This window comes from Phalacrocorax carbo, chromosome 8 (genome assembly GCF_963921805.1).
Source record: "Phalacrocorax carbo chromosome 8, bPhaCar2.1, whole genome shotgun sequence".
In the NCBI taxonomy this organism is placed as follows: domain Eukaryota; kingdom Metazoa; phylum Chordata; class Aves; order Suliformes; family Phalacrocoracidae; genus Phalacrocorax; species Phalacrocorax carbo.
In genome coordinates, this window is record NC_087520.1 from 9173118 (window position 1) to 9418819 (window position 245702).

The 245702-nt window shown below is 44.9% G+C and overlaps 11 protein-coding genes across 27 annotated transcripts; 5 read left to right on the forward strand and 6 right to left on the reverse strand.

Moving 5' to 3' along the window:
* Positions 1–211: 211 nt before the first annotated feature.
* Positions 212–13959, reverse strand: LOC104045993 (T cell immunoglobulin and mucin domain containing 4). Of its 3 annotated transcripts, XM_064458541.1 has the most exons (9): positions 13838–13958; positions 9492–9836; positions 7378–8370; positions 6327–6416; positions 4794–4853; positions 3107–3162; positions 2392–2476; positions 1881–1911; positions 212–856 (listed from the first exon to the last, which is right to left on the reverse strand). In XM_064458541.1, exons 1-9 carry the CDS (start codon positions 13884–13886, stop codon positions 784–786), a joined length of 1782 nt encoding a protein of 593 aa, XP_064314611.1. In that variant the 5' UTR covers positions 13887–13958; the 3' UTR covers positions 212–783. The 3 variants fall into 3 exon arrangements, with proteins under 3 accessions (XP_064314611.1, XP_064314612.1, XP_064314613.1); XM_064458542.1 differs by lacking the exon at positions 1881–1911 and having other exon boundaries at positions 13838–13959; XM_064458543.1 differs by lacking the exon at positions 4794–4853 and having other exon boundaries at positions 13838–13957.
* A 5706-nt stretch (positions 13960–19665) lies between these two features.
* Positions 19666–28493, reverse strand: LOC104045992 (hepatitis A virus cellular receptor 1 homolog). Of its 2 annotated transcripts, XM_009506060.2 has the most exons (9): positions 28365–28493; positions 27145–27239; positions 24788–25132; positions 24122–24172; positions 22151–22230; positions 21839–21895; positions 20976–21090; positions 20310–20349; positions 19666–19915 (listed from the first exon to the last, which is right to left on the reverse strand). In XM_009506060.2, exons 2-9 carry the CDS (start codon positions 27191–27193, stop codon positions 19822–19824), a joined length of 831 nt encoding a protein of 276 aa, XP_009504355.1. In that variant the 5' UTR covers positions 27194–27239; positions 28365–28493; the 3' UTR covers positions 19666–19821. The 2 variants fall into 2 exon arrangements, with proteins under 2 accessions (XP_009504355.1, XP_064314614.1); XM_064458544.1 differs by lacking the exons at positions 24122–24172; positions 28365–28493 and having other exon boundaries at positions 27145–27454.
* Positions 28494–31195: 2702 nt separating this feature from the next.
* Positions 31196–33229, reverse strand: MED7 (mediator complex subunit 7). 2 transcript variants are annotated; one of them, XM_064458546.1, is made up of 2 exons: positions 33133–33229; positions 31196–32530 (listed from the first exon to the last, which is right to left on the reverse strand). In XM_064458546.1, the coding sequence occupies exon 2, from the start codon at positions 32509–32511 to the stop codon at positions 31819–31821; it is 693 nt and encodes a 230-aa protein (XP_064314616.1). In that variant the 5' UTR covers positions 32512–32530; positions 33133–33229; the 3' UTR covers positions 31196–31818. The 2 variants fall into 2 exon arrangements, with proteins under 2 accessions (XP_064314616.1, XP_064314615.1); XM_064458545.1 differs by having other exon boundaries at positions 33077–33191.
* Positions 33230–43198: 9969 nt separating this feature from the next.
* ITK (IL2 inducible T cell kinase) lies at positions 43199–76774 on the forward strand. Of its 2 annotated transcripts, XM_009512032.2 has the most exons (18): positions 43199–43657; positions 57880–57984; positions 60862–60943; positions 62320–62448; positions 63108–63154; positions 63687–63702; positions 63962–64100; positions 64556–64621; positions 64789–64843; positions 66374–66453; positions 67100–67236; positions 68010–68084; positions 68789–68960; positions 69692–69908; positions 70616–70680; positions 70770–70888; positions 73577–73734; positions 74275–76774. In XM_009512032.2, the coding sequence occupies exons 1-18, from the start codon at positions 43487–43489 to the stop codon at positions 74344–74346; spliced, it is 1905 nt and encodes a 634-aa protein (XP_009510327.2). In that variant the 5' UTR covers positions 43199–43486; the 3' UTR covers positions 74347–76774. The 2 variants fall into 2 exon arrangements, with proteins under 2 accessions (XP_009510327.2, XP_009510326.1); XM_009512031.2 differs by lacking the exon at positions 63687–63702 and having other exon boundaries at positions 63108–63148; positions 63949–64100.
* Positions 76775–79733: 2959 nt separating this feature from the next.
* On the forward strand, positions 79734–136988 carry CYFIP2 (cytoplasmic FMR1 interacting protein 2). 9 transcript variants are annotated; one of them, XM_064458551.1, is made up of 32 exons: positions 79734–79854; positions 86272–86308; positions 86722–86862; positions 88926–89015; positions 89095–89172; positions 92014–92115; positions 93110–93291; positions 93618–93714; positions 94421–94549; positions 95926–96030; positions 99129–99220; positions 102071–102188; positions 103066–103185; positions 103829–103954; positions 104930–105096; positions 105383–105530; positions 105846–105999; positions 106543–106699; positions 107432–107528; positions 108099–108175; positions 109151–109259; positions 109586–109705; positions 110390–110589; positions 111111–111198; positions 120641–120784; positions 122360–122450; positions 123144–123274; positions 126706–126778; positions 127292–127386; positions 131344–131582; positions 132102–132249; positions 132815–136988. In XM_064458551.1, the coding sequence occupies exons 3-32, from the start codon at positions 86746–86748 to the stop codon at positions 132980–132982; spliced, it is 3762 nt and encodes a 1253-aa protein (XP_064314621.1). In that variant the 5' UTR covers positions 79734–79854; positions 86272–86308; positions 86722–86745; the 3' UTR covers positions 132983–136988. The 9 variants fall into 9 exon arrangements, with proteins under 9 accessions (XP_064314621.1, XP_064314626.1, XP_064314627.1 ...); XM_064458557.1 differs by lacking the exon at positions 79734–79854 and adding an exon at positions 85830–86037 and having other exon boundaries at positions 99132–99220; XM_064458549.1 differs by lacking the exon at positions 79734–79854 and adding an exon at positions 85831–86037 and having other exon boundaries at positions 86201–86308.
* On the reverse strand, positions 111988–113779 carry FNDC9 (fibronectin type III domain containing 9). Its single transcript, XM_009512448.2, has 2 exons — positions 113701–113779; positions 111988–112704 (listed from the first exon to the last, which is right to left on the reverse strand). The coding sequence occupies exon 2, from the start codon at positions 112689–112691 to the stop codon at positions 112029–112031; it is 663 nt and encodes a 220-aa protein (XP_009510743.1). The 5' UTR covers positions 112692–112704; positions 113701–113779; the 3' UTR covers positions 111988–112028.
* A 5251-nt stretch (positions 136989–142239) lies between the features above and the next one.
* On the forward strand, positions 142240–152397 carry NIPAL4 (NIPA like domain containing 4). 2 transcript variants are annotated; one of them, XM_064458560.1, is made up of 7 exons: positions 142240–142494; positions 144219–144467; positions 147208–147264; positions 148309–148399; positions 149529–149689; positions 149796–150379; positions 150825–152397. In XM_064458560.1, exons 1-7 carry the CDS (start codon positions 142458–142460, stop codon positions 150834–150836), a joined length of 1191 nt encoding a protein of 396 aa, XP_064314630.1. In that variant the 5' UTR covers positions 142240–142457; the 3' UTR covers positions 150837–152397. The 2 variants fall into 2 exon arrangements, with proteins under 2 accessions (XP_064314630.1, XP_064314629.1); XM_064458559.1 differs by lacking the exon at positions 150825–152397 and having other exon boundaries at positions 149796–150515.
* Positions 152398–152487: 90 nt separating this feature from the next.
* ADAM19 (ADAM metallopeptidase domain 19) lies at positions 152488–189176 on the reverse strand. The gene is made up of 23 exons (XM_064458558.1): positions 189045–189176; positions 188755–188834; positions 186005–186075; positions 176113–176191; positions 174984–175060; positions 173220–173412; positions 172668–172733; positions 171187–171258; positions 170189–170355; positions 167366–167450; positions 166979–167118; positions 165176–165353; positions 164050–164139; positions 162599–162794; positions 162209–162317; positions 161474–161678; positions 160826–160906; positions 159627–159735; positions 159389–159524; positions 159094–159160; positions 158320–158535; positions 155730–155876; positions 152488–154969 (listed from the first exon to the last, which is right to left on the reverse strand). Exons 1-22 carry the CDS (start codon positions 189100–189102, stop codon positions 155751–155753), a joined length of 2601 nt encoding a protein of 866 aa, XP_064314628.1. The 5' UTR covers positions 189103–189176; the 3' UTR covers positions 152488–154969; positions 155730–155750.
* Positions 189177–195193: 6017 nt separating this feature from the next.
* Positions 195194–204673, reverse strand: SOX30 (SRY-box transcription factor 30). The gene is made up of 5 exons (XM_009506147.2): positions 203947–204673; positions 202471–202710; positions 200971–201150; positions 198554–199046; positions 195194–196575 (listed from the first exon to the last, which is right to left on the reverse strand). The coding sequence occupies exons 1-5, from the start codon at positions 204671–204673 to the stop codon at positions 196203–196205; spliced, it is 2013 nt and encodes a 670-aa protein (XP_009504442.2). The 3' UTR covers positions 195194–196202.
* A 241-nt stretch (positions 204674–204914) lies between these two features.
* Positions 204915–213810, forward strand: THG1L (tRNA-histidine guanylyltransferase 1 like). 3 transcript variants are annotated; one of them, XM_064458562.1, is made up of 7 exons: positions 204915–205115; positions 206646–206822; positions 207296–207465; positions 208175–208263; positions 208911–209018; positions 210328–210475; positions 213615–213810. In XM_064458562.1, exons 1-7 carry the CDS (start codon positions 204949–204951, stop codon positions 213662–213664), a joined length of 909 nt encoding a protein of 302 aa, XP_064314632.1. In that variant the 5' UTR covers positions 204915–204948; the 3' UTR covers positions 213665–213810. The 3 variants fall into 3 exon arrangements, with proteins under 3 accessions (XP_064314632.1, XP_064314633.1, XP_064314635.1); XM_064458563.1 differs by lacking the exon at positions 213615–213810 and adding an exon at positions 212325–212365; XM_064458565.1 differs by lacking the exon at positions 213615–213810 and having other exon boundaries at positions 210328–211119.
* A 404-nt stretch (positions 213811–214214) lies between these two features.
* Positions 214215–224360, forward strand: LSM11 (LSM11, U7 small nuclear RNA associated). The gene is made up of 4 exons (XM_064458561.1): positions 214215–214655; positions 219111–219250; positions 220060–220143; positions 222238–224360. The coding sequence occupies exons 1-4, from the start codon at positions 214244–214246 to the stop codon at positions 222643–222645; spliced, it is 1044 nt and encodes a 347-aa protein (XP_064314631.1). The 5' UTR covers positions 214215–214243; the 3' UTR covers positions 222646–224360.
* The last annotated feature ends 21342 nt before the right edge of the window (positions 224361–245702 follow it).

Genomic DNA, 245702 nt, shown 5'->3' on the forward strand with positions numbered 1-245702 from the left:
GAGACATGGATTTACATATGAGTGTTATGGGGGCTTGGGGGGGCAAGATAGAAAACTCTCCCTGCAGGTGGGTCTTCTGGGCATTTTCCCACCACTGGAAATGCTGCAATACTTCTTTGAAGAGCTGAGACAGCACACCAGTCATTTCAATACCTGGGAAGTAACTAACTCCTGTTCAAATGCCTTAGGATGTGACATAAAGAAAATACAATTTCTAGTGGTAAATTACAAATTTTATTAACATAGTCTCCAAGGGTCATTCAAACACGCTGAATCATAGGCAGTGTTGGTACCCTCTAAGTCATCTGCATCTTTGATTTATACTCACAGAATTCTTGTGGTTTCATTTTTCTCTTGATTATACAAAAGCAATAAGAACTGTATTTGCTGCTTTTTTAATTATTATTATTTTTGGCAATTTGAAGTTAGGCAGCATTCCATGTTATTTCTTCTCTCTTCTGTTCCTCACAGCATAGGTTGTATTCAAGAAAGAGCATTAGTAAAAATGGAGAAAACCAAATTAAATTCTGTGACATGGTATTAGTAAGAAGGCAGACACCAGAAACACCTATGAATAGTGCATAAAGTACCTTCTCAAAGAAGCTTCTTTATGCAATGAGTTTTAAAGGTGACATGGCAAAAATTACAGCAAGATTTTAAATTTTCACAGTTGAAGCTTTGGCCTTTGGTTTATACCCATTGATATTTTGAGGGCTCATAAGGATCTCTCAGTGCAGCATGGAACATTTTTTCCATGGCATCTACAGATAATGCAGGAGCTCTTCACAGGGAAAAAATGCTATTTTCTCCTTCAGTGCCACTGAAAACTTTTTCAAGGTCTTCTGCTGGTCCAAGGCTGTAAGGAGAAGCATAGATCACTATTGATGGGGCAAAAGAACGTTGCTGCTTCAGAGCATCCTTTCTTATTTGTAACTCTGGCAAATTCCCAAATGAAACAGAGGCCAGAAGCTACTGAGTTCCCTGACTTCAGTGGTGCAATGCCTACTTTTCACACCAGAGAAGTATTTACATTGTTGCATTCTTCTAATGGATAGGAAAGCGCTGTTCAGGTCTTATAATGACAGCTGTAGGGTAATCACTACGGGCTTCAGAAAAGAGACACCCCCCCCATGGCCCCTAGTCCAAGTATGCAGTGGAGGACCATCTATCGCTGAGAAATTATTGCTCTTTGGCAAAGGGATGCTACTTCACTGGATTACCCTGGCCTTTGTCTAGACAAAATCCTTTTTTCACGATAAGCCAGAAGATATTAACTTATCAGTTACGCCTCAATGATCACCTCAGATACTTCAGTGTGACCCAAGGAGTGTGTGAGAGGGTACAGTGGCCCCATGAGAGCTGCAAGAGTTGTCTAGTGATGGAAAGCTTGGTTTGCCACCCTGCTGTAGCGTGCCCTTCATGAGGCCCATTCTTTGTGTATTGACATGAATTACTACCCCATGGAGGACTGTCTATAAATCCCTGATCCCTTTCTAAGCAATCATTTTGCTGGTTATTCATCATAACCATTTATCCCTTCATTTCTTTAAAATAACTCCACCAGGGTCATGCCCTGGTATTTGATCAAAGAATAAAGCAGATTAGGTATTTCTTTAAGCTGGGGTCACTACATAATGGTAAGTACCAGTTGCTGAAGTTCTCCAGTGCTCTGGATGTCTGTTCATTGTTACATAGAAGCAGTATCCAGGAACCACTGTTCAATTTTCTGAGGTGAAGTTACCTGAAGCTTGCTCATAATACAATTTGGTAGTCAACATCACAAGCCAATACTACACCCACTACAGTCAGTGGCCAGCACCTTCCTGCCTCTAAGAAAAATTACATTGGGACTTCTATTAGGGAATTGAAAAATGGATTACCTTTTTATTATAAACTTCTTTGCGTGTTTACCTAGAAGCAAAATAATATTAATGTCACAATGGCAAAAAGAAATCTACAATTCTAATGGATCTGTCAAACGAGTTCAGAAGCAAAGATAGCAAGCTGCAAAATTTCTGTGGGCTATGCAGGAAAGAAAGGATCTCATTCTGATTTAAGTTACACCAATGTCTGTCAGGAGTAACTCCAGGAAGCTACGGGACCACTTTACTATAAAGTAAGAGCCAACAAGATGAGTCAGACCTAAAACCAAGTGAGTGAACAGGTTCTTTGCACAGGCTTCCTCCTGCTGCATCCCCACCAACTCATGCTCCTTGGTCTCCTTATGGTGACACAACCCTGGAGTAAGGACAGCAACCTCCATAAAATGAACAAAGTGCTGTCACAGGGGCCATGGCAGACTTACCAGAAGATCAACCAGAGATACAGAAGGACATCAGCGCTAGGCCAGCATTAGAAACATTAATCAGTTATGTGCTTAGGGATACTTACGTTTCCAAAACAATGACGAGAGCATTAATATGAGAAAAATGGACACCGCTATGACACAGGCAATGAGAATGGCATAGCTGGGAAACTGGAAGAGAGAAGAGAAAAACTGAAAAGGCTTTAGAAGCGTGTTTACTTCAGACCTATTCACGCAGGAGTGGGCTGCCCTAGTGGCTAAGAGCTCTGAAATATCTGCTTTGGGCTGGAGTTTGCAATGCTTTCTGGGCTTGCCTGTACAAAATATGGAGAAGACACATCAGGTCAATCATGACAAACAACATGAATTACCTGTTAAGTATTTAAGAAATCTTCTTCTGAAGCATTTAAGCACCCCACTTAACAAGAACTTCTTAATAAGGCATCTAAAGCAGGAGCTTAATCATCCTCATCCTTCTCTTAATTAGAGACAGGGAAGTGTAAAAACTCTCCTAAGTTGCCTTTTGCCTGGTCACACCCCAAGGTGCTACCTCTGCCTCTCTTAGAGGGCTGTCAGGGGTATGAGTTTTTTCTGAAGGGTCCAGACCAAATGGGATGGTCACAGGCTTTGGGTCTATCCACTGGACAGATGAATAGATGGTTTCTAAGCTTCTAAACAAAAGTTCATGTTACTGTTTCAAAACACTGTCCCTTTAGTATGAATAGATTGAAAATCATTAGTATATCCTGCTGTCCTTCTGGCTTCTAGTTAAACACTCTTGAAACTTAGAGGAAGTTTTACCTTATCTCCGTTATCATCAGGTTTCTCAGCATTGCTGTCTGAACTTGTTGAAATCCCTGAAATTACAAGAGATTGAAATTATTACTGTCAGGGTCACCTGAAGGAGTGAGGGCCACTGTGGTTGTCACTGCTTTAGCCAGGGAGTAATGAACTCTCAGGGAATGAGGAGGACAGAATCTGGGCCTGAGTAGGAGAAATAAAGCACCTTGTAACCAAAAAGGAGCAGTCTGGTTTCGCCACAAATGGTATATCAGGCAGTCATTGAGAAATGTCAGTCTTCATCAAGGAATGAGGAGGCTTCCCAGGGCCAGCCCATGAAGCAAGACAGTAGAAACTCATCTGCTGTGAAGGAGTTTCCACTTCTGGAAGCAAGGCAAGATGTCGCAGAGAGCAGAGGTAGTAAAAGATGTACAAGTCTAAGTGGAGGAACTGCCTCAGTTTAATTGTGAGCAGGCTTCTGTGTGACTGCAGTTTTTGAAAGCTGCGTTAGAACTGAAAACCACAGGAAATATCTTCACATTCAGATAACTTACCACAGATTTAAGAAAGCTATATGAAGATGATGCTTTTATTTTTTTCTATCCAGGAGTATTAAGAATAATTCAGTTCTAGTTTTCTAAGCTTTGGAAATAGGGATGAACTAATTAAACGCTCAAGAACATTTGCAGCAAACTTTTCTGCTGTTATCCTATGATCCTACTCTCTTACTTTTGCCAATGAATTTAAAGTCACAAAAAGTTAATCCAGGTTTGGGCCTAGGCTAATCATGATGTCATGCTACAAAGTACTAAAGTATTTAAGTATTTGGAGCACCTGATCTGTCACAGGAAGCACCCAATGCTTAGCAGCATCTTAAAAACAGACAAGTCACCTCAAAACCTCAGCTTACATCCTATGGCAGGAAAGCTCCTATGCCTTAGGTTATGCCCTAATGTATAGAAAGACTGTGATGAGTATTGCTCTCAAAGGTTTGACAAGAGAACAACCACAGAGCTTCCATCTGAGAAAAATATACCAGGGACCAGATGAGTCATTTGTCAAGGCATGTGTACGTAACACGCTTGCAGTGCCCAAGACCGCAGCCAAAGGAAACTATATGCATGAGATACGCGGAATGACACTTGGTGATGGGCATGATCAGATGGTCACAAATAATCCCGTTAGAAAAAAAAGTTGCTGTTTTCTTTTTTGTTTTCAACTTTTCAGAGTATGTTACTCAGTGAATAACCTAATCTCCCCCAAATTTCTCAGTTCTCATCAGCTCTCTCTGAGAGCTGAGTTGATTTGTCTCCATGTACTAAATAATGTGCTTGCATTTCATCAGAGACATGGGCAGGGCACAGGTAGCTCATATGAACAAAACTGTAGCTAGAAATTTGCACTGGAATAGCAAAGAGATTATGGCTAATAAGCACTACAGCTAAGCAAAGATAGGTAATAAAACACTAGCAAGTGCTAGTGTCCCAGGGATATGTGAACATTGCATTTTGCCATACGCCTGTTCTATGACACCCCTATTTCCCTCTCTTGGAGAGGAGAGAAATGTAGTTCAGCAGAACTACCCCCAAATACACAAGAAGTGCATATCTCACTCTGACATCCACATCCCACAAGTCAAAATTAAACCTTCCGGCAGCATGCTGCAGCCTGGCTGATGGGAGCAACTATTGCTGCTTACTTTCCATACCTGAAGGAGCAAGGGTTCTCTTTGGGGTCTGAAGCATGGTTGCTGCTGGCGGGGTGGTTGCTGGGGGAAAGCAGAAGACAGAAGAGAAACTAAATCAGAGCCCGGTCAGAAGGAACCAACCGCTCCAGCTAACCCAACCTATCTAGCAAGAATTGTGTTTGGAGATGGAGGGCTCTCTCAGCCATGAGTTTCTCTCCCAGCCACTGTGCTAACATCAATACGGAGTTCAGCAACAAATTAGCCTTCCCTTACATTACAATAAGTCTGAAGTTGGTCCATTTACTGTGTTATTTCACAGAGTAGAAGGAGACTGAGTCAAGAATTTAATTTGGCTTATGGCTCTTACTCAACAGTGCTCAATTATGCCACAGCATTTTCACACATTATGACAGTTTGGCTCTCGGAAACAGCATGACACAAGTTTCTGCATAGGTGAGAGTGTACGTGACTCACATAAGCATGGTATGTTTTCTGCTGTTATTGCTTATGCGGTGGCTCTTTCTAGCCCATAGTCACAACTTAAGTTGCCCCGCAGAATCCCGGAGGTAAGACCCTTTGCAAAACTTCCTATTTAAAATGGCAGAATACAGGCATTATCCAGAACTATATCAGAAAGATGACAAGTGAGACAGGGCTGAGAAACCCTCACAAATGCTCAAGAGACCAGTTTAGACTCTTCTGTGAGCCCTCTCCAGAGGCATTAAGGAACAGTTTCCTAAACTCTATTTCTGCTGTAAGTCTCTAGGTCTAGCAAAAGAAGACCTGCAAAAATCTAAATACTGTGGTTTTAAGAATGAAACGATTCTTGGCACTAGTTGAAACTAAAAGGACTCTCTTAACAGCCAAACATGACATGTCATCCTTGAACTTTTGCTTTACTTTTTTTAAGTCCTCATTTTAGTGTGCAGACTATCACACCTGAATAACTTGAGCCATTCTACTTTTATACTTGACAGAGAGACATAAAGTGCAAACTTCATGCAAGTTTGTTAATTTCTTAGGGATGGTATGATTTCATATACCTGTTCCTTTTCTCTTGAAGGAATGATAGTTGTGGTAATTGCCTGCTGCTTTCCATCATCATCAGGGACAATGTTGAGCCCTGGACAGCTGAGCAAGCAGCCATATCTGGCTGAATATATTCAGTGAGGTTCAAAGCTCACAACACTCAGGGAGGTTTTAAAATGGAAAGCTTAAATAACTCATAGTGATGACAAATTGGATAACTGAGAATTCAGCTTGGATGGTGACAAAAAACAGCTCTTAACTTCTCTCAGACCCGAGATACCCAACAGTAGTGAGTGACTCAAAATCTACTTCCTTTGGAGGCTTAAAAACATGTTTTTCTCAGCTGTTGTTACATCCTGATTTCAAACAATTTCTGTGTGGACCCCAGATAGCTCTTACTTCCAGATGCAATGAATAGCTGTCAGTACGTTTGGTACACTCTTAATAGTCAATACTTTTGTTTATGACAACTTCTTCATTTCTCTGAACATGCAACTTCTGGCCTTGTAACATTATCCTTCTCACCTGCAGTTGGCATGTCTTTCACCATGGGAGAAGTGTGAGCACTTTTCGTTCCCTCTGCAGTCAGAAGCGTACTTGGGAATTCAGTAGTCACTGAAACAAAATAAAAAGTAATGCTTATAAAGGCCACTGATTAGGAGGGGCTTCCTATGGCACTCAAAATTGCTCGTACAGTTCTGCATCTGCAACTAAGAGGTAAAAATCTGCACCTTGGTTTTCATGTCTGCAGCTCATTCTACACAGATAACTGATGCACTTTACGAGCATGGCCAGTGGCTAGACATTTTAACTGTTCGGCGGTGGGTGTAATTAGTTGTTGCCAAGTTTAACTAGGGCACATTGTTACGGCTGGAAGACAAGAGATGATATGGAAAAGCTGTCCTCAGAGGTTCATGTCAGGAAGAACTTCAAGTGATAGAAGATCCAAAAAATGTACAAAACCCAGCCTTGTGTGCAGACATCAATCTGTGGAAAAGAAGTCACCAATATGGATAAAGTAGCAACCTAGGAATGGTTAGGATGATAGCAGGTCACTCTGATCAGCTAAATATTAATAATAACAGCAGCCTTCATATGGGATGGCAATGTAAGTACTCAATTTTAAGTACGTTTTGAATTTTCACTGACTCTTGTTCAAGCAGAACATGCTCTAAACTAAACTTTTCAGCAGACAATTTCAATTGTTTTTCCCAAATCAAAAAAAAAAGGTGGTGCATAGTCGAGTGAATCTCTCTTACTCAATCCCAGGTGCAGGACTCTGCATATATTTCTATTGTATTTCATTAGTTTTCTGTCACATTATTTCTCCAGCCTGTTAAAACTCCTCTGAATGCAAGCCTGACCCTCTGCTGTCTTGGCCATTCACCCTGGTTTGTCCTCATCCACAACATTTTACCTGTGCTTCCTTAAACCTACTGAGACATGCCTACAAGCATATTGGAGAAAACTTCCCAGATACAAATATAAGTACCCAGAGACCTTCTGTGACGCCAGAGTCAGGCTAACACAGATCATCCCTGCTACACAGAAGAAAGAAAGGATTGGTGCTGGTTACCCTTTGCACCTCCAGGAAGAGGGACAGACTGTGCTGAGCAGAACATGTCATCATCTTCAGTCCTCATGTCAGCTGCTTGGAAACCGGTTCGAAAATCTGCTAAAGCACTGGTTGTCACCATAGCTGCTGGAAAAGTATCATTTGCTGTCACAGCAAACGTTGAGGGAGCAATGGTCTCCAGTGTAATTACTGCTGAAGATTTGGTGGTTGCAGTTGTTGTATCGGGGACGGTGGTTGTCAGGAGGACAGCAGTCTCTGCTGTCACTTGGTAATCGGTGGTTGCAGTTGTGGCTTCGGGGACAGAGGTTGTCAGGAGGAAAGCAGTCTCTGCTGTCGCCTGATGATCGGTGGTTGCAGTTGTGGCTTCAGGGACAGAGGTTGTCAGGAGGACAGCAGTCTCTGCTGTCGCCTGATGATCGGTGGTTGCAGTTGTGGCTTCAGGGACAGAGGTTGTCAGGAGGACAGCAGTCTCTGCTGTCGTTTGATGATCAGTGGTTGCAGTTGTATCGGGGACGGTGGTTGTCAGGAGGACTGCAGTCTCTGATGTCGTTTGATGATCAGTGGTTGCAGTTGTATCGGGGACGGTGGTTGTCAGGAGGACAGCAGTCTCTGCTGTCGTTTGATGATCGGTGGTTGCAGTTGTATCGGGGACGGTGGTTGTCAGGAGGACAGCAGCCTCTGATGTCGTTTGATGATCGGTGGTTGCAGTTGTATCGGGGACGGTGGTTGTCAGGAGGACAGCAGTCTCTGATGTCGTTTGATGATCAGTGGTTGCAGTTGTATCGGGGACGGTGGTTGTCAGGAGGACAGCAGTCTCTGATGTCGTTTGATGATCGGTGGTTGCAGTTGTATCGGGGACAGTGGTTGTCAGGAGGACAGCAGCCTCTGATGTCGTTTGATGATCAGTGGTTGCTTGGGGAGCAAAAGTTGTTTTTCTAAAACGTTTGCGGGAAACAGGAGCCTTTCTTGTGGTGGTGGTTATCACTGGAGGGGCTGCACGGAAAAAACATAGCCAAGAGAAAAGCTAGATGAGAGCATTCACAACTGACCCTGAGGAAAGCCAACCCAGAAATTAATGACAATTATCTATCTGGTAAAGTACTGAAAATGAAGGTGGGGAGTCACTATTTAAAAAGGTTGTTTAATTAGATGAAAACATGCCCCAAACAGAGCAATTCTAAAATTTACAGATTTGCCTTTTTTTTTTTTTTTTGGTAGGTCTCAAACACCCCCTCTTTGACCCTTTTACAGAAATGGAAGGGCCAGAACCTTGTGTGGCAGGACCCAAAAACTTAAAACTTTGTGGTTTTGCTTTTCAATATCCTCATAAAAAGAAAATAAATAAAATAGCTCAATTTTCAGCTACAAGCTTTTTGCTAACCTTTTCAACTGGTCCTTTTGTATGAACTCTATTGCCCTCAGACTCAGGGATAGACATGGGATTGCAGCATTTTTCTCCCACTCTCCTGGCATATTGCTTATAACAGGCATACAAGACTGCTTTGTACATCCACACTCCTGAACACCCTGTAAAAGTCAGAAAAAAATTTGCCTTTCTGCAGTGTGGAGGGTGGGTACCACTTTCCTTCTGTGCTTTGGAATGGTTTTCAGCCTCTTCTCAACTTTGTAAGACCCTTACTTTATCCTGCAGCTCAGCAAAGTAATAGGAAAGGGAAAAAGTCCTTCAAGATTCTGAGACAAAATTTCTAAACATATGGGTCTCCTTATGACATGAGCCAAACAAAAGCCTCTTTGGTGCTGGGGGGAATCCAAAATGAATTTCATTCCAAGGGCTCTTAAAATGACAAATCCCTTTTTTAATTCCATCATCTTTTAAAACTTGAAATATAGCTACAAAATGATAAATTAAATATTTTATTTGAAAGACAAAAAAGGGTAAAAGTTACTATTTTCTCATCAAAACTGCTCAACGAATGTGATTCAGATTGGTAACTGGTTGCATACCTCCCTTGAAAACTATGTAATTTAGGAAAAACACTTTTTGCCAAAACAAGTGAACAAACAAATAAAGCACACATAAACTCCAATTTTAAATTCCTATCCTGTGAGAGGTTTCTCCCTGCTGGCTGTGACATGAAGGTCCCCAAACTCACCTCTGACCACCTCCAGCCGCATGTTGTGTTTGATGTCGTTGAACCAACCTGGGATCTCTATGCGGCAGCAGTAGGTACCTGCATCTTCTGCCTTCACTTTCCCAATCGTGAGAGACACATCTCCATAAGAAATATAGCCCCGGAGACTGTATCTCTCAGATTTTCTGAACGTCACCCTATTCCCAGTGGTGTGCAAAATTTTGTTATTGCACTTCGAATTCGGGCACGGGCCTCTGCCCCAGCACATATCAGAGATGTCCTTATGTCGTGCCACCCGGTAGAAGCAAGGCAACTGAACAGGTTGCCCTATTACTCCTCTAACAACAGCTTCAGATGTGGTGTGCACTGTCAAGGAAGAACAAGGAAAGATGAGTGTTGGCAGCCTCTGACGCATGACTCTACCGTTGCAACACAATGAGGCAGGAAAAGAAACACTCCTGCCTGCAAGCTGGCCACAGTTACTGATCCCCCAAGCCTTCTGGAGTCTGCGGCAGCTGATGGCCCAGGACACTACAGGCAGCAGCCAGGAGCTCGCAGACATTGGTTTGCTGCTGGAGGGCTCCATGCTCTGGCCCCAGCAGGCTGCTGGAGGGCTGCTCACATCAAACATGTGGTGAGTGAAGCCAAGGTCTACTGCTGGCAGCCTGAGTGCAGACTAGATCTGCGCAAATGGTATGTGGGAACTCTGCTCCCATCCCATCTCGTTTCCTAAAAGACTGTTTGAAAGTTATTCAGAAACCTAGTGTGAAATACATCTGGTTTTCTCAGTCCACCACCATCTCCTTCAAAAAGGAAATGCTGTCATGGTTGCCTTTCACCAACAGTCTCAATAGCAGGGTCCAAAATACCAATTCGTGTGTAAAATTAGGGCCTAATTAAGCTGGCAGAGCAGTGGGATCTGTCTATGGGAACCTGTTCTCAGCAAGTGCACTGGTTTTTAGGTTTCTGAGCAAGCCCTGCCAACTATCTCACTTATCTTGCAGAGCACTGTGTACATAGAAGCTTTAACAGCTAGCATTATGCTGATGTTAAAAAGAGCGTATGCATGCTTTCCTTGTGCTCTTACTCTTAATGACCAGCTTTACTTGGTGTTTACAGCCAATACCCACCTTAATATCTGGTTTGAATCTTTGCTGCATGTTGTTCCCTCTTAACTGTCTATGTAGTTCCCAGATTGTCCTAAAAGGAATTTCTTCTTCATGAAAGGCACTATACAAAAAAGGTTCCCATATAGGAGCAAACCTTTTCTGGTTTACATTCACCTAGTCTGTGTCAGTCCTCCAAGCTTGTTGCCCTTTTCCCCATGTTATCATTTACATATGGTGGAGCAGGAATTGAGGGACCTGGGGAGCATCCAGATCCGGTCCTCTGCTGCAGCAAGAGGATCATCCCACAGATCTGATGTCTCATGGCCAGCTTGCTTACCCGAAAGAGGACTTACAGCAGTTGCTGCTATTATCACCAGCTTTGGCCCTGGTTTACCAAACATTTCTATCCTGCCAGCTGTTTGAATGCCTCTTCTTTTTGGCATGACTCCCAGATAGCAAACAGATGCTTCCAACTGTGTCCATGTCTCTTTTGTTTTGTCTTTAATGCACTATTCCCCAGGTGAGGCTTTAGTCTGTGGCAGGCTGCCTCATGACTTGTTATTGGGATGACATTTCAGCTTCATTATTGCTTATCCCGTTGGCAAGATAAGCCAACTCATTCAGGTTTCCACAGCTCCAAATGCTAAAAAAGTAGAGGCAGACAAAACAACATGCAATATGGTGTGAAGGGCAGAAGCTTTTGCAGTGAAATGAAGGTAGGATGTGCCAAAAAAAATGAATTCCTGAATGCAGGGTAAGGCTTTGCAAATGGCTGCTTGTTTTAGTCCTTGGAAAGGGTAGGTTCATTTGCCTGTTTGCAGCAAAACAGAGAAAACACTCTTTCTGTGACAACAGAACAAAACAGTCTATCCAGCTGACCTTGAAAGCATCCCTAGGGGAGCAGGGGGTTACTCACTGAGTGGGTTAACACAGGTTTTCAAGTCACCCCAACAAAGATGTGTGCAAAGCCAAGGCCAGCTTGAACTGTTCCTAGAGTTAAGGCCACTGCTGCTGGAGGAGAAATGGGCTCATTTTCTGTTCTTATTTCATCCCAGTCCTGCACAGAACAAAAGCAGCTTCATTAAGCAACCCTTTAACAAATGAGAATTTGCCTGCTTTTCTCTTTCAAAGCAGCAGAGCCCCAAACTTATTAAATAAATAAATAAATGAAAAGAAGAAGAGGAAAGACACAAGGAACCAGAGTGTCTCCAGTGCAGTTTCCCATCAGTATTGGTGCTAGAAATTTACAGGTTTTGCAGTTTCAAATCCTCTTTTAATTTATGTGAACTTAATGTTGTTAACATCTGCCCGTACTGCAGTCTGGCATGGAAAGCTTCAATACCACAACAGCCTTGATTCAACAGTATGAAACTCTGCAAGGGCTAAATACCTTCCTTCTCAGTTACAGCCTCTTCCACAGACACATTTTTCAAAAAAGTAGTAAATAGGACTGAATGAACATGTCTTTGAAATTAAGAGCTTCCTGAGTCTGTTATATTGTGACACCCAAGTCTTACTGTGAGAGGAATCCTACTCTTGTCCATGGCAGTGACCTCCTAACCATCCAGATTTGACCCAAGGCACCCTGAGCATCAGCTACACCTGGGTAGTGCCACTGAAGTCAGCGACATTTGCTATTCTAAGTCCTTAATCCAAGTGAGAGAGAAATGGACTCCACATGTTTAATATATCTTCCAAAATAGAAAGGGGTATTCACAGTTGTTCAGATCATACAGTTATACACATATTCACATATAGTCTCTCTTGAACCAACCCTCAGTGACTGTTGGTATTAAGCAGTAACTCCAATAGTTGCTGTTGTAGTGTCTTCCCTCCCATAGACTGGTCATTGGATGGACAAAGACATACATCCTCCAGCCAAGACAGCTGGTTGAACAAGAATTTTCTTTTCTTGATCTATTTCTGGAATATTTTTCCCTCTTTGTAGAAGATACTTGACACTTTTTCCCTGTCAGCCCTATTTTTTTTTTTTTATTTCTTCTTGAAGCTTCTGGACTGATGAAATCACAGAGAAAATGACTGATAAACAGAAAAGAAGCATTTAACTGCCCACTGTGCTGGTTTCCCAAGTCTCAAGACTACCCATTCTCAGCACTGAGCTGAGTTAAAGAAAATGTAACAAAAAGCCATTCTCACCCTTCAGTAGCTCTGCATATAAGAAAGTTTTTGAAAATAAGACCAAACGGAGGTGAGTCCTTCCAATTTATTTTGAGGCTGAAGATACAGGAAGGAAAGAGCCCTCCTGTTTCTTCTGCTGAGACTGGCAAAAGACAAAAGATATTATGGAGTTCCCTGGTCTACAGTGAAGTGCCAGTGAAGCTCCACTTGTGCAGCAGACACCATGGAGGTTGCATTACTTTGCCTCAAAGAGGCACGGATTACCTCTTGCCCCTCAGTGTATCCCACTGCTGACCAAATTATCCACTACTTTTCAGATCAATTTAAGAACATGGCAGATGCTGTAAATGTTATACATAAAATTTCATCCTGGCAGAGGTTATCAAATTAATATTTAGTCATCTGAGACAGAATGTCCTGTAATGCCTAAGTGATCTAAAAGCACAACTCCCATTAGTAGTACACGCCCCACTGAAAGTGGGTGAACTCACATTCCTGGGCCACCTCAGGCAATTTGGAAACTGCGTTGCTTATGCCTAAATGCACATGCAGAAAGGTAGTTGATACCATGCAAGACCCAGCCTCCCAAGTTGACTTTCACCTTTTTAGGCTTCAGATTTTAGATGCGTGAACTGAACACTTGGGAGTAAAAGGAGAGGAATCTCCAGCCATGTTTTCCCATGCTCATTTCATAGCAGCAGACAGCCCTCAGAGTTTCAGAGAATCCTTTCTTTATCATGTATATATATTCATTACTCTGTCAATATTTCAATTCCCTAGCTTGGGCTGTGTAAGCACTGTGGCATGGTGGAGAGACAGATGAAGCAAAGCCAGCAGTACAGTTTTAACTGTAGTAAAGAAACGAGATAATTTTGGGGGACAGGGGAACTACCCAAGCCTATACAAAGAGGAAACGACAAATATTTTTCAAAAGGAAAATAAAATTTAAAAAACAACCTCAATCAGTATTAACTCAGTACGTTAAGAAAACTTTTGAAGTTCTGTATACAAGTATGACCTTTTTCACCATTTTGTTTTCACAAAACAAGTCTCACTGGTTTTAATTTTACAAAAATTTTGTTTTCTAAGCAAGCATAGAAAAAGCAGGTGAAGACTCACCTATAAAGATTTGTATCATAATCCAGTGAAACAGCAGAAAATGGGACATTTTAGCTGATGAAGACTCCAGGGCAGCAAGTGGAAAGAGAAAAAACTAGACCTTTTATTTCCCAGAGATGCTGAGTGAGCCCCACTGAAGTCTCATTTCTCCATTTCCAGATTTTATGTACCGCAACTACTTCTTCCTTATGCTTCCAGATAGAAGCTGGTCAAAAGAGGTGATTCTCCTGCTTTATTTAGCAATGGTGCAGCCTCACTTTGAATATTGTGTGCAGTTCTGGGCCCCACAATTTAAGAAGGATGTTAAAGTCCTAACACATGTCCAGAGGAGGCCAGCAAAGCTGGTGAAAGAGCTGGAAGGCATGTCCAATGAGGAGCAGCTGACAACTCTGAGTTTGTCTAGTTTGGAGAAAAGGAGGCTGAGGGGTGACCTTGTTGCTCTGTACTGCTTCCTGAGGAGGGGATGTGGAGAGGGAGGTGCTGATCTCTTCTCCCTGGTATCCAGTGATAGGATGCATGGGAATAGTTCACAGCTGCTCCAGGGGATGTTTAGACTGGACATTGGGAAGCATTTCTTTACCGAGAGGGTGGTCAATCACTGGAATACCCAGAGAGGTGGTCAATGCCCTAAGCCTATCAGAGTTTGAGAGGCATTTGGACAATGCCCTTAATAACATCCTTTAACTTTTGGTCAGCCCAGTGGTCAGGTGGTTGGACTGGATGATTGTTGTAAGTCCCTTCCAACTGAACTATTCTATTCTATCCCATCCCATTCTATCCTATTCTCTTTTGCTCTTCCAAGACATTCAGCATGGTAGTACTACCAGAGATTTCAATATATTTTTTGGTTTGCCTCTCCACAGAACTCTTAAGGCCCATTACCGATCTGCAGTACTGACCAGCAAGAACAAGCTCTGTGCTCTTACACTCCTAAACATTTGGCTTAGTCTTCACCTCTGACTTTGTTTACATCTCCCTAATCCCTTAATCTCCCCTGATTCTGACTTCTGCTTTAAGACCCCTTTCTTTCTTTCCCCAGCTTCATATTTTATATTTGCAAAGACACCCTTGGAGGAACTGTCACAAATGTTTTCTCTCCAAAACAACATCCTTCCCAAAGATTTGCAATGCCATCTGCAAGAAATATTTCTTACTCTTTCTGACTTCTTTTTTTACTTTCTGAACAACTGATAACGAAGTTCTCTGGGAGTTCTTCTCTGGAAAAGATGAGTAATAAAGCAAAAGTAATTCAGGGCGTTAATGTCAGGAATGAAGAATTGCAGACAGACAAAATTCTGGACAAATAAATGTAGCATGGTGCAAGCAGGAGAGCAATTCCAAGTTCAAATGGTAAAATGATGGGCTTTAATCAGACATTACTCCCACAGGAATGATATTTTGGACTTATCATGATTAGTCGAGCCCATGAAAATATCACCCCTCTGCTTGGCAGCATTGAAAAAAGCAAATAAAATTTTAGCAGTTATTAGTAAAGCCATAGAAAACAAAGCAGAAGACAGAATGACACCACTGTAAAAATCTACCTTGGATTCTGTGTATGGTTCTAGTCCCTTATAGCATATCTTAGATCCAGAAAGGGTCCCAGGAAGGGCGAAAAAACGGTGGAAATTATGGAACAGCTTCTACAGGAAAATTAGATGGGTAGTCTAAGATGAGCCAACCTGAAAAAGAGAGAAACTAAGGGGCACCATGAACAGGTCTACAAAATCATAAGTGGCACAGTTGAAGAGGGATTAGTTCAATATCCCCCCAACACAGCATCAGAGAACGACTCTTGTGTTTGCAGACCTGTTGGACTCGGTAGTACATTGGAGTAGGAGGCTACCTCTCATTAGCATCCTCATCCATCACACCTCCACTACGTTACAGTGGTAGGAAAGAGATCCCCAATAGACTAGGCTCCAGCAAAGCCAGGATGCCTGATTTCTTTCACCAGCATGTACCCAACTGATGCTGCTGTAGCCAGCTTAGTGGCAGATTCAAGCAGTGTGAAGCTCAGAGAACTATTCTGAGCTTATTCTGAATCAAAGTGATGCTGGAATGCTGCTCTGTACCTTCACATGCTTCAGCGCAGCATAAACAGCGACCAGCAGAAATAGACACAAGACAGCAGTGCCTTATTGTCAACATTATGAGGCAGGTTAACTAACAATCGGCAAAATATGTAATTTGCTATATTCTACTAGGTACATTTCATACAATGCCAAGTACACACAGCCCCGGCTGTTCTGTGAACAGAACTAATGAAACCTGATGTGTCCGATATCCTGGAGACTTTTTCTCCCGCAGTGATCCCAGTTTCTCCTTTGTCTCCCATCACTCACCATTAAGCAGTGGCTGCAAGCCCATACCCAGCTGATGCCAGTGCAGGGAGCAGCTGAATCCCACCTGGGCCACAAATTTGGAGCTTTATCCAGCTACCATTTTCCATGAAGCTTGTCAAAACCAAACTGGTCAGTATGTTGCAGGTGACTAGGGAAGGAAGAGAATGAGCGCAGCATCATGTCAGCTTCGTTTCTTTAGCAAGACTGGGCTAAATATAGCAGAGTGAATTGAAAAAGGCCACCCAAAATCAAAGTGTGCTGAAAAGAACCAGAAAAATGTGCCTTGCTTTCTGCTTCTGTACTGCTACCCAGTGGCTTCTTGCAGGCAGAAAAGGAAAGGCAGAGAGCTGTCTCTAAAAAATCAGTTTGCAGCTTGTTAGTCTTACCATGCTTAATGTGCTGCATTTGTGTGCAGCTGGATAATCTCTTAATGGGTGAATGGGCTCCAAGTGCCACCTGCTCATCTCTGGGGCTCATTTTGAAATGCCTGTTCCAAGGTTCACTGACACAAGTGGTAGTAATGAAAAAGCACAGGGAGCTTCTGCCTGCATGTATTTGCATCCACTATTCTGCATATCCAAGGCAAAGTTCTTTCTCCACACAACCTCTACACGGTCTGTTTACCAAGTAACTGCACAGCAGAAAGGAACTTTTAATCAAGATTTTGGTTATCAGATATTCTAGAATTTTATTTTACATGGAAAACTTGCTAATATAAGAATTAGTCTGAATTAGTCTGTAATGTTAAAAAACATTCTTATGGGCAAGCTGTTTTTGTGATTAGCAGTCTTAAGGATGGACCTCAAATTCCTTAAAAGCATGAGTGGTTGCAATCAGATAATTTTGGAAGCTCCACACTGTCTAACTCTGATCCCAGTAGAGACTGATTTGGTAAAATTGCGGAAAGCAGAAATTGCTGAAGATCCCACTCTGTGCTGATGCGACCTTACCTTGAGTGCTGTGTGCAGTTTTGGGTGCTACAGTATGTTAAGGATATAAAGCTACTAGAGAGTGTCTAGAGAAGGGCCACAGAGTTGGTGAAGGGTTTAGAGGAGAAACTGTACAAGAAGCGGCTCAAGTCCCTTGGTTTGCTCAGCCTGGAGAAGAGGAGACTGAGGGCAAACCTCATCGCGGTCTGCAGCTTCCTCACAAGGGGAGGAGGAGGGGCAGGTGCTGATCTCTTCTCTCTGGTGACCAACGACAGGACCCAAGGGAATGGCAGGAAGATGTGCCAGGGCCTCCCCTGGCATAGGTTGCATATTAGGAAAAGGTTCTTCACCCAGAGGGTGGTGGAGCACTGGAACAGGCTCCCCAGGGAGGCATCACGGCACCAAGGCTGGTGATATTCTAGAAGCACTTGGACAACGCCCTCAGAGTCATGGTTTGAATTTGGTGTTGTCCTGTGCAGGGACAGGAGTTGGACTTGATGATCCCTGTGGGTCCCTTCCAACTCGGGACATTCTATGATTCTATGATCTTTTCTGAGATCTAGTTCAAAGACCAGATCAGACTTCCTCCAACTCCTGTCATGGACTAGAGCCCACAGCAGTAACCTGTTCAGCCAGGCAGAAGGAAAGCAACATCTGCAGTATGGTCAGTAATTTTAGTTTAGTAATTTTTACTAATAGTCAAATACAAAACCACAGTCTAATGCCAGTAGTTTCGGTACCTTCTTACACAAAGCAACATGTGACTTGAAGGCAGAAAATAGCAAGGCTGGTTTCCTCCATCACTTTTCCTGACCCAGGGATCAGTAATCACCTAAGACCTGTGCTCACACACTGAGCTCTTCAGTCAACCATGAATTCACTCCCGCATTTTCAACCATTTAGGCCTGCTCCAACAGACAGCCCCAAGACAATGCACAGCACAGGAGAAAACACAAAGCACACCACAGTCAGCTATCCCAACTTGCTTTCTATTTCTTCTTTCCTCAACAGGATGAGACTTTCCCTCCTCTGCAAGTCTTTGCAAACACACTCATCTGCAATATCCCACCTTAGCCAGGCTCTCCAGGACTCCTGGAGAAAACCGCTCTCCTCCCCAGCCAGCCCAAGCCCTCCTATCTCTACCAGCTGGGGGAACAGGGGGTAGTTGCTCTACTGACCCCAGCTTCCCTTAAAGCACAACCCGACTTTAAGTGTCTCAGCTGTTACTATAAATACCTACTGATTTTATTATTGCTCCTTTATGCCTCATTTTATAATACAGCTTTTTTGCTTGCATGACTCCCTGGAAAAGGATGAACTCAATGATAGGAAGTTTGCAGTAAGTCTGTGAGTCTTCCCCATGGCAGCAACATCTGCTTTAGGTATTCCACATTGCTGTTTGGGATGAAGTTCAGGACAAAATCTGTGCTGACCAATATTTGGTAAGAGTTGGTCTCTCTCCAGCCTGTACTACTTTTCTGCTCTTTCAGGAACTCCTCAGCCTGTGTTTAAAAATGTGTTCTTAAAAACAATTAGGGAAAATTATTCTTCTTATTAAAGGTGATTTGGGGTGTTGTGTCTATTGCTCAACAATGCATAAACTGTTGATTCATGCTATGGGGCTGCCTCTATTTATTTAAGTAAACCAAAGCTTAGTGTTGCAGAGAATAAAAGCTGAGTCACGTCTAACTGAGGAGCAGTGGAGGAAAGGCACTAGGCCACTGCTTTATGAGCTAAAAGCCATCAAACAAATCCAGCATAAGACATTAGAGCTGTTTGGTATCTAAAGGGGTATAAAGGCAGGGCAAACTTTCAGCCAGTATTTTGTGCAACATCGATGACTTCTCCACAAGCTAAGTAAAGTAAGAATTTCATTAACTTTACAAAGTAGCTATTTTTTGTTCTGGTCTTTTTGGAGGCCTGGAAGTGAGACTTTCCACCCCGAGGACTTCTCAGGGCATAGGCAGGCCTGAGGGGAAAGCCACAGGAAAAAGTGACGATTTTGCAGAAGAAAACACACTTAGTCATAGTCCTCTGCAAACAAGCTGTGAATAGTCTGCACGTAGACGTACTGATCCTGCAGGCTCTGAGGACATCCCATAAGAGAGTGAGCATTATTAGCTCCTCCAGATTTAACTGTGGGTGGACAGGAATTAGTACATTGCATTACTAAGCTGTTACCAGGACTCGGTACACCTGACTTTAATGAAAATGCAACTAAATGTATATTGAAATAGTAATACTGCCAAGTTTTTCCATATGCCAACTTTGTCATAGCAGCTATGAGATTGCTTCTGCCCTCTGATGGCATGGACTCTTTTGTAGCTGCAAATACAATACACAGTGAAGACAAATTTTTAAAAATACATATGTGGTTTTCCTTTCGTGATGGAGTAGCCATTCTGGCACTTTGCCTTTTTTTCCAAACAGGAAGACAGAATTTGAAGCAGATAATAAATATAATGGTTAACTTTCTTTAGGGTTTGATAAGTGGATTCTGGAAATTTCCATTCAAGCCAGTAGGGTTTCTGTTTCTGGAACAGACTGATAAAAGTTTTTAATTACAAGTATAGCTTTTATTTGTTTTATGAGAATGATGTGAATGCTTTAGTAGTCCAGTCACGTTTCGCTGCTGAGCAGAGGGAGCAGCTAACATTTTGCAAACTATTTAATGTCCCAGCGATGACAAAGGCAAACATGCATAGAGTCCTTAGTGTATTATATAAATGTTTTCCTCTGCATGGACCTCTTCTTCCAGGGCGCTATGGTTCCCTGCATGTTTTGGTCTCCAATACGCAATGAAGCTGCACAAAAGAGTAAAAACCATGCTGTTAAACAAAAAACAGACAATAGAAACACAGAAGAAGAGAAACTAAATCAACCAGCTTGCTGGAAAAACGTAAAATATGCAAAACCACTTATTTAAACATGCCTGATAATGAATCATTTTTCCACTTATGACACAACCCACACTTGAAGTTTGCATGCTCCCTAATGCAATGAACTGAAAGTTATACTCATTTTTGCTTACTAACTACTGATAAGTAGCATGATTTATTCATTTCTTTTTGCAATGTTTCCTATTAACTTGAGATTTAAAAAGAAAGTCAAAGTATGTGGTGGAGCAGTCAACATTCTGACATTTTCTTTCCGCAACCTAGTTCGTCCTATCAACTAAAGCAGAAACAGAATACTTACTTTGCAAAGTCACCCGTCTTCTTTGTATTGTAGAAGTATTCTAAGGACCATCCAGAATGAAAATAAAGAGAAAAGTAAGAAAACAAATAATTTCTTTAAACCATCAGAAACAAGTAAAGTAGTGAAAAAAAATTAAGTTAAAAAAAATCAAGTGTAAGAAACTAAATAAGGGAACTTTAAGCAGACATTTTCAATATAGGAAATCCCCATTATTTCCATGAGATCTAATTCATATGGCTTGGTCTGTCCAAGAGTCTCTATGGAGAAAGTCTGGCACATAGAAGAATATTGCCTATAGTTATATGAAACTAGGCCCTTACCTTGGGAAAGACTGGGACTACGTGGCGACTGAGGAATGGGGTAGGAAGAAATGAGTGGGGGCAGGGGAGGTGGACTTGTTTCACACATCTGCTCACCAGACTGTGGGTCGACAGGTTGCTAAGGAGTCTGAGACATAAAATGATGAGACCACACTGGCGCCTTGCTGTTCTGTGCCCCAGAGGCTAAGAGGGAGAGCTGAGCAGCAACCATGGCGCAGGGCACAGAACAAGTCCACCCAGAGACCTTAGCTCGCTCCCCTGAAGCAGAAGATATGTGGCATCTGCCACAGCTCTGATTAGACATACCTGACCAAAACTTGCATAACCACCTGTGAAAAGTACTTACGTCTAGTGAGGAGCAGAGCCAAAGTGAGGATGGCTAGAAGTACCACACATAAACCAATCCCAATGTATAGCCCATTTTCTGAATACTGCTGACTAGGCCGTGATACAGACATGTTCTGTCAACACATAAAACACATAAGCATTAGTGGCACTGAGGGCAAGAAGCCCACACAGTACCCAAAGGTCATTTGTGTGTTTTGCAACCCTGCAGTAGAAGTACACTTAAGAGCAAAAGCCAAATTTGAGATACAAGACTAGTTTCAAGCAGAATCACTGCAACAGTTGTTTGAACCATGCTGTTAAAACATTGTTTTTTGAGTTTGTCAAAGCACCTGAAGTTATGACAAATTCCATTTGTTCAGGTTTAATACTATTTGGTGAATATTTTATTTTTTCAGATGAAAATATGTCCTGGTGTCACACCCTCCCACCTTTTTGTCAGCTTATTCAGTAGTTATTCAAGGCTTTACACCAATAAGTAAATATGCCGTCTCCTTGCACCGATCTTTATTTAGGTGAAAGTTCTTTCCAAAGCCAGCCATTAGATATTTAACCGCTCATTAGGAACTCAGGTCTGGAAAGACGCTGAAGCGCAGTATGGTCCCTGACTTCCATCTGCACTTGCAGCAGTATGAATGCCCACAGCACATACTGCCTTGTAGTACATCACAGCAGGCGTTCCCAAAGGCTAGCTTGGCTGTCGAGCCTTGCTGATAAAATCTGCCTGTCACCTGCAATATGTGCTGGAGGGCTCTGTAGGACAGACACAGAGCTGCCTGTTTGAACCCCATTGCACAGGGAGTGCAGGGCATCCCCATGCTGTCAGGAGGTTCAATTTCAAGTCTTCCCCATTTCCTGCCATACCTGCAGGTTTGAGGTTACATCTGAGCAGTCTGAGGTGCTTGAGCAGGGACCAGAGGTCTGAAAGGCAAAATAGATGTTGCTAAAGCTCTTCTTGCATTAGTAGTAGGACTTTATGCATGCACAGCAGGTCTTTTTCCTCTTTAATAATGAACACTAACATTCTTTCATAAACACTAAACGTACAGACCACAAAAAAAAAGAAAACTCTCTTGCAATCAAACTAAAGCTGTACAAGTGAGGTGTAGGGGTGACCCAATAACCTCTCATGTCTATCCACTTTGTCTAGGTATGCTATAGCATAGAGATGCTTACAGTCTGAGGAGCTTCCGAAGCAGAAACTGATGGCCATGTTCTTGCGATGGTAAAGGATGATTCGCTGGTGCTCCCATGAGCTGAGCAAAGGCAAGACAAACACATCACTTGCACAGAGAACCATTCTGCCTTGACAGAGAGGAATTTGTACTGCTGACTTGGGACCACCAAACTTAAGTATCTCTCTCTTAGGAGTCTCAGTTCTGCATATCATAGAGGTTGGTGCCTTCAGAGGGCAGCACAAAACTCCGAATATTGGAGCCTCTGATGTCCTTTTCAGAGCTTTGAATTCCTTCCAGTAAACACTCAGCTCTTGCTGTCATCTCAACACAGGGACTAGAAGGAAGGAGTTACCAAGGTAGGCATCTGGTTTTGAAGCCAAGAAGAGACAGTGGATGCCTAAAGCAAACTTAGGTTATCTGATGAAAACTGCTTAAGGTCAGCTCAGGGCCTTGAAAGAACATGTTGTGCAGAGTTAGAGAAAGCAAGTAATACTTTTAAAGTCCCAGACAGATATACAGCAAACAGACTGACCAAAGTGTGATACGTTTGCATAAGGACCTGCAGCATATTTTGAAGTAATTTCCCAGAGCAAATCTGTTTGCAATATTTAAAATTCAGAGCTACAAACTTATGTCTTCCATATCACCAGTCTCAGTTTCTCCATGTGTTGTCAGATGATATACAATCCTGAAAACAAAACCTCCTGTTCACATTATGACAATGCCAGCTGATTCCTTTGATGTTTCAAATTGTTACCCTTATTCCAGAAGCTTTATTTTGAAGGGAACAGGATCATCTGCTTCACTGTTCTCTTCCATTGGATATGCTGGAGTATTCCCACATCAGAGGCACATGGCCACCTGCCTTTTCTAGTCTCCCTCTGTGTGAACATGCACATATTAATTTGTGTTCTGAAAACATAAAAAATTGTTCCACCAAGCAGCTAAGGAAGGTGTCACAGGGTTAAGAAAACCCTTGAGTTCTACTATTGGAAGCCCTGTTACTTGCAACTAGAACAGAAACAGTCTGAGAAAGTTTTCACTTCCTCTTCCATAAAGGAAATGCAACTGTTGTAACATTTTACAGTTGCTTAGCTGGAGACATCTGAAATGGAGGCAGAAATACAAATGGCATCCCTGATTTTTCTTTTAAAATCCACAGAATAAGCTATTGTCACAGTATGAGCTCTCTCTTCTGTACTCAAAATTAAAGTTGTTTTTCAGACTCAAAAAGATGCAGCTGAGTGGGAATAAGATTGAAATCTATAAACTTGTGAGTGGAATGAAGAAACTGAGTAAGCAACAGTCGTTCACTGTCTCTTCCACTACGATGAGGGGCCTCACATTATTAAATATGCATAGGCTACAGAGGACGTGGGCAGCCTCTGAGATACACATTATACCGGCTAGAAGAACGCTTTGGCGCTGTATCACAAAATTACTGCCCTGTTTCTATGATCCTCCTTAATCATCTGCTGTTGACTGCTACTGAGATAGGATCCTGAATTAGATGCACTTTTGAGCTAGACCAGTAAAACAGTTCTATATTATAGAGGAACAAACAAATTGATTAAAGAGTGGACACCCCCAACTCCTAAAAATTTGTGTTTTACTGTTCACAGGATGCATTTCCAGAGACAAGGTCAGATTTTTTACTGTGAAGAAAACAATATACCAAAACAACAGCCACAAGAAAAACAATGCTTGCAGCATCAATTTAAAAAAAAAAAAATCTACTTAAGCACCTGGAAGCAAACTTCCTCCCATGTGCACAGGTTTCTTCTGCTGGACTCTCTATATAATGTCAGGCAGAATTTAAATCCAAGTTCTGATCTCAGGTTCTACGGTAATGTTTAGTAAACTTTAACCAAGAGATTTCTATCATCTATCATTTTGTTTCCTTCCTAAGATCGCAATTTGCAATATAGCTTATATATGCTATTGAGATTAATACTTGGATAAAAGTTACCTGAGGTCTGTTCAGAGGTGTAAGTGTGAGGACTTGCAGTAGAGGTCCTTTCTGATGTTAAAAAATAAAACAAAACCAACAGACATTACAATTAACCTTAGTGTGCATCTATGTAGTGAAAAAGAGAAAGTGTTCCCATAATGAAAATTTGCTAGCACCAGCTACACAAGTACATCTGTCAGCCACTTGTTCCATCTATTATTATGCTTTTTACAAACATGGGAAAAACTAAAAATCAAAGGAGGAGTTGATAAAAGAATTCTCTATACTAATTTTGCATCCCTGGGCTTTACTCTGGAATCAAGCAGGGAAAATGAAGCACTGTTTTCTATTAAAAGGGTGCAAGTATACCACTTCAAATGAATTAAGTACCCTATGCTGCCCTTTTGCTTAAATTCTTCAAACAGTGCATCTAAGAAAGCTCAGTAGTGCTGTGCACCATGAAAGAACGAACCATATCCTTTTTTTAATCGCAGTGACTGCGCTGTGATTACAACAATGCCAAAGACAGCTAATTTAAACAGCATTAACAGCAGATCTGCAAAGTCCTAAAGATCAGTCCTATGGATGATTGTAGAAATCATTTCCACCACAAGCTTTGAAATCCAGACTCAACAGCAGATTTACCACAATCGTACTGACACAAGAGAGCACCTCTGCACTCACCTTTTTCTATCACAACCTCGAGATTAGTTCTCTGATCATTGAACCACCCTGAGATCTCCACGCGGCAGCAGTATATCCCACTGTCTGCTTCCTCAGCATTCAAGATCGTGAGGGACACATCGCCCTTTGACAGGTTCCCTTTCAACTTATACCTGCTGTTGTACCGCTCTGTCACCCTCTGTCCATCTGTCCAGATAATGGGCCGATAACATTTTGAAGGAGGACACCTGTCACGACCCCAGCACATTGATGTGATGTCTTGTGACCTCTCCACAGTGTAAAAGCAGGGCACAGTGACACTCTGACCAACCTTTCCTTTCACAAGTGAACCCAATACTGTGGGGCCTGTGGACAAAAAGACAAACGTAGTTGTTGAGCACCGCGCATGCAAGTGGAAGCTTCTCACGCATCTTGTGTGACCCAGTACCTCCCATCTCACAAACACTACCAGGCACTGCTGGATTGGGTTTTCCACAAATAGATGTGAACCGCAGAAGGACTGATGCAGTGAGGGATAATGATCGGGCCAGCGATTTGCTCAGAAAGTGTCTCTAGCCAGAGGAAGAAGAAACACACTTTGTGCAGCCTCTGCAGGTAGGCAGAGAGGTGAAGAGAGAACAAAACTTGGATCTGCACAACTTGTTGGCTTCTCTTTAGCCAAGTCCGGTCTGTTAGCTCTTTGTTTTTTTCCTTAGTTCAGATTCAATCCAAGCTACACATGGGGGAACAGTAAGACATTGACTTTCATTAAAATCATTGTGGGGAAACTCTTCCTCCTTTTCAATGTAAAGCCACTACACAGCAGGTTTCACCAGAATAATCACTGCTGAATGCGTTTCCTTTTTTCTTGGCTACTGACAGATTTTGCCTATTCCTATCAGAAACAATTTTTCAGAGATTTTCTGAGAAATTTTATACCCTCTTTTTTCACTACCTTATTTTCTTCCCTCATTCTTATGCAGTTTCTAACTTGTTTGGTTCCCATTAAAAGTCATTTTTCGTGTTTCCAGAAGGCTGTGTCATGCTATTCAAGCCAAAACAGTGAGACCCAGCAGCCAGTAGCCCCTCCATCACAGTGATAGTTTCTTTTGCTGTATCCACACAACTCCAGTCAATATTCCCTTTAGGAGGGTTTTAATAAAAGCTGTATTAAGTGCCAGCCAAAATCGTTTGTGCTCTGGTGATCCAGTCATAGACATCCTGTAACCACTGTCTTCTAACAGGTGACGCAGTGGGGCTCCTGCGGTGCACATTCTGTCTGCTTGTACCTCAGAGAAAACTGTTTGCCACATACTTACTACTACATATTTCTTATCAAGGTCAGTAACATGGGATCACATGGGTAACTATTTCGATCTTCCCATACTAGCATTTCAGGGATAGAATTATCTGCAGCAAGTACAGGCAACAAATTATCTCTATTAAAAGACTAGCCCAGTCTATAATTAGGAAGGGAGCTCCCCAAGGCAGGTCCGCCAACACATGCCAGTGGATCCCAAGCACTGTATGGCTTGACTGCAACTGTACCTTGTGGAAAAGCCGTTTTTCCCAGCTCAGCTCAGAAACCTAAGCTATTATAGTTAAAAAAAAAATCTGCATTCAGAGACTTTGCCACAAGGGCATACTAGAAAGTAATCTAAGTAATCTCTGAAAAGAATATATTTAATATAAAAAAGCAAGCTCTAAATAAATCTTATCATAAAAGACTATATAAAGAACTAGAGGCAATAATATCTGTAATATTCCTTTTCTTTCTACTGAACATAGTCTACCACCAAACTTTTAATGTCCATCTGCCTATATTAGTACTACTCTGCAACTTGTTTTCAGTGTTGTCGCCTTTAATGATATTTTCCTTGGACTGCTTTCTCAGAATAAAAAAGGAGAAATTATCAATTTGTCCCAATAAAATTCATGTTGGCTAAAAAACACCAGAAGCCACAGCAGATCTTTTCCCTGTCTTCCTAAGCATTCAACTTCACAAAGCCTGTTCAAGTGAAATATTCTTGTTTTATATCTTTTCTAAAATGATTTAAAGTTCTCTGCTCATCTCAGATCATCATTATCTAAAAAACCCAAAAGATCATTTGCTAATAAGACTAGCAGACAGCCCAAGAAGCAGCATCTTTAAAACCATCATATCCTCAACATTATTTTGTTTTAAAAAAGAGATAAGGCCGTCAGGAGGCTATTGCCACTGTGATGAAGTTCTACTCCTAACACAAAACTGAAGTGTCTGTGCCATGTGGCCACTCTTCCTGTTGTAACATAAAATATCTTGCTTTGCAACCCTCAGAAACATTGATGCGTGTTACCTCCATCCACGTCCACCTATTCGCTTAGGCCCACTTAGTTACCTGTAAAAAGCATCAGAAGAATCCAGTTCATGCAGAAATAAGATGACATTGTGGCTGAAGGTGAGGAACAACACTCCTGTTCTTCCTTCAGGTACCTACGTTCAAGAAAAGTTATCTTCTTTGTAAACGTCTTGTTTCACTTCTTAGTACATCATCTTCAGGCACAGCTAAGAATGCCCTTTAGTCTAATCCAGTCTGCCTTTCCTGTGGTTAGTCTGTCTCTAGCAGTACAGCCAAGTGCTGCTGCCGACAGTGTTCGCAGCTCAACTCTTGCTGACTGTGGTTTGACTAAAAGGCTAAAGTACTTTGCAGCACTTCATCAGTCTACTTCTCTTTAGAAATCTACTTCTCATTTTTTCCAGATCTGCTTGATTATGGTAGATATAACTTGTCAGCACCACCAAGCTGACACAACTATTAGTAAACCATTGCCCCATATTGCTTCCCCCACCTTTTTTTGCCGTAGTAGATAGAATTTGGGTAACGGATTACATAGGGAACACATGGAACAGACGGTGATAAACAGAAAGGACTCTCCAAAATAACAGATTCCTATGAAGAATTACTCAAGCATTTAATCATAAGTTTCTGATTCTAATACTTAGAAGCAGCTCAGAGCACCTTTAGGCAAACACTATTTTCTTTGTAGCCTATAATGGTAGTATTGGAAAGCTCTCCTACTGTTACACAGTTGTAGCCTAATAAAGTTGCAGTCTTTCATCATCTGACTTAAAAATTCTGTACGCATCTGGGCTTTTGCAATAACATGTAACACATACAGAATACAGAGGTCAGTTTAAAAGCAGCGTGGAAATCGTGTCGTCCCGAGCTCAAGGCTCACTTTGACAAAAATGTTGCTGAAATACAGCTTTTGAGAAACGATGTTCCCTGGTCACTCTCCCTGTCCAGCAGCTGTGATCAAGTGTATTTGATCTAGGATCAACAACTGTTCTTTGCTAAAGTAACTAATCTACTTAACACTGTTTTATGCAGACAAAATTAAGCTATAAGGAGTTACTTTTTATCAATAACAGAAACAGCAGAAATGCTTCTAAAAACACACCCAAAAACATACACTAGGCTAGAATCAGAACCAACAGAGCTGTCTGGCACTGACTACCTTACATGAGAGCAGAGTCACCAAAGTGGCAGCTTCTTTAAGTGAAAAGGAGGAAAACTAAGGGATTAAAGAAGCTGAGAGACAAACACTAGCAACATACCTGTAGGAAAGAGCTGAGAGATGGAGGGAGAAAGGGGATTTTTGTATGCGGTGGCTGGAAGCAGAACTCTTTTAAGAAAATGCTTCCTCTTTGCTCCTCTTGTTTTTAGGGAAGCAGGAAACTGCAGATAGCCGCTACAGGAACAATTCTGATCCTTACTGGCAGGATCTTGAAACTGCTCCTCACAGATGAAAAAGGCAGGGCAGCGTGGCTCTGGCAGAAGGTGGGTGACCACATTCACCACAGCCGTGCCACAATCGTGCATGGCATCTGCCAATGAGCTCCTCTTGGTAGTTCACCGTGTGACAAACATCCACCTGTAGACTAGGACACGTCCCTTCTGCCAGTTACCTGCAATAACTTGCAGCGTGTATGGCTCCACGTGGATTCCTCCTCTGCACGGGCCATGTCTGAGCTCTGAAATAAATACATAGGATAAGAAAATAAGGAAACTGTTATCCTGGAGCTCTGCCTGAGCCCATTCTACTCACTTCAGCCAGGTTGTCCCATTCACACGATAGTCCACAGTAGTTCCGGTGCTGGCTGTATCCCCAGGAAAGCTGTTCTGATCAAACAGTAAGAGAGTGTGAGAGCTACAGGGCAATAGTTAACCCACTTGCTTTGGATTTCATCTCAAATACAGACCATGTGAAATTCTTTGATATAATCTCTGAGTTTCTACATGACTGTTTTCCAAGCTTCTGTTTTTTGTTTGTTTAAGAAATGTTTGTTCAAGAAAAGATGCCAATGTCATCTTTTTCATGCAGCCCTTAAAGTAGCTGCACGTTTTTTCTTGGCTTAGAGCATATAGTCAGATCATACTTTGCAGAAACAAGACCAAACCATTAAATACTGAAATAAGTTTAAAGCACCTTTGGAAACATCTCTTCATTGCACTATTTTGAAGCTGTATCATTAAATAGCTTTTCTTCTTTTCCCTCAGGATGATCAGAGTTACACTTTCCCGTTTTGTCCACTGGTGACACACTTGGCTTCTCTGTATCAAGAAACTTCTGGAACTTTTTAAGTATCTGTACTTCTGTTATCCCTGCGCTTGTTCAGATACTGTAATAGTAGGGCTGGGCTTTTTTCTTTTCCTTCCTTTTTTTTTTTTTTCAATTAAGAAAATGTCTGACAAAATGCTGCTTAACACCTGATGTTAACTTTATCTCAGCAAGTTTCCTAAGGCATATTGTATACATTAACATTTCAGGGGTAGAATACTTCAAATGTTATCACATCCAAAAATAAAATCAGGATTTGCTGAGGTAAGGAAAGATCTCATCAGCAGCAGTGGTTTAATTAACACATTAGAGAAGACAACATAATCCAACTGGCTAGTCAGTGAGTCACATCATCCTATGAAATAGAAAATGCCCATTTCCCCAGACTAACAAGCACATGCCACCCACTGCCTTCGCTACAGCAACAGTCTGTTGCTTTCCCAAAAACCAAACTTGTAACAGAAAAAGGGAAAACTATCACTGCTGTGATCTGACAACAGAGGAAAAAGTCAATGTCTCGGCTGAAAAAAGACCAGGAAGCCCCACACAGCTTTCTAAGGGTTTGGCTTTAACATAGGAAAAAAAAATCTAGACTAAAGAAATTATTCATGAAACTTTTTGGAAAGTGAAAGCAGCCTTAAGTATTTTTTAAATTACATGATCCCCGTTTACCTCACTGGTTTCACAAAAAAAGTTCATTGCAATTGTTAGTTGCTGCTAGGATCCAGCTTGTGCAGTATTTTGAAGCTATGGTACCCTGGTCTACGACTTTATTAAAAGCATAAAAATCAGACAAAAAACAACAGAGAACCATTGAGCATCTACGACAGTTCTTTTTGAATGGCAAAGTTAAAACATCCGTGACAATCTGTAGTTCCACAGTGCACGACTGCTCTTGTCCAGGAGGCACTAAGTATTTCTTCATATCTTCCACATGAAACATTTGCAAAGCAGATACCAAATTAATTCTGCTCACTTGCAACTGTTTTAGTTACCCACAAGCAACATAATATAGATCTACTCTGGGCAGAAAGAGGAAAACAGTGGTTGAATAAAGGACAAAAGTGTTACCTTTGTAAAATTATTTATACATTTCTAAACACCCCCCATGTTTCTACTTCTTTGTTACTTACTGTGTTATATGCACTTAAAATAGCACATAATGTCCTCCAATGAGTCATGAAATGAACTGAAGCGAGTTTATCTTTATCCGCACTGAGCTCAACCCCCACCACCCAACAGCTAAGTACTTCTGCCTGCCCATTTAAATAAAATTTCTGAAAACAAACAGAATTATCAAGTGAAACAGAAACCAAGGTTAAAAACAGGGGCTCCCTGATCCATACAGGTTACCTGGTCTTTAGCTGCTGTACATACTTCAGAAAGCACACACAGTACGGTGCTACATGACAAAAAGTCAGAAGAAGGATTCCCTGACATGAGGCATGGGGTAAAGAAGCCACTTCTTCACAATCAAGTCGTTCTATTCATCTTGCTATGGGGGACTGATCCAACTCAAATGTGCTTTAAACATGGCTGATATGGCTTCCACTTGATGGAATACTTGCAGGTTCTTTCAAACTTAAAAGCTCTCAATTACCATAAAGGCTAACTAACCAATCAGACTCTCCTGGAGAAAAACACTCAGCTGCGCACAGAGCCCACCTAAAAGGCCAATAAAAAGCATCTGCACCGCAAAATGACTCACTTCATGCATGTATACTAACTATGCAGGAAATATAAGTTAGTCTAAGCATTTATGTGTAATAAGAAAAAGGTAGTCATTTTTGTAAGCTCAAGACTGGTTATGATGTACATCTAAGAAAATTAAAATTCAATAAATTTTGATTTATTTAGTTGTTGAGATTCCTGACAGTGTGTATCTATAAAGCAAATCAGACCACATTACATCTGTAATAAAGGAATGCTTAAGTTCTCTTTAGTACAGTTACATCATTACAAAGATAAAGAAACAGATTTTGCAGACTTGACACTAATTTTATTTTTAGTATTGAATTACGCATACCTGAACAGACCCACTGACATTGTAAAAAACTAGCACTTATTTGAAGTGGAGGAACTGTCAACTGCAATTCCTTTTAGTCAGATCCCTTACTTGCTTCCACACTACAAAGCCATTAAAAAAAGAAAAAAAATAAGGCACATCCAAAAAAGCAGAAAGTGACAAATAAAAGTACTACAGAAAAAGGTAACTTTATCACATGACGTGGAAGCCACAGATTACATTTAATAAAAAGGGGTTTTTGTTTCTACCGATAAACACACAGCTCGCAAAATATTAAACATTTTCATCTGCCTAGTCACTCACAACCTCCAACAGGCGTACAATAAATGCTTTGTCTGCTTATACAACAGCAAAACAAAATACAACGTATACCCTCAGGACGCATTCTGCCTCTAACTATGGTGAGCCAACAAAAGTGTTTTCTTCATGTCATTTCATCAATAATGCTACACATAGCCGCATCTTTGTCTAAAACCTGATCTCTCTTGCCACCGGAACACTCTCTCTGTTTTTCGCTCTGTCCAATACAGTTACTGCCATCATCGGTATCCATCGGTTCTGCTTTCACTCGCAGTCCTCCCTCTGAATGAGGCAGATCATCGGGCAAGGAAGCCAGGCAGTTCTGAATCATCTCTACAACTCGCTCTAAGTGCTTCTGAAATCGCTCTGCTGTTTCCAAACGCTGACGTTTCTGCACCTCCATCATCACTCTCAGCGTCTCCCTAGCTTGGTGAGGGCGGTACTCATTTATAAGATGATGGACATGAACAAAAAGCAGTTTCAAGTCTTCCAGTTTCTCCTCTCGCTTTATACTCCCTGGACTCCTTATCAAGATATCCAAGAGGTCCAAAAAGTTGACTAGGATAGACATATTAAGTTTTCTTAATTCTTTCTTGTGATCAAACTGCATAGGATGCAACCGTTCAATACCCTGGCTCTCCAAGGGTCGAATAATCAGATCATCACATTGAAACTGATTACCAAACATCATATAACTGTCTTTCACAGGTGGAGGTGGCTTTGGAGCCAGGCCTTTACGGATGTTTTCATCGGTATATTCTTTTATATATTGCATTGGAGGCGGAGGAAGGGCACTCACTTGCTGAGGTTCACCCATTTTTGCCAGACAAAAGTACCTAGGGAATGTCCCAAGAAACATATGTTAAACAATATGTGTGACAACCTTACCATATAAATAGAAACAAAGACAAAGTAAGAGAGCTCGCCATGAAAATATGAACCAGAAGAAAGTAATCTCGATATATAGAATGCAAGAAAGCCCCGAATAAATCCATTAGCTTTTCACTGAGGCATACTTTTAGCAGGATTCGCCTCATCTGAAGCACATTAAGCATTCATGTCTCGAACCACGAAGCCTGTACCCAGAGCAGGCACAGCAAGAGCGGGGAGAGCCCTTCCCTAGCTGAGGTCTGGCCCCGCAACACCACGCTCCGCGAGTGCGGAAACCGCGCAGCCCGGCGGCGGGCAAGCACCTCCCTGAGGGAAGGATGCGGCCCCGCGGCACGGGACCGCCGCCGCCCATGCTCTGCGCCAGGTCGGGCCGGGCCAGGCCGGGCTCCGGGCAGGCCCAAGCCACGCCGCGGGGCTCGCCAGGCCACTGCTGAAGAGAGAAGAGCTGAGGGGGCGCTACGGCAATGCCCCAACGGCGACTGACGGCGTACCCAGAAAAGACAGCCCCGCTCAGAGCCCACGGCCGCAGGAAACCACCGGCCCTCACCTGCCCGCCAAGCCGAGCCCAGCAAAACCGAGCCCAGCGAGGCCTCCCTAAGCGCAACCGCCAGCGCCCCGCTTCCGGCCAGCATGCCGCTTCCCTGCCCCCCATTGGCTCGCCGGCCTCGGGGCCGCACGCTCTGATTGGTTCTCGTGAACACCGGTCAGAAGCTTGCTCCACTCACAGCAGGGGCTGGCTCGGGAGGCGGTGTCAAGTGCGGCGGGCGGGGCGTGGAGTGCGTGTCATGGCGGTGTGTGGAGGGGTAGGGTGCGCGTCATGGTAGCTGGGCTCTGCCGGGGCTGCCCCGCCCGGGGGTCTTGGGGTCTCCCAGGGGTGTGGGCCTCCCTCACCAGAAGCCGCTTCTGAGGCGGCCAAGCCAGAGGCTTGTGGGAGTGGGAGCAGCCGGCCTGGCGTTTGCAGGCCTGGCCCCCCCCCCCGAGGCTTCCCCGCCGCCCCGAAGTGGCGTTTGGGGGCGGGCGTCCGGCTCCCAGCAGCTGGGAAACAAGGGCTGCTTTAAAAGAACGTATTCCGATCGGGATCCGCCAACATGATTGTCCCACGTTAAGTACTGAAGTACGCGGTGATCACGTAGTGCGCGATCGCGTGGAGTGTAGTGCTGCACGCCTCAGGAACGCGGGCACTGCCCCGCTCATGAAGTGAAAGCGTTGCCATGGAAAGCGGTTGAATCCCCTCCCTCAGCCGACTACGCTAACCCCGAGTAAGCGAAGAGTGAAGCAGTTGGGCTCCATGGGTTTTCTTTCAGTTTTGTTCTGGGAGGAGTTGAGGGGAAAAAAATGCAGATTTCAGTTTTTCACCTCTTGGATCATGGAGAGCTGGGCTTGCTGTCATCGTCTCTGCAGGGATTTCTCCCAGAAATGGCCAAAAGGAAAGGATTTTTTGAAGCCTGGCCGTTTATGACCCATTTTCTTTCTTCCTCAGCAGATGGCAGCAATGGCCTTTGTCTGACAGGGAGCCGTTGTGTGCACGTTCAGTGTCATTTACAGATTCACTTTTCAAGATTGATCATTTCACCAAAAAACAGTTTCGATTGAATGATAATTACCTTGGATTCTCTTAATTATTTCTAAAACAATGCAAAGAAACTCCAGGATAGTTGGTTTTATTTGACTAGAAAATCTGAAAAAAATTTACAGCTGACATTTTACTGAATATCTGAACATACGTTTAAATATTCCAACCCAGACAACAGTACAATTGACAAGTGCAACCCTGGCTGCAAAATAGGCTGATCTATTTTCATTTGTAAGCAAAGTGGTTTTTTGGGAGGAAACGATCCCCTTTGAGACATTTGTTCTCAGATGACATAGCAAGTGTCTGTCGCATAGGAAGGACCTTCAGTGAACTTGTTGAAATCTCTACCATTATAAAGTTTTATGCCATTGTTCTCTGGCAGTGCTGTACAGTATTTACACATTTTACATTATGTTGCTGATTAATTATTACATTGTTTCTCAGTCTCATAACTCTTCATTACTGAGTCTTAGATAAATGTCCTTTTCTCTGTACTCACACAGATTGATGTAATCAGTGTGATTATAGTTTAGTATTTATCTACATATATATGGGTATGGCCTATATTATGTTTTCAAATATAGGCTCAAGGATTTTTATTTTTTTTTTAAGCAACTAGGCCTCAATTTATGCATATTGTCCAAAGGAGGGTATTCTTGCCATTTGGTAATGGCTTACAACTTTGATTTAGGGAAAACTGACAGTAAATTGATCGGGGACAATCTGTGTTTGTCAATAGACTCTAGACTGACAGGTCTGATGCCATCTGATATCTGAAGCAGGGTCTTCACATTTTCTTCCCTTGATGCCATTACATCTACTTAAAAAGTGAGACAAAGGTCCTTCCATTAAGGATTTTGTGGTGCCCCAAGATGTGAATTAGTCTGGTGTTCTTTTCAGAAATACATCCATACGGACTGAAACGTCACAACTGTGAATGCCTTGCTCAGGCTCAGGAGCCTGCGTACAGAAAGCTATTATTCTTTGTGCAGAAATATCCTAATGAGCAGCACAACGCAGAAGAAACACAACAGGATAACATGGCTTGCCCATGTTGTGTTTCAGTGTTTCAGCACTGGACTCGGGCTAACCATCCCTTCAAAACTAGGAGCTGTGCTAGTACACAATCTGTTAGCAAGAAAACTGGAAGGCACAAAAGGTAATTTGATTCTAAAATAAATGTTGTATGCTTTAATTATTTTGACAAAAGACTGAAAAAAACAAGTTAAAGAATTTAGAAGTTCAAAAAATTGCCACCAGTCACAGCTTTCCTACCATGGCTACGGAACTCACGGTCTCCGCAGAGTGGAGTGCTTTGGTGTAGACATTGAACTGGGACTCTGGTAGTCTCCCGTGCCACAGCCTTGCTGTTTGGCATGAACCAGTCATTCAAATGCTCAATATTAAGCCACAAGATCCTTTGGGATCAGTAGGAAGATTTAAGAGACTTCTAATCTTCATTCATAAAATCAAAATACTTTACCACATTGCTCCTTGCATCAGCTGGTGATCTTGTCACTTGAGAATCTAAACAGTTTGGAGCAGAAAATCATGACTATCAGCCAGGGGGATCCAAGGTGGCTTATCTTTCAGTTTTTTCTCTTTTTTTTTAACATGGTGGTTGTTTCTAAGTAGGACTTCAATGCATACAAATAATCATTTTGCAGAAACGGAAGTGCTCCAGGATGGAGATGCAGACCTCAAGGCACATCAATGTGGAACCGAGAGCATGGTTTTCAAATACAGGCAAGGGTGGAGTTCCATGCTGCAACTAAAAAGTTTTCTGCTTTGGAAATGGAGGTCTCATTCCTTCACCCCCCTCCCCCACTCCTTCTTCCTGGTCCCACTCTCCTTTCTTCCTTCACTGCTTCTCCATGCCTCCACTTCTGGCTGTGCAGTCATCCTTCTCAGTACTTTGTACTATCACCGTCAGGCATTGAATTGCAAAGTAAACTGATGCAACTCCAAACCCCACAGGAAACATGACTGTAATTTTTCTGGATTATGTTTTCTGCTCTTCTAGTGAGTTAAGTCAGCTCATCTATCCTGTGAGCATCTCTTCTGAGAGAGGAGAGCACAAGGAAGGGAGGGAGGAGGTCGGGGAGATGGTGAGGGGAAAGGTTCTCCTTGTTTCTGTGGCAGCAAGCTCTTAGTTTTCTCATATCATCTTGTTACATCATATCCTGAAAGACAGGGAGGAATAAAAAGCACCACCTCCAGAGGTGAACGAGAAACCCCATGTAGTAGGAGGCACTAACACACCTTTGGTTTTATTGGACTTTCCAGACTTTGATTTCACATTCTTTTAACAGAAGCTGAGCTTGATTCTCTACTGCCTTGCACTCAGTGAACTGTGCAGCAAGGATGTAAAATGCTGTGACTTCAAAGAGTAGAAGGTAGTGGGGGGCCAAGCACTTGTTTTTCACATGATCTCTGTGATCTTCATGAGTTGTTTTCCCAGTCTGTATGTAGTTGCCAAGACAGGCGGGATATAACATCAACTAATGGAAGAAGAAAAAAGGGTTTCAGTCTCATTATTGGTAGCATGGCTGATTCTCAGAAGACCCATGATGACCCTTTCCAGCCTATGAGGAGCTGCTAACATTTCTGTTTACAGTGGTTCCAAATGAGAAATTAAGAACAATGGTGAGTGTCATGTGTAGCACTCTACAAATAGCTTTTTGCTACATTTCAGCTCTTTATAAATAGAATAAGAATGCTATCCAGTACAAGCCCACCACTGGTAATACAACACAATCACTACAGCATCTCCAAATTGCGGAATGAACCTGGACACCCCGTCAGCAGGTGAAGAATCAGTTCTCTGCCTCAAAGACACAACATCTTATTGTATTGCTTTAGTTAAGTTTACTTTGTTTTTCTTCATAACTACTTTTAGGCAAATTGGCATGTTTCATTATCAGGCATTCCACTTCTGTTAATTCAGCAGCAGTATGCAGAGTGTGTGCCATTGCAGTATGCTAAGTTATTTTAGTAGAATTTGAATCCAGGCATTGTACAAACACACTAAATACAAACCCCAATTTCGTGCATGGTCTTAGAACAGCGCTGCTCTCTTCTGTGCTAGAACGTATTTCTTCCATTTTTTTATTGCTATTGCATTCTAAACAGCAAATAAAAGTGGGGTTTTTTCCCCACACTGTCTGAAAAATAGCCCCAAAATGAAACTCAGTTCTAGGTTCTTGTTGGGTTTAGGTTGAGCATTACATCTTACAGCCTAGTTAAGCAATGGCTCAGGAATTTCCTTTTTTGGTGATTGTTATAGGCTTTGTTGCAGGTTATACCAGGGAGGAGCGGAAGAGAAAAGGAGGCTGTTGGGTGTGAAGGGGACTTAAGCAAGCTTTATGTCTCCATCTTCTGTGGTTAATTCCCATCTCCCTGTTTCCTGCTGTGGCTTTGGGAATTAATGAATTTGCAGCGCAGTGCTGTACTGCCTTTTCTTTCTGACTCCTCAGACTAAAATACCAGCTGCAGTCTATTGGTGCACCTACTAATGTAGGAAAGAAGTTTAATGTTCCTGTCATGTAATAATTGGGGCACACCAATCTTCAGTGCACATGACAGTTGCACTGCTTTTTGCTGTACAGCCTGTTGTCACAGGTATTGGAACAGGTTCAAATCTCAGCACAGAGCCTGGATGGTTATTTAGCAATAAAACAGATATCTCACTATCTCTCATTAACAAATTGGCATGGCTGAAAATCCAGGCACATGTTGACAGAATCAGCCACCACTTTTTCCTATGCTCATAGTCTTAATGTTTCTGGAAGCAACCTCCATTACCTGATTATTAAGCCAGACATTAATGCTGGGTCTTTACTCGGTCACATGTCTGTGGTGACTGCAACTGCCTATTCTAACTTGTAAATGAACATGCCTCAAAAAACATGTTTGCATGGCATGAAGAAATAACGCCTATCCAGCCATCAGTAACCTGGGTAGCTGCAAACATGTGATATTGCCAGAATAAACTGTGGGATTTGCAGCACTGCAGTTTTGCCAGCAGTGTAAGTCATGCCTTTGTCTTCAGAAGGAAATGGTAACCACGATAGGCAGGCATTAATTAAAGGAGCTGGAACAAATTCCCAGTTTGGGTATGACCCAGTGAAACTGGGTTTTCCTTTCTGCATTTTTGCCTTACAGAGAACAGCTGAGCAAAGGATTATTTGTACCTTCATCACAGAAGAGCCTGTCCTAACCCTGTGGAAGTTCATGAGTATGAAACATGTTCTCTATGTTACTGCCAATGTCAGTAAGTCTGAGAGTGATTTGCCTCAGGCATTCAAATCATGGATAATTCACTACATCCCCCTAGCAGATGCTCAGAACAAGGCATCTACTTTCCCAGGGCTCCCAAACAGTTCACAGGAGAATCTTGCTCTGGTTCTACAAGAGTAACTCCCTTGGTCAGTGGGAGCAGTGTGAGTGGATTCAAAGGTGCAGTTGTAAGACCTAGAGGAAAGCTGGATGCATCTGGCTCACAAAGACTGGCCTAATTCTTCCCTTTTTCTGCAGCTTTAGGTCTTGTTCTTTGGGTCTACTGGAGACATGTTTATTGGGGTAATAATAAAATGCCAAAGAAGCAAGACAGCTGAGTAACCTAAATAGAGTTTCTCATGCTCTAAAAAAGCTGAGTAGCAAAATGGGTTGAATTCTGGAAGCTTGAATGATAATCATCATATTGAACAGCTGGTGAAAAGGAAGAGCTGGCACCCAAGCAGTAAACCTGGCTCAAATATTACACATTATAGAAGAATACAAGTAATTTTATGAGAGTGGAGATATAGTTGCAGTCTTTCAGTCTGGTTTTTTTACAAAAACTATCTATATTTAACTTTTTAAATTTCTCTGCCGCCTTCAGGACATAAGCATTGGTATCAGAGCAGGATGTGCGGGTGGGGAGATTTCCACAGTCTGCAGTAATAAAAGTGTGAACTGCATAATCTGGGTAAATCCCCTAAGAAAAAAATCCAATCCCTAAAACAACATTTTTCAGAGCAGAAATAGAGCAGTTTTCATGAAGTAGCAAGGGAAGAACAAAGGTGATTAAAAGAAAAAAAAGGAGCCCACTGAGGCCACAGCTGATAAGAACAACTTTATCTGTAACCTCAACTTGCCCAGCACAGGGGAGTATTTAGGGCACACAGCAGCTCAAACTTAAATCTGAAACATTAAGATTTCAGATTTTCCCACACATGGATGGAAAAGTGTCAAAGGATACATGGTAGCAGGCTTTATAAAAGCACTTAAGCAGAGAAGATGTAGAATACCTTAAAAATTAATCAGGCTTTATCTCCTCATTTAAGGGATTACAATGGTTTTAAGATACTTAGGACAGTTATATTTCATTTCTTTCTATGAAAGATACAGAATTTCTGAACCATGCAATGTATAGGGGCCAAAAGCCTTGAACAAAAGGGCTGTGTTCATATGTTCAGTGTATCACTGCACCGTCATATGAGGTCGGATTCCAGAAATGAGATACCTGTGTTAGTGGGATATTCCAGCTCACCCAAGAAGCCCTTTCAGGAAGGCTATGTAGTTTGTGTGTAGAGCTCTACAGACTTGTCCTCACGTCTTCCAGGTCTGCGGCCAATTTGGCCCTAGACAAGTGGGTATTTCTACCTAACTATATCTATTTATACATGTATCAGTATCTCCTGCTCTGCTGTAGAAGGGTCCTGAAGCCTTTAAGTGACTGAGGCCTTTCTTAAAAAGTTAGTCACCCAGGTGGGTGATGACACATGATTTATGTCTACAGGTCATGTCTTCAAAGCAACAAATAATTTTATTTAAAAATTGGATAGGAAATCATGATCTCAGAAATGAAATAAAATTGAAATATGCATAAGCAGGTTACTGTCTCATAAATGTATAATTAAATATAAATACAACTCTTAGACCATATGCTTTTGTATATACATGTCAACCTGGCTATATATTCATTAGAGAGCATTAATATTCTTGTTTTGGCTTGCTACACTGAAATATTTGTTTTCTACCTGTGGGGTTTGGGATTAAAGTGAAAAGGAATATGAAAGGGTAGATCTGTGGCAAGGGTAGATACAAAAATACATCAGTCCCTACCTTCCTCTCCAGTTCAACAGTGAAGAGTTACCAGCTGATAGAGATATTGCAAAATGGAAATAGTTAGCAGCTCTCACTGAAACCAGCTCCTGCGTTTATATCAATGGCACCCAAATCTGGCTGTGTTGACTTGTTTCCTCCCTTCCAGTCATTCTTATTTTTTTCCCTGTCTAAGATCTTAGCTGGCCCATCCTCAGTTTGAACTCACCATGAGAAAGCCAGAATGGCTGATCTTGCCTGCTAAATCCCACTAGTTCTAATATAACTACCAGATTCTCTATCACTCCAGGCCAAAAACTGTGATTATTTTCTTATGCGTGTTTTTCTACATGTGTTGTATCAAGTCTGTACCCTCTCTTCCACGGCAGCTCAGCCTGTGTAGTTCTCCCACGTGCAGAGCCAAATCTTGCTTGCTCCTTGTTTCTTGGCTCATGTCTTGACCCTCACAACATCTTCCCGTTAGACCTCCTACAACGCATCACCATCACACCATGTTTACACCAAATGAAGTGCAGTTGCCAAGCCCCCTATCTGAACATTTGATTAAATCGCTCCCCTCTTCATGTCCCTCCGCTAACTCATCTCTTATCTCATGAGGAAATCAAGCTGCCAGTCACTACATTCAAATAATTTCTTTGCTGTCCCCCCACTACTTTCCAGCCTTGCTGCCTCTCTTCTCCCCCCACATCCTCTCATCTCTAGCATCATTGCTCCACTCAGAGGTCTACGTTTCGGTGTCTCATCTCTTTGCTGTCCCGTATGCCTTGCATTTTCTACAGAGCTGCAATGTCTCACCTTTGCATTTCTATTTATACTCAATTTTCTGAGAAGATGACATGAACATCTCTGCCAACAGAATGCAAACCACCTTGGCCCAAGCTACAAAGACTTTTCAGAATGTTCTTAACTTTGTAGTTAGTGCAAAGAAGATACTGGAAAGAATAACATAGTCCTAAGTAAGTGTTCATAGCTAAAAATGCAGTGACATTACAAACTGTGATTATAAATTCATCTGTACTGACACAAATCAAGCAAAATGCTACTAAGATCAGCAGCTTTTTCAGGGGATTCACTGTTACTAGCAGAGCGAACTCCATACAGTTTGTCAGGGCACTCTACTGTCCTTTTTTTTTTGGTTTATTAATTACAAGAAAGGATCTTTGAGCCTAATTTAAACCAGCAAATTCTCAAGTCCTATATTTTACAGGTGCAAGCACCTAAACAGATCTGGAAGTATCCAAATAGCTGCTGTTTATGCAGAGCACAATTTTAGAAAACTCACAGCAGACTCTGCATTTTTTAAATATTTGCATTGCATGAGGCAAACTGTTTTGTAGAAGAATTGGGAAATTTGGCCTAAGTATTGATCCTAGTCTACAAATAGATGTGAAATCCCCCTTGGCAGCAGTGACAATTTTTTGGGAGATCACAGACTTGTGTCATCTTTCTTGTTCAACCACAAGGGTTCCTTGGAACTCAGTCACTCTGCCAAGAAATGAAACACAGCTTTGCTAGACTTGCACATGAAGAATGTTTCAATATATGCTGCATCTCATCGCTGGCAAGACCACCACACAGAGATAGATATAGGGATCAACTGCACAACAGCTTCTGTTTGCCCTTATTTCCATTCCATGATGCTGCATTGCCTTTAGCAAATTCTCTTACATATCTGTACGTCAAGTGCTATCTTTAAATTGTATTTTTACGGCAAAGGCATGTTCTCAATTAGCATTGAACAAAATTGGTGAGGAATCCCTGGAACATGCTGCCTAAACAATGCAACATGAAACAGCAAGGAAGGGATATGCCAGCTCTTTTTCTGGGAAGGATAATGGATACATTCTGTTGAGAAATATGGTTCCCAAGTCTGCCTGTGAACTGCCCTATAAAATCCAAGTCTTCATTTAAACAGAGTTTGCAATTCTGATATTTGTTCAGTTTTTGTTTTCTCATGAACTGAATTTAACAAAGTATCTTCTTTGGAGCTTGAAAACAACTCTCAAAATATAAGAGCGATAGGGAGCTATCTCCTTATACCCTAATGCTACATTGAACTAAAGCCAAAAGTCAGCACTGGTAAATTATTTTGATTGAAATAATTTTTGGAAATACCTTACTAATGAAAATACTTATCTTGCAGTTTCCCCATATCCTGCCAGACTCCATCTCTCCAATCCTCAATAGCATCAGCAATACACTTGCACATTGCTGGTAAAAAAATAAAATATTAAAATTGGAAGAGCAGACAAAAATAAATTGCATTTGTTTTAAAATGTAATGTTGTTGTACTGAGTGCATTAGGTAACATATTAATTTTATCATTTTTCTATATTTAGCCTGGTGCAGACTGCCCCTGAATGGTGCCCTGAAGTCCTGAGGAAACCAGTTGTGCTTGGTTTGACATTTGTGCTCGCTTCACTGCTGATTACACTGGTCTTGATTGCATCCACAGAGGGCATGTTGTGCCTGTGCCTCCCAGAACATCCAGCCACAGACTCATTAGACTGCACCTGAAGCAGTCAGTAATCAGTAAATAGTAACTAAGGATAATTAATTTGTTATCAGTTATTGTAACCATTTGTTTTCTGATTAAGTATCTAATGACTACAAATATTTATCATTCCTTATACAGGTATATCCCAGATATAATTTTCTTTGCCTACATAGTAGGAATTTCCATGTTATGTGGGAAGATTCCTCAAAATAAGTTGTATGAAATCTCTGAGACGCACACATCAGCTGTTAAATACTGTAAATGGGAAGGCACGATTCCTTCGAAAAAGAAATATGGATGCATGACCTTCTAACGGTACAGGAGAGACACTCATCCTATACATCCATGTTCAGTGTATGCATTTATAGCTGTATTTACTAAATGGGTGAGTAGGAGACAGATGCTTAATCATGCCACACCTCTTTTTAATTAATCCTTAATCATTGACTCACATCTACTGAATGTCCCTCAAGTGTTATTTTTTCCACAACATTTACCTTAGCGTATATTTCAACATGTGCTGTTCATTTTATGACTTCAGGGAGGATGTGGTTATGGTTTGACAGAAAGGAAGCTTTGCTGTAGATGGGAAGATAAAGCTCAAAGCACCTACGCTGCCTTTTGAACACTTTTTTTTTTACTTTTTTTTTTTTTTTAAATTAACTGTCTTCCTTCTTGTGTCTCTTTCTTGGACGGGCACTCAGCGCATAGGGCAGACATCCCATGTCCTGGGAGGGAACCATCTTTGGCTCAGCCATGAATAACTGTGTGCTCCTGGAGGAACTGCTGATCAAAAAATCCCAGCAGAAGAGAAGGACTTCACCTTCCAACTTTAAAGTGCGCTTCTTTGTCTTAACCAAATCCAAGTTGGCTTACTATGAACATCGCCATGGGGTACGTCAGCCATTTTCTCTCTCATAGTAATGAAGGGAAATGAAATTTGTTAAAGGAAGGGAAGGATGCTAATGGAGGGAAGGATGATCTCTGCTAAATTTTATTAAAATTTCTGGTCTTTACTACAGCACCATTCACTGAAAATCGCAGAATGGTCAAACAGGTCATTTAGAGCTTCTGGTCAGTGGACATTTGGTGCGCATGGAGGAGGAAGACTACCTTGTATTTTATGGAAAGGGCCTAGTTTTGTTGTAGGAACTTTGCATGGGCTGTTATAAGTGATGCGTGAGCTTGTACCTGGGAGTTCAACTGAGAACAGGGGTGACCTGGAGTGGCGTATTGCAAAGATCACAGGTGTACTCTAACTACATCTGTGAAAAAAGTCATCCACAGATCTTCACTCTCTTATTCTTTTCTTCAGGGCAGGAGGCTGATGGCTGGTAGGAGACCAGTCTGGCATTTTAAAATAAATTCAGCTGCCACGTGTAACATGTCTAGTCTTCGGAGTTAGCTTCAGAAGGGATGCGATGATGAGATCTGTGCTCAGACTAGGCATTATTTCCCTAAGCTTGCATTTCTCTGATTTGCTAAATATGAAGAAAATTAAAAGTCAATCTGCACACCCCATTGTGTGAAGTGTTCTAGTGAAGTAAGAATTATTTCCTCCTTCTATTTAGCTGGATGTTTGCTGAGCCTCATTACGGTTGTAAATAATACTGCTTGTTTTCCAACAGTCACCGAACATGCTGTTAATCCATTATGTTTAGGCACTGTTACTGTATGCAGAGCAGATCTGGGGATCATGCTGCCTTGCCATCCAGCACTGGCAACTTCAGACCATCTGATCTCACTCAGTTGCAGAAAATTAAGTTAAAACTGAACACAACAAGAAAAGTGAAGTATGATGTGCCCTTGTATTTTATCATAACCTAGTTGAGATTGTATACCAGCTTTAGGGGTTAACAGTCATTTTTACTTGCAAGTTATTTCTCTCAAATACCCCAACAAAAAGGTTTTTTTCTTTTATTTTAAAATCTGTGTTTTTCTTACCTCTGTATTTAAATAGGATAATATTTATTGCTGCGTACTCTGTCTATATTTGGTTTGAGTCTCTGTTTGCTATCCAAACTATCTTTCAAATGCCATGACTTTAAGATTTTCAATTCCATTATAACTATTCCACTTAATTCTGGGTTAAATATTCAAAAGCATCTAAGTGATTCTGCTGTAGGTATTTAGAGAAATCTTCACAACTAGTTTTCTTTGGTGCTTTCTGAGTCTTGGTGGACTTGAGATTAATTCAGCATGCACTTCGCTTAGATACTTTTGCGGAATTGCAGTAGGTGTCTGCCAGCATCTTTAGACACTGAAATAGTTTGGAAAATCTGACTCTGTGACTTTCAGTGGGACATAGATTTCATACACTATGTGTGTGAGTGCCGCTGGAAAGTTTTTCCCCTAGTCTCCCTAAAGGTCACTTAGGCAAGATGAGGGTTTGGTATATTACCTACTTTATGTTATATATTATGTATGTTAAACATGCACATATAATATATGTGTAGACATGTATATGTAAACACACATGTAACTTTAGGGTCTTACACACATTTGAGGGACAGCTATACAGATATCTGTAATTATAGGACTGATTTGCCATGAAACGCTGATTTTTTCCTGACACAAGCTGTCAAAATCAGGTTGTTACATGAATAGAAGGATTTCATACGAAATTGGGAGAAAACAGTTTTCCTGGTGAAATACTCCCAGAACTGATCCTCAGGCTCCTCAGTAATCTTCCCCAAAATTAGACCGTGCTGGTGAGACCTCCGCGTGGTCAGGTCATTGCAGTTCTGGAGAGGAAAGCTTGGGGCAGCCCGTGCAGGCACCATCTTTTTTTGTGCTGAGAACAAAGTGAACCCTAAGCAATTTTGTCCAAAGCTAGTGAAGGGAAAATTATGATACCTGCCCGGCATGCAGGCTATGCCCATGCCCAGGAGTGAACCAGGACTGGAGCGACTGCGCAGGCATTGAAATCGATGATCTGTAGTGCTCGTTCTCTAGTGCAGGCCCTGGCACAGGTTTGGCTCTGCTCTGCGAGGACTCTCTCAGATAACTTGTGGGGCTGGCAGGGGTTAGCACAGGCTGTCACCACTGCCAGTGGGCACTTTGCATATGGTCCCCCTGCTCTGGAGGTTCAGGTAAGAGTGGTAAGGACATTGCCATTCTCTGTCAGCTGGCTGCAGTGATGGGGAGTATCCCTAGGCATGTGTACTACACCATATAGATGGGGCCAGCAACTGTCTGGGCTTTTAAAGTATGTATTTTTCAAGGGAAACCTCTGTGGATGTTTGCTATAAGAGTTTTTAATGAGTTTCTTAAAGAACCCTTTACCAACCTGTCCAGTGGCTTACTGTACTCGGAGTTCAAGACTGTACAGTACCCACCTCTCTGGTCCCTGGTCAGTCAGTAACAACAGCCTGTGCATAAAGTCAGTAAAACGACTACTGAACTGCATAACAGCTTGAGAAGTCCCACTGATTTGAACTGGGTAGCCTAAAGGAAAACATGCACTTATGTGTTAAGCCCAGTTTTGCCTGTGTTTGATGTGTAGCCTGTATTTAACAGAGTTTAGCATCCAGTCCATTTCTCTGCATATTGACGCTGTGGGTATGAAAAGATGTTTAAGTGTTTATTGTAGCACTCCAAAGCAAGGAAATAAACAGGTCAAAGGGGTACAGGAATAATTCTGTAAATGATACCAAAAGCTGTCCAGACAACCAACACCATAAAGGCAAATTTTTGCAATAACTGTAACAGCATTTTCATCGTAACAGCCGTAGCTAGACAGAAAGCACTGTTCTCCTCAGGGGCCAAGCACACAATCGCTGTTAATGTTAATGAAAGATATTTACATATCTCATTAGGAGAATGAGCCCCCAGCAACTGACAACAATAAGAGGCTGTGTTTTCTGGAATTCATTACACAGTGCACAGTGCAGTGCTGTCTTAACATAAAGCAAAGCCCTGACAACAGGCACATGTATTCAGCCCCCATCTCTACTAAAATACGTCAGAACTGCCTTTATTATAACATGCAAATCCATTCCACAGGCAAAAATTCTTCATTTCCAGGGTCTGATTTTATACCTCCTGTGCATGGGAGTGAACGAGCACATAGGAGTAATCATTTTAACTATTTCAACAAGTTTGATCCTTACCAGAATAACTGACAGTGAGGACACTATGTGATACTCTCAGGATGCCAGTAAACTTGCAGTACTGCAGTGCTGCAGAAGAAGCAGACAAATTAATCCCTTTGGAGAGGTGTCTAGGGCAGAGTTTCAAATGTGGTTACTTAACAAAACGCTTAAACTGGTGAGTTACCGATATCCCATTTGCCTAACAGCTTGTGGTGTTTTGTAAATCCTTCAGGTTAGCCGACAGGAGTGAAAAGAGATAGTTTGGTATTTCAGACACTAAGCAGAGGTTCTTGCGGTCTTCAGCATGTCACATTCCTACCTGGATGGGGACAGCCAGAAACAAGCAGCTCTCCCTGTATTTCAAGCTGGCTGTAGTCTAAGAGTGGCATGGACGCCTGAGGCTGATGCCACACTTGGTGAATAGGCCACTGTCTTCTGGGCTGGTGCCATGACAATGCAGTACCATTACCATTACATGATTTCTCCATCAGGGCTGCTCATCTTGGGGTGGCTCAGACCTGCGGAGAGTGCACCATGTCCCTACGTCACAGTTTTCCCTCTTCAAAAATAGGCACTTTGCCCCATACAGGCATTCTGAGAAGTATTGCAGGGCTTGGGAGAGTTGCACCTAACACCTGGGAAGTTCAGGCACTTAAATATTTTTAAATTTTGTATCTTCATGCACGCATGGGCTATTACTAGTCCAGCTTTTAAAGGCAACGATGAAAGGAGCACAGAGTTCCCTTTTCATTTACATCAGCGCTATTCTTCCTACACTGGTCAGATGCTCAAGAGGTCACATAGCATGAATCAGCCTTGTCCTGGGCTCTTTCATTCAGATCTTTGATATTCAGTTATAAAGATGGCACTTCAGTGTGTCTTGAAAGTTGCTTTCAGTCTCTTGTTCCAGGAGAACAAAGGAATAAACTTGACTGAAAAGCCTTTTATCACAGCATCCAAAAAATGCTTCAGCTGCTTCTGTTGCATTATCTACACTTTGTGTTACTTGCAGCAGTCCAGCTACCCACGGCAACAAAAGCAGCGCTTTGTTCCTTGGTCCAGCAGTTCCATTTTACCTTGATTATTTTACGCCGAATCCAACGTGTCCATCCTGCCTTGGAAAGATGTGGTTTCTTCCACAAGACTCTAATGTAAACAGACTAAGAATTTGTTTCTGAAGATCTTCATTTTGGTGTTCCTGTTAATTAGAGTGATCGTTCATACCATTTCTCATTGCTTTCGGTATTCTCTATTGCTTTCTGTATTTGTGTATTCTGAATACCTTAACAGTCATGAAGCTATAATCCTCATCTAAAGTGTGTATAATTACGGTTTTGAAGACTACCTTCCAAATAAGTACATATCTAAGCAGATAGATCATTCTTCGTAACTTGTCATGTATTTATTAACAAGTCTTGTTTGCTTGCCAGAATGTGCAATACCATCTGTCTTCTGATGTGTATCTCCAGCAAATTTATTAAGAATACACATATCACCCTCAAAGAAGCCAGGCTTGGCATCTGTCTACAACACACCTGTTTCAATGATTTTTTATGCAATAAAATCAATGGTGACAAGGTACAAACCTGTGCCTAGTGCTAAATGAGTACACCTCTGTACATTAAAATTAATTTCTAATTAATCCGAATCGTATTATTGGCATTGAGGGGGGATTAAGTTCCTATTGTTTGCCACAGTGAGCCTCATTTCTATTGTGAAATCACAGAATCATGGTAATACCAGTTAGAGGGAACTTCTTAAATTCATTTAGTTGGAATTCGTGCATGGGGCCAGCATTAGATCAACGCTCGGAGAGGGACTATTGCCAACACCAGCACAAGTCGGCTGTAGCTTTGACTAGCCACTGCTTGAAAGCCAAGGACAGAGATTTCATGTCTTTGGGCAGCCTGTTCTGAAGCATCTTGTCAAATGTTTTTCTGGAGATTTACAAAGTTCCCATCTATTGCCGACTTCTGCGGCATGATTCAGGGTTGTGATACTGTCTAGATATCTAGATATATTGCTTGAAGCAAAATGTGGGTTGTTCTGTGTCTAGTGTCTATGGCCTTTCTAACTCTACAAATGTGTGGTAGAGTCTGGTACTAAAAATAGCTCCTTTTTGCTGGAATAACTAATATAATCTTCCAGAATTCGATATTAATATTTTTCTTTTTTGCACTTTCTGTGCATGCCCAGTTCTGCTTCTACTAGATCTTTGCCTAGGTTATTATTGTTCTTTAATCTTTCAAGAACTTCTAAAAATTACTTCTGAGCAATGTCTTCCCAGCAAATGTCAGATACTTCCATTTTCTTTAAATTACAAAGCTCAAATCATTCTTTTATCAGAGAACATTATGGATGCGGCAAAATATTCAACCCATGTTTTCTTTTATATCTTTAAGAAGGAAGGAATTCCTCCTAATACGAATGTACTACAATAAATATGAGATTTCCTAATTGTTACCTTTTTATTAGACTTTTCTACTGTGGCCATTTTTGCTTCCAGAGCCTGCTTTGGCTCTACATTGCAATCAACATTGTAACCGATACTGTTGCAATGCCTGCCTGTTGCTTTATACTCTTTCATCCTTCCTGAACGATTTTTTTCCATAAAAATTATGCTTTTTTAATGAAACAGACATGTAATTTAGTCAATATATTTTAGCTTCCCTTCTTTCACTGAATCCTTCTTTCAGTACAATCCACTCCTCCCAGTCTTTGCTATAGTCAAGAGTAGTTTTGAAGAAACTAATACAGTATTCAGTAGAGGTTCCATATCTTTTATGTAACATAAAAGACTTATTTCATCATATTAGAAAGCTCATTTGAAAGCCAAGAATCTTCTTTTTTTTCTTCTGTTTCTTGATGGTGACATTGATTTTCTTATCAAACTGCTTGCACTGGTGGCAGGCATATGCACCTTGATAATCATCTCAGACGGGACCTGAGACAATGTGAACATTGGCTTTGTCCAATATTAAAGTAGGAATTCAGTGAAAATACTGGGCTATTGCAGATGTGTGAGGCCCTGTGATGGGCCGAGAGTAAAATACCCTTACGGCCAAATGTGCTTTTGACCAGATCTCTTTTCTTGAACCTTAAATACACACAGCCCATGAAAATATACACTTTGTACCATAAAAATCTTGCAGAACGGTTGTGGTTTAAATTTTCTCCTGCACATCTTCTGTTTTCAGCTCATGTAATTCTGAAAATCAGACACCTTAGCAAGCCTGGAGGAGCAAAAAAACAGTGAACCGGCCAACTCTTGGCTAAGCATGCAATGTCTGAGATCCAGGTCTTCAGTGTAGCTCTATTGGCTTCTCTGGCCTTTAAAAAACCCAGATTCCTCTGGTTTTAAATAATTTTGGTGGAAATTCAAAACTGGATCTGGCCTATAGGACTATAAGGATAGTAGGAGTAATTCTGCTGTAGCTGATATTCCCCAGGTAAACTGAGAGATTAACCGAGCAAATTGGTAACAAAAATTGTTTGCGTGGAACAGGCTTTGGCTACAAACAATATTGGCCTCAGTAAACAAGATTTGATACTGAAATTAGTCGTTGGGAGTGACATTGCATGGTGAGCAAACTGATAGCATGCAAACGGTGTGTACACGCTGCAGGCAGCACAATTGTTAAGCAGCACCATCACGTCTCACAGTCAGATGAAATATTTACTTTCTGATGTATGAACCTACTGTGATTCAGCTTCTTTTCTTAAGTCTGTTCCAATGTCCAGGTGAGGGTGCGATCAAGGGCATCTTTGCAGGTCCCTGGAAGCATAGCAAAAAGACGCTAGTGGCTGCAATAGCTTTAGTCAGGTGTGGCAGCAGCTGAGGACTGCTGTGGAGTGCCCATGGACGAGCTACAGCAGTGAAGCAGACAGCCCTCCGGCTGCCTCCCAGTCTCTTAGCTGTGCTTTTCCATCTCTACTATATAGATGAAATGGAGGCATCTCAGGCACTGATTGCCGTTGATTTCGTCATTCAACACAATTCAATGCATTCTGTATCCAGGGTATGCCCACTCTGAAACACCTTCATGTCCTTCAGATATGAAAACAGTTGTAAACCATTTTATTTTTTTAGTTTCAAGTAGGAGGACAAAATAGTCATGATAGACATGTGAAATGAGCAGCTACATTTAGGGATTTAAATATCAAACATAACAGGGTATATTGGAGGTATTAAAGCATAACACAACAATCAGAACTCTACTGAAAATCCCGGTATTATCAATTACCACCTCTTTCCGATTTTCTTTTGGAGCACTTAGTATGAGCAGGAAATGCAAAGTCCCTTACAACATTCTTTTAAAATTCAGATTTCTCAATTTAGATTTCAAATTTAATTTTAAAACTGTTTAAATTGTTTTATTTCCCATAAAACCTCAAACTATTGATGTTCCTAATAAGAACTTCCAAAACACTGAACAATGCTAGGGTTCAGGCAACATTTCTATCAATCCAGCAATCAACAGTTCTTAACATCCTAGCTATTAATGATAAAAATAGCACATACCACAATGTGCCGTGTGATACGATAAGGGATAGAAAATAACTCTAACACAGTGTTCAAGGAGGTTCAATTTCATGCTTGAGCCTTCTGGTTGGTGGAAACATACCATAGCAGGAGAACTACCATTAAAAATAAGTCCATCTTGTTCCAGTGATATCTCATAAGTTCCTAGTTACTATTTTCTGTGATCTTCTTAACTGCTTTCTCAGCAATAACACATAACCATAAGAGACTGCTAGTCTAAGTAGAAAGTAAACTGGAGACTCGGTAACACCATAGGCATAAGCAGAATTTGGGTAGCTCAGCAAATCAAGAAATTCCTTTCCAACTTACTGCAGAAGCTCAGCAAGGTCTGAAGAAAGTCATACCCAAAAGGCAGTAACCTGTCACTAATTTTAAAAGATGATGTTCACCAAACCACATCAAGCTGAGCTCTCTGCCATTGAAAGGTGTTACACCTTGCACAACGGTTCTGCTTCACGTTGATGTTAATCTGTCTGCAGAGACAGACAAGTCTGTTGGAATGGTCTGTTCGTTGACCCATTTATTTCTTATCAGTGGTGGGACCTGTAAAGGTGCCTCTTGCCTTGAAGCCATATACTCATCTCCATAAAAAGATATTTTAATAACTCAAGTATGGCTATGGTAAATTTGGAGTTATGTAGAGAGAAATCAGAGCAAGCAATGGATATAAGTTCCTGTATTATCCCTAGAGCTTAACTGAAGCACATGAGTGTATGGAAGTGTGGATCACACCAGCGGTCCATGAGCCAAGTGGCCTGTATCCAGGAGTGGTCAGTATCTGCCTTTTAGAGTAGAACTACAAAAATAACCTCAAATATTTTCCTGATAGGGAATATATTGAAGGATCTGACTATATAAACATAGATCTTATTTTGCCTTTTTGAGTTCAGATACAGCTGTATGAAAAAGACCCTTCAACTTTAAATATTTTTTTCAATCATTTTGCAATCAGCCTGAATTATTCTGAAGACAGTCATTTCTATGGTGGGATTTGTTGGGTTTTTTCATTTTATGTCAACCTGAGCTCATTGCTCTGAGGTGCTACCCAAGAACGTGTGCTGAGCCAGAAGCAGCCCATGCCACTTCCCAGCTGTGACTGTGTCCCTTTGCTTTTCATAGCTGGGGGAATATTTAAAATCAGTTACAGTGCTCTTAACAGTGACATTGTAAATTTGTCACTTTGTTACTTAAGACATCCAACCCTGTGGGCATTCAGCCACAGCTGTGGGCTCGCGGAGCACAAGAGCCCTCTCTGTTTTTACTTCTGCTCACTCTGAGCCCTAATCAGCTGAGTGGAAAGGGTTTTTCCTGGGTTTTTTTTCCTGTCCTGTTACTGCCCCTGTATCAACAGTGCAGGTGTTTCTGGTCTTAAAAGGAGTGGGGTTGCATAGGCATGGCTGACAGTATAACTTCGACTCTGTAGTGACAGGTGATAAAATACATGAAGAGGGAAAAGTGTAAATATCCCAGGTTGAATTTACAGCGCTTAAGTTCAGTAAATTCACTTTTCTATATGGAAGTGCAGCCAAAGGAAGCAACACAGATGGAAGCTGAGCACTGTATTTCCAAATTTTAGAATGGGAATTGATTTTCATGAAAAAAAACCTTCTTAAAAAGGCACATGTGAAGTTCTGTCTGCATTCAAGCACTGCCCCAGGGCAGCTGCATTGCCTATGCTCCCTGAAACTAGCTCATGCCATCTCCTGAGCCCATTTTGACATCTCCGTCACACCATGGTGTACAGGTACCACAGTTTAGAAAACAGCTACAGGTGACAGTAGTATGATATGATTAAGTCATATTATTGTTATTGCTAATTTGTTGTTACTGTGTTCGGTTACCAGTCACTAGTAAGAGCTGTGGATAGGGGCTGAGAGAGCTTTCATTGTGCAAGTATAAGCCCTCTGCAGAGGTACGTTAGTCCTCTTAAGGCCAGTGCCTGCAGTAGGTGTTTAAGGCATGGCTCTCACCAGCACAGCAGTCTCTCTTTGCCACTCTAAAAATATTTCAACATGCGCGCATGCCTCTTTTCACACTTACATAAGCTTTATTGTAGTGGTGGTGTGCAGAAGTAAAGGCTTTTGCATTTTTGCTTTCTTTCCCCTGCCTGTTCCTGAGGGACTGTATATAGCATTGAAAAAAATAACCTGGTTTGGTTTCACTACCTCAAGCCCACAGAGTAAGAAACCCCAAGATCATCATCTGCCTCTGTCCAGGCTACACCCTGAGCCCAGCCGGAGCAGAGGGACAGGGAGCAGATGACGTGTGACAAGCGGGTGATGCCAAGGGCCAAGGCAAAGACCCCTCATCTACTTAATCACTAATTAAGAATGGTTCCTTCTAGTCAAGAAAATAAGCGAAAACAGGGAGTGAAGTTTGGCTCAGATTCTTACAAAGAAAACCCTGATGCTACGGAGTAGGTCATTAAATGCTTTTATTGATGGAAATGTTTTTGCATTGACAGAGGACTGGAATTTCCTACCTTGCTATACCACAGCTATAAATTAGCTTTCCCCTACCCTCCAACTGAGGGTAAACGTCCAGGTGCAACTGGGGTGCAGCAGGCAAACACAGGCTCATGGACAGACCTCGTGGTCAGAGGAGGGACTCCATATCCAAGGGTTGACACAGCAGGGCTACAGAGAGGACCGTACTCCTTTCTGCTGTGAGGTGCCTCACTGGGCTGGGAGGAGCAGCCAGCATTGCAAAGGAAGGGACGGGACAGGCGATGGAGATGAGGTACAGGGGGAGAGAGAGGTGAACGCAAATACCCGGTGACGCAGGGCAAGGAGAGCCCAGCTGCAGCATGGGGAGCCCTTGGTAGCAACTGCTGCCAAGGAGTTTGGGGCCGCATGAATCCTAATTGCTTGGTTTTCCCCTCACCAGTACAAAAAAAGCAAAACACAAGTTCTTGTACAACTTTGAACTGAGCTGGCTTTATGAAACATGGCATGCTGCCTTTCTGCCTGCCAGAAAATGCTGTCTGTTCTCTCATCCCATGCTCCTTGAGTTAAGGCTCTGCCCACCCCTGCCATAACTCTCGCTAGCATTTGGCCTCCCTCCCTTCCCTCTGCTTCCAGCATTGGTCGCTACATTTTTTTTGCCAGGACCCTTTGGTAAATACAGTAGGATTCAGCAAAACCTTTAAGCACCCACCGAGGGACCTTCAGCCTAAATGCCTGCTGCAGTGCATTTGATGAATGGGCTTCACAAATTGCAACTGCAAAGTGTTAGCCAGAAAAGAGCTAATTCCTTAGACTGCACAGCCCTGTATCTTACAAGATCTTAGACATTCGTGAAACCTGAGGGTGCAGAGTCGTGGTCAGGAAGTGTGCTCACAACACAGATCTGTGTCACCTGCAGCGGCCACGGACACCTTCCTAAACCTCCTGCCATGGGTTCCACAGGCCTGCTCCTTCCTCTGCCCCACCCCATGAGCTGGTGAAAAGTGATTTGTTTTGTTGGGTGGCCAAGCTGCTGTGGCGTGGGTGAGTAGCAGTGTTGGTGTTTGTGTAGTCTTAGCATGTGATAAATGCCAGGTGGCTCATCCCCCATGGTGAGATGCCTTCGGGTGTTGCAGGGCAGGGCTATGTCAATCGTACCATGGTGAATTGTCCTGGTATCTAAGGCAAATAGGGACAACTATGGTCACCTAGTTTGTGCAGTAGACACAAACTAAAGGACTAATCAGTGAAAGAGCTGCTGGAGCTGTGTGGCAAGAGGAGGTGAAATACCAAAGATGAAGACTGTAATGCATTGGGCTTGTGATGCACCTGGCTCCGTTCAGATCCGTTAGCTCATCTTCCTGGAATTGCCATATTGCAAATACCAGACCAAAAGAAATACAACAGGATGGACTGATTTGCAGCACACTGTACTTCTCCTCATGGCACAGCAGCATGCCTTGGTTATCTTTCCGCACACATTACCCAGTAAGACCACTGGTGTTTCTTCTGACCGACCAACTAAAACATCTACTTAATTGTACTCTGGGCAGGCTGGAAACAACAAACGGAGATCTGTCAGCATGTTTTGTCTAGCCCTTTTAGGAACAAGTCTCTGAGGTTTTTGGAGAGCATTTTTAAGAGGCTTTTCCTCTCCACTCCATCCCAAATGACCCAGTTGCTTTTGTTGGATTAAAGTGCAGCCAGGGATATGTTTAGCTTCCAGCCCAGTTTCTGGGTAATGCCTGGTTTGTGAGTAGTAATTCCAGTTGTCTGCGCTGCTAGGGGACTGTAATTGCTATCAGCAAAGTCCCATCTGCTGAGGATCTGCTAGGCAATGCAGTGGTTGTGAGATGTACCCTGACCCTGCACTGCAATGTGAGATTATGGGGAGCTTCCAGTGCTGAAATTACATGATTAAAAGGAGCACAGTAGGTGATGAGAGCTGCAGGACAGCTGCACAAAGCTCCTTGAGAAGGCTGGACCCTGTCTTTCAACAGAGTCTGGAAAGGTATCATCAAAAACCAGTCTGCAGTGAAAAAGCAGAGTGGGTGACTGGCACAGCATCACTTCCTAAAGCCTCAGAGGAGGACTGCATGTGGTTAAGCCCTGGGACTTCAAAGGAATGATGAAGGAGGATCCAATGCTAGCAAAATTGAAGGTTTTCGTAGCAAATAAATGGCTTTGTGTCTCATGGAAGGGGTAGAAGTCCCAGGGGCAGAACAAATGATAGAGGAGGTTGTAGAGACAGAGGAAGCCAAGTCTGGAATAAAGAAGTGAATAGACAAGAACAAAAGAAAACACATGGTGAAAAAGGGGTCCAGTAAGGCCTTCCAAGGCTTGGCTATACTCTTGATAGTTAATTGGTATTCACATTTAGGGGTGCTCTATGACCTTGGGTTTATTAATATAAAAAAACCCCTCTCCACCCCGTGGAGCTATGTAGGCAGATGCTGTCTACAGGAGATTGTGCTGGCAGTAAATCCAGAGGCGCTGGCTGAACTGCAAGCAAATATAAATACAAAAACCAAATACACCAGGAAAGTTCTGCAAGAGCAACGTGAGACCACACTGATAATTACCCTCTCTTTCTTCAAGTCCAAGTATACAAAGGCAAAGTACCCGGCCAGTTGTGCAAGAATAAGGTTTGAGGAGCCTTGGAGGTCTCTGACAATGCACTGTGGCAAACCTCACCCCATCCTCAGTGGCATCAGCTGCTTCCCTGTTTTAGGCTAAACTTACTGACAGAAGTTAGCAACGGAGCAGCAGTGAGGGTCGGCATGGAGGTGCTGTGCAGAGGGGCAGGCACCCTGCCCTGGTGATGGCCGCTGCCAGCTGGGCAGAGCTGCAGGGTCATGGGGATGTGGGGAGCAAGGGGCAAGAGGGAGCTGGAGGGTGAAGGACAAAAAGGGTTGGGCTGGGGGTCCGAGGGAGCGCGAGGAAGTTGCCGAAGTCTTGCTGTGTCTCTGAATAACCTGTAACAGGTACAACATGGTCGCTGAAGTTCATGCTCTCTCCCATTTATAGTCACCTGTGTTTGAAAAACAAGCTTTTGCAGTGTTTTGGGGTTCTTAAATCTCACCGATTTCCGTCACGTTGTCGCAAAGCTGAGCTGGGACACAGCTAGTGTTTAATCCCTACTGAAAACGAATCAAAACAGGAAACCAGTTTGTCTCCGAAGAGCAAACGCATTTGTAGTGAATCCTTCAGAAGCCTGCACTACATACCAAGCCTTAGCTCAGCTCCTGCCTGCTGCGTGCCGGCGTCGCCTCACCCTTCTCTTGCAAAAGCTGAATGCCACACCCTGAGGAGCTTTGGGGCGAGGATTCAGTAGGAAATAGGCTGAGCTGCAGTAGTTGGGATACTTGGATAGCTGTTCTTTTCTTACCCTTTCCTAACTGCCCATACTGTTATCTAGCTATCTGGTATGTGATGAATAATAATGCAGCAGAAGGTGCCAGAAAAATATTTTTGTCAGCAAGTTTCTGAGGGCATTATTTATTTCAAAATTTCCTGTTACTTTTTCTTAGCTAAAACCCCAGCCAAAACAAAAACAGAGAAGTGTTTTATTTTTTGGAAAACAGATGCAATAAAAATGTTACATTTTAGATAAAATGCTTAAATTTTAAATTCTCAGTATGCAAATGTTTTTTAAAATTAAACATTTATTGGTTTATGTCTTTTCAGTATGAAACAGGAGTGTTAGTAAACTGAACATTTCATGAAAATAATTCTTTTTCATTAAAAAGGTGTTTCATTTTGTTGGAAATAAAAATAAAACCTGAGTTTCAGTAAAAGGTTTTGACTGGTTCTCTAAGAATCCATGTGCTGACTTGAAATATATGTATATGTGCAATCCATATAGAGGTGCCATATATAAGAGTGATTCTTTATACTTTTAAATGTCTTACATAATCAGTCAGTTTGCTTCTGCTTCATTAAAGTTAAATCTCCTGGGGACACAACAGTCTTGTCTAATTATTCACTTAATCCACAATCATTGGCATTAACCCAGTGCTGTTCTCTGTCTTTTAGAAAAAAAGGACTTTGAAGGGTTCTGTGGAACTTTCCAGGATTAAATGTGTGGAAATTGTGAAAAGTGACATCATCATTCCCTGTCAGTATAAATATCCTTTCCAGGTGAGTCTGTCCATTGACCACACTGATAGAGATACCACTTCACTTTGTATTTCAATAAAATTCTCCCTCACCACAAAGTTGTTAATGAACCCAACACCCCAACACCCGGGTGGATAACAAGAGAGGATGAAAAAGCAGATCAAGGTTTCAGATGAACTGGGGAATCAGAGACCAAGTGTTATTACAAGATCCATAAACCCTTACACTCATTGATTTCAAATTGGAAAGAATCATTAGATCTTCTAGTCCTATCCCATGTTTAACACAAGATTCAGCTACCCCACTGACTTATGTTCTTTCACACAGGGAATCCACCCAGGGTTTTGGCCAATTGACCCGTGTGGTGCTGAAACTAAACCCATGCAGTGGCCTTTGCATCAGAAACTGGTGAATGTGATGCGTTAAGGAGACTATCCCAGACAAGAACAGAGAGGGCTTATAGTGGTGAGGTGGCTTAATGACCAAGAGGTGGACAGTGCTAGCTCTCGGATGAGGAACACATTGTCTAGTGTTAATTATTAATATATATGGGATATATTTACATTTCCATGTAAACATAAATGCCACAGAATATTTGCTCAGTTATTGCAACACAAATTACCAGTTTATTACGTTATTCCCTGTGCTGCCATTTATCAGAATACAGGACCACGTCTGTTCACAGATGGCTTTAAAACAGTGAATTATCTGGACTCACATTTGCAGATGAAAGCTAATGATTGTGACCCATGTACACAATTTATGTTAAAAAAGATAACTTCATAAAAATAAAAAATAAAACCATAAAGCAAGATTTCTTTTTTTTTTTTAACATTCTTGTTTTTCTCAAAACCAGCATCAATTTGGAGGCTTGGCTTGGTACTGTCATTCTGACAAATCACGAAGTAGCTTGTAGAGTTTTCTCTAAACCTTCATTTGAACAGTAGAAGTGCATATGTACCATGTTCTAGTCTGAGCCCTGGAAAATGTTACCTTGCAGAGATATGAGAAGGGAGAGGAAATAATTTGCCAGATCAGGTTGGGTCAGGAAACTCTCCCTCCAGCTTGGGGTGGTCCCCCGCCAGGATCATCAAAATTGTCCTGGAATAACAAAATGTTGTTAAGTTAGTGCATAATGAGCACTCAGGAAACCAGATGATTGGAGTATTATGGCTTTGTTTATGGGCATTTGGGAGCAGCAGAAGATTCTGTCGCAAACGGCTCTCGATGAACACCCTGACAGGAACTAGGGCTGGGTGGAAGCTGCCTGGCTGGGGGAAAGCTTGATGGGGGAACCTCAGCTGCTCCTAACTTGGGTGAACATGGACTAGAGAAGGAACAAATGCTCAGATCTGTTTATTTTCAGTCTGAATTTTCAAATCTATATCTCCATATCTCCAATGCTTGTAGGAACAGCAAAATAAAGTGAAGGTAGTGGCCAGTACTGGTGGAATGGTAACAGCGGACCAGTCATGATGGAAAGTGCTCTGCTGAGGTCGTGGTAATTGCGCCTGCTTGTAGCACATCTGAATTTTGTCCCACAGTCAAATTTGTGGTATTTTGTAAAATAATATTGTCTGGGGTTTTTTTAACTATCTTGGCTGTACCCAGCTGTAAATCTTCTGTAGAACCACCAGTGGCTTTTTGGTTTTGTGTGGCTCATCTGGCAAGTGAGTTCCTTACAGAGAGGCATGAAATGAGTGATTTTGTGCAGTTGTGCATGCTCGTGGCTACGTCTTTTGGAGATCTGCTTACTGCATATTTCAAAATCTGCCTTAGATTGTCAAAACATTATACAGACATAACAATAATACCAACAGGAGTGGCTTTAAATGGGTGGGAATTATTCCTCCCCTATTTCTGTTTTTTACAAGAGGTTATAATTTATCTCTCCATAGCATGCAAACTGAGTCACACAGCTGTCTGTGTGTGCCTGCAAGGGCTTCAGGCCAAGAGATAGTAAATGTTTCCTGTTCTTTGAACAATAATCAGCATTGCCTCATCTACACCCCTGGAGAAACTTTAAAATACAGCTGCTCTCTTGTAGAAACCTCTGTTTAAAGACAGTGGCCAAAGTTTTTTAAAGCATCTGTGTATCAAAGAGACCAGGTCCCATTTGGAATTAAATTGTTGAGATAAATGTCGGGAGAGATATGTCGATTAGATTATGCAATGCATCAAATTTTAGGCCCAAATGCAGTTATCCAATTCAGTTTCTGAGACATTCCAGTTCTTGTAATGATTTTACTCCCTGGTCTGAAACTTCACAAACGTTCGGTATTTCTCTTCCTTCATTTGTTCATCATCAAGGCCAAGTTGATGAGTTTGATTGCTCATTGTTCATCTGCTCCAGTTTATTTCCCCTCTATAATCCCAGTGAGAGCTATTAAAAACTTTGAAGAATAATAGTAATCCAAATAATCTCCAGGGAGTTGCTTGAGATTTATACTGACACAAGAAAAGCTACATTTGGCTCTTAGATCGTAAGTGAAGGTATCTTACTAGAAACTGCTAAGAAACAGATGCCATTTCCCCAGAGGTACTTTAGAATAATAAGATGCAGTCAGTGAGTAACCGGCTGAATCCTCTGCAGATTGAAATTGCTACATCTCCATTGATTTCATGGGCATTTCTTAACAGCATAAGATTGATCTAAACCATTGCTTGTCTAGAATTCTGTTTTTGATGAGGGCTTCTACTCTATTTTAAATAATCAAAAGTCAATGAGGTTAAGAGATGTTTCTGAACAGGCCCTGTTATCCTACTTGCCCACATCATAATTTTGTGTGTAATTTGTTAGTATGGGGGCTGCTATCTGTTTCCTTCAGTGATTCTTTGTGCCCAGTGCATCTGGGAATGTCTCTAATGGCTGGCTCTCTTCTTTACTCCCCTCTCCAGATAGTCCACGATAACTACATACTCTACGTGTTTGCACCCAATCGCGAGAGCCGGCAGAGATGGGTCTGTAAGCTGAAGGAAGGTAATGAAACCCCTGTGCCCACCTAATTGTTGAAGTTACTTATCCCACACAGTTTTCTGACAAGCTATAATGCAGAGAAAATGTGCAAGAGGAGTCGATGCCTTTTATCTAATCATGCAAAGTGGTAATGAGGAATGAGGTTATAAAATCATATTGCTTGTAAACTTGGTGGCTGTGTTGTCAGCAGCAGTGGAAAATTTGGACACGGAATGCTTTATTTGCCTCTTTCTAGGATAAACTGTTACTATCTTACTGTAATTTGAGGTTTCTTATTCATGAAGAGATGAGAATTTTCATATGGCTAAATTTTTTTTAGAAATTAATCGTTTCTGGGTAGAAGATTTTTCAGCTCTTATTAATAGATTTTTTGTTTAGATGACAACCTTCTTCGAGAATCATGATTATTAAGAAACATTTTTGCGGGGAGCTTTCATTTCCTGTTCACCTCCTGAATTGTGCTGTGGTTCGGTGCAATAATTCTGGTGAAGGCACAATAACTAACCACGGCAGGCAGAAACGAAGCATAATACTTCACATAAGGAAGGTGTTACTTTGTTACATGAAAATTGCCTTTTCCTGCTTTGTAACAGAAGCTGCTGTGCTGTTCGCTCTGAAAACATTGTACCTGATGGACATACTCTTGCAACCAGTTATTCCCCTTCTGGAGTGCACCTGCTCCAAGGTTCTACTTTATCACCCCTTCCCATTTAACATTTTGAGACTGTCCCCTCCCTTTGACAATTTGAATAGTCTCTTGAAACAGGCGAGCAGAAATTTTTTCTCTTATTTAGGAAAATTAGTGTTACAGATAGAGGGAATGAGCTTCAGAAAGAAGGCCTTTTAATCACTCATGCAGACATTCAAGTCTGGTATTTATTTACATGTGCAAAAAAATGTTTAGTGCTGGTGAATGCCAGCTTGTACAGCTCCTTCTGAACACCAAGCCAAAGCAGCAAGTACCGGCTTCCTATGTATACACATACTGTAGAGCTGTAGTCTTTCATGGGAATCATCCATATATGATCTGCCAGGTTTTCCTTCTCTTTATGAGACCTTATTTCTGTGGTTGTGGTGATCATCAGTTTAAAGAGAGTCCGTTTGGTCAGATTCTGTTCTTCAGCAGTAGAGAGGTATGGGCTCCATCACCAGCAGGAAGGCTGTTCCCCCACATCCGTAGTGGCATTCACTGCTTTTGGGAGAAAGAAAAACATTAACAAAGGAGGCTGATAATATTCACCAAAGCTTGATTTCACAAGAATAAGAAGCTTCTTTAAAGCACAGATTATTTCTATTCAGTTCTAGATGTCTTTCAGAGCTGATGTGAATGGAAATAAATTCATTTTTCCCCTCCTTTTTCTTCCCCTAACATTTTCCAGAAACTAGAAACAACAACAGTCTGGTTTCAAAGTGTCATCCAGATTTTTGGATAGATGGCAAATGGAGGTGCTGTGCTCAGACAGAGAAGATGGCACCTGGCTGCGTGGAGTATGACCCCACCAAAACTGGTATGGGAATTGTAAAGACCATCCTGACCTTGAAAATATTTATTCCTAGCAAAAGTAAAGGATCAAATCTGTCTCTTACAGAACATCAAAGAATATCATGTTACATTTCCAAGAGACATGTTGCTGCCTTCTTGGGATATTTCTTATTCTGGCTAGTCTGTTACTGTAGATGGCATTCTTTATTTTGAGTTAACATTTTCCTCTGTGTGATGCTTGGTGCTGTCTTAGGAATGAGATGGAGAACCAGGAACTTGATCAGCTGTGGTCAGTCAATAAGCCATAATAACAACTTTCTTGAGATATATGCATTCAACCCTATGTGTCCTATTTTGTCCTAACCATATTTCCTCTGTGGTTTCAATAGCCAGGCGTAATCTTTACTTTGTCTCCTGAAAAAGCATATTTAATCATTCTTCACCCAGGACACCTTGACTTTGTATCTGGGTGATTCCTTAAGTAATCTGTACACCAGTTTCAAACCCATGCTGTGTGGCTGAGAGTCACTGTGTAGTTGCAGGCTGTTGGCATGTCTTACTCTAAAAGAGTAAGGCTTGCTCTTCATTGCTTTTGTATCATCTTTATTAATTCTTTACCTTGATGGTTTCTCCCTTGGTTTTGTCCAGATCTATTTCAAATTAGCTTTCTTGATTTCATTTCAGCCTCAAAGAAGCCTCTTCCTCCCACTCCTGAAGATAACTGGGTAAGTGCAATGAGTCACGCTAAGCTCTCCTTGGTGTCCTGTGTGTTTAACTAGCAGTGGTGAATATATCCTCATTAAGGTTCAGCACGGTGCAGTGACCTCGAATATCATCTGTGGTAACATTCCCTGGGCTTTTCTACTACCTTCAGTATTTTGTCCGTAACGTATAAACCAGCAGCATCCCACTAGGGTTAGGTTCAGTCCTGCAAAGACAACTTGGTTTCACAAATAGCCTCCTAATGGTGAGTGAAGCTTCAACTGTATTTTTTTTTCCAATCTATAGAAAGAGAAACTGGGGCAGTAGGAGGGATATGAGAAAAGTTGCTGTGAAGAGGAACAGAGAATTAATTTTCCAAACCCATTTGTGGATGGGACAAAATGTCATTGGCTTATTTAATAAGAAGAGAGAAGCAGGGTGGTTGTTAGGGCTGGGTGCCTCACTGGAGGGTAGCAGGGCACTGGGACAGTCCCTCTGGGGAGGCCATGGAGATTTTACCACTGGAGGTTTTTAAGAGGAGTTTAGGAAACGTCAGTGAAGAATAGATCAGACAGAGGTAATCCTATCCTAAGAAGGAGTACATAACTATTTTCTGTGCAACTAAAATTTTTATATGAAATTCAAAGTACTGAAAATTCTCATGTTGCCACTATACCCCACTAGATGCCCTGGGGTGCTTTCCTAGCTTTGAGGCTTTTGAACCCAGAGGACACCAGTGCTGCCAGGGAAACATAATTTTAGAAAGCATGCCATTGGTGTTTATGAATATGAATATGATGACCCTTTCTCCTAATTTGTGCAGAAATTGTTGCTAGACCCAAAAGAAGCCTTAGTCATGGCCATATACGACTACGAAGCCCAGAATCCGCAGGAGTTGACATTACAATATAACGAGGAATATTATGTGATTGACAGCTCTGAGGAACATTGGTGGCTGATTCAAGATAAGAATGGGTGAGTCCCTTTTCAACAGCCAATTTACAAATCCTTTCTAAATCCAATTTTTTCCTCTATTAACATATATTCTGGCTTCTAGTATAACTTTTGTGAAGCATCCTCTGTTATACAGGAAAAGAGTGATGGAACGTTATTTACGGTAACTTTCTTCCCTTTGATGTTGCTCATATTCAGGCAGCTGAAGAAAAAGGGTCTGAAAGTTAATTTAAAAAAAATAAACAGTCCTCAGCTCAGGCTGATATTCACTAACATACATGTGGGGGAAAAAATTGTGAAACTCTCCAAGCTTAGAGGTGCAACCAGTTGTTTCCTTTTCCAGTTACCCTACTAAATACATAACAACCAGCATTTCTATCATGCAAAGAGCAGGCAAGTCTTTCAGGGCTGATTCTCACAGATGCAGAGAAAATCCTGCCTGTCTAGTGCACTCATGCTGTGTCGTATTTTAACAGGCATGAAGGCTACGTGCCAAGCAGCTACCTGGTGGAAAAATCACCCGAGAATCTGCAAATATATGAGTAAGTTGTGCCTATGTTTATCTTGTACCTCTAAGTGGTCTGGATTTCTTTCAGAAGCTACAAGCCTCAGATGTCCCTACGCCACATAATGTGCCGTGGCTAGCGCTGGGGACACTCCAGAGGCTTTTCATCACAAATGCTGACTCGGAGTCTTTTGATGTTTTCAGATGGTACAATAAGAACATCAGCAGAAGCAAAGCAGAAACACTCCTCAAGGATGAGGTAAACCACTGTTACGTGTGGGGTGGATGGGCAATAGTAATTAATTAATGACAAATGAGGAGAACTTGCAAGGGCTGCTTTGTGTAAGAGAGAGCTGAACCTTGGGTTCCTGCTGTGTTGCTGTCCTTGGCTGCTCTTAGCATGCGATGCAAGATAAAGGACCAGTATCAACCACCCTTACCTCCATGGCAGCTGAGCGTGGGCAGAGAGCTGTGCCATCCTTCTTTGGTCAAACACACACAATAACTGGGGCTGATGGAAAATGCTGTTTCAGAACACTGTGTCGAATGAAAATTGTGATTTTAGCTCATCTTTTCTGTCTCTGCAGGAGGCCTGCAGATGCCAGTAGTTCTCTGAAAGTCTAACCAATCTCAAGCTGAAATATTTTGGGTGAAAGCCAAGAACATGGGTTTGGGTGGGTTTTTTTAGTTTTGTGTGTGTGTGTGCATGTGAACACGCATCTTTAATTTTTCTTAAGCTAGACTTTTCCAGTGAAGACTGCAGTGAAATTAAAAAGAATAGACTTCTTGTTCAAATTTTCCACACAAACACAAGCTTAGTTTTTAAATCAGCTCTTACACTAAAAGGAGACCCAGATGAAGTGTTGCTGCTTGGAATTTTAGTATTTTATGGAAATAAAAGCTTTTTCTGTGCAATTTTAAAAATTCTTTTAGTTCCTACAAAATCCTACGGGATGTGTCTACACATGGTTTAGTCCAAACTGTTATGTTAAATCTTCTCCTCTGCCATCTGATCCATTAGTGCTTGGCCCTGCAGGATCACGGCCTGTGATACACTTTAGCACTCAAATGAGTAGAAAATGGTTACAGTGAAAAATTAAAAAGGAAAATTGTTCTGTGAGTGCCAGAGTGGAGGAAGCCTGTTTTCCTACACATTTATGTTTAGATATGGGATGACTGGGGTACCTATGAAAGGGCAGGATCTTGTCCAAGCTTTTCCCATTTGTGGTACATTGGTAAATTATTTTTCATACATTCCCATATGGAGTCTCTGGCATTGAATAAATTGTACTTTTGTTCGACAGCTTCTCTCTCAATAGAGGGCAATCAAAGGGGTTTGACTTTCCAGTCGGCTGCCCCTTTCATTGAACTTGTTGGAAACTGATATCACCAGTATTCTGTCAGATAGGATTGAAAGCAATCGATGGGTTCAAAATTTCTAGAGGAGAGGCTTAGAGGGACAGAAAGACACATGCTCGTATACCCACACCCACACATACTCAGTACAAGCACGTAAGTCTCATTTCCTCAGGAAACTGATCTAAAAATACATAGCACCCAAAAGAAACCAGCTGGGTGTACCTGCAGGCACTGGGCAGCCATAAGAGCTGTGCATGGAACGGACCAAGCTCTGTCAGCTGGCTGATGGCTCGGTTTTTTCCTACATATTTAACACATCCTCATGACTGAGCAGTAGACAGGGCTGAAACAAGCAGAGCTTTGTCTCGAGCCCACTTCTTTTTTTCCATTATGTGTCTAACCAGTTTTCTCTTCTTTGCTCCTGTTACAGGGTAGGGAAGGTGCCTTCATGGTGAGAGATTCGAGGCAGCCTGGCATGTACACAGTCTCTGTTTTCACCAAAGCATTGAGGTACAGCTGAGCTCAGCAGCTTTTCACATCAATTACATCAATGAAATGGCTTCTATGAGAGTGTAATCTCTATAGTTGTTTTGGCATTATAAAGAGAGAGCAGAAGGCTCATGAAAATTAAAGAGGAAAACTCTTCCAAAAAAAGGCAGAAGAGTTAGCTGCCATTCACGAAGTGTATTAAAGGCTCCATTTCTCCCTGCATCTAAATATATGCCTATAAATAATACCTTACACCTCACTGGGGTTGTAATTTTGATGAAATTGTCCCTCCAGCTGAAGTGTCGGTAGGATCAATGTGGACTATATGCTGGACTCAACAGAGGTGGGTAGCACAAGACTAGTGAAAGGGGTTGTGATGGGGCAGAAAGTTTTGTGTCAGAAAGAAGAGGCAGAGAAACTTAGTACTCAAACCTGCTCTTATCAGGAAACCTCAGCCTTTCTAGAGATGAGACCATCTATGAGTGAGAGGGAGAACATACAAGTCCACAGCTTTCGTTAGCAATTACAGCTCATTCCTTGCTTGTCTCCCATTCATTCTGCATAAGGAAGCTTCTCCCCTTTGCTTGCTCCTGTTCCACTTACTTCTCAAATTCCTGTCTTTTTGCTGCAATCTAGTTTTCCTCAAAGAAAACTTCATCTTTTTCAGCACGGATAACAATCCTGTTATAAAGCATTATCACATCAATGAGACAACTGACTTTCCCAAGCGATATTACCTGGCAGAAAAGCATGTGTTTGACTGCATCCCTGAACTCATTAACTATCACCAGCATAATGCGGGAGGTGAGTAAAGGCTGATGCTGACCAGAAAGCTGCTGTTTTACCATGCAGCCAGGTGACTGTTTGGAATGAAGGAAGGCTCCCAAGCCCTCTGTCCTTCCAATGAAATGTTAAATTGCATCACCTTTTCTTCCACTTATCCTGGCACTTCGTTGGTAGGAAAATGACCATTTCAGGCCAGCTTCCAGCATTACACCTTCTTCATGGTCCTTCTAAGGCTGATATGACCAACACAGATGCCATAATGACATACTACAGATAGTATTATTGTTCCTGGGAGTCCTGGGTGTGTCATCACTGCCAGACCAAACTATCTGAGTTACACTGCAGGGCCTTCTTGCCCAGGAGGTGATATATCCCCGAGCCTTGATTTGACACAAAGTTATGGACATGGCCAGGATCCATAACCAGACATGGGAGTCACCAAAGACTCCCATTCCCACAGTCCAGGATTACCAACGGAAACCCTTGACTTCAAAAGTACCCTACAAATAAAAGGTACAATCTGGAATTTTAACAGACTTAATAGAGACTCAGAGCTCACATTTGCTGACACAGTGTAAGCAGGAAATAAGCTGAAACTGCTGAGAATTTGGCTTCCTTTCAGCAGGCAGGAAATCGCAGTTTGAATAAAGGTTCAGCTGCCCTCAAGTGGAGCTGAGAACTCAGTACAATAAATCTGCTTCCAGTATCTAGACTCCCTTCTGCGGTAGTGACAGCCACACTTCCCATGACTGTGACAATAACTAAAACCCATCTTTTCTTCTGTTGTTCAGGTCTTGTCACTCGTTTGCGGTATGCAGTCTCTTCTTGGAGAAAAAAGGCCCCAATCACCGCAGGGCTGAGCTATGGTATGGAATTACTCTCTTGCCCCTACGGGAATCACACTCCTTGGCTGGTTAGCTGGGTGATCCTGAATACCCCATGGATATTGATGAATATTCATGTGACTATAGCTGCAATAAATAGCTTTCTTCAGATCTTTACACTGCACCGTTCACTGAATCATCATCTTTGTCATTACCATTGGTAACTGAATGAACTGATCGTGCAGCGCCTTGAGGGAGGTGATGAGAACCCCAGGGTCTCAAAGAAGTCAACATTAAATACTGAAATGAATGCTGAACAAAGGTGGTGGGAGTGGGAGCACAGCATAACTTGATGAAAGATGAGTCTCTCCTGAAAGATGCCTCTATTTGCATATAGTTATCTACAGAATTTTGCTGGTATTATCTTTATTGTAATTCTTGGAGACATCAAAGAAACTCAGAACCATGTTATGCTCGGCAGTGCACATATGCATGACAGAAACAATCCTCCCTGAAGAACTGGATGGACAAGACAAATAGGGAAAGAAAGGGGATGTTGTTTTTCCTATTCTTGAACATGACCTGCAGCATGAGCTAGTCAAATGAGCTACCAAAGGTCAGACAGACAATTTGAGGGAGAGCCAGAAAGTCTCACTCTGACTCCTGTCTCAGTGTTTAACCCCCAAAAGCTTTTTGATTGATATTTTACTGCTAGATCCTCACTCTTTCTCCCTTACAATCAACAGGGAAATTGGTCATTAACCCTTCTGAGCTCACCCGTGTACAGGAAATTGGCAGTGGTCAGTTTGGGGTGGTCTACCTTGGCTACTTGCTGGAGAAGACAAAAGTAGCCATAAAGACCATTCGTGAAGGAGCAATGTCTGAGGAAGATTTCATTGAGGAAGCTAAAGTCTTGATGTAAGTAGCAGGGTCACCAAGAAAATCAGAACCTGTAGGATTCATGAGACTGAACCACAGTGTTGTGATAATATTCAGGAATATGAATGGGGAATTTAAACTTGGATTATCTACTATGTATCTAAATAGTATATAGAGACACCTGTGAGGTCCAGTGGTTCCAAAGGAAGGCAATTCAAAGTGTAGGTGTATTACTGTGCTCGTAAGTCTATCAATATCCAGAATGGTCTTCCGGATCTCTGCTGTTCTGGAAGGCAGGGTTAACTGATGGTGTGTTGTGGAGAGTGAAGTGGTTTTTGTCAGAAATAATCAGATTTTTTAAAATCTCATAAAATTGGAGGGAAATTTTATTGAAAAACCCTGCCTGTGCAATTTTGTGGCTTTGCACAATTTAAAATATTTCTCCTTGGTTTTATTGATTTTGTTTGTATTTTTGACATTTCCCTCCCTTCAAAGCAGACAGAAGTGGATTTTTTTTGTTTGATTGGATGATTTTCCATGCAGAAGTGTCTTTTGCTGACCATTACCATTAAAATGGGATGATACTTAGTGCTACTTGATGTTAGACTTGGTCTATACATTTTCTTCTTTCTGCGTTAGTTGTTGTCCTTTGCAGAGAGAGGAGTGCAACAGGGTGACATAGGTGGCCATGTATAACACACTTGCTATAAGGATAGATGGCACTGTGCCTATTTCAGCCTCTTTTTCTACCTTCCCTCCCCATCCCACAGGAAGCTGTCTCACCCCAAGCTAGTCCAGCTTTACGGCGTGTGCTTTGAGAATACTCCCATTTGTCTGGTGTTTGAGTTCATGGAGAACGGCTGCTTGTCAGACTACCTCAAGAGCCAGCGGGGCAGCTTTTCACAGGAAACCCTGCTGGGGATGTGCCAAGATGTGTGTGAAGGAATGGCTTATCTGGAACAAAACTCTGTCATCCACAGAGATCTGGTATGTTGGTCCCAGGCACTTTTCCTCTGCTTCAGCTGGGCTTTTCCCTTTCTCCCTTAATGTCAGTTTTCACACTCCTCCTGCCTATCTGTTGACAGGCGATCCAGTATTGTCCCTTATTGCAGAAGCAGCATCAATACTTTAGGGGAAAAAAGCATCCCCTGGAGTGCTGATTAATCTATTTCCCTTAATTGTGTTTGAGAGAGAGGAAACGAGGACATAAAGTTTGTCTTTATTTCTGAGTGGACTCTTTTGCTCCCCGAGAGCCCCAGCTCCCACAGTTCCCAGGGACTGACCACTCTTAGTGTCTAAAATCAGTGAAGTCCTGTTTTACCATATGCTGATAAAATACTTTTAAATACATGGTGTTCAATCAATGCGTATGAGTCAAGGCTGCTGTTTTATTAGGGGAGCAAGGACCGTGGGTAGATGTGGATATTTTAGGGGCTTCCTCTGCCTTTTCTGGGCAACAAGGGCCTGCAAGTCAGACTGGTGGTTGTACAGCTTTCTTGGCAACAGGAACATGCTGGCCATCAAACGTACAGAAAGCATGAGAATCTCAAGTTTTCACCCTCTTTGTATGGTATGATGTCACTTTGCTTCTCCTTTTTTTAAGCACTATCTGCTCTGCCAGGATGAAAGCAACTGAGTGGCTGTGATAGTCTTTCAGCTCTGACCTTCTGCCTTTGCACCTTCTTTTCTTGCAGGCCGCAAGGAACTGCCTGGTGGGGGAATCCCACGTGGTCAAAGTGTCTGACTTTGGGATGTCAAGGTAATGCCACCGAGGCTGTGCACACTCCCTGCAGGGCTGTCACAGGATGGGGGAGTTACTCAGCACGCTCCCTTCTTTTCCTGTTCCAGGATTGTCCTTGACGATCAGTATACCAGCTCCACAGGTACCAAATTTCCAGTCAAGTGGTCTGCGCCAGAGGTTTTCTCCTACAGCAACTATAGCACCAAATCTGATGTTTGGTCATTTGGTAAGAATCAGTTGTCACAGTGGAAAAAAATCAATGAACATCAGCTCAGAAAAACCTCAGTCCTCAACTAAACTTTCCTAAATGTTACGTCCTTTGGGCTTCAGGGGTGTTTGCTTGAATAATGGCTTAAGAAAGCAAGCCTAAGTCATTTAGGTGGAAGAAAGGAAACAATAGCAAACTACCTAGACACTTTGGAACACTGCATATACTGCCAACTTCATGTATTATACCTATGCGACATTATGTAATGCCAAATAATGAACTCTGTTTTGTGGTGATATAGCAGGAGTGTCCAAGAAAAAGTTGGAGAGTCACTGACAAGATTATATAAGGAAAGGAGAGGAAAGACTTTTAGGCACTCCATCTCTCTGCATGTCAGTCATGGGACTGATGCTTCACTCAAATCCTCTGCTTTTCCAAGTTTGCGCTGCTTTATGCCAATCTGAAAATAAGCCATTTGCTTTATGCCACTCTGAAAATATTATTTCACTGCTCACATTTTCTCACCTCATTTCCTGCTCCCCAATGCATTGTTTTATGATTTGAGTCTGTTCTTTGGCCTCCCTTCTGGACCCTTATAGATAAGAAAGCTGTTGTATATTTTTTTCCCAAAGTCATCGGCACTGGAGATAACAAAGGCTATCCCCTGGCCTGTTGATCTGGCACACTAACGTATCTGGCCCATCTCCAGCTAACATGCAAATCGCAGTACTGCAGAATGAATCGGTGCAGTGTGCTGTGCACAGCACACAGTCAATGGGGTGCCACTCAGCTCCGGGCCTAGCAGTAAATAATGCAGGATTATAACCTTTCCTAGTCTGTGCTTGTGAATTCTGTGCTTCCCACTCCCTTTACTGTGCTCTGCTGTGGAGCTCATGCTGGTTGAAGTTGTGCATTCCTGTGGTGGGTTATGAGCAGTGCAGTGGGAGCTGGGTGCTCAGACCCACGCAACAGCCTTTGAGAACCCAACCCAGGGATGCTTCAGAGAGCACCATTCCTCTTTCCATGTCTCCTGGCACGTGGAGGAGGCTGTCAGCACTCACCACGTAATGCCAAGAGACATTTGCCAGTGGAGCTATCTCTGACACCTCACAGCAAAGTGGCAGTGACATGGGGAGAGATGCTGCTTTGGTAAAAATGTTCTTCTGCTTCACAGATTGGAAGCTGGCCTGTACATTGAGAGCCAGATGCTTCCAAAAAGGGTGGTCAGTTTGATTTACGGTCAAGCCAAGCCTGGTGAAGTTGGCTCACTCCAGTTTCAGGGCTGAATGACACACTGGTGAGCTTTGATTGCGTTGGTCAGTCCTTCTTTGTGAAGTGTGCAGACAGCAGTGTTGTACATCTGTCAGACTTGTTATCTCCCCATCCAGTGGGGTTTGCATAAGAGGATTCCTCTGTCATGTCATGGTCTCATGACGGTGAGAAGCTTTCTGCTCCGCTACTCTGCAGCCCATTCATCTCTTCTGCCAGTCCTGAAATCCTGCTGTGCACAGGAGAACAAAATGGGTGTGAGAAATTCCCAGTGCAGGAATCTGCGCACTGGGGGAGCACAACTGCTTAGCATATTCTTCAGTAGAGCCAGTATCACTGGTGAGGAGATGCAATCTCTTTGCCTCTTCCTATTTGAAGAATTCAAAGCTGGAAAGCAGGCATTATTTAGCAAAGTTGACTGTGGAGTTACACAACTTTATTTCACATCAGTCTATCTGTCTCCCTTTTCTAATACAGTTGGAACACAGTTTACCAAGTCAGTCATATTAGGTGACCAAAACAATTAAACCTAATAATAACACAGATGCCTTGAGTTGACTCCATTTGCAGAGCCTCTCTGATCTGGTGGCCAATCACAACGTATTCCACGGGCTTTTTCTCTTTGCCTTTCTCTCTTCCACCACACTAGAGAAGCACAAGCTTCTGTACTGCTCTGAACAGTAATCATAGGAAAACACTTGACCGTTTAGGAAAAGAGGAAAAATGTGCTACGATCCTTTGAAATTCCGCTGTCATTGCATGTGAATTGATCCCAGTGAATCACACCAACTGGGACGTTTTGCAGGTGAGGAGTTCCCAGTACTGAGGCTAAGCTGACTAACAGGAATAGAGCAGTTCACATTGCTTTCTTGCTCCCAAGTCTCACCAAAGTACAAGTAGGTTCTGGTGTAGGACACACTGCAGGCAGGAACATCAATGACATGTCTCTTGTATGTGATTAACTGGAATTAAATTAGATAAACTGAATCAGTGACAAAAGCGGGTTCTCTTTCCCAGATACACATATGGATGTAGTACATGCACAAGTATTCCCTCTTCTTCACAGTCTGGGAGGATATACGACACTGCTCTGCTTTCTGACACATAACACACTTAGATTTCATCTGACTCGTGGGGAAAGACATCCCTGTCGCGCTAGACTGTCATGAAGTAGGATGCAGAGAAGCCAAACCTGCGGTGACCAAACTAGTACTTCCACACAGTCCAGTGCCTGGCAGAGATCCTAGTTGGCATCCTCAAACTGTACAGCTGTGTTAGGACCTGATTTTTCAGATGTGTACTGAGAATCTGAGAAAATCCTTTTCCAAGTAACAGACACCAATGTTGAGCTGCAGAGAAGAGCAAGTGGAAGGTGGCCATGGGCCAGCTGAGGATTTTATTTGCTTCTTTGTGATTTTTTTCGTTTGTTTGCTTTAGGAGTGCTGATGTGGGAGGTCTTCAGTGAAGGTAAAATCCCCTACGAGAATCGCACCAATGCAGAAGTGGTGGAAGAAATCAATGCGGGATTTCGGCTCTACAAACCCAAGCTGGCCTCCAAGGCGATTTATGAGGTCATGAGCCACTGCTGGAGGATGGTTAGTATTGTAATGGGAGAGCCCTAGTTCCCAAAGACGAGAGTTCTCTTGCCCTTGGCCTTTAGGAAGAGAGAGAGGTATACACTTTGCATGCTAACACAAGATAAAATCCTGGAGGTGAAGCATTCTGCAACTTTCATCTGCCCTAGCAAGCAAAATACAGGCTCTTCACCTTTTATTTAAGCTGCTGTTTCTATAGAGTATGTTGTCTTCACTGAGAAGTCTATGTAGTGCACCTAACTCAATTTAACAGTTTGCTTCCTAAGGAAGCTGAGGATCTGTGGGGCTGAGTTTTAATAGTGATGGTAAAAATGACAGCCAACCCATTACAAGGTACTTATGTCCACTAGGCAAAATTCACTGCTAGTAGAAAAGAAACATTGCACAGAAGGAAGCTCATTCTTTCACTGGCATTTTCTCCATAACAATAGATTGTATTTTTGTTAATACTCAGTTTCTTCACACGGTTTTCCTTCCTAACCTTGCCATTCCTCACAAGCTGACATTAATGTCTCCCTCTCTCTTCTCTCCCCTGCTCAGAGGAAAGATGACCGACCATCCTTTTCTGTTCTGCTGTATCAGCTGAGTGAAATCTCTGAATTTGGTCTGTAATCATGGCACCGGCCGCTAAGCGAAGCTAAGAGAGTCCTGAGAGGGCAGATGGCTGGATTTTCCCCACACAAAGCATTAACAGGAATCCTCTCACAGTAGACACTTGCCATATGCCTGGGGAGAAGGAGAGGGCAGAGGCTGATACCTCCAGGCAGACAAGATGTCCCCACATCTTCCAGAGCCTAGACAGACACAGGCTTTGGTTTGGCCAAGAATGTGGTTTGCAGCTTACAAGCAGAACCAGCAATTGAGCACAATCCAGCAAATGTATTTCTCCTGAAGATACAGCCTTAAAACTAAGAGATCTGACCTTGCTCTCTCAGTTCTGTGAACTCCCAAATTAAGGTCTTCCCTGGGGAAAATAGCCCTGTCTGTGACTGAGGAAGAACGTTTAGACATTTCCATGGTGCGCTAATTCAGAGTAGGCTGGACCTGAAAGCTCTGAACAGGAATAAGCCTGGGACACAGGGGAACAGGCTGGATTTAGTGACTGCATTTCTGATGGTGATATTTTAAGGTGGTTTTGTTCTCCCTTTGCGTGATTTTCTCTGAAATTGTGGCATACCAGGAATAGGATTCCAGTACCCGGTAAGCTGATGAGGTGCCTGTGTGTGCATGCGAGTTTGTAAGGAAGGAAGAGAAAAAGCAATGTGTTGAAGAGTCTTGAAATTCTCTCAAATTGCATTGTATAGTGAGAGGGAAAATGGGACTCTCTGGTGCAAATGGAGACATTCTCGTAGGGGGAGAGTCAAAGCTGAAAGTTTGTGTTAGTCTTTTCTTCAGTCTTTCTACATCAGAAGATAAATACGTGATCTCCATCCAATTTCTTTGAACTGAGTAGAGAGGACTGAGCAGGGCAGAGTGCTGTGTGTCTCCAGTGCAGGACAAGACAGGATCCCAGGACCTGATTAGCTGTGGAAGGCACAGGAACCTACTCCTGGACTCCTGTATTTGGAAGGAAGGAGCCAGAGGGCTCAGAAGGGTCACCATGAGGAGAAAACATGCAGAGTATGTACTCAGTGCACCGGTGATAATGAGAAGACTTTTCTCCTACTTCAAAGAGTAACTGGATCATCACAAGTAAATTTTTCTCTTCTGTGAACAAACTGGTGAATCCTCTAGGGACTGATCAAAGAAAAACTCCTACGCGAATGGACTGCCTGGGTCCATGAGGAGTTCCACGTTATGTGGTGACAGCAGAAGAAGGTATAAACAATATCTCTCTCCTGGTATTTCAGTGAAAATCTACTTTTTACCACAAGACAGACACACTGTTTTGACATAACTGGCCTCAAAACCAGAAGTGTGGGTGGTAGTGGCCTGCAGAATTTGTAAATAAGATCAGGACTCTGCTTAGCATTAATAATAACTAGAGAAGTCAAGAGGACTCACAGATGATATGTGCCTTTATGCAGTATTTTTCGATGCTTCTCTGTCTGGGCAGGCGAGAACACAGGTAAACCTGATGTGACAGCAGTTCACAAAACCTCTGAGGTGCAAACTTCCAGCAGCAATCTCTCCTGTCATTACAGAAGTCAGGTTCAAATATGTTTGCCAACAAAAATGGAACAAGGAAATAATGTAACCCCCCTGATCTCACATATCCTATGTCAAATTATTTCTTTAGAGAAGGAGGCTTAGTTTTCGGTATTTTTCAGGCCCACGGTTCTAGGGTAGCTTTTAGGAGCCAGAAGATCTTTTCAGATATGTGGATACAGGCAAGGCATTAGGTCCTGCCTTATATATCTTCCGGCTTTGCTTTGTTTCCACATTATTTTCTTTGGTTTAATCCTACAAATATCATGCAGAACGACTCTCCCAGGCAAGGAGAATCCTAACATTCAGACCAGAGGCTGTGAATCCTAAATGCAGGATCAGAGTGCTACCTTCAAACCAGAATTGCTGCCAAAGTGTCTTGGTAGTCTGAACCAATTTGTGGAATATGAGCATCTATAAACAGAAAATTAATTTTTTGCCTACAGTGAATTTAAGCTGACTTTCTCTTCGTCCCTCTCATCCTTTAGTCTGAGTTAGCCTGTTCTCACTTTCTGGTGATGCTAAATTTGGCATTTAGCCAGTGAAGTTTTCAGCCCTAACGATGTTAAACTGCACGCCTATAGCCGAATTTTAGGACAGCTGGCCATAACCCTATTTTCTCCCCCTCTCAACCGCACTTACACAATCCATACAACCACAGGATACTCTGAAATGATTCTTCCCTGAGCACAGACACTCTGTGGCAGGGGTATCTGCAGGCTCACAAAGTTATGCTTCTGGCTTGCTGCCCCCTCCATCCTGGAAGGAACCAGGGGTCTGTCGAGCTTGAGGAGGTTGCTATTAAGTAGCAGCAATATTGCTCCGCTAGATAATGTTTCTGAGATTGTATTTATATTTGGATAAGTGTAATATTTATTAGCTAAAGGGTGTTGCACAAAATAATATTGTGATGGTTTATGTTCAGTTTTCGTTTGTAGTATTTCTACGTACATGATACGTATTTTTTACAAACAATAAAATTGCTGAGTCCCAACTGTGGCTTTTCCTATTTGTTAGCAAAAGTGCAAAAACCAACCTCATGCTCATATAATATTTATAATTATACAGCTTTATATTTATAATCATACAGCTTGCTTTTCCTCCAAATCCTCCTCATCAAGAAGCAAACAGGCTGCTTCTGGCTTTCTGGAATATCTCTGTTCACCAGAACTATGGCTATGTTCTGGGGTTAGCTTATGTGCTGGCTTTATTGGGGGTAGGAAGTACTCAGAATCTCTGCAAATTTTTTAATTTACTTAGGGACACATAAATTTCTACATCTGAACTTGCATTGTGGTGGCTTTAAAATCCCTGAATCTTCCTGAAATGGGCGTAATAATATTTGAGTGCTCCCAAAGGGTGTTTTCACGCTATTATTTATAGGGGACTCCACGAATCTCTGAAGGGCAGTGCCATACTGCGATAACGTCACGATATTAACACCCTGTAACACAGTCTTCTCCCACCATAGCAGTTTCTATGGCAAGTTTTGGCTTGTGGCTTTCACGTAGCTTAACTGTAGATGTTCGCCACAAAGTGGAGATGAGAATATCAGCTGTTGCCTGCCACAAAGTGAATAGCCCATCTCTGAATACCCCTTCCCTGTCTCCTTGGGAAGTATTTGCAATGCGCTGAACGTTTAAACCTTTCCCCCTTTGCTAGTTTGACCCTCTTTGCTTGGCTGTTCTGCAGAAAGGTGGGAGTTTGTGCTTGTCCCTACTTTTGCCTGCTGGTTATCAGAGGCGGTGGGTGCATGGCTCTGCCTACGTTGCATATTTGCTGGAGCCGAGGCCCAGAGCGCTGTCCCAGCATGTCCCCGACCTGCTGCTGCAGTGGCCAAACGCTGGCACAGCCAGGCTGGCATCCCAGCTAGGAGAGGCCGTCAAGCAGTAACCTCATCGAGAAAGAGCAGCTGATGCTTCTCAGTGGCGATCAGGGGCTCGAGCGCGGCAATGTTAGCCATGAAAAGCTCCTTCCTGGGCATGCGTTGGTCACCCTGGGGGTTGTAGGTGCTTGTTCCAGTGAATAATTACCTTAACATTAGGCCTGAAAAAAATCTAGGATTTCCTGAAACATTTTTTAATAAACACGTTTCTATGTGATGTTTGGCTTTGTCCTCTCTGAACGCTGCGCTCGTCAGCGCGGCAGGATCCAGGTGAATGGCTCTGCTAAATCTCACTTCGCAGCCACTTCCAATTTGTGCGTAATCTTCTGCTCAGCTCACCCCACCACCATGTTATCTCTCCCCTCCACACATAACCAGCTGCGCCCGTAGCTGTGCAGGCCTGCCGCCGCTGCCATCCTTCCCAGCCTGCGGAGAGATTCGCAGGACAAATGCAGAGAAGCTTTCTAGTATGCTATGATCTAAGACAACACAGAGTAGAAAATTAAAATAATATCATAACATTCATGGAATTCCCACCACCCTGAGCCTGACAGATAATGGGAGCAGATTAAACTGTGCAAAAAAATGCCCACAGCGGTTTTTACTGCCACAGTTTTCTTGAACTGACCTTGTTTCACCCATGGTTTCAGAGCAGTATCAGCTGTTAAATCTTTCGGATCTGCAGTAACAATTCTCACTTACGATTTTTTCTGGCAACAAATAAATAGTAATAAGAAGAATGATGACTGCAAAGTGTTTGTTAAAGGTGAGACAGAGAAATGCTATGCAGGGGAAGGAGAAGAGTCTACTCATAGAGATGCTATCAATAGTTTTTTCAGGTATGGTCCTGTTTGTTACAATGAAGATAGTTTCTAAGAGTGTCTTGCTGCCTTTGTAGCTTGCAGACCCTGGTGCCTTCAGCCCATGGCATCCATTCAACCTACAGTAGCAGCACTACAGCGTGAACCAGGTGTCCAAGCTTCCTTGCGGAGCCAACATACACCCAGGAGGCGCAAGCTCAGCCCCGCACTAGCATGGACAACAGAGCTGTCCAAGGAATCGGGAGCTGTCTCTCTAATCCAGGAAGCGCATTTTTAGCATTTTCCCTCAGGAAAGGGACACTGCCAGGGCCACCAAGGAAATATATCTAGACTTACATCTAGACTTTCAACAGCCCTTGGGTATCCACCAATGTCTTTCAACAAACACCCAGCCACATCAGAAGTTGAGGGCTACAGGAAAACAAATGCAGGCCCATACAGGGTTTCTATCCCCTCACCACGAGGCGATGTTCCTCTGAAAGCTGTAAGAGGTCCAGTCTGGATTTCACGGTAGATCTGAAGAGCTCTATTGGAGTTTTAGAAACAAGCATGAGCAGAAGGACTGGAAAGTTGTCCCTGAAGAAATGCCAGATGCCAAAAGCAAGATCTTTTGGCTATGGTGCTGACTCAGAAGAGGCTTGGAGCTCTGAGCAAAGGCATTGCCTTCTGGATTTGGTCCTTTACCTGCTCAGTGATCCAAGGCTTCATGTGTATTCTATAAACAGGGCTTTCGTTAAAATGGAAGGAAAAACCTAACGGGGTGGTACAAGTCCTCCGAGGGGAAGAGAGGCTTGAATACCTGACACGCAGCAGGCTCAGCAGCCGGGAGATGGGGAATCCCAGCCGGGTCCTGCCTTCGCAGGGACCCAAACGCACTCGCTCAGGACCAGGCCTCCGGGGGCCTGCGGCAGCCGCCCCCGACCCTGTCCCCGCCGTGCACCGGGGAGAGGGGGACCGGTGGTCTTCCCCCCTCCCCGCCGGGGAGCCCGCCGGCGCCGCGCTGCCGCCACCCCAACCTTCCCCCGCCGCGGGGGGATGCGGCCCCCGGCCCCGCCGCGCATCCCCCGCGCTGCCCGGGGGGAGGAGCTGCTCGGGCGGCTCCAGCCCCTTCCCGCGGCGGGGGCCGGGGCTCCCCCCGCCGCCGTGCGGAGGGGCCGGCGGAGAGCCGCGGAAGTGCACTTGCTGCAGCCATTTCCTGCTCTTTGTGCGGGCGGCGCGGAGCGGAGCATCCCGCGGCGCGGAGCATCGCACCCCGCGCAGCGCCAGGTGAGCGGGGCGGGGGTGGGCGCGGGGGCTGCGCGGGGGCCGCGCGGCCTCACCCCCTCCCCTCCCAGCCTCCCGCCCCCTCCCCCGGCGCTGCGTGGGGCTGCGCCCGCCGCCGCCAGCGCGGTGCCCCCCGGCCGCCCCGGGCGGGCTCGGCGGGGCGCAGCGGCGGGGCAGGTGCTGCCGCCCCGGGGGCAGAGGCAGGGCGGGAGGCCCGGGCGGGCCGGGATGTGCGGGGATGTATCCCACAATGCTTAGAGCTACCTGCAGCGTTCAGCTTCCCCGCAGCCGCTGCAAGGCGCCGGGGGGGGGGGGAGGGGGGAATAGCTCAAATCCCCCTGTTCCCCCTCCCCCCGGCATCCCGGCTCCGCGGCCCCCGGCCGGGGGAAGGGGCCGAGCCCCGGGCCCGGCGGGCGCTGCAGGCCCCACCGCCGGCAGCAGCGGCAGCGCGAAGCCGCGCCGGGGTCGCGGCGGTGCCTGGCGCAGGGAGAAAGGGGCGATGGAGGGGATGGAGGGTCGCGGCGCGGGGCCGGGGGCTGAGGGGTGGCCTCGGCGGGGGCTCCCGCCCAGCGCCCGCATCACCCGTGGCGTGGAAATATGGTGTCCCAGGGTGAGGCGGGGGAAGAAGGAAGCGACGGGGTCTGAGCCAGGGTTGGGAGCGATGGGCTGGAGCCGCGCTCGCAGGTTCGTGCTTTGGCGTCGGCTGGAGTTGGGGAAAACCTTCCCCTTCCAAAACCGCCGGGTTTCCCGTGCGTGACACCGCGCAGGAGCAAGGTGCGCCCCGCGTAGCGTTTCTTTGTATTGAACTTTGCACCCGAGGATGCTGGGGATGCTGGTGCCGGCTGCATCCCACCTGGGGAGGAACGGCTGGATTCTGCAGGAAATTTCCGTCGGTTGGAAGGACCGGGGAGGAACGAGGAGCAGAAAAGCAGGCACATACTAAAACCTTCTCGCCTGCTCAGGGTTGTTTTGGAGAAGGGGGAAGGGTGACGGTTGTGTGAGCTGTCAGAGGACGCAGCCGGCAGCAGAGCTTGTCCCCCTTCGCCATCTGCCGCTTTCCACGGGGGGTTCCTGGCTGGGGGGGGTTGGATCACAAAGATCTTGTAGAATTAGGCCGAGTCGCTAAACCCTCTGCGCCCCTCCTGCCCTGCACAGATACCGAAAGAAAAAGCACGCTCATGTTTTGCATGATGACAGTTGTCTGGGGTTAGTCACGGAGATGGGTGACTAGCCCGGTATTTCGGTGTCTGTCACAGCCGTATCATTCTAGGGTAATTCCCTGCAAAGGATAATTCTTTTCTCCTTTTCTCTGTACAGTTAATTGTTATTAATGAAGCCCAAGGAATATGGAAAAAACTTCCATTTTATGACTGTGGTCTCTTGAGCAAAGCAGACTATGCTGATTTAATGATAATAATTTTATTAGCAAAAAATTATCATCTTTGCATGAAAAATAGGAAGATGAGTTTTGGAAGATCATTAATTGGCCAACTATTGACTGTCCTGTATGATTTAATTTCCCAAGAAGTGCTTTAACTGTCAGCAATGGGATTGCTTGAAAATTTGCTCTACATTTCTCAGTTACATTGGAAATGTAGCTTCCTATACCTGCCTCCTTCCTTCACCCTTTCTGGCACCAGAAAAAAAAAAAAAAAAAAAAAAAAAAAAGATGAAGTTATTCCAAAAGAAAGACATTCCAAAATAATTGTGTTGCTGTGTTGCTGAGAGACAGAGGTGGTGTAAATGTTTGGAAGTCAGCTCTAATGGAATGGAGAAAACATAGAGTGGAGATACAGAAAAACAGGAGTCATGCAGTTTGGCTTCCTTTTTTCACGGGAAGGGTAATTTCATGGTTGTTAAGATTTGCATCTGTGTAGGGCAGAAGCTTATCCTGGCTGTGTTTATTTGCTCCTGCAAAGAACCTCCTGACTGTGGTGGTGGTTGCAATTACAAGTAATTCTTAGAGCATGTGAGAAGGGGTTGATGACATGTTGCTAAAACACATCGGACTTTAATCCCATGCACTTTAGGCAAGGGTCAAACTAAGCTTTCACCCTGAAGTTATTCTTCTTGTCTAAAAATACATTGATGGCCAGGAGCATTTACCCTCTTGCTGTGAGGCAGCGGGTACCAGAAATCCTCTGCTTTTATGCACCCAAGATGTGAGTCTGCTGGGGTACTTGTTGGGCCAGGATGGTTCCTGACCACAGGTTAGATGCTATTTTGGAGTAGAAGGGAGAAGCATTATCACAGGGGCAAAAATAAATTAAGTTACTTTCTCAGGTTACCCAGGGACTAGGCATCAGAGCTGGAGAAGAGTCCCAAATCATCAGGAGGTGACCAGAAGAAGTTTGTCCTCCTCCTCCACATTGCCATTTCAGCAGCAAAAGTAATTTTGCTGCTTGTCTCACCCCAGGCTTGCAGGGCTTGGACCCTGTCTTGCTGCCAATCTCCTGGGCAATTTCCATTTTTCCTGCCTCGTTCCCTGCTCTTGGTAGCTACTGCAGCTCCAGTGTGAATGTAGGAACAGGCAAGCTAAAAAACTGAAGCAGCCCGTGCCACTTCCCCAGAGCTCTCAGCTGTGCAGCTTCGAAGCTGAGCGCACATGCATGCAACATATTCATTATGGCCCTGCTTTTAAAAGTCTCCCTTTGTTCCCCCAAGCTGCTCTAACAATAAAGACGTCTTTGTGCCTTTCGCTGCAGAGAGGATGGTATTGCACCGGTACTTCTGGGCAAGCCTTCTGGTGTGGAAGGTAGGACCTGCCCTGCAAGTTCAGACATCTGGGATGTCCATCCTCGCTCCTTCTCAAAGCCTTCTGATGCAGTCTGTTAAATCTGGCCCCCAGGATTCTGCCACAACAGAGTCACCATGTTGAGAACTCTAAAATGTCTGCTTTGGGGTGGTGGGGCCGTGTCCAGTGCGTGGGCCCCGCGTGGCCAGCTTCCTGTGGTGCCCACAAGCCCCAGTGCCTTAGCGTGGTCATTTGGCTCTAGAATGTGTAAGAGATGGTCAGAGGGATTGCGACTGACATGTGGAATGGGGAGAGGAAGTTTCTGCAGCAGATGGGCAGAAAGTGTGGGCAGCACTGCGCTCATTAGCACCAACGCCCGTTAGCAGAAGCGGTAATCAGCCCAGCGGCAGCATCCCTCTCCGGGGTTTCACTGGGGTAGAGCTGGCTCCTGCCAGGCTCATGCTCAGTTTTGTCAAAACATGTAGGACCGGAGGGACTTCAGCCTCTCTGACCAGCCAGGATATGGAGAAGAAAGTAGTTTTACGAGAGGGCTCCCAGTCGCCTGCGTGGCTGTGTTTGCGTCCATGCAGGCAGGATACGCTTCCTGTACACGAGGGAAAGCCTCGCCCCGCTGTGCATGTTACGTGTTACATGTTACGCAAAAAAAAAACCCCGTTCCTGGGCAGGATGCTGGGCTGCTCCCCAGGTGGTGCGGCCCGCAGCCCCACGGCCACGTTCGCCGAAGCACCATTGGCAAACCACCAGCATGGGCTGACTCTCCTCTTCCCAGCACGGCCGCCCCTGCCTCGAGGCCCAGGTGGTGGGTGGCGGTTAAGGCTTAATGAAGATTTTTTCATGAGTGTCCTCAGGGATCCCCATCTTCCCTGGGCTGGAGCCACTTGGATGCTGCCACGTTACCTGACAGCTGCCCCCCTTGTCACTGGACCGAGGGGATAAAGCTGGATTTGCTGGGGCAGCCCCAGGACGTTTGTGTTAGAAACCTTTTTGCAGGAAGGTGAGGGTGGGTGGCATGGTTCCGTGGCAGCGGGACTTCCCCTTTTGGCTCTCCTGGGCAGTCCTCGTGGTGGGGAGACACCACGCAGTGCCCTGTGGTCCGGGCCAAGCAATTGCTGATGCCTTCAGAGCCTTCCCCAGCCTTTGTACAGCCTTTGCCCAACCCCTCTAACTGCTAGATACTTACAATCAGCGTGGACCCCAAACAACAGCTGGGCCCCCGCCAGCCCTACAGCCACCCCAGGGAGCAGGCGAGGGGTCATGGCACAGGCAGATGGGTGATCGCTCGAGACTGCTCCTCTGTGAATGATCTGGGGTGACGATCTCGGTCTGCCGGCCCTGGACCCCGGCCCCTCCACCAGATGCTCTGGCTGCGAGGTTGCTGTCTGTCGCAGTGTGTTACGGGCATGAGACCCAGGGGAAGTCCTGGCAGACCACGCTTTTCCCCTTAGCCTCCATTGGTTTTGCTGCTGGGCTTAAGAAAGCATAGAATGGAAATTGGGAGTCCCCGTAAAGACTCATCTGATAAACCCTCAAAGTTGTGTAGTTTTTCTGTCTGCATCCAGATTCTTGCACTCTGCTCAGCCATGGCAAAGCACTGGGTGGGCTGACAGCCGATTGCACCACTCGCTCACTATGGCTTGACACTTCCTTTTCTGTTTGTTGTTTCTACGTGCTGCCTCTCTTCCTCTATTTGAGTGCAAGATCTTTAGGGCAGGGACTGGCTTAGGCTCTCAGGTTTGCGCGCGGCACGGCACAGCAGGACCCTGATGCCACGTTTGGGACTATATCTCTTGGTGTGGCCCAAACAGCAGCAATGATTTTGTCCTGTGAGTTGGTGAGCTCTTTGGGTGTCACAGAGTTATTGGAGAAGCATCTTTGATTACAGCAAACTACCAACACGTTGCACAAATGGCCTTAGAGTTGGACTTACAGAAAAATGAGAAATGCGCCCAAATAAACAGCTGTAGCCCTCAAAGCTATAAAATGGAAGGTTTTTGTCTTCCCCAGTCTGAAGTATGTAATGAAGCATGTGTGAGTACCAGGGATTTTGTTCTGGGAACCCAGAGGAGAACCTTGAGGCACTGGAAGGTGGTGGTGGAGAGCAGTGGGCAGCCGAGGAGGTCTGTGGGGCTGGGCGAGTGGAGCCGCCTGCCTGGTGCGGAGCAGCACGGGGCGCTCGCAGGCAGGGAGGAAGGTGCCACTGCCTGCGGCATGCCGGGACATAATGTCTGGTTTTAACAGTTGCCGCAATTTGTAACAGGAAACCATTTTAGCAAAGAGGGGTGAAGAAAGAAACAGAAATTCGAGCATGTAGGGAAAGGGCTGCTTGAGATTTTTTTTTCTTCCGGCACTTCTTTCATGGTGCTTCAGCTGCAGGTATAACCAAGCCTGTTTCTCAGCTCAGGGAGACATTACTCAGGGAGGCATTTGTGGAGGTGGAATGGGTTTTACCAGGCTCATACATATTATTGCAGCCCATGCATGCAGGCAGCAATGATCATAAAAGGCACAGCAGCAAACTCGTCCCTCTCGTCACCCAACATGAAGCCGCCCCAGGGCTGCACGCAGCATACATCCCCCTTGGCCGTGGTCCTTGCCGGCTGCATGTGTGTCTATCTATGGACATCCCGAAGCCATTGTCCTTCCATGCTCCCAGTGCTGGAAATGAAAAGCAAACTTATATTCTTGGAAACAGTGACTCAAAAAAAAAAAAAAAGGACCTAAGGGATTTGTAGCAGATAATCGGCTGAATATGAGAGCATATGGAGCTGCTGTTGCAACCCAAAGAACTGGTGTGATTGTACGCAAGGAGGGAGCCTACGTTGCTGTTGTATCTGGCACTTGTGCAGACACCGCTGGAGCCCTGCGTCCTGCTACGGTGTCCACATTTCAGCAAAAAAGTTGCAAAACTGGTGATTAAAGGATTGGAAAATATGCTGTGTAACAAGGCAGGCAAAGAGCTCTGTCCGCTTGCCTGAGCCAAAGCGAAGGCTGGGGGGTGTTTTATTGAAATGTGTGAGTATCTTGATGGGTACTTTGATAATAGAGAGCTCTACTGTCTTGCAGATTAGAGTGATGAAACTTGATGGCTCACATTTGAAACTAGACAGGCTCTGAGTGGGGAGAAAAGCACTGGGGGGGTGTGATTTGCTAATCGAATGACATGTCAATATTTAAAGCTAGTTTTCCCTCTGCCAGTCTTTAAATGCAGTGGGGTGTTTTTCTAGGAGACACACGCTGTAGGTCAGCCACAGCTACTGCACATGGATTAGGTATTAACTGGGGGGGCCCTGTGGCTGTGATTATACAAGCGCTCAGCCTGGGTGACAGCAGCTGTCCCTCCATGCTTGTGCTCTTACAGCAAAGGTGAATGGCCGAGGAGATAAGGGACGCGGAGGTTTGTCCTGACGTTCCCATTAGGTAGCCTGTGTGGGGTGAGTGAGCTTTCAGAAACGTTTCCCTTTGCTTTTTATTTCGTGTGCAACTGGCACCGTTGGCAGCTCCGCAGCAGGCTGGGACTGGGCAGGGAGCACTGCGTGTGCGGTAAAAACAGGGAATTTTTTTTTTAACGGCAACTTCTTTTTTCGCTGCTTGCAGTGCCACAGCCTGCCTGTGCAGCACTCGATCCTTTCCGGTTCACCTTTGAGAATGCAATTTGTTGTTTACAGATTCCACTGCCGTTCATGTGTGTGAGAAGGAAAGCATGTGAGTATCAGCACGGGTCATACTTTTCTAATTGTGCTGCTTCGAGAGATATTTTTGATAGTGCTGCTTTGCATTTCAAAGCACATGTTTTCACTTGGGGCTGCTAAAGCTGCACTGCAGCACCCAGCTGTGGTCTGTCTTAAGCAGTTTTGCATAGAGTTACGCAGAGAAGGACATGGGCGGGTAGTTGGGTTCCTCTTACTTTGCATTCCAACTCTGCTGCTCAATCACAGAAGGAGAGATGGCATAGAGATGTAGGTTAAATACTCAAGAAAAGGAAAACGAGATAAACCGGGATCATGCCTCCTGCAGTGCCAGCCAGTTGTGGTTCCAGTTTTGTCCTTTGGTGCTTTCCCACTCGGTCTTCTGGCTGCTGTCTATCTGTCTATCACCCTCTTTTACTTTGGATTTAGCACGGAAACTGAACATTCAGAACCATGACCACTCACGTCACACTAGAGGATGCCTTGTCCAATGTGGACTTGCTGGAGGAGCTGCCTCTGCCAGACCAGCAGCCATGCATCGAACCTCCTCCATCCTCCATCATGTACCAGGTACCTTCAGCTCGTGGAGGTGGTGGGGCAGGGAGGGTTGTTCCGGTAGCTCATGCGAAGCACAGGGGCACGTGGTGCTGTGAGAACTAGCTGAAAACATCCTGGGTTCACCATGTTTAAGGAAATGTTCAGAACAGATCTAGCCACAAATCTGTTCCCAAAGGCTTTAAAAGGAAAGTGCTAGACTGGTGAAAGGGATCTTTAAGGATGAGCAAGACGTAGGAAGTTAAAAATGAGGACCAGAGTGCATGAACGGGTAAGAAGCAGCAGATAAGATTTTGATAACAGCAGAAAGTTCTCAGCGATGTTTTATTACGCACATATTTCTGTGTTTCCTTTTTATGGCAGTGCATGCATCTAAGTAGGTCAAAATCAAAGATCTGCCTGATCTTGGCCAGCCTGTGCTGCTCGCACAGCTGGAGCCACTGATCTGGGGAGCTGATGGCATGCAAGGGAAGGCAGTCACTACAATCACTTCTCTGCCTTGAACAACTGCAGATTTAGCTGCAGCTGCACTGACCAAGCAAAGCTTGGCATGAGCCCAGGGCAAGGCTCAACCTCCTGCTTTTGGATCCACAGCAGGATGCCTTGGCTTCTTGGCCACCACACCACACCCTGCCCTATAGCACACACCCAGGGTTAAATATAATATGGGGTTACTTTCTCCATCCTGCCACTCCTGAATTGATGGCTTACCCATGGCAGTGTATAAATACACACGTACAGTGATTGCCGTGCCATGTACACAGGGGTCTGAAATTACAGTATCTCTTTCAGCAGGTCCGACTGTGGGCTCGTTCAGTAGCATTAGGATCTCTGCAGGTTATCAGACCCAAAGGCAGTTCTGGGTGGTTCAAATGTCAACTGTCTTTGGAAAATCTTCATCTAATTTTTTCTTATCTCTTCTTTAAATCATTTTAAGTCTTTGCTGGCTTGTGTCCTATGAGGGGCTCAGGGTCCAGCCTTATGGTACAGGCTCCTTTCAGGACCATGAGTATGTGCACAGCACTGGACCTAAAAAGACCTCATCTAAACTGGATCTAGAGATATTGGCCAAGCCTGTTCCCTCATCGTACTTGGTTTCTATGTAGCCCTCTCCCCTGCTAGCCAGAAATGCATATGCACCCTCAGCTTTTCTTGTTGCATGCAATGTCCTGGAGGCACTAAGAAGAGTGGCCCTGTGGCCATGGGTCTGTACTCCCGGCTTTCTTACTCAGGAAATCAGTTATTGAGGTGAATGCGGTCACTGCAATGTTAATGTCATTGCAAAGAGCAGCTCTGGGCACCTGGGACTTCTGTACACTCTGCCCTCCAGCAGATACCATCAGCCAGCCATCGCAGAGGAAATTACCCGAGTGCAGAGCGTGTGAACAGGCACTCGGCACAGAGAGGCTGAGGAGCTGCTTTTTCATCCCTTACCCTGCTCTGCACTTTCCTGCTCCCCTGTCCCAGCCCCAAGCAGTAGCTCAACTTCCAAAACAACTGCTCATCCCAAAAAATCTGCTTGCAAGAGCAACACTAGCACTGATAATAGCGTCTGGATGAGTGCTGACTGCCGTATTTATGTTTTCCAGACATCTCGTTCCCTGCCCTTTCTGTGTGTTTATTCTTTGCAATTCCTGCTGACAGGATGTGGTCTTCCCCTAGCAGCCAGGGCACAAATAGAAATTAATGAGGCTGCATCTGTCTTTGAGTTACCAAACTAAAATCCTTAGAATAATTGCTGTAGGTTTGCTCTCTGGTGTGGCTGCAATTCCCTGTGACTGATCCCCACCTGGTTTGGCTTGGTTTTACAAGGATTTGTCAGTCTTGACTGCCATATTTTCACACATATAATCTGCAGGATTTCCTATAATGAGCACGTGATTCAGAAGCATCTCAGGCTGCAGGTATGAATCTACTTCAGACCTAGAGGTGCAGCACCTTAAATTGTTCATAAGCTGCTCCCATGCCCCAGAAGCCCTACTGGTTCTGCTTTTTGCCAACACGTCCCATGCTGGACTGTATCAGGTGAGCAAACAACTAGCTATTTTCTAATCCCCATCTCTCTGTTTCACCTATAGGCTAATTTTGACACAAACTTTGAAGACAGAAATGCCTTTGTGACTGGCATTGCCAGGTACATCGAGCAGGCGACGGTGCACTCCAGCATGGTGAGTCCCCCAGGCGCTGCCCCAGCAATGCCGAGCTCTGGTGCGTGACCTGCCCCAGCAACACCTCTCTGTCTTTCAGAATGAAATGCTGGAAGAAGGCCATGAGTATGCTGTGATGCTTTACACGTGGAGGAGCTGCTCAAGAGCCATCCCCCAGGTACTCAAGCCCTTCCCAGACAGTGTTGTTCCCAGAGCACCTAGTTGGTTTTGTCTTCAGTGTGGGTTAGTTTGGACTGGAGACAGAAGAACAAAAAAGCAGAGAAGACTGAAGCAGATAGAAGGGTTGAAAAGGAAGACCACTGACTCTTCAGACTGACCTCTCCCTACCGAAGTCTCGACCACTGATCTCAACAGCTGGTAGCCATTTCAGAAGCAGATCTATACTGCTGCCCTAGCAAAGGGCATCTGCACTGCACTCTCGTGTATATCAAAGCTCCATTCCTGACACCTCCTAGCAATGCCTCTCAGCTCAGTCACACTCACCACAAGCTGACTGCCTTATATAAGTTTCCTGGTTTCACAAGCCCCTTCCCTGCTCCCCAAAACAGTAACACTAGAAGATATTTCATCCCTGCAGCACCAGCTTGTTTGTCCTACAGCTGCTAACAGGACTCGGCTGAACGCAGCTCTGGTCCAGCACAGTAATTGGGATAGTGCTGTGATTTGTCACTTGGGTCTTTTATCCACTTCTCTGTCTGGAGAATGGATAGCCTTTGCTTTAATTAAAGCAGCGTGATTATTTCCTTCCTGGTGCACTACTTGAATATTTTTCACTCTCATGTTGTGGGGAGATGGAGTTTGCTTCAGGCAAAGGCAGTTAGTTTTTGGAAGTTGAGAGTAAAAATCATCAGGTCTGGCTTATATCACATTTTCCTGATACTGTTGTATGGTATCATACCATTACATGGTATCAGGAACTTCAGCTTCAGTTAAAAATTCCCCCAGTGCTGAGTGGGACTCTTGCATTGTGTGAAGAAGGGAGCCCAAGCAGCCTGGCATGAAAACAGTGGGTCCTCTTGAGATGTGGCAGACTCAGGCTTTCCCAGACTTGCACAAAGCAGATTAGGCAGCTGGGGCAGGTTTCAGCTGCCAAACTGCTGCCCAGACTCTGGGGTGCTCTCTCTGCTACCATGGAGCCCCAGAATTGTACGTGATGTGAGTGCATGAAGGAGCACTTCAATATGCCAGAAACATTTCCCCAGATGCCCTTTTTGCTGCTGAGGTACCTGAAGGTCCTGATCTACCCCCACATTTAATCATTCTCCTCTACAGCTAGTTCTGCTTCAAGTGTTTCCTGGTCCTCTCTCCAACATGAATTTTGGTGGCTTTATCCTGCAAACACCTACAGACATGAGTAAGGTTGCCCACGTGGCTCACTGAGCGTGATTCAGACTCCAGCTCAGAGCTTGTCTTCTGCAATGTGAATGCATGCTGGACCACTGCAAAAACATCGACTGACAACACAGCGGGGCGGATGCAGTGTGTTTCCATTAACCCTACAGATAAAAGGGTTTGCAGTGCTTCTGTGGAGCCAGGAAAAAATATTTCCACATGGTTGGCAATGCCCATGTTTGTGATTCCCCAGGAAAGGTCAAACCTCGGTTCCCCTCAGGTTATCCTCTGCTGATGGTCTCGTGAGACCCAGCCATGGGGAGACTTCTGCTGCTGATTGGATATTTGCTATCTCCCGTTTATATTTGATGCTGTGCTGCTACTGCCTTTCCTGGCTACGCTAACAGAAGGCAGGTTGTGCCTGAGCTGATGGCAAGACAGTGCCACAGATCATCTGTTTTGTCGTTTTAGTGTCCTCCCATCCCAGTCGCCTCTGTCACATTTGTGCCTCTCCAAGTGCAGCTTGTGGGGTCTATGCTCTCTGCCCCGTCCTCCCCCCAGGGAGGGGCTGCTGTGTGTGACAGAGAAGCAGACAACAGAACGGCAGAGGGTTCATTTACAGATTCACCAGATTTGATTTTGCAATGATCCCTGCACTTTGCCATGGGGCACGTGGCTGCGGCGGGGGGATCCTGTTCTCAGCCCCCCAGCCTGGCTGCTCAGTCATGTACACCTCCACATGCTACATCAGAGACCATGGTTTTACAGGTGAAGAACAGCCTACACCTAAATGTACACCACTCCTCCCTACCATGAGCTGCATCCTCATGGCCATCAATATTGCCTGACTGCAGCGTGAAACACCAGGGCAGGAACATCAGATTCCCCACTATAGAGAGGGCAAAGCTACTCTTGCATCTTCCCACATGTAAAGCCAGCTGATTTGTCCCCTTGTGCCCTGTGGATCAGCTGCTGGGCTACTAAATTTGCACCAGAGCTGTCAGCCCTGTTGCAGCCTTGTATCAGCAACAGCTGGAAACAAAACCAGAGGAGGACAGCAGGATGCATTGCCTTGGGCAGCTGGGGTTTTCCCTGAAAGTTTGGCAATGACTCCAAGTAACTCATTGGAAATGAGATGGGTGACAACTGAATAAGTCCTTAAATTTAGCTTCCTAGGATTCCAGTGAAGGTGACTCACTTCATTGCTGCTAGCCACATACAAACCCAGCGATTTTTAACGGGTCAGCAGCAGAACCAAATTATCCCAGCAAAGCTATAGCAGAGCCGTAGCCTGGTGCCTTGTGTGTCCATGGGACTTTGTAACACGAAGTCTCAGATAACTTTATGATATAACATTCCTACATTGCGTAGCAAGTCCAGACTCCATATTGCATGTGTTCTACCCCAAACAAATGCATTAGAAGACTTTTATTACTCAGAGTCAGGACTGTGACTGTTTAGAATGCATGGAGAGAAGTTGGTATCTAAGAAATAGCCCCTTCTGCTGTTACCTGTTGCCTTGAGAACAAGCTCCCTCTTGCATCCCTCTGTTATCCTCAGATGGGGGCAGGATTCACTGTGAAACAAGCAGATGGTGGTGGCTGTTGCAGTCCACAGCTGTGTTAGAAACTGGTGCTGACAAGGATGGTTTGTCTTTGCAACACAGGTGAAATGCAACGAACAGCCAAACCGAGTGGAGATTTATGAGAAGACGGTGGAGGTCCTGGAGCCAGAAGTCACCAAGCTTATGAAGTTCATGTATTTTCAGGTAAATGGTCAAGGAGGGAGGCAAAAATAATTTATTACTTTGGTATTAACTTATCCTAAGCCTGCCGGGCCAGCTTGGAGGGCCCCTGAGCCCCCTGTTAGGTCTCTTCCTTGTAGCCTGAGACCTGTCTGAAGGAAAATCTGTCCCTTGCTCAGCCCTGAAATCTTGCATACAAGTTGGGAACGAGCACACCACACCTAAGCCCTTGAAGTTCATGGAGAACAAGAGCCCCGAGTATGTGGAGCTAACGGGTGGCACAGGCTCCTGTTTTTCAGGGGTGTTGGCTGGTGGATGTGAAGAGCTGTTTCTCTACCAGCACCAGCACAACTCTGTCTTCTGCTCTTTCCTCTGAAGCAAAGCCAGGAAGAGCTGAGGGCTGGTGGTGCAGCTGGTGCCTGGTGTAGGAGGCAGCCGTGCAGCTGGACACCCTCCTGCTGTGCCAACAGGAACAGGGAGGTGCTCACAATCTCCTAAACCCAGGGGTCAGCTGGCAAAGAGCACCGAAGCTTAAATTTAGCAGTTTCTGCACTTGAGGCACTTGACAAAATAATATGCTTAGATCTCAACAGAGCAATGACCACATGGCAAACACAGCTGCTGTGGGCTCCAGGGTCCTCTCCCCCTCACCACCTGTATTTATAACTGATTGCAGCTGGGTTTCACCATCAGTTTTAGGTTTTATGTCCTATGAGGTCTTTATGCCCCACCTAAAGAACTGAAGCCTGATTTTGCAGAACACGCCGCACCCGGGGCAGGCACAAACCTACTGGGGGTTTGAGCTCCCCTCCAGCACTGAGGAGGTTTGACTGCAGTGTTTTGTAATGCTGCTTTGTTTCATGGTGACAGTGGAGAGGGAACCTAGAGCCTCGACCCCAGCAGAAAAATGCTTTTGTTAAAAAAAGCAGGTGGTGGGTGGGTGGAGGAGGGTCCCATCGGTGGCGTGGTGACTGCACACGAGCTGCTGCTGAGTTGACCCTGCCCCGCTGCCTTCCAGCGCAAGGCTATCGAGCGGTTCTGCAGCGAGGTGAAGCGCCTGTGCCATGCTGAGCGGAGGAAGGACTTTGTCTCTGAGGCCTATCTCCTCACCCTGGGCAAGTTCATTAACATGTTTGCTGTCCTGGATGAGCTGAAGAACATGAAGTGCAGCGTCAAAAATGACCATTCTGCCTACAAAAGGTGAGAGGGGGCGAAGCGGCAGGAGGGGGGCAGGACTGTGCCTGTCTGCAAGAGAGCCTGCTCTGCTCAGCAGTAAGGTCAGGTGGAGATCAGGAGGCTGGAGACTGGGTTTCTGTGCTGTGGTAGGCTCTCTGTGAGTTCAGGCAAGTCTCTGAGCCTCACTTTATGTCAGTTCCCCCTTGATAAAATGAGAAAAGAGCAGAGCTGTACTGCAGGGGGACTCTGAGGCTGCTGCACTGCAGCTGCAGGTGAAACAGGGAAGATGGATGGTGAGCGTCTCGCCTTGGGTGAGTGATCCTTGGTTATGTTGGATTTCTCTCTTCCAGAGCTGCCCAGTTTCTGCGGAAGATGGCAGACCCCCAGTCCATCCAGGAGTCCCAGAACCTCTCCATGTTCCTGGCAAACCACAACCGCATCACACAGGCAGGTCCCTTTCCTCTGAACCACTTAACCTTTCTGTGGGTAGAGAGAGGCAATGATCTTGCCAGGACTGAGAGTGCTTCAGACTGGCCTGTGGCAATAGCTGCCTTGTTTGTTGGGCCATTGCCACTGACTGACAATTTTGGAGTCAGGCTGTATAATTCTAGCAATATCTCTTTCTCCTGGCTCATTCTGGGTGGCTTTGAAGGTCTCTTTATGTCAAGACAAGGATGAAGGTCTAAAAAATGTAAGAAGAGCTCTTGAGAGGGGTTTCTGCCAGAAACTCTTCCCCTGTTTTTCCCAGTAAATCCATCCAGTCCATCTCTGTGACTGCAAGGGGACTGCAGATCAGACCCAGGACCCTCCACACTCCACAGGCTCTGTAGCTTCTTCTTACTAGGTGAAATATTGCATACAGACAGGAGACAGTCATAAAGTCATCTTCTGAGGCATATTTCTTTACATCTCACCATCTGTTGTTTGGCTGTTGTGATCAGTCCGAAGGGGAAAGCTGTCCTGCAAAGGGAAGGTTGTTCCTTACACGTGGTACCATGAGGTTAGTCTTCTGCCAGGGACTTAAGAAAAGCATGCAGATGAGGTTTGAAGAAACCTCTTATCATTCTGGTCTTAATCGTTCAAATATGTTTCTCCTCTGGATCCTGCTGTTCCTCTGTCCATGTGGATAATGTGGCCCTTGTCAATGTTTCAGTGTCTGCACCAACAACTAGAGGTTATCCCTGGATATGAGGAATTGCTGGCTGATATTGTCAACATCTGTGTGGATTACTATGAAAACAAGATGTATCTCACTCCCAGTGAGAAACACATGCTCCTAAAGGTGAGATTCAGCCATGCTTATGGGGCTGGGTGCTTGAGTAGCTTTACTTTTGTTTTAGTAACATGAAATTCCCTTCTGGGGCAATTAATTTTCTTTATTTTTTGCTCCTTTGGGCTTGATGCATCTTTTGTCTGCAGAGCCAGCATCCTCTGGACACACGGGTGGCATGAGATGGGAAGGCTCTCTGCATGAAGCACCAAAGCCGCCTTCCTGCTGATCCTGTCTCCCTTCTGATCTCTGTTACTTTGTGTCAGCTACTACAATACCTCAATCCTCCCATTTTCACCTCTTCTTTGTAGCTGAACAGACTGGATGTGGCTGTGGGTTGGAGATGTCCCACCCCAGTGCTCCGAAGTGTCACCTCTGTCAGGCAGTGCCATGAGCTGCCTCTGTTCCTGCTGTAACTTGGACCTTCTGCCATCATTTCTCTCCTGTCCTTTCTGGCCTCCTCCCATATTCCCATGTAAAAATCTTCCTTCCTCTCTCCCTTTCCTCCTTTCCTCTGCTGTTGCCATCTCCATCTCTGCCTTTTCCCCCAGTCCTTCCCAAGGTTGCCAGCAGCAATGCCTGCTTGGGACTAAGCATGTGTGTGGTGGCGGTCTCCAGCTGGTGGGCGAGAACATCAGCGGGTGCCCGGCGTTCTCCAGAGCTAGAAGGGGCTTTTCTGTTGTGCATGGATGTGCAGATCATGGGCTTGGCCTGGGTAACTGTATAGGACATGCTAAAACCACCAACAGCTTTGCAGCCCTGAATTTTCTGGTTGATGCCCGTTCCCAGCAGTAATTCCCTGTAGACGGCAGATCCTTCCACATTTGGTTTCCCAACTCTATTGAGTGCTCAAGATGAGCATGCCAAAGTGTCTGCTTGTTTTGTGTATTTGTCCTTACTGTAAGTCAGTTATTACAGTCATTGCAGTCAATATTACCATAAGAACTTCATTACCATGTTATGAGTCAACTAAGGTTCTTTGAAGGATAATGTGGGTAGTTTGAATATCTGTAATGATTTGTACTGAATTAAAGGGGGGAAATCAATCCAGGAGAATATTTTAAATGTTTTCAATTCTTCTCTGGGAGTAAATGTTCGCCTTTGGGTGGAGAAGACTTTTGGGTTGTTGTTATTTGAGAGAGAGGAGGAACAAATTACCAGAGTGCGCATTGTGTTTTTGCATAGAAAACAGAAACAATCCGTCACGTGTCCTCTGTCTACAATGTACATCCTTGCAGATGTGTGCACATCTTATACAGTCTTCTCATGAGTGTCAGGTGGTACAGGAGCCTGAAATGGTCTTTCCTAATGCTAAGTGATTGAGAACCATCTTTGACTTGTGCTACTGACTTCACGCTAATAAAACCTAGCCTTTCTGTCTTCTCCAGGTGATGGGGTTTGGCCTGTATCTCATGGATGGGAATGTCAGCAACATTTACAAGTTGGACGCCAAGAAGAGAATCAACCTTAGCAAAATAGACAAATTCTTCAAGGTCAGTGACCCGTCTGGGTGAGGCTGGAGTTTATTGCAGACCAATGAATGAGCAACCCATACCTTTGCACGTGCTGCCAGCAAAACCCAAACCACAGGAATCATTTATGGGTCAAAAAACCCAAAGGGTCAAGAAATTATCTAGGCCGAAGGATGAGGAATGGGATTGCTGTGAATGTGGATGGGCAGAGAGCTGTAGCATGGGTGAGACAAGCACTGCTGGCCCTCGGTGCCAGCAAAGCTGTGTATGTGTGAGCGGTGCCCGTGGCTGGCTCTGCTCCCATGGTGCTGGTGCAGGAGCTGAGGGCCCTGCACACCCTTGCTGGGCAGCTGGCTGCTGCTGTGGCTCTGCCTGCTTCCTGCTGAGGGGTAAAGAATGGGATCAGCACATGGGAGTTCTGTTTTGTGGATGAGGGAAGGGTGTGCCAGACCGACATCGCTTCTATCTCTTTGCACGTTTCTGAGGCAGGTTTGCAGTGTCCTGAGGAGCACCATCATTTCAGGCTACCGGCAAACCTGGCTGGTTTGCTGAGGTCTGGGTGGATGATGGTTGCACTCCCTGTTCCCTCAGCCAGCTGCTGAGCTGAGGGACAGGCGACACAGCTGGTCAGCGAATGTGTGATCTGGCAGTCTTATTTTGTGTATAAACTGTGCTCCCTGTAGGACAGAAAAAGCTTCATGGGGAGCTTGTGTCGGCCTTGAACTTGGAGGTGCTCAGCGAGTTTCTTAAAGGGTTCACCTGGTGGTTTGATGAACCATTTTTGTCTTACTTGAGATCGGAGTTTTGGGGAAAGGCCCATAAGAACTGGATGCTCCTAGTGGCTGGGTGGGAAGCAGCCATGCAGCCTCCCTGTGCCCATGCACATGTGCAGCTGAGTCCAGCCCTGGGCTGGTCCACAGCTGGAGACCAGGCTGCATTGTCCTGGGGCCATTCAGCACAAGAAATGTTTGGGATAACCCTGTTGCTTCCCCTCAAAATCTAGTGTGTGTGCAAGCCGCCAGCCACCAGTAGCAGATGGAGTGGGGGGCTGAGACCCCGCACAGCACTGCCTGTGGCATTTGCAGGGGTAAATGACTCCTCCTTTCCATTGCTTCTGTGCACAGGCTGGGTCTAGGAGGCATCTCATGTTTGGGACAGGTCAGCTCTAGGAGGCATGGTGGGATCTGGCAACGGACAAATGTATGGGCAGCAAAGAACTACAGTATAGCAGGAGGACAGCAGAATAACTTCCCAGATGGAGCAATTAGTTTTCTTTTAGACCTACTGAGCTTGAGCAGTCCTCCTGAGATGGAAAGATTAGTTTTTGTTACTTACATTTGATCTACATCAGTGAAAATGAGAGGATGATGATTTCTTCCCCATCACTCTCTCAGCAGAGTGGCTTCTCCCTGCTGCTTTACCCAGATGGCTGCTGAGGAGTCCGAAAGACAGGGTCAGTGGTGGTGACAGGGTACAGGATGCCTCCCTGCTTACTGCCCCAACCTGCAGTTTATAGATGATACACTGGGTCTGTGCAAGGGGAGGGGATGGGTAAGCCCAGATAGCTGGTTTCATGAAAGGTTGATGTACCAGCTGCTGCATCCTCACCTGACTGAGTGGGGACCTATTTACCCCAATTAGCATCATCTCCTGGAGATAGCTCTGAGAGCTGGGCTCAAACTCCCACGTAGAGAACTACAGACAGACACCATAACCTCATGGATGGGGTGATAATGAGGTGGTTGAATACCGTCCTCACTGGGAGGTTTCTGAGGACTGCAGCTCCACAAAGGTGATTTATCATGCCATCCCTCGGCGTCTTCCAAGTTTTCCCTGGTTCAGCTTTGCTAATTCAACTGAATTTCAGTTTAAATCAAGCCCTCAGTGTAATCTGTAGAGTCTGGTCAGCTTGGTGCATTCAAACAGATTTGCTGTTCATTGCAAAGTGCTGTGGACCATCAGAGAATCAGGTAAAATATCTTCCATTGTGTGGAATAACTTCCCCTTCCCAGCTTTTTTGCCATTTGCACTTCTCCAACGTCTGCTGTGGTCTCACTTCATCAGTTAAGTACCAATCCAGACTATCAGATCTCAATAAGAAAAGGCCAACTACTCCTCGTACTACATCTGTTTATTACCTTCTGATTAAATTTCTAGTGGATTGACCAGGAATTTGAGTAGTGAAAATGAACTACCCCTTCATTTAAACCTTTTATGAAAGCACCACTGAGAATCCCTGATGACAGCATTGCACATCCTCCATACAAGCCAGCCTGAGAAGAGAAGCATGTGGTGATAGGACAGGGAATTTGTCACCGTCTTCCCTGAAATTTGGGGGAAGGCTTTTGTAGCTGGGTGAACTTGAAGCTTCATATTTTATTGAAGAGCTGTTGGTAGCTCCTGGGCTAATTTTGTTTGCAGCTGAAATCTTAGTGAAGCAGGGACCTGTCTGAGCTTGAGGTACGTTCAGAGCACTTTGAATTTATTTCCCATCCAAATCCTCCTGAGATGTAAAGGGTGAGCGAAGCCACATTACATTGCAGGCAGTCATTGCCTGTGTCATTTTGTTCGTGGAGAAGTTTTAAGACACATCACTGGCAGCCACAGTGCCAAAGTACAGTCTGAGTCCCTGGGGAAGGATGCCATGTCCCTAGCAGTGCAGGCAGCAAAGCGGCTCCGCTCTGAAGGGAGCTGCAGCAGCTTGCTGCCAAAATACCAACATGCTGCCTTTTCATCCCTCTGTTCTCTTGGAGGATTTTGGTGGGAGGCAATAAGCCCTGCTCAGGAATATGCTTCTCTCTTTTTGTTGTAAAAAGAGGCTTTTGTCTGGCCGGTTACAGCACTGAACCGTTCTGGCAGTAACCAGCCTGGTATCAGTGAGTGCAGGGCTCCAGGGCAATCGCAGGGGGTGGTTTTCCTTGCACAGAAAGCCTTGTGATTTTTGGTTGCGTCCTAGGTGTGAAATGACCCTGGGTCCAGGTTTGCACTTTGCTTTAAACAGCCTGACACTTTCCATAGCTTCAGAGACACAGGAAGCCATTTCGTACTCCCTTGTGTTGCGCTGGGGCCACGGGCTCTCTCTCCACCGTGTTTCAACCATCTTTTGTTTTCTTTTCCAGCAGCTGCAGGTGGTTCCTTTATTCGGCGATATGCAGATAGAACTGGCCAGATACATTAAGACCAGTGCTCACTATGAGGAGAACAAATCCAAGTGAGTGCCTGCCATAATGTCTCTTGGCTTCTGTGTGTGTCCCGAAAGCCATGGGAGCCGCAACTCTCCAGCGTGCGTGAGGTCTGTGCGCGGGTACCCGTGTGTGTCCCTGTGAGGTGTGAGTCCCGGCGTGCCAGCTCTGTGTGCACATGTGTACCGCCCTGTCCCTGCATGGGAAGACGTCCTCGCCGGCCCCTGAGTGTGTGCGTTCGCAGCCAGCTCTGGACCTACGTGTAACCATACTCCAGTGCGCAGGCAGGGGAGTGGGCATGCCTGCGTGTCTGCTCCGCTCACAAGGGCTGGGAGGGGGCTCGGTGGCCGGCAGCGAGGCAGGAGGAAGGAAAGGCAGCTGGCGTGTGGTTCGGGGCAGCCACTGAGTGCCTGGGAGGTGTGCGTGCCTGGAGGTGTGTGAGTGCGAGCGGCGTGTCCCTGCTCTGGAGAGATTTTAATCCACATTTTTCAGCCCAGGGACAAAATCCTCCAGAGCGTGAACACAGCAGTGGATCTCTCTTTGCAGTAGCCAGGGCGTCTCCTCTAGTTCAGGCAGGTTTCATGAAGAAGGGCAATGGGAATGAGGGTTGCACCGAAGGGTCAGATGCACTGGAAATGAATGAATATTGTGGGAAAAGGGCAGAAATTGAGTCTTTACAGCAGTGCTCAGGAGTGTAAAGCACTGCTTCCCGGCCTGGGTTCACAGGCAGTTTGCTGCTCCCATCAGATGGATTTGCAGACGTTGTTTCAGATCACACCAGACGTGTGCAAGGCCCCACTTGTCTTTGTAGCTTTGCACCGCGCTCAGTTATTGCTAGAAGAATCGGTGTTAGGTTTGGATATCCTCGGAGTGGTGTTTGCAACCACATGTAAGCAAAGCCTGTCTGAGCTGTGTCGGGCTGTAATCGCTGATCGCAGCCCGGCTTTCACCAGCAAGTGGCTATCCACCCGTGGGACTGTGTTGCATGGCAGTCAGATTTCTCTGGCGTCTGAGAAGCAGCCTGGTTGACCTGTGTGTTCAGCAGGACAGGAACTAACCTGTCGTCTCATCTCTCTGCTTCTGTTTGCTCGTCGCTTTCCACACCGGAGGGTCCAGCTTGTCTGCCTGCCACGTGGTTCACCCAGGAACGGCCCTCCCCTGCCCTCCTGAAGGCTGGTTGAAAAGTGCCAATTAATTTTTCATGAGAAATTTGAAAACAACGTGGCAAAATTTCCCGATCAAAAGGTTTCAATTAAAATTGAAGAATGGAAAAATATTTAAATTCTACGAAATAAAAATTTTAAAAATATTTTCAAAAACTCAATTTAAAAGGGAAAAATGAGCTAAAAATTTAGACCTTTTTATCCCAAATCATTCAGAAAGCACATTTCAACGAAACGTGTCAGCTGCATTCATTTTCTCATTTCAAAACTGAGGTAGCTCGTGCGCTGTCCACCTGTGCACCGTTTTAATGTCTGTCTTGAAATCTGTACCAGGTCTGTGTGCCGTACCTTACTAACCAATGTTTCTTCCTCACTCGCTTTCTCAGCAAATTATATGGGACTCCCAACGCTAACTCTGCCAAGGTGGTTCCATATGATCCCCATTTCTTACTAATATTGTTTTTGTGACTTTCTTTCCCTCCCTGTCTCCATAAAAGTGGAATTAATTGGTGTTTTTCCTGCATGGCACTTTGTTTCTGTGCTGTGGACTAGGTTGTGTGTGGCAGGGAGGGCTGGTGCAGCCCTGGCCATTCCTGCTAGCCTGCCGATTGTCTGGTGGGGAGCACAGGACATTGGAACGGGTAAGAGCTGAGCAGTGGGACTGTGGGAGGATGGATTTCACAAGGGATGACATGGCCCAGGACTTCCAGGACCTTCTACTACCACAAATATTGACAACAAGTGCTTTGCAGTTAACTGCAGGAATATGTCTTTATGTCTATGGCCATATCAGAGGCAGGTTTCTCACCTTCCTTTTGTATGGCAAATCTAGATTGGAGAAGATCTTAAGATCTATCTTAAGATAGAACAATTATTTAGGGGGAAAAAAGCAAGATCTGAACTTCTATGTTGTGATGGCAGAGTGGGACATGAGTCTCACTGACAGATGTTTGCTTGCACAAGGCATTTTGGTAGAGCCATGCCGGTTCTACGTCTGTGGCTAATACGGAATAGGGAAAAAGGAGACATGACTTCATACGACTGTGCCTTTGGAAGGGGAGTGCTGCCTTCTTTTAGGGCCCCATTACACTGTTACACGGTACATGTGGCTCAATGCAAATTAAAATTTCATTCATTCAATCATATTCTGCTTATCATTTATACACAGGGTTGTTCACTGAGCTGGTAGTGTGAGCCAGAACCAAAAATAGAGTAGAGGGATATTTCCTTGCTGGTCCCCTGGGGGGGTCTTTCCTTGCAGGAGAAGGCAGCATGACCCAGCCCTTTCAGACCTGGAGGGATGACCTCTAAGGGGATGATTACCCTTAGGTTTAGCAGAAAGGATGCAAACAATGCCAGGGCTCTGCTGTTTACCCTTCCCTGAAAGCTTGTCCAACGGTGGCCAGGGAAACAGCCACCTCTGCCCATGGGGGTAGGTGAGCCCAACATGGAGAGCAGCCTTCAGGGTGGATGAGCAGAGATGTTCAGGCTGAAAGGTGAGGCAAGCAACCCTGTCATGTTTTGTGAGATCACCTCTGAAAGACCTCACACACCCAGAGGACATGAGAGAGAAGACACGATCTGACATTTGCCCTGAAGATGGCATGTCTTGAGCGTGTTGAAGTGAAGAAGGCAGTTGAGCGCAAGGCTTTGTCCCTGGGGGTGTCTGAGTGGAGCCCCGTGCCCTGTCCTTGAAACCATTGCTTTTTTCCCCAGGTGGACATGCACTCAGAGCAGCATAAGTCCCCAGTACAACATCTGTGAGCAGATGGTCCAGATCCGAGATGACCACATCCGCTTCATCTCAGAGCTCGCTCGCTACAGCAACAGTGAGGTGAGCTGAGTGGATAGTCGCCGTAATCAGGCTCGTTAGACAGACAAGGCTGGGAGAGGACAAGTGTGGCAGGAGTATGGTCTGCCAAGGACATACGGTGAGGAGGAAAGGAGCAAAGTGGAACAAACCAGTTCCCAATCCAGCAATTAGAAAGCAATTTATGAAGGGTCCCTGCAGGTGCAAAACCATGTGCACTGGAATATCTACTGCAAAAGCTTCTGCTTTTTGGCCACAGTTTGGTTAAAATAAAAAGCAGAAAAAGAATTCTGCAACTAAGTGTTTATTGTCAGCCAGGTGGCAGAACACCCATGTCTTGCAAATAGGTCTTTTCTATTACACAGAGCTATTGGTCAAGGCTTTGAAGAAAGTTCACGAGGGCATCTCTGTTCCTTTCATTACTGAATGTCAGAGCCCTTTCTGATGTGATTGTGACTGGTTTTTGCAAATGCCTGATTGTCATTCATCACTGTTAGTTTAATGAATTGTTAGCATTCTCAGCCCTTTTTGGCATTTGTAAGTGCTTATTTGAACTTTAAATCAGTAAAGGACTCTCAAGGATTTCAGTAGTATTAGACCATCACAAAGGAATGGGAACGTGGAATGACAACAGTCGGTTATTTGCTCTGAGGTGACAGGTCAGACTCATTTTTCTGTAGGAAATAAATTGACTGCCTGGGTAAAAAGAGTCTTTCCAAATTATACGCCTTTTCCTGAGGGACAGTATATGCACTGCGCAGTTTTAGCTTGGTCATAAGGTCATGGGGAATTCATTTCAGCTGGGATTTGAGAGAGAGAGATCTGTGGCTGCTCTTTGGCTCAGTGAAGCCTCTGCAGCAAGTTGCTGGGTCTAGCCTTCACATGATGTGATGTTCTCCAGGTGGTCACTGGCTCAGGACTGGACAGCCAGAAATCAGATGAAGAGTACAGGGAGCTCTTTGATCTCGCTTTACGGGGACTGCAGCTGCTGTCCAAGTGGAGTGCCCACGTCATGGAAGTGGTGAGTGCATCCATGGAAGCAGTCAGTGTGTAACATCTTCCTCCTCCCAGGTGAGCGTGAATGTTTTAATGTGGCATGTAACAAAGGCTGTAGAAAGGTAAGCTTGCTTTCAGGCCACCTAACTTTAAGCCATTAACAAACATGCTAAGATCATGCAGCTAATCACCCTGAAGACCCTCTGTACCAAATGGAGAAAGAGAGCTTGATCATCTCATCCTGGACCTGAACTGCCCTTTGCAGGTGCTGGAGTGTCCCCACTGATGTTAGAGGGGGACTGGGTGACTGTTCTCCTAACCTGAACACTTTGGTTAAGTACAGAAAGCTGGTTGGGATGAGTCTGGGTCTTGAGCAACTAAAACTGTAACTCAAATGATGGTGGAAATTCATAATTTGGAAAATTTCAACCATACCTCAGCGCAAGTCCATGGATGGCAAAAACCCAATATGACTAGCAACCTCCCAGATAAACAGAAACAATAGTGATAATAAAGCCAGGAAGAAGCACAAATTCTCCTCCCAAAGGAATGTCAAACAACTGTAGTAATGTCTAGGGAGTGTTTTCCTGGCATAGGGCCCTCTTCAGTCTTTCCTGCCTGGCTTCTTACTCTTTGTAATGTTGACAGTGTCCCTTTCCATCTTACAGTACTCTTGGAAGCTGGTTCATCCCACAGATAAGTTCTGTAACAAGGATTGCCCAGGAACAGCAGAAGAGTATGAGAGAGCCACCCGGTACAACTACACCAGTGAAGAGAAGTTTGCCTTTGTGGAGGTTGGTGCAAACTGCACAAGAGTCGGAACCAGCCAGGGCTCGTTTCTTGTCCATGTTCCTCAGGCCAGGGGAAGAGGAGGGAAGGGCTTCTCACCTTGCTCAGGTTCCTCAGCAGGTTCCTCATCCCTGTGGCCCACAGGTGACCAGAATTAAGGGAAAATTATATTCTTAGGAGCTCCTACTGGGGTAGAAACACTGCACCAGTGCATGACTAGAGCAAATCTCCTCTTTTCCTGATCTTGCTCTTCTTATGCTGTGTTTGTGTGCTGGAGGAGGACAGTGACGAATCCCTATGCTGTATTAAGCCCTTCCTGACCTGACAAAAGGATTCAGGACTCCTGGAAAAAAAAAACTGTGTGGGCTTGCAGAGCAGCGTGATCTGGAGCAAGGTCAGGAGCTACATTCAGGCACTGTGCAAACACAGGATCCTCAGCCAGTCCCCAGGACCTGTCAACTCTCAGTCTGGCTGTCCATGGACAGTGAGAACAGTCCTCCGAGCCTGGCTGTGGGAGGCCCTCACACCTTTATCTTGCCTTACACAGTCCAAGGTGGTTTTAATACTTCCTTAATTTTTGTGGCTCACTCCCTCCTGGGAATTGTCAATGTTCTCTTGTACAAGGAAGATTGTGCCCTGGTGCAGAAGCACGTGTGTGCAAGCCATGCAGCTGCACCCACGTGTGGCGCATGTGCAGTTTTCTAGGATTGTGTGTTACTAAAGGTATCAAGAGATCAGGAGTGGAAACAGAGCCTGCCATGGGACAGGGGCCACATGCAAGAAACTGGTAGTGTAAATGGTCTCCTCAGCTTGTTGTGATCTGTAAAGCAGCTAACATTAAAAAAATTAGCCACCACATTACTGGACCCAAGTTACTTGAGTAGAATTTATTTAGTCCCAAATTCTCTTAATGTTGGATTTATGGACCTCTCCATACAATGGAAAAATAGAAAATACATCTGGTTTTAATTTTTCTTCAGGTAATTGCCATGATCAAAGGTCTGCAAGTGCTGATGGGCCGGATGGAGAGTGTCTTTAACCAAGCCATCCGCAACACTATATATGCAGCCCTGCAGGACTTTGCCCAGGTGACCCTGCGAGAGCCGCTCAGACAGGCAGTCAGGAAGAAGAAGAACGTCCTGATCAGGTCGGTCTGTCCTTCTTGAATGTAATGCAAAGTCCATGTATTTCTTTGTGTAACACATTTGTACTATATAAGCACATGGGCCTGCATATACCTCATGGTATACAACCAGCCAACATACCTTGGCCAGCAACTCTTTCCAAGGTAGCTTTTGGGCATGACTCCCCCAATAACAACAGTGTGTCCCCACCTCAGATACTTCTCCTCCTATATGTGCACAGCAGTGAATATTTTCATCTTGAAGTAGAATCAAGCTTAAGCACTACTTTCCCTCTCCCACCCACTCCAGTGTCCTTCAGGCAATTCGGAAGACAATCTGTGACTGGGAGGGAGGTCGAGAGCCTCCAAATGATCCTTGCCTGAGAGGTGAGAAGGATCCTAAAGGTGGATTTGATATTAAAGTCCCACGACGAGCAGTAGGACCATCAAGTACACAGGTATGTGAATGTTCATCTCCTATGTAGGGAATTAATGGTCTTACAGCCATGTAGGAGTCTCCGATCCAGTGCATTAGCAGCTGTTTCTGTGGTCTCTTCTACAAAGTCTTCACACTGTTGTGTGTTAAATGTTGTTTTGGTGCCTACTTTGTTGTAGAGTTCCCAAAGCCTCCGTTTTTAGGGGTGTAGGGCTTATGGGTGCAGAGAGTAGTAGCCACCTGGGATAAGTGTTATTTTTTTGTTGCAGAGCACCATGGCTGTGTGTGGTGGTGTCTCAATGGAGTGTTATAACTGCATGTCAACTTTCTTCCAAAGCTTTACATGGTGCGGACCATGCTGGAGTCCCTCATAGCAGACAAGAGTGGCTCAAAGAAGACTTTGAGGAGCAGCTTGGATGGGCCAATAGTCTTGGCCATTGAGGAGTTCCACAAGCAGTCCTTCTTCTTCACCCATCTTCTCAACATCAGTGGTGAGTTTATGGCAGGGGGAGCCTTGAATCCAACTCTTGCATGCTCAGAAAGGCAAAGGTAGATCAGCTTTGCTCCTCACTGACCTGTGCAGAAGATTTTCTTTAATTTTTCCTAAATGCCCTACTTCTGCCTGATTCGGGCCTGTTTTAGGTACTAATCATTATGTGAACAGGAATGAGTCAGAAATAGCAAATAGCCACAAGTGTTGTTTTAGTTTCTAGAACTGGAGTTTTCTTGCTGTCTTAGACAAACTTATGAGCCACTCGGCAGAGAAGAAATCTTCCAGAGTAAATATGAGCCATTGAAATGTTCTCCCTGGAGCCTAGAGCAAAAAGAAAAAATCCCTTCTTTCTTCTCCCATTACAGAGTGCTCAGACAGCATGGGCACGGTCTGTGTTTAAAAAAAAAAAAAGACATCCCAGAAAAATGTTCCCCACCCAAAACCAGTCCAATATGAGGCTGCAGCAGCTGCCCCTCTCTGCTGTGCCCATGGGGGTAACATTAGGTGCCCTCCCACTGGGGGAATCTTCTCTGTGTTTCAGAAGCACTGCAGCAGTGCTGCGACCTGTCCCAGCTCTGGTTTCGGGAGTTCTTCCTGGAGCTGACCATGGGCCGCCGCATCCAGTTCCCCATCGAAATGTCCATGCCCTGGATCCTCACAGACCATATTCTGGAAACCAAAGAACCCTCCATGATGGAGTAAGAGCCAATGGGCTGTGGTGGGACTGTGCATGCGCTGGGGCTTGGGGTTTTCTTGTGTGGTGATGAACAGTCTTTTTGACATGGGAGGGAAATAGATGTTTCTTGACTTGCTATCACATGAATGTGTACTGTATGAATACCTTGTTAGCAGATCCACACGGGCAGCTTCCTGGCACTGGCACTCACTTGTATGTCATAAACCAGCAGCTGGCAGCTGCTCTATTCAGATGTGGGCACAACTTGGTGGTACCATCATCTGCATGCAGCAGTCTGACAGCATGTGCAACCAAAGGGATGTGGGCCCTGGCTAAGGCACCTAAACACTCTTTCTTTTATATACATGATAAATGATGAGAAGAATTGCTGTTTAGCAAGTGTAATTATGTTTATAATAACTTCCTCATTAGGAGAACTTTGTTTTCCACATTACAGCCATTGTCAGGGCACTTTGTGGAGTGAGGACGGCATGAAAGCTTTTTTAAGGGCAAAGAAGGAGCAAGTGTTGATTGAACAAGTCAGAGTTAGCTCAAATCCAGATGTGTTCTAGCTGCTTCCAGCAACTCTGACATAGGGAGCAAGAGGGAGGATTTGAGAGGCTGAAGCGAGTGGAGATGATAGGAGTGAAGTCAGAGAAAAACCATTTTTTGCACCAAACCAGGCACAGACACTAGCTGCCATTTATGCTGCTCCAAAGTTAATTTAAGACATGATCTGTCTTCTTGCCCTCAGGTATGTACTGTACCCCTTGGACCTCTATAATGACAGCGCATACTATGCCTTGACCAAGTTCAAAAAGCAGTTCCTATATGATGAAATTGAAGCTGAAGTAAGTTCTCTTCATCTTTATTGTATGGAAAGAGCTCAGTGGGGTCACATTGCCCTGTTTGACAGCCCTGCCCAGCAGTTCAGCGAATTCATTACAGGAATCTCCTGAAAAAAATACCCCATCAGGCTGAGAAGTTTTCAGAAGATCAGAATTTCCAGAGAGCTTTCAGACTGCTGATTAAGGGCTTCAGCTCAGCTTTACCCATGGGGAACAGTCAAAGCCAAATGCTGTAAAACACTGGGGGCATGGAGGAGGCTGTCTGATGGGCAGGGGGTTGGGAGACATCAGAGGAAAATGAGAAACTGGAGATCCCTGGGACAAAAGGATGATTGGGGATGGGGGACTGGGACCTGTAAGAACCTACAGAAACCGTAAGAGCACAATGTATCTGCAATTTTCTGCTTACCTTTAGCACATGAGAACTGCAATGTGTTTTTTTTTGATAGTGTGATATGCATGTATGTATTAAATTAGAGCTCTGTATGGTGTTGTATTGATCTTGCATGTGTAGGAAGGAGCTACCCTGTGTTGGTGACACCCTCACGATGTCTTGTTTTTTTTCTGCCCCAGGTGAATTTGTGCTTTGATCAATTTGTGTACAAGCTGGCAGATCAGATCTTTGCCTATTATAAAGCAATGGCTGGCAGGTAGGAGAACCTGACTGCTGCTGCTGAGTGATGATATTGCTGCATCCAAATTGCTGTTAACCAAAAGGTTTCCCTCAGGGAGTAGCCACCATGGGTAGACATAACAAAATAGATCATCCCTGTCCCACAGAGCTGGCTGTCCATGTCAGACCAGTGTAGGTGAGGAAAATAAATTAATGGTGGCAAGGAGACATGGTTAAAAGTGAACAAATAATAATTGGCATCCTAAGTAGCCGTCTGAGTACAATTTGTGAGAGCAGCAGAAGCAACTCGAGCCTACTGAAGACATATCCTTGCTTGACTTCTGTTTGTGTACCAGGCAGATGAGGAGTGGAAGCTTCCCATCTCTAAGAAACAGGAACAGTGCACTTGTCCTCACCCTAGTAAAGTAGCAGGACTTGTAAAGCCCAGAAGGGTACTTAGTATCTTAGGTCACACATCAGGCCAGCAGACTGTAGGACTTCTGCAGAGTCGTTTGCCCTTGTGGGGAGATAGGCTGTTTGTGACATTTCCTTCTAATCATTTAAAGAACATGGGTGAACTCTACTGAGTCATCCTCTCATGTCACCAAAGGTGAACGAAGTCCTCAGTGTAACTGTGCAAGGAGTTTTGTCTCTAGATCACATTTGGCCTTAGAGAAGGAGAGCAATCACCATCACCAACCAAATGTTCCCACAGCAGATCTTCAAGGAGGGAGCACATAAGTACCTGGCACTGGAGATATCTTTCAGCACCATCTTTTGTCTTTTTGAATGATTTAGCCATAAAAGCCAAGAGTGAGGGATAACAGCATGGAAGTCCCCAGATAACAACCGCTGCTCTGTGATTTAGTGGTATAAGCTGAGTTATTAGCGTATAGAAATTTCTTGGCATTCAGAGCAAGATGAAAAGAAGGATGAAAACAACTCTGGAAAAGATCCAGACAGAAGCTGATAGTGTATGTTTTGTTTTTCCTGACACTTCTTTTTTTTTCAGTGTTTTACTGGACAAACGTTTCCGGGCTGAATGTAAAAATTATGGGGTGATTATTCCATACCCACCATCCAACCGCTACGAAACACTGCTCAAGCAGAGGCATGTCCAGGTACAGCACAAGCAGTAGACTCCAGTACTCATAGCTCTTGGTCTATTATCCTTTTGTTCATGGGTGGCATCCTAGTGCTGAGCTCCATTGAGGTCGATGCTGGAATGAGAAGGGTTGAACCTATTTCTGACACAGCACACTCATGCACACCCACATTTCCTCCCTCCCTCTTAAGTAATAGTAAACTCAGCTGAGGCGTTTGCATCACCACTCTCACATTTAGGCAGATTTGGATGTTTGTTTTTAATTTGTGTCTGTTAAAAAAAAATAAAGTACCTTTTCCCCATCTGTATGTAACACACAAATATCTTCTCTTCTTTCCCCAGTTGCTGGGTAGATCAATTGACCTGAACAGGCTCATTACCCAGCGTATTTCAGCCGCGATGTACAAATCATTAGACCAGGCCATTAGCCGCTTTGAGAGTGAGGACCTGACATCCATAGTGGTAAGAACTGCCATTGACTGAGAGTATGAATAGAGAGAATAATACACTGCCATGGATACACAGTCAACTGTCTTCTGCTTCAAGTCCCACCCACAGTAGGTTTCAGCCAGCCATGTATCCTCCTTTATGCTGCTGAGTCTCTACTATTTCTACTTATGCATCTTTAATTGCATTATTCTTGGACTATTAAGTATCTGTGTAAATCACAAGGTGACAGTCAGCAGTTAGATTTTGCAGAGGTCACGTAAGACAGTCTTGTGATCTGGGAGAAGGAAATCTCGACTTTTAATTCCCCCTGTTGGATGAAGGTGGCTGAGACACCGTTTGTGCATGTAGAGGATTTGCTGCCTTTGATACATTACAGGAGCATCAGAGTCAAGTAGTGTAAAATTACCAGTTCCCACCTTTGAAGGATTCTGATGTGAAAGCCAGACAGTGCTCAGTGGGGAACAAATTAGTTTTGCTTCCTGCAGGTTTAGGAGATACTGGACCAGGACCCCTTGAGCAGAGGTGCAGTTGGCCTCAGCCACTGAATTAAATTGATATCTTCAGCATTTGCTACATCCACACCTGGAAAGTTCTGTGTGGGTGTGGATATAAAATCATTCCCTCGGCAATTAAATCAGCTCTTTCTGTTGTCATCTTGGTAATATGTTGCATTTGCTGCTGCATTATGTGCTGCAGGAGCTGGAGTGGCTCTTGGAAATAAATCGCCTGACTCACAGGTTGCTGTGCAAGCACATGACTTTGGACAGCTTTGATGCCATGTTTCGGGAGGCCAACCACAACGTCTCCGCACCCTATGGGCGCATCACCCTCCATGTCTTCTGGGAGCTCAACTTTGACTTTCTACCCAACTACTGCTACAATGGATCCACTAACAGGTGAGGAGAAAAAGCAAGGCAGGGGGCACCTGGAGGCCCTGATTTTCTTTCCAAAATGTCAAACCTGCTACATAAAAATCACACGCATTGCGGTGAGGTTTGCATTCCCTGTAGGATGCAACAGTTAGAGTTAAAATGGAGTTAAAGCCTACCAGGTCCCCATGGCCATGAAAATGTTAGTAACAAATTCAAGCAACAGAGTTGGACAGTGATTGCAAGCAACTGAGCTAGTTTGGTTTAGAGGGTTGGTTTACTGAGCAACAGAGCTGTGGTAGCTGCTCATACATGAGTTTCTTGCCTGTCCCAAATGAGAAGAAACACCATCTTTGGTAGGTTAAACTGGCAGGGTTTGCACCACCAATAGATTGGGGCAGGAGTTTGCATTCTAGTTCTTGTAGCTCAGGTGATAAATTGCTAATTAGTCTGCAACAGCAGTTCATCCCAGATCGTGCCATATCGGCACTCAGCAGAACTAGCCGGGCTCTGACCGCTTTCCTCCCCGTCTCCCGTGCTTGCCACAGGTTTGTGAGGACAGCAATCCCGTTCACGCAGGAGCCCCAGCGGGACAAGCCAGCCAATGTTCAGCCGTATTACCTCTATGGATCCAAGGTCAGTAAATGAGCCACAACAGCCAGAAGGGGTGGATGTTGGAGTTATTTATTTAGGAAGAAAGAAATGCAAGAACTAGTTCGTTAACAGAATGGCGGGTGCAAATGTGCAGGGTCATGTTGCCATGTGAAACCAAAAAGCCATGCAAGAAGCAGATTCAGTGTGCTTTTGCTATTGCTTTCCCATATTCTTCTCCATAACATGCCTATGTTAGGGGATGCTGAGACTGATCTGTGCTTGGTGTTGGCACTGAGACCAAGTCACATCCACCTAAATGCACAGAGCAAGTTGGAGCTCCAAGGCAGTGGTCCTCCCCAGGAAAGGTACCACTTCAGGCATCCCATTTGTAGTTCAAAATAGGGATTACTAAAATATTTGTGAGTGCAAATACAGACTACTTAATACTGACAAAAGCTCTTTTGTCAGGCTGTGATGACTGTTTATACAGGCATTATGAGGGCTTGGGGTGTGATGCTAGTGGAGGATCACTCAAGTGTGAAACTACTTGAGTGGAGTTAATTTCTTGTACATGTTGATTGATGACTCTGAAATGAACATACAGCACTGATGCAGATTAGCTAATGACACTACAGTCAGCTAAGCCTGGCTGTTCCCAGAGAGCTGACTTGGTTTCTTTTTAAAAAACCCTCAGCAAATGACAATATTTTTGTCACTTGACAAAAATCTTTCTACTTGCAACTGATGTCCCCACCTCATGATCTACCCTGGGACAAACAGGCCCCGTGGACACACAGACAGTCCTGTTGGCAAGAGCTGGGAAAGAGCAGCATGAACCAAACCTCTAAGCAGGGTCTGCCTTGATTTTGCTCTCATTGAAGGCCATGCTGTGGCAAGATGGCCCTTTTATCGTCGCTGTTTTTATAGGAAAAAAAGCGGTGGGGGGAGCTATATGGACTCTCTCTCATGAAACTGGAGCTCCTCATTAGCACAGTGGTCATGGGGACTTCCAGAAGCTCCTCTCTCAGTCCATCGTTCAGTGGACCCTCCGGTGAGCTGCTGTCTTCGCCCACTTCTTCAGGGCTGGCGTCAGGACGCTTCAGCCTCGCAGCCCGGTGGCACTGTGCAGACCAGAACTGCAGGCAGCCGTAGGCCAGGAGAGCAATGAAGCAGAGGAGCAGCAGGCTGCTCACCATCCATATGGAGGTAGTAGGTTCGTGCTTAGAGCCACCGAAAACTAGAGGGGTTTTGTCCAGAGTGTGGAATGTGGTGCAGTGGTTGCTGGAGGGGTAAGAGTTCTTGCACGTGATGCAGAGGACGTAGATGGTGGATGGCGTGAGTCGGTGCAGAACGAGGGAGCTGAGGGGGTGAGGAACTCGCTCCTCACGGTGGAAGTTTTGGCGTAAATAGCCGGCAAAGACGCTGTTCCAGTTGGGGCGGTACATGACGTGGTAGTAGTTCTCTGGACAGGGGTTGTCCATGGCCCAGGAGATGGTGGCACTGGTGTAAGTGATGTTGTGCACTTCGATGTTCATTGTGCCCCTGTAACTAGATGCAGGGAGAGGTTGAGTTTCCCAATTCATGTACAGGCTCAAAGTGAAGTCTTTCCACCGGCTTTACTGGCCCCTTAGATTAGACTCAGGACTATGTCTGGCTAGCGTAGATTACATGCTAGGTCTTAGATGGCTAAAACTACAGAAGATGAATGCTGCTGATGCCCAGACTACTGCATCACCCTGCTTCATGACCAAAAACACCAACTGAGACATAGGGTGCACTTTATGCTTTGGTTAGACTTTTTTAAAAATCACTTCTTTTTGACTGGTTGTCTGTATAGGAACCTTTTTTAGCTTTTTTTGTTTCCCATGGAATAGAAAGGATACTGCAAGTGTGATTAACATTAACTGATCATTAAGCTAGCTCCAGCTTGCCTTGCAGAGCTTCCAACAGATACTGTGATTTTACACAACTTTTTAAATGCTATTTAAACACTATTAAAAAGATGTATAATGATGAATTTACTGGTTTAAGCTGTTGAGGCATTTTCTGTACCTAACTTGTTGCTTAATAGAGTATAAACTCTTTCCGTTCCTACAGCATCTCACACTGTAACATCAGGATCTTAAACAAGAAATCTGAAGGCCAGTGAAATGTAAAATCAATGCCTTTAAGGAAGTACAAATATATGAATAATAAGTACAAAGCTCTCCCCCAGATAAAAGACACTGACCTCTAACAAACTACTGTTCAACAACAGCCACAAATCACTTAGGTACATCAGTCCTTTAGATGCCCAAAGTGCTCTCTGAGCCTTGTGGCAGCGTTCTCTCTCCCAGCCGCCCGAGTGCTCTGAGCAGGAGCTGCATGCGATAGACCTGGTTTCTTTTTTTCTTTCTTCCTCCCTTTTTGAATTTAACTAACTTCCCTTTACTTCACTCAAGCAGCAGCTCATCCTAACGACTGCTTTAACCATTCCTACATGAAAAGCCAAACAGCACTCGCACCCATTGCTGAGCCCTCCCAGAGCCATGGGCAGCCACTTACCTCCCCGGGCAGGTCTGCGGCAGCCTGTCGGTGCTGGTGAGCAGCGTGGCCACGGGCGGGCAGTGCCTTCCCCTCTTCCCACCGCTTGCCTCCCTCCTGCCTCTGCTAAATCCCTTCCCTGCACGCTGCCTTGTATTATACCCGTCTGGGGCTCCGTCATCTCTCACCATAGCAACCAATAGGAAAGCATGGGCAGGCATCTTCGAGTGATTTGGGAATGATATCCCTAAAAGCTATTTGCCTGGGAGAAGTACGTGTCTCTGAGGTGGAAAAAACGAGCCAGGTAGTTTTGTTTCCTGGCTTGTTTGGCTTGGTCGGGGTTTTCTTTGTTTCCCCTGCCCACAGTGCCCCAGCAAGACCATCACTGCACACCAGCAGGGTCTGGGGTTAGAGACACGTTGGCACATGGTATGAAATCTGGGATCCTGGCCTGCAGTACACATTGAGAGTTTAGCACTCAGGGGCTTTGTCTTTAATTCTGTGATTTCTTGCACATTTAAACTACTGATTTAAGCCAAAGCCAGTGAGTAGTAGATTTTCCTCCCTGGTGCTGCAGCAATGTCCATTAGCTTTTTAATATTTTCTGAGCTGTGTGGTGGGATTAGGAGCTGGGTTTTCAAAGACCTCGACCTCCTGCTGAACTCCTATGGGATTAAGACAGGCAGTTCTTTGAATGCCTCTGCCTTATAGACGCCTCGGGGGTGTCCCCTGCCAGTCTGGCAAGGGGCAGGAGGGAGAGGCAAAGCCAGTGCCAGCAGTGTTTGGGGGAGCAGCCCGCGTCTGTGGCCAGGAGAGGACAGACATGGCACTGGGGACAGATGTGGCACTGGGCCTGGTAAGGACAGGCTCTGAACAAGTGACTCACTGCTCTCTGAAGCCAAAATGTGTTTGAGAGGAACTTTCCCAGAAGAAATGTTGGTTCTGGGCCTGGAGTCACTCATACCATGCCATCCCTAGAAAGGTGCTTGCAATGTTTTGAAGCTCTAAATATCAACAGTGATGAGATGATGCAAACGGCATGATGAAGGGCTATTACAAGCCTGGGGAGTGTATGTGTGTTGTGGTTTAACTTGGCAAGCAGCTAAATGCCCCACAGCCATTCGCTCACTCCATCCCCACAGTGGAATGGGGGAGAGAACCGGGTGGGAAAAAAAATTCATAGGTTGAGATAAAGACAGTTTAAAAGGACAGAAAAGGGACGACAATAATAATAATAATAATAATAATAATAATAATAATAGTAAAAGAATATACAAAGTGATGCACAGTGCAGTTGCTCACCATGCACTGACCATGCCCAGCCAGTCCCCGAGCAGCGGTGCCGCCCCCCACCAGCTCCCCCAGTTTATACCCTGAGCACGATGTCATATGGTGTGGAATATCCCTTTGGCCAGCTGGGGTCAGCTGTACCGTCTGTGTCCCCTCCCAGCTTCTCCCTGGCAGGGCATGAGAAGCTGAAAAGTCCTTGAGTAGTGTAAGCACTACTTAGCAACAACTAAAATATCAGGGTGTTAGCAACATTATTCTCATACTAAATCCAAAACGCAGCTCTGTACCAGCTACTAGGAAGAAAATTAACTCTACCCCAGCTGAAACCAGGCCAGTGTGACCCTTGCTTTTGATTTATGTTTTGAAGTCCTGGATGTTTTAGTTCTGTCTTCCAAGATCTGTATTCCCTTTTGTCTTTGTGAGTGAGCTGCAGCTGCCAGCGACCTGAAAACTGGGAGCAGAGATGAAAATAATTATGGGTAGGGGTGCAAATGAAAGTGCTCCCAGGTGGCTTCCTGCCATTTACATGGCTCGGTCCTGCTTACAAGAGCAGGGGGATAGAGAGCTCTTAGCTGGTCCCATGCTGTGAATAAAGTACATCCTTGCCTGCAGGGAGAGAGCTGAGGATACAAATCCGTGCTTCAGAAAGGCAGATTACAGAGGTGGTAACGTTTTCATCAGAGAACTGCTTTCTTATGGCATTCGGGTTGTTGAGTTCATCAGTGTTCGCAGTTGCTTTGAAATTAAATTTCAGTTGTTCACAAATAAGATGTGTTAGCAGGAAGAGAGGAAACTGAGGAAAATGGGAACAGCTGGATTAGGCCAGCAAAGGGTCCTGCTGACCTTTCTCCACGCAGTGATCAATCCCACTAGCTCAAAGGAAACTGCAGCAAAGCTTTCAGTGGTGTTGGTATTACCTGCTCCCCAAATCAAGTTTGCACCAGTTTATGCTGGTGATGAGCTTGAAATTCTCATTTCCCAGGATGAGAAGATCCAAAACCATGCCAGTGCCAGGACTGCTCCAGCACTGGTGTTCCCCATACCTGCAGGTGGACCCAGTTGTGGCCCTGCCTGGGACCGATTGCTCCTCACCATAGGATGCAAACCACAGGCGTGCTCGAGTGGCCAGCAGAGACTGAGCCATTTTCTGCCATTCAGCCACTTACAAAACGCAGCAGGTTGCCAAGTCTCCTACACAGAAGCTGCAAAATTACCAGGAACGCACTACTTACTGCTCATTAACGACTTCTTAGCTCTGCAAATGCTTTAGACTGGGCTTCATTTATGTATTTTCATGAGTGCTTCTGTTTTTCTTGGCACTGCCAGACCCAGGGTCATGCCAGACTCGTTGGAAATCCCTGGTTCTCTCCCCTTGTTGGATTTGCTCCCTCCCCAGTTTTTTAATGAGCGTGCAGGCAGATGTAACCTGAAGGACAGTGCATGCTGCCGGTGCTTGCAAAAATAGTTACAGTGTGCAAAGAGGATGGAGCCGCTCTATTTTCTGCTGCCGTGGCAGCAGCAGCACAAAGGCGTTAAGGAGGTGTGGTTGCTGCAGGTGGTGTTGGCAGCAGAGGCTGCTGATCCCGTCCAACGACTGCGTGGGCTGTGCTACCTGGCCTGCCACGGCCATCGGCTTGTAAATAATAGCAGTGTAAACAGTCACCGAAAATCAGTAGTCAGTATAGCGAGGCATTATGCTGTGACACAGAATATATACTGACACAGCCTCTATAAACAGAATGTAAATGGGCACAGTCTCGATACAGTATATAAACATGCCTGCTGTGTTGTACATGACCTGTCCGCCCTAGCTAGGGAATATGTGGTTTTTTTGCATGAAAGTCTTAGCAACTGGCTGATAGCAGCTGAATATGGTAAAAGCTTTAGAGGGAGAGTGAAGGTTGCTTATAGCAGGGGAAGGAACCAGGCCATATTCAGGCTGTTTAACTTAGAGACCTTCTTCTGACTCTTTTAGAGACCCTTCTCTGACAATTCTGGTCAGAATTGTTTTTCACATTCTTAGACACCATCTCAGCTGTCACACTGAAGTTAGGTTGGCTGGGATCCTGGAATAGTCTTGGCCTGTGTGCAAGTCCTTTTTGTTTCTAAGTATATTCCTCTTTCATTAGCTCTTCAGTTTTCCAAGGACGTTCTGACATAGGCAGTATTATCTGTCTATTATCTCTCTCTGAACTGTTTTATCAGATAAAACCCTCCCTGCCTTCCCTCAGGTGTGCTCAGACGGGTCTGTGTGATGGCCAATAAGAAGCTCAAAGACATGGAAATAACTGGGTTTTGGTTTGCTTCATTTGCTGCTGAATCAGCTCCGGAGCATCCCTAGTAACCTCAAGAGCTCCCAAAGCAACGTGGGGGCCTTCCCCACACCCTCCCAAGTATGGATGGCTGCCCCTGAGACCTTGGTGCATGGTGGGACGCCTGGGCTCGGTGGGACACCAGGAACTCTGCCCTGCGCTGCAAATCCCAGCCTGCCTGCACTCCCAACCTCCCAGCCACAAAACCTGCCCGTTTGGCCCCAAACCAAAGCTGGGGCAAACCTCCACGGTGTCTGCGGCAGCTGCTGCTCCTGAGAACAGCAAAACCTCTCAAGAGGTGGCGAGATCAGGGGCTTTGCTCCAGCTCTCCGAGGGGGTGGAAGTGGCCACCCAGAGCGGGGGAACAAGCCGTGCTGTGCAGCCAGCTTGTACCTTCAGCTGTTTTGTCTTAAAATACCCACTGGTGTCATTTTTTGCATCCTACAATCTTTATCCCAAGCTGTGTATCTCACCCTTAAATGGAGTTATATTTTTAATTGCTGGCAGAGTATTATTATTAGACACAAGCCTGCTGCTAATGCGCTGTGTGGCTCTGCAGAGAGCTTGATGAACCTACCTCGTGTTGCAGACAGGCGGGGATGAATCATCCCACTTGTCTGCAGCCAATGCACGTCCTAAAATGTGTCTTCTCCAAATCAGGCTTATTGCTGGGACCTATATTTGAGGGAAAAGACAGCTTGAAAGCTGCTCTCCAGACCCATTATCCCACTGAGAGGCGAGGGAGAGCTGCGAGGTGGGCGGCTGCGTGGCAGCACTATCCGCTCGCTGCCCGTAGAGCAAAATGTCAGCCCCATTATGGGGAAAATCTGACCAATTGCTCCACAACTGGGTACTGATGGTGACCCCTCCCAGGGGGGCATGGCACGAGCGCAGACTGAAGACCTGGCTCCTAGCAAAGATGCTTCCACAAATAAGCATGGATTCAAGCCCACTGAAATGAGTATATTTAGTTCCCCCCTAGTCCCCAGTTTGCTAACCGTGGGGAAATATCAGGATAAAGGAGCCTAGGGGGAGGCCATCTTGGGGTGCAAGGAGCCATCTCAAGGCCACCTGGCTCACCCCTGAGCAAGGCGCTTTCTGGAGGTGCTGGGGATGGAATAAGGCACTGGAAAAGCCACAGCAACAAAACGCCGTGGGAGCGTGGCTGGGCTGGGGCCCTGCCGGGTTACTGGCTTCCCTCTGGGATGATTGTGTTGGCCATTTGGCAGTTGTTACAGCTGGGTATCACCTGGTGTTTAAACATACTTGTAGTGTTTTATGTTTTACATATAAAACACAAACACTTTAGAAAACATAAACTGTTGCTGTTTTTCACATGTATCATCGGTGTATGTATCTAGTGGCTTTGGATCAGCCCCTGCTAGACACATTTTTAAAGAATTGGTTATCTAAGGATGGAGGCACAAACCTAAGCAGCATAGTCAAAAGCAGTTCTCATAACAGGTGTTGGCACACAAGGAACTTTGCAAGTAGGCTTCTGTCTGCCTAAAGAATTTTTAAATTCTTGCCTGTATTTATTCAGGGCCCTTTTGTTTAGTTTTGATGGGAGAGAAAGTTCACACGTGTTGTGAATGAATATACTACAGAGCCTTTCTGTACTTAGTAGTATGAAAGGGCATTTTTTTTTACTTACCAGGACCAGGAGGTAAAATTATATTTCACAGAAAGTAAGGGACTTTCTAACTGTGCCTTCTTTCTGCTAGCTCTTTCAAAGAGCACCTAGGAATTATTGTGGTGAATAAGCTGCTGGACCAGAGCAGTGGGGCTGTAACAAAATGAGGGACAATTAATTGATTAAAGCAGCTGACAAGTCTGTGAAAGTGTGATCAGTACATCAGTCTGCTCAAATTATATATCTGAGAGCAAAAGAAAATATTTTTCTGATTCTTAGCAAATGACTTCACTTTGTAACTCGTTAGTAACTCGAAGCATTAAAGTAAATCTCGAGGAAGTGAGTCAGAATTGGAGGACAACTGAAGCCTTCAGCTGGCTGTGTTGCAGTTGCTGGGAGCAGCAGCGTTGGAGGCTGGACAACATTTTGTCCTATTCTGCTACTTCAGCACTCGCTCCCTTTCACCCTAAGCTCTTCAATGCATTGGTCCCTCTGCTCTCTTGGCTCCGTTACTGGCAGGGAAGGAAAGCCCCGTAGAGTGGGGTCTGTAATACCTGCAGGGAAGCAAGCTCCCTGCTGCATGAGGATGCACTGTGCCTTTAATACGCAGCATTCACACAAGAAGCAAAGTCAGCCTTGCACGGTACATTTGGGATACAGTTTTACTTGTTTTCTCATCTTTGTCTAAGAAGGATCTTTTAGTAAGCATGAGCCAGGGGGTTTACCTGTGTTTTTCTGGAAGGGGCACTAGATGCCAGAATCTTTTCAAGAATGTTCTTTTTTGCTGTTTACTGAGGTTGCAGTTGTTATAGATGTCATGGGGGAAGACTGCAGCCCTTCTCTGCTGGGCTGAGTCATGATGCCAGCACTTCTATTGCAGAACCCAAGCCGAGCATGCGGCATCTCAGCTGAATCTGATTTTCAGCGGGGTTTTTTTGCAGATGACACAAGTGAATTAATTCCCCCTACTTCTGTTTCCCTCACACCAAATGGATCCTATGAATGTTCCAGTGACAAAACATTGCAGCAATTTCCACATTTCCAAGATTTCACTGGTAGAGTACATTCCTGGAAATCACTCTCTGTTTTCTGCTGCTAAAAATTTTCTGGGGGTCAGAGCCCTGGGTACTATTCTCCCTAGACCTGGGTCAGATTCTTGCCCTTTTCACAGTCCCATGGGGGAATCTGTTAAGTACAGAGGTTGATGTAGAGCTTTTCAGAATGCAAAAAGGATCTTTTCTGTGCCTCTTCCAATTGCCCTTAGGCTCAGATGCTGCAGTTCCTACTTTTCTTAATAAGCCTCATTTAAAGCAAGTGCCTGTAGAAAGAAAAGTCTGTCTGGTTACCTGTATATAAAACTTTTTTTTTTAGTACAGAAGAATTTTGTTTTGAAGAGACAAAGGGCTAGTGAACTGAAATCCTTGATCAGGAATGTATGGGAGAGAAAATTACCTTGGAAATGAAAGCGGTGTTGCTACATAGCAGGATAATAAACCTTGTGACGTGACACTGTGTTGAGATTAGAATATGTCTACATAGGAATAAAAGCAATCTCCTCTTTGTCACAAGAAGTAGAAGAAATGGGAATTGTCATGGGTATTATTATTTCTCCTTCTCTGTCTTAAAAATTATTTGAAGTGATGGAACATAATACCATAATAAGATAATTACTTACAGGTCTGGTAAATGCTCCTGTCTAACTATCATCGTGCTTCTAATTTCTCAGCCTCTCAACATTGCCTATAGTCACATCTATAGCTCCTACCGCAATTTTGTGGGGCCACCTCATTTCAAGACGATCTGCAGGCTGCTTGGCTATCAAGGGATTGCAGTGGTCATGGAGGAGCTGTTGAAGATCGTCAAGAGCCTGGTAATTACGAGCCTAACCCTGTTGACGGAGAAACTTCAGTGCCTTGAGAGGCACAGGATGGACAGTCAGCCTGGGCTTTGGGTTCAAGGTCTTCACATCTGGGTACCTTCATGTCCCTTGATCCAACACTTGTATTAATGGTGTGATTTTCACTGTTGCTGAGGAATCCCACTGATTTCTGTGGGATGATGTAGTGTTTCCACCATCTTGAAGTGTTAACTGTGATCAGCCACCTACATCTGGGGGTGGTAGAGTTGGTATGCTGCTTTGCTAAAAGCCATCAAGAAGTGATCGGGTGGGACATGGCACTCACGGTCCCTTAGCACTGCCTATGCTGCAGTCTGGGAGACCTTCAAGACACATGCTCATGCTCAGGAATAGCACAAGAGCACTCTGTCTCACTGCTTTTGATACCCCTGGAGAGCTGCAGGAAGGTAGAGAGCAGGCAGCAAAACCGATGAAACCAAATTTTGAGTCTTTATAAGAAAATTTCTGCTATAGGTGAGTCCTTATTCAAGCCATACTGTCCATTTCCATCAGATATTCAGAAGCCAGGCTGCCAATAGTCCTATCTGCTTTCTAGTTCTCCTTTTTCAGAAGAGAGATGCAATGTCCACAGGGAAATGACCCCATGTGCTCCCTAAGGGCACTGACAATACTGAGCATTAAGAAGGGGGAGGGAGTGTGCAAAAAATGTACCATTTTTGAGGCCATGCTTTTCTATTAAAACCCTTGCTTTACTGGAAAGACAATTTTCATTCATTATAAATATTTAAATTCTGGTTTGACTGCAGTGATATCATTTTGAACTTGTCTAACAAAGCCATGTAAAACTGAAAATCTCAAGCATATATCCAGTTTCCCTACTGTAAAGCACCATAGTTACTGAAGATGTAATTTGTGTCACTTAGTTGAAAATGCTGTAGCTGGTGTGTGAGATCAGATGGCATTCAGCACAAAGGCAAAGATTTTATGTTTGGCTAAATACTATTTAGTGCATAATCCCATATAATGTATCTACAGGTTGCAGGTGCATAATGCCAAATGACAGCAAGCACTTTTAACTAAGAAATATACTTTGCTCCTGTTCATATTAGTTCAAAAAATGAGATCTGCAGAAGCTTTTTCTATGTGCAAATTCTGTTTTAAACTCGGAGTATCTGGTGATCATTCCTCAGGTGGAAGGAACATTTCCTGTGCTGGGGAATGACTCCTTTAGCAGCTCTGGTGAAATGATTTTTGGGTTCAGAGCACAAGTCCAGCTGGATCTAAGACTGAGCCTTGTTTGGGTTTCAGCTGCAAAAAATGCAAACACAGCAAGCTGTATTTTGAAGTCGAAAATCCGTGCAGCTGTGATTTATTATTTGAGGGGAAGCTATAAAAGCACTTTAGCTCGATGCACTCAGGCTGAATTTTATATTTGGGTGAAAACCAAATTAAGGAAATACTTCTTGGACTGCAGCTGAAGTTTCGTCCTGTGCTGTCAGATGTGGACCCATCCACAACCAGCCCTCTTTCAAAACCAACGCCAGGAGAAGCCGTCATTCCAGTTTAACCTCCCTTTGTCTCTGACAGCTGCAAGGCACCATCCTGCAGTACGTGAAGACCCTGATCGAAGTAATGCCCAAGATATGCCGCTTGCCAAGACATGAATATGGCTCTCCAGGTGGGTGCTACAGAATGATGCACAATGGTTTGAGCAAGACCTCGCCCATGTTTGTGCAGCATTTACTCAGGCACACACCAGTAATTAAACAAGGTTTGGCACCTGACATGCCAGTGCAGCATGCAGCACGCAGCCCATGCTTGCTGAGACTTTCACCTTCTTTCCTCTTGGCACTGGAACATGTATAGGAAACTTCTTCAGGAAATCTGTTGGAAATTTCCCTTTGAACGCACAGATGACTGATAGGGGAATGTCTTCTGGTAGCTTATGTTTTGTTTTCAGGATTTCATAAGCTTTTGTTATTATGGGTTCACTGATATTTTTCAAAATCTCTACTCTAGTTGATGCAAAGATTTTTTGCAGCATGACTGTAATCTGCCATTGAGCTGGATGGGGAAACTCTGTGTGGTATACATGAGCCAGCACCAGGACACCCATTAGTCTTGAATCTCTTTTTCCCTCTGATTAGGAAATCCAAGGACTTCATACTCCCTATTTCCCAAGGGTTACTGAAAGCAGGATAAGACACTGCGTGCTAGTTTTGCCCAGCGTCAGTCTCCCGTCTGTTCATTTAGCAGTTACAGCTTGCAATTTGTGATTAATTAAATATGAGGCACTGACTGTCTTTTTATCCAAGTTATTGGAAGATGGTTCTGCTCTTGCTTTTCTGACTGTCCTTCCTTATCTTTTAAGGAATCCTGGAGTTTTTCCACCATCAGCTGAAGGACATCATTGAGTATGCAGAGCTGAAGACCGATGTATTCCAGAGCCTCAGAGAAGTGGGCAATGCCATTCTCTTCTGCCTTCTCATCGAGCAGGCTTTGGTAAGGCAAAACCCCCTGCATCAACAGATCATACTTGAAATTGCCAGCTCAAGAGTATAAGTGGAAGTGGGTTCTCCAGCAGAAGAGTTTGGGAAATGTTACTTTCCAGCTTCTCGTGTGCTCAGGGTCTCTCTGGGGCTGTGTTATTGGGGTCTGTGGGCATGTCCTTGGGGATGATGTGCATTGGCGCTTGGTCACTGACATCTGGGATTGCTGAAGGAGAATCTGAATACTGGAAGATCTAGATTTAATTCTTGGAGCCAAAGCTACCCCTTCGTCCTGGCTTCAGCAGGGACAGGGTTAATTCTCTTTCTAGTAGCTGGTACAGTGCTGTGCTTTGGACTTAGAGAATAATGTTGATAACACACTGATGTTTTAGTTGTTGCTAAGTAGTGTTTATACTAAATCAAGGACTTCTCAGCTTCTCATGCTCTACTGCCTGAGAAGACTGAAGATGCACAAGAATATGGGAGGGGGCACAGCCAGGACAGCTGACCCAAACTGGCTGTCCTGGTTTCGGCTGGGATAGAGTTGGTGTGTGGTGCTCAGACACCGGCTGGGGTTAAACCATGACACCTTTGTTCATCCTTCTCAGAAATAAAACCAACTTGAGCTTATTTCTAGATTGTAAGCTCTTTGGGGCAGGGATCGATACTTTTTTATATACATATTTGTACAGTGAGAAGTAGATTTGAGCCCTTTGCTTTTTTGGGGCGCCAGTGCAATGAAAAAACCTGATTGATTTTCATGGTGGTTAGGATAAAGCAATCCAACAGGAAGGAAATCTCAGAAGAGCTGATGATATTTTTCCTGTGACTTAACTTCACTGAAAACTTAGCTGGAGTGATGACTTGGTATTGCCCCCTGCACGAGTGTTTTGCATGTGCACAAGTCTCTCAACCTCTCAGCTCATGTGATGCCCTTTCTGGTATGGGGCAAAGGCTATGGCTGAGTGTCACACATCTTAGCTTGTAGTTTTTCACACAACAAATTTACTTCCTATTGAATTTATCTCACAGTTGGCCTAGAGCCAGCTGAGGAGGGTTCAACAACACAATTTTATATTAAAAGTACGTATTTCATATCATAATGGTTTTGGCAGAATTGTTTCCGTTTCTCCATAAATATTTCGGAAAGATTTCTCTAGCATAAGATGGGATTTCCAAGCAAAGCTAAAAAGTTTTGTTTAGAGCAAAACCAGAAGGAAGTTCAAAGATTCCAAGTTTTATCCAACACAGGGAAACGCAAAAATCTCTGCATGTCCTCAGAATGGATATTTCTGCCCTTGCCTTTGCATTTTAACCCCAGATATAGAGACTTCTAGTTCCTGATATGGTGTATCAAACACATTCAGTGAGCCGTAGTTGCCTAAGATTAAGAAAACTAGAGATGTATATCAGCTAGCAGCTTGGTTTTATTTTATAGAATGCCTAGAGTTGCCAAATATATCCTGGCAGTTTCTGTTCCTTTTGTGGCTTCGTCACTGCTTTCAGCTGTTCTCAGTGTTGGATTTTGTGCTGGATGGACTGCATTTGCCTTTTCTGTCCCATCTTTAAATGGACACTTAAGGAACACATGGTGGTTTCTTCTAGAAATCCTTCATTTCAATGCAAAAATGTTCCTCCAGTCCCAGGAGCTGTACATCAGCAGTATATTGGCATTTTAGAATAGCAGGAAAATAAAAAACAAAAGATGATGGTGAGAATTTGGGGTCGCTTTAGGAAGGCTGCCCATCAAAGTCCACGTCTGCCCATTTTCCATGCCAGCCAAAGGCTCTCCCTCTCTGATCCCCTGTTTTTCCACACAGAAATAGATTCAGAATATAAAGCCATTTTGCACACAGCGGGCACTGGTTCTTGCTTGCTGGAAGATGTCAGATGCATAGAGCCATCACATAGCAAGATTTTCCCTCTAATGGAGCTCTTATACAGCAGGAGCAATTGCTTTTACTGTGCAGTTATCTGCATAGCTGTCAAAATGATCTAAGGCTGGTGGTATTTGCTGGCCAAGACTGCTCTAGTGAAGATGTGCAGTCTGCTCCATTCTACCCCCTTTTTATTGTCTAAATTTGAGGGATGAGGGGTTGCTTGTGGCTAAATTTCTAAGCAGAATTCTTACCCTGAGGTAATGGGCCTGGGGGGGGAGATCTATTAATAACATGACTAATTTTGGGACAGATATCAGGTGAATGCAGGCTGCAAATGGTGAAAATACTCCCTTTATCAGAGGGAAACAGCAGTGGAAGAACATTCATCTAGGAATGAATAGTGGTTTGCAAACAAAATAACCAAGGTGACAGGCACACTCCTGTTAGCGTTAGCATCTCTCTGCCCATGGAGGGACCCTGACTGTTCCTGTCCCTTCAGCACTGTGTCACAAACTGCACTCCCACAAACTCGCTCTCATCCCAGCATCCATGCGCCAGTACAGCCTCCTGCAGCTCCACGCTACACTGTCCCCTCCCTCCTGGCTGGAAGGTGGGGTATCCACCCGTGCATCCAAAACAGACCCAGTCGAGTCATTCCATCTGGCCCCCAAATATCTTCTGCTGCGCTGTCATGACCTGCTTTCGAGTGTGTCTAAATCTCTACAATAAGCTCAGTATTGAAAGCATGTCCTAGAACTAGACTTTTGTAGGAGCAGACTAATGCCTTGTTGTGACGCAATGCCTCTGTGTTAAACAGCTTTGGTTTCCTTGCTGCTGTTTCCCATTGCAGACTTGTATACAATGTATTGTCAGCCATCGCTCCTCAGTCTCACCTGCCTACTTCTAGGCTTCTCCTCCTTGTGCATCTGTGTTTGGGATTATTTTTTCTCAAGTGCATCGGCATGCATTCTCTCAGGTGGCATCTCATGATGTTATTCCTCTCTGGACTTCTGTATTGTTCTCCCTGGTGCCTATACCACTGGGATTCTGGTCTGATAGCCCTGGCTGAGAACACCGTACGAACGACCAATTTCAGACCAACCTATTATGTACCTATTTGCAACAGAGTCATGCATCAGTATATTTTACATGTACACATCCTGAAATAACTAAGCCAAAGGGTAATATCCACCTGGGCACTCCCCATAAAAATAAACAGCAGAAAGTCGTCAGGGTAAGATGAAACTGAAACCTCCATTTTCTTTATCCCCTCTTACTTGCAGTGCTAGTAAGCAGGACAGAAAATAAATACAAAGCTCTCACCTTGTACAGGCAGGAAGTAACTTATTTGAGTTAAAGAAACTTCCTGGCTTAAGTTGAGAGGTATTTCTTCCAGTTTTAGTTCATTTAGGTTCTAACCATTGGAGTTACTACTGAGCTGGGTTGGATTTGAATAGGTGCCGTAGACATGAATTGTTGTAGTGTTGCCCAGGCCCCTGAGCCATACACTCAACCCCTATAGGTATTTTTTAACTTACTTTATCTTTCTTTCTTCCTGCCTCAGTCCCAGGAAGAAGTTTGTGATTTGCTGCATGCTGCTCCCTTCCAAAATATTTTGCCCAGGGTCTACATCAAAGGTAAGAAGCTGAAAGGGAAGCAGTGGGCAGACTCAGAGGTCTCTGCCCAGAAGCTGTTTCTCTCCCATTTCTGCTGAGGATTAGTTCTGGCCCTGCTTCCCCCTCAAAACAGATAAGTGGATATAGCCAAAAGTCAGGTATAAACAAATGCCAAGGGTGGATTTTCTGTAGACTAGTTATAGACTGAAACCACAGTCAGCCTGGGGGTTGCCTAAAGGTTTTAAAGCCATTTCACAGCCTCTTTGGAGAATGACAGCATGAAATGTCCATCTCAACAGGAGTGATCAGTAACAGGGACATGCTTTTGGACATGTGTGATTAAGCTGCTGCTGAGACTGCAATGGCACATCCCTCCCTTCTCTGCATCACTGGTTGCCTCATTTGCTGTCAGTTTGGCTCACTGATCCAAAGCCTTGTTGGATGGTTGCTGGGGGGCAGCTCTGAGCAAACTCGGCGGAAATTGCGGGTCTCCACTTCCTCCTCTCATTTCACTGTTTGCTGCTCGCTTGACAGAAGGAGAACGCTTGGAGGTGCGCATGAAGCGTCTCGAAGCCAAGTATGCCCCACTTCACCTGGTTCCCTTAATAGAGAGGCTGGGCACTCCGCAGGTAAGGATTTCATTGAAAGGGATGGCTGTTGCAAATTCATAGCAGTCCCCAGATGGCCTGTTTGGCCTTGGGAGAGTGATCCTATTTAATTTTTTTTTCCAAAACATCAGTCGGACAAGAAAACCAGAATCCTTGCCCTAGCAGACGCTTTGAAGGGAAATTTGTGAGTGTGTCCAGAGATGGTGTGTTGCTGCCTCCGGTCTGGAGAGCTGGCAGGGAGCTGTAAGGCGGGTGTGCTAGAAGCCAGCTCTGAATAAGAACAACTCGGAAAAACTCTTCTTCTCCATTTTAAAAAGATGGAGAATTACTGGGGTGGTTTGAGGGGGAACTTTGCATGGCTGTCCCTGACTTAATCAATTGCCATCACTTTGGGGGATCCTATTTTAGGGCTGCAGTGTGGTCCATTTTTAAGCTCATCCCTGTCAAGGAATACATATGAGAATGGTTTTCCTCCTAGCACATGCTTAGAGCTTCAGCACATGCTTAAAATTACAGCTCCATTTAAGTGTCTTCTTGAGGTGGGTCTCAGCTTGGAAAAAATCTCTTGTGCAGAAATTGAGTACTGTTAAAAATATCTCCGTAGATTGATCAATGTAATGGGCAAAATTTGAGCTCCATTGCTATCAATATCCAAACTGCCACTGCCTACTTAGTGGGGTTGATGGGATAAAAATCATTCAAAGTATTAAATGAATCAACGCCCTTTTTCTGTAATGTACTGCCAAGGGAATGGAACAAACGCTCAGTTGTATGAGGATCTATGGCAGGCAGAAAGTTGTTGATTTTTTCTTGTTTTTCTGATGGATCAAGGACATTTTGAACTTTGCCTCATTGGAAATCATATGAAACAAAAAAATTGGCTGGATAACTGAGGGGTTTGTCTTACTTTGTAGACACTTCTCTCACTTCCCATTGACTTCCTTTTAAAGGAGACACTCGAGAAAAAGAATTCACCTCTGTGTTTTTGTGTCTTTGTGTTGGTCTTTCTATCTCTTCTTTCCATGCAAAATCATCATTGAAATCTGCTATTAGAGTCCACTCGTTGCTTATCCCTGCCATAGTTATGAGGGTGATGAAAACAAAAGGTATTTCATGTCCCACTAAAAATTAATTTTTCTGTAGACTGTTCCCATGTTCATCACACAGGTACAGTTGAGCACCAGATCTTTTTTGAGCTCAGATGTAAATGAACACAAGAGTCACTTTCTATAGATGCCTCCATAGCTTCTAAGCTTGCTCCTTACACAGTTTTGGACATGCATTTTGGAAATGCAGTTTTGGACACAGGCCACATGGGATTTTTTCCTGCAGAATGCGTAAGTGCCTTTTAGCAATTGTGCAGAATCTGAGCAGAAGTTGCTGCTAGGTGCCTCTCCCAAACAGTGGCCCCGTGTATTTCGTATAATTACATGCTGTGAAGGGGCTGAGCCAGAGGCTGCTGCAGTTAGTGGGGATCTATCAGTCTTTGCAGGCTTTGGGTACAGTTTTTGCACGCTTGCCAGCTAACAAGCTGTAAAAGAGGTATGGCCCAACTGGATTTGTGCAATGGCAGGAAAACTGTCAGTGATTGTTGTAAATACTTGTTTTGCATTGGGAATCCTGAAGCAGCTGTTTGATAGGGGATCCATAAAGAACCAGGGGGGTCAAAGTGGTTCGTTAAAGGAATCCTCTCCCTTTTAATGCTGATCATAGGGGTATTTAGTAAGGGATTTTCAGAGGTGCTTGGTCAGTCTGATTTTTTTCACTGGCAATAATGGGAGCCTTTCCTTTTGAAGACAGAGGGGATAGTTGAGCCAGCACAGTGGTATCCTTTGACAATTTATCCCGAGAACCCCCTTCCTCTCCTGATCTTAGAAATCAGTAGGACCCCAGACTGTGAACAAGATCTGGCCACAAGGCTAATAGCTCTTCAGCTGCCTTCACCATGTCAGATATCTCTCCAATGATAGTAGTTCTGTATCAAAGACTGGTCTTATGGTGATGAATTTTAGAACCAAATTCTGTCTGTGAGCGCATATAACTGAGTGGCACTACATCCTTTGAAAGCCAGATACCTCCCCTTCTAGATTAATATTTCTTCAGAAACAGTATACTAAGATCGTTAGACTAGTTTGTTCTCAAAAGTACCTGTTCTATCACTATATCTTAGCAAACAGTAATGCTAACACCTAATTTATATTCGAAATGGCTTTACTTCTACCATGTCTCCATTTTGCCATCACAGGCTAGTATGTGCAGATGCTAATCTGTACCCATAAGAGCTTGGAACAAGTGAGGAGAGAGAAAGCGTACAGCCTTTAGCTATAAAAACAAGCTGGATAAAATAAATCTTTACTTGCTAAGCAAATATATGCAAGTGCGTGCCATGAAACCAGTGATATCGTTCCTGCATTTAACAAATCTAGGGATCCCAGACTCGATCTGGCCTCTGCACACCAATACAGCTTTCCCTTGATATTTGCTATTAGTTGAACATTAATTGATCTGAAGTTCCCAGAATGTCCTTGAAATTGTGGCACAAGCAGGAATTGTAACCCTTCTAATTTCAATAGCCACTAAAAATGCTTTAGGTGACTGCCAGCATAAACTAATAGTCAGGAAAGGGAATGTGCAGGCACATTCATGGTTTTTTTAGAGTGGAATAAAGACAACCCAAGTAAACCGAGTATAATTCATGTTCTTAATGTCTGGCCAGGACACATGCCCGCCCGTTATACCAGATGCTCTGAGCCCCCGTCATGATTCTGATTGAGATGATGTTTTTATAGGCATTACAGAAACAGCTGGAAATGGAGAAAATGCTTAGAAACTAAAGCTCCAGGAAGTCCTCTGGGATGGGCAGGGGGTTGGTAAATGTCACGCTTGCTCTGCATGCCTCTGCCGAAGTGGTGAGAGGGGTAAAAGGCTCTGCCTGTGGGGCCAGGGCACCGTGACAGCCGTCCATCTACCAGGGAGAGCACAGCAGAGCTGGAGCCTCCCACAGCCACGGGCACAACTCTAACAGCACTTGGCTCCCATTTCCCATGTTATTTTTGGCAGCACTGGAAAGAGAAGTCAGTGATGTGCTGGAAATGGCAAGAAATGGGGCAGCTAAGAGAATATCAGGGCAGCGAGCAAACTCTATGCTTGCACTCCAGCCCCACTCAGTGAGCTCAGTGGAGTCAGTCCTCCCGTGCTGAGGGAGACCCTGCTTGCTTATTTAAAATCCCTTTTTTTTTCCCCTCTGGGTGAGCAATGGGGCTGAAATGAAGTAAATTATCTTTTAATTTTCCTCTAGTGTAAAAGCCAAATGAACTCCATCCAATGGAGCCATTCCAGATTTGTACGTGAAAATCTGAATGGGAATGTCACAGAAATTCTCCACACATGTAAAGCTTCCACATCTGGAAAAAAATATTATTTGACTTTCTTATAAACCACAGGTTTTCCAGTATTAAGGTTCCGGTGGCTTCTCATCCTCCTCAGAGCTTTTTAACCCTAACTACAAAAGAAATCAAGAAAGCCATAGGCTATCTACGTTTTAAAGAGATGATGGCAATGTCCTGGGAAGCAAAATGTCCCTGTTCTCTCCTGTTTTATTTTCATAATCCGCAGAAATGAAATTAAATGCAGCAACACTGAGTAGCACTAATAGAACAGCATGCTAGCAGAATTAAGGATCAGTATTTCTGACCAGAGCTTTGCCTTCGACTTTTGTTTTCTGACGTATGTAGTTATTTCAAAAGATACTTGGGTTGGTGAAATATAATTGAGCACAATTTAAGTCTTCTTCCGTTTGAGGGATGAGTATTCTCTGGTGGGGAGTGCCATGGGAGCAGCCATCAGAGGTAAGGTTGGACCTTGCATGGAATGTGTGGTAACTTTCAAAGAGCCAGGGAGACCAGGAAGCACTAATTCCAGCGAGAGGGTCCGTCTGTATTACATCGTCACTTCTGTTTCTTTGGTCCTCCTCCTCAGCAAATAGCCATTGCCCGGGAGGGTGACTTGCTGACCAAGGAGCGGTTATGCTGTGGGCTGTCCATGTTCGAGGTGATCCTGACGCGAATTAGGAGCTACCTGCAGGACCCAATCTGGCGCGGGCCACCCCCGACGAACGGGGTCATGCATGTGGACGAGTGCGTGGAGTTTCACCGGCTCTGGAGTGCCATGCAGTTTGTGTACTGCATCCCCGTGGGCACCAATGAGTTCACTGCAGAGTGAGTGTCCATCGGCCGGTTCTGCCGCTAGTGCCGCTCATGAGCTAGCGGGGCCGGCAAGCCCCTGGGATGCCCCCCTCGGCTGCAGTGATAGCCTCAGCCAGTGTGGAGGTAGAGGGGGAACGTGGGTCCTTGATGAAAGGACTTTTTTGTGCACAGACATAAAGAGATGCCCAGAGAGCTTTCTGTCTGAACAGCTTGGGAAAAGAGCAATGTAAAGGGACATGCCCAAGGTGACATGCAGAAGGAGATGGGTAAATGGGCCAACAACCCAAGTCAGAGGCTAGGTCCTCGTCCATCTTACCCTGTGATGCAGCCTGCACAGCCTGGCCCTGGTGTAATTCTGTGTATCTCCTTCTGAGTTCATTTTCTCTAAGTGTATACCCACTTCCTAGGAGTAGGAGTGAATCTGATTTCCCTAGGAATTCACCAAGGAAAGTTCCTGGTGCCATGGTAGGAATTCTCTTACATAACTATCCTGTCATCTCTACCCACCCCATCACCCTGTCCTCCTTCCAGGCAGTGCTTTGGAGATGGTCTGAACTGGGCAGGTTGCTCTATCATTGTTCTTCTTGGACAGCAACGGCGCTTTGACCTCTTTGACTTCTGCTACCACCTGCTGAAGGTACAAAGGCAGGATGGGAAGGATGAAATCATAAAAAATGTGGTAAGTTGAAGGGTGAGGTCCCAACACCCCTGAACCAGCACACTTCTCTCTCTCTTTTCTATCTTGCTTTGTCCAAACGCATAAATTACAGCCATGCCTGGTGTTAACTTTATTCCTTCTGGACACACTCGCTGTGAGATTTCCATCTGCAGTCTCAGCAGAGAGGCCAAGGTTTTAATTGTCTTGACAATCAAATTTTTTTTTCTCCCAAAGCTTTTCCCTTCTTCCTGGGGTTGGGAAGCTGGACCTGAGAAGCTGGTATTCCCAGCAACCATCCTGTGATCTCAGTGGCTTTATCAATAAGCAGCTGGGAGACTAGACTTTAGAAAGTTAACTTAGGACCGCTCACTGACCTTGCTAATGCTCTGCCTTGAGTCATCAAACCCTATAATGAAGTGAGTCACCGGTTCCTGGGAGGTGCTAAGTGGAACTGTAACACGTGTAATAGCTGCTTTGCTTTATCAGAGGTTTCCAGCAGCAGGTCAGAGGTACTGGTACTTTCTAGCTGGTCAGATAATGTAAGACTCTCTTCATCTGCTGTTTTTCTTCCTCACCATGTCTCTAGCCCTTGAAGAAGATGGCTGACAGGATCAGGAAGTATCAGATCCTGAACAACGAGATTTTTGCCATCCTGAACAAATACATGAAGTCAGTGGAAACAGACAGTTCCACGGTGGAGCATGTGCGCTGCTTCCAGCCCCCAATCCACCAGTCGCTGGCCACCACCTGCTAGTGTGGACACTGACCCCGCATGGGCTGGGAAGGGAGAAGGGACTGAACCCAGGACAGCTGGGAGGGGTAAACTCGATGGCATGAGACCTGGCAACAAAGACTGGGTATGCCTCCTACACATGAGGACGCATCTTCCCATCCGGCCCTGTTTGAGTGCATGTTCTTCTGTACCATCCCTGTGATCAGTTTTACTTGTAGCTTTCAGACTTGGGGGTGGGTGGGGGCGGGCGGGCAGAATGTGCTTTTCTTCCATGAAGTGGTCCGGTTTTTCCCTGTGATTCATCTAATCAGACACATCGCTCTGAAGCCATATTGCAGCCCCAAATGTGGGGGTCTCGGTGAAAGAGGTCTATGCTTCCATAGTGCTGGGAGCCCACTCCCACCACAGAAGCAATGGGGCAAATCAACACCCCCAGTGACATGTGCCACCAGCCATGGATTAGGAGCGTCTGAAGACAAGCCCCTGATTTGCTCTTTGTGGGGAAGAAGGGATGAAGCCAGGACGTCTCCTGTGGCAGCACCCTGAGGATCAAGTGATGGGTGCAGAGGAGCTGGGCCGGGCTGGTCTTGGATGGATGCATGCCCCAGGTTGGGGCTAGCTTTGTGCATTCTGCCACGTCGTTGGCCTTCCTAGCACCTGTTAAAGGGAGCTTTGGCATGTGGGTTTCAGAATAGCAGTGATGTAGTCACCAAATAACTCCTCAGCACTTCAGAGAGCTGGGGAAAGACAAAATGGCCTGGCTCTTTCCCTGCTATGCGACATCCACTTATTTTAATGCAAAGGGTTCTCCCCCAAAGACACATCTTCCATGGACTAAAGATTTCTTACAGACTATGGAAGAGGCTGCACTCATGTGAATGTGCTCTTGAACATATTAATTTGGGTGGAAATAATCACTGGTCCCGACAGGAGGCAGGTGTAGTTACCTCAGACGTACGTGAGCTTTGATCTTCGGCTAAGGGTGAGAGCTGGGGTGTGTAATTTGTGTATGTTCTGGGATGCTCTTTTCCCTTGTTTTAGACAAATTCCTAGTGGCACAGCAACCAAATATCTTTCTTCAGAGAGTGGTGACTATCAGCAGGGCTTAGGAAACTTCTCATCACTCATAAATTATGTGATTGTTTAGAAGAGGTAAAATACAGGATAAGCATTAAAAAGATACCCAGAATTTTCCAGGTCTAAAGGCATTCAGAGGGAACACTGGAGTCTGTTTCCTTTTCACACTCAGCTAATCTAAGATCTCTGAATCTTGAGAACCAATTCAGTAGGAATTTCAAGGAGGATTTCAAAACTCATGGTCATCCCTGCTTCCCCTCAGTGGCGTCGTTGAAGTGATACAAAAGCTTGTGCTTGAAGTTAAAGGAGATCAAACAACATGCTCCAAGAGAAACTGATGCTAGCCTCACCACTGGTAATATTTTAATTTCTCAGCTTTAGCCAGGTCACAGCAGATAACTGCTTTTACAGTATACAGATGTGATAAATACTCCTTTCATGCATTTCATTATGCCTTCTAAAATGCATGCTATTACAGATGTTAAAAAGGCAGAGCCTGGACATTTATTCTCTCAGAGGAAACATAATTAATTAGTAGAAATGTCCCAGCTGGCATATTTTGTCTTAGGAAACAACAGCCAATACACTACTATTACCAAGAGGAGATCTTGCTGCGTGGGATGAATTTGTTCTCCCAGACACTCACCGCCTACTCCCTTGATAATAAATAAATACCCCACACGTGAAAAGTGCTGGACATTTTCGTACCTTGAGTTTCCTTTAATTACCAAGACAGACATTTAAACTGCAGGGAGGAAATTGTGCAGCACAGTAATCTGAAAGTAAAATGAAATCTCAGGAAGTCTGGCTGAAATTTTTGAGTGGCAGGGAAGGGCCCAGCCCGGCAAGGTGAGTTGTTTCCTCCATGTCATGAGGAAGAGCAGCAGAAGAGTATCTGGGACTCAGTGACACTGCAGGGCTCTTGCTCTCTCTTTACTCTTCCACTAAGGGTGTCAGTTCTGGTTTTCCATCATATTCCACACTTCTACACTACTGGAGTGAGCATATCTACAGATATATATTTTTAAAAGGAAGAGGAGAATCAAGCACTTTATTTTTTGTGGAAAACAAGATACGAGGAAGATAGATCCCACCAAGATCCTATTTTTCCTGACCTAAATAGTAAGTGCTTGTTATTTTGGTATGAAAGTGTTGCTGAAAAGGTGGCACAAGTCCCTGGCTGGCTCTCAGAGCCACCTCTGGGCACAGCACAAATTAAATGTCCTACTGCATCTGACATGTTATGGGACGTTGGGATCTTCTCAGAAACCAGCACGAGCAAGAAGTTACTACAAAAGGATGAATTGTACCACATGGCCCAGTCTCAGCTACCTAGACTAACTAGGATATATGAAAGTGAATTTAAATGCCTGCTTTCATCTGTTTAGGTCTGGAGTGAGTCAGATATTTTAACCTAAACTTGAATATCACTTTGCATTCTTTTGCTGTAGTGTTGCCGTAAAAATTCTCTGAAATCCTGCAAAAACACAGTTGCATGTACTTGAAAGGATAGGTAGATGGAGTCTATTTGTTGCCCTCAGATTTGGTGGCAAAAACATAAAATCCCTTCAGATTCTGAGGGATTAAATGTTTTGGGCGCAGTGTCCAAAGTGCATGAACAAAATGTGAAGTGTTTTTGACTGTAGAGTGTATGCAGATGTTTTGCCTTTTTGCTCAAGTAGTATGAGATACCAGCTAGGAATAATCTTATGGTCTTCATTTCTGAGATTTTATGTTATTGTCCTTTTATTATCTGAAGGATGCAAATAGTCTTTAGCTTCAGTTCTCTAACCCTCTTTGACTGTGCAGGCGTACGTCTTTAAAGAACTCCATGAAAATGGAGCTTTTTTCCTCCTATCCTTTTTTTGATGTCATGATTGCTAATGGAAGTAGGGAGCAAATGTGTACCAGTAGGGCTAAATAGTAACAGATTGCCAGGGTCGGGCATCTTCTCCACACTTGCAGACTTCCTGCCAAGTTTGGGTGTCTTCCATGCAGATATGCGCTAATCCTATAGTTTTCAGCCTTTTACAATCTGCAGACCCCTAACCTTTTTTCTTAGGGAAATGTGGACCCCTGTCTGGATACTTTATATCTACTGGCCATGGCCTTGCTTTTTTACCTACATTTTCCTGCTTACTCTGAAGTAGTCTGCAAACGCCCTGGGATTTACCAGCCACCACTTGGAACGTCTGCTTCAAAGACAAGTTGCTGGGTCGATACAGGAATTACAGGGGAGAGGAAGGATGGCCTGTGTCACGAATGAAGTCAGACTAGGTTATTTTCATGTTCGCTCCAGTTTTGACATTATAAAATGTGACTATTGGCAGTGCACATGCCTTTCTTTGATGATGCTACACTGGACTTTCAATGATACAATAGAAAGGGGAAGCAAACTAGTTCAAGCTCAGCACTTCAGTAGTTTTCCTTTTAAACTCTGACAGCACTTATTAGCATTGAACAACATCTTAGTCCTTTTTATCCTGCATTACTCCAGTCCAGTATGTTCATGTGTGTTTGAGAACAAAAGAAAAAAGAATTGAAGGTGTAAAAAAAAAAAAAAAAACCAAGAAAATATTCTCCAAAACTCTTGTCAAATGTACCATATTTGTATGAAAAGCTGCTTGAGTTATTTTGTACAATGAATTTTATTTATGGTGAGGTATATTTACGCTCGTGATCTGATACGGTGTTAAATTTTTGATCCATATTTGCTATGCAGCTGAAGATGATATTTTGGTTTTGTATTATTATTTTTTGCTGTTGTTCTAAAATTCAGCCAACAGAAGCTTCCATCTCCATTAGAACTGCTTCTGCAAGAGTAAAGCATCTGGTACATGGTGATATGTCCCGTAACAGAGCAACCAACAGTGTGTACAACAAATGTGGGATGACTTTTGTGATGAAGAGAAATAAAAATCGGGCTCATTCATGAAATGGGCAGACTTTACCTTGTGGTGTCATTGTTGCAATTACTATTATTTGGCAAGAGCCTCCAATTGCACCTGGTACAAAGAAAAAGCTAGGTGGAATAATGGCAGCATTTTCTTGATAAAAACATCAAGCTTTTGTCAAAACCAAAGGAAAAAAATGAAGCTTTGTGGCCAACACCAAATCAAACAAATTTTCTTATAAAAAGTTAATGATTTTTGAGAAAAACATCCTTCCACAACAAATTTTCATTTGAACACTTGTTTTATTATAAGAGGGCTGCGGAAGGGAAGATCATATAATTATTTTTAATAGACTTTGCCAGGCCTGTCTCAAAACAAATCTAAAGTGAGGAGCTAATTTCCTCTCATTACCACAGCCTTATCAACTCAACAGGGTTTTTTTTTTTACTCCAGGAAACTATCCTTGCTATTTTTCTCCAAATCGCCACTTGAAACCAGTCTTAGGTTTGTGTTAGAAGCATCCAAGGAGCAGCTGTGGTTGTTGAATGCAAAAGGAGCAGTGGGAATCAAGGGGGAAAGACCTTCTGGGAGCTGAGGAATTAGGGTGAAATAACTGACATGGATCTGTGGGAGTGGGAGCACTTATGCTTCACCAGCTCTAGACAAAATATTGTAACTGATGTTCCCTTTCATAGCTTCTTCCCAAGCTTTTCTCATGGGAAAAACTTCCTAGCTTAAGAGGAATAAAAATGCAAAGATGCTTCACATAAAATTAGAGGTGAACTTTAAACCATGACTAGGCAGCTCTGTTGATCCTTCTGATATGCTTTAAGTCACGGGACATGATGTGCCTGCAGCTTTCTCTGTAACATATTGCTGTGGAGGACTATTTGTCTGACAGTTGAAAGTTGCCCAATGTTTACCGATTTCAACATGGTTCTGCAGTGGGGAATGGCAGAGAGGTGAGCAGGACTTTCTTCCTGGCTCAGCCACTGGTACTAGGCAGGTGGTTTGGTTTTCATCCTTTACACCATCAAGATTTTTTTTTCCTTCTTTTCTTAAAAACTAATTTCAGCTGCTGTCTCGTGGACACCCCAGTACTAACACCAGCCCTAAGAAGTGCCAAGAGCTCACAGGCTGCATGGTCTCACCTGGAGCCAGAAGCAATACCTGCTTTAAGTGTCAGGGTCCAAGACTCTGAAATTTGGTCCCCTAAGAGACCAGCATCAGAGATACAAGCCCATGTCTTTCTTCTTCCTAATGCTTCTAAATATGTTTACATCTTCAGATTAAAGGCACTTCACCAATGCAAAGAACGTTCATTAATGATTGTTTTATTCTTTCAAAAGAATAACAAAATGTCCCTTTCTGTGACCCCTTCTGCAAGCTAGGAGTGCTTTTCTTATCTAGTTTTGCTTGATTTAGAGTATTGTAGATAGCAAACATCTGGCAGATGTCTGAGGTCTGCAAACAAACGATCTGCTGATTACATGTCACTTCACGTTGTGGCACCCACTGCTGCTCTGATGCCTTAAGGCTTCCAATGCCTGCTGAACCATCCACCTCCCATCCATCACCAACCCAACACTCCTGTTCTGCCAACATACACGGTTTATGGGGCCCAGTGACCTGGATCACTGAACTGATCTGGATAAAAAATTTAACCACCCTGGGAGAAATGAGTTGGGGTGTGGTTTATGGCCTAACGACCCTGGATCACTCAGCTGCTCCATAGCACAGACCCACAGGTATGTGCACTGGCACAAGGAGGGCAGTGCAAGGGTGGGAACACACCATGGGTGTGACAGGCTGGGTGGTGGTGTTGTCTAAACTCTCCTAGCACGAAATTACAGCCTCAGCCACTGCAGACACAGTTACCTTAAGATAGGCTGAATTAAAAGCTGTCTGCTCAACGAAGTCATCTTTCAAGCTTTGAGCATCCTTTCATGTAGTGCTGCAATCATCTGAACACCAGGCAATTCCCTTAACCCCTACACAATCAGGTCATTGACAGAAAAAGAAGGACTTAGCCTCTCTTTGAAGCAGCAAACAGCTCCTTGGAGCCCTCAAACTATACAAAGCCATAGCAGAATGTTGCAACCCTGTTCTGAAGGTTTCCCCAGGAACCATGCCTAGCAGACATCCAAGGGCAAAAGTGTCCATCACCTGCTACCAGGATACTTCCATCATTATTTGTAACACAGGGCATTTGATATCCAGTATTTTTCCACCATTTTTTCCAGACCAGAAGAGATGAGCAGAGAAGAGCAGAGGAAAGAAAAGCCTTTTGATCTTGCTGAAGAGGTTATTTGCATGCAAAGCTGTCTTGCTCTACCCCCTGGATTCCAGTCAAGTTTTTTGGCCTGGAAACCAGTATTTCAGGAGGAACTGCATTGTTGGAAGATGAGCTGCTAAGGAAGACTCCCTGATTTCTGATGAGTTATTTTTGAGGAAACATCTGATGCGAGTATCAACCAGTGAGGTCACAGCTTGGAGCTGAATTCCCTTAATTACAGCCTTCCCATTAAAATGAGGATATGAAGCAATAAAAGAGGCATTGGTTGCATCCCTGCTTTATTGTTATCAGTCTCAACTTGTCCTTGACTAAGCGTAGTAGGCAATTCCATGACAATCCTACCTAGCTTTTAAATCCCATACCGACATACGCAGCCTTGCTAAATCCACCCAGAGCAACTGCTGTGACTTAGTGATTTTATATACCACACCCCCACAGCCCCTGCACCAGAGAGAAAGAAATACGTGACACACTTGTGTCCCATGGTTGATTGCAAGATCTGACTGAAGCTTCTTCCACGGTGGTGACAACTAGGAACGCTCCTTCCCCGATGCCTGACAGAGTCAGCTCATGCTGTGGCATCCCTCCCTTTGGGACCTCTGCCCTGTCGTGTCTCCTCTCTTCCTAGAACTGAGAACAGCTTCTCTTGGAGAGCTCAGCCCTTGTAAATTCTGGCAAAAGTGGCCCATGGGGTCAAATATGCTTGCAGATGAAGTGGGGTACATAAACACACGTGTATGTGGTCACATTAGCCCCTTCCTTTAGGAAATCAAGCTGACGGGAAGGTAAAGTGGCCCAAACTGCCTTTTGCTTTTGACTGCAGTACCCCCTCTTCTGTGTTAGTCATTTATGAGGTTGCACCATGACCAGAAAGATTATTTTAACCCCAGACCCCTTCCATAAAAATTTGCTCCCTCCCTAACACCTCTCTGTGCACAGTGGGGAGCTGTGCTCAGCACAGATGTCAAAAACACTCACCCACAAAGGCTTGGGAATTATTTTGGATGCAGATTAACTGCCAATAACCACATCACCATTAGGACTCCCCAGCTACGAGCAATACCTCAGGGTGTTGGAGAAGGTCCAGCAAAGGGGAGAGCCCCACAGAGCAGCAGAGCAGGCAGGCAGAGCAGCCTGCGAGGGGACAGGGACACAAATTCCTCCAGCCAGCCGCAGGCAATCAGCACTGAAAGCCCAGCAACACTTATCCCACTCTGCCATCACCTCAGTTTCTGCAATCAGCCTCATATTCATACATTGCATGAATAGCTCTTAACCAGCATCAGCAAGTAAATTTACTAAATAAAGGCCAAATCCTGCCATCATTGTCTTGCCCAGGGTGCCTTTTGCCTGCATAATATGTAATAGCAGAAGCAGTTGCTCCCAGCCCACTGATAAATCAGTGCACGTTTCATTTCCTACATTAAAACCTGGTGCCAGACAATTTGGATTGATTATCAAGTGCTCCTGTGACAAAGGGGAGGACGTGGGACTTGGCTGGCAGTCTCTCTCAGCCAGTGACCTGCAGGTCTGTGACTGATGAACAGACCTGATTAAAATCGAATGACTCACAAAACGCTTGAACATTACATTTGCTGGAGAAAATAATTGTACAGAGATAGGATCAGGCGCTGAGTGAAGGAGCCATGCAGCACTAGCAATGCTGCAGCTTCATGGTCTAAGGGCAATTTCTGTAGTAACAGGTAGTATATTTTATAGGAGGGAAAAAAGGCAAATTTTCAGATGTGTTCAGATCCTGCAGATGTTATGTCTTTACATTGCCTTATGACAGATATCATTTCTGCCTATAAATGCGGGCTTGCTGAAGAAAAGCTATTGGTTTTACTTATCTCTGCTGACCTACAGCAAAATCCAGCCAATGCCTCCTGCCGCAATGAAAGGGCTTTTGTATCAGCAGTAGGTTTCTGTGTACACATGGCCACCGCGCCCAAACACAGGAATGGAGGACGGCAGAGGAGGAGGGTGGGGATGAAGGCAAAACACAGTGGCGTACAACACTTTCTGAAATGTTCACACGCCAGTATCAGCACACGAGGTTTTGGCTGCAGTGGGATGGGGAGTTGATGGGGGAGCTACAGCCCCTGATCTATAGTATGGGCTGAACCACGTTGCCATGATGAGGCCTGCCAACTAAATAGTCACAAAATAAAAGGGTGTAAAACGAGTTTAAGTGATGGAGGAGCCCATGGGCTGAAGATTACTTTCTCAGGGCGGGGATTAAGCGTAGAGGCAGCTAAGTCTTAAACCACAGCTGCTGCTGCTGCTGGTGAAATTGTGTCCTGGCTCTCTGATCTCCTTTTCCACAACACTTTACAGCAGAAGAGTGCCCTTATCATTACACACTCATCTGTTTTTGATATTTCTTTCTCAAATACACCTTTGCCTGGAGCCTGGCCTTCCCCGCTACAACTCAAAAGTCAGGAAGGTCCATTAGGGAAATTTGGCCTGACCTTCAGCAGAGAACATGCCTTTGCCCAGAGAGTACACGATGCAGGGAACCCTGCACCCACCACAAAACTTCCATTAGGATATATCCATCTTCCTTAGACCTCTACATGTTTCTCAGCCCCCCAACCTCGTTCTTCAGCCCTACAACCTGCTGCACACAGCCATAGTACCAAGTGCAGAATAATGAAGACCAATGCTTGAAGCAACAGGACACTTTCTAAAATGTCTCCTTGATGTATTAACTGCACTTAGAGTCTCTTGAAGTAACAGGAGGTATTTTCAGGAGTACAAACTCTGTTCAGGATTTAATTTATCTTGTTTACGTTTAACTTCTGTTCCACTGCTCTCTGTACACATGTGAAGTCCACAGCTTTGCAGCTTACGCCCAGTGTCCCACCGCACCGCCTAGCCAGACCCACAGCCTCCTGCTTTCACAGCACCTTCTCCCAACAACCGCAGTAAGAAAAAACTCACTCCAGAGAAATCCCCGTCGGGGCTGAGGCAGGGGAGCCCCATCCCGGATCTCCCGCCCCGAGCAGGCAGCGGGGTCAGGGCCCGGGCTCAGCCCAGGGGAGCGAGCAAGGCTTGCGCGGGCATCCGCTGCCGGTGCGCCGAGCCCGGCGGCGGGCCAGCCCCGTCCCGGAGGAGGAGCCGGCCGCGCAGGTGTGCCGGCAGCCCGGCCCGGCCCGGCCCCGTCCCGCCAGCAGCGCCTGCTGCCCTCGGCGCCGGGATGCTCTGAGCCGCCCGGAGGACGGGGGAGATGGAGCCGCTGGAGGCGAACAGCAGCTGCAGCAACGGTGGGTGCAGCCCGGCCCGGCGCGGGGGGGAGCGGGACGAGCCCCGGGGGCGGGGGGGGGAGCGGGACGAGCCCCCAGCTCAGCCCTGCCCGCCCCGCGGGGAAGCGGCGCGGGGGGCGGTGGTGTCCCGGGGGGGCTGAGCCCACTGCACCCCCCGGTTTACCTCCCCACCCGTCTTCGGGGCTGTTGGCTGCCACTGCTCTGTTTTCCTGGGTTTGGGATTTCTTTTCCGGTTTTTTGAGGTCTGTGTAGGAATGGGAAAACACCCTTTATCCTCAAGCCCCACAGCCCGCAGCCTTACAGCACTTACAGGGAAACTAGGAATATTTTTTTTTCCTCTTAAAGCTTACCTGATCCAGTCGGTAATCACCCCATCCCACTGCCTTACACGCGTGCCCAGCAGCACATTGCAGGCTCTTACCCAGCCAAAGAGGAATATTTCCTATTCCCCAGGAAATAGTTCCACAATCAAGGATGTTTTTTCCTTTAGAAAAGAAACCTATTAGGGAACCTTTGGAAAATCATCTAGAAAGTCACTGAAATTTTTTCCATTAGAAAAAGTTTGGATCCAAATCCACAACTACACATGCCAAGGACGGGGGGTGCAGCTGCAGAATATACGTGCCATCTTCTTGTTGCTACATCTCGTACAGAGACATGTGCCAGTCTCTTGGTTCAGGAGAAAGGTGGCACCAATGCCCAAGCTGCAGGCAGTACTGTGAGCAGTGTAGCCATTGCCTACCCCTTCCTGCAGACACACACATACTTGCTCTGTAATTCCTGCATGATTTCAGGCAGAAAATTAAAGTCTCTTCCTACTAAGGGGCTTTTGTGACACTCCACCTGGCTGTAATGTTTCCCCTGGTCACAGTCACGCTGTCTTTACTACACTCAGAGTGAAGATTGCAATAGAAAGATGTGCTGGGTGTGGTAGGCTTGTAAGGGTAGGAAGAAACTCAGTAATTTTCTCACCCACACACAGCAACACGCCTTGGCTAAAGTCACGGGGACTTAGCGCTTTTGGTGTTAACAGCACCGTGCCTGCTTTCAGTCCTCCCACACTGGCAGGACTTGGTGTGCTTTATGAGTACTCAGGCACTCTGCAAATAGGTAGAATAAAACCATTGGACAGTAGAGGCAATGTGGAGATGAAACTTTGGTCCGGGACAAGGCTGTTGTTGATTTACGAGCAATCCCACGGTACTGCTCGGTACACAGAGCTGGAACAGATGCACGAAGTACTGGCATCACTCCACATTAAACCCAAAGCTGTAAGCTGCAGACAAACTGGCAGATGCAAGGGTTAGTTGGCTGGAAAACACCAAAGCCTTTGAATCAACAAGGTTGAGTGTTGATAAGGCATAGTTCAAACTCATAACATTGGAGTTTGGTGGAGAGACTCTGGCAAAGGTATTTTGAAACTCAGATTACATTATTATAGCGGTCCTTGTGGCCTTCCAGTTCAGCGAGTAGACTGGCAGACACATTCAGTGTCAACGAGCTGCTTGAACTACACACCACAAATCTGTCACTCAATACCTTGCCATTTCCACATGTGAGTTAAGAGGTGTCCTGAGTTTTTGAGAGCTGGTGAGTACGTGCTGTTAGGGTGACAGCACAGGTGGCTGTTTGGAGGGACATCTGGATGAGTCCAAAGGCCAGCAGAGGCACTGTTGATAGTCATACGAGTAATTTGCTGTTTTATCTCCACGGTGGTCTCACAGGGTCTCTGGTCACCCTTTTGTGCCTTTCCCACCGGGTTGTGTGCCAGGTGATCGGCGATGCCGACCCAGCTGACTCTGTGCAGGACAACGGGACTCTGCATAACTTCTGGATAACTCGGCTGGAAAGCAATTATGGATTCTACATTGGCCTGGGCTTGGCTGTCTTCTCCAGCTTCCTCATTGGAAGCAGCGTCATCCTCAAGAAGAAGGGGCTGCTACGGCTGGTGGAGAAGGGAGGCACCAGGGCAGGTAAGGTTTTGGGGGGGGGGGGCGGGGGGGCAGGAGGGAGGATATCCATCTGTTCCCAGAACCACACACATCATCCAAACTCCAGCACTCATAAGGCAAGAGAACACCTCTGGCTACACATGTCAGCCTTCCATCAGCAATGTAAGACATTTTGTGGATGCACTTTTGTGTGTGAGACCCAGAGAGCAGTGCTGACGGGAGCTGAGGAGCTCATTTACAGAGCTCTGCATTGGAAGGGCTCAGCTAAAAGTAGCATTCCCCTGCTTGCACTGCAAATAGCAAGTCACATGCACTGTGTGATCAGATGTTCACCCACCAGAACAATACATGCCCATCACAGCTCTTACATAGGAAGGTGTGAGGCCAGGAGGAAGCAAAGTGTTGAAAGCTCTTTGAAGTGGGCCCCTTTGCACAAAGGTGCAAATCATCACTGTGTCACAGGCAGGAGCAGAATAGCACAGGTCCATGACCCCGCTCTAGCTCTTAAATGATGCACTAGGCAGCTTTGCCACCAAGTCACTGAGACAAGGATTTGGTCCCATGTGCTTTCATTGCATTAGCAAGAGCCACTTACTACTGCAGGACCACACGTCTGCGCTCTGCATGAACTCTGTGGCTTTCAGAAAGGATACTTCCGAGGTATGTTGCGCAACAATGTGTAGATAACTTTCCTCTAGCACCAAGCTCTTAGGGCGAGGCATGTGTTTATGTGCACGTATATATGGATACAAAATGTCAGAGTAGGACTGCCTACAGCGGAATTGCACTGTGGAATTGGATGCATCCCATCAGCGTCGCAGACATGCGCTCTAGCAGCAGCGTGCGTGCTACCTGGCAGCTGACCTACTTGCATAACTACAAAACAAAATAATGATAATTAAAATACTACTTCTTCCCAGTTCTGGCCTAGGAACAATTTTTAAATAATTTTACAAAGGAAGTAAATATCGATGTCCCCATATGAGGACACAGAGGCATGGAACAATGAAGTGACTGTCTAAAGTCAACCAGCAAAGCTACCAACAGCACCTGAGCTGCAGGCCAGCCTCGAGCCCACCTCCATCCTCTGCCATTACGCAGGCCACAGCTGCGGAATTCAGCTGGGTTTGCTTTTTGGCATTATATTTGCACAATGAAATATCAGTATTTTTTCAACTGTAGAAGACGTCTCTCTCCTCCCTCCTTCCATGAACCCCTCCCACAACAGAGCCAAGTGAGTAAAACAAGAGCAAACCCCTCCCTGTTTTTCAGGATGTTTAACCAGGAATTAGCAATTAATGACAGAAAACTGCAGCTGACAAAAAGAATTCTTGAGAGAAAACCCAACCAAGAAAAAAAAACCCAAACAAATAAACCAGAAATTTCTAAGGAATACCAAAGCGTAACATTTGAACTTCAGCATTTGTGAACTTGTTGAGGAACCAGAAGAAGCTGAATTCTAGCAAGAGATTTTTCCATGTGTCCTGAACTCTTCCTGTCCACCTCTTCATTGCCCCTTTTCCTATCTCACCCTTTAAACTCTCAGTCCCAGTGTTTCATCCCTGCTATCTGAGCACATCCCTGTTCTCCAAGGCAGTCAGTCACTGCTGGTACTGACAGCTCCAGTCAGGTCAGACTTACTAAAACCATGGGCTCTCTCTGACGCAGCAAAATCAGGGTTCACAATGTCAGCATGCTCAGGCTGCTTACATCTAACAGCTTGTGGGTTAAGACCAGAGGTGGATTAGTTCCCAACACAGTATGTCCATTCTTCCTCACTTATATGCACATTTTCTTTCATTTAATTGTTCCAATGCCAGGAATCATTTTTCATCAGAAATGCTCAGTCACATAATGACTGATCCATATAAAGTTAACATTAGGATTTCTGGCAGTTCAGGCTGAGGCCCTGTGATACAACTATGACACAAAGCAGTGTATAAAGGAGCAGATAGCTTCTGGGACTGGATGCAGGGAGCCTTCACCATGACCACACAGCAACACGAACTACAGCACCACATGCCTGCACAGAACAACCGACCAGTCCTTCCCCCTCTTTATCCCTCATAGCTATAACCCCCACTTGAGGTGGGTTTGGAAAAACTCATTGCCTTACCTTAATGAGCATGCACAAGACTCCGCAGCGACCCGGTGCAATGTGAGGTGAAGCACAGGCTCCCGGCAGGCAGGATGGGGCTGGCAGCATCCCAGGGAGCAGCTGTTGGGTGGGGGCACCCAGCACAGAACAGCCCCTGCCAACCTTCATCCCTCTGCTCCACACAGGGGACAGGCAAGTAGAACACAAAAGATGACACATGACCAGCCTATCAGAGCTCAGCTGGGGTGTTTATTGCTGGGTTTAGGGGCTGGTGCACCCTGATGAACCAGTGAGGATGACCACAGCTCCCAGGGCTGACGGGCAGCCCCAAGCTCCATGCTGCAACAGGGCAGGCTGCACCCCAGGCTGATAACCTCTGTGGCTTTGGGGCAATGGGTACCATTTCTACTGCCACCCAGGATCAAACCACTGCTATTATTGCATTTGCATTGTTCACCCCTAAGTGCCAGCTTCCACTAACCCCTTGACTCAACATAATTTCCACACAAGATGAAATGTCTGCATATTCTGTCCTTCCAAGATGTTTTCTTTATCACACTTTTCCCCTTGCAACTTACCCCTCTCCAAAAGGATGTTTCTCATCTCTTGCTCCGAAGAACATGGTTGTTAATTCCTGCATACCTGTGTGCTTTGCTTCCCCAGGAGATGGAGGCCACGGCTACCTAAAGGACTGGCTCTGGTGGGCTGGCTTGTTAACCAGTAAGTAGGAGCAGCTTTTCCAGGGTCTGTCCCTGTGAATCAGGTGTGGAAAAAGTCCAGTGTCTGGTGGCTTAAAGCCTCTTTTCTGGTGAGTTCCCCCATCCTTCAGATTGAGCAGAGGCAGTGACCCACCCAGGATCTCCCGCACCATTCTCCAGGAGGGCTGGTAGGACTTGCTAGCTCAGTTTTACCCACTCAAAAGCATGAAAAGTCAGGTTTTAATAAGGCAACCAGCTGGTCTGCCTGTGTACCAGGCACAGCACAAACAGCCTGGGGGCTCCAGAAAAGGTTACTGCTGCAGCACAAGGGAGATAACAAGGAGGCACTGGTAACAGCTCCTTTCTTGAGCAAAACTTGTTTTCTCTTAGACCAAGTCTTAAACCCTTTTCTTCATGCTGCAACATCACAGTATCTTCTCAAATTGGACTCATAGCTGCACAAAGAGCAGCAGATTTCACAAGAAGGTTCTTCAGAGCAGTCTTTTCTGGCTCTCGTTGCTGCAGCAGCAGCTCAGGGTGCCCCCACCTTGCCCTGCCCTTGCAGCTCCTGCTGCACAACCACTAAAGCACAACCCATAAGCAAGCACAGAACACTTACTGCTCAGGGGACAAGGACAGAGGGTGACACCACAGCCCCAAGGAGACACTTCGCAGGTGAGAAGCAGCCTCCCAGCAAGGGGGCGGGTGGGGGGAGGGGGGCTCCCACAGCTGCCCACCCTCTCATTAATTACCCAGACACACTCCAGCTGCCTGGCTGGTCTATGGGGGTTTAATGACTTAATATTAGTCAGGCGTGACATGGCCAGGCCCTGGCACCTGCAGCCCTTCTCTGTGTGGGTGCAGGTTCCTGGGATGCCTCTCTGCTTGCGTTAATTTGTAATAGAGAGATTTTCACCCACTATCTGGCCCTGTTTAGAAGCAGCATGAAACTCCCATAATAAAACCCACTCTCTAACTGACATCTTACTAGTTTGCAAGCCCACAAGAGAAAACACAAAAAGTATACTGTAACTCACTGGTATTCATTTTTCTTGTGTTTGTTTAGTGGGTGGAGGGGAAGCTGCCAACTTCGCTGCCTATGCCTTTGCTCCTGCAACTATTGTCACGCCTCTGGGGGCTCTGAGCGTGCTCATAAGGTGATTTCTGTGTCTATAGTTTACAATTTGCCTGTTTGTCTTGTGAGATAGAAAGGTTTGAAGTGATGTTAATATGATTTATTCTGCCAAAAGGAAAAAAAGTCTTAGTGTTTTCTAAAAAATGCTCTGACAGTAGTTGCCCTTTTGGGGGATCATTTGGAAACCACTGAATTAAGTAGCACGCCCTTCTGGAAATGCTGCATGTGGAGAGCAGCCACATACACTTCAGGTTAAATTATTGCAAATATCAGTGTTACTTCCTTCCTTAGTCCAGCTTTTCAGCCAATTCAAGGTTGTGAGTTTGTTTGGTTTGGTTTGGTTTGGTTTTGTAGGGAACAGTACTAAAAATCTAAAAGGACCAAAATATCAGCTTGTTTTAAAACTGTCTTTCATTTGCCTTCTATTTTCTAGTCCTTTAGGGGGCTCTGATATTGTGGTTTTATACCTTTGTCAGGTGCAAAAAGGGCTGAAACCCTATTTTATTTTTTGGTTGTTTTTTTTTTTTTAATTTTTATAAAGGAAATTAATATCGAAATACATGACTCCAGGTACTGAAGGTTTTATAGAAGGACCGTTATTGTGAAATGCATAAGCAAACTGAAAATTGGGACTGCTCTAGAGTCTTGCCCAAAATTTTTATGGACACCTACTAGGTATTTTTGCAGATATATCTATAGCCCCCGTACCTTCAGAGTTTCTCTGGGGCTTAGTATTTCTGATGATTTAATGAAAATCAATGTAATTCTTTTGTTGTTAGGGTTGGTTTGTTTTTTTCTCTGTTACTCTGGTCCTTGAAGTAATTTCCTTGGGCACTAAAGGCTTCATAATGCCCAGCAGTTCATGAGTGAATCTGGAGACCTTGAAAATATTTCTGAAGATGTGCTTAGACACTCAGCATTTTTTCACCTTGCTGATACCTGAGCTGTGATCTACAGACCACACCTGCATCTCTGCAGGTTCAGCTGTCAGTAGATGCAATGTGATTGTGTATTAACACACTGGAATCCAACAAATTTACTCCTAAGTTGTGTCCTCATATCACATGAGGGCATTCTTTATCTTATTTTAGATGCTATTCCTTCTTTAAAGGACTTTAAAGCACCAGCTGACGTGTTTCTGTCCTGTGCAGTGCCATCCTGTCTTCGTATTTGCTTGGAGAACGGCTCAACCTGCTGGGAAAGCTGGGCTGCATGCTGAGCCTCGTGGGCAGCACTGTGATGGTGATACATGCCCCAGAGGAGGAGGAGGTCACCACTCTGGATGAAATGTCTTCTAAGCTGAAAGAGCCAGGTACACAGGAGGTCATGCTTTCTCTCTTGGGGCTGGGCAGTGTGTACTGCTCTGTGCCCCATCCTCGCAGCTGCTTAGTTTTGAGTTATTTCTCTCCCTCTTACAGGTTTCCTCACTTATGCTGCGATCCTCTTGGCTGTCTGCTTCCTCCTGATCTTCTACCTCGCACCCCGCTATGGCCAGAGCAACATCCTCATCTACCTCACCATCTGCTCTGTTATCGGTGCCTTCTCCGTGTCCTCAGTCAAGGGCTTGGGTATTGCTATCAAGGGCTTCTTTGCTGGCCGGCCTGTACTGCAGCACCCGTTGACGTGGATCCTAGTCATCACGCTGGTGGCATCCATCACTACACAAATTAACTACCTCAATAAGTCTCTAGACATTTTCAACACCTCTTTGGTGTTTCCCATCTACTATGTGCTGTTCACCACTATTGTCATCACAACTTCCATCATCCTCTTTAAGGAGTGGGTCACCATGACTGTAGTGGACATCATTGGGACAGTTTGTGGCTTCCTCACCATCATTTTGGGGGTGTTTTTACTCCATGCCTTCAAAGATATGGACGTCAGTTTAGGGAATCTACCACAAGTCCTCCAGAGTGAACAGCAAGCACCAGTCACCCGAGACGACAAGAACATCCTAATAGAGGTGGACAACTCCAGCATCGCCCCAGAGGATAAACACAAAGTATTCATGATCTACACCTAGCGCATTTTATGCAACAGTCTGGAGGTTGGGTGAATGGGTTGATGTCAATATTCCAGATGCTAGTGAGCAATTTAAAAAAGAAGTGGAAAATAAAACCAACAGTTTCTTATCCAAAGCTTGGTAGAGTCAAGCCAAGTCTTTCTCTGGGCTTTTGGATTGTATCTTTCTCATGGTGTGGCAGCAAGGGGTATGGTTAATCCTCACTGGGCTTTAATATATGCAGCCACAGATCATGAAAATCCTCTTGAAATACGATACTCCTGGGACAAAGCTCCTCTCTGAGGCCCCTTCCCATCTCTTATTCTTGGCAGGGCTAATGTTTACCCTTCTACTCCTTCCCTGGGGTGGCTATTGATGTGTTTATTTCCAGGCCTTGATTGAGTCATTGATTACTGGTTTTGTCTTTTTTTTTTTTCCTTTCCAGACACTTGCATGAATGCTAAAATACACACCACTATCGCAAATGGAGGTGACAGATGAGGACTGAATTGTGTACGCCTGTTATTCAGCCTCTGCTCATCCGTGTTAAATTACCTGCTCGGCAAATATGGGACAAGGATGTTGGTGAATATGGGCAAAACATGGTGAATTTTGGGATAGGCACTTACTTAGGCGCTGTGGCAGGACCCAAGCCATAAAGTGTTTTTACATGACCGTGCCAGAGAAATCTTTTTCAGCTTTTGTTTTTTTGTGAGGTGCAGGAGTTCCCCTGCAGCACAATGTTAATTAGTTTTATGTGGATTTTTGTTTGTATAGGGTTTTTTGTTTTTTTTTTTCTTTTTTCACCTTAGCAGCTATGGTGTCTAGGCCGTGTTGATGTGGTTGGTGAAGCCACTGGGCCTCATCTAGACCTCACCCCACCAAGGGGCAACCCCAGCTTAGACTGGGAAGCTCTGGCAGGGCAAACCTTGTGTCAGGAAAAACACTGCCACCGGCTTCAATTTTTTTTTTGTGGGCTGTGAAACCTTTTCAGCCTGAAAGAGCAAGTGACTGTAAATGTTAAGGGTTTTTTTTTTCTTAGTAAATATCTTCACCTTGGAGAGCCCCCCAACTCTTTGAGCCCCATGGCCTGTCCTGCTATCATTTAAGCCCAATGGCTTTGTTTTTGTTGTTTAAAGGGAGGCATGAGCTGTGCGTTAAAAGCCAAACAGGCACAAGTGGGTGATGCTCTACAGAGCTGTAGGGATGCAGTTTGTCCCAGAGCAGTCCCATTCACCCCTCTCCATCTCTCTCAATATAGTATGGCTGTTACTTGGACTCATGGCTCACCTTCAAAACCCACTTGGATTTATATCAGTGGTGAGGATAAAGGGGTGAGAGGAATAATATTTTGAGCTGGAAGCTGAAAAAGGAAGGTATCACTGCGGTTACAAGTGTCTCCCATCTTGCTGCTGGGTCTTATAGCACAGGGAGACTGGAGCCTACATGCTCACAGCAAATCCCAGAGAGGGGTGAAGCCTTGAGCTGGCTTTTCCAAGCGGGCTCAGTCCGGAGGCAGCTGTGGATGGGTTAGCCCTGGACCACGGCACACACTGGTGCTGTCTGAGACACTGTCGTGGTTCTACCTGGGTCTGAGCATCACTGAGCAAATGCAGCTTGGGGTTGTGGGCAGAGGAATATGCACTCTCTTGTTTTAATAACATTTCAGTACTTTTGTTTTTGACTGTGGAAAGGGAAATAAAGGCTTTTAAAAAAAAATAAAACCGTGCAGGTGGATCTGAAATTTTTTAATGATTTTTCTGATCTTATTGGTGTAGCCTTAAAGGATAAACAGGCTGAAGGACAGAGGTGTACAGCAGGAAGAGTATCTGGGGAAGCAAGTAAAACAGCAGCGACCTCCTCTGGTAGCAGAAAATAATCCAAGTAATTCACTCTAGCTTTGTTTTTGGCATCCTTACTGGTGTAATGCTGTATGCATTTTATTTTAGAAGTAGATTGTAAAGGGGACTTGTCCTTCTCACTGCCTAGAACTGCATTTCATAAAATCCATTCCTCCAGCTATCCGGCCATCTCTGGACAAATGCCACATATAAAATGAAGATGTGAACCACGGTAACAAAATACCACACAGTGACAGACTATTTGTTAATGACATCTAACAAATTTATTAAAACTAGGCAAAAGGCACAATGAATTGCATTCTTCAAGTATTTGCATAGATGCACAGAGAGGATTATTGTAAACCATTAATAAGTGGACACAGGAGAAAGTGAGATGCATTTTGGTATAAGTTTTCCCAAGTAACATTATCTTTCAAAAAAATCAGGCTTTACCATCCTTTACTCCTCCTGCAGTTCCTCTAGTCTCATTCACTCAATTTGTACACATATGAAAATTTAAAAGGACTTACTTAAAACTACCTTTTGGAAAGTTTGATATCCCAACAATAAAGTTTTCCATTAGGGTTTGGCCACATCCAATTGTCCTCTGAGTTTTGTGTGTCTGGGGGGCATTTTTAAAAGCTTGATCCCATGTTCACATGAAATGCAGTGAAAATAGTGCTTTTTGATAGCCCTTTCATAAAGATCATCAGGGGTTGTAGCATAAGTATGCTGCTCTCTTCAAGTGAGGGCTCAGATACAAGATCGAGTTCTTGTCGTTGAATCTGTACTACTACATTGTATGTACAGTGTGTGCCAAGCTCACTGCTCCACCTCTGAGTGGTACAACATGCAGTGCAATGTGCCACAACCTAGACATGTTAGCTGCACCCCAAGAAAGAACAGAGCTGGGGGTTGTTTGCATATGGGTTGTTTATATATAATATAATCCAACTATAGAAAAAGACACTCAAAGATTAGAAAGCTGATGCCTTTCACTTGCCATCCCCGGTTTCAGAGAGAAGTATTTTAGGTTGGTTTGTTTTCTAGGCATATAGAAGCTCAGAAAAGGTCCAAAATGATCAAGGTGATAAGGAATGATCTACCAGAAATTCAAGACACCCTGTGTGCTGTTTCCTTGTGGAGGAAGAGGTAGTAAAGTTGAAAAAACTGGTGTGGTTTAAGTCATCCTACAGACACACTGCTACAAATAACTACAAATTTAATGAGTGCTCAGGGTTTATCTGTTTTTTTCCCAATCAGTAGAGCTTGGGGAAAGAGAACCATCAGACAAGACCTTCTTCTTTATGCCAATAATAGTTTCTCACATGTGCAGCAGCGATCACGCTGTTTGAGGATTTGTCCATAATAAATCAGACACAACAGAACTGTTGTAACCATAGCTCCAGAATTCCCTGTGTTATCCTAGGAAATTATTTCAAGAAAAAAAAAAAAAGAGAGAAAAGACATAAGGTCTTAACTTAAAATCCTGATAAAAATGTACAAAAATGTACAAAAGCCCAAACTATTAGGAGAAAAAAACACTCAAATTCATAAGGAAGGGTCCTCAGGGTAAGAGCTGCTTAAAGTGCACACAGACAGCTCTCTCCATCCACATCTTAGACAGAAAACCTGGAGTAAAAGAGCTGTCCTACAAAAGCACCATGTGTCATATTAATATTTCTGCTGTTTTTACCACCTGGGCAATTTTAAGGTAGGTTTCTCACTGGTATGGGGAGCAGACAGCCCATGCTGAATTACTGCTTAGCACAGACCAAAGCCCGAGGAGACACATGCAAAAGTGTCCACTGATTATCCATGGTACCGTATGCTGAGAGGCTTCAGCACTGGCTTTTGCTGAAATTCCTTCTGGCCATTTGCCCTGTTATCTTGGCCAGAGAGTTTCCCTGTCGTACCTTGACTGTGTCCCAATGACACGGACGAGAGCGCACAGGCCACGCTGGGGGTGCTGTCGGGTCTCACAGCACTGAGGCAAGACAAGCGAGTGCTGGAGGACAGACAGGTCTGCAGTGCTCTTGCTGAAGATGGTTATATGCGGAAAATAATTAATCTGTTCTATTAAAGCGGATCAAAATTATTTTAACCAGGAATATTTCCACGGTTTGTTCCCTGTTGTGGCCCCACTTGACACCCGCTGTAAACTGAGAATAAGCTGAAGGAAGTTATCAATGGCTGCCTTCTGCTCTCCCAAGAGGCAGCAGTTTTGTATAGCACCAACGAATGCTCCTGCAGCTCATGGATGGGCTGAGGAAGCCAACAGGGCTGGGTCTTACATGAAAGCCCATCAGGCCCAGCACCTGCACTCACAGCTTGTTCCCCCTGGTAACACTTAAATAACTGATTAAAAACATGTGAAGCCCCCATCACCCCATCCCTGCATTGGATATTGCACAATAATATTTAAATACCGTATAAACAAGTCATCCCTATATGGAAAAGGCTATCAGCAGAGAGGGTTGAGTTCAGCTTGGCAGGTACCGGCACAGTTCCTGGGGCACTTCTGCCAAGACTGACTGCAGCTTGTTGAGTCACATAGGAAACAGGTGAGGCTGGAGGAGAGGAACAAAGACACTGTTTGTGGCTGTGAATGGTTTTTTGGGTGATGAAGGCCATCCAGTCCCCTGTGAAGGTCAGAGCCAGCCAGGAACAGACTGCTTCATGAGTGCCCACGGGAGACCGGCTGTCCCACTTTCAAGACATTTGCTGCTTCAGCCATCCTGACCCAATTCTGGATGAGATGGAAAATGGAGAAAAGAGGGGTAAGCACTGATGAAAGAGCAAATGCTGCCCTCTCCCTCTCCTGGAGCTGATGCTACAGCAGGCCAGGGGAAGCCTGTCTCTGTTCACATGCATCACATAGGAAACTCTCACACCATGATCACAATGAAGTTCACGCATTTTTTTTCCATTTTTCATAGCTGGCCTCAAGTATGTTGCTGGCTGGAGACACCACCTGCATTGTGTGGAGGTGTTTTGTGTTAAGGTGTCCAGGTTGCAGGGAGCTGAACTCAGTGACTCAAAGTCCCTTACTGATGGTCCTCCTTAAGGACAATTTTGGGAAACAATCCTGCAGAGACAGCATCTCTTTAGCCTTGACTAGAGAGGGTTTCTGTTCCTCACCGGGGTCTTCAAGTCTTGTGTGGACCTTCCTGTTTTGCTACTCTTCACTAACCTTTCTGGGTCACACACACCCTCCGTCATTGCTCAGCCCTACTCACACAAATGTTTTATCTGAGGAAGGGCTCAGGGAAGTGGAGGACTGACTTAACTGTTTTGCTTAACCCAGTAAATGCTTAATAAGGAACAGGCAGAAACAGAAGCCCCTCCAATAAAGGCAACCAACCCAACAGGCTTTTCGTTTCCACCCACCCAGGCTGTGCATGAAGGCGGTTGCGGTAAAACAGCAAGGTTACTCCCTTTAAAGTAGTTTTGTTCCCCGGTAAGGAAGGGATGCTGCTGTGTTTCCCGTCACCACGCTCAGTGCCTACCTCTGCCACACGCTGGAGTCATCATGGGTTTCTGGTGTGTGCAGGAGGCAGCGAGATGGCAGGGCTGTTCGCTGGCCAGGCCCTGGGTCTGGCTGGGATGGGATTAGCCGGCAAAGCTCTTTGGGGTGGCCGGGGCCTAGAAATATCCTACACAGGAAAGAAAGAGTGTTGAGTTCTCAGCCTGGAGAGATGCCCAGCTTGAAAACAGAGATCATATTTTTAATTTTTTGTAAGTCTGAGACACCAGATTGAGTGTGCGGCTGCACACCTTGAGATCTCTGGTTTGGTGTTAGCCCCAGGCATATTACAATCTAATGGCTGCATGATGGAAAAAGAGGAGAAGCCTTATAGACTGAGCAGGAGTCCCCATCACAACTCAGTCTGTAGCATCCCTGCCTGAGACAAAGGATTGAAGGGACACAGGTAAAACTATGCTTGCAATGACCTCTCCCTCTCTGAAGCAAGGAAGCAGCGCAGGTGGCTGCCGCTCTGGCTTATCATATTATGCAGGTGATCAGTGGTTTTCAACACACAGAGTTTTTCACTATCAGGTTTCATGAAAACTGGATGGCCTTAGGCTACTGTGCAGCTGACTTTAAACCAAGGACAACCAACCAGGGTAGCAGGGTTACCTTGTTCTGCCTCCTAAATGGAGCTGTGGGCTGAAAGCACATCATATTCTGGCTACTAGAGGATCCAGAAGTTTTAAGCCGTGAATTTTGCAAGTAATAGGGAAGCTATGTTCCAGGAGCTTTTAATTAGTCACATTATTGATGCTCTTAAGGTTGGAAGTAGGTTTCACACACATACACTCGCTATATGATTGCCCATACAATGCCTGTAAACCCTATATACATGTATATACATATGCCCACACAAACACACGCAGCCCTGCACCCACCTACAATCAGTTATTACTTTGTTTGTGAGCACAGCTGTCCCTAATAGGATACTCAGAGCATTATATTTTCCATTTGTCTAATGAATTTCAGTGTAAAACATGCCCTGGGGAGAAGTTACCCACACAAGAACTAACTGCCTGTTGTTGCTTAGTCTCAGTGCTAAGTTGCTGGCTTACAGGTGTTGATTTAATAAACACAGCTGCACTCACAACTTGGAGGGCACTCAAAAACCCTGCAGTCTCCTTAGACTATGCATAAATGCAATGCTCAACAGCTGCATCAGCCGATGCTTGGTGATCTATCGCTTTCCAAGGACCTTGCCCTGTGACTGCCGGAAGGAAAAGGCAGACTAAATCCCACCAACCGCTGGGACCAAAGAGCTCCTACAGGAATAGCAAGAGACCAAATCTGGCAAACACTGCAACCGTCTAGGAAGGACACTGACACTAGCAAACACTGAAATTAGTTATTTCCCCTGTACCTTCTAGATGTTGTGGCTCTCCTCCAATGCAGAAATGGCAAGGTTTCTTTTGGAAATCCTAGGAAAAGTGTTCCATCTAGTCAGTCCGACTGACATAAAGAGACTGGATGCATTGGGGGGTAACACAATGGAGATTGTGGGGAACTTGTCAACAACCAGCTGGGAAGGATACTTATTCCTTATTAGCTATCGTCAGCTTCCTGCTTTTGTTTTAGTTTTCTTTCCTGCTGAAGTGCCAGCTGTTCACAGGAACAATGGAGCTAGAAACAAACCACATTCACTGAAATACTTTGGGGTTGTTTTCCTCTGTATCCTTCAGAGAGACAGTGCTTGGGAGCCAGCCTCCTGCTGTCCCCTGTAACTGAGCCCTTTGCTCCCTTCCTGGCCCTAACCTAATAAAGGTAGTAAGGAAATATTTTGGTATAATGGGTGTAAGTCAGTCTGAGTGATTTGCCATCTTTTCAATAAGAATGTGGGGCCTGTACTAAGCTTGGAACAAAACTTCCAGCAAAAGTAGTAAATCAATACCCTTTCCTTACAACCCTCAAAATAACCTCATGGCTAGGATGCTCACATAGATAGGGTCAGGCTGGGTTAAGTCTAATATTTCGTATGCAACATGCTAAAGGTCCCATTTCTGCTCCACATCAAAATTGGTCTAAGGTTCCTGAGGCGTTAGTCAAGGAATGGCCAAATACCTGGGGGATCAGCCCAAAGAATGGAGATCCTGTACTCAGTACTGAACTGCAGACTTACCACTGACTGGTAATATCAGAAGGGTTTGTTTCCAGGAGAGAAAATACATACAAATGTTAAGAGGATCTATGCTAGGCTTGCTTAGGAAAAATATCTGTACAGTCATCTCATTCCTGGCAAATTGTCTATTTGATCTGCAGCTAAAAAATGTTTAGATGACCTTGGTGAAGTGAATGCTGCTTTGTGATCCAAGCTGCTTGACTTCAGGTCAGAGGTATCAGGGGACCTGAATTAAGAATAAATGTGCGTGCTAGAGTTCAGCACTGTCATTGTCAGCTACACTACAAAGCAAGGTGGACCACCGGTAATTGTCCTGTGGTGAGATGGAGCACGCACCAGTGAGCACAGTAATGCCTACACTCTCACGAGGGTTAGAGAGGCTTCACCAGCCTCCTTGAGAACAAACCTCCCCAACAAACCAGATCTGCAGGACAGCAGCATGACTCCATACCTGAGAGACGGGGGGCTTGGGAGCAGGAGGTGCTGGCCTGCTTGGGGGTGTCCGCCGGGCAATATCCTTGGCAGGTGCTGGCTGTGCTGGCCCAGCAGGCTGCCCCATACCGTGGCTGTGGCCGGTGGAGAAGGCAGGTGGCTGCTGCATGTTTATTTGGCGCCCTGGTGCTTTCTGGGGAGGAGGTTTTGCTGGGATTTCAGGGAATCCAATCACCTGCGCAGAAAACCCACAAATCCCCAGGTTTAGGTATTTCCACTTCAAACCACCTTTTTACTTTCTGCTACGCTTTTGAGGATCTACATGAGGTCTATGAGCCACATAGTAGAAAATACTGCCCACAACACTGGTATGTGTTGTATATGTGTAGCAGGCTTTGATTAGACAGACTGGGACAATTTGTGACCGTGAGGCAGAAATGGGAATCAAGAGAACAGAGTAACTCAGGCATTAGCATTATAAGTGACACTTGCAAATAAACCCAGGGTTTGCAATTTCTACAGTTTTGCGCAAGGGCTGTGACAGAAGAGGATCTGTTAGGAGAGACAAGCAGCCACACAGGCCTGGTCAAATAGCAGCTCCTGCCTTTAAGGAAATGGCTAGAAATATATCCTACATTCAGCTCCCACTGACTTTCAGCCATGGGTGATATGTCTGTTTTCTCCATCCTTTGATAAAACCACTCCCTAACTGCAGTGTGGGAGGCAACCACATCCCACACCTTAGGGCACCTGCATCTCTCCCCAGGGAGGTGGAAGGTGACCTTGCCCCTACCTTCCTCTGCTCCTGGGGAGTTCTCAACTTGAAGGCAGGGTTTGCGTGCCCATTTCCAGAGGTGTCACTGACAATGAGAGAAAGAAGAGAGTGTTATTTCCTTGATATGTTTTCTCCTTTTTCTTTGCTGAATTTTCCATTATATTTTAACTGAAGTAAAAAAATGAGAAGCAAATACTGACTATACAAACAAATCCATTTAGTTATATTCTTCACAGCCTTTGCAATTTCCCTTCTGTGCTGACACTGAAACGGGGTGGATGGAAGCAGACAAGGCACAGCACTGACAATCTACCTGAACTGAGGGGTCTTCTTCAGAGAACAGATGGCAAATTTATTCCAGCATTTCAGATAATAGAATAAAAACATTATTCCAATGAGAAGGAAAATGGTAGCCAGGATTGCCAGAGTTATCACGACTGCTGAAGGGCCTGAGGGCAAGAAAGTAGAGTTAGTTAAATGGAAAACTTTCTGCTCCCAATCTAACTTAAGTCCTTCTGAAGTGCCACCATGGCAGAGTTAGTCCCACTCACCTTCGGGCATGGGGGGACCACTGTCCAAGCTTCCTCCCCTCCCCTGCTTGTTGCAAAACGGAGGGGCCCACCCCTGGTTGCAGTGGCAGTTCTTGTTGTTATTGCAGACCTGGAGCAGGAAGACTCAGAGACTTTAGTGCCAGCTCCTAAAGCATCTGCAAGCTAAAAAAAAAATGAAGCCCTTGCTGGATAAAACACTGAAGAAGAATCTCTTATTGGCACAAATAGGGAGTTAAGTGCCTGGAAACATTTTCTTTTCAGGGAGTGAAAGTGCCTTTTATTTCCTCAGAAAAATCTCCCTTTCTCCAAAAGACAAGGGTTCTTCAGCTGAAGTGCCAGTAACCTGGATTCAGGAGAAAAGCAGCATTTAGAAATTCCTTTCTCTTGTTCTTACCTCTAAACTGAAGGACACAAATCTTCCCTTCCATCCAGTGATGATTTCATATTGTTCAGGTTTATTGCTTGGGCCATTGCTTTTTATCATCTAGGCAGCTCCTAGAGGCGGGGGCTGATCCCTCTGATTAGGGATGTCCTGTGCTAATTGTAGCATTTCACTGGATTCCATCGAATAGCTGATAATCACTTCCTATAGCTTCATGAATCGTAAGGAATGAAGCAGACTAGGCATGAAAGAGCGGGGTGAGTCCCTCTCCTTGTCAGGTACATCATGGGGCCTCCCAAGCTGCTGAGGGAGGCACCCACTGCTGCACACTGCTGTATTTATCGCTCCTCTTCATCGCCTAACTGAACCATGGAGGTGGAGAGACACTGATGTTTTGTGCCAGAAACATCAGCAAAAGGTATAAAAAAATTCTCACTAGCCTTTTCTTTCCATCCCCTGGGGGCACAGCAGAGCACAGTTAGGAATAAACTGTTCTCAACATGACTTTTTACTATATTTTTCCCTCAGCCTGATTTTTTTTTTTATTCAATCTAAACTGGGCCCAGATTCTTCTGTAAGATTACCCCTTCTCGGTTTTCATTCATTGCAATTCACATCCCTCCTGTAGACCTCTAAAATCCTATGTAAAAAGGACACTCACAGACCAGAGAACACATAAAACATGAAATTAACAATCAAGAAGAAATCCAGAGCAAACCTAAGCATGGCATCAGAACTGAGCTTAACAACCATCCACAGATGAATGGCAGGCCATCCTGCTTCAGTCTGAAATGGAGATGAAAAGGAAGACACCTACTCCATGCCCATGGCACTTCTTGCTACAGCTTTCAGAATCAAAGATGATGGATGTGTTCTGGCAGCGTCCCTCAAAGCAAACCTGCAGAGAAAGGATCCAAAAACTCAGTGTTAGCTCTTTGGGTTAGGTACCATATTACTACCTCGTGTTATTTTGTGACTTGCAGGGTCCCAGACGCCTTGGCAATACAAGTAACACCATGGGCAGAACAACAGGCCATGAAGTTAACCTGGTTCCCAAGCAAATATTTAATCACTACCCTAAATCCCAGCTAACACACATCAGCAAGCTCAGAAGTTGATAGCTTGGCCATGCCTATACAGCAAGTCTGTGGAGGATCTCTTGTGTCTTGATTTCTAATGGTGTGTCTCACCTCTAAGCAAGACAACCTCAGCCAACTAGTGGATCCAAAGTTTAGCACAGGCTCTGGACTTCATCTGGCAAAGACTTAAGGTATGGCCTTTGGTGTGTATTCTTCCATTGCTTCTCGGAAGCCTCTAAGAAACTACTTTTCAAACAAACATAAAAATCCCCTAGAAAGGCATTAGACATAAGAAATAAATGGCTCGATAGCCACAAAGCACTTTCCAGATGGAAAAGCAATACCCTGAACCTCCCCCAAGCCATTATAGGCAGGACTGTACCTACATGATGGCTCCCACATTTTGTTCCCGTCAACACCAATCCAGGATCCAGCATCTCCTTTTCTTCACTCTCAGATCTGTACACATGGGTCCCTCGGCACCTCAGCTGCGTCCTCTGCATGTGGATAGTTGTGTCTATGGCCACCGCGTTGGACTGCAGGGGTTTGGAAGCAGAGCTCTGGCACTGGATCTTCCCACATTTAGCATCTCTGATTTCAAAGGAAAGGCTAAAGTGATTATTTCTGGCTTGCTGAATGTTTTGCAGGCATCAGCTCTACATGTAAATTAATGCAGCAGTGTTGAGTCATTGTTCAATGGAAAAAGAGCAAGCATCTCCCAAGAGCTAGCCCAAGCAACAGTGTCTGATGGGTACTGATGGTACCATTTCACTGTCCCCATGAGTAGGCCAGCCTCAACAAAATGACAGATAAGACTAAGAAGTTTTTATCTCAGTTAAAAAGCAACATTTTTGCTTACAGATTTGAAAATCCTCTCTTCTGTTGCTTTGAAAAAATATCAACTAGATATTTTAAAATGCAAGAGGCAGGGAAAATGGTAAACTTAAAGCTTCAGTCGTAAGGGCTGTAAGTCCAACAAGGATGCAGCTGGTTTCCCAGGAGGCAGAGGGAGGGAATGAAACCAAAGCAGGGATCAGTTTTTATCTACTGGCCCATAATTCTGTCATATATAAAAACATCTTCTCCAATGAGCAACTCTTGGCTGCCACTCCGCTTTCTACCTCATCTCACACTTCCTGTAGTTGCCATAGACGTCCTTCCCGCAGTTCCCATAGATGTCCCCAGCGGCATTAACCTTCTCAAAGCAGGCGTCTGGTGCTGGCCTTGCTCCTGCATAGAAGAGACTCAAGTGGCTGATTCCTGTGGAGCCTGGCAGCCCATCTCACCCCATGCCAACCACGCAGTTGTTCTTTTTCTGGGACGGTTTGAGCATGGGAAATTTTTGCTGCCTCTTCCAAGTGAGCAAGGCAGCAGAAAAGGCTCCTCAGACTTTGCTACTGATAACAGGTATAGAAGATATTAGTGCCTTACACAGGGTGAATAATAGCAGGATGCCACATAATATTGCCTGTTTAAAGGACAACGTATTTTGCTGCAAGCAATGTCCTTACCAGGCCCCCACAGCTGCAAGCACTGGTCTTTATATGTGAGACACATGCCACTGTAGCAATAGGCCTTTCCTCCATCGCAAGAAGCCCCATCAATTAGGTAAGAGTTGGGGGGGCAGAACGGTGACTCGCCAGTGCAGTATTCTGGGAGGTCACAGAGTCCGGAACTTTCCCTGCAGAGAGTTCCTGGAGAGATCAGCTAAAGAGATACAAAGGGAAAAAAATTAATTATTGCTTGGCTCATCTGTGGTTTCATGTCTGCACAATGTCTCCCTGTAGATAAGAAAAAATCTTGCATGTGTCTCTTCATCCACCTTGTCTTAGGTTTTTTGAGGTCAGCAGTGATCCAAATGACTCTGTAACTTCATTAACTGGCTGAGCTGTGTAGAATCAGATTAACGACTGGATCCCTTCCCTAGTAGTGATGAGATCATGCACAGAAAGTAAGGCTGCCAGATCTCAAGGGGACATTGATCCATCTCCCTCTACCCTAGGGTAGGATCAAATTTACCTAAGCCATTTCTGACAGATGTTTGTGTAATCTATTCTCAAAACCCCCATCTGTGAAGTTCGTTTCAGTGTTTGCCTGTCTTTTCTGCTGGAGACATTTTCCTAATGCATAACTTATGTCTCCCTTGCTTATGAGTTTACCCAGTTCATTCTTGTCCTGCCCACCATGGACATGCAGAACAGAAGGGCATACACAGTTACATCTAGGAGGTTTTTCCAAGTCTCTTGTGAAAGGAGTGAGTCCAGGTGGATTCTTCGAAAATTATTTTCCACATGCTCAGGATAGGTCAGTAAGAACATGCAGTCAATGTGCAAACACAAAAATGAGCTTAAGAGAAATGTTTGCCTATGTTCATTTTTGAGATAATTTGTTGTCAAAGCTTGAGAACTTTGGCTCCAAAATCACAAACACATTTTAACCAGCCTCTATAAGGAAATCTGAGATTTAAAATGATAGTGGTCACACACATACAATCCTCTTTGCTACCATTTCTTCAGCAAGCACCTGAGCTAAAGGAATTCAACTGCATCCCAGAAAAGAGGGTTCGGAGTTAAGATAGCACCCAGCCTAATCCCTGGAGGAAGTGTTTGCTCTAGGAACCCTGTCTAGATCTCTTCCAGAGCGAAAGGAGAGAAATATCCATTCTGATTCATCCCATCCTTAAGTGTTTAGGAGCGGCAGTGTGACTTCATTGTAGCAGTACTCACAGCTCATCTGAAGTTAGCACAGGAGTCAATTAAATTAGTCGGCTAGAAGAAAGGACCCTACCAGTTTGATTGCACTAGTGGCTGTTGTACCTAAAAAATCAGACCGTGTTGCTTGCAGGTGAGGAGCTGAACTCTGTGTTTGGCTGTGTTTGTTCCCCTTTCCCCTCCATTTTTCAGCCTCACTCTTCCACCACCATTATTCCCTCTCCACTCGTAGGAAAACACAGAGATCGCACCTTGCACTGATGACAGCAGCTGCCGTGGGCACATTCGGCACCCAGCTTCAGGGAGCAGGTGCTGGCATCACAGCAGGGGTTATTGCATTCCTGGAAGACAGAGAGATGCAGCAGAGTTTACAAGGCAGATATTCAAGACAAGAACATGCCAGAGCATCAAAGCGTGAGTCTGGCGCTGATCTGTTCTCGTACATGATGCGAACAAAGTAACAGCCTTCCTTCCACAATACGTTCATGATACCCAGCATGTGCTGAATTACAGTACTGCATACCTGTATCGAAGGCTGTGGGGAGACCTTATTGCGGCCTTTCAGTACTTAAAGGGGGACTACAGGAAAGATGGGAGCAACCTCTTTAGCAAGGCCTGTTGTGACAGGACAAGGGGTAATGGTTATAAACTAAAGGAAGGTAGATTTAGACTGGATATAAGGAAGAAGTTTTTTTACAATGAGGGTGGTGAGACACTCGCCCAGGTTGCCCAGAGAGGTGGTAGGTGCCCCATCCCTGGAAACATCCAAGGTCAGGCTGGACGGGGCTCTGAGCAACCTGACCTAGTTGAGGATGTCCCTGCTCACAGCAGGGGGGTTGGACTAGATGGACTCTAAAGATCCCTTCCAACCCAAACCATTCTATGATTCTATGTTGGACTGACTGGATACTATAGTTTGTGCTCATTACATCTAGTGAGTCTGAGCTGCTGGTTCCAGCTCCCTTTTGTCCTATTAGTCAAAGCATAGATTTAGAGAGGTGAGACGCAGTGCTAAGAAAAGCCCCGCCCCATCCTTATCAAGAACGGAGCCGTAGGTAAAGTGAACTTATATATGAAACTGCAACATCTAAGATCACCTTTTCTTTTTTAAATGACGTTTTCATCACGTCTGTTCAACCATAGATTACACCATCACCGAGTTCTGGGATGCCTCATACTACGTACTGTGAATTTAGTTAGACACGATACTTTACAACCGTGATTTACATTGTGGTTACATTTACATACAGGGAAGGTATGCATATCTCCTGCACAAACAAAAGCTGATTACACATCACATAACTGTATTTGCAAAATACATAATAAAATCATTGTGTCCCACTAAACCCCAAATGCTTGGATCTGAACAATTGTTACCTCCACCTCGCCACAGTCACACTCCTCCCCCTCTTCCAAGTAGCCATTTCCACATTTCTTCCCACCATACATTTTTTTGGTATCCGGCATATTGGAGAGACACATGCCTCCACCAGACTGCAGATACTTCTCCAGCTCTTTTCTATTGCACTGGTTGAACACCTTGGGGAATGGGTGCCTGCATATGAACAGTGTAGAAAAACATGACAAGTCTGGGCAATGGTTTAGAGAACCAAAAACGAGCACATGCAAATCCTGACAAGCGCCAGAGGACACAGGTCCTTCTCTGAAGTCTCTGGAATTTTGCAAAAGTGGATCGTGACTTTTTGCGTGTTCAAAATCAGATTCATCTGGATTACATTAGAAAATAAGGTGATTGCACTGCAAGACTGTCTAGTAATATAATGGCCTTAAAAAAAAACCTTTATTGAAACAAAATATGTTGAGTAAGACTTGACTTTTTGTCTGCTGACAAGTATGGCTGTCCTCACCTGCTCAATACCGAAGCCATGGGTTATTCTTAACTCTGCTAAAACAAGCCTACGAATCCAGCCATCGGACTGTGAATAACTGCTTGTGAATTTAACTGATGAAATAACATTTCCTTTTTCCTACCTGCCTCACTGCAAAGGACAAGAATATTTTCTGTTACATGAATTATTAGTTTCTGTTGCTACAATGCTTGAACCTATGTACTCTATTCATGACCATGCATGTGTGAGTACATGTTGTGTATTGCACATCCTACCTGCGTGCCAATATGTTTTCACTTCTCTCCTTAATGTTTTTCCTTATTTGGAGGAAACAATTAATGTAAAAGAAGGTATCTAATGGAGACAATTTTGTTAAAAACTGCTAGACGTGAAGGAGGAGGGCTTGAGGAGGCTTCATTTAAGTGAATGGCTTCAGCTGACTTTTTAACGTGACTGAAATATGGAAGCTGTTCTGGTTCCTCATCCAAAATGACGCCTGGAATTCCTGTGGGTTTCCAGAGTAACTCTCGCTTCCCCTCTATCTCAAAGCTGTCTATCTCTTCCCTTTTAAACTCAGACTTTCTGTGGCTCAATGAAACAAAAAAATATTCTTAAGACAACATGCAGTTGATCTGTTTCCATGTCTTCTGACTTAGAAATACAATTTTATTGCTGTTTCTTTTAATAAAATCAGTTCTTTCCTGAAGCAATCCTTCTTCCTCTCTTTACCACACTGTAACGTACATTATGTTTTGCACAAGATGCTTTAGAAATTCTATCAACTATCTATCCACACATCTTCTCTGCAACATAGAAACGAAAACCATGTAAACCTCCGCATGCCAAGGTCACCCATGTTCTGGTCACCCCTCTTTTCTCCATCCTTGCTGGCAATAGGCAGTCCAGCTTTTGCAGAAGGATGTGTGTGTATATGCATTGAGCTTGTTTTGGGCAATGGATTACTTGGTAGAACACAGTGGGAAGCACAAACTCAGAGACCGGGTTAGAGGGGTCCTGAGGACAGTCTCTCAGGACAGAAGATAGGAAAATTTTCCTTTTTACCAGGCAGTTTAGAGCTCCACTTCTAAATGTTCTCAGGTTCCTACATTACCTATGGCCAACCTCAGGCCAATAAGTTCACTGGGAATTTAGCAATTGCTACTGATACATGAGCCAGGGTTTGCCCAGCAGTATTTTCTCTATAAACACACTGGCTCCAACAGGCAGCAACAGACCCACCTTCAGTCTGCATTTCTAGCTCTTACTCCACCAAAGCTCTTGTAACAAGGCCCTTCACATTTCTCCATGAGACCCTGTAAGGCAAACTCACCCGGTTGCAGAAGCCATGATGCAGCCTCCATCTTCTGCAGGGGTAGTACAGCAGCCAGCTGAATCATGACTCATGCCAAAATTGTGTCCCATTTCATGGGCAATGGTAGCAGCAACGCCAATGGCATTATCAGAGTGATCCTGTGCAGGGTCAAAGAGGCATGTCAGCTTTTTACCTGTGCCTGTCCTGTGCACTTCTGAGTCAATGGGGTAAGCAGCACTTCTCATTACTACATGTAGAAAACACCTACTGAAGATATTCCTGCCTATAAGCAGGTTAGCTAGACGCCTTCATGGGAAATATTTTCTTCCTGGGCTTTAGGAGGCATCTATCCTATGCATTCACTGCTGGCAAGAAACATCATATTAGGTATTAGCAATTACTTACCATGTTTACTCCTCCTGACTGGAAATCAGAGCACATGGCCATCACAGGAGCCAAGCCTACTGTGGTTCCTTGGAAGGGCACGCCCCTAAAATCAACCCAAAACGAGCATGAAATGGCACCAAGACACTTAAGAAAATTGTGCTTAGGACACAACTAGGTGAGGGTGAAATACAGTAATGTTAAAGGTGAAAAAAACCCAAACAAACAAAGAAAACTAGGGAAAAGACACTGCCTCTCCACATTTCAGTCCTACAGGTTCTTCCTCTGACTCACCACTACATACTGGTGGATGAATTACCATGGGAGAGGTAAGGAGATCTAAGAGTTGCTGCAAATTTTTCTTCCAATGACATCTGCATTGCTGGCCATAGCTACTGGCCCTAATGAGATCAGTAGGATGATTTTGGAAGCACAAAGCCAATTTATCCCCTCAAAGGAAAGGGAAGTAAGCAGAACAAGAGGCCCCCATGGCTCAACCATGACCTCCTGGGTCTACTCAAATCCAAAAGGGAAGCACACCAGAAATGGAGAAGTGGAGGATTATCCGCTGAGAACTACAAGGGCACTGCCAGAGCATGCAGAGGCGCAGTTAGAAAAGCAAAAGCTCAATTTGAATTGAAACTGGCTGTAGACATAAAAAATAACAATAAAGGTTTCTTCAGACATGTCAACCATAAGCAGAAAAAGAAGGAAAACACAGGCCCACTGTTAAACGGAAAAGGAGAGTCAATCACCAACAATGCTGAAAAGGCAGAGGTCCTCAACACCTTCTTCACCTCTGTCTTTACCAGCACTGTAGGGTCCCAGGCTTTGGGAACAAAATTGCCGACTGATCCCAACACCGACCCACCATCAGTGAAAGAAGTGAAGTACATGAAGTACTACAGGAACTTGACCCCTACAAATCGATGGGCCCTGATGCCATCCACCCGAGGGTGTTGAGAGAGCTGGCTGATGTCATTGTGAGGCCACTCTCTATAATCTTCAAGAAGTCATGGAGAACGGGGGATGTCCCAGAGGACTGGAGGAAGGCAAATGTTACCCCTATCTACAAGAAAGGCTCGAGGGAGGATCCGGGTAACTATAGGCCCATCGGCCTTACTTCAATCCCTGGGAAAGTTATGGAACGAATCCTCCTGGGGGCCATCACAAGTCAAATGAAGCACGTGATTGGGAAAAGCCAACATGGCTTCACTAAGGGCAGATCGTGCTTGACAAATCTGGTGGCCTTCTATGACAAAGTGACTTGCCTGGTTGACATGGGGCGGGCAGTGGACATCGTCTACCTGGACTTCTCCAAGGCCTTTGATACGGCTCCCCACAGCCTCCTCCTGGAGAAACTGATGTGTTATGGCCTAGACAAGTGGTCTGTGGAGTGGGTGGGGAACTGGCTGACAGGCCGCACCCAAAGGGTGGTGGTAAATAGCTCCTTTTCCAAGTGGCAACCTGTCACAGGTGGGGTCCCGCAGGGATCGATATTGGGCCCAATGTTATTCAATATCTTTATAAGTGATCTGGATAATGGGATCAAGAGTAGCCTGATGAAGTTTGCTGATGACACCAAGTTGAGTGGGGAAGCAGACACTCCAGAAGGGAGAGCTGCTCTGCAGGGAGATCTGGATAGGCTGGAAGAGTGGGCCAGCAAGAACCTTATGAAGTTCAACAAGAAGAAGTGTAAGATCAGGCACCTGGGAAAACATAATCCGGGAGTGCAGCACAGACTGGGATCCACCTGGCTGGGGAGCAGCTCTGTGGAAAGGGACCTGGGGGTCCTGGTGGACAGGAAGCTCAACAAGAGCGAACAGTGGCTGCTGCGGCCAAGAAGGCCAACAGGATGCTGGGTTGCATCAAAAAGGGCATCACCAGCAGAGATAAAGAAGTCATCGTCCCACTCTACTCAGCGCTTGTCAGGCCACACCTGGAGTACTGTGTGCAGTTCTGGTCCCTGCTATACAAAAAGGATGTGGACAGGCTGGAAGGGGTCCAGAGAAGGGCCACCAAGATGATCAAAGGACTGGGAAGCTGCCATACGAGGGTAGGCTGGGAGAGCTGGGTTTGTTCAGCTTTGAGAAAAGGAGGCTTTGAGGGGATCTCATGCCCATGTACCAGTACTTAAGGGGTAGCTACAAAGAAGACGGAGACTCCCTCTTTACATGGAGTCCCATGGAGAGGACAAGGGGGAATGGGCACAAGTTGCTTTTGAGGAGATTCCGATTGGACACCAGAGGAAAATTTTTCACAGTGAGGACAGTCAACCATTGGAATAATCTCCCCAGGGAAGCGGTTGACTTGGCCACGTTGGACACCTTCAAGAGTCGTCTGGACAGGGTGCTGGGCCATCTTGTCTAGACTGTGCTCTTTCTAGGAAGGTTGGACTAGATGATCCCTGAGGTCCCTTCCAACCTGGGATTCTGTGATTCACAGATCATTAGCTAGCTCCCAGCACCCTGTCCCTCGAGTCTCAGAGGGATGGGTTAGGAACAAATGCCTTCTGCAATGACCTTAGCTCCCCTTTACAGGGCTTGCTTATCATTCAGATTTTCTTGAAATTGTACAGATAGCTGTGACAGATCATGTGCAGCCGCCTGTGATATGCACACACAATAAAGCTGATGCACTTTGGTGCTTGCATATTGAAACTGCTGCATAGCCTGGGACCTCCACTTTTCCTACGGTGATTGTGCTCTGGGTGTCAGAGCTTAATGCTGGCCACTATGTAAATCTGCCACTTCGAATCTCAGAAAGATGTAATTGCACACACTGATTTTTCATCCACCCAAACTTCTTGTGAGAAACAGGTTATTTCAGGAGAAGTAAACCTACGTGACTAGTTGGGCGTTATCGTGTTTTCTGCGCACCCGCTCCTTGCTACTCCAGGCCAGAAAAGACTTCAGGGTAGAGTAGGGGTTCTCAGTTACATCGCATTTATTCCAATTACTCCAGATCTCCAGCCCCACCAAGGCAATCCGGATATTCAGGGATCTGTAAAACTAAGATACAGGAAGGAAAAGAGATGACAACATGAGCACCACTAATTTATTTTACTGTCACTTAAACCTTGCATATAAACTCTGCTAAACGCTACTACAGATACATATGTCCAGAGCAGATGTTGTCTCTGGAAATGCATTGCAACTTGGCGCTGCAGCGCTGCAGAGAGAAATGTGCACCAGCCACAAACCTAGCTCAATTGAACTAGAGATGCTGAACTTTCATTTTAAAATTAATGACAGAGAGATAATCTAGAAAAAGAAAGACTTGAGGCTGAGATCATGTTTATCTTCAGATATGTCAAAATTCCTGAAAAGAGGAAGGAAATAATCTGCTGCCACATCAAGTACAAACAGGACAAGTCTTCACGGACAGCAGGGTGAAGGGAGCGGTGGAAGGAGTTTAAGGGGAGGAGTATGAAGGGAGTAGGTCTGAAAAGTTGTGACATTTACTTCAGCAGCAGTGGGTACCACTGAAAGGATGACCTCTGAAGGCTTCTTCTGCCTCTACTTGTCAAGATATCTACAATTTGAAGCAATACCTTAGCCCCTTGTCAAAAAGCAGCATTTAGGTGACACAGTTAATGCAGAGATTTATTAAAACACAGAGGTGCTCATGCTCATTCCAAGGTAAGGAATGGAGATTCCCCCACCCCACCCCTGATGTCCAACAACAGAATTTTTTGTCAGGTGCTCTCCAAACCCCAAGTCACTGGGGAGAACTGTTCAAATATTATTCTCTCCCAAGAAGGCAGTCTTCCTGTCACAGTTAATTCTAGTAATTCATAATTTGGGCTTTGCTTTCCTCATTTCATGCATGCCTGATCTCACCTTATCTACGTAATTAGCAGCCTCCACTAATTTAAGCCTTGTTGCTTCAATGTTGAAGTGATGCTTCTGAAACTGAACAAAATGAACATGTCAGGTAGCACAAAAGCAACAGGGAAGAGCTGAAATGTGTTCAAACAAGTCACATTACCCTGGGAATAAGAAGGTAACTATGAAGTGAAGCCCAAAAGCCTTCCTTCACTGTACATCTGACTATAAGCCCACCTGCACGTGTATATTCAGAATTCATCCCTGGCATCCCACTGCAGCAATGTTAGTCAAGCAGTGGTAGTAACATAGTGGAGTAACCCAAACTAATCAAAGCCCCCAGAGCAGGGACTAAGCAAGAACTGACAGATGTGCCAGGTGAAATACATTATAACATGACTTCACATCTGAGGTCAAGGCTGCCACAGTGCTCATCCCATCTCACTCATCCAACATATGGGGGATGCATCTCACTCACCCAACCAATTTGCCCACTTAAACCCCCGGCAATCGATGAGTTAATTTTAGCAAACTGTTTGATTCAAGGAATTAAAGTTGCAAAATGTTTAGATTTTTGTTTAATGGGTGACAAAACCTGGGACTTTTCTTCTAGCGAGGGAGACAGTAAACGCAGTAAGGGCTGTTAATGACAACACTGCAAGGGTCTGCCCCAGCTTGTCTAATTCAATGGTGAACAACATATGGCAGTTCCTGGGCATAATGTGTTTTCTCATAGTTTCCCTGGTATCCCGCTGCCTAATAGAGAAGGCTGAAACAAGTTCTGCCTCTTTAGTTTTGTTCAGAATAAATCATAGCCTGGAGCACTACGTGGCTTTCACTATTGGAGTTTCAAGTTGTAAATAATGAATAGGACCAGCCTGACTCCCATCTGTGCTGGAGATTAGATGATCAGCAAAACACTGTGTGGTTTGCCCTGTCAGTAAGTATGTCTGGCGTGCTGTCCAGCCTGGGACGGGGGAGGGATTGATGACTTCACTGGGTCTCTTCCAGCCCTATTCTATGATCTAGAGCCTTGAAATGTCTGTTTATATATCTGCTACCATCTCAGAGCAGAGGATAATCATGGTTATCTTCTCTAGAGATTAAGTGTACTGCAGAGTTACAAGCATGTAATTCCTGGAAACCCCTAAATCACCCTAGGCTGAAGGCAGTCTCTCCCATCAGTAACTAGGGCCAACCACTGGTACCTTGGCAGGCAAGAACCGACCCCAAACCCTAGTCCTTCAACCAAATCACAACCTGCATCTCTCCCCTGGCCAACAGTGACTGACAGTGGCAGCAGAGGAGTCACGGCTGCTAGGACAAAAGTGACCAAGTCACAGCTCTCCCTGTCTGCTGGCGGGGGTAGGACTGTTGGGGTGGCAAGAGGAAACCTGCTGAGCTCCAGCTGCCCTCCTGCCTCAAGAGTTGCTGCAGGTAGGATGCTCTCTCTGGGCCCAGTGCTCTGTTCGTGTAAACATGACCCCTTTTCTTACCTCTGCATAATCAGCCACAAGCAGAAGCTCCACATACTTTGTAGCCTGCAGAGTCTCACGTTTCACCTGCAGCAGCAGCATCACAGGTTATTTCCCCAACATCTTCCAAGAAACTCTTTGCAGAACATACATACAGGCCATTTTCCCCAGATTGTTTTTCATTGGCTATTCACCCCACCCCACCCCACCCCACCCAGGGACCTCCAGATGTGGTTGATTTACAGCAATCAAGTATCACAAGTCAGTTTAGCTACAGCAAGGGCCCATGTGTCTGTCCTCAGCCCACCCATTTGTTCATGTATCAGATACACAATTCTGTGCAGGAACAGCTACAGCCCAGATTCCTCATGCTACACAATGGTCCCCAACACTCATTTATTTCCCTGCTGGAGCCACTCTTTGGCAGCCAGCTTGCTACAAACCTTCTTAAATATTCTCCTTCATTGCACTTTCTGTTCTGAGCTATGTTCCTGGAGAAAGCAAGCTCCTCAGGCTTGGGGCAGGTGGGAAATTTGGGGCACCATGCATGGACCCAGTCTGAGCCCTGCTCACCCTCTGGCGAGGTGGTTTCATCCCAGTTGTGAAGTCCCTGAGCCAGTCTTTGGCTGCATCCCCGGTGCCCCGGTAGCCACAGACTCCTCTCTGCAACCTCAGGTCATCCAACCTGTAGATCAAGTGCTGGTTTGGGCTGTCAGGAACTGGCTCTAAGATATAGCTAGAATTGCTGCTCAATACAATAAGTCCTCTGTTGAAATAGGAAGCAATAAGAGGGGAAGTTAATTATTATCACACCAACCGGAGACAAATCCATCTTCTGCTGCTGAGTTCCCATCTGACCCCGGCAAGGCACTTATCCTTACCAGGCCATTCAGTTCATTAATGAAAAGGATTGGAATTTTTTGAGTTCAGAGCAGGCAATCCCTGAGCTTGCATATATTAAAGTCTATTCAGTGGGCCTCAGACATTCAATTAAGCGGCTACTGGGGCATGTGCCGCAACAACGCCAAGCTGAGAAGTACTTATTTTTTTAAAGTACAGCTCTTTCTTTAGGGGCAATGGAAGCTTTTCAATCAATTGAAGAAATTTATCTTTAACAAAACTACCCTAAAAAATGTGAAGACTTGGTTTGTTGACTAAAAAAACCACAGTTCTTTCTGGGACTTGCACATAGCCATAAAGTTCAGGTTTTCTCAATGAGCACGTTACAGCCAGGAGAGCTGGAAATCTCCTGTTTTTGATGCCCAATAGGAGATGTGTGGCTCAACGGGCAGCGTGCCTCCCTGTGAAGGCTCAGAGTGAAAACAGCCGTGTATGCCCAGCTCCTGTGCCTTCCTCGCAATTAGAAAACGATGTTGAGGAGTTGCCAGCACACCACTTGCAGCTCAGGGGTGCAGGAATGCTACCACATGTGAACACCAAGGAGACATCTCTATGTCCTCTGCAGCTAGGGAGGCAGATCCTAGGAAAACACAGGCTGATAGAAGCAAGGCACACCTGTGACTACTTTTGCTTTTGGATTATTTATTGCAAACCACAGGTGGCTGCACTGTCCTGTTTATCTCACCGGGCGGTTTGGCCTGTGCTACATTCACTTAAGATGTCTCAGGTTTGCTTTGGCATGGGCTGTTTCCTGGCTGGAGCTGGTCCCATCAGCACAGCTTCCAATCAGTGCTCTAGAGCAGATGACCACTAATATCAATACAGCCCATGTGGTGTTTTGGAAACAAACTCTGACCTGGTGTAAATAAATGCAGCTCCTTGGTCACAACAAGCTACTTAATTTACTCCTGCTGAGGATACAGACCATTCTTTCCTGCCAAAGGCTCCATTACTGCCAATGCAAAGGTTTTAAATGCGTAACACACACAACCCTGGCACCACCCAGGAGAAAGCGGAGAGCTGACAACCCAGGAGAAAGTTCAGACCTGAAGACTCTGCCCCAAAACTCAGACAAAAAGTTTCCAGTTGTGAGAGACCAGGAGAAGGAGCCCTGAGCCACTAACAAGAGAGTCTTTTGCTCCAGTGGACTTGAGTTAAACTCAGTCATTGCACAAGTCCACATTGCTGGCACAAAGGGGGAAGGAGTCGGGGGCTGGCTAGGAGGCCATGGTTACTAACGATACCCAGATTCCTGCACTTCCCCCTACATGCTCCCTGTTATGGCCAGGGCTCTTGGCTGGGTGGCATTTGAGAACAGAGCTAGCTGCTCAGAAAGAAATAAGGCAACCAGGCTGCTGGGGAGCCAAGCTTGAGTGGCAGCACGCCAAGGAGCTGAGCAGAGGCATTCCCGCAGCTCTAGCATCACCAGGCACTTACCGCAGCCCCCTGCACGTGCTGAGCGTGACGCTGGAATGCTCCCAGCCCCTCACGACCCCATGGTAAAAGCAGTGGTCCTGGAAAGCAGAGGGGAGCAGGGTTGGCATTTCAGTTTTGGGATGGACGTATGCTATATTTAGGCATCACTGAATCCCATGTGAGTGCTGCTGATACTCCAGTAATCGTTCTCTTTCCACTGCATTTGGCAGTTGACTATCATAACTAGATCTTTGTGAGTCTGCACTGATATTTGGCCTTTCAGCTGCCATGCACGACCTGTGTGAATGCATCAAATGGCTCCTTGTTGCCAGTAAAAATTAAGAGCTTTGAATCCCCAAAGAAGCAACTCAGATGGCTGCAGCATTAAGGCCCATCCAAAGCTTTCTGCCTGTAACGGGAGCTGCCTATCGATGGCAGCTGGCCCTGGGTCAGGTCCCAAAGGACGTGCCTTAAGCCTCAGAGAGGGTGACGCCATGGGCAGTGGGGAAGTCCCCGTCTGGGGTCTCCTGGCAAGACAAAGGCAGCCTCTGGCAGAGACAAGAAGGCTTTGGGATAGAAACGCGAACATATTCAATCACATCCCTTCCTCTCACCCCGGGGCAGTATCAGTAAAGATGATCTCATGGGGTTTTTATCTCTTATTTTTGCATTGCAACAAATGCACATCTTTGTGCCACTGCAGCAGAGAGTCTGCCAAGGCCTGCGTGAGATCAGTAATTCATGGGAGTTTTACTGAACAGGAGCCAGCTTACATGGGCTGGTTTTCCTAAAGGCTGGGACATTCCCAGCATGAAGTACCCGGTGGCAAAGCTAGAAGCAAGAGGATTAGCAGTGGGAAGAATAAACAATTCCAAGCACCCAGAGTGAGGGGAGCGATGTTGGAGGCTGACCTGGGCTCTCGTATCAGAGCTTGGGCAAAACAGTAAGATATTTTTACCATTGCTGGGGGATGGAGACACTTTCTTGCTAGAACACCCCAGGTCAGAAAGTCAACTGCCCTCCCCTTCAGCTTAAAGCAGACCCCTGGCCTCGAAGAAATGCTCTGGAGAAAGAAGGTCACCCACTTCTCTGGGCCCCCTCCCTGGTCTCCCCTGCACATCATGGGAGGGAAAGTGCTCTCTGCACTCACCGTATGGGTCAGAGAGGTGGTCTGGGGTTGTCCAGTCTGGCTGTAATGAGTCTCAGTGTAGCTAGGTGCAAAGAGGTTTCTGCAGATACGGGGAAGGGGAAAGAAAAGAAAAAAACCAAGACATTTCTTTAGACCTGGATTTCTGTTTCCTAGTTGTGTTAGAAAAATGGCTAGATGCAGCTCTTTCTGAAGTCAGAGTAAATATTCCTCTTACTGTGAACCACTGTTGTGGACTTGGGACGGTCACTGTTTGCCACCTGCAGCGCGAAGCCAATTGCAGTGCACAGAGAGGGCAGGCAGGAGACAGGTATTTGGGGGACACCAGCCGAGAGCCACGCTGTGTCTATGCTCTCTGCTCTGGATCGGCACTCTCTGCCTGCGAGGCACTTAACGCTCTGTCCCCAGGGAGGCAGTGGCTAATGGCTTCCTGGTGGCACAGGAGCCATCAGAGCCTGCAGGACCGGCGCCGCAGGCTTTGCTTCCCTGCGCAGAGCACACTGTGATGGCAGAGGGCCAGAGGCAGAAGCGTAGCTGACCATGCCATATCCCTCTATCTCCTGCCCTGGCAGGAGCTGAGCACTCCTTCTTGGGGAGCACACCCACTTCTGGAAGGGCGCAGTGACCCATCTTCCTAAGTGCTCTTTCAAGCCATTTATTAAATTAAAATAATAAAGGAGAGCCTGTCCCTTAGTTAATCAGGTGCCAAGATCCGCTTCCAACAGCTGCAAGTGAACAATTTTTACATGAGGACTTAAAAAACCATGGAAACTCAACATCATCATCCTCCCTTAACAGGTGCAAGTCTCTGAGTGGAGTTTCCTTTGCTACTGCAAATGCACATCCCAGATATACTGGGATGAGATTCAGCACACCAAGTCCAGCGTACCAAGCACACCACATGCCAGTTCAGGACACATCTGGGCACCGGAGTGAGTTCTCAGCTCAAACACAAACTCTCTCCAGTGCCCCAGTGTGAGCACAATTATCAACCAATCTGCATCTGCATTTCAATGTCTGCCCAGAACCCGATTCACATCTCTGTCCTAGAAAAATGCCAATTCCCCAATTTGAATTTGTTTGTGTCATCCTCTTATAGACCAAAAGTCTATAAAAGGCACTCCTGTGCACTGGATAGTAAGTGTTTTGATTTGATTCCAGAAGAAACAGCCTTCCCCTTCTTTTTAAACATCTGCATTTTCTAAACAGTGATGTAGAAAAGTACAGTAAGTCAAAATCTGGGCCAAACCAAGGTCATATCCTGTGTCTATCTCAGCTGTAGTAAAATGTAGGTTTAAAACAGTTTGTTAAAACAATGGCCTCTCTTCCAAAAATTTGGAGAAGGATGACAGAATATGCCCCATCTATGAAACACACTTCTGCAGCAACCCCGTGGAGCTGTCAGGCCACCGAAGCGCCACACTTGTCACGCCATGAGGATGCCATGTGCATCCTGGGCAGTGCGATGCCAGCAGCGCTGCAGCTACAGTTCAGTCCTTCTGCGTGTCTGTTTTATGCATTTCATGCATCAGACTTTTGAACTATGACCTGCAAGAAAGGAAGAAATAAAAAATTTTCTTCTTTTCTTTGCTTGATTTCCTTAGGCTGGATGAAGGAAGCTGTATCAGAAGGAAAAACAAAGATTTTTCCATCTGTCTTGGTTTGTAGTACGTGGCAGTCAGGTCTAATCTACCTTGAAAGCCTCTGTTTGAATAAGGGATTGGGTGCTTGTGATATCTAATTAAATTAGGCCCAAGCAACAGGAAACACAACGTTTTATCAGTGTTTGAAAGTGCTTCTCCCATCTGGCATCCAAAGGCTCAGACACCTCAACAAGTACCAATGGCTTAGTGTCAGACAAAACTCTGCGTCACTGTTGCATTTGATAGCATCTGATGTTGGGAATACAACAGCTTTTATCTTCGCTGCCAAAGTTCACTGTAGCCCAGGAAAGCTCATTTTGTTACTTACTAATGTGTTAATTCTCATCGCTAGATCCTGTCAGTGATCAGAAGGCAAGATTGCTGCGTTCAGCTATCTCAGGTCTGTAAACTGAAGATAAGTACAGAAGCACCATCCCACAGAAAATAACTCCCTTCATCTCCCTGACTGCAGCATCTTGCTCAGCATGAGGCAAGAAACAAATGTTTAATCAACAGATTGCATTAACTTGCAGAAAATTGCCTTGAGCAATGTGCTCTGGCAGGTATCTGGTCTGTGTTAGAGACTCTCATCTTGAGAGCAGACACTAAACCAGTGTGCATCTGCCCAGCACTGCTAAAGCCAGAATTAGACACCAGCCCATGGATTCCAGTAGCTGAGGCTTGCACAGCCTACTTGTTTCATTCCCAAACAAGCACGCTTATGTTTTCTTCCTGCTCCTTTATTCTTGGAAAGCATTCACTATGAATAGCTATTTTATCTCTCCTCCAGCATCTACCATAAAAATCCTCAGTGCTTTGACTCCTGCCTGGCCCCACAGCGCTGCTGCTCAGCCCCGGTGCCAAGCCAGGCCATGCTGAGCACCAGAGCCTGGCACACCACATTTCAGGGCACAGGATGATGCCACAAAACACATCGTGTGTGCACATCTCTTCCTGCCTGCAGAATCAGGCTCTAGGCCCTCCTAGTGTGGATTAAGGTGCTGAGGGGTCTGCCTGAATTTTTAGGGATGCTCATGCAGCTGCTGAGCAAAAAGCACACATCATCTGGCTGAGTGGCACCATGTTACGACTTTCTAGCCTCTCTCCGCCAGTTGGCTCTTATCCTACATTGTAGATTCCCTATGAATAGTCCAGCCTCTTACCGTGAGCTGAAACAGTCCTTTTTTGAAGACCCTTCCCTGCCTTAATGCAGGGGAGCCTTGGGGCTCTTGCAGCACTGCTGAGAAGGGCTATGTCAGGGTGTTGCATGGTGTGTGGTGGGGAGGGCAGTGAGGAAAGAGAAAAAACAACAGGACATCTTGCAACACCCTTGGGGTGCTATCTCACTTCAGAGCCTGTGAAAGCCCATTCCCAGGCTAGCTTACTTCCTCATAACATCAACCTTTCCACCAAACCGTAAATAAACAGAAAAGAAGCTTTCTTTCCATCTCAGAGTGCCCCAAAGTTATCAGCCAGTCTTATCCATCTTCTCCACATGTACAGGTTGTTGGATAAACAGGTGAGATTAGTGAGACACACGTACCCCAAAATCTTAGCAGTGGCCTTTATCTGCCATCATTTCAGGACAGCATCACAGCCAGGCTGAATGGCTGATTCCAGGGGAGCTCAGCCCTGCAAAGCATTTGCAGAAGAGCTCAGAGCTCACCTCCTTGCTGGCAAGCAAAAGCCTGGAAAAAACAGCACTATTTGATCCTTTCTCTGTTACATGTCTCAGTGACTACCTCTCCAGCAGCTCAAAATGAAGCTGCAAAAATTTGGACGCAAAATAGCATCATTTAAAGGCTTCTGAGTTCCAGTCAGGCAGCTAGCAGATTGCTAGCACACATCATCTTTCTAAAAGGTAGCATGGAGTCCATCATTAGAGGAGTTGTCAGCATGAAGAATCGACAAAGTCAGAGGAAAAGTTGTTTTCGGATGGGAGCATTCTCCTTTGCTAAACCTTGATCACAGTGGCAGCCACGTGGGGCTGTTTGAGACCAGGGTAAGCTACACAAGAGCACTCAAGATGTTCTAGAGAAGCCTTCACACCTTTCCAACAGAGACCAGCTTTCAGCAAGATCAGTTGCTCCCCAAGATCCAGCTCAGGGTGGAATAGCCTGCTCTTGGCAGGATTTGTTCCCCGGAAAGCCTTGGGAGCCGGGTTAAATACAAGCGAGGAAGCCAAATGAAGGAAGAGTGGCTCGGTGCCATAATGTACAGATGGTTTGAGACCGTTTCTGCTGATGACCGACATGGAGTGATCTTGGTCCTGCTCCAGCCTGTCAATGATATCATTGTTTGAAACAAAACCCTCCTCCTCATGCTGCTGTGCTGCTCCCTGGAAGGGCCCTGCCGTGCAGGGCTGACATTATAGGGTAGCGTGGCTCTGTTTTGCCACATCGAGACGCTGTGCCAGGGAGGTCACATACTTTGCACATGAGCCGATGGTATTCAATGGGAGAGGCAGGCTGAGGACGTGGGGCAAAACCCAGCTTCCTTGGTGGGCAGCTGCCCCTGTGGCACTCGGGGACAGTGCAAGAGCACAACCTCCAGCTCATCCAGCCACCACAGAGGAGCAGAGAAGCAGCTGGGGGGAGAGGGGCTGCACGGCACACCTAAATGCTCCCAAAAAGAGCAGAAGGAAAGCTGGGGCCTTTCTTGCATGACTACATTCATTTGAGGGAATGCACATTTCCCAGCTGCTCTGGAGAACCTCACCCCTACTTTCTTGATAAATGGGAGCAGTTTTCTTTTGCCTGTGATACTTCACTCGTTAGCACAAGTCTCAGAGGGACTCAGAGCCCTCCATCCCAGAGGACCACTGTGAACTTGATCAGCTCCACCAGCCAGAGGTCACCCGTGGGCACTGGGAGGGCCCCAGTGGCATGCTCTTACTAATTGGAGCAAGAAGGATTTTTTAAAAATTTAGTCCCATGAGCAACTTTGTTTGGGTTCATTTTACAGAGGGGCTAGTCTGCATGACTAGTTCATGCTAGTCTGCATGAACAGCTGCCAATTTAAAAACACCCGTGAGTATATAGGAGACAGACACTTTTTTATTTCCTCCCAAAAAACCAAAAGCTAAATAGTCCATGGAGCTCTCGTGAGAAACATCAACTCTTAATTTTTCAGTTGTGGGACCAAGAAAAGGGAAGCCTACAATTTCTTACATCTCTTCCCCCATCCCTGTCCTCAAATCACAATAAATCTGTCCAGTCAGGCTGCCAGCATCTGGGGGTGGAGGGAATTGACTCTCCCAACAAAGTTTAGACATCAGATTTCCATCTGCAATTTGTGGTCCTACTCCATTTCCTCTCAACAGGATCCAAGTAGGGCGAGAAGGGGAATTTGACCCCTTACCTGCCAGTCACTTAAATGTTCCCTAAAAGCAGAATTTATTATCAAAACCTGAGGTGACCCCATCTTCAACACCACCAACACATAACCCATGACAACATGATCAGGCAGGCCTGATTTCCCTATCCACACTAGTGGGAAATTGGAGATTTCACCACTCTAGCCAAAACCTGGCACTTCATAAAAATTAATGAAATCCAAAATTTTTTTTCTTAGTGAGTTTCATCCAGACAAAGCCTGGAGCTCTTAAGCTCCCTTCCTCAAGAGCCTTTGTTGATATGTCTGAAAACATGTTTATTGTGTGAACAGCAGCAGTTTGGAAGGAAAAAGTAGCTTCCCAGCTATTGAGGTGGAACTAAACTAGCTGTTTGTAATGCCTGGGAAAATATCACAGCCTAAAGTCTCTCCATCCCCTTTTGCTATCTGCATCATCTGTGACATCCACCGCATAAATCATGTTACAGGACTCAAGCAAAATTTTGTCACATAGCCCTTTGGCTGACCAATGGGAACCATAAAAGTTGCCTGGAGAGGAAAAAGGAAATGAAATAAAATAAAATTAAATTTGGCTGATAATGGGTCAAGGAGCAAAAGATTTAAAGGGCTCCATTTCCTTGTCTCTTCCTCCCTGCCCCACACAGAGAAATCACTGAATATCTCAAGGGAATCAGGAGGCTGAAAAGCAGCTAGGGCTTTCCAGGTCCCAACCCTGTTTTTCTGATGACTCCAAGAGACAGTAGAGCAGGATAAACTCAATTTCCCTCCTTTACATAACCCTTACCCCCTCCCCATGCAGGAAGCCCATTAGACACTGATGATGTGTAGCCCATCAGTGGAATAATCTCATATATCCTTCCTGCTCCAAGGTGGGCAGCAACCTCCCTCACTCAGTTGGTAGAGGAGCCCCTGGAAATAAGCAAAAGCAGGAAACAGTGACATATGGATGTCTTATTGTATCACTGAGAGCATCGAGCAGGGCTGGAGTGCTCGTCACCTACCCAGGTGGGGCCGGAAGAGGGAAGAGTATAATTTCCAATCTATCAGATCCAGTTAACTAAAAATAACTATCTGGTTGCCCCCGAGGTCAGATCAGATGAGCTCTGGAATTTCTTTGCAGTGTCCTCAGCCAGTTGCTGCACATCTCCACTGGGGCTCTGCCACCAAGTGCCCTACAGGACTGCGGCTGCTGTGGGCAAGCAGCAGCCAAAATACACAGCTAAAACACGCAGCATGTGCCCCACACTGCCCACAGGGTTCACCTTCGGGCAAGGACATCCCCTGGAGAAGCCTCCACTACCCCTTACAGCAGAGGGCCTTTCCCAAGTCTGCTCTCCCCATGAGAGACACAAAGTGGAAAAGAAGAGGAAGGTAAGTCTTATTGATAGTTCTCCTGCACTCAGGTGAGAGGAGAGATTTCATGCAGTTTTCTGTTTTGCAAATAAGAGCTCTCCTGTCCACTAGAAAGAAGAGACTCATACCAAGCAGCGCTGTCACACACATTCAGAGCGTCTCAGCATCCCCTCCCTGCTTGGCTCAAAGCTGCTTTTTATTAAGAAATGCAAATGCCTTATAAAAGTCACTTTTCATCCAAGGTTTGCAACTCTCATTCTTCCGTTCCTAAGCCCCAGCCAAATTTAAAGCTGCTTTATAGGCATCTCTCCATGTATTTGTTGTTTGTACAGATTTGAGCTTTCCAGTCCTGCAGCTGCAGGACATGGTTTTGAGTCATTTAAAACACGCCTGAGTCGTTTGGGGGATATACTTTTATCATTATTCAGAAATGTGAACTAGTGTTGTGAACTCTGCTTGGAACTACAGTGTGGTTCCACCTTCTTGTCAAATGCCTGGACAGGAAATAATGCAATATTTTGTTAACAGCTAATGCAATAATTGTATTCGTAGAAATATGAAGTTCAAACTCGGATGTGTGCTGAGCTATTACAAAATACAGAGCTGTACACAGTTCTGAAGAAAGATACACAATAATTTCTGCAGTTTACCTCTGTGGATGAACACAATGTCCATTTCACATGGAATGTGAAATCTCAGGCTGGGTGTGAAAATTTCTTCCACATATTGAAAACAGCACACTTCTTTCAAAGCTAGTGAATCCCTACTAAAGCTGTTAGGTTATGACTTTCCCCCCTCCCTCAAAGCAAGCTCATATTCTCATCAGCTTTGCCTCTCCCTAAGGAGAGTGGTGAATGTGTAACAAGGCTGCCTAATCCATGTTTCACTAGCTTGGGATATCTCCTTTCTACGTTTGGGAACCATTGGGTAAATCATATCCCAACCAGACCCTGCTGATATCAATCATTTCATGCTTTCTTTGAGCAACAGGAGGCTGGGACATGGTTATGAGAGGACAATAGGAGCCAGGCAGGTGTGTTCACACCCCTGTGCTGAGCCTGGGGACAGAGGGGGAGCAGAGCACCAGCCTTGGAAGCAAGGCTGGTTTCCAGAGGCTCCTCTAAACTGGATCAATTAAATGACCCAGAACTCTGGGGCTCATTTTAATTTAAAAAGCCCAGAATACATTCCTTAAAGCTGCAGTTCTGTTATACCTACTTTCAAGTGAATTCAAAACCAGGAACAGTCAGGTTTCAGACAGCTTTGAAGGGATACTTCCCACTTGAGGGATTTCAACTTCTCTCCTGCTGTCTGGGTGCCCAACAAACCCTTCGGGGAAAGAGTCCCTGATACTGCAACTACTCAGTACCTCAAACCTCAGCTAGAACCTCAGAGTTCCCTGTAAGATAAGCAATAGCAGCAGTGAGCTCCTGGGTGCTGGGGAGCTCCTGGGCTGGAAAGCAGGAAGAAGGAGCCGGGCTGGACTCGACTCTACTGCACACTTTGACAAGGAGAAAGCAATTTTCATTGACTTAGAAGCACTCTATGGATGCTGATAATTACAGCATCCACAGGGCTCCCAGGGATTTCATGTTTTTGTTTGCTTCATGATTTCTCTTCTGAGTGTCTCTAGACTACTTCTGCACCTTCACAAGTCTCTGAAAAGTGGTGGATCTCCAGAGCATCTCATCTAATCAAGTTCAGATTTGCATTTTGGGATCGTGCCATCACCTTTCTTGGACAAGGACTTAGGGCCTGGTGAGACTCCCACGTGAAGCACTGCTACTTACAAACCACTTGCATTTTCCACAGAAAACAAAAACAAAAAACTCCAAACCACTTGCTGTATTTCTCCAGTCTTAGTAAGGCGATTCACCCCACAGTGGAAGTGTGGGCCCACACTCTGTTGTGTGCATACATCTCAATGAATGAAAATGCATTTCAGGAAATAAACACAATAGAATCGTCTATTATTGTAATTCTATTTACTAACACCAGTGATGACTTTGCCTGCACTGGAAATAGCACAGCACTGCTCCCACAAGGCACCTGGAGGTTACGTCATCACGCTTGGAGCACAAATAGATTAATTCAGCCAGCATCCGTGCATGCTCTTGCCAGCTTCTACTCTGCTAGAAATAAATCCACCTTTGCATAGTGATTGCAGAATACGCAAGACCTGTCAGTCCTTCCACCAGGAAGGAGACCCCCAGCAGTGTTAGCAGTTACGTTGCTTCCAGGTTCAGTTCAGAGACCAGCATTGCTGACCACTGTCATCAGCAACGGCTATTTTCCCTGCATTAGGCAGGAATGAGTTAACAGTGCCTGGTCTTTTCTACCACTTCTCTATTTTCCCAGCTGAGAGATGCCAAAACACACAGAATTTATAGCTGTGTCTGTTTAGTTCTACACAGGTGCATGACTGCCTAGAAAATGTGTCCAGCTTTTGCAGCACTGAAACTCCCAGTAGCTTATGTGGCCTATTACAGAAAACACCTCGCAGGATGTACTTGCCTTTCATCAGCCATGAGATTTCAGTCTTTACTGCAGACAGTGCCAAGAAAATTCTTGTTTGCTCCAAAATGCCCTGAATATCATTTAGGTTAATGCACTGCCATCAGAACTAATAAGATCTTCTGACACTTCACTTTCAGGAAGAAAGCTGAGCCCCCAAGCTCTGTGGTTGGGATGTCCATACAATACATTTAAAATGTAACCAGGGTCATTATTCCAAGGTTATTTTTCCTACTGATTCTAGTAGACAAACATTTAGTTGTGTTTCCATAGAAAAATCTTCAGACCCATTTAAAAATATAAAAAACACCAACAGTGCAAGTGGACTGCTTAGCAGAGACAGGCTTCTTGCAGCTAGATTTCCAGCTGCTGTTCCACCACTGGAAACTAATGTACTCACAGGGCAGAGAGCCTCTGGAGGAGCCTCCAGAGGAACATCCTTCTACTTACCTTAATCTCTTGCAGCTTCAGCTGAATTCAATACACGTCACGCCCTATAATATCACACAGCATTGCTGTATCACTCCTGAGATGAGGCTGCACTTCAGTCATTGCAAAAACATTTTTTCAGTCTACTTTAGCATGAAGGGCACTAATGGAATTGAAGCTGTCAGATCATTTCTCCTAGGGAGCGGAGCAGGACCTCTTCAGATCACAGCAAATGAAATCCTCATTAGAGTCACACTGACTCCAGAGCATTGAGCCATTTGGTAAATATGAAGTGCACTTCATATCAGCAACGTTTTCCAGCTAATGTAGTAAGAATTATGATGGAAAAATAAGTTTACACACTGAGGGCCAGGTCACTGTCTGCTTTTTGCTGACAAAGCTCTATTACAGTCAGTGCTGCTTGGCAGATTAACATTAGTGGGAACTTGGACCTGGAATAACCTTGAAATCCAGAAAAGGACTTCCTTATCCTGTCTTTATCAAAACACTGTTGAAGTCAGCGGAAGTTTTCCTGTTGACTTCACTGTAAACCTTATTCATTATTTTAGTGACACCACAATGCAAGGAACAAGGACACTTACCCATTTTTCTCCAATTCCAAGATGAGCTCCTGGCCTTCTGCTTTTACCTTAACTTCAGCTCTGAATGGATGCTGCATGCAAAAGAGACAATGCTTGTTACTCATACATCATCATGATTATGGACACACACAGAAACACAAATTGTTCCCCTGGAAATTGCAGCTGACCTTAAACCACTCCTCGCCTTCCTCCTACCTTCAGACCTGGAGTGCAGGGGAAGGGAAGGCGCAATGGCTCCCAGCTCCAAGCACACTGCTGCATCCCCACGGCACAGCCATGCAGAGCTGGGGAGCAGTTCAGGCATGCTGGTGGGATGCTGTATCTGAGCTAGTGACCCTGGTGCCTCAGGAGGAATAATGGGCTCAGACGAGGCAAAAAGTCCTTCTGCTGGAGCACTTGCAGGTGCAGCTGGGTGGGAGGGGTGTGCTGCACCCCCTTCTCCTGTATGCTATGCTCAGGACCACATCACAGGACATCCCAGCTTGCCTCAGAGGTTTACAAGTCAAATACCTGAGCTAGTTAACCAAAGCTTCCTTTGTTGTAAGAGCAGAAAAAGACGTTTTTAGGAGCCTATTTCAGGACAGGAAGAATCATGCATCTTCCAGAGACTTTCACATAGTTCCTTTACTTGCAGAAAATGTCAATAGAAGGCATGCAACAGCGTCCTTTAGACGTCTTTAGGCTCTACCCATTGTTCAGACAACATTTCACAGCTGCTCTTGTGCTAGTCCCAGGCTGCCAAGGGACTGAAACCATGACAGCAACTTTCTAGTGTGCTCAAGCAGAGGCACAGCCCCGGTTTGCAACCTGCCGACAGCTCTGAACGAGGACACAGCACAGCCGGCTCCCCGAGGCCTACTGGCGTTAAAAGAAAGGACCCTAATTTCTTAGTGCAATAGCAAACGCATACACTAAACCAAACATTAAAAAAAACCCAAATCATTCAAGAGACTGAAAGTATAGGATATGCTTTCTAGAGGAGCAAGAAGGGCCGCTGGAGGTCTCCAGTTTTACCTCCCTCAAAGCAGGACCACTAGCTAAGGTCAGCTGGGGATTTTTGAGTCTGAGTGCTTTCTCAAAAAGGAAATGGATGAATAAACTCCCCAGAAGAGAAATAACCCATTTGGTAAGAATAGACTTCTCTGTTCAGCTGGAAGAAAAAAACCAAAACATAGAAATGTTGAGGAGATTAACCCATAGTATCTTCTAATTCAGCGCTGAGGGGATTTTGCAGAACAGATCAACTGAAAGCAAAATACAGCAAGCTGATTGAATAGGATGTTCTGATGAAAGACATGTCAGCACAGAGATATGCTCGCTTGCCACTTCATCAATTCCAAGCTCGGTTACAAACTTTTCCTTTCATCAGCTCCCTGCTCGTATTCTAGGTTCTGTTCATCTTCCCTTCAGTTTCCCAGACCACACAGATGGTGCAAACCAAGTCAATACATTTAGCATATACAACAATGGCTAATTCCAAGGGGCTGAGTTTAGTTTACTGAATCGCAGGTGCTCAGTACTTCTCAGGGAAGGTCTCTTGTTTTGCTAACCAGCACATTAGGAGGTTGCCCTGCCCATACCTGGGTGGGGTCTGAGGGTCCCCATCATGATAAAAGTCTCTTCACAAAGGTTGTACAAACATCATTATTACTAATAATGCTTTCCCTTCTCCCTCAATAATCCCACTACTTCAGAGTCTGTCAATTGCTGTGTAACTGAAGTATCCCAGCTGTACCTAAGCTTTGCTAACACTGCTTTTAAAGCCAACAGGAACTTGCCTGAAACAAACCCTGAGAGCCAGCAAATTTGTGTAAGGCAAAATGCTGTCCAGATGTATTAGTATCGCTATCAATAACAGAGAGAAACAAAACTTCCAGGCAGCACTGCAAGGACATTTTAAAGAGAATTAAGATCATGAGAGAATCATTGTAGCTTTTCCCCCCTAATATATCACAATAAGAAGTCTTATAAAGTCTGATCTTATGGGAAGGACATGAATCACAAAATAACACCACTTATGGTGAAACGCTATGGTTTTTCTTTGGTATAATGCTGCAGCTTCCCTTTTTCTCATTCACAATGTAAATAACACCATCTGGATTTCCCTTTGTCATTTGATTATGCAACCAATAAATTCGTAGTTGTGGCAAACGCTGGGAAGCTGATGTTTAAGTTTGGTACCTCAGCAGTTCTTGGAAGAGCCACACACTACTGACACACCACTTCATCGGCCCACATCAGAGAATCAGGGGCGAGATCTGCACCCATACACACGGTGTCTAAGACACACCTGAGCTGCTGGCTGGCTTTTCTTAGTGAAGCACCCTCACAGCTGCGATTCATCTCCTCCTAAAGCAAATGCCTCTATTCTGCTGTTCCCTGGATGCCACAGGCTGTATTGCCTCGCTCCCCTTTTACAGACATATAGATGAGGTAGATTTGATCTAGGCTTTAAGGCATGACAGAGGGCAAACGATTACAAGCCTTTGCACCGGGTGAACGCCAGTCGCTGAGCCCGGCAGCTCACCCAGCCTTTCTCGGGATTTGCGGGAGCTGCAGCAGCCCCCCGCGCTGCACATGAGCTTCCCGGCTCAGCCCTGCAGCTCGTCCCAAAGCTCGGCTTAAATCAAAACGCACATAGCAAGGTCCTGCGCTAACCGCGACATCATTCCGCCCCCCCACCCCAGAAACGATGCAGGATTTTTATTGTGTGAAAACCAAGCATAAAGGAAGCGCTGGGCGCGCCCTACCTTGGCGCTGCCGGGGCTCGCCGGGGCTGCCCAGCGCGGCTCCACCACCTCGGGCTGCGGCTCCGCGCCGGCCGCTCCAGCTGGGGAGACACGAGAGGAGCCGCTCACCAGCCGCCCGACCCGCCCGCACCCGCGCCCGCACCCGGTAACGAACGCGAAGCCGGGGCGGGAGAGGAGGGCTCTGCGCCGGCTGTAGGAGAAGCAGGAGGATTCCCACCCCCACCCACCCTCCCTCCCTCCCTGGGGGCTCATGCAGCCAGAGGCACTTGTGGGGGGCACCCCGCACTCACGGGCGGGCGGCAGCAGCAGCGAGAGGGCGATGCCGCAGAGCAGCCCCCGGCCCCGCATGGCTCCGGGCAGGAGACGGTGCTTCCCCCACCACAGCCACACCGTATAAATGCGCCGGGGCTGGTTTCTCTCCTCCCACCGCCGATAAACCCCCCTAGCCTGGGTTGGGGGGAGGTATGGGACTGTCTCCTCCTCTTCTTCCTCCACCTCACCCCGGGTGCAACAGGGGCCCTGCCTTGCGGCGTGGGGGTGTGGGGCTGGGCTGCGGTGTCCACTCGGCACCCTGGGGCAGGGGGAAGCTTCAGCGCCTCCCTGGGCACCCCCCTTCCCCATGCCCCCCAGCTCTTTTGCCAGCACGGAAATCCATAGTGCCTCAAAAGCTAGCACAGAGGAGAGACCTGGTGGAGGGAAGCAGCCAAATCATTGTCAAGAGGCTCCTATAGGAGCAGTGCCATGGCTTCAGTTGTGTATTTATTTATTTACTACACCTATATGTAATTCTATCAAACCCTTCATGGCTGAACCCATGTTTCCAGAGGCATCCTTCTGCTCCTGAGAAATGCATTGCCGTCGATGGCTGAAGGGATAGAGGGCTGAGACTTATTGTGCCCATAGGAAAGGGCAGAAGTGAAAAGATGTTTACTGCCTCTCTCCCCTTAAGGCAGATGGAGAAGCCTGGGCTGGGAAAGGGCTTGGAAGCATTCACAGCTCTCATTCCCTGTGTTGCCATCCAGGGAAGGGCACTCACTCCCATGAGACTCCCAAAGGAGCATCCCTGTCTTCTCATGCATCCTTCAGGTTGTGGTCCCATGCATCACCTCTTTGCTAGTCCTCTGCCCTTCAGGGCAATGAGCACCCAGAGGACTGAAGGTGAAGGGTCTGGAGAACAAGTCTGATGAGGAGCCGCTGAGGTAGCTGGGGATGTTTAGTCTGGAGAAGAGGATGCTGAGGGGAGACCTTATCGCTCTCTACAACTACCTGAAAGGAGGTTGTAGTGAGGTGGGCGTTGGGCTCTTCTCCCTAGTTACAAGTGATAGGACAAGAGGAAATGGCCTCAAGTTGCATCAGGGGAGGTTTGGACTGGGTATTAGGAAACATTACTGAAAGAGTGGTCAGGCATTGGAACAGGCTGTCCGGAGAGGTGGTGAGGACACCATCCCTGGAGGTGTTCAAAAAACATGTACAGGTGGCACTTCAGGGCATGGTTTAGGAGGCCTGGTGGTTTTAGGCTGATGGTTGGACTTGGTGATTGTAGAGGTCTTTTCCAGCCTTAATGATTCTATGACTGCCAGATGCAGTGCCTTGCTGCTGGGTTAGCCAGTGTGGCTCGGGCTCACACCAGGAGAGGAGAGAGGAGAGTTAGTGGGGCCATGCTGAGGTTACCACCCACAAACACCAGAGCTCCAGGCTGCAAGGCTGGATTGACATGCATTTTTATGGGGTTGGCTCAGAGTGGTGAGGAAAGGCATTTCCTCTCAGTCATACTCTTCAGGCAGCCATTGATCCACATTATCCGTACAACCCTTTCCATTCATCTCTATACTCAAAGTGCCTGTGTAGGTGAACCACCAGGAAACCAACTTAAGTAACAGGGAGAGTTTGTGTCTGGCTACGTTTCAGAGTGTATCAGCAAATCAGGCCGATAGGAAATTAGTACTTCATTTAGAATAAAGGTTTACTAGATAATAGCAATGATTTTTTTCTCTTGTCCAGAGGTTTGTTTGTGCTATTGAAACCACTGAGCTCTCTTTTATGTAAAGTCTTTGCTGACTTCTGCCACTGTGCCCAGAGGAAATGTGATGGATTCCATTTGCAGATGCCATTTTGGTTTATGACTTTCATATATGTCCCCTCTCTCCCCAGCACTTCACGCGATGAACTTTTGTGATCTTGTGAAGCTCACTTTATTCCTGATATCACTCTGTCAGAAGAAAGCTAGGCCATCTTGGGGACATCAAGAGGGAATCATCAGGATGAACAGCCTATAAATGACCTTTTAGCTGACCCATAGACAAGTCACAAATTTTTGCCACACAACTAAATCGTGTTATTTCCCAGAGCAAAAATCCAGGGACCAGATTTCAGCTCGTTTCTAATCATGTGGAGTATCTGGAAGGGAAGCCTTGATTTCTTTGTGAACTCTCACATTTATTTATAGCTGCCTGTAAAAAACAATGGCTCTACTGTTGATGCTTTTATTATAAATAAGTAAAAATGCAAGCCAAATTTAGACACAAATTTAGCTATTCTGCTTTTATCCCTACATAAAATTTCTGTCTACCCAAAGGAAAAAAAGAAAACTTTGATGAGGAACATGTATATTTGCACTGAAAGTTTGTCAGAAATCTTCCTAGTACAAGAAATCTTCCCAGGGCCTGCTCCATATATTTCTCTAAAAGAAGGTCAGCTCAAAAAAAGCATAAAATTGAAAAGAAGAAGCCTTATTTTAAGATTGTTAAAATACTTAGGCCAAAACCTATCTGCTTGTGATTGTTGTCAGCATTCAAGTATCATAAAAATAAAATACATTCAGTGGTTGCATTTGTTATATAGTGATATTTTTATCTTTGGATCTTGGTAATATGAGAACTGAGATCTTAATTTATAATCATCAGAAACTCCCTCTATAAAAATATAACCACAGATCGTGCAGTTGTTATATATAGTTTAATCTATATATATATATATGATATATCACTTACATTACCGAGACATTGTTGCATGGAAAAAGTCAGGATATTCCAGCCTTATTAACTGAGCTCAGATGCTGTAACGCTACCTGCCTCTGGCACAGGATGAGTCAGATCCTGCCTGTACCCATCTCTTCAAAAAGCCCTTACCGAAGTCAATGGGACATTCTCCTGATTCACAGAGCAAGGCCAGGCTTTTGGTTATCTACAAATTGCACAGACTCAGACTAATTTCCTCCAGGATCCCAACTGCCTGATTAAAAGTATCAGCCAGGAATTTGAAAAGCTGTGCTCTGTTCCTTTATCTATGGCTTCCCTGTGATCAAGGGATGGACATAGCTATTAGCTGCAGCCTCCATGCAGCGCCCAGAGCAAGGGTCGGTCATACTGTCCTTCAGTAGGTTTGAAAATTAGGTGTTGCAGTTTCCCCAGGCCAAAGCGGAGGACAATGCCATCGCAGTGGGGTTTCTGCACTTACCTGACAGTTTGCAAGATGGTTTAACACTAATGTTGTTAGCTGGAAAGCAAAAGATGAAGAGGCTCCCATTATGTTCATAGTAAATTAGGAGTTAGCCACCTAGAAGGAAATACACCTACAGAGGAGAACGCCTGTTAAAGAAACAGGCTTATGTGGAGGATGACTTGGACATGGGTCAGACTAAAAGCTCAGTAATGTTTCATTGGAACTCTCTCTTCAGCAACAGGAAAGGCTGTGGAACAAACTGCTCTGAAAAGACTCCCGCTGACACTGGAGAAAATGTTACCAGGAATCAAAGTCTTAGGAGGAGAAGGTAGAAGACTTTTTGTCCTGCCTAACCTCTGTGTTTCAGACACTTGCACTAATGAAAAATTTTGAGTCTTTGGCTGACTTGAGTGGAATGTGAAATCTTCCGTTTTTCAGAACATTTTTCTCATTTTAGATCACTTGAAATGATCAAAGGAGGAAGGCTGTGAACCCATGAAGGGGACTGGTGGTTTAACATGAGAACTTCATTATTCCAATCCTTAACAGTTGAGAACAGCTTCGGCTGACCCAGAATCTTCTGTTTAGCTTTGGTTTCCCACCACCCATGTAGGACAGCGGGAATACTTGGAAAAGCCCTGGAGCAGCTGCCCTGCCAAAGAGGGAGAAGTGCTGTAAGATGATCAGGTACTAGGCAAGGGCTTGTCCCGATGTGCTGTTAGTAAAATAATATCAAAGCACTCTCTGTGCTTTTTTTTTAAAGGGTGGGTCACTGCTGCTACTTTTGCTTCATTCCTACATATATGTGAACTTCATGGTCAAAGACTGTATATGCAGACACATCGCATCTTTTTAACTGTATTTGTACACGTAAAGCACCCTAGTGCTCCCCACGCTGCCTGCAAACTTCTCTGACATAATAGTGATTATACTGAAAGAATTTATCCCCATAAGAGTAGGGGAACAGGTATAACGGCACAAGGCTTTTAAAAACATCCAATCTGTAAAACTATCCAGTAACTTTGGAGAAGAGACTCATCTCTGCAAATCATCTGGATAGCCACAGGTAGCGCTGCAGCAGGGAGCACTACTAAATGATGTCTTTAGGCTCTTATGGCAGCAGGAGGAAAATAAACTTTGTTTGGAAAATCTGCATCTGATTTGTTTTTCAAGCTGAGAAGCATGCAAGGTGATTTTAAGTTTAGATTAAGGTAAACAGCAGAGAAAGAAGGGAAAAAAAATCTTATATGAGAATAGAATATGTCTCATGTCTCAAGCACCCTCTGCCCCGCCATGAAGCAGGCTTGCAGGACGGCACACGCTCCGCTGCAAGACTGGCCTTGCCTCTTGCAACGTGTGAAGCAGGTCATAGGACAAATAACAGCACAGATACTTGGCACTTCAGGAATCTGCATTTAGGAGATGAGTTCGAAGTGCTGAAAATGACCTAGAAAAGGGAGCTAAAAACCTCTTCTGTCACAAGAGAATTCCCTCATGTGAGGCTGCCAGAGCATGCTAAAGAATGATTCAGAGGAAGCTAGGTTTGGATGGGTTTTTTGTATAATTTTCACTTCTGCTGTAGACAAGACACAACAGTCTTCAAGAGGGCTCAGCTGAGCACTGGGACCAATGCTGTAGACCTGCAGATGCAGATCCCATATGATTGATTCAGGACTTCAGCTTTCGCTGGAAGGGCAGGAGGGATCAGCCCTACATTTTGTTTCACGTAGATATATCCAGGATGTGTTAACGCTCAGTCTTCTCTTCTTCTGGCTTTTGTGGTATTGAACAGGGCAGATTTCTGCTGAGGGTATAACACTGTGTTGTCCTCACCGAACAGCAAAGGTCCCATTAGCAGACAGATGCTGCGCAGCAAACGCTGAATCCCTCAACCCGCAGAAGCTCGCTCGGAGCTACCAGCACCAGGCTCACAACTGGCACAGGGGACAACCGAGCAGCTCTGAGGCACCCCCCTTCAAACAGTGCAGGACAACCCCATATAGGAGGAAGTAAATTTGTGTTAACCATGGCAAGCAACCATTCTAGATTCTGGTGCACTGTAGTAGGTCTTACACCCTACTCCATAGTGTATGAAAAGAAAAATGGGAGAAGAGGAAAGTTAGATCTAGAGAATAATCCCACAAACAGCTGTTTTATACCCCGAAACATACTTGTGTAGGAATTAGTACATTTGCCCACATGCATTCCTGCAGGCCAGATCAGCTTTCAGTGAGAAGATAATTTAGAAACGAACAGGCGTTTTCTACTATTTATAAGACTTCCCTCTTCATGATTCATCTGCATTGCAGATGCAGTGGGAACAGGGGGCTGCTTACAACACAGTTGCAATGTGTAGAGTAGGCAGGATTTACTCATGCTTTTGTGTTCTTTACCTACAAAATGCAGTAGTTCTCAAATGAGGTTTTGATCTTGGACTTGGAAAATGCAGTTATGGCCCACAGAAGCAGAAAAGTATGAAAATGTTGATGTAAGACTGAAAACCAAAAATGCAAAGAGCCCAGAGGATATCTACTCTACACTGACTTAGGACTAGCTTTTGAGGCATATCAAAACTTCATTTGTACCTGCCTTTATCAATAATGCAGGCTCAATGAATAGAGGGGGCCTAAGCCTCAGGCTCAACAGGATGCTCAGGGTCCAACAGATCCCATGCGATAACCCATAAAATACAGGATGTCCTATATGAGATGGTCAACCTAGTTTCCTCTGAATCATTCCTTGGCATCCTCTGGCAGCCCAGCATGGATGGACTTCTCCATCCATGGCTTTTAGCTCTTCCCACATTTCTGTGGTACCTGGATTTACATAATTATAAACACACACACACATATGTACACTAGTATTAGTAGTCCAAATTGTCTGAAAAAGTGACTTCAGCTCATTATTCTAGGCATGTGCAGCTTACCTGCACAATAAGCCTGTGAGTTACATGAATTACAATTTCCCTGTCCCCACTCAGTTCAATGTCCACGGATTAAAATGAAGCACTAGCGAGATACTGTTCAAGTGAGTTTATTGAAATCCAACAACAGCAAAATAACAGGATTCCCAGAAGAAAATGACCCTCTATTCCACAACATGGGAGAAAATAAAAAAGGAAGTTAGTAACATAAATTACAAATTTTGGCCAAAAACTTTTGAAATTCGTTACTCTCCAAGTTCAGCACAGATACTCTCTCTATTAAAAGCCTTTGATATTCTTCAGAGAATTTGGTATTTTCTGGAGAATTCTTTACAGTACTAACTGCACTCAGGGATCAAGTCACAGCCCACCGGTGTAAGTCACAGGGCCAGATCCCACCCATTTTCCTCTCTCTGGGTGCCGCCGTGCCTCACCATACCTTCTGGCCAATCCAATTTGTATTAATGGAGCTGGTTGCAGACCAAGGTATTACTGAAACTGATGTAAATTTTCAGTGTGTTATATAGTAGTTGTACCACAAATACAGATTACAGTTGAAAATTAACCAAATTAAGCTTAAAACTGTTTCATCAATGAAAAAAGTATAAAGCACTGCAGAATCATTCTTGACTTCACTCTCCAGGACTTATAGTATTTTACTGCAGCAAGAATTATATTAAGGTCATAAACCAAAATTATTTCACTTGCTAAAACTCCTAAAGTAATACCTACAAAACTATGGCAAATACCATCAAAACACCTATTTTGATATTAGAAGGATGTGCTTAAACACACCTCTCCTCAGGAAAGCACAGAGCTGAATTCCTGTGTAAGTACTTTTCTGAGGCGGAGCCCAAACAATGCCCTGATGAAGCAGGTGAAACTTCAGAGGCTTTTGAGCCTCCCAGAACTGTATGTGACCTCTCAAAATACAAACAGATCATCAGACTCTTCAAAATGACCTGTACAGCTCACTCAAGCTACATGGGTTTTCTACTGAACACACTGACTGTAAAGACAGTGTTGAGGAAAATGTTTATTTCCCATTCTATAATATTTTCTGGATTATAATTTGCTTTAAAAATTACAATTCTCGCAACAACTTCACTTCATCTTCCTCGTCACTGTCAGTTACATTTATAAGGTGGATGCTGGAGGGAGTAGATGAGGTGACTGACAAAACCTCTTCCAATGCTCCAACATCCAGCTGAGGTAGGGGGCTTAAATACCGCTCCTCATTGCAACTGTTTTGACAGGACACTACTTCAAGGGTCTCACAGCTGCGGTGGTCCTCACGTATACTTCCTTCTGGGTATTCTTTGAAAGTATAGTCTCCGTCCAGAGCTGAAAACATCACCTCCTGTCTTTGGTGCGTGTCTTCATAAAAGCCAAGGCATTCAGGTACTGAGCTGGAGAAATTCGCACAGGCAAATGGAGGTCGGCTGAACGGGCATGTGCTGCAATGAAGGAGACTGAAAGTTGGCTTTCAGAAATAGAGATTGCCTGGACTTCCATTCAGCTAAGAAAAACAGAATGACGCTAATGTTCCATGCTAGTCAGTTTATCCTGTTGAAATACTCAAAGCACGCATATTTTAAAACTATGCCTAATTTAAACACTGGGGCCATAACAGGAGTCATGCACAGATTCTGTATCTGTGCATATGCACCTCTTCATGCCAGATATATGCATGAATTTGCTCTGAAAACAAACACAAACCCTATTGTGTGTATCAATGAAATAATATAATGGATGAACCAGCATCTGATATGCCTGCAGTATGTTAAGCAACATACTCAGAATAGTAAAACAAAGCATCAAAAGTCAGTTTGTGCTATTTCTGTATATCAAAATTAGTGACAGAGATGGGGTAAAACACTCTTATTTATTCTTTGAGTGGACTCTAGCATTTGTGATGTCATTAAAAAGGGGGACTAACACAGAATCCTTGTGCTCAATATCTGCTGGTCAATGTTACTATTTAAAGAATGTACAGTGATAAATTTTTAAAAAGCAACCACATGGTAGATTGCAGGAAGTTACTATGTCGAATGTAACTGTACTCCTCTGGTGTCAGAATCACATTCTGATGCCGAATGACATGCGTATTGTAATTTACACAATGTTACAGAAATTCACTACATTGTTAAGAAAATTAAGTATGTGAAGAAGTAATAGAGCTCTACAGTGCAGACAATATAAAGATGTCGGTGCAATGTCTATTGATGTTTCAAGGAGACTATTCATCTTTCCAATCTAATATTTAAATTTTTAGTGCATAAATCTGCATACATACATTTGTGCTGTCAGTGCTACTCAGAAGTTATGATTCTTGAACGCAAGAAATAAGTTTATAGGAATGTGAACCTTATAAGTCATTGTATTAGAATGATCCTGGCATTAGCAAAGTTGGCAGCCTTCAGAAGTCCATTAATGCGTGAACTCAGAACAGTCTTTTACAGTACAAGAACACTCCTCTCCCTCAGAGGCCTCATGAAACTATGTAATTTCAGAGACCAAGGGCTAAGGAAAGTTCATCTTAGTAATTTTGGGAATATGTGCCCTGTATTTCTTTAAAGGATCTCAAAAATAGAAATATCTTGTCTTGCACTTATGAGCTCATTAAGTTCTTTGGATCATCATCAGCCCTAATTTATGACCAGGTAGTGTTATTGCCATAGGAACATATTGGTTGTTGCTATTAGTAGGAATGAGCAGTGTATAAACGGGCAGAAGTTAAGCCTAATAGTCATAATAATTTTTATGTTTGATATTGCACAGTCATGAAAGAAAAATGATGCCTGACAAAGAATAAGCATCAGTAGGCCACCAGACTTCTTGCGTTTGAGCAGCACAGCTGCTGCTGGGAGGGCACCGGTGCTTTCTGTGCATGCTTAGCTTAGGAAATACACATGGGATATTACATGTGTTAGCTTGCAAATTCTTTGATTAGGTGATCTCTGATTGACTGCCCAGAGACTGCAAAGGAAAAACTAGGAATTACAACTTAAATAATAATTCTGAAGACATTCCCACTAGGCTGGATTTCAGAAATGTTGGTAGTTATGACAGTACCCAGGAGACATCTCACACACCTACTTTAATTCGTCCTGATCATTTTCAAAATATATTTACACTATCTGTACCTAATGCTTTTCCATAGAAATCAACTGCACTTAGATGCATAAAGAGGAGAGACAATAATTCTATTTACTGTGGGCTTGGGAATGTCAATTACTGCAATAGTACTATGGAGCCTTCAATAACTGCGCATGTATTACAAGCAGCCTCAGGCCAGCAGGTCCCCACACACAGGAGCTATAGGAAGGTAAAAGCACCTTTATTCTTAAGGCTCCACCTTCTTTCTCTAAGTCAAAAGACTTTCTGCCTTTTAGGAATTTTTCTTACTTGTATTAAAATGAAGGGTTTCATTACCTTGAAGGGAAATAGTGAGGTCCAGGTACAAAGTAAGGGTGGTGAAATGAAAACCGAGGAGGTACTCCAAACAGACTGGCTGGCTGACCCATGGGAGGAGACTCATAGAGATGTGAGTGAAGAAAGGGGGTAGCTTGGGGAAGAGGTACACCTCTAGGAAAAACAGAAACCCCTGGGTACTGCTTTGGGAGCTCACTACTAGAGACAGAAAATCTGCCATTAGTGGTGGTTATGTTACTTGGGTTTCTGCTGAAGCTCTCAATGAAAACCGGTGTAGGTCTCTTCAGAGAGAAACTGAGCCCAGATGATACATCAAGAGCTTCTGCCTGAGCAGGGTCAGCAAAATGCTGTGGTGAAATTATAGGGTGCAGGGGCAGGGTTGGAGCTGGAACAGCCACTGATGCGGTGCTTGCACTAGTAGTCTGGAAAAGAGTAATTGGACCAGCATGTTGAATGGAAGAAGCCGGCAGACGGATGGCAGAAGGAGATCCACCTTTAGGAAACAGAACAGTTATTTATCAGACATGAGTAGAGGAAGAGATTTCATAACAGCAGCACAGCAAACCAGTGCCAGAGCCAGAACCATTTTCCCTGAAAACACTTTCTAGCATTACTTCCCTGCAGCTTAGTCATACACCACTTGTGTTCTGACAGATGGGTTTGGACCCCACGCGTTCAAGCTTCCTTCTGCAGAAAACCAAGGGTGAAAGAAGGAACTGGCTAGTGAGTGCTGAGGCTGTGAGGCTGATGAGGGCTGTCTTATCCTGATATGGCCACAGAATGGGGTTGGAGCTCAGAAGACCTCCCAAGTCTACTAGCTGAGTTGGAGTGAGACAAATTCTTAACAAATCTGTGTGGTGCCAAAGCAGCAGGAAGGAGCAGAAGCAACGGTTAAAACACCCTGCTCTGGGATATGTTTTCTAAATTGTTTCACCAATGAATGTACCCACCAGTCAATTTCACTTTGAAACAGTTTGCAGAACACACACTTGCATGTACCCTTTCAAATCACACCTCATGTCAACAGAGCTGCCTTTATACAGAAAGATTTCAAAACACATTGCATAAGTATTTTCAAACCCCACTACCTAGGCTAAGAGTCTAAATTCTGAGGCAACAGGACTTAAATGTGTCCATATTTTTATGGTTTGTATTTAAGAATCATTTCAACCACAATGGGATAGTAAACTCTGGAATAAAACATAGTAGCATCTGAGGACAACATAACATAATAAAATGTACGAGGGTAAGAAAACAAAGAATACTTTATTCAGTCAAATTTACAGAAGAATTTGAGAAAGGATCACATCACTAACTCAGAACTTCACCAGAACAAAGCTGGGTGTTCTCTTTTACATCTCCAAATATCACCGCACAGCATATAACAGGCATTTCACTTTCTTGTCTCATTATAAAGAGAACAGCCCTTGTCAGTACACTCAAAGAGAAAAGTGCCATTGCCAGGATCTAAGCTATTTGTTGCTGAAATCCACTATCCATGCACTGACAGAACCAGAGCTCCTTCACTACAAAATATGCAGGTCAGCTATTATACTTGACTGTGGGCTCTCATCCTACACCCTATTTCACTGCCCGTATTGACTTCTTACAAAAAGGAGGGTACTTCCAGGTTAGGTGCAACTTTTTAGTCCACTCCTTCTGTAACTATATTTTAGTTTGCAAAAACAAAAAGTTTGAGCTATGTATGCTCAAACTGTGGGCATGTGCAAGTTCACAACAACTACATATAGAACTATTCCAGGTGTGCATAGATACCCAAGTAACTGTTCAAGGAAAATGTGCAAAGGAAAAACTTCTTTTTCAGATTTAGTGACTGCTTTAATCTTGCAGCACACACCTTGCTAAACACTTTCTAATAACTTTCTTCTAACTAATAACTTTCTTCTTTATTACCTTGTTGACAATTCTGTTGGCTGTCTCTTCTAAGCAGCCCAAGGTGCTAAGCATTTGCTCTAGAGCAATGGTGCCCTCACTACCAAGGTGCACTAACATCAGGGTGCAGGTGCCATGGACTAAGCTAAAGAGCTTTTTCAGGCTCGGTGGGGCATGGTTGAGCACACAGTCAGGGCTGGTGAGGTAAGATGTATGTGAGGTGGAGACAGAACAAGAAAAATTAATAGCTGTAGTGTAACAGGAAGAAGTGTTGAATAATAAAGATCCAAAAAGACCAAGAGGTAGCAGGAGGTAACCAGGAGCTACAAAGAATTTCAGAGGCTGAGGAAACAGTAGGTAGAGACTAGGAGGCAGAGGTGCAGTGCAGAGGAGGACTGATAGATACAGGGGTGTCAAGAAAGACTGAGAAATTGTTTTAACTATATCTACACTACCATATGTATAACTTTTACTACAACAGGTAAATTCTGTATTTTTAAAATAATTCACTACTGAAAACTCACAGACTGGATGTCCAATGCTGTTCTTAACATTGGGGATGACAACAGAGTAAGCAGGTGACTGGAAGGGACAAATGCCAGATGGATTTGTAGCGATGATACTCTGAGAAGCACTGGAAAACACAGCAGAGACAGGCAGTGGAAAACGCTTCCTTTTGCCTTGTCGTGGCTGATAAACCCAACCTGTCAGAAATGAAAAAGCATGCAGACATCCAATCTCTGGGATGCTCTCATTCCTTATGTGAAGCTATGATATTTGTAATTCTGAACTATCTAAAAAAAAAGAGTCCAAAACCTGCTCCTATAGTCAATGGTAATACTCCATTTGTTTCAGTGAGCTAGCAAATCGGGCATTTTATGAGAGGTGGAAATAAAATAGACATATTTAGGCATTTGTTTTGTGTTACTAAGTAGTAACTGTTAAGACAAAAATACAGAACAGTGGGGAGTGACATGGCACAGCTGAGGAAAGCATGACACTGTACCATGGCTTTCAGTGTGGAAGAAAACCATGACTGTATTCAAAATGTGGATCTTTCCAGATCACTTCCTTAACCCCTTACATATCACATATACCAGCAGGTTACAAGAGACAATGGAAAATAAAATGAGTCTAGGAATCCTGTATAGATTTTGGAGGAGTACGTTTGCCTTTGACTTAAAACATTAACCAAACACTAACAGATGTATAAATGTATTTTGAATTTACACTAGGCAGCTTGGTTTCTTACATGGGTAACTCTTAATGCAACTTTAAAGAAGCCTTTTTTTTCTTTTCTTTTTGGAGGGGTGCAAAGAGAGAGGGAGGGTGCTGCTCTTATCTTTTACTTTTTATGACAAATTAGTCAGATCTTGTCTCCCAGGATTAGCCATAATCATAAACTAGCAGGATTACGACAACAGAGAAAGGATCGCACCACCTGGGATCTCAACAGCTTTTTAAAAGAGTGTTCAAAGTACTTATGCTCTGTTTCATTGAACTGCAGTGTTATGGAGAAATGAATTTGTTAAGGGCACAAATTTTTAGTCCTTTTGACAAAAGGCTGAGAAATAACATCTTCCACCCTGTTATTTGGGAATCCCAAGTCTACACGTTGCAGAATCCTACAGAATATTGGCACTTCCCTTTCCTGCTTTTAAGGAATGGATGCATGTGTCACCACAGGCCACCTGAGCAGCTCTTTCTGGAGCATATAAAATGAGGCAGCAGGCCATGTTCACAGTAAACTCACAATCCAGCCATTAGACTACTAAAGCATTCAGAATAGCTGCTGTAGCCGTAGTGGTCTAAGACCATGACAAATATTAGAGGCTATAAAGGGTGAAACATCATTTTGGATGCTTAAAAAAATTCATATGCTTTCAGGCACTAGAAAGCTGACAGAAGGACTGCGTGCTTGAAATTTTTCTAACATTTTTCTAATTCTACTACTTGCTCTGAAAAGCATTTTTCAAAAAAATCTTGCACTTCTAAAGCATTCAGGTAAATAAATACATGTTTACCAGGAAATTCCTCTCTGTGCCTTCGTTTTATTTTCTGAGCTTCATCATAATAGGGCTGCTTCTGCTCTTCAGTCAGTTTGCTCCACTCCAATCCAAGCTGAACACTGATTTCTGCATTATTGGCAGCTGGGTTAGCTTTTGCTAGGGCAGGCCGATGAATCCTAGCCCACACCATGAATGCGTTCATTGGACGCTTTACATGGCCACTTTTGTCCTTGCTAAATGGAGTATCTGGCATACCTACACAACAAAATGAGGAAATATGATCATCTTCCAGGCAATATATGCAGGTTACATTCAATAGTACATCAGAGGATATTTGGCAACAGTCAACAGAATCACTAGAGCTATGGAACACATGAAACTCGGTGCACATTTGGAGAGCAGTTCCCAGAAAAATAACTAAGGCTAAGGGAGTATCCTCCACTAACCTTCACTGAACCACTGTGTAAGGAATCATTTACCCGGCTTTTGTTACATATTCTTTAAAAAAAAAACAAACAAAACAAAAAACAAAAAGAACACCCCAAATATGGTACTGCTAAAACTGGTTGGGATTTCATTTGGTTAGGTTTTTTCCTTATAAATTTATAAACTTACGAATTTATAAACTAAACATTGTTTAGCATAGGCCATGTCACTGCAAATCTGTCATCACCACCAGAACTAAGTATCCAAAGCCCTAATGATGCAGGGACCAGACCTAATGGTGGTGGGGCCATTCAGTCCCACACCTTCTCAGCCAAGGTCGTTGCTGTTCTAGGTTTCTGCTTGTTTGTTTGGGTTTTTTTTCCCCCTCTCTTTCTCAGATTTGGGCACTCATACTGTCAGAGAAACCTGTATTACCAAATGACTGTTACATGGCACCCAGCTTTGGTTCTCTGTAAACACAGACTGCATTTAAACTGAGCTGGTGACATGAAGAACCCCCAGACCCCTCCTGATCCCTGAGCAAGCAATTTCCTCTCTGAAAAAAGTTTAGAAATGGAGTCTTTCACATTATCAGTAAAGGGCAAAAGTCTTCTAGTCTTTAAGTCCTCACTTTAAGTCATTAATTTTGAAAGCCTAGATATCTCTCAAAAAAAGTAAGCTTCTAATCCAGATGTTTCACCATGCTCCTCATTTAACGTGTCCAAATTTTCTTAGACAGGGTGTATGAATGCCTCATAGTTTTAAAACTCAGATTCCTGGTCTTAAACTTGCAGTCACAACGCAGTGCAATTCTGAACACTGCTATGAGGGATTTAACGTAGGCAGGGAGCAAGTGGACAGAACTGTATTGATTTTAATAAACCACTATAGAACTCTGTGCCTCCAGATGTTTACATCTCATGCTTGAAGGAGAGTTGTACAAACTCCAGTCCATCCACAGGGATGGTTCTCCAACACACCCTTTCCACTTGTGTTCTCCTGTCTGATAACCTGTCAGCTGTGTGGCACTTACTGAACCCTTCCAAGCTCTCTTAACATTAATACCTGAATCAGAAGGCAGTACTGTGAGGGGGACATTTTTAGTTTCAATCTTTACTGAAGGCTCAAGTAAAGACTGCATTTTAAGCGGCACTGGTTTCGCTGGCACATTAGTGACATGGATCAGCTCTGGGGGCAGAGGGCCTTGGATCTGTATGCGGGTCCCCGGAGGTAAGGGGTGAAACACAACTGGGATCTTCAGATCTTCGGGGAGGATCCCAAACCCCTCACACAGCTGCACCTTGCGGTCATTGGTGCTAGCGTGGGCAGGCCCGCACAGGGAGCCAGCCGGGGCGTTGCTCGTCTCCATGTTCACCCTGCAGGCCTCAAAGGCCGTGTCAGGCGGCTCCGCTTTGACAGCAGCTGCTCTCCAGGGCTCCTTCCCGGCCCCCCTCTTCTCCAGCACCTTCACCCCGCTCTGGCTTTCTCCGTAGCTCTTTCCATGGTCCCTTTCTTTCTTGATGGCTCCGCGGGCCTCCTCCACACCCCCCCACGGAGCTAAGGAGCTCCCGAAGTGCGCCCCCGGCTCTCCGCTGTCCCCGCGGCAACTCGGGGCATCCCCCTCCTCCGCCTCGGGCTCCTCCACTTTGATGTGCAGCAGCCCGAGGGGGCCCTTGGCCAACCCCGGTGGGGCTGGGGGCGGCGGCGGGGGGGGGCGGCGGCGGGGTCCTGGGGGGGGCGGCGGCGGAGGAGCCCCGGGACGGAGGGGTCGCTCCCTCGCCCCCCGCTCCATCCCGCCGCCGGCCGTTCCTTCGCCGACTGCGACCGTTGCGCCAACGCTCGCCGCGCTCTCGCGCCGCCGCCGCCGGTCAATGGGCGCGCGCCGATCCCGCCTTCTGCCCCCGCCACGCGACGAGGTCGCCACGGAGACCGTCGCCTCTTTCGCCGCGCACCGCCCACCCGCCGCTGGGGGCCCGTTGAAACCATAGAGAGGTCCGCCTGTACACCTAGAAGGGCTCGCTGCCGTGCTCTCTGTGGGCGTCCGGGGTTTCCGCTTCCGCTCCGGCCATGCTGGGGTGCTGGCGGGCGGCCTCGGCCATCTCTGTCGGGAGTGGCCGCCGCCTCCTCTCCATGGCGAAAAGCAAGTTCGAGTACGTGCGGGACTTCGAGGCGGACGACACATGTCTGCCCAACTGCTGGATAGTGGTCCGGCTGGACGGCCGCAACTTCCACAGGTGAAGGCCTGGCGGGCAGCCAGTGGCCGGGGCGCTTGTAGCGATGCGGTCGCTATGGCGACGCCGGAGCGGGCGGGAGGATGGGGCTGGGGTCCGGGGGGCGCGGGGTTTTCCCTCGGCCGAAGGACGCCAGGGTGCGGGCTCTGAGCCGTGTGCCAAGGAGGGGAGTGGTGGCGGGGCCTCGGCTCCCCCTGCCCGGCCGGTGTGCGTTCTGCAGGCGAAGGGGTTACAGATTTCCTTTTCCCTGTGCTTTCCCGAAAAGCGGGTTCGTTCGACCGGGGCGCAAAACGCCAAACTCCACGCAGAGCGGAGGTATTTTATTCGATGGTGGTAACTCCATAAAGCTCGCACACCGCACCGAGAAACTACAAGGTGTTTATACATTTCAGTGTGTCAGTCACAGCTAATATTCACACCCCCCAGCTAATAACTGGTTAGTGCCTGTCTCATTCCAACTTACAGGTGCAGCTCCCTTTGCGCTCACCATGCATGCTCAGAGAGCCAGGGGCTTATTTGAGTAGGGGGTTTTCTGGCTTGTAGGCATGATTTTTAGTATTGTGGTGAGGATAGTTCACCTAAAGGGCTCTTTGTCTTAGTTCTTATCAACGTCCCAATTAGTTGTTCTCCTTGACTATACACTTTATCACCCTGTCCTTGGCGTCTTCTGAGGTATGATATCCCCTTTTATCAGTCTCTGCGCTCTCCTCTAAGGATATATATAGTCATAAAACAAATACTTCCCTGCCTCTCAGCTCCCTTCTCTGGCCGCCAAATTCTGTTTTGCCAAGCTTACGTGGTTCGTTGTTATGATGGCTTAGCAGAAAATTCTGCTTTCTTCGGGATGTCACCCACATCCCCATGAACCCTTCACTCAGCCTCTGCAGGGCATAGAGTTACTATGGGTGTATGTCTTCAAGGGCCACAGGCAGCTTCAGAACTGTACCTTGGGCACGGTGGTAGGGAAATGGTGTACCAGTGCCTTGGGTATGCTGGGGAGGCAACGGCAACTGGTATGCAGGGCTCTTTATTTGTGTTTGGAGTCAGTGTCTGTGTGGCATTCACCTTTCTTCAGGATAAATAGAGCATGGTTCTATTGCGTGGTAGATGATGTGTTCTTGCTGGGGATTTGATCCTGTTTGGGCAGGTGAGGTTCTGGTAAAGCCCTGAAGTCTTGACAGGTTCATTGGTGGTGATGTCCTTGTTGGACTGAGTATAAAATGCCCCCTAGGAGAAAGTGGGTTTACAGAAAGTAGTATTTGTCATCCTTTTCCGAGTAAAATACAGAACCCTGTCGTTTTGAAGGACTGGTTAGGGTAAGGTACTGATGGGAAGGAGAATGGGTTATCCAGAATGTGTATATATAAAAAGAGGGCTTTTGTTGTTATTTTTCATACCTGGAGGGAATTTGTGTCACTATTGACAGGATACTGAAAATCAATATTCATAGAAAGCAAATGTAAGAAAAAGGAATGGGTTAGCATTTTTAGTAGCTTTTTAAGGGATTCTTATTCAGCCATTTTTGCTTTGAAGGTTTTCTGAGCAGCATGAGTTCAAAAAACCAAATGATGACCGTGCTCTTCACCTGATGACCAAGTGTGCCCAGACAGTGATGCAAGAATTGGACGATATTGCTATTGCTTATGGACAGAGTGATGAATATAGTTTTGTTTTCAAAAAGAAGAGTAGATGGTTTAAAAGGAGAGCAAGGTAACCACTGCTTTGATACTGAAGTGAACTTGTTTGTAACATCTCTCTCTAAACCTGTTATTCTTCAGATTTGCCTTTTTCTACACGCAGAGGTTAGGAGTAGGGCTGTGTTTGGGTGTATACACTGCAGTTAGTTTGGGTTCTTCATGTGAACTCTTTGCATGTAATCTTTCAGGAAAATATATTTAGTCATACAGAGGGTTAAAGAAAGTTTTGATAAAACAAATATTAGAAACAAACATTGTTAGAACAAACATTCTTTTAACAAAATGTTTCCTTTTCCAAACTCTTTTACTTGATCTCGATAATTCCTGTTCTTCAGAAGAATCGATGCCATAGCTGATATGTTAGGCCATTATTTAAGAAGTGCTGCTATCTGCCAGAATTACTGCTGCTGATACCTCACATAATCACAAATATATAATAGTATTGACGTATTTATTTCTTTTTTCCTTTTGCTTTGTGTTTGCAAGTAAGTTCATGACTCATGTGGTCTCCCAGTTTGCCTCAAGTTACGTTTTCTATTGGAAGGATTACTTCAAGGACCAGCAACTTCTGTACCCACCAGGATTTGATGGACGAATTGTGTTGTATCCCAGCAACCAAAATTTAAAGGACTACCTCAGCTGGAGACAAGCAGATTGTAAGCATTTCTAGAAAACGGAGATTTGTGCAGTGGAGTTCTCTTCCCCTCTGAATAGAAATGCCTTTATTGCCGGTGTATTTGTACAGGTGTATCGGTGAAAGAACAGCAGGTAGGGTGGCAGTTTTAAATAAACAAGATTAGAATTGTTTTGGGCTTTGTATGGATGTAGAAATACTGGCTGGAATTCTGAGTCTTCAGGCTACAGCTATATTTGTTGCATGCTGGGAGTGAGTTCAGCCCAGGAAATATTAAAATTATTAATAGAATTCATTTATTATCTTTTATGTTCAGTGTTAGTTTAGCCAAGGTAATCCCCTTTAATGAAGGGATGTGAACGTTCAAATTCAAACCATGTAGCAAAACTGTAGCAATCAAAAGTGCTGTTTAACAGACCATTGGGTTTAATTTCTAGGTTTTCGTCAGTACCTAGTCCCTGTGGCTCAAACGAAGATAATTTCTGTTACACATAAACACCCTTCAGCCTCTGCTCTCCCTTTTCAGAGTTTTATAATGAATTCTATCTTCTTGTCATTCTTACGCTATGCAGTACCTTAAAAATGAATTGTATCTTCTCTAGCAACTGATATTATTAATTCCCCTTTATTCTTGGCTGTTTCTGCGATATGACTCTGGAAATAAAGTTGTCTTGCTGAGTAGTCACTCAGATTTGATAAATACTCTTTCTCTCTTTTCTCTTTTTCTGTAGGCCATGTTAATAATCTTTATAATACAGTGTTTTGGATGCTTGTACAGCGAAGTGGTTTGACACCAGTGCAAGCACAGGAGAGGCTCCAGGTAAGACTCTCTTGAGGTTTTTGTTTTTGTTTTTGTTTTTTTTTCTAGCTACAAAGAAGATATTAAGATTTGTTAAGCTGTGTCTTGCCTACCTGGCAGCCCTGGCTGGCTTGTCTATTCTTACTGTAATAATTTTGCGGGGATGTAGATTAAATAACTTCTTGAATTGTACAGATGTTAATATGATTAGCGAATAATATTTTTTTTTGTCTATAAATATTAGCAGGATTTTGATTTCTTAATCAGCAAGTTTAGAAATCTTAAAAATGTCATACAAACATCCAGTATCCATAAGCACGAAGCACAGTGGCAGGATTCAGCTGCTGTTGATCCCCAGTCCCTTCGGTAGTGTTTGTCTCATTGTGCAGACTGCAGGAGGTTATTTCTGTGTTCTCCTAGAGTCTGTTGACTTCCTTCTATTAATCTTGAAAGTGTAATAAAAACCATCTCTGTTTTAATATCCTCATGTGGCAGTTGGAAATATTTCCTCTGTTGGGAGAGGTAATTAAACCTTGTCATTTAAAGGTGAAAAACCTCTATAAATTTCAATCTTACTTCCAATATTCACCTGTCTTATACCCTGGAGATTGAGTTTGTTTGCTTGTTTGTTTTCTGTAAAAGTACTTTTTCTTTTCATTTCCTCTCAGGGAACTTTGGCTGGAGATAAGAACGAAATTTTATTTTCTGAATTCAACATCAACTACAACAATGAACCTTTGATGTATAGAAAAGGGACTGTCTTAATATGGCAGAAGGTAAAAAACTATATTACCACTTGCTTTGTGCTCATGTTTTAAATAGCTACGCTATGGCAGACAAGCTACACTGTAAGATCACCAGATGTATCCCAGATATATGTATGTGTATAAATATATTTTAAAACTAACCGTATTTGCTGTATAATGACGTGTAAGATGACTGTTTTGGAGGTGTTTTTGAAATACCTTTATCTCTGAGCATAGTATAAAAACTAGTCTCTGAAGTCTGGCTTGTATACAAATTATGACTGTTGAGATAGATGTTACCTGTTGATACACATTTTATGTAGAATTTCACAGGACTGATGTAATTGCTAGAGAAATTTTCCTTGTTTAATGAATCATACAGTTGGTTTCTTAGTGTTACCAGCTTTGAAAATTGAAGAAGTACTCGGCTTCCTGAAAAATTACATTTTAATGACTGCTGCCAGTTTGATACGGTAATTATGGGGGCCTGTGCCAGGCCCTTCACAGAATTAGATCCCGAGTGTTTCCACTGCAAAGGAGTGATGAACTTTCAGTAAGGTAGCTCAGCTCAGAGTATGCTTGGTCCTTTTCTACTTCCTGCAAAGGAGCATAGTGAGGAGTGGAGCTGTTAATGGGGGAATCCTTTTAATGGAAACTTGGAACTCTTCATTCTTGGATTACAGTGATGCAGAATTAGCTTAAGAAACTCCTGTCCTGTGTTTTGTGTGAGATGAGACCCCAGAAAATCATAAATGTTTATGGCCTTAGTGTCCTTCTGTAGTAGGAGATCTTAGTTAGAAATATGTATGTTTCGTGTGATCAGGACCTGATCAGTCTATGCTGAGAGTTCTCCGTAACTTGTTCAGCCTTTCAACTTCTATATGTAAAAAACTTCTTTCTTTTTCCTTTTTTTTTTTTATTTTGGCCAGTGACTTCTGTTACTTCATTTGAACTACTTAGAATCGAGAGAGGCTCCCACCTGGAAATATATTTTACTTGTTCCTTACATTCTTTTTTCTTGGTAATTGTAGGCATTTGCAAGGTTTCCCATTTGTTTTATCTAGCTCCAAATTAAGTGGTGTACTTCATTCAAGAATACTTGCAATTGGTTTTGTGAATTTGTGGGTAATTCAAGCCATGCGATGATGGCATGCTGTTTCAGCTGCTCATGTGTTAGTCTTTGAATTGAGAATAGACTCTCTTCCAAAAGATTCAGCGTTCAGATTCTGCGGTATGCTGTAGGGTTGATAGCTGCTTTTGTTGTAGCTTTGTTTCTTGTCCATTTGTGAATCCCCTGTGGAGTCTTACATGTCTGCTAATGCGTCAACTGTATTTTCAGATTAATGAAGTCATGACTAAGAAAATAAAACTGCCAAAGGAAATGGAAGAAAAGGAAGTTGAAGTGACACGGACTAAGACTAAAGTTGTTCCCCTGCACTGTGACATTATTGGGGACCAGTTCTGGGAGGAATATCCTGAGATTTTGGGTGAGGATAGTTGATATCTGTGATGAGTATAATTGTTAGCTCATGCCTTGCTCTGCTTGGGTTGTTGGCAAGTGAGGAGTATGAATGGTGGCTGGCAGAGTGTAACCTGTAACCCTCTTCAAAAACTACATTGGTTTTAGCACTGTTGTTGCCTGAAAAAAAGGCACTGGTATGTTGTCTGACGTACAAAGGTACGCCCATACGGAAGACCTAAAATCATATTCTGTTTTGAATGCGAAGAAATCATCATAAATTAAGACTGTTCCTTGTACATGCATATTTGTAGAAAAAAATGTATACAAATTTCAAGCATTTCTATAGCATTTAAACCATGAGGTATTTTATTGAACTGCCAAACTATAAAAAAAGTTTGTATATTTGAGCAGTCAAAAGCAGCGGAGAAGTAATTATTTTGATTTTTGTTTCAACTGAGGCAGACCGGAATACTTCAATTGGCACTTAGTGTTAAATTTCAAGGCTTAGTGACAAATTGTTCTACTCCCTAATGTGTCTGATTCTTACAGAAAGTAAATGGAGTAGCCCAGCAGTTTCCTATGAATGATTTTAAAAGCTTTTGTCCAATGTACAGGATTTTTATACTTCTTAAAAATAATAAAAAAAAAAATTCCCTGCTGTGTTTATTACTTGGTCTTTCTTATTCCTAGGACTTTTACTAGTAATTGGTGAAAGTTCCAAACAGTGAGATTAATAATAAAGATGCCATACAGGCTTCTGAATTCTGTTAGGACATGGGTAGACATTGTGCTTTCATGTTCCATGGCCTGGGAAGTCACCTGTCTCCTAGCGTGCAGTAGGGTGAAAGGTATCAACACGGGGGGAATGTTCCTGGTGCCTGCAAAGAGGGTGCCAACCAGAACTTGCATTGCTGCCCTCTGATTTTCCTGGGGACGACACAGACGCAGCAGTCCTGACAGTACATGTTAGTTAAAGGGAAGGGGGGACTGTGTGTTTCCTGGTCTATGCGCAGTTTTGTTCTAGTTTAACTATTATTAAGACCCTTTGTCAAAACAGTTAAAGGGACTTGTCCCAGTGCAACTGGAATTTGAGGGAAGTAACCTGTTTTTGTACAGAAGTACAACTATAATGATATAGTAAGTGTTTGTAAGGGTGGTGTTACTGCATTTAACCATTTCAAACCATTTTTCAATTCAAACATTTTTAAATTCAAATGAATTTAACCGTTTCAAAAACACGGTGCTAGAAGAGTAATCTGGCAAGCTATTCCTAAGGGAGAGATAGTCAGAAGTTGGGACTAGCCATAAAAATGGAAAGAAAGGCTCAAATGTGACTGAAGCAGGCCAATATTGAGTTAGGGTCCCCTGAATTCATGTAGCAGCCTGCTCTCTGTTTTCCTTTTCTTCCTGTAGGAAGAACTTACACATTTAAGGCAATGTGCATTTTGGTTTGTTTCTGGGGTTTTTTTCTTGCGTGTTTTGTTTTAAACCACTAAACAGGTACTGACATAAACTACTGCTTTGCAGTTCCTTCTCAAGATTAAACAGTATGAGGTTATGTGTTCATAATAGCACAGTGCTTCTCTTCCAGAGCTGTGTGCTGATGCTCAGCAGTTTAAGTACATGCAGTGAGAGTGCACATAATTTCCAGTTTGTAGAATGGGATGTGTAATTCCCAGGAAGAGGATATGAGGGATTGTGAGGTAATGACTCTGAATGAATCATTGTGCCAGTCATTTACCGCTAAAGAACTTCCTCTTTCTGTCTGGTTTTGGTTTTTTTTTTGTGATGTGGTTTGTTTTTTTTGTTTGTTTGGGTTTTTTTTTTTTTTTTTTTGTCTTGTAACACAAACATAATTTATTTGACTTTGGTAGGCCATGTGTTACTATCTGGTGCCTGACTTTGGATGATACATACAAAGCAACTGTTCCAGAGGTGGTAACATTTGGATTTTGCAGTCTGAGTAAAGATAAATAAAAATCTTGTTAACCATGATTCATGCTTGGAAAGTATTAGTTAGGGGTTTTATCATTTATAGTATGACTACCTGATACATAGATAGGTATATTGTAGAATTGTATAATTATAGAGTGGTTTGGGTTGGAAGGGACCTTTAGAGGCCATCTAGCCCAACCCCCCTGCAGTGAGCAGGGACAGCCTCAACTAGGTCAGGTTGCTCAGAGCCCCGTCCAGCCTGACCTTGGATGTTTCCAGGGATGGGGCACCTACCACCTCTCTGGGCAACCTGGGCGAGTGTCTCACCACCCTCATTGTAAAAAAACTTCTTCCTTATATCCAGTCTAAATCTACCCTTCCTTTAGTTTATAACCGTTACCCCTTGTCCTGTCACGACAGGCCTTGCTAAAGAGGTTACCCCCATCTTTCCTGTAGTCCCCCTTTAAGTACTGAAAGGCCACAATAAGGTCTCCCCGCAGCCTTCTCTTCTCTGGGCTGAACAACCCCAAATCTCTCAGCCTGTCCTTGTAGCAGAGGTGCTCCAGCCCTCGGATCATTTTTGTGGCCTCCTCTGGACTCGCTCCAACAGTTCCATGTCCCCCCTGGGCTGAGGGCTCCAGAGCTGGACACAGCACTGCAGGGGTGTCTCACCAGCTCAGAGTAGAGGGGCAGAATCCCCTCCTCGCCCTGCTGGCCACGCTGCTGGGGATGCAGCCCAGGGGACGGTTGGCTTTCAGAGCTGGGAGCGCACACTGTTGGCTCATGTCCAGCTTTTCATCTACCAGTACCCCCAAGTCCTTCTCCACAGGGCTGCTCTCAGTCCCTCCACCCCCCAGCCAGTATCAATACTGGCGGTTGCCCAAATGTATGTACATTGTTTGTGCATGTAAGACATGGGTCTGTGTTAGGTCTTGTCCTCAGAATGTTTTCTAATTAACTCCTCCTTACAATAATCTGTAATAAGTAAACATACCTGTTTACATATGGATGCAGGCTTTGGAAGCAAGACATGGATTGTCTGCCTAGCCATGGCCTTTAATTGGTATTAATATAAATGCTACAGAAGGAAACTCCCTGTGGTATTCTCATGCATAAAGTCATATGACTTTGTAGCTGTAAGGGGAAAATAAATCTTCCCAAGCTTCAAGAAGTAGACTGGTATTAGTGGCACACAAGGCTTGACCTATGCGCTATGCCTGTGCTTACAGGTATTGTGGTAGCTGCAGAAGCCCCATACTGTGACCCGGTGAAGAAATAGGTGTTTCCTCTGGAGCTGGTCCGCAACCTCTGGCTGATGTTGTATTTCCGTAACAGGAAGCATTAAGCATACGGGAACCGGTTATGAAAGGTTAATGGTGGGTGGTGGAACCCGTTACAGTAAAACCGCTCTGCGGTGCAAATGCACATTCCCTTGCTTTTCTTCGGAGAAATGTTTCTGCACCGTATACCCCTTTTACGGATTGAAACGCACATTACGCTGCAGCCGCCCTCCGCCCAGGTGCGACTCCGTTGCCTGGTGCCCGGGGCGAGGTCCCTGCTCGGGGGAGCTCCCCAGCCGGCCTGGGGGGCTCGGGGGCGGCCCGCAGGGGGAGGCCGCAACGCACAGACAGCGGTGGAGCCGCTGCAGGGAACCGAACCGAGGAGGAACCGCCGTGACACCGCAGCGTCCGCCGGTGCCGCCGCCCGGGCGGGGGCAGCTCCGCCCTCCGGGGCCGGTCCCGGGCGGTGCTCGGCGGTGTCCCCTCCCCGCGCCGGGCCCGGCTCAGCTTGTGCGTGGGGCGGGCGGGCAGCAGCGGCCCCTCGCGGCGGGCCGGCCCGCGCCGCGCCGCTGCCCGCCATGGAGGAGGAGGAGGGCGCTGCGGGAGGCGGCGAGCAGCGGCGCCGCCGGCCCGGGGCCGATCGCTCCCCCAGCCCCAGCCGCCTGGACGTGAGCTCCAGCCGCTTCGACCCGCTGCTGGCGCTGTACTCGGCCAGCACGCCGCTGCCCTTCCCCGCCGCACCCTGCTTCAACAACCTCGCCGAGTACGAGAGCTTCCAGCGCGGCCTGCTCCGCCCGCGGGGCCGCCGCTCCGCTCCCGCCCGCCGCGGCCCGCCCGCCGCCCGCCGCGGCCCCGCCGCCGCCGACCCCGAGCGCATCCAGCGCCTCCGCAGCCTCATGGTCAATGCGGGCCCCGAGCAGGAGGCGGCCGAGGGCGGCGCGGCGGCCCGGCGACGGCGGCCGCCGCGGAACGTCCTCACCAGGATGCCCCGTAAGGGCGGGCGGCGTGAGGCGGCTGAGGGGGGATGGCGGGGGGGTCGGGGGTGCTGGGGTGGAAAGGGGGAGCGGGGTGCGGGCTGAGGGTGCGGGGGGATGGCGAAGGGTGGGGGATGAGTGGGGCCGAGGGGTGCGGGCGAAGGTGGGAGCTGGGATGGAGTTTGGGAGGTTGAAGAGAGGGGCGGCTGAAGGAAGCGGGTGGGTGGGTCAGGAGGGGGAAATGATGCTTTTATTGATATCCAGAAGAAAATGGAATTTTTTGCTAAGCCATCATAACAACGAACTCTGTGAGCTTGGCAAAACAGAATTTGGCGGCCAGAGAAGGGAGCTGAGAGGCAGGGAAGTATTTGTTTTATGACTATATATATCCTTAGAGGAGAGCGCAGAGACTGATAAAAGGGGATATCATACCTCAGAAGACGCCAAGGACAGGGTGATAAAGTGTATAGTCAAGGAGAACAACTAATTGGGACGTTGATAAGAACTAAGACAAAGAGCCCTTTAGGTGAACTATCCTCAGCACAATACTAAAAATCATGCCTACAAGCCAGAAAACCCCCTACTCAAATAAGCCCCTGGCTCTCTGAGCATGCATGGTGAGCGCAAAGGGAGCTGTACCTGTAAGTTGGAATGAGACAGGCACTAACCAGTTATTAGCTGGGGGGTGTGAATATTAGCTGTGACTGACACATTGAAATGTATAAACACCTTGTAGTTTCCCGGTGCGGAGTTATCACCATCGAATAAAATACCTCCGCTCTGCGTGGAGTTGGGTCTTTTGCGCCCCGGTCAAACGAACCCGCTTTTTGGGAAAACAGCTAGTGGGGGAAATGCTGGGAAACTTGTGTGCAGAAATGAGGAAGGGTGCGTTTCACAGAACGGATCACTCGGAGGTGGCACTCATTGTGTTACAGTGACGTCCTCTGCTGTTACTTGGTTAATTATGTTCATCCTCTTGATTTTAAGGAAGAAAGGATGCAAAAGCGCTGTGCTTTCAAAAGTACTCTTTTTAAACCACGAATCAGGTTTGAGCCTGTGCAGCTCATACTTAAATTATAACCACAGCGTGAGTCTGTAACACACTGCTGTACCTTGGTTACTAACTGTACGTCCTGGGGCATAAATACAGCACTGGCGTTTCTAGTGACATGATGACAGAACAGTGGATTGAGGTGGGAGGCAGCTGTGATATTGCTAAATTCATAATCTGTCATGATGATGCAAGTTTCTTGTCTAAATTTATGCACGCGGTCAGGGTGGTAGCCCTTTAAAGGGCTGTTAAGGGTAAATGAGTATTAAAGGATGCAACTTGTGCACCTACACCAAGAGCCAAATGGCAATGCTATCAAATGTGGTGTAACTTTAGTGTTCTTCATTAAAAATACGGGGAGTTTATTGGAATTAAAGTATGTCTTCTAAGCACTAGCATCACCTTACTGTCCTTTTTATGAAAAGGTGAATCCCAAAGTGTTCAATTCTTAGTGCCCAAAGCAGAACTTTTTTCTTGCTGAGACACCAAAACATAATATATTCATTTCCATAGGTGCTGCGTGATCCTAAATATCATGTCAGCTTAGTGGTCTGCGCAAATGCAGAGGTTCAGTTGGTATAGGCTTTCCAAAAGAATTAACCTTAAATACTTATTTAGGATCTTAATAGAAGGAATCTGTGTTTGGATTACTGTGATGGAAGTTGAAAAAACCTCTGTAAAAATTAACTTTACTGGTGGTCTAGCAAATAAATTATGTGCTTCCATTAAAAGCACATACTTAATATCCATACATCTAAGGCTAGGCAGTGTAGACCGTTGAAGAAGACTGTCAACTGACACAGTCTGGAGAGTTTTAAGAATAATTTATAGCCAAAATTGTGTCCTTTCCCTATAAGCAGGGGGCCTGTCTGCACAGCAGGTGGGCCAGCTTTTGAAGCTTGGATTCTAGGGCAGTAGCTGCCTCTGAAAGTAAGCGTGATACGTGGTTTACTGCACCCACAGTCATGATGCTGCGCTCCCAGGTAGCTGTGACAAGGTATGACGTGTTCCTTAAATTCAACATGTCAGAAATGTAAAATGCAGCCAAGATTTTGCTTGCGATGAGGGGTGATTTCAGTAGCCATAAAAGTAAGAAGGAAGCTACTTTAGCGCTGGTTTTGAATCAGTTCAGGAGAAGCTATTTCTAATTACTTTGCATTTACCAGAGGGCAGAGAACTCATGTGCAAGCGGTTACCGCAGAGTTGTTAGGAAGGCATTTGATAGCATTCCAAGTTATTTCAGCTGTTCTGACTTGCGTTGGTATTTTTTTAAAAAATCTTTCCTCTTAATAAAGTCTACCCTGAGAGCAGGGACCTGAACTTAACCAGAGTTTGGATCTTTATTTTCTCCTTCCTGGGGTACTTGTGCTCTGGCTTACAGTAGTTTTCTAGTAATCTTTAGAATCCTGGTGTTAAGCACGTGCTTATTTTATCTGAATAAGGATTGGATTTTGAGTACAAAACTGACTAGTTAACTCTCTTCCCTATGGGTTGAAAAATTATTAATACAAATATTTAACAGCATCAAAAGCCACAGGCAAGTCTAGCTGCATGCAGAGCCTGGTCATTGCAGGCGTTGTTGCTTGCAGAAGAGGTATGTTGCAAAAATAAATTCCTTGCATTGCTGGTTTTATTTTTTCGAAGAAGAGGATATCAAATTCTTGAAAGGTTTCTGGATGATGTGTTCTGCCCTTTAGATCAGGTGAAGCCAGAGTTTTGTCCTGGAGAAGCTGGAACCTTATGCAGCAAAGAAAAGTAAGAAGAGCATGTATTGCCTAGATTTGGTAGAGCTGTAGAGTAGTGTTTCCTGCCAGGCCTAATGGGGTGCCAACAAGCAAAGTCATAGTTGGAAATAAAGATTGTACTTGGATTTTTATAAGAAGTTGTAGATAAAGTTCCTATGAAAAAAGGAACATATGAAACTAAAATCTAAATCTAAAATGATCCTGCAGATTCTTAGCATTGGTTAGAAAAAATACTGTTACCTGATTAAAAGCATGAATCTCATGTAGTGATGGTGTCATCTGTGGTTCCCGTGATGGCCCTGTGAATTCAGAACATAAGTTTGCTGTCAGTTAGGCTGAAGGAAGCCCAGAGACCCATGAAAAGACCCCCGTAAACAAAGCTGGGAGGTACTGAGACAGCTTATGCACTGTGTGAAAGCAATTTTCTCCAGCTAGATAGCTGGGGAGGGCTGGCAAGAAGACAATGGATCTCAAAAAATACAAGTGATTAGGTTAATTCAGAGGAAACTGCTTTAGATTTCCCTGCTGTGCCAAAGAATTACCATGCAGCCAAATACTGCACGTCAGCTGTCATACGGTAATATTTTACACTTACAGGATGCATTTTCTTGTGTGTAAATCAAACCTTGAATACATAGTCCCTAAAGCATAAGGCGAGAGGTCATCTCTGACTCAGATGTTTTTATTAATACAAATAACTGTGTGATATTTTAGACCAATACTTCTCCCTAGCTCTCAGTAGGAGTTGCACAGCAATCCCGTGGCTATGTTTGCACAAGCAGACAGGTAGCTGTAATTTATCACTGCAATGGCTTCACCGTGGCGTGGGTGGAAGTTGTAAAGTAAATAATACCTACCCCTCTAGATAATTTGCACTTGCAAAAATTTCTAGTGTGCAGATAAGGCTTGTGATTGCCAGGTAAGTTGTATGTTTTACTGAATTCCTTCGGTTTTGCCCCGACTAAAAGCATTATTGTTCTGCAGTCTGGCGTGGTTTCATTGGTGGCTGCTGCTTGTAGTAATTTTATTTCTTTGCCAAAGACTTGTACATCGTTGAAGGATAAAGACTTGTACATCTTTGAAGGATGTTCAGCTGGCTGCTGAAAGTTTTAACTGAAACAATACATTTTCATCAACTTAAATTGATCCATTTTAGTTAGTTGAAGAACTTTGAGTCGTCTATTGGTGACTTCAGAAATCTTGCAAAGAAAAGGAACACATCTGATACAATAATAACAGATTGTAACTAATCTGAGGTAGCCTTAAGTAGGCCTTTGTGTTTTCTGCAAAACTCTCTCTGCTTCCATGAGCTCTGTGTTCCCTCTAAACCACTTTTATTTAAGATAAGCATTACTTAGTATGTTTTTGAAATGTAGCAAAATGATTTTCAGCTAAGGCTGATTTGGCTATGGGTTATGTCAAGCGAAACCTTCTTATTTTCTGAAGTCATTGCTGTCCCCACTGAAAGGAGAGTTTTGGTGGTCTAGTAATTCCAGCTGCAGTGTGTTGCAGTGCTCTGGGGCTTCTCATTTCTTTTGCTGTGAAGACAAGTGTTGTGCCAAGATGTGCCGTTCTTCTACCTAGAGTAGATTTCTACATATTTTTAATACACCTGTATCTATCTATATATATCTGAATTTTGTTGAAGACCAGTGATGTTCTCTTTCTGTTTCAGTCCATGAAGGCAGCCCACTTGGGGAGCTTCATCGCTGTGTCCGAGATGGTGTAAAAATCAATGTCCATATCCGCACTTTCAAAGGGCTTCGTGGAGTCTGCACAGGGTTTTTGGTTGCATTTGACAAGTTCTGGAATATGGTAATTATTGTTCCAGCCCTCAGTTTATAACTGCTCTATTGAAAACTTGAAATTTGCAACAGGTTTAAGCAAACTACATTTTGAGAAGATTAATATGGTATTGCGGTTCATAAAGCTAATTTGCTCTGGCACTGAGTGCTGGGTTTCAGGGTTGAGTGGTGCTTGGTGATGGATTGGTACATCTGAGAGGTGCCCAGCCGTCTTAGAGAGGTTTCAGGTGAGAGAGCAGCTTTGAAGCGCTCCCAACATCTTCAAACGTTTCGCATAAGAACCCAGGAAGGTGCAATATGAGGAATATCAGACGTTTTCAGAGCTTTCTCTGCAAAATCCAATCTTCTTATAGTGGTAGCCACTTCTCTGTTTTCTTTCACTAACACATCACTGCGATGTCAGTGGCAAAAGCTTTTCCCTGTGTTCTACCTCATGCAGATCTTAGACAGCGGATGGAAAAGCAGCTATTAAATATTTGTGAGCCTGGGGCTGTGAAAAGTTTGGAAATAGGTGGCGGGAGGGAAAGGATTTTGCAGGCAAGGCTCAGAAAGATTTTGCAGGCAAGGCTCAGAAAGATTTTGCAGGCAAGGCTCAGAAAGATTTTGCAAATAATACAGAGGAGATGCTAGGCTTTGCCATTGCTTTTATACCTCAGTACAACTTAGATGATTAAGAAGCCAGCTCCAAAGCACAGCTTGTCCCTAGGATGGTTTTTCTCTCAGAGCGTAATTTCATAATGCTCTGACACAAACCTGGTCCAAAGCTTCTTCATGTTTGCTTCTAATTTTGACCTTTCTGTTTCTTTTACCTTCTTCTAGGCCCTGACAGACGTAGATGAGACGTACAGGAAACCAATAATGGGCAAAGCTTTCTATGCAGAACCTCAGCTCACACTAACTCGGGTAGGTAACCATCTGCAGTTTTCTTTTTTTTCAGTATCTCCTTTTTTTTCAAAGTAGTAAAAGGGGAGCATTGACTGGAAAACTATATTTACATTTGAAGTCTTTTACCTCCTTTTATTACAGATTACTCTAAAGTGACTTGAACAGGGCAGGGGGGAACCAGTTTTCTGACCTTTTTTGAAAGTTGTCATGGTTTCACCCCAGCCGGCAACTCAGCCCAACCCAGCCACTCGCTTCTTCCCACCCGGTAGGATGGGGGAGAGAATTGGAAGGATAGAAGTGAGAAAGCTCCTGGGTTGAGATAGAGACAGTTTAACAGGTAAAGCAAAAGCTGTGCACACAAGCAAAGCAAAACAAGGAATTCATTCACTGCTTCCCATTGGCAGGCAGGTGTTCAGCCATCCCAAGGAAAGCAGGGCTCCATCACGCATAATGCTTGGGAAGACAAACACCATCGCTCTGGATGTCGCCCCCTTCCTCCTTCCCCCAGCTTTATATGCTGAGCATGATGCCATATGGTGTGGGACATCCCTTGGGCCAGCTGGGGTCAGCTGTCCTGGCTGTGCCCCCTCCCAGCTCCTTGTGCCCCCCCAGCCCACTCACTGGTGGAGTGGGGCGAGACCAGAAAAGGCCTTGACTCTGTGTAAGCCCTGCTCAGCAGGAACTAAAACATCGCTGTGTTATCAGCACTGTTTCCAGCACAAATCCAAAACATAGCCCCAGGCTAGCTACTGCAAAGAAAATTAACCCTACCCCAGCCAAAAGCAGCACAAAAGTACTTTGGCCATAGTTCAGTGTTAGAGAAGTTCCACTTGAGAGTTCCTAATGTCAAATCACAGTTGCTGCTACTGCTTTGTGCAATATGCTGACCTTTTATAAGCTCACTATGTGGTTTTTGATTTATTTGTTCTCTGCATTTATTGCACCCATGACTGATTGGGTCCACATTTGTCCTGCCAGATGATTTGGCAGTGCACAACTCTGATACTAATGTTCATGGAGCAACAGTCTCTTGCCTCCAGCCAAGGAAATGGTGCGTCTGTTTGGTCAATTCTAGTCTAGGTACCGTGAAGCCCAAGATTCTGCATGTTGCTCCAAAGCAAGACACTCTCTAGGACCCAGCTGCAAGAAAGATGTTTGTGAAGTTGAGAACTGAAGAGATGATAGATGAACTTCTGAACAATGAAGGAAAAAAAAAAAAAATGACAACAGGGCCGGCCCTGTTGAATGGCATAGCTCTGGGCCTTTTGAACATCAGGGAAGCATCACAAACATTTTTAAACAGTTTCACTGTGTGGAATTTGCTTTTGAATTTCTGCCATTTAAATCTGTTTTCTGATAGATCCCACCCTTCCTTTCTTACAGATTAGTTTAAAATAATCAAGTTGTCATTGTTCCTTTAGCCCACTCTCGCAGGGACTGGCTTGCCATCCTGTTGCTGGGAAGAGAGAGGCTAACTGAGAATGCTTTTCATTTGTCAGTATTTCATAAAAGCTTGCCTGCTGCCAGAGTAAAAGCAGTTTCTTTTTCAGTTTCAGCACCATGTATTTCTTAGATTAATGAGTCCATATAGTGCTTTGGTTCTGTTGTTCTAGCTTTTATTATTCTTCTGTTGGTTGTGGTTTGCTCACCTCCCAGAACACCGGCATGGCCTCTTTTAGGTTTTTTTGGGGAACACAAAAGGTCCATCATTTCTTCAGTATACACCTTTGCTGATTGAGGCCCCTTACAAGGATGGAAATCTCTCTAATACTATCTGACAACATTACAAGAGTTGGGGAAAGTGAGCTAATGGAGAAACTTGGTAGCTTTCTGTTGTTCCTGACCACAGTTAAATGCTACTGCACATCAGTATTGCTCCCCAAATTAAAGCCCTTGGTGCTAACACAAAGACACTCACACGCATACAAGGGACCCATTCACCTTCTGTCACAGCTTGACTTTGGCAAGAAAATGTAGTATTTATTGCTGGTAAAGATTCTTCACTAATTGTGTATTGTGAGCTCTGATTTAGGAAATACCACGTAGAAAGGCCAAACAAGCGGCCTCTCTTGGTTTTTGAATGTGGTCATATACACAAGTGTTCTTTTACAGCTGTTTGACAGACTCAAACTGCAGGAGTCCTCAGCAAAGAAAGGAGCTGACTCAAAGACTCTCTCAGAGGAGCTAGCCCTGACAAATGACTCTCAGACGCTTGGATGTTTGAAAGTTGGATCAGGACGAGGGAGAGCAGAAGATGAGCGCGAGAAACAGAAACACTTGGGCAGAGCTGGAGAAAAGAAGGTGTCAGGTGATGGATTGCATCTGGCTGCCAGAGGTCAAGCTGATGTGGGTAGCAGGACTGCCCACACGGAGGGTGCCAGCGCTGGTGGTACTCGTGCAAGAAGCCAGTCACGGAGAAAAAGGCGGCCCAAAGTGGATTATCAACAGGTGTTCACACGTCACATAAACCAGATTTTTATTCGAGGAGAGAATGTCTTGCTTGTCCATTTAGCACATTGACTTGGCTGAGCCTTCGTCAGTGTATTTATTTGATAGCATGAATTGCGGCTGCAGCTCTCATTGCTATTTAGTGTTCTTATTAGTATGATGGTACTGTGACTGGTTTCCCATTGCCATAACAAGGTAGGGGAAAAAATTCCAACTGGAGCATGCTGAGCTTGATGCCAAAGCAGTCCCCTTAGATCTCTGTTGCGGGTCTCAGGATGAGGTCAGCAACGCAGTTGTTTCTGTGAGATGAGGGAGGTAAGCACACATCCCACTGCTCCTTAAAAAGAAGCCAAATGGAGAGGGTTGGAAGAGAATTTTGGTGTACTCGGTTCTAGGAGCTAATTGTGGCACACATTTAAGGAGCTTAAGATTAGATCTCCGCCTGAAATAAATCACAAATGCTATTTTGCATGTTCTGGGTAATCTCAAGAGGAGATTGCTGATGAAACAAATAGTTTGTCTGCTGTTGTTACATGGATGTTTTCTAGCCATCATTCTGATGGTAATTTTGAGATAATCTATAAAAAGGTGGAGTGACATACTACTGATGGCTATTAGCCTCTTCTTCATAGTTAGCTCTGTAACGCCCTGTGTGATAGAAAACCTCTTAATTGAAAACTGCCCTTTTTCTGTGAATGATGGCCGAACTTGAATTTGTTTTCAATGTCGAAGCTTAGGCTTCTATTTGTAATGCTGTGTTTAGGCCCTGTGTCACCAGCAAGCAGCTAATGTAGCTGATCCAGGGACCTCCATATTTGGAGTTTATCTGTGAATGTTATGGATGCAGATGGAAAATTGTACTTTTACACGTCACCCATTTGCTACTTAATGTAATAGTGAAGTTTGCAAAGATGGAGTTTTTTTCTTCCTAGATATAAGTGTTTGTTCCGAGCACAGTAGTACTGTATCAAAGCGCCTTTCAAGTTCCCTCCATTGAAACTAGAGGTGCTGTGTCTCCAGCAGTTCTCACAGAGCAGAAGTCTTCATGGGTCTTCCCTATCCATGTGAATGATGCATCATCTAATTATTCCAGTTTAACTGAGTTTTGGAGGTGTGACTAAAAATGTTTGGAAGTATAAAAGTCAAACTCAGCTTATCAGTGTTTTTATTTTAGCAAGGTTCTTAAGCTATTGTAGACGAGGCCAGGCTTCTGCAGATATAAACTGTTTTCCAAGAGCTACATGCAGAATTTTGAGGGTAAATGAAGCTTGTTATATTATCTGGTCTGTTCCCCTAACTGTCAAAGGACATCAGATTTCACATTTACTCCTGCATTCATCTCAGCTACCTTATACTTTGCAGCAGCTCTGTGTGTTTAGAATGAAGTTGAGAAATTGCCAGGATAATGGTTAGATCTGACAATAGGCAGAACAACTTTTTAGTGCTTTATAGCAGGTCTTGTATTGCATATAGAGGTCATAATTCCTCCAGCTGAGTGACTGTACTCTCAATGCCATATATTTCTGTTGCTGTAAATGCAGCATACTGCTTGCTTGTTGTTGGGGTTTGTCTGGTGCTTGGGTGAATTACAGAAATCATTTAGCAGGAGTTCCTGGAAACACAAAGCAGCTGTGTGCCTCTGGGGGAGCCTGAAACTTTTATGTCAACAATTCAGATGACATGGGGCTTGGATGGCAGATCAGCTCAGCCACTGAGCTGCAAACCCAAGTTCAGCCTGGGACAGAAGTGCCTCAGAGTTTGATGCAAATCAGTTTCATCAAGAGTGGGGGGAAAAAAAAAAGAAAACAAAAGAAGAAGAAAAAAGATAATATCTACAAATACCTACAGTTCTTTATTATATGGAGCTTTACTGCTGTAATCCCTACTACGAACTGAGACCTGGCACTGAAAAGGTTCTTGTCTTGGAGGTTCTTGTTTCCTCTCCTTTTGTGCTGTTCTTGTTTGTGTTCATGTGGTCTGCAGTTCCCTGTTTTTTTTCCCCTTTTCCTGTCAGTTCTTTGTCTCCTTGGGACGTTCTGAACTCTGGTTTAGGAAGATTGTTCTTGTATTCACCCCTAGTTGTCCTGGCTTTCTGAACCTTTCCTCGTTGGCTTTCTATGTTGTTAAGTGACCAGAACCCTCACAAATTATTGGAAACCTGTGACGCTAGAAACAAGGGGCTTATTTCTGCTCCTGACACTTCTCAGAGGCTTTTACTGCAGGTGAATATTTTTCTTCATTATGTTTTTTGTTTGTGGGTTGTTTCCCCTCTGCTTTCTGATTGGTTTAGTTTTGTTTCAGTTGCTTGGGATGACTCTCTCTGCCTCTTCCATTCATGCCAAAGGCTACTGGTTTTGACACCTCTCCTCTTTCCTTTATGCTTGACCAAAGGGTGTCAAATCTCCACTCAGGCCTATGTGCTACCATATCTAATTGAATTCTTGCTCTTCTTTACCTCATATTCTTAATTCTCTTTGTCTGCCTAGTTTATACTGCCTCATGCATTAAATAACAAACAACTACCGTGAATGTTCTTGTGGCTGTACTGCCCTCTGTCCTTGTCAGCTGACACTTCACCAGTTCTCAGTTGCTGCTAGAAGTCTGTGTTTTCTTTCATCAGAAGTTTTTATCTGAAATCTTGCAGGTGTTTGTTGCTTCACATCTACAGGTTTCTTTTTTTAGATTTCATGAGAAATGCTGGTGCTTAGACTTGGCGTTTGTGCCTTGATTTTTTTTTATCATCACTGACCTGTTCTTCCAAAATTAATCACCTCAGTCAACAAACCTGGTTAAGAACTGTACAGTTTGTCTACTTTTTTTTCTCTACCTCATTATTTAACTGTTCCTCCTCTGTTCTCAATGTTGTCTCGTCTGTGGAGTTGGTTAAAATTCTGTCTTCCAGTTCAGACGTAATGGCTTATTTGGTGGTTCTTCCTTTGTTTCCTAACTCCCTATCCACCTCTCTCATTATTTCCAAGCTGCTTCCTACGTACAGCCTCTTCTACAACTTCAGATCTTCCACAGTGTCTTCCTTTTCCCTACTTTTTCTGACATTGTATCTTTTTAAAGCCCATTATCAGAATGCTATTTTATGAATTTTGTCTCTTTCAAGCACGATTGTGACTAAGCAAGTGATCCTGTATGTGTGTTGTCACTTGCATGTTTAACACTTCACATAAAGTTGTTCTCTAAATAAAATTTGAATGTGATGTTCTGAAATGAAGTCTTCTACCTCACTTCATGTAAGTCTGTTTAAAAAAGAAAAGAAAACAACCCTTGGAAACAAATCAGCTTTGTTTTTTTATTGTTTCTGGTTAGTTCTTTCCGTGTTTTTCCTTTTCCAAACTCATCATAAAATTCATGTTCAAAAAGCTGTCTGCTCCTAGCCATCCTCTAGCTGCAGTGTCGCAAAGATGGTGGGAGCAGAGACACCTGAAGTCATTATGCTAAAGAATGAAGAGTAGGAGCAGGAGGCAGTCTTGAGAAACAGCTGTGTGAGAGTGAAAAAGCTTTGGGCCAAATATGAAGAACTGCCTGGAAAGGATCCAGGTCCTGGTTGCAGACTGTCCAGTATCTCTAGGACGTTCAGCCTGGTGCTCAGCAGTGACTCCTAAAGCACATTTATGGTGAGGTGCCAAATTACTGCAAGGAGCAAAGTTTCCTGAACTACCTTTGAAGAAGTGTTGTGATAATTTGAGAATTTTTTAGAAGAATTTCTAAAATAGCAGGCAGATATGAAACTTGTGAAGTGTTATGATGCCAGCTGCAGAAACGATGTAATGCAATAGTCTTGGAATGTGATGTCACAGATGTGTCTCACAGTGGCATCATATATCTTTTCATTACTAACACAGTTCAGTAGGGAGCCAAGTCTCATGGTTACTTTAAGAGTGGCAGTTTTCTTTGCACAATGATATAATTCTAGGGACCTTTGCAGGTAGTCTGAATGGGGTTTTCATGGAACCACAGCATTAAACCTTGCCTATGTTGGGGGGAAGCTGGTAGGGAGAACCAGGCTGAGAGCTGCAGTGTTACCTGACAGCTAATGGGTATCATGGCTGGGATTATTTCTTGGGAAACTTTTCCACAGGTGCTTCATTTTTATTGAACACTTCTTAAACAGGGCTGTGGAAGTAGAATAGATAAGGCCAAAGGAAAAAAAACGGGTGGGTTTAGTTCCTTCTCTCAGCTGACTTGTCCAGCTTGTTAGTTGCCTGGAAGGTTTTTTTTTTCCTCATCTAGAGACAGGTCCTTAGCATGTCCTCACCGGGTGATTACTGACGTAGTTGGTGAGTACTGTTTTCCATCGGCTTCTTATCCTACCGTTTCTGGATTTATTGTTTCTGATGCAGCTTCCCCTTCTGTACCATTTGGAAGCAGGGCAAGGTCTCTCAGCAGGAGTAGGCTTGACTGCCACTGTTTTTTTCCCCCTCCCTAAGGAATGCTACCCCCATCTAGTTTTGCATCCAGATAGCCTTTGGCTATTCTTGATTTTCATGCTACTCTCTGTGGACTTTTGGAATGATGTGGGGAAAGCGGACTCCACAATCTGTAAGATTGTAAAGTAGGTATGTTTATTCAGCACTGGGCAGCATGGGGGGTAGTCCTACCAAAGTCGTGCATGCCCGCGTGATAGTTTGTCTTGGATTTATACAGTAAAGCATTACATATGATTTCCCAATATGCCTATACGTATGCATGACTATTCCCTGCTTCGTATTAAAATTAGCCAAAAAAGTAATTTCTATAAATCTCTCCCAACTGAGCTTGCGCAGTGCCTCCTCATGGTGGTCATCAGGGATCGTAAAGATGAAGGCTGATGGCTCCTCTTCGTCACCGCTAGTAACCTTTTGGTTTTGCACAGACTCAGTTATCTCTTGACACTTGTCCAAACTGCAAAGTCGGTTTTAGCTGGTTCTTGAGACAATTTTCTGTCCTTATCAAGAGTTTGTCCTTCGCTGGTGGATTCTAGGCCTCCTTGCTAATTATTTTACACAGCGGCTAGATAAGCGTTCCGCAACAATTAACTTTCAGCTGGATAAGCACTCAGCAATAGAACAGTTAACTTTTGTTTTTACATCTTAAAAGCCCCTTCCCCCTTTCAGGAATTATTTGCTGAGAAGAATTATTTGTCTTGGATCAGTTGGAGTAAACTGATTTTAAATTTTTTTTAACTTACTTCCTTTCACCTACTTGCACCTGTGAATCACTGTGAGTGAAGAAGCGTCCAGGAAAAAAGAGGCAGAAAAAAAAGATGTCTAATTTTTGTTGAATTTGACATTCCGTCCAACGTGCTGCCCACACCCTTTCTGTTGCTTACTGGCACTGACCTCAGTGAGACAGGTGGAAACAATGATTTCATCCAGAATCTTGAAAGAAAATAGAAGGGCAGTAGGGACGGCAAACTGTGAAAGCACTCTGAGTTTCTGAAGATGTATGCCTCCAGGTAAGCTTCCTGTCTTTGATTAAACAGATCAGAATTATAACCGCCATCTTAAACTGCAAGCTCTGCAACTGGATAAAATTGGCAGGCGCAGTACTACACTCTTTCAGAGGCAATGCAGCAGCAGTAGCAGTGATTCCTTCAGCGAGGCAAACTTCCCTGAGAAGCTATTGAGTTACTTGTTGGTGTTTGCCTCAAAGCACATAACTGTAAAACACTGCAATTTAATGCACAGGTGTTTTCACTCCTGCCTGCATTGCAAAGTATAAAACGTAAACGCTAGAGCATGCATCTTATGCAGTCCAGAACTATTTCAGTTCATGCTTTCACTTCTTGACATCAGCTTAAAAATGTGAAGGTTGTACTATAGCAATCCTAAGACTGTCTTTGCTAAAACATTATGAAAGGCTACGCTTACTAGAAATGATATTGAAAAACTAAGGGATTACAAAATTTGTGGAATTCTTATTGTAATTAAGGTATTGCAAACCAAAAATCTCTATTCTCAAGGATATTGTCAAGATGCACAAATGGAAATGTACGAAGCCGTGACTGGAAGGAGAGAGGATAAATACTTCCTTTCTTCTAGTGAAGAAAGATGATATTCTTAGAATGAGAGAGTAATTTCAAAGGTAATTCTCCCAGTTGCCACTTTTCATGGTAGGTGGGCCTAAACAGTCTGACTCTCAAAGTGATTTAGGCACACACAAACCCAGAGCTCAGAGACATGGCTGTTTGCAGACTGGAGTATCAACAGTCTAACTTTACAACAAGAGCTTCTAGAGAAGTGACTGCAGTTTACAGTCCTCGGGTTTTCTTGGCAGTCTTATCCTCACCCATAAGAGGATGACAAATATGAGGGTTTGTGATGTGGTGTCCTGTATTATCTTGTTTGAGAAGCTGCTGTGTACTTAGGGGTGCGGCCTGACTAGGTGCATAGAGGAAGATGGGCATCCAGTTGCAAAAGGAACTCAAGGAGAGAAACACCTCAAATCTTAGTAATGCCCTTCTAGTTAATAAGCTAGAAATTTAGCAAAGGAGGAGAGAGTCCAAGATGAGCTTCAATTTTTAATTTACCAAAAATATTGATATGCTGGTAGGGTATACTTGGACCAAAAGATAAGAATGCACTCAAGTTTTCATTTAGAAACTTTAACTTGGTCAGACCTTTTTCCAGCAGTGCCTGTGTCCCACCTTCAGATAAACATTATTACAAGTTTCTTTTAAAAGTACTTTGCTGTTAATGTAGCCAGTAACGTACACTTCATATCTAAGAGGTGCTTTTAAGAGCCACTGTCATTAGAAGCAAATCAGCCGTTTTCAAGAGGTTGCATGTCTTGTCTTCTATCCTGACTCTATAACCTAAGATGAAATTAGGAGCAGCTGGATGCAAGTAAAGCAATTAAAATTTGCTTGAAAAGAAAGAATTTTTTTTAAAATCACATATTTTTCTGTCAAGTGTTGCTGATATATCAGGAGGAAAAAAGCATCAATTATTATATGGTAGAAGTGTTGTGGAGAAAAACCTTACTGTTTAAGGGCGTCCTTTGCTGCCATCTTCTTTACCCATTAGCAGCCTGGGTGGAAAAAAAATGAGGCCACTTGGGAAGAGATAGGCAAGGCAGTGTGACTGTCCTCCTCCAGGTGGGCACAGCAGGATCAATGCACTTAAGACTTTTCCTGATGGAAGAAAAATTGGTGTGTTACCTACTCTAAGTATAACATGCACCTCTCTGTACATTTTCCCAACTATAGGCTTTCATGGCATGCTGAAGGTGGGAAAGCAGATGAAGAAAATGGAGGAGAGAAGAACCACTTTACTTAGTGATAGCTCCTCAAAATGGGGGAGTCACTTTCTAGCCTGTACGCTTTGGCATAATTTGGCCAGCACTGGGCAGTTGTGCTGTGTAGGTGAAGGGGGGAGTATGCTGAGACAGTTCTCGAGCGCAGCCTCCATTATGCTGTGCCCCAAGAGTCTCTGCCAGACTCTGTCCCTAATAACTGACACGTTTGATCCTGCCTCTAAAATTTTGCAGAGGAAACCCGGTGGGAGAAAAAACAAGTAAGCAAATTTCCCCTTTTGAGGCAGGGATGGTAGGAGGCTTGGTTATCCTTGTTAACTTCCTGGGGGTGCAGGAGAAAGGACTACTTTAGTGGAGGAATATCAGAGATGGCTTGTCTCACGATGTTTACAAGTCCTTTTAGATGTCACTGTAAGTGCTCTTGCTCTTAGCTGGTAGAAGTGAAGGCCTGTCAGGGAAGGAAAATGCCTTCTGATGTTCCTGGATAACTGTTTTATTAGCTGCTAGCTTAGTAGTGTACACTTGGATGACTTAGCTGAAGAAAATTAGTACACCTGAGACTTTCAGTCAGTCTTGTATTCGTTTAGAATGAAAAGTAGTTTGATCAGTTTGTGTAAAAAACATATCCATCCTTTTTTCCTCTCAAAAGATCAGCGCTCTCCCTCAGGAAAGAAATGAAAGCTGCTCCCACTCCTGTAGCAATTGCTTCTGATTTCCACTGCTTCAGAGCAAAGTGCAGCTGTGTCATTGTATCTTCAGTGTGACAGATCATTCTGAGATGAGAAAATGAGAGAAGTGTTCAGTTTCTTTAAAACTAAAATGGGCATTACAAGGGGAGCAGTTGTGTTGACCTCTTTTTCAAATGGTGCATGCTTCCAGTGCAGTCGCATGGGCTGGGACTTGTTAACCAATTAGTCATCTCTAAAACTTCCTTAATGAACAACAGAGGAGCAGCATGACCTACCAGACTGACATGGGATTGGAAGTCAGGTGCTGACAAATTCTGATCTCTCTACTGCCACTTGCTCACTGAATGGCCTTGGCAAGTCACTTCCCTCCCTCTCCCTTATGCTCCACAGCTGTAACACATCTGAGAGCAATCCCTTGCCTGTCTGGCAAGGACCTGGGGAAGTGGTGAGTGCTATATAAGTGCTAAGTATTGTTATTTAAAACTATAATATGTCAGGTAACGCAGATACATAGATCATCTGCCCTCTTCAGGCACTTGACTGTTAGCCTTATGTCTCAGCACACTGAAAATGTGCAGGATATCAGGTACAATGACACACTTCAGTCTTGAAATTACTTATGTCTTCAAGGTCAGATTTGGTGACTTCAATATCTGTTTCACAGCTGTGATACCATGTTTTGGTCAAATAGCGATAAATGAGAGTGTAACTCGTTTGTAATTCCTTCTCTGTCTTCCTAAATATTTTGTTTCTTAGGAAGCTGATGCTGCTATGAACATATTGAATAATACTGAATTTGCAATGTTCTGCTTTCCAGATATAAATGTTTATATTTAAAAGTGCTAAGACTGCAACACAATAAATATATCCATGTAACAGCTTGCTTGAAAGCATGGGTTTTTGTGCTCTGTCAATATGCTTGTGTCAGTGGCAAAGCTGCTGCTGCAGGGGTTAGGACAGCTGCCTGGATGTGGAGACCACCAGGTTTTGAATGCTCTAGTCATGCGATTTGGGGACAAACCAGTCATCTCTGTGTTCAAAAGTGTATTAATCTACAAAATAAGAATAATAATATACCTGTTTTTTAGAGGTGCGGAAAGGAAGTAAACTTCATGTGGAAGAATGTAAGAACTAGTGTCCTGATCGCTCAAAGGTCTCTTACCTTAACATGTGGTCTTCCACCATGCCATCAGGAGATGGTTTTCCATGAATCGGGGAGGTCCAGAGCCAGCACCCAGTAAAGCGTGTACATAGCCAGTGGGGAATCTGACTTCCAGGGACCTGGTTATTCCCACGGTAAATGATGCTGATGTATTTGGATCAGAGTTGCTAACTACCTGGATGCAGCTTGCTGGAGATGTTAACATACCTGTGCTCTGGAATTCAGATGTTTGCTATGAGGGGTAATTCCCATTGCAACAACCTGGGAACTGTTTAAAGAGAACAAAAATCTGCAGTTTAAAGCCAGGACTGGTAATATGAGGATGCATGTAATGAGAAGGATCAGACAGGAAATTCGCAGAAGAGGTCTGCAACCCATTGACTTTCATTTGCATTTTAAAGTGGTGTTTTACACTGGGAGTCTGCCCTCTCTTCCATGTCTCTGACGTTTCCCTGATGTCTTACAAGCTGATTTACAGTCAGTGTGGCACTAGACTCTTGCTCTTTTAGATTGCAGTTCTGTCTATTCAATTTACAAGTGCAAAGAATGTGAGTTTTTCTTTGATATTCATGCAGGTGCTTAAGGGTAAGCCTGTGCTCAAATACCTTCCTAAACTGGAGTCAAAACAGTTGGTTAAGCTGCAACAGTTGTACTCCCAAGCTGTTGGGGAAACAAGTTCTGCACTGCTGCAAAAATCCTTACCTGAGCTTTTCTCATTGTGTTTTACTGCTCATAAATAGTAAAAAAAAATAAACTGTAGCATTTCTAGTGTAGAAAGACCTGTTAAAACATGGTGCCACCTGAACTAGAAACTTCAGTTGATGTAGCAGATTGGAGCGCTTGAGCCCTTTCCGTGCTGCTGTGGGTGAAGTCAGCTGCCAGGTTAGCTCCTGCCGTGGGTGTGAAGAGCTCACCCAGCCCTCTCCACCTGCTCCACCCTGAGGGCAATAATGTCTTATGTGGCTCCAGCTGCTGCTGCTGGTAAAGCCGATACCTCTGCTCTGTCAGTTAGCTTCCTGTGATTTGTGGTGTGGGGTTTTTGCATGCAGGTGACATACATCTGAGAGTATTTAAGCAGACATTCTTCTCCTATGTAATGAGACAATTGCTCAAATTAAGGAAAAATGATAGCCGGAGTGGTAAGGAAGAGTCACAAATTCCAGTTCTGATTTTTAGCTGCTCACCTGGAGTTCTAGAAATTGTTTCCCTCCTCTTTCTGATGTTGCTTTGTCCCTGTTTTGAGAAAAGGGTTGAAATTTTTAGAAGGAAAAACTGGGGGAAGGAGACATCCCTGCTAGCGACAAGAAGTTAGGTCTTTTCTGCCAGTACTGAGGTGGTTTTTTCCTGATCAGATGCTACCTGATTTCTCTGAGCAGTCCTCAGCTTCAAGCTGTAACTTCTTCCTGTGAATAATTTATTATCCCAAACAACTAGCTTATTTCCCAGTTTCTTACAAGCCTAGGAGATCTCTCTCATTGTGGTACTTACGCGTCTGTCCAGTCATCTTTCGTACCATGGACAATTTCTTAGGTTTGATTATTTGTTTTCCTCAGCCTTGCAGTCCTTAGCTCCTTAAATGATCTGAGTGATGACGGGTGTGTCAAAATGAAGTTTTAATAACACAGATAAGCACGTTGCTGATTAATGTGGTCAGTTTGGGGGTCGGTCTGGGTGATGCTCATAGTCTGCTTGACATCTGAGCAAGTATTTGAATATTTAAAACAGGTATCATTAGGTTTCTCAGTTAACAGACAGTGAATATAAACTGAAGAGTACATAACGGCACCAGCTGGTTTGGATAGAATACCTGAACGGTAACGCCGGTCTGCCTCAGTTCTGCTGAATGGAGGTGTAGTTTTTGTGAAGCTCTTGCAGGACCATTGCATCTCTCAAGATTAGTTTTCTTTGCCACCCTGGGCTGTGGTGCAGCTTTCAGGAGGAGAAGGTAATTGTTTGGATCCTGATGACTGCTTTGAGGACCTTGCTCCACCTACCCCTGGTAGCATCTCAGCACTTCTCTTCCTCACTTCTCCTTTCGCATTTTGCAGTATTTCACAAATTTTAAAGCGGGTATTTCTATTATAGCCACCTGCATCACCCTCAAATCTCTTTTGTGTGCCAGTCATCTCTGCTGGTCTCCGGTCAGCTGAAGTATTTGGGATTGGGATCACATTTAATTTGTTCACCTCAGTTTCCCCATTACCCAGCTCTGCTGGCGCTTCCCCTCCAGCCGCTGGTTGTGTCGTTACAGGCTGCAGCCACCGCTGGGGTGGCTCTGCCCGCGGGGTCACCCGCTCCGCGCAGCTCAGCGGCGTTGCTGCCTCACGCTTGGGAAACGCGGGTACGGAGGTAAGGCTGGGCCTGGGCGTGTGTGCCCTGACAGCCCCCAGCAAGCGCGCGGGTCCAGCTGTACAGGAATTGCTCTGGGATGCCACCATTTATGCAGTACCTTTTTAAAGGGTACCTGGGGAGGGTGAATGGTTCAGATTTGGTCATAGTTTAAATGCAGACTGTATATGTAAAGAATGATCTGTGCCAACTGCCCAGAGGCTTTTATGGAGTAATTTTGATGATCTGGACTCCCCTGGGACATAGATCCAACCCCCACAGACCCTGTTCCTGCAACCGCCACTCTCAATGGGCCAAAACAGAGGGAGGGCCCAGCCCTGGCGCTCCCCCTGGGGAAACCATCCCAGGGAGGGGACGGACGGGCGCCGCGGGGGTCGAGGGGTGCCCCTGGTCTGCACAGCGGCCCTGTTCTCTGTGGAAGGGCTGGCAAAATTTTCAGGGGTCTGGATTTCTCCCTTCCCTGGGCATTAAATGCTCCAAAAAGATTGTTCCAAGAATGCCCTACAGCCCTTCAGGTTGCTCTTTCTTCACCCGGGAGTCTGTTGGCCAGGCCCTCCCTTCGAATTCGGGCGGCGCAATTCGGGCGGGTGGACTCCGCCAAGCCCTGTGACGGCTCTAACGAGCAGAGACCCTGCCCATGCTCCCTCCAGGAAAAGGGGTGGTTCAAAGGAACGGGAGGTGACTTCAGCCGCGCGGTATGGGGGGGCTGGGGGACCGGACTCGACTGCAATTGCCAAAGCCCTGCCCGCTCGCCCCTTCCCCGGGCCTAGCGGGGAAGAACTGGAAAGGCTGCGGCCGCCGCCCCGGGCCGGCATCTCCCGCCCTCGCTCGCTGCTCTCGCTCCCCACGAGATGGCGGTAGGTTGAAGGGAAACCCCACGGCGGGGCCGGCTGCGGGGCGAGGGGCAACGGGCACAAGTTGGAGCACAAGAAGTTCCACCTAAACATGAGAAAAAAACCCTTCCCTGTGCGGGTGCCACAGGCTGCCCAGAGAGGCTGTGGAGTCCCTTCCCCGGAGACATTCACAGCCCGCCTGGACGCGTTCCTGTGCCCCCTGCTCTGGGTGTCCCTGCTCAAGCAGGGGGGCTCGACAAAGTGATCTCCAGAGGTCCCTTCCAACCCCCACCATCCTGTGATTCGGTGGCCGGCAGCGCTCGGGCTCCCAGGGGCAGTGGGTTTCCCTAAATCGCTGCCCTGGGGTGCCGGCCGGCTGCCGGAGGCTGTGCGGGCCGCGAGGCGAGCTCTCCACCGTCTTATCCCTAATGCTGGGGTGCGCGGAGGATGGCTGCGCTCCTCGCTGGGTGTCCTCCAGATCCCACCTGTATTTCTGGGAACGGTTGGAGGTGAGACGGGGCAGCCAGAAATCCTCAGTGGATCCGTGGGGTGCGTGCAGACTGGCTCCTAGCTCAAGCCCAGGAGTTTGGATGCTCATCAGACCCTGCTTCCATGGCGTCACGGCATCAAGGTCAGGCCTTGAGTGCCATAGCCCTTATACGAATAGTGAGGTGCGGGATCTCTGCAGGACATCACTTCCCACCTCAATTGGCTAAATCAAGTTCCCCCCTAAAAATAGTTGTCCTGGAGCGATCACATGGCTGAAGCCACTGGGAAAAAGCCCTCACCTCCCGGCCAGGGGCTGAGACAGGAGGTGATGTCAGGAACTGGGCAAAAATTAGTTGCTGTGTCTTGGCTTAGGGACATTCCCTGCAAACTGATTTCTGGGTCTTGCGCTAGAGCCTGCAAAGGAAACACCAGGGTAGGCAAAATATCACTGGATTTGCCACCGGGAACATGAATCATAGAATCATAGAGTGGTTTGGGTTGGAAGGGACCTTTAGAGGCCATCTAGCCCAACGCCCCTGCAGTGAGCAGGGACATCCTCAACTAGGTCAGGTTGCTCAGAGCCCCGTCCAGCCTGACCTTGGATGTTTCCAGGGATGGAGCACCTACCACCTCTCTGGGCAACTGGGCCAGTGTTTCACCACCCTCATTGTAAAAAACTTCTTCCTTATATCCAGTCTAAATCTACCCTTCCTTTAGTTTAAAACTATTGCCCCTTGTCCTGTCACAACAGGCCTTGCTAAAGAGGTTGCTCCCATCTTTCCTGTAGTCCCCTTTTAAGTACTGAAAGGCTGCAATAAGGTCTCCCCGCAGCCTTCTCTTCTCTGGGCTGAACAACCCCAACTCTCTCAGCCTGTCCTTGTAGGAGAGGTGCTCCAGGCCATAGCAAATGCCGATGACACAAATGAAGGCCTTGCCAGGAGGCAGCCCTTAGCAGAGGGGACCGTTGCCGGGCCAAGCTGCAGGAGCAGCAGCATGGCTGCCACAGGTAGCACTTGTGCAGGGTTTTGGGTATAAGAGCAGCAGGAGTCCTGTAGCTGTCATCCGACATGGATGATGACCCTGGCTGGAGGAAGGGTTGGCTGTGGGAGGAGAGCAGGAGTCAGTGGTAGTGGGCGTACAGGACAACGGCTGGTAACAGTGACTGCTAGCAGATGCTGCCTAGGCTGTAAAACCGTGCTGCGTGGGTATCCACATCTTGTCATATATTTGCAGGCAGAAATTGTGTATAGTTTATGCACAATGATAGAGCGGAGTAAATTCTATAAAGTAATATGCTTTGAGAATATGGATACTGTGATAGAGCTTTCTGTAAATGCACTGGCACAGGCTTGAAGAAAGAAACCGAGCCCCTTTCTGTCTTGCCCTTCTGGGGCCGAGGCTCGAGCGCGGTAAGTTTTTCCCATCAGAGTGTGGTCAATGGAACAATCATATGGTGTGTACGTCAGGAAAAAGGATATGGGAGTCTGAGTGGAAAAACTGATACTATTGAGCTAATGTCATAGAGCAGCAGGAAGGATGGCAAACAGGATACTGCGCCGCGCTCGGCGGAAAGAGCATGAAATGATGCTGTGGCTGCAGAGGCTGGAGCCAGCGACGCCTGTATTGCAAGCAGGGGAGCAGATGAACTAGACAGCAGAAAGTTACTGGTCTTATGCTTCTCTGCTGGGAAGAAGGGCTCTTTGCTGGTTCTTTTCGGTAAAAGCAGGCAGATGTTAGGCAGCATCCCAAAGTTGTCAAAACAGTAGAAGAAACAACTGGAGGAAAACTTATTTTAAATAATTACTTTAGGTTGCTCTGAAATGGGAGCAGTAGGAAGCTGAAGGAAGGTGGGGACTCTCATCAGGGCCTCGTTGTGCCCAGGGCTTTGCTGGGACGTGAGGGTCCAGACCCAGGGATAAACAGGTTCAAAACAACACTCAAGGGAATATGTTTATGCCTCTCCGCTAGCTGCTCTAACACTTTGTGAACATGGCTAGGAGTGGGAACATGCCTGTCTTAGCATGTTTTGTTGCAGACACTATAGCAGGTCATGCAATGGGAAGCTACTCCAAAAGCAACGCTTCCAGCGTCACTTTTAGTTGTCTTTGGGGTAAATCAGTATTTTGGCAGGCTTGTAAAACTGTTTGTATGTGAGATGAGCGTGCTTCCTGGCCTAGAGTTAGATCTTGCTCAGGGGTTTGAGCTTCATGGCTAAAAATCCTCCAGATTTGCACAGGCACATTTGAAAGCCAGGAGGGGAACCCTTGCAGCCCAGCTGCTCCTCAGGGTTTTCAGCCAAGTTGGCGGTTTCTGCAGCCCAGCCGTCAGCTGCAGAAGTAGCTGTGTGAGACAAGTCCTCAACTTGCCCTCTTGCAACCACCATAAAAATGGAGGTGTTTAAATACGAGAGCAAGCAACATCTTTTATTTGTACTCTTGGAGGACTGGCTCGCAGGGAAGGGGTTTATAACAGGCTGTTAGGGTCCACATGGTACATGAGACAATAACTGACTGTGGGTTGGGAGAGGGTTTTTCGGTGAGGAGCACCGGCTATGTTTGCTTCTCAAATTGCATGTGTTTGCAGTGTTTTGTAAACTAGATGTTTAAAAATTAAATATTGTGCAGAATATGCTTGTCCAAATGTGCACCTGCAGGCACCCCCGAGCGGGTGTGGCACCCTGGCGCGGGCTCCCAGCCCCCTTCTCCCCTTGATGTTGTGAGCGCTGGGGGTGATGTTACAACGCTGAAGTGAAACTGGGTGGTGGAGTCAAGGTGCGCTGAAACAGGTCATTCATGTAACTCGCCCTAAAATCAGCCCAATGGTGTGAATTGGTACCAACTCCAGTCTCTTCCAGCTTGCCTTTGACACTCAGGCCATTGCTTGTACTGCAGTAATGTTTACGTGCGCATTGCCCAGTTTACAAAACTGCCTTGCCCACCTTCCTCATGTGCTGACAGTTTTATACCAGTAAGGTAGTGGGTATTAATTAATTTATTTTGAAAGCAGCCATTGCTTGTCATTCCTTGTTGCATCAAAATGCTCTGAAGTCACCCATTCCTCAGCTTGCTGTTTTAATTAAAAACACAAACCCTTAAAAGAGGATTGCACTGTCCCGAACTAGTCAAGACATGGCAAATGTTAGTGCAGCAGAGTGTGAATCGCTTGCCCAGAGCCATCCTCTGCCCTGGCCTCACATTTATTACCAAGTGTAAACTAATGAACAAAGAGCTGGCATTTGTCACAATATCCAGTGTAAGGGCTTTCAAAAAGTGCTGCAGGCTGACATGGAAAGATTGCAAGAGGCTGCAGACCCTGACCTCAATAAAGTCTTCAAAGGAAGCTCCTGAGAAGTTTTTTGCAGCACAAAAAAGAAATTATCCTGGTAATGTAGCCGCCAGCACACTTTAGTAGCTAAAAGTATGTTATGGCTTCTGCTGACTGGGTGGAAACGACATCTTTGTTTTGCGTGTAAATGCTGTTCTATAATGTCTTCTTTTTCTCCATTAAAAAAAGATAAGGACTTGAGAGTTGCAAGATGAAGGTACCAGCTTACACAAGCAGCCCACCTGGCGTGACTGTGCTGGGCAGCGTGTGAGGGAAGGAGCAGCTGGGGAGCAAGAGCCACGCAGGTGCCACTCCCTGCACTCCTGCGATGGGCTGGGATGCTGAAGTCCCAGCTCCCAAAGAGAGAGAAGACGTTGCCTCTGTCAGACAAAAAGGTGGGGAAGCCAGCAACAGCTCAGGCACCCTCCTTTGCTGTGAGTCTGTCTGTCCCCGGTGTGGGAGCAGGCAAGTCTCGGGGTGCTGGAGGAGCCCAGCGGCCGTGCAGTGCAGGGAGGAGGCAGCAGTGCGACATGCGGCACTGTTTTGAGGGGGGAGAAGGGTGCTGAGCTCACACAGCAGTTGTGCCGGTCGCTTGGCCGTGGCCGTAGCTTTGGCCACCTTCTCTCTCGCCAGCTTTCGGCTGCTCCAGCTGTTTCGCTGTGTGGTGTCAGGGTTGCGCTCCATCGCGCACCAGGTCATTCTCTTTGCCCGCAGCAGCATCCTTTCTCTTGTCAGGCTGCGAGTCCTAAAGCCAGAGACAGACCCGCTCCCTGCCTGTGCACTGGACCGTACCCTGCTGGACAGCGTTCCCGAGGCCGGGAAACATCACTGCAGAGACGCTGGCTGATGGTGAGAGGAGAGACTGGGGCAGCTCAACTGGCCAAAGCAGTTTGTCTCTAATTAAGTTGAAAACTGTCATCCTGTCTCGCCTCCTGCCTGCAGCCAGCCCAAGGCCCAGACAGAACACGGGCCGTGGGCAGCTGACCCTCTCTGCCACAGCTGCGCTGGCAGAGGGGCTGTACCCAGTGGTGCAGGCAGAGCAGGTCACTCCCATCAATGACATTTTTCCAACCCCTTTTTGTTTGCAGATACTTGAGGTTTCCCGTGAGCTGCAAGCCCCCGTTTAGGAAGCAGACGGTGACAAGCACCTGGCTTGGCCCTTTCCCACAGCCCAGAGACAACCTCCATGAGACAAAGATCAAGTGTGACTGCCTGCCGTCACCAGCTCTCTCCTTGCTCCGTCCCCCAGCACTGTTATGGACCTGGAGTCCAGGTGATGGGGAAGGAAAGGGGCACCGTGACAGTTGTACATGTGAGACAAAAATGGAGAATGTCCCAGCCCCAGGTAGGGAGGTTCATGCGCATCGGACTGGGCTGCAAAACCACCTGGAGGCCAGGTTTAAGAAGCTCGAGGTGGAGGCAGGTGCTTTCTACTCTACTTTTTACACCTTGCTGGGACCTGGAAGGATGTGGTCCCTGGCCAGATGGGCGCGGGACAAGGGGCAAACAGGGAGGTTAGAGAGATGTGTGAAAGAACCAAATTTCCTGGCTTTTAGGAATTTAACCCTTAGTGTACTCTCATCCTGGATTTTGTTTGCAAATCAAAAATGGGAAAAGATTTTGGTAACCTCATAGTATCACCAACAGTTTGTTAAAAGACTAATTGCCAAGTAGCTTATGCATGTGGGACCATTACTAATTCTGTAGCTATGCAAATTAAAACAGTGATGTATGATTTATAGCTTTAATAATGTTCTGAAGGCTCTTAAATTTTAATCACTTGCAACATCCTTTTTAATATTCAATTACTTTATTAACTAATTAGGTCACTTGCTGAAAAAGCACATAAGGCTGGTGCTATTTTAATATCAGCTGAACATCACAAAATACCTTTGAAATGGTGTAAATGGTTTATTTATTTTAAATAGATCATTAAGATGCTATAATTAATAAATCAATTACAGAAAAAAAGTCAAGAAATTGATAGGTGCCAAACGACAATAGTAGTGGCTTCCCTGCTTACTTTGTAACTGTTCGCAGGGACGCTGAACTCAGTGAACATGGCCACTGAAGCACCTTCCTAGATAATTCGTATTCAGCTGAAGGGATAAGGTTCAAGATATGCTTGGTTCATTATAGATGCTTTTTGTATGAATTTAACTTCCTGATCGATAAAAGCTCCACAAATGACCTTGAAAAGTTAAAGTATTTAAAAGGACAGCCCTCCTTTACAGCTTGCTCTTTTGTCTGTCTCAAAAAAGATAAAACCGTAACGTCTTAGTCCTGCTAATGCTGGGAGGAAAGGCAGAGCTCCGGAGGGAGGGCAGGTGGGCGGCTCACCGGTGACCTACCTGCCCTACTCAGAAAGGACTTGCCCCTGCCCAGAGACGCGGGCTGCGGCACTGCAGCAGCACTCGCACTCACAGCAAGAATAGGAAACTGTTCCCCTGCAAAAACCACACAGCTGCTCATCTGCAGCGCAGAGGTTTACACCTCCAGTTCACACCAACCCTCCGTGGTAAAACTTGTAGTTTGAGAAGTTAAATTTGTCACCAGTGTGGCTGCAACTCTGAAACAGACTTTGAATAATCTTCTGTTTTAAAATGTAGTAATTAAAGGTAAGAAAAATCCTAGTCTAGGAATTAAGTCAATATTTTAAACAGATTTTGGCTTAAATTATATCAGTGTGATGATACAGAGTGTTTGCTCTTGAGAAGTTGCTAGAAAAGATCTGCAGTAATTACAGAGCGCTCATCTTCCCATTTTAACTTTTCTTGTAACTAAAAGCTGTAAATTGGGGGGCAAAAAGCTTAACGCTACAGTGATCTTTCTGCTAAACACAAGGCTGCCTTTTACAACTGAGTTGCAAAGAAAACAATTCCAAATCTCAATTTACAGAGAGCTTCCTGGGAATTAAAATGTATATGGTCTAAGTCTGGCTCTGAAGCAGAGCCCCAGCGAAGTACAAGACGGCTACTCCAGTCCCCCAGAACCCAAAATAAAAGCCACCCGTACCCTCTGTCCCAGGGGAGCCTGCAGACTGCTTATTCAACAGTAACTTGTGCCATTACCGTGGCCTAAGAGGAAATCAGTTTTTCTCTTAGGAAAATTCTACCTAGTTAACATTTCTCACCAAAATAATTATCACTGCTTCAAGAGACTACTGTTCAGCGTGACTGTCCATTGACAGGAAGACCACACTGTACTAACCGGGGCTGGATTAGACAGCCATGCGGAAGGGACAACGATACCTAAAATAGTGCTAAATCCGCTTCACATTTTATGGGAGCTGCCACAGGAAATAAAGGTGCAGAGTGATATAAGGTACCAAATGTTGCTACATGTTGGGACAACACATGATGCTACACACCTCGGAACAAGTGCAGATACAACTCTTCGGGGGTCAGAAATATTTATACAGTCAAATGAGGTCAGCGTCACTGTTTTTAGGAGCGTTTATTTCACCCTACAACAAGCCTGTTGTACAGCATGGCTCAGGGGCTGTGCTCAGTCCCCTTACAAAGCCCCTGGTCTCAAAGAGGTGCATTTTTATCATGTTCCTGTAACTTTTCCCCAGTCATTTAGTCATGTGATCAATTCCTGTGTTGCTCAAACCATTTGTGTAGGGAAAAACCACTCCATCTTCTGTCAAACCAAAGAAGACAGACTAGCTGGAGTTGCAAATAAAAGGTCACTAGTGCCTCAAGCACAACTGGTACCAGAAGAAATAAGGGGGCAAAGTGCAGCAGAAGCCACCCGCAAAGCTCTGCGCGTCCAGCCCTCTCCCCCAGCCCCTCGCCGTGAGGCTGCAGCCGCCTTCTCCGCCACGGAGCTGCTGGTACCGAGCAGCAACCGTTAACCTCCCCAGCTCGATTCAATGTGACAGTGACACTTCACAGCACATTGCATCCAATCTCATTTGAAGCTGACAAAGATTGTTTCTGTTTTATATCTATTGGTTTATTAATGGCCTACAGCCTCTTAAGCAGATGCATATTCATTAGATAGCCAGCTGTTAGGAGGTTCCCAGATGTCGAAAGTAGCTCTGTCTTGGAATGCATTCTTTTTTTTCCCCCCTTATCATGAAACAAAGTAATTGTAGCTCTATTAAAGAACTGGTTAATTACTGAGCCGGTACCTTATGGCATGATTTAAAAAAAAAAAAAATCTGCAAATTTGTGAGAGGTAAAGCCATTTTTGAAACCAGGGATGAGCTGAGCCTTCACTGTGCTGTACACACGCAGAACTTGCATCAGTTTAGAGTTTACGCCGTGTAAAGAAGCCCCAAGCTGCAGCCATCCAGGGAAACACTAAGCTCTGCAAAGGCACCTTCCTTCATTTTCCACATTCTGCAGAATTTCTCTTACCTGTTATATTTCCGGATCTGAATAGTGGATCAGAAGCACATACAAAATGAAAATGAGACACATCTCAATTTTTAAAGGTCAGAATTACATGGAGAAGCAAACTTCCACAGCATCCCAGCTAGATAAAAACCTTAACCAGATCATTGAACAAGCTGTGCAGATTGACTTACACATTCCACAGGCCATCCTTTTCAGTCTCACAACATTAACCAGGCTCACCTAGTTGTCTTTGCAACTTACTATTTTTTTTTCTTTCATCTTTCTTTCCTCAAAGCAGCTCCCAAAAGGCAGGTCTGAGCAGCACGACTAGAACACCGTCCATCCCCCTACCACCCCTCCAGGAAGTCCTTCTCCCACTGAACGGTTTAAAACATTAAAATCAACTCTAAACCCAAGCGGTTTGGGGAAAAAGGTTCACCCTGATTCTTTGTTTCTGGCTGATGGGAACATAGCGCGTGGCCACCGCGCCACCCCGTCCCGCCGCAGCAGCCTGCAAGGAGCAGGCAGGACCGCACTGCTTGCGTTTCTCCCCAGGGAGCTGCCCCTCAGTTACCAGCATAGGAAGAAGAGGGCAACCACTGTTCCCGTGCTGCGGGCAGAGCTCCAGGGTGGAGGAATTGGAAGCACACAGGTATTCAGTATTTCATGTCCAACTCTCTCATTCATGCTTTTAGTTGTTGCTGGTCAAATGTGTCAGCAAGTACCTGGAGCTGTACGATAAGCACCTTTTCACTGTGCTGGCAGTTCTGAGCACTAACCGAAAAAAACCTTTCCTTTGCAGTCAAATTAAATATTGTGCTTAAACCAGCGTTTCAATGTGTGTGCAAACCCAATGGGTTTGCCTGAAACAATCAGGAATTTTAGTCAGTTATGGCTTGGAATAAAAATTGGGGGGAGAGGAATAAAAAAAAAAAAGTCACATCTCCATTAAAAGCTTTAATCAGAACCAAGTGATGGTACTATAAAATGTCATATGCTGTAAAAGTGTTTACAGTCATGCCCAGAGGAACACGGAGGCAATTTTGTAGAGTGACTCCTGGAGCAAAGGCCTCTGAGAATAAAAGTGTCTTTAGATATTTGTTATCCTGTTACAGTTGGTATCACCTTGAGTATACAACGCCTGCCTGCATTATGTAAACACTTCATTGATAAATCCTTCCCCCACCTCCCCTAAGCTGTGTCAGACTGTTCTTAGCTGACAGATATAGCTGAAAACAGATGCTGCTATAAATACCCTTGTTTAGCTGTTTTGAATATAATTTGTTTTGTAGTACATGGTGGATGCTCTAGTTATCACTGAACTTGCACCTGTGCTGGAATTTATTACTCCTTTATACACAGCAAGATGCATTCTGTGACTGACTCCATAAATACACACACAGGGATGGATTCTGATGCCCCTTTCTCCTCCTCTTAAGTACAGGCGTCCTTTACAAAGAATTTTACTAATTTTAACTGAACTCTTAGTAAGTTTAGAAGCTCCAGAATCCAGAGGTGGTAAAAGTTTACCTCTTATGACCCTCTGTTTACTCTCTGTGGGCTCCAAACTGTTGTGGCCGTTGCTGCTTTTCAGCTTAGTGTGAAAAGATCAGACAGCTCTGCCGGCAGCGGTCACAGGGCTTACAGTCGGCATCTTTAAACCTTGCGCACTTCGGACACTACTGTGATCATAAGCACCCTTTTTTTTTCAGGGGATGTGGAGTACAGCTTGTGGCTAGGCTGGAGGAAGAGCGAGGAAGTCAGATTTTTGCCGGGGGGCAGTGGGGGAAGGCCACGCACGGCCAGTATGACGGCACGCCGTGTCGGCCAGTGCTACGTAGCGCACAGCCAGCCACCCTCGGCTTCTGGGCAGTTCGCAGTTACAAATGGATCTGGCTTTAAAAATTAAGAAAGGAGTTGTACTAACTGACATAGTGGCACAATTTCGGTTATATTAGGCAGCAGTTAATGGTAGATCTGTCGTCATTCATACAGTAGCTTATTTGCATTTTCACCTGGAAATAAAATTTCTATTTTTAATACATTATTTTGCTCATACCTGAAATATCAGAGATGGAAACATTTTATGTTATCATCTTAGTTCAATACTGCTTTTAGTAAACACAACCCATTTTATATTCAGTCTTTTTCTAAAGATGTAAACCCCATTCTGCTAAGCACTGCTACCTGTGATCCATGTCTTTTAACTGGGAGAAGGAATGGGATAAAACCTCCATGCACCAGGCTCTCATCGCTGCAGGCTGCAGACACATGGGGATGCACCTGGCCCACCTTCTGAAGGCATCTTTCTGGGTTTTCTTTTCTGATGTGTATTTGGTTCAAGCAACTCCCTTCTCATCCACCTGCGCACAATCTGGCTGGCTGAAAATTCACCCCCCACACAGCCGCCTTCATAATTAGGCTACTGATCCGTAAGATGAACACGGTATGGTAGGGGCAGTGAATCAGTTCCGTACTGCAACTCCTACACAAGCCTACGTACCCTTGACTGAGCTATGACAGACACAGCTGCAAAGATCCACTCTGAACTGACCAAACGTTTTCCACTGGACTTATTCTAACCCCTGACAAATGCGCTTCATTCTAATTAAATCTTTTGATTAGAAGCTAAATTGCTGGTTCCTCTGAAGAGATGTCAGCAACCTGAACAAGGACATGATCTTTCAACTCA

What these genes read in the sequence shown, in the direction of transcription:
- LOC104045993 (XM_064458541.1), bottom strand. Translation starts at nt 13,886, where the DNA reads ATGTCCCATTTTCTGCTGTTTCACTGGATTATGATACAAATCTTTATA. An exon ending in GCGGCTGGAGGTGGTCAGAG is followed by an intron (nt 8,371 to 9,491) that starts GTGAGTTTGGGG and finishes TTTTCCGTGCAG; the next exon opens with CCCCTCCAGTGATAACCACC. An exon ending in CTGATGATAACGGAGATAAG is followed by an intron (nt 2,477 to 3,106) that starts GTAAAACTTCCT and finishes TCTCTCTTCCAG; the next exon opens with TTTCCCAGCTATGCCATTCT.
- FNDC9 (XM_009512448.2), bottom strand. Translation starts at nt 112,691, where the DNA reads ATGAACATCGAAGTGCACAACATCACTTACACCAGTGCCACCATCTCC.
- THG1L (XM_064458562.1), top strand. Translation starts at nt 204,949, where the DNA reads ATGCTGGGGTGCTGGCGGGCGGCCTCGGCCATCTCTGTCGGGAGTGGC. An exon ending in CAGCTGGAGACAAGCAGATT is followed by an intron (nt 207,466 to 208,174) that starts GTAAGCATTTCT and finishes CTTTTTCTGTAG; the next exon opens with GCCATGTTAATAATCTTTAT. An exon ending in CTGTCTTAATATGGCAGAAG is followed by an intron (nt 209,019 to 210,327) that starts GTAAAAAACTAT and finishes CTGTATTTTCAG; the next exon opens with ATTAATGAAGTCATGACTAA.
- LSM11 (XM_064458561.1), top strand. Translation starts at nt 214,244, where the DNA reads ATGGAGGAGGAGGAGGGCGCTGCGGGAGGCGGCGAGCAGCGGCGCCGC. An exon ending in CGTCCTCACCAGGATGCCCC is followed by an intron (nt 214,656 to 219,110) that starts GTAAGGGCGGGC and finishes TTTCTGTTTCAG; the next exon opens with TCCATGAAGGCAGCCCACTT. An exon ending in CTCAGCTCACACTAACTCGG is followed by an intron (nt 220,144 to 222,237) that starts GTAGGTAACCAT and finishes GTTCTTTTACAG; the next exon opens with CTGTTTGACAGACTCAAACT.
- ITK (XM_009512032.2), top strand. Translation starts at nt 43,487, where the DNA reads ATGTCCTGGGAGGGAACCATCTTTGGCTCAGCCATGAATAACTGTGTG. An exon ending in CTGTCATCCACAGAGATCTG is followed by an intron (nt 69,909 to 70,615) that starts GTATGTTGGTCC and finishes CTTTTCTTGCAG; the next exon opens with GCCGCAAGGAACTGCCTGGT. An exon ending in ATCTGATGTTTGGTCATTTG is followed by an intron (nt 70,889 to 73,576) that starts GTAAGAATCAGT and finishes TGTTTGCTTTAG; the next exon opens with GAGTGCTGATGTGGGAGGTC.
- MED7 (XM_064458546.1), bottom strand. Translation starts at nt 32,511, where the DNA reads ATGGGTGAACCTCAGCAAGTGAGTGCCCTTCCTCCGCCTCCAATGCAA.
- NIPAL4 (XM_064458559.1), top strand. Translation starts at nt 142,458, where the DNA reads ATGGAGCCGCTGGAGGCGAACAGCAGCTGCAGCAACG. An exon ending in GTGGGCTGGCTTGTTAACCA is followed by an intron (nt 147,265 to 148,308) that starts GTAAGTAGGAGC and finishes GTGTTTGTTTAG; the next exon opens with TGGGTGGAGGGGAAGCTGCC. An exon ending in TTCTAAGCTGAAAGAGCCAG is followed by an intron (nt 149,690 to 149,795) that starts GTACACAGGAGG and finishes TCCCTCTTACAG; the next exon opens with GTTTCCTCACTTATGCTGCG.
- LOC104045992 (XM_009506060.2), bottom strand. Translation starts at nt 27,193, where the DNA reads ATGTCATCTTATTTCTGCATGAACTGGATTCTTCTGATGCTTTTTACA. An exon ending in CGAGGTTGTGATAGAAAAAG is followed by an intron (nt 24,173 to 24,787) that starts GTGAGTGCAGAG and finishes TTTTAACATCAG; the next exon opens with AAAGGACCTCTACTGCAAGT. An exon ending in AAGACGGGTGACTTTGCAAA is followed by an intron (nt 19,916 to 20,309) that starts GTAAGTATTCTG and finishes TCTTTTGTGCAG; the next exon opens with CTTCATTGCGTATTGGAGAC.
- ADAM19 (XM_064458558.1), bottom strand. Translation starts at nt 189,102, where the DNA reads ATGCGGGGCCGGGGGCTGCTCTGCGGCATCGCCCTCTCGCTGCTGCTG. An exon ending in CGAGCCCCGGCAGCGCCAAG is followed by an intron (nt 186,076 to 188,754) that starts GTAGGGCGCGCC and finishes TTTTGCATGCAG; the next exon opens with CATCCATTCAGAGCTGAAGT. An exon ending in AGCACGTGCAGGGGGCTGCG is followed by an intron (nt 173,413 to 174,983) that starts GTAAGTGCCTGG and finishes CTATTTCAACAG; the next exon opens with AGGACTTATTGTATTGAGCA.
- CYFIP2 (XM_064458551.1), top strand. Translation starts at nt 86,746, where the DNA reads ATGACCACTCACGTCACACTAGAGGATGCCTTGTCCAATGTGGACTTG. An exon ending in CGACGGTGCACTCCAGCATG is followed by an intron (nt 89,016 to 89,094) that starts GTGAGTCCCCCA and finishes TCTGTCTTTCAG; the next exon opens with AATGAAATGCTGGAAGAAGG. An exon ending in TACAATGGATCCACTAACAG is followed by an intron (nt 110,590 to 111,110) that starts GTGAGGAGAAAA and finishes TGCTTGCCACAG; the next exon opens with GTTTGTGAGGACAGCAATCC.
- SOX30 (XM_009506147.2), bottom strand. Translation starts at nt 204,673, where the DNA reads ATGGAGCGGGGGGCGAGGGAGCGACCCCTCCGTCCCGGGGCTCCTCCG. An exon ending in AGTACTGCCTTCTGATTCAG is followed by an intron (nt 202,711 to 203,946) that starts GTATTAATGTTA and finishes TTTGTTGTGTAG; the next exon opens with GTATGCCAGATACTCCATTT. An exon ending in CCTCACTATTTCCCTTCAAG is followed by an intron (nt 196,576 to 198,553) that starts GTAATGAAACCC and finishes CCTTCATTGCAG; the next exon opens with CACATGCCCGTTCAGCCGAC.